Below are 281,635 nucleotides of genomic sequence, written 5' to 3'. Positions count from 1 at the left end.
CAATGATAGGAGGCACAACAATAGGGTATCTTTCCCCTGGGAAACAAGTTTCAAGTTTATTTTACAAAAGAGTATTATATTTACACAATTTATCACCCTCCCGCAAATAGCACTAGACTAATCTAGGCGGGAGGCGATATATTACATTAAACAAATATTTGAAGATTTACAAATAAATAAGAAGATGAATAAATGAAAAACTAACAGTTTAATTACAATAAAGAAACGAAAAGGGAAAAAAAGAGAAAAAGGAAAAATGATACTAACCAATGATTGAAGATCAAGAAATAATAGTTTATAAATAGCCGACTCAGTATGAGACGTTCAAAGTATGATCTAGTCTGTCTACAATAGTGGAAGTGTCAACATAGCTATCTTCTCTTAGGAGAAAATCAGATAGTGTTTTACGTAATGTAAGCTTAAACTTCTTTTTTTATTTACGCAAATCGCTAGGTATCTTATTCCAGCTCCAGATCTTGAAAATGAATTATTTCACGTGTAAATCAGATTAGACCAGATTTAATTGTTCCTGCCTCTTGTCATGGCTGCCATCACGTGATGGTGCAAAGCCTCTATAGTTCTCCGGTTGCACATATTTCAGAATATCTAAATTGGATTCCCTTTGATTTTGTACGTATTGTGATAACTGATGTTATTTTTCCATGGTCTATTCAGAATATATTACCAGATTCTATCGCCAATGGAGTCAAAGAACTTTTCGTAGCACCTAATAAAGTAGAACAAGCGAAACAAGAGGCCTCTTCACTACCAAAGTTGTCTATTACCAAGGTAACTTTTCCCGTGACATGAATTTGTTTGATGTGTTGTTCTCTCCCTCGAACCGCGAGGGTTTTTATCGGGGTTCTCCGGTAATCCTCTCTCCGTAAAAATCACCACGAGAGCTGAAAGCTAAATAAGGGGGTTCTACTATTAAGCGAACACCTTTGAGACCTTGTCTGGCGTCCCTTTAACAGATGGTGTCCCGCGTTGAATAGAGGTCTGTTTTAACAATAAATAGGGGAAAGAAAGCTTGCGACCGTGCGACTACAGCTATCACTGTATTGAATGTAGTATGTAGTTGAAAACGCGGCATAACAGGCTCTCAGCTTAAACTCTGGAATATTGTTCTGAATAAGCTATAAATGTAAACTCTGGGTAATTTTTACCATTCCAGCTCGATCTACAGTGGGTGCAAGTGTTAGCAGAAGGCTGGGCCACACCCTTGTCTGGGTTCATGAGAGAAGAAGATTTCCTTCAATGTCAGCACTTTGATGCCTTGCTTAAAGGTAATCATCAAATATCAGTAGTTTGCCTTTAGGCTCCGTGATTGGATTGGTCGAGAGTACCATGAATGGCTTCCTTGTGGTTTGATGGCGTGTCTTTGTGCTTCCTGATTGGTTGAGAGTGGAAGCCATTTAAGAGTTAAGGCACCATAAATAACTTCTGTTTGATTGGATGGTGTGTGTTTCTGTATTCCTGATTGGTCGAGAATTAAACCCATACCACAGGCATCCCATTACCGTCTCATTCGTCTTTTTCATATTTTTCAGCTTCTGTATCAAATCAGTCTATTCCTATAGTACTACCTCTTTCCACTGAAGATAAGCAAAGACTAGAAGGTTGTTCTGCTTATACCCTTACATACGAGGGTAAAGACATAGCCATAGTAAGAAAACCTGACTTCTACGAGCATCGAAAAGAAGAAAGGTCTGCTAGACAATGGGGTACATCCAGCAGTAAACACCCTTACATCAAGGTAAATTACTGAAGAAATAGTGAACACGTGCTGGTCGTGACCCTGCAAGGCATACGCTAGACCAATCACATTGTGCGTGTATTTACTGTCCATCCAATCAAATACCCAGAACACGGCATAAACACAGCGCGGTCACGCCAAGGTCACGGCACTTTTAGACCAATCATATTGTGCGTGACTGAAAAATCAGCCAATTAAAATTCTAGAAAGTATCACGGTCACGTTACGTCACGCTTACGGCACTTAGCTTTTCACAGTCATACGAAAACTGCACTATACGAAAACTGCTCAAATAAGCACGCTGGGGTCAGCAGGGCACCGAGAAAATTGTTAGGAGAAGCACGACGCCTACTCAATAATAAAATAAGTACGCAAGTGCTCTGCCAGTCTTAAAGTGTTTTAGTTTATTACTGCACTGAGCACAGGAAGGAAGTTTTGATCTTTTTCAATAAATACAAATTTACATTACACACTCTTTTGGATATGAATGACGAAATAGAAAGTGCGCCGGCGCGCGTGCTGCGTACTCTCAGCACGTCCCACAACTAATCAAAAAGCGGATATTTATAATAGATATTTTAAGACGACTCCCTTGTGTTAGGTATATCAGACGGTTAATTAATGTATGGATTTTGTTAATGATATAGATGGTCATGGAGTCAGGTGATTGGTTGTCTGGTGGTGACCTAGAGGTCTTTGAGAGAATACGCTGGAATGATGGACTAGATGAGTACCGCTTGACACCCAAGGAGTTGAGAGCTGAGTTCAAACGAAGAGGTTCTGATGCTGTGTTTGCGTTTCAACTTAGAAACCCTATACATAATGGACATGCTCTACTCATGCAGGTAGATACAAATCCTTCTTTTTATTTTTATCGTCATCATCATAATCGTCACTATCATCACCATCACCATTATTAACACCATCTCATTTATCAACACCATCATCATCTATCATCACCATCAATAACACCATCTTCACCAACACCACCAACATCACCGCCATCTTCAACATCATTTATCATCACCATCATCATCTATCATCACCATCAATAACACCATCTTCACCAACACCACCAACATCACCATCTTCAACATCATTTATCATCACCATCAATAACACCATCTTCACCAACACCACCAACATCACCATCTTCAACATCATTTATCATCACCATCATCATCTATCATCACCATCAATAACACCATCTTCACCAATACCACCAACATCACCGCCGTCTTCAACATCATTTATCATCACCACCATCATCTATCATCACCATCAATAACACCATCTTCACCAACACCACCAACATCACCGCCGTCTTCAACATCATTTATCATCACCATCATCATCTATCATCACCATCAATAACACCATCTTCACCAACACCACCAACATCACCGCCATCTTCAACATCATTATTCGTTGATTCCTCATCATTTCTAATCTCTCTTCAAGGACACTCACATGAAGCTGTTAAATCGAGGCTTCAAGAAGCCAGTCCTGTTGCTTCATCCCCTTGGTGGGTGGACGAAGGATGACGATGTACCTCTAGCGATACGAATAAGACAACATCACGCTGTTTTACAAGAGAAAGTTTTAGATCCTGAAAACACCGTACTAGCTATTTTTCCTTCACCGATGATGTATGCTGGCCCTACTGAGGTTAGTCATTTAGTCATACATTCATAATTAGCATTAAAATGGCTTTCCCAGCAATAGTACGATCGAAAGTCGCTTTCCTGGCCACAGTTTTTCATTTCACCATAACTTTCCCAGCTCCATTTCGCATTTAGATGGTTCTTTTTTCGGTCATTGCCCTGGAATAACCTGGGTAAAAATAGAACAATGAATAAGAAAATAACTTGAGTCAAAATCGAATAGAATAAATGATGGAATATCTTGGGTCAAAATCGAATAGAATAAATGATCGAATAACTTGGGTGAAAATCGAATAGAATAAATGATCGAATAACTTGGGTGAAAATCGAATAGAATAAATGATCGAATAACTTGGGTCAAAATCGAATAGAATACATGATCGAATAACTTGGGTCAAAATCGAATAGAATAAATGATCGAATAACTTGGGTCAAAATCGAACAGAATAAATGATCGAATAACTTGGGTCAAAATCGAATAGAATAAATGATCGAATAACTTGGGTCAAAATCGAACAGAATAAATGATCGAATAACTTGGGTCAAAATCGAATAGAATAAATGATCGAATAACTTGGGTCAAAATCGAATAGAATAAATGATCGAATAACTTGGGTCAAAATCGAATAGAATAAATGACCGAATAACTTGGGTCAAAATCGAATAGAATAAATGATCGAATAACCTTGGGTCAAAATCGAACAGAATAAATGATCGAATAACTTGGGTCAAAATCGAATAGAATAAATGATCGAATAACTTGGGTCAAAATCGAATAGAATAAATGATCGAATAACCTGGGTCAAAATCGAACAGAATAAATGATCGAATAACTTGGTTCAAAATCGAATAGAATAAATGATCGAATAACTTGGGTCAAAATCGAATAGAATAAATGATCGAATAACTTGGGTCAAAATCGAATAGAATAAATGATCGAATAACCTGGGTCAAAATCGAATAGAATAAATGATCGAATAACTTGGGTCAAAATCGAATAGAATAAATGATCGAATAACTTGGGTCAAAATCGAATAGAATAAATGATCGAATAACTTGGGTCAAAATCGAATAGAATAAATGATCGAACTAATGTAGTTATTTCGAACATATGGATATCCATAAAAGTAATATAACAAGACCCTATGGCGAGGGTACACTGGGATACCTGGAAGAAGGGGGGGGGGGGGGGGGGCTGTGAGGGCTGTGCACTGTTTTCAACGTGCATGGAGTATTTATTGGGTTAATGTTTTCAAAAATACTTATCAAGTAGAACTGATAAAAAACTCATTCTGGAACTCCAATTCCAGTTCTGGTACTTATTTTGGCATACGTGATTAGATTATTGTACGATCATGTTTCATAAACATACACATTCGCACGGGAATTGTATAGCTCGCTTTCAAATCAAAATGCTTAATTTAAAGCGTAAATACATATAACATAAAATCATACGATAAAACCTGGAAATTCAGTGTAAAAAAACGCTTACGTTCCGTACAATCCAGCCAAGCGAAGTCCAGTCTATTCCATCTCTGCACGGTTCCGGATTTTCCAAAATTAAAAAACACTCAAAATTCGGACATTCAGAAGAGGAAAACAAGTTTTATCAGTTGGACATGTTTTTGCTATACATTAAAATTATCCATGGCCTTTCAAAACGTGAAAATTCAAAAAAAATTTTTTTGGGAGATTTAAGTTTCAATGACTGACCTAGGTCCAGTCACTTTCAATCCATTTCGGTCACAACCAATCTATTCCTGTCACATCGAAGTAATATACAATTTATCTCAATAATGGAGTAAAAATAGACGTAAAAATCTGTAACGATTCACATAGTCACTTATAGACACATGATGTATACAGTCCTTTGAAAAACGTTTGTCGCTGACAGTACTTCATCCAGAACCACGATCCAAAACATTAAAAGATATTTTGCATTTATTCTTATTATTATTATTACTATTATTATTATTATTTTGCGAAATTTCAGAATAGAATCAATAGTAATTTTTAATAAAATAAAAATCGTGAGATAAAAGCTGCAAATTTGGCGTTAAAAAGCGTCTACGTTCCGTACAATCCAGCCAACCGAAGTCCAGTTCATTCCATCCATGTTCGGTTCCGGATTTTCCAAAAATAAAAAACACTCAAAATTCAAGCATTTAGAAGAGGAAAACAAGTTTTAGAAGTTGTGCATGTTTATGCTATACATTAAGATTATGCATGGCCTTTCAAAACGTGAAAATTCAAGAAAAACGTTTTTTGGTGATTTAAGTTCCAGTCAAAGACCGAGGTCTAGTCACTTGCAATCCTTTTCAGTCACAACCAATCCAATCCAGTCACATCCAAGTAATATCCAATTTATCTCAATAATGAAGTAAAAATAGACGTAAAAATCTGTTACAATCCACAGAGTCACCAATAGACACATGATGTATACAGTGCTTTGAAAAACCTTTGCCGCTGACCGGCTTCACAGGACGGCAACCAGTGCCACGATCTAAAACATTAAAAAAACATTTTGCATTTTCTTTTTTCTTTTTTTTTTTTTTTTTGCGAAATTTCAGTATAGAATCAATAGTTATTTATGATTAAATAAGAATCATAAGATAAAGGCTGCAAATTCGGCGTTAAAAAATGTCTACGTTCCGTACAATCCAGCCAAGCGAAGTCCAGTCCATTCCATCCATGTCCGGTTCCTGATTTTCCAAAGTTAAAAAAACACTCAAAATTCTAGCTTTTAGAAGAGTTGAACAAGTTTTAGAAGTTGGGCATGTTTTTCCTATACATTAAAGTTATCCATGGCCTTTCAAAAAGTAAAAAAAATATCTTTTTTGTCACATCCAAATAACATCCAATTTATTTAGAAAATTAGTATCCAAAATGGAATAGAATAAATGAACAAACGACTTGGGTCAAAATCGAACGGTTGATAATAAACTTAAGTGAATGTTCTTTTTCCTCTGATATATTATAACATAGGAGAGGTTTCTTTTTATGCTCGTGACAATCATTCATTCAAACATTAACTCTCATAAAGTTCAATCTATTTTTCTTATGCATTTTTTTCCGACTAAATATTTTTGTTTTTGTACGTGTAGGTACAGTGGCACGCCAAGGCCCGGGTGGCAGCAGGGGTTAATTTTTATATCGTAGGGCGGGACCCTGCAGGAATGCCCCACCCAGAGCATCCTGATCAAAACCTTTATCATCCAAGTCACGGCAGAAAGGTAAAGAAACAAGATATCATGTATATATATAACGATAGATTATATCAAGAAGAACTTATTAAACCAATCAGAACTGGCGATCACATCAATAGGTCATCGTCACCTCACCCTCTCCTCAGCAATAGAATGAATGGCACAGAGTGAATAACCTTCCCTCACACCCCATCTTATATACCCATGAGCCCTTGATTATACCCAGGCCCTTGACTCGTGCCGGCAGAATATCAATTTCTGACTTCTCGATTCAGTTGTTGAGCCGTCAGAAATTACATTTCTTGTGGACCAATCAGAGCTCTCGTTATATGATAACCCATGCTTTTTTTTAGGTACTCACAATGGCCCCAGGCCTCACTCAACTCGAGATAGTACCATTCCGTGTAGCAGCGTACAATACGCGCAAACACAAGATGGATTTCTTTGATCCCGACCACAAGGAAGACTTTGATTTTATATCTGGTACGCGCATGCGTGGTTTAGCTCGTGCAGGAGAAGACCCTCCTGATGGCTTTATGGCTCCCATGGCTTGGAAGATTTTGTCAGAATATTATCAATCCATACGCAATTAACGTTAATCTAATGTTAATGAAATGCACTACAGTCAATTCAAAAAACGTTGTCGTCGACCAACCTAAGCCTACGCGACTGGGACCGAAAGGAACTCTGGGTAGCAATCATTGAAGCCGAGTTGACTCCATAATTTTATCTGACTAGTTATGCCTGGTTTACAGCACGAACCTTCGTAGGCGAGCGGGAGGTGTTGAAGGAGACGTCTTTTTAATGCCTTCATATTTTCGAAATTGTGAACTGAATCATACCTACTTTGTTTTTCTTTCCCTAAACCCAAAGACATGCATTTAATGGATTGTTTCTCGCCATTATTATCTTATTACTAGCGGGAACAATTAATTCAGAACGAATATTTAACCGCTTCAGTGATTTTTACCCATATTCCTTTCGGTCCAGTCGCGTAGGCTTGAGCCGGTCGACGACAACGTTTTTTGAATTGACTGTATAATGATGGCGTCAATTTACCACCACTACCAAAATGCTTCATGAATTTTCTTCATATTCAAATTTGTATTTCCTCATGAGAATAGTAAGACAATTGGTGCTAATTAACTGAACGGAAAAAGTGTGCAAGGTATTCTGGTAGTAGGTAGTAAATAACACTATAGGGACATATTGCTAATAGTAATGATTAGTAGGTCGAATCTGCGATACAGGTATACAGCAGTTTCCCCATGAGAATACTTGACATTATTTTCTTTTTAACAATTTTGGGAAGTTATCAATTACTATTTCAATATCGTATTATCGTTGAAAGGTTTCTTTACATAACGATGAAAAGCGATACAACTATGAGTTGGACAATCTTAAGGATAAGGTTTCTCAAAAAGAGAAAAAGTATACCTCGGCAATGAATTCGCCTGAGAAACGATAACTTATATTCTCTCTAATACGGGTTATATTTTATCTTATTTTATGAAATGCATGGGGTATTACAATTATGTAATTTATCATTATTGTTTTGATTCATTTTAATGATTTTATAAGGGTATTTGGAATCATTTTATTTTGGTGCAGAATTGATATTTTTATTGTTTTCACATGTTTTAATGTGAAAATTAGGAATATATCTCAGTGGTTAAATAAAAACTGTTACAGAAAGCTTGTAAATTACAAATGGGTGGGACGGTTATTGGGCTTCAAACGAAAGATCAGTTCTATTTAAAAAAACATACTTTTTGTCTTTCTGGCAAGATTTTTTGTCCAAAATTCTAATTGTTTCAAATGGAAGTCAAATCATTAAAGAACATTTTTCGCTTTATTTTTATTTTAGCGTTTTTTGTGAACAGTTAGACACGGAAATACGTCACAACTTAAAAGCTCTATGACGTAGTTACAGGTGTGGGACTTCCGGTCAAACAAACGCATTTTTGATGCAAAGTGGTTTATTGTACACATGACTTACAGCAAGAAGCATTTAAATGGCTTTCTAACATCTTTGATTGACAGTCAGTAGCAGTTGAGAGGAGTGATTCTCTTCTAACTGGTTGAATGTATTGAAGACCAGAGAGAAGTTACACTCAAAACATCAGACACTGTTCTACCGACATGTGCGGTTTACGAACAGCTCGTCATGGACTCAACTGAATCAACTGACAACGCAATTAAAGAAATCAAAAACCATTATTACTACTTCTGGTATTACAAACTTCATTTGACTCTGCCGACAAAAAAATTTTCGTAGACATCCATTTTTCATTAAAAAATTGTTGGAATTTTACTTTCACGTGACGTCATATGGTCGCCATATTGCAAAAACGCGATTACGTCAACCGAAATTAATACCAATATAACTGATCATTAAGAAGGTCTTCAACATTTAAAGACCTTTTACACTTTGATATCAAGAGTTTAATGTCTTGTGTTAATTCTTTTGGTTGCACGGGTGATGAGTAGCGTCGGTAAGGCTGTCCCGTGTGGTCAATAAGAAACTTCTCAAAGTTCCAGCTGATGTCGTTGTTACGGACTGGTGACCAGGAAATGGATTTCAGATCATCGATGTAGCCATCTGGAGATGGACAGCGGCTCTGAAAAACAAAATTTTTCGATTATAAAAAGGTATTTTCAATGGATGCGAAGAAGTAGTTTACATACAGTTATATGAAAGCTCTTAAACCATATTCTCTTAAACCATATTTCCATGGATGGATGGATGGATGGATGGATGGATGGATGGACGGATGGATGGATGGATGGATGGATGGTTGGATGGATGGATGGATGGGTGGTTGGGTGGATGGATGGATGGGTGGATGGATGGATGGATGGATGGATGGATGGATGGGTGGGTGGGTGGGTGGATGGATGTGTGGAGGGAGGGAGGGAGGGAGGGAGGGAGGGATGGATGGATGGATGGATGGATAAGCTTTAATTTATGCGGGTGATAGCTTAACATTCCGTCGATCATAACAGATTCGCCAATTTATAAGAACCATGGTGCTACATACACTTACTTTAAGATAAGTAAATATCTCATCCTGTTCTTCGCCATTGACATCTCTCTTCTCCACCAGAGGAAAGTTGGGCGTGTATCCATTTCCTGGTCTCACGTACTTCAAACCGTTCATAATCTCGTATTCATTCTTTCCTGGTTCTTGAAGTCCAAACTGATTACACGGAAAACCAATAATCTCTAACGGACAATGTCCAGTAGAATTATACTTATCTTTCAATACATTCAGTTGTAGGTATTGCATAGTGTACATTCAAAATGTAGCGGAATTGAACGCCAGTACAACCTTGTTTCTATATTGAGCCAAATCAACTGTGCTGCCATTTAAGAACTTTGTTTTGAAGCCATGAAACGAGCCAGTGTTTGGATTATTGATGCAAGTAATGTTTGATTTGTTGGGATTTCCTGAAGAAACCAAACACCAACAACACAAGAATGAAAGGAGAGAGATTCCCCTAGAAATAGGCGAAAGGACCATTTTCCTCCTGTCCTTAGTACGATGGACAAAAGAAGAAGAAAACGATCCTTTTCTAGTAGCAATCAATTCACTTACAGAACCTTAGTCCATTATAACAGGTCCCAGTCATGGTGCACGTACGGTACCAGACGAACTAACCAATCAGATTCAAGTATTTGCTCAATATTTACCTTGCTTGTACGCCATAAGATCATCATAAAGGAAAAAAATGAAAATAATTTAAGAAAGAAATAATGATAAAAAGATGTCTCCTCGAAGTATTAAGCTAAGTAATCAGTAGGCATTGCTGGCTAGAATGAAAGTTCTCAAAGAAGCCAAATAAAATAATTCGTGACTATAAATAATTCAGTAAGCAATGAATTCCTTCCCTGTCGGTTAAAAAAACAATAGCTGATTGTTTATTAGCAGTGTCACCAGCACTGTTCGCCAGTTTTCCACTCAGGCTTACTGGTGCTATTATATATATATTTAATCTTAAGAATAACCGTAGATTTGCAATGACGAAATTTGAACCCCAAATCAGTGTGTCAACCAATGCACTTTGGATGGATTTTAATCAATTGATATCGTATGTATATCGACTTTAAAGCAGCAGCACCTGTTAGTTAATTAATAACAACGAAGTAATAAGAACAAAAACAATACACTGTTGAGTCTGCAAAACATTATGGGTAATTTTCCGGCCGCCATTTTTTTTTTTTTTTTCTTTTTTTGCTTTCTCTCTCCACTGCCCCTCCCCCTAAGAATAAAAATGTTACCCATGGGATTTTATAGCAGGGTCATTATTGTTGGAAGTTGGACGGACAGAAAGAGTGAATTGAGAAACAGAAGAAAATGGCGGGCGGAAGTTATCCCACACACTTCCCATGTCGCGATCTTCTTCCGAACAACTGCAATTTTTGCTTAATTTCCTTTTTTGCGGCTTAGAAAAGAAACTCGTCTAAGTCGGGGATTATCCCTGAGTTAATTACTAGATGATTTTATTTTTGTTATTTTTGTATGTGTTAACTCAAAGTATATATAGTAATCATAAGCCGAAAAAAATGTGTATTGCTAGTTAGTCCGCCCAATTTCCAGACAGCTATCCTCCGTCGGGTTCTCAAAAGTAGGTAGCTCTTTGTCCAGTGTTACGAATTAACCAGTTAAAATTTAATCCTCTGGTAAAATATTACATATGAAAATTTTTCAGCTGGCTTCAGAGGGGGCAAACTATTGGGAAATCGGATAAATCGGATGGGATGTTCTGTTCGTGTAATCGGTTTATGGCTCGGTAAGTATTCGGTAAGTGTTCGGTAGTAGATCCCAGTCCTCATGTGTGGTGTTCGAAGGGTTTGGAAGGCAGGCAAGGCATGGACATCTGCTCAAAACTCTGTTTATTTGATTTCTGGGACATACAGAAAAATATCCAATCTTTCCGGTATCAACCATTTATGTATTATGAACGGGTTTGAGGCCATTAATATTGTCAACGTAGCTTAGCAAGTTCACTTTGTGCAGATCTACGAGGTTAGACTTGCAGCTTAAAGCAAAAGGTTTACTGGTCGAAGTTTGCTTGTCGTTCATTGACATTTGTGATTTCAACTGCTTAGAGCGCCAGTTGACAGGGAAAAGACACTCTCTATTCGCCTTTTATTTAGCTTATCCAACATACTTTTAGCATGAGAAGGACTAAAGGAAGAACAGACTCTCCAGACGTTAGTTCACCTATTGTTGATGTGGGCGAAGCAACAGGACTAGCTGTAGAAGACAGCCCTTCCACTTCAACTCCAAAAGACAGAAAACACGATCCTGAGATGAAGAAACAAGTTACTATTACAGTTCAACCAGGGGTCAAAGCAAAGCCAGTCAAAAAGAAAAGACCGGCACCCTCCGCCGATCTTGTAAGAATATATTCGTAGCGCTTTATAAGTTTAATAAGAGAAATACTAGCACTTACGATTGATGTGATCTCTCGTTTATGTGTTGTATATAGTGTATGCACAATGTTCCTCTAATACAACAGTCATTTACTTATTCTCCAGGACATCCATAAAGAGATCCAGAAATGTCGGGAAGAAGGGTCGAGTCGGTTGGATCTTAGCAAGGCTGCGGTAAGCTCACTAACTAGCTTGACAGAAATGATATCAATGTTTTGTTCATGAGATTACGATTTATTTACAATCAGTCCCCTGTTTCACACAGTCAAGATTAAAAACACGTTTCTGCCTGATAATTCTCCTTTTTACTTTAATCCTTATGCCATAATATTCAGATCTTACGTTTATATATTGGTGTGACAGACCACGAATTATTTCTGTCAAATGCTTGGCAGCTAAATGTTTTCCAAGGGTTAATCAATTTAAAGCCTAAAATAATATTTTGAGGTTTAAATAATTCATGAATTGTTACTAGTAAAGATATCACTCGAATTGAAGGCTGAACTGATATATTTTAGACATCTAGAATTAAGATTGTCTTAAATTGAGTTCTTTTGCGGTGTAGGAGCAGAGCTATGTTTGTGTATTGCATGTTCGAGTCGTTCCATTTAATACTTTGTCGCGTGATGCTGTTCAATGGTGATTACATGGGCCTTTTTTCGGTTTAGAGAGCAATCTGGCTCTAGTATATGCGGATTATTCGTATTTATAGGATATAAGGATTGTAAGATCCAATATAACTCGTAATATCAAGGAATATTCATGACATCAAAGGGTCTAAATGCGGTTAAACTTCATTCTACCAACAGGACTCATTATTGTGGTTTTAATAAAAAGACTTTTGTATTTTCTTGGACCATTCGTTTTTCAATTTACAAGAAAAATTAATGAAAAAAGGAGCATTTTTCATTGGCTTGTGTGATTAATTTGTTATTGTGTGTGAACGAATTTGCTCAATTGTTACATTAAAAGAGAGAAAAAAAGTCGTAACTTTCAAACTTTAAGGATAAATACTCTATTGTTTATAACATGACAAATCTATGAACAATTCTGTCATAACCAAAACTGAGCAGTATTGATCACCAAGATAGACACAGAGTAATGTAGCATGGATTATTGACTGCACACTCCTAATGATGAAAATTTGACAACTTCATGCAGTGAATTTGAGAAGGGAAGATTTAGGTTCAATGCTAATAATATTTATTCAGATTTTGGGAGTTGATTGCTTTTTTTATTTTTTGCTAAATTACTCTGCAGTTTGCCTTGCCCTTACTTAGATTACTGCAGATAATATTTCAAGGTTCAATAAAACTTTGGTTTTCTTTGATTGACTTGTAAAACAACTAGTTGTCTTCGTGCTTTCACTTTTCCCCAAAAAACAGTAAAACTTAAAAATCTAATATGAATATATTCCTGAAGGTGATGTTTTAGTTCTGTCATAGAGTCTTTGTTTCCTTGGAAGATTTCTGACAGGCAGTTGAATGCTAAAACAATCAATCAAGAATCAGTAACAGAAACAGCTAGTGGATTTAATTTAACGATACATTATCAAAAGGTATTGTTTTTTTTTCTTTTTTATTACAGGTAACTGTTCTCCCCAAGGAACTAAAAGAAGTATGAAATTTTATAGTGTTTTTTTAATTCATGTAATAAATATTCTTTCATTCTTCATTCTTTCTTTGATTTTTTAATTGATTTATATATTCAGGGTGCTTATAATATTTTGTGCAATGTATATCTATTGGAACTATGAGACTGTCGATTGTTCAAATCATTAATGTAACACAAATATTTTTAATCAATAGTTGACTCAGTTGAAGGAGCTTTATCTCTACGGCAACCGTATTGCAACTCTCCCGCAAGAAGTTGGTCTGCTTACCAATCTAGAGACACTTGCACTCAGCGAAAATAATTTAACCACACTGCCAGGTTTGTAGGAATTTATGGTGTAAATTTAATTTAAAACACCTAATATTACCTATAACTCTTTCTAATATAATGGTTCAATATAATACTCCTATTGCGAGGTTACCCAACATATAGTTCTGAAAGATCTAGGCTAGGAATTCAAAGCTTTGGTGAAATAATCTGGTCTGTTCATATAGTTTAATGTGTTAGTTAAGAAGAATGTATTAGGTTGCAAGTGGGAAGGTCTATCCTCTTATATTGTTCTTGACTGCTGGGGAAATTGACTTTGACTTGTGTCGACAACATGGTTGAAGGGAGTAGCCATATGTCTGTGGATTGCTTTAGAGCTGAGCTGTACATCAGTTATGTGTAAAAGCATGACAGGAATGACGGAAGCAAACTGACATATAACTGGCTGGACTCACACGCAATGACTAGTATGAGGAGTCTTTGAATGGATGCATGGTTCTGGGGTTATCATGTTTTACAGCTGCATGTTAATGCCGTTGTATTAAGACCCTCCATATCCTCATACTGCTCTTTGAATTACTTGATTGTCACGATGAATGAAGTAATGACCAGTTGTATAATTCCTGATGTAGTTCAAGAGATTCTTTAACATGGTGTATTATACCATGATATTGGTGTTTTATTGTTTCATATATAGGAATTTTTATATCCAGCGTTTATTTTAGAAGGTCCTGTCATAATATAGCTCAGTAAAGGTTGAATAGGTATTGTTACCCTTTGGCTCTTGCCCTAATCCTCCTAGTGACGCATTTAGTTTTCCAAGTAGTTTCATTCTTGCTTGATTAATATCTATCATATAGCTACAGTATTGATGGTGATATTTTTTCCTTACAGCACTAAGCTTAAGTGTATGTCAGATTTTTAACGTATCCCATCAGTTGTTGTAGCAAGCAGCTTAAAGTCAGCTGATGGGACCTATTTTAATCCATGTGCGCTGCTTGCTGCACGTCTCAATTATATTGTCTACTCACAGAACTCAACTAACATGCTCAGTCTAATGAAGGGTGGATATAAATTAGGGATGATCACCATGGCAAGGCGACCCATATTATCCAATAAACACCACATGGTATACTGGAAAAATATAAATTTGGGACCCCCCCCCCCTCCCCCACCCTCCCAAAAAAACTATCATGGCAATGGATGATATTGTTTGGTATTGGTTAATATCTACTGCCGACAGGAATTAAATGAGCAACTTATATCATCCAATTAAGATCTACATGGTTTGACTACCACACTACTCTCGTCACCAGTATGAACAATCAATGAAGTCCCCCAACACCTTTTGAGGGTCATTTGCAGTCCTCGTACCTTACATCCTTAACATGCAACGATACAAAACTGTCGTACTGTCAGTATGTGCAAACTGCGCATTATGGATAGTATGCACAGCCTATTACCACTGTAGTTCAAGCATACGATGGCTTGTTCATTGCTTGACTGAACCACAAATGTGAATAAAGTTTATAAGATGTGTTATTCTCTCCCTTGCCATGAGAGGTTTTCTCCAGGTTCTCCAGTTTTCCTTTAAAATAATTACCATATGATGTTGGTAATGCATGTGGAGCAAACCTCACAGACAAGCCCATCACAGGGAGTGATGGTTGTAAGAGATACAATTATTCGGAATGAAAATAATTATCTGTTTCTTTATCATATTTTCTTTTGTTTATTCCTCAGATAACCTGGTAAATTTAACAAAGTTAAAAGTTCTTGACTTGAGACACAACAAAATAAAAGAGGTATTTCATGTTAGTTTTATTCTTTATTATATATTTTTAGCAGCTTTGTTGGCCTTCAAATTTCACAATAACAAGATAATTGACAAACATACCAAAGAAAAGAAAAAAAATACAGGGAGAGGGACTGAGAGGGTGGGAGTGAACGGTACCTAGAGTCCAATGCAAGGTACCTCCCCATGTGCTGATATGAAAATTAGCAAAATAATACAGCGTTTCTTAGCAAGAATATTTCTATCCTATCAGTCAAGTAATTATAACTCCTCTGACTCCCTTCTGCTTGTAATATGTAAACGTAATAAATACATAAATGGGGATCATTTTTTATTCAGTGTCGCTACAACTGCAAGTTTAGGCAGAGTAAAATCTAGAAGTCATGGTTGATTGATGATCAATTGTTGTCTCATTTTAGATTCCTAGTGTAACATACAAGCTGACGTCACTCACAACTCTTTATCTCAGATTCAATAGAATTAGCGTCGTAGAACCTGGTATTGGTAACTTACGGGTATGCTATTCTCATTATCAATATCTTATTATAGGGATGTAGCGAGGTCTCAATCATAGGGGGCAATGTACTGTTTTCCCACCAATTCCACAGGAATCCAGCATGAAGTAATTAAATTTTGGTGCCGAAAGCAAAGTTCTAGGAGGGGCATGTCCCCCCCATGACCCCCCTCCCTACGCTAGTGTCTTATTATCATTTATTACAATCTATTAGGTAACTGAGTGCTAAACATGGTTTTCTTCTATCATATCACTGACATCTACATATTTCTTTATAAAAACAGTTACTAGAAAGACTGAGCCTAAGAGAAAACAAAATCAAAGTTCTCCCGTCAGTCATAGGTAAGAACACTGTACTCTATAGACCTTTTTACCTTGGATGTAATGCTTTCTCATTTCAAACCACATGCCATTTCCTTTTTAATATGATTTGGTGTTTTAATTTTATATTTTCATATGAGTTTAATATGCATGTATTTTTACAGGTCAACTTGTTCATCTTGTAACTCTGGATGTCTCTCATAACCACATAGAGCACTTGCCTGCAGGTGAGTTGATAACAATCTGTCTGTTGATGCATCCTGCCATCCTATGTATCCATCTATGCAGCCATTTTACCCATCCTATTCATTTAGTGGAATCAAAGGTGGCATAGTGGTGAGCCTGTGCATTCACTACTCACCTATCCTATATATTTAAATCTATCCATCCCATCCATCCATCTATTTCTCCATGCTATCTACCCTCTCCATATATCTTATCCACCCTTTAATTCTTCCCATCCATCCATCCTGTTCATACATTCTTCTCTCCATTCTTTGGTCCAACCTATGAATCATTTTTCCATCCATACTTCCAGTTGTTTATCCTATACTTCATTTCATTATTTGTGAACTCATACTATTTTCTTTCCACTTCCAGAGATTGGTAACTGTATTCACATGACGTCACTGGACCTACAGCATAATGACATTGCCGAGCTCCCAGATACCATAGGCAACCTCAAGTCCATGTCAAGACTAGGGCTAAGGTATCTATTAATTGTAAACATAAAAGAACTATTGCTTGATATGACATTACTTAATAACTAAGAAAAAGGGTTGACAAATAGAATACTGTCAGATTGTGTTTTCCTCCCTCCGCAAAATCTACACTAAAAATCCACTTAATTCTTATCAAAATACAAAACAACCTCTGGGCTGATCAAAGTCAGGGAACGGCTAGCTCACAGATAGAACCCTCAAACAGCCTCTGGGCTGATCTAAGCCAGGGCACGGCTAACTCACAGATCAAACCCTGAAACAACCTTCCTACTGTATTTCCCGCTCCCCTTTTTTCTTCATTTCATTTTAAAACCATAAGTTTCATTTCTTTTCCAGGTACAACCAGCTGAAGTGCTTACCAGAGTCTCTGGTCAACTGTTCTGGAATTGATGAATTCAACATTGAGGGAAACAATATCTCTACTCTTCCTGTAAGTAAAACGTGGAAGAAGAGAGGGAGGGGCAACAGAATTGCGTTCACCACCTTCCATACATTGGTTCACTGGTCACTCACAAAGCATGCAATTCAGGCTGCAAGGTAGTGTCCAAGGATTATTCAAATTTAGACCTTGCAGGATGGATATATGTGTATGGAAAGTTAGGTTACATTTATGAGTTTTCCAGTTTTTGATCCAGTATTTTTTGTTCTCAAATCAGCACAATGTATGCAGGAATGCTATATCTTTGACTACACACTACAGTAAAGTTCAAACTATTGCTAACTCTAAGCCCAGAGGAAAAATTCTAAATAAGTTTTCAGTTTCAGATTTAGAAGACAGTTTTTAAAGTAATGGTAGCAATATTACTATAATCATGTTTCTGTTGTTTTGTCTGTGTTCAGGAGAAGCTTCTTCCTGCACTCAAGAACCTTACGTCACTGGGGCTATCCAGAAACCACTTTGAAATATTCCCTGGAGGACCACCCAAGCAGTTCTCACAAGTGACAGTAAGACAGATAATGTTTTTAATGTTTGATTAAAAAATTTGGAATGTTCTATACATCAAATTGAACAAATTTTGGCAGGTTAAGTAGGTTAAATCATCAAAGCTAAGACCGAGGGGTATTCTGGGTAGTCGATATCCTGGGTATTTGGAGCGTAATTGCATACAGACACATGCATGAAGGGTGACAAAATGCTTGGTTCAGTAACTTGAATCCACTGTTTGAGAGCTGCAAAACTGCAATATGCATAATTATTAGCCACATTAAATGTTTACCTGAGAACACCCTTCAGTCTTTGCTTGAAAGATTGAACCTTTTCCTCCTGAATTGTTTAATATTCAATTTGGTGTAATCATAAATTAAATGCACATTTAATATGAATTTTCCTATTATTAACAGAGTTTTATCATGGAGCATAACCGTGTACAGAAGATTCCCTTTGGGGTATTCAGTAAAGCAAAATATTTGGTAAGTTGCTATAGCAGCAGTATGATGTACTCTCTTGTACGTGAGAAAAAATAGATACCTTTATTTGAATAGGGTAGGTTATTCAGTATCACATTTAAGGAATATAAAAACTGTTATCCATAGATAACATATTTCCCATGTACCATTGTGGTCTCAGCATCTTTTTTTATGTTTCAAACCCAACATTTTTTTTTGCAATCAAGTATATATGTCTTAAGGTTATAAATACATGCATTAAGTATGATGTTTATATCATATACTTATGTTAAGATTTTATTGTTTTAGGGAAAGTTAAATATGAAAGATAACCAGCTGAGTTCTCTGCCTCTTGGTATGTAATGCACAGAAAACATATTGTTGTATAATCATGTGTTTGGTTATGTTTGTGGATGCTGGATATTAGCAACAACAGCAGCACCAGCAGCATCAACTCTACTAGTACTTAAAAAACAGCAACACAAGCAATCACCAAGATTTGACCACAACTTCCATTTCTGGCTTGACATTATATGATGACTAGCCAAGTCAGAAGGGTGCGACAGGACACCTCTACTAAATCTACTCTAATAAGTGACTTTTCAATAGAAGGGACCAAAGTCTTTGAATCTCATTACCTGTTCTGGCCAAAATGGTTTTCAAGGCACTGACATAACTTTGCTGTTTTAATTTCTATAGATTTTGGAAGCTGGACCAGTCTTGTAGAGCTAAATTTTGCAACCAATCAACTCTCCAAGCTACCAGGTAAGATATACCCATATTGATTAATTCTTTCAGTGTTTATGATATCTACCAACGCCTAGTACTGCTGTTACAAACAGGACTGATGATGATCTCCTCGGAAACGTTTTTGCCACGAGTCTTTCTAGTTGAAGGGGATCATCAGTGGCAGCTTTTACGGAGGGCTGAAGTGAGGGATACATTGCCTTTGCTGTACCCTAAGCTGCTGTGTTTATAATGCTATTTTGCCAATACTACCTCTCCCTAGATCCCCCATTCTTGATAATGGTATATACAGGGTTAATAGCTTGCAAGTACAATTCCCCTATTTTATGATTTTTTTGTGTTTTCAACAGAGGATATCCAGTGGCTTGTCAACCTAGAAGTCTTAATCTTGAGTAATAATTTGTTAAAGGTAAGCCACCCTTCATCTTTAGTGCAAGTGGGAGTGGGTGATAAAATCCTTGGGATGGGGAGGGGGTTGGTTTGAGAGTTGGGTAAATCTAAACTAAGGGGGAGGGGTGGGTGATTAACAGTTTGCTTGTTTGGTAGGATACATAATAATCACTAGTGTCTTGTTTTTCTTGTAGAAACTTCCAAGAGGAATTGGAATGTTAAGGAAACTAAGAGTCTTTGATGCAGAAGAAAACAGATTAGAGTCTCTACCAAATGAAATAGGTACGTTTGGAATTTTTTATTCTCTAAGTTTTCATGTACTAGGTAGATTTTTACCTATACTACAGCTAGCTAATTTGCCATTATATGGTTGAGTTAACGTTGAAAAAAGGAAGAGAGGGGTTTATTCATTAGTCTTTTGCATGTTTCTTACAGAATATCTCAGAAGCCTGGAAAGACTGGTTCTGCAGTCCAATAACCTCACATCTCTACCAAGATCAATAGGGTGAGGAAAACGCTTTCAGACCAGTTTCTCATTCCATTGTTTTATTCATTTGGGGGTTACAATAATAGTATATTTATTCTTTCACAGATATTTAACCAATGTTTCTTATATGAGTGCTGGTGAGAACGAACTAACGACAGTACCTCAAGAAATAGGTGAGAAAATAAAAAAATGTTAACTGGAACCAAGGTTGGCGTTATGGTAGTACACTTGCCTGACTCACCTTTGGGGTCTAGGGTTCAAATCCTGGACTCGGCATCATTTTCTATACTTTCACTGGTTTTCATCTAGAGTTTTCAGGATTTGTTCCTGCAGTTTAAATTTAATCACTTGTTATGTTTTATTTGATATTTATTTCTGTTGATTTTAAGGTAACATGGAGTCTCTTGAACAGCTTTATCTGAATGATAATGAAAACCTACAGTCTCTTCCCTATGAACTAGTCCTGTGTGGATCTCTACAGATCATGAGCATTGAGAATTGTCCACTAAGTACGTTACCAACACAGATAGTTGCTGGTGGTCCTTCGCTAGTAATACAGGTACAGGAAATAACAATATGCTTGCTATGAGCTTGCAATGATAGAGACCTTTTTTAATACCTTGGACAATTATTCAGGTCTCTATCATTGCAAGCTCACCATTCATATTGCTTTAATTGAAAGGCAATTCTGTACTGATTTACAAATGTTTGACATTTCTTTGGTATTTTTGTCATTTCAGTACTTGAGATTACAAGGTCCATACAGTGGTATGGTTGACTCTGAAGTCCCTTCATCAGATGTCTGAACAACTCACCTGCTGTCAAGCCTTCAATACCTCAAATATTTTGCTCATTTTTCTTTTCAGTTGAATATAAAATACACATGATTTTTATAGAAAAAAGAATCTTTATGTCTTAAAAATAGTTTGTGAGATGTTGGTACAATGAACAGAAGTGTTTTTGTATGATAGTGAAGCACAACAGCTGACAGTACAGAGAAGGATTGTTCAGGTCTATTGATTGTGCTTTCCACTTAATTACTTGCCTACTATTTCCACTCAATGTGCAAGTTTTAAATGAATTTTATGCTCAGTTACATACACTGCTTCATATCAAAAACTGAACGCTCATTGATTCCTGACATTCTGTTAGCTTCACCTAAAAACTTCACAAAGATGAAGTCATGATGGTAAGCATGTCTAACATGTTTTGTCTATCATACGACACCACCTCTGTCATAGGTACACAAAGGTAGTTGTGCACTTTATGACCAGGTGTTGGTCAACAATCACCTGACTGTCAGCCATGCATTGATCATGCGTTGGACAAGTGTACACAAGTACACAGTCATTCATTCCAACCATATGCATGAAGGTCGAAGAGCCTGTCAAGCTTTACTCTTAGTTTATTTGTCATTTGTAATAGGAGTGTGTAACACACTTCAATAATTAATATTATTCTATTTCCTAGTGCTATATATTTCAATTTCAAACAAGCAACTCACAATGAGCGCTGGCAAAGTTTAGCGTGCATTTATATTATGTAATATTAAAAAACATTACAAATATATATGTATATAGTGTAGACTGCTTAAATTGAAACATTGAAATGCAATTTAAAGTATGAGATTAGAAATGTTATAAAATTTGATCATTGTAATAGAACTGTGATAATCCTGTTAGAATTAATTTAATATTTTTGAATCTTTGAGCATAGCTGCAGTAATAGACTCCATTTATTTTGGTATGTTTTCTTTTTTTCACACTACCTCTCTTGAGTATTATTTCTTTCTTTACTAGTAAGGCTAAAGCAGATGTGGATGATGTTCAAACCAAAGGTGATGAATAGAAATGGGAAAACTATTAACACCCAAGTGAATTGGGTTTGTTATTTTTAAAAAGCTGTATGGTTTAAACTAACAGAAACATTTCTTAACACTTCTGGGACAATTTACTTGTCCTTCACGTTTCCAGAATTTCATGTTCTTATAATAAGAAAATAATAGTTGTATTTTTGTCCTTCTTGTGGTTGGTAGTCACTGTTTGTTCAATTTACAGCAGTGTATTGATGTGACTCAATATAGATTCTTTCATCTGTAGTGCTGGAAAAGATGTGGCCTGCCATCAACATTTAAAAGAGTTACATAATCAAACAACTATAAAAATAGAAAAAGCTTTTGAGAGAATTACACAACACTATAGAACTTCCATCTAGATTCAGATGTGTGCTTTTAAAAACACATTACTGAAAGTCTGTTATTGTCTTAGACTCTACTTAATATCAAGAAGATCTCCTAACCTTTAGATAAATATAATCATAATTTCTGAGTAACTTCCATCTAGATGTAAATAATGTATTGAGAAAATATATGAACACCCGTACTCGGGAAATCTAGGGTAGCAGTGAAACACAAAATATTAATGTTTGATTGTGTATATAGATACAAAACTACTTCAAGCATGTAAGATCTCTACAGACAGCTGAAGTAATTTGTTTTACATATTTATATTTTCAATCAGCACACTTCAACTTTTAGGTGGATTAATTGTTGAGATATCTTAAAGTTTGTAAATAGACTGTAAACGATGTGTAGTAAATCATAGGTTGATATTTAGATGTTAAATATCATGAAATTTGATTACCTAAGCCCGACAAGTAAATATTTTTTATTTTCTGAAAGTCTTTTGATCCTAGCAAACTTTTCTAATCATTCTTTATTTTGAATAATAATCATGTAAACAAATCAATAAAAACCAATTACTGGATTATCTGTTTGATTATATATGGTTTCCTTGTTTTCCACACGGCTGTACCTCTAGGCGTGGTTAAGGGGGTTGAGAATCTTAACCCATTTTTAAAACTAATGATAAAAAGGTAAATCATACACCGTGAAAAGATGAAAAAACTTATTGATGTTTCAGACGCTAGTCCTTTTTTCAGAATAGAAAAATAATAAAAGAAAAAGCTAATGATAAATGCAGTGTCAGTGAAATGACTCCAACATATTTTTCCCTAGAATGTTGATTACTTGGTTTGACTTTTGTTCCTTGGTTGACAAGGAAAGCCATTTGAATGTCAATATAAATTAACTGTCTGTCAATCAAAATCTTTGTCACAAAATTTGATTGGTTTGTACATATAAAAGTCGATTTTTTGCTGAAGTTCTGTCTGCCAGGTGTCTGTTAGCCTGCAAAGGCGTTCTTGTGGGTTTAGGAAAAAACGGTTTTTGGGGGAACTTTGGAAATTTGGAATCCAAAAAGCCGATTCTTCCTCACACCTGATCATATAGGGACGCCTGCTCTACAGGCTAGGTGTCTGTCTGTCTGTCTTTCTACTTACTTTATGACGTCATTTCCTGTTGTTTGAGAGTGGCCTGGGTCTTCAAAACAAGATGGCGACCAGTTCAGTAGCAGAGTTGGACCCTGTGTTCCTTAAAGCGATAAAACTGCTTCATTCAAGGCATCCAGACTCACTTGAACAGCTTAGAATGCTAAGAGATGATGCTTTCAAACAACATATTCAACCTGTGTCTTCTACAACACAGGTATTGTTTTTTTTTAAGTTCAAAACGCTGGTCGAATAAGCGTCAACAGATAACATTTAGAAAGAGAGCGAGAGTAGAAGTATTCGTTCATAAATTACGAATTTCTCAAGGTTAAAGATAGTAGATATTCTTTATAATTCGATGATAAGAATAAGAAGACAGTAATATTAACTACTATTTTAATATGGTAATGTTTTTTACAAGCATAAGTCACGGCAAATCTCAGGCCTACCCCTACCCCCTCGGGAATAATCTAGCATTTACTTTAGAATCCAGTGCATATGTCTCGATCGATTGGGAAAGTAACGGATCCAGGAAGGGGCAAAGGGGGGCTGTAAATCCCCCCCCCCCCCCCCCCCCCCCCCAGCCATATGATTTGATCAAAGTAATGGATTTACAGTAAAATGAGTCATTAGTTACATGTACAAATCAAGCAATTTTTGGCCAAGATCCCCCCTTATATTTTTGACTGGATCCCCCCTGCCTCCACACTGCCTTAAGGATAGGGGAAACCAACTTGGGGTGTCAAGTAATTAAGATTCTCAAACTAAAAAACTATTTCAAATGTGTAGTATACACTCAATTTCCAAATAATTGTCTGGTTTAAAAAGCTTTCAAATGCAGGTCATCTGAGTGAATATATGGACTGCATAGTGCAAACGAATGAATCTTAATTTTGTCATTTCCCATAATACCTTTCAGTATCAGATTCTATGTTCTATGTTTTAACCCGACAATGATTTTTTATTAAGTGTATTACATTTCTTGTGCCTTTAGTGTGCGGTACAGGTCATCATGTCAGTTTCCGTACATTTTTCATTCCATGAAACTGTTGCTATAATTTCAATTAGCTACTATCATAATTTCTTGACATCTTCCTACTTTAGGACAAGGGCAAAGACAGCAAAACAACCAAAGTACTAGAGAGAAGACCGAGTGCCATAATCTCACCTCATGAAACGAAGACCTCAAGCAAAACTAAAGAAACTAAAAACATTGTCCCAACTATTAAAACAAAAGAGGTTGATCCATCTAAGATTGAAACTGTGGAAGACTTGAGTGTTGAAGATGCTATAAAGACAGTTGAGGATCTAGGATCATGCGTAGTTGAGACAATTGAAGAATTTAGTTCTAGTTCAGGATTGATTGAGCAACCTTCAAAGAAGCCAAGACTGAAACTCAATGTGGAGAATGTGTTTGATGAGGAGGTTCTGAAATCAAGTGAAACTTTACCAGCTGAAGAATTGACTATTGATTTAGGAATCAAATGCACTGTTTGTAACAGGTAAAAATGATCAAATTGTAGGTGTTGTAGTAAAGCATTTGCCTTTGTAACTTACAGGTGTTCTATATTTTCCCCTCCAGAGCTGAGAGTAAACAGGTTGGAAATAAACTAGTCGAGTGTCATGAATGTCACTCGCATTTTCACCAGGTAAGACAGCTTAAAAAATCAGGGTTTTTTGCTTCTATCAATCATACTACTGGAAATTGATGGAGGACAAAAACAAAGACAACTCAAATGTAGCTGACAAATCGTAGCTGGTTGTCTGGGCCATACAACCACAGCTACAATAATAACAAAAACAAATGATGAAGTACATGTTGATGGATTGCAGGGATTTGATTGGTATATTTTAGATATTTTCATTCTATCAGTTCCACGTTTTTTTCTTTTTCTCTTTTTGTGGGAATATATTCAATATAACGTTGGCCCCTAACTGCAAAATTGCCCTGAAATGATGATACAATCACTAGTCAGTTTATGATCAGTAATCTGTTTTTCTACAGAAATGTCATGAGCCAAGGATCTCAGATCAAGATGCAAATGACCTTCGCTTAGTGTGGTACTGCCATCAGTGTACCAGGAAAATGAGAGAAATGTCAACAAGTTCTGTACCAAAGGCAAAAAACACAGAGAGCTCTTCTAATAACAGAACATCTTTTACTGGTGCAGCTCTTAAGCCTCCTAAACTACAGTCCTTCCAGAGGCTATCTTCTTCTGACTCCAAGGTCTGTTACAGCTGTATTATTTAAATATGTCTTATTCCACAGATTAGGGGAAAAAAACATTGTAGCTTTTAATAATGTTTCCTTAAAATTATTTGCAAAGTGGCTGCATGTGCAGATGTCAGCAACCATGCTGTTCTAAGAAAGCACAGTTCTCAACCAATCAAGGCACATGTACTATCTAAGCCATATATTAAAATAACAAAGTTAATCACAGAGGTTTACCAGCAATCAAACTTTTAGGAGCATGTTAGGCAGGGTTTTGTGGTTCAAGGTTCTTGTCTCTGCCTGCTAACCAAGAGATCTGTTACTTGATCTCTTATTGACACTTAACTTCAGCTTTAAAAACTGTTAAGAGAAAGCACCCATGGTTAGAGGTCAGTGACATGAAGTGCAAATTGACATGAGGGGAGGGTAAGGGAGTAGTACGCTACTGATGACACCACAGGTGTTCCATTTGTGTTGACTGTTCCTTAGATATCCCATCCTTTTCAAAGCTTATAATTGCCAATGCACTTCAACTTTTATCTTATTTCAGCCATTCTCACCAACCACCGCACCCCAGTCATTTGCAATCCCAGGCCTGACTGCTGCCAGTGGTCCAGCAGTGTCCAGCAAGCAACCATTGCCAGGAACAAGCAGCAGTAGCAGCACACAAAAATCCTCCATGCAGTCGGCAATGAAGAGATTGCAGATGGTGAAGAAGAAAGCAGCACAGAAAAACTTCAACCAACAACAGATGAGGGTGATACGAAGATAATAATTATAGATTTATTGTAATGTAATATTTTCCCCCACTAGAATAAATAAATAAAAAAAATTAGCTAACGTACAGATTTTGATTAAAACCATTCATGCACACAATATGGAACATTAAAGCAAAATTTAGGCAATTTTTTAAACTTTACAAAATATGGTTTACGCTTTTGCAGTGAGTTTAAAAAAATCGTCGTTGAACAAACAAAAAGACTGCTTGTTGTCGCGTACGTGGTAAGGTAAAAGACGAACTCGAAAAAAAAACTCGAGATAATGTTTTTCCCAACAATTTGCAGAACCTTTCAAATAAGTTGTCACACAAGTTACACAAGTCATTAATATTACGAGCTATACACTTAATTTGTTTATAGAGAATCAATCTTTTGTAAGGCAATTACTATCAAATAATCGTTTCCATAGCGACTAATGCGTCTTGTCAATTCCATTAGTTTTTCCGCGCGCTGTTTAGTTTGTACACCTTATGATATCGATAAAATTCACTTAGCAGTTTGACATTTTTGCGAAGATGGAAAAAGTAATGATATCATCACATCCTCTGTACGGCTACCAGTTTGACATACAACAGAGAGCCAAGCTAGTACCTATCATACCAGAGTTGGGCGCCGGGAGAAAAAGCGTGTTCAGTGAAGTCAGAACTCCAGCGTACAAGTAAGTATTCAAATACTTCATTTGAACCTGAAAAATAAAAAACTTTTAGAACTAAATTTAAAGAGATATAACTAGCTAAAAACTAGTGTGAGCTGCGTAGTGTGAACTAAATTTAACTTTATATGGTTTTTATTGGTAAGGGTTTTGTTTTTAGTGTAAACAAGTGATAACGTTTGCGTTGGATTATGTTTTGAAGTCTTATAGTTATTGTTTAGTTAGTGTTTGAAACTTGTTAGAGTGAAAATGTACATTTTAGGCTTTTTTGTTGTTAAAAAACGCTTTTCTTCGATGCCCTGCAGTATTGGCCAAAACTTATTTGGCGATTCTTGTTTATATGATTTGTAAACGAAGCGTTCTGTGTTCATTGTTTATGACCAGCGTCTGTGTTTACTTTTTTGAAACGTTTTAGTTATTGCTCGAATAAAGGTCTTGTGCTATTCATGTTTATACATCTCAAAAATACACAGCCAATTATGAAGCCATATATGATGGATACATTAACGTGCCACTTAGTAAAGAGAATAGAATATAAATTAATATCCCTTTTAATATTAAAGTGCATTTGACAAGACGTCAATTAACCGAGGGGTAGGGGAGGGTACGTTGTATTACAATACAAGAGACCACGAAGGCCCTTCATGCACAAGGGTATCGTATACTTCGCGAAAAGTTTTTCAAATACCCGGTGTAGCCTTAACACATGCAAGGATAAAACGTCAAGTTCCATTACTAATTATGATTTTTTTCTTTTTTTTTTTTTTGCAGAAAACAGCACAACGTTTTTAAAGACTTCACCATAGGACGATCCTCGCCAATCTGGGGAATAAAAAAAGGAAAAATGAAACCAAACAATCGACTAGTTCAGCTGTCCAAACCCAAACAGCTCCACCCTGACTATCAGCCATGTAAGAATACTGAGACTTTAGTGGCACCTAGTGCTAAGACTGCTGCCTGTTCTAGTCGACTGGACACGCTCTCTGAACCAAAGAAACGGACCGAGCCTCCTCCTCGAGAATGGAAAATAGAGAAATCTTCTTTAACTGCTCATCCTTCTGAACGAATAGTACGCTTGTCTAATCCCAGGGGCTACGCTCAAGGGTTTCTGCCTGATAACTTTGAATCTTGGCGAGTAAGTAAAGCTGCTATTGAGGCAAAGCCCTCAGGAAGAGTAGAAGAGCTTTCTAAACCTATGGTTCGAGAGATTGCCAGCAACTTACCCAGGGCTGATGCATTCGTTGTTAGTATGGCTGCTCAAAAGGCGACGTGCTCTGAAAGAATAGCTGAACTCTCGCAACCTGTTAAAAGATAGATTATGTCACATCTACTATGAACCTTCTAAATGTTATTGCTTTTCTTCTTCTTTCTTTCTTTCCTTCTTTTTTGTTTTTCGTTTTTCTTTTTTCTTCTTCTTCATCATTTTCTTATTATTATTTTATATACATATATAATACTTTCTTGAGACCAAAATTTTTTTTGCGAGTGTTGGTTTGCTTGTTTCATTCATAGGGTTTAAAAATAATAAATCAAAGATTTTTATTCTGGTTGCTATGGAGTTCATATTTGGGTTCGGCGCCCCCTTAATAGCTGCGAAATTCACAAAAGTCGGCGATTTTGTACATTTCATAAAAATGTTGACCCAAAGTCAAACACCAAATATTCAAAACCAACTTATTCTTGAAAACCCAAACACCACCGAATCATATTATTCCCTTTGCAACTTTAAAGAAAGACAAGAATCTTTGGCTGTTGAAAAACTACGAGGTTTTGATGAAATTTCCAAATCCAAAGCCCTTTACCAAAAGTTTTTCGGGTTTTCTTCATGGACGAGACAAAAACCTGTGGGCTTAGAAAGCCAGCATGAAGATCTACAAGAAGGAGAAGATGGTATTTCTCTTCTTTATAAGAAGTTAAGCTTAGAAGACGATAGTGTTGGTCAAAAAAGAAGAGGTAATAGCTACCTGTCAGGATGGGAAGTCTGTGGTGATGAACCCCATCACAAAGTTGAATATTTGAAAAGAAAATTGATGTGGAAAGATAGTTCTTTTACAAGAAAAACAGAAAGCAAAAACGAATCTTTCGTCAACTCAGGTGCATATAATCCAAGCAAGAAGGAAGCTTTTGTTCAATACAAGTCTCGGAAATGCGAATTTGTGGAGCCGAAAGCAACAAAAAAAGATGATGTCCAGCCAAGCCCAAGGGAAGAAATCCCTCGCCAACACTATACACACCGTGCTACCTCTCCACACAAAACCATCAAGTTTCATCAATTCTCTAATACCAATGACTACATCAAATATTATAGAGACAATGTCACTCATACTAGCATCAGGCAACACTTTTTCAATTATGTGGAAGGAAAAACCAGTAAAATAAGGCCTCAAACATTTCCTTTGGGAAGGAAAATAAAATCACAGGCCAAGAAGGAATCGCCTGCAAAGATCTACAGGTTGCATATTTCGGATAAAGCAAGTTTTGGTATATTAAAAGTAGGGCCATGCCCCAGCTTTAATCTGAAGACATCTCCGAAGAAATCCGCCGGAGAAAACGAAGCAAGCAACTCAATAACAGATGCCGAAAAAAGGAAAGGACTGACCAAAGATATTGATTATCTGATGGCCAATGCAAGCCGACTGTTGAGCGATCAGTCATTTTATTCTTCATATAACAGGAAAGGAACCAAAACAAGAGAGAGTTATCCCATTCCTACTGCTAATACTACAGACTTCGATGAAGTCCAACAGATTGGATGCGAAGATGCGATAGCTACCGCTAACGATGATGATGTGAAAGTGAAGAAAGTAGGGCTACGAGTGAACAAGACCTTAGCACCAAGGTTACGTGCTAAAAGAAAGGCTACTAAATTGAATAAACCTAAGCAGGTAGGATATACATAAAAATAGTTTAATATACTAACATTAGTTCCGGCAAAAGGTGATAATTATTTAATGGATTTATATTTATTCTGTCCTAATACTTCCTCCCATAATCATATTCCCATTAATCATTTCTATTTCAAACATAACTTTGAAATGGCTTTTCTCTTATGCCAATCAAACTGCGCAATCACGTAAATCAACTAATCATGAGTAGGGAAAATCTGCGCAATCACGTAAGTCAACCAATCACGAGTACGGCTTGACTCGGAAGCCATTCATATTCTGAGATGTGGCAGAGTTGGAGTCTGGAGATGTGGTAACTTATCACCTGCATACCTTTTATTACCAAAAGATTTTCGAAGATGTGACATGAATCCCCAAAAAATCCATGGTTGATCTTTGGCAACGTAAAACTTGTCGGGTTTTTTAGGCGTTAGTCAAGCCCAGTATTGTATGTTTAATATCTGGTATCTTCAATGATGTTATCCTTATCTCTCTAGAATCACCAGACAGCAGGGGCAAACAAGGCGAAACAAGCAAAGAGTAGTCAACGTGCCTGCAATTTCTCTACATCTTCTGTAAGTACTACAAAACTCTGTAATTAAAAGTCACAATTCTAGAATATCATTTACATTTCTTCTAATTCCTCAAAGGGCAACACATTGGGTGACAAAGAGTTTCTCCGCATCACCAAGCCAAAGGTAATAGGTATTAACCCAGCAAGTCAGAAAGGAAGTCATGCTATATTCAACAGCCCACCCAGTCATGACTCATTAGAGGCATCAGTAGCACTGTATCCATGGGTTGATGATGAGGGAAGAATACCTAGAGGAAGACTCATTGAAACTAACCACATCATCAATCGAAACCTTCTGAAAAGTCGACTTCCTGAAAAAGGTTTTCAAGTGTGTATTACTCCAAGTAGTTATCCCAAGAGTACGGTTGGGCTGACGATGAAGATGAAAGCTGAAGAACAAGTAGATGATATTTCTACACAACTGTAAGAAAAGGTTACTTAACAGTGGGTGCTTACAGACAGCCAGTAAAACAACAGGGTACACGTATTAATATTGCATCTTCAAATTCAATAGTCCCCTTGAAAGTTCCCTGCACCATCTTGAAAAGTAACCTTTCCTTTGTATCCAAGCAAGGATGACAGTTACCTTGCAATGATAGATTGGAGATACTCTTTTAAAGCTTTGCACAGTTATTCATGTCTACCATTGTAAGATAAGATGGCACAGGGAACTGTGAAGGGGACGCTAAAATCAGCAACAGCTTTTGATCTGCAAATACATTTTCCGGAAAAGTTTTAATTGAATCTGAGAAATTGTTATTGTACAATTTGAAATTTTTATAATGATGTTGGATAAGTATAATTGTATTTTACAGCTTGTTTAGATTCCAGTTGTATTCTCTAGCTTTGATGACAACTTTTTCACCAATTTCCATTTGTTTCAATAATTCTTTTATTTCTAATTCCTTGTCTGGAGGTAGGTACTGAGATATCCGTCTGCAAATGTGGAAATAAAATATTTGATTAAGACAACAGGAGTTCGTTATCTCATACTCTTATTATACTAATGAATATAAATACCTCAAAAGTGCAGCATCAGTAGATCCAAAGTCTTGTTTGTACCATATAAAGATCTTGGACAAGGTGACCTGATAAAAAGAGTGTACATTAGTCATAATTTCAACATAATATAGTAGTTTATCATTAATATCCTTTTGAAGAAGGGGACTAAAACAGTGTTACAGTATCTGTGTCATGATTTCAAATTTTGGAGCAGCAAGTCCATGATCCCCACCCATTTTTGGGTCCCTAAAAATACAACAGTAAATTTTCATCAACAGACACCCACCTCTGTGCCATCAATTTCAACCTCTTGTCCACAAAAGCTTCTAGCAGCAGCAGCAAGACCTTGTTCCAGATTATCCTCACTGTATATATTTATTGCAGGACATGACTGAATAAATTTAGAAATGTATCAATGTGATCATCTCTGAATGGTAATTTTTGATAGACTGCACATATTACCTTTGCTCCACATACTAAAGCAAAATGTATTCTTGGATCAATTTCTGATAATGCAAGCTCACATCGGGGGTCGCCCTCTAAGAAGAGTGGTGTTGGAGTAGATGGGTGTGGTCGATTCCCTGAAATAATACATAATAGGAATGAAACATGGAAAATGGCAAATTGGCCAAGTTTTAAATGCAGCAACAGAGAGGGGGATCAGATCGTCAGAATCCCACTGATTCCTCCCACCCCCCATTCACATCCCTCTTTCTTACCCCTTAGTATTCCATGTTCTATATCATCCAAGCTTAGTATGTAACCACCAACAGAATATGCTGTATGTCTCCAGAAGTTACTGATCTCCAGGACAGAGCTTGGTAATGTATTGCACATAGCCAGGCCATGAATAGTTAAAGCATTGTAAATGTCTGATAATACTGGAGTTAAGGCATAATTGAAGTGCAATTCCACAAAGCTGAAATACAGCAAGGTTAAACCCTGTGTTTCTAAGGTTGAGCTTGATAGTTGTGAGGACTTCAAGCAGGCCTGACAATGGGATTTGAAAGGGGAGGTTGGTTTTTCTACCAATCTTAGTTATGCCATTTCTTGAAAAAACTAAAATAGCTCTAAACATTATTTTGTACTCCTACAAAGGTGGAGAGGGGGGTCATTCAAACCATCAAACCACCCCTATCAAGTCTGTTCTCACCCTGTGTTAAGCCATTGAATATAAAAAGGTGCCTGACCTCATTTGTCCCATTAACAATGTATCCTTTACCTGTATCTCAGTCAGTGCTCTATTTGAAAGCTAGTTCAAGCTAAGGCTATTTAGAATAGATAGTAGAAAGAAGTCAAAACAAGTGTATGTGATCCTTGGTAATAAATCCACATACCCTAGTTACTCTGATTAGCAAATGCAGTAAAGACTAGGGAGGGACAGGGGAGGTAAAGGCATCCTCACTTGCTACTCCACCACCCATCCCCCTTCTTGCATAACCTTCCTTATGTGATCAATAATCAAAAGATGCTGTAAAAACTACACTCTATCATATACATTATAGTTAATCATTGGTTGGATACTTAAGAAAAATGTGGTCTTTTGTTTTGGACTCAGATCGGATAGTGGTGTTTGCTGTAGATCACGTGCACTCATCTGATATTCTTCAAACAACTTGCTGTTTTTCAGCGCAGCATAATCCACTCCATGACCATCTGCGCTCATAAAGCTACCTTTCATCTTTAACATTATCTTCTGTAATTCTTTAGATAATGTAACTGCAGATCGAGCTGGCCTATTCTTGGGAATATCACCCCCATTCAAAACCTGTACTTTGTTTATAGTAGCCATATTAATGTCACTGCTGGGCTTCCTGTATTTCCTATGGACGCGTTAGGATTGGTACCTAGCGGAATTAGTCAGCATCCAAAAAATTTCAAGATGGCGACCACGTTGGAAGACAAAGCGATTTGGGAAGATGGCGAGGTAAAAACGGCTGATTATTACGAGTATTTAATCATTTAACCTGTAAATAGCTTCTTCAAGTAGCCACGCGTCTCATGGGATTGTTTTTTTAGGAATTGGGAGAAGAAGTGCTTCGTATGTCAACAGATGAAATCGTTAGTCGAACAAGACTACTTGACAATGAAATAAAGGTAAAATATGTAGCTAAAATCACGAAAAAACTAAAAGAAAACCATATTTGAATATTCAGTAACAAGGACCTCCGATGAAAGGAGGCGAGATTTCATACAATTTATTGATGTGTTTGGCAAAAAGTTTTTCAATTCTTTATTTTCAAGTTTTACCAAAAATTACAAAATAATTTTAACTTTGTTACTTTAGTTTTTACAGAAATAACTTACTTGTATGCTTTTATGTCATAGTTTTAATGTATCTTTTTGTAGATTATGAAAAGTGAAATTATGAGAATTAGCCATGAACAACAAGCCATGAAAGAAAAAATAAAGGTGAGACAGTTATTGTTAGATGTCAAAATTATCCTTTTACAGTTATGATCCTTTTCACCCTTATATCAAAAAGTCACTTTGTGATTATTAGAGTAGATTTATTAGATGTGCCATGTCGCACCCTTCTGATTGGCTAACTGGTCATCATAATGTCCAGCCAGATTTGAAACTTCAATCAATCAATCAATCAATATTTATTACAAACCATCAGAATGTTGTGAAATATTTACAATCAAGTTCCCATATTACATTCTAATTATACAATTTTTAGAAATATATGCATAGTACTATATTACTTGTCCAGTCAAATCTTGTCAATCATTTTGACCAGTAACGTTGAACAAGTTATCATGACCGTCGATGGACTACCTGTTATTTTTACCCCTGCTGAATGAAAATGCATGGTGTAGTCTATTATTTTAAGACCTGGCCGGGAAAGCCTTGTCGTAGGATGAGAGGGAAAGGGTGGGGAGGTTAGGATGTCACATGACTTAAACCTTATCCTGAATGTCATAATAAATGATGTTTACATAGGTAATCACATACTTTATGACCAGCTGACATGGTGAGTTGACAATCGCATGACTGTGGAGCCACAATCAACACTTGGCCAACATATCACCAACACCGGTCTAAGATCATTTCTCCTACTCATCATTTGGCCTTTTTGCCTACTGAAGTGTCAGCTGGTCTTAAAGTACATGATTACCATGTTTAACTCAAATAGTTTACTTGATATCTAAGATATTATAACTTTGTTATTTCACAGGAAAATTCAGAAAAGATAAAAGTAAACAAAACTCTGCCATACCTTGTGTCTAATGTGATAGAAGTAAGTGATATATAATATGGTGTTTACTTCATCACATGCAAAAGCATTTCTAACAAAACTTACAATGTTTTTCTATTTTTAAGCTGCTAGATGTGGATCCACAAGACTATGTAAGTAGAAGATTCAGGGTAGATTTAATTAGTTTAGGGATTAAGATGAAAAGAAATCATTCTGAAATACATGTGCAGTGTGTCCAGTCTGTCACTTGTGTCCAGCTAGTAGCCCTTGACTGATTGATTTATGGGCTGGCTGATTTTGTTGTTGTTGAGTGATTGATTGATTAATTGATTGATTGATTGATTATTTACAGGCAGAGGAAGATGGTGCCAATGTTGATCTTGATTCACAAAGAAAGGGAAAGTGTGCAGTCATAAAAACCTCTACTAGACAGGTATTACAATCATTCTATCTCTAGAATCAAAGGTGGTGTAGCAGCTGCAGTAGAAAAAATATGGTGTCTTATGAAATTAATCATGTTTCAATTCAGACATATTTCTTACCTGTCATTGGATTGGTGGAGCCAGAGAACTTGACGCCAGGTGATCTTGTGGTGAGTACCATACATATGAGTATTATTATTCTTATGAAAAAAACTTAATTCTAAAGTCTATTTTGTATCATTTTAGAAGTTTTCATTTTGCACAACAATATATTTATGTTTTTCTAGGGTGTAAACAAGGATTCATACCTAATATTAGAGAAGCTCCCAGCTGAGTGAGTAATGGTTTTTCATTTACATTACATAAACATGGACCATACACCATGATGCAAAATGAAATTCAAGAATTTCTTCTTAGCACCAACATGTTTGCAAGCATTTTGTGCACAGCAGAATTTTAAATAGATTGAATTATGGTTTAATGGTTTACAGGTATGATTCAAGAGTCAAAGCTATGGAGGTTGACGAAAGGCCAACAGAACAATATAGTGACATTGGTGGATTGGATCAGCAGATTCAGGAGGTAGGTGTTGCAATTCACCTTGGGATTTAAGTATTATTGTATATGTCTTGTTTGTGACAGCTATAATATTGTTTTATTCCAGTTAGTAGAGGCCATTGTCTTGCCCATGACACACAAACAGAGATTTGAAAATCTTGGAATTGCACCTCCAAAAGGTAATGATTTGAGGGTTTTTCTTCAGTTTCTCTGGTTTTCCTCCCTCTACAAAATGAACAAGCTAAATTGCGATTTAGGGAGTTATTTAACCAAGCAAATCAATACTAATTTGTTCAGACCAGAGGTTGTTTCAGGATAATGTGAACATTTTGAGACAGTCATAGATATTATGTTCAAATAAACATTCTGTTCAACCAACATGATAGCATGGTACATGCCCCTGTATTATAGAGAGCTATAATTATATTTACTGTATGATGTTATGTGTTATTTTCAGGTGTCTTATTATATGGACCTCCAGGGACAGGAAAGACTTTATTAGCGAGAGCCTGTGCTGCTCAGACAAAGGTTTGTAATAAATCATAACAATTTTGAAAATATCCTTTTGAAGATTTATTATACTGAGAAGGTTCAAAATGTGCTGCTTTTTTGACACTGTTTATTTATTTCTTTGTTTAGTCTACATTTTTGAAGTTGGCAGGGCCACAGCTTGTACAGGTAAGAAAAAAAACCTATTACTTTCCCCACTAGTAGCTCACATTCAGTGGATAGAGCCAGTTTTATACAACTATGGAGAATTTACTTTACTGACTTGATCTGTCATGATGGTGTCATGTGCTATCATTTTCAATGTATAAGAGCAAGGTCAAAAATATCAGACTGAATGACATGTGACCAGGCAATGTGACCAGGCAAGAAGACTAGTCTAATTGGTGTTTGGCTGGACAAGTGTCAATGTTGGTCAGACATTGTAGCTTGACTAACCATTATTCTTACAAGAAAAATTGGAGACTAAAGTATTGGACATTTTGACAACCTCATGTCGTGATTCTCAACAAAATTTATTACCTATTGCTCAGCATTAACATAGAGAAGAGATTAATTATTTTATCCCTGGAGAAGTGATTTTGCACACTGTAGTTAGCATGTAATGGAAGTTGTCAAATCCCATATGATGACAGTCCCATGAGCTCTGCAATTCCCTCCCAGTCATATGGAATCCACTCTAACCTTATTCCCTTTACCAGATGTTCATTGGTGATGGCGCTAAACTTGTGCGAGATGCTTTTGCTCTTGCAAAAGAAAAAGCACCAGCAATCATCTTTATTGATGAATTGGATGCCATTGGAACCAAGGTTGGTAACAGGTGTCCTTGGTTCTTCAACTATGTATATTATATCTGTTACCTCTGCTCAGGTTGTTTGATTACTGAATTCATTTTTTTTTCTTTTCCTGATAACAGAGATTTGATAGTGAGAAAGCAGGAGACAGAGAGGTAAGGATATTGCTGATATTGCTTAACAACTTAAAGATAACCTACTAATACCCTAGTGACCTTCACCCAATGTGAGGTTTCAAACCATTCATTGATTCTCAAATCTTATCCCATCATTTCTTATAAATGCTGTCCAATATTCATTTGCAGTAGTTGTTGGCTGTTGGCTGTATATATGTCAATAAATCTGATGCATGTTTATATTTAACCTTTACAGGTCCAGAGAACTATGTTGGAGCTGTTGAATCAGCTTGATGGTTTTAGTTCTCATCATGATATCAAGGTATCTTTACTTAACGTCATGCTTAACAAATAATTCAAGTTACCAGATAAGGCCATTTCATGAATCCCTGGCAATGAGCCATCTTAACATGAAACCATGCTGATCCTTTGGAGGTTTCTTTTTCTTTGCTTTCAGTTAATGGTTTGAAAACTGACAGTTCTATTTATATAATGTCTTTCTTGGCACATGTGAAAAAAATAATTTCCTTCCCTTTTTCATTGTTTTTCCAACAGGTCATAGCTGCTACCAACAGAGTTGATATCCTTGATCCTGCCTTACTGAGATCAGGTAACTATTATAATCTAATAATTACTGATCTTATCAAAATCCATTGTTTTCAGTCTGCATTATCCCAACGAATGCATAGAGGCAAATCAGACATATTTAGTTCATTCATTATTGGCTTTGTTTCTATGATAAACAAGCTAGAAAGAAAACAATTGGATTTTGATAAGAACAATAATTATACTAGATAATCACTTCGGCACACAGCATTTGTAGGTATAATGCAGGCAGCTTCGGGCAATGCCCTCAGCTGCCTGCATTATACCTACGAATGCTGCGTGCCTCAGTAATTATCTATTAATTAGTATTTTGATTTGCTATGCATTCATATTTTCTGATGTTTCAATGTATGCTTTATTAGGTCGCTTGGATAGAAAAATCGAGTTTCCAAACCCAGATCAAGAAGCAAGAGCAAGAATCCTGCAGATTCACTCCAGGAAAATGAATGTCAGGTAATATTATATCTTCGCGTAAGGAGAAATTACTGCATAGATTATGTTACTTTGCTCATTTCTAAATCAACATACCTGTTTTATTTGTAGTTCTGATGTTAACTTTGATGAGCTGTCTCGCTGTACTGATGATTTCAATGGTGCCATGTTAAAGGCAGTTTGTGTTGAAGCTGTAAGTACATGTATAGAACAGTATCTTTATCCTTAAGTACCTAGTCTTCAAATAAAACACTAATGAAGAGAGGAATATCTAACAATAAGACCCACAGCCTGAATAGTCAATAAGGCATAAAGGCAAATGGGCTATTGGGACAGGGCTATTGGCTCATAGACCATGAGGGCAAGAGGTCTAATTGTTTTAGTATAAGCCTACTTATTGGAAATATAATTGGAAACAAAATATTATGAAACTAGGTTGAAAAAAATTTTTTTGGTGCTGTCTTGGTTTTCAAAACTGGTACTTTTCGCTGAGTACTAGCCAATTGCCACTAATAGACATCTAGTAGCTCAGCCAATCAGAGAGCAAGATTTGTGATGGTCAGATAGTAGGTTTAGACTAAAAATATATAGCCATTGATGCTCTGGAGGAGCTTAATTTCATGGTAATGAGGATATCAATGTCAAATTACTTTTTCTTTAAATTTACCTGTGGGTTCATAAAAGCTTCTTTATTCTATTGTAGGGCATGATTGCACTGAGACGTGAAGCCACTACAGTGTGCCATGAAGACTACATGGATGGTATCATGGAAGTCAATGCCAAGAAGAAAGCAAATCTTGTCTACTATGCTTAATTTGTACAGTAAAATAAAACATCTGCTTGGATTAACCAGACTGGAGAACTAGAGTGATATGATTGCAAATTCAAACTGAACAATACCCTGAGATGCAATTATCACGAAAATAGCCTTCATTTTTCTGTTCTTTACCACATTAAAATGAGAAAGGAGTGTACGCAATGTAAATCAATTTCACTTGAAACTTTATTCCATTAAAACTGTTGTTAATTTAATTATTCTTGTCCTGTTAGGGGAGGGGGAGTGCTAACTTCCATATGGTCAAGGCCAGGGATGATTGTTGTATCTTAGGGGTTAAAACTGTGATTCACTCCCACTTTTAAACGTGAAAAAGGAAAAGCTGTCTGCTTTTAGCATGTTTCATTTTTTTGTTTTAAATAATTCATTTTGTTTCAAAGTGGCATCTTTAAGGGTTAAGAATAAACCAAGACTTTCCACACCCAAACTAACTCTTTAAGGGGTTAAACTTATTTATTTTTTCATTCAATTATTCCCACCTTTTTTACATCAAGGTAACCCCCGCCACACACCACAGGGTTCGTGCTACTCCTTAAAATGCTTGAAAACTCCTTGAATTTAATTCACGTTTTCAAGGGCACTTGAAAAGCTCTTGAAATTTACGATTTTAGCCAAATTCCTTGAAAACTCCTTGAATTTTTGCTTTGATCGTTACTTCCATTGTTCTGAAATAGATCTAGTCAGAAAGATTGGAAAATCTGAAAGTCGGCCATGTGCAACCACCGTGTAAAACCTTGGCATACTTAGCTGAACATACTCCTTGCAAATTCACTTTTGGGTATTTGTATACTCCTTGAATTTTAAGTCATTACCTCAGCACGAACCCTGGGAGCAGCTTGTGGTTGCTTCATTTCAATCTAGTCTCAATACACCATCCGGACAGCAATGAAATTAAATCAAATGGGTGGAACGCTTTGGGAAGGAAAAGAATTGGGAAATAGAAAATAGTTCTTTTTCTTGGTTACGATAAATGTTCATAGTGAAGCTTGGCAAATCATGTCATTCTGGATGAAAATTAAACAACGAATCTTATTTCCAAGAAGTATGAAATAGGAAAACATTGCGCCAAAAAAAAAAGAAAACGACGCGTCTCCCACTTTTTGTTGATCATATTTGGGCTTCCTTTACATTCTTAGTTCCACAAAGGCCTGAAAACGAAACTGGGCTGGGAATGGGCATGTGATAATATCTGTGGATCTGATTGGTTGATAATGAGGAGTAAAGTAGAAAGAGCCAAAACAGAAGAAGCAGACTTCACCTGAACGATTGAACCAAACAATATTCGTTAACCTTTAATGTGGTTTTTCTTTCGTCAAACTTTAATGTTTTGAACAGATCACTGCTGCCTACTATCCCTGAGACTCTAAGGATTGAAAAACAATTAATAATGTGAGCAGTTTCTTGGCATTTTCAAGCCACAGGGGTAAGACTATTTGGTGTTTAAAATTGCAGGGTATTTTGTGAAGCCTCTGAGTTGTCGATGAGATGAAAATATATTAACCTTAAAAAGATTTATCCCTCGAATATTGGACTCTAAATCATACATAGTTAAATACTGGTGTATTTTCCCCCCATTTCATTGTTGTTTTATATGGATTGAATAGGTTGTTTATAAGATAAAAGCTCGGTATCTTTTTCCACAGGTGTTGTGGTGGTGATGGTGACAAGCTCGTCGTTCTGAAGCAACCAAAATTGAACGTTTAAAACCAGCGAAAAGGTGTTTACTTAAGGATCGTCGTTTGAAGAATCTATTATATGAATACACAAGTTTATTATCCGATTACTATTGTCTTCACAAGATACAGATTGACGGTATTTCACGAGCTTTGAACTGGAAATTCCTTGATATTTGCTCGAGGTTTCAACCATCTGGACAACATTAGCCCTATATTGTTGTGACATTCTTCATCTATCTGTCGTCATTATTGCTTTAGACAAAAGCGATTGCCATTTATAATAATGATGTTGAATTGCTGTGGAGAAACCAGCAATAGTCGGATCGTACAAGCAGTTTTATAATCAAGACTTAAGAACATTTGAAGAACAGAAAATCTCTTCATTCCATACTTGAAAAAAGCAAGATACCAAACTACAATACAGACTTCAACCAGTAGCCGGTCTTTTACGATAAATACAATAAAAAAACGGCTTATCATTTTTGGATTATATGAGTAGCAAAGAGATTGTGGGTGCCAATTCAAGGCAATGTAGCATCGAGTCAGGCCTGACTCAAATTATTGGACCAGTGTTAGTATGCATCCCAGAGAAAAAGCTCAAGGAGGTAAAGGTTAGTCTATATCAAGCATTATTTTGTGGGTTTTTTATTCATATATTTTGTTAAAATAGTTGCACACAATGTGTTTTGTCTGGTAGAATTGTCTATGGTGTTTGAGCTATGTTTGTTATTGTACTATTGTCCTAAGGAATGTAAATAAACTACTAAATAGCTCATCCACAGCTACAGTACTAGACAGGAAAAATAGATGATGAGGTCTCTTTTCTTAATTGAATAAATAAAAAATAGTAGGCCCAAAAACGAACAAAGTTATTATCCTTTAAATGACATAAGAGTAATTAAAATATTCATGTCTAGTCACAAATATTTGCTTGATGTAAGGGATATTTAATATTGATATAATCAAACCTTAACATAAGGCAAAACTGCACCAGACGTGTTAGCAATAGCTCAGTGATTAAAAATATTTACATCCATGTGTAGTTATTAAAACTACATAGGTATATTTTCTATATATTTATCCTGGTTGAACTATCATATAAGAACATCCTACATATAGATATCTTAGGATGAATTAGTGCTTCATGATCATTGATCCAAACCCTGAAGCAACCCTTAGGCTAATGTAAATCAAGTCATGGCTCATGTGCAGATTGAGTTAGAATTTAGCATGTTTTCTGATGTTTTTCGTAGTCTTTTTCACTTTCATTGTGTGTAATGTATTTTTGCACTATGAATATATTAATGAAGGTAGCTGTACTTCTTACTTTAAAACTTTATCTCCCAAATAGAAAAATTATCTGTGTATTTATTTGTGATCCTCGGAGATTCTTCCATATCTGTCATGATTTGTCATCTGTATTTTGAATGTAAATGCAATCAAATATTACATAAAGTGTTCCTTAGGGTATATTGTGAAATAAGGGATATTGTCAACAGTGCTATCATGTTGGAATATGATAATGAATGGCATCAAACTTTATCACATGTTGACAGAACAAGCTCCAGCAAGAATATTATTATCATTTCATATTCTAAATTACTTGTTCGTCATTGCCTTCAGGCATTTGGACACTTGTCTTATTTTTATCTTGGATGACGTATGCTTGTAATGAATAATCCTAGGCTTGAAGTACTGTCTAAAGATATAATATAATATTATCCATCTTTTATATTCTACCAAGGATTAACTCAGAAGGCCATAATTTTGTCTGTAAATGAAATAGAGTAATCATTTGTGTGTTTGGGGACTTATGTTTGATTCCTTGAGTCACATATGAGCAAAATTTATTAGCTGTCTCCAATCGCTTCAATTAAGGGTTTGTTTCCTAAGGTTTCTCCAGTTATCCTCTTTCCTGTAAGCTTGATCAGATAAATTATAATTCAGTTTGTGAGTAAGGTGTGCTCTGACGTTTATCAGCCCATATGTTGTTTCAGGGTTTGATAAGATTTGAAGGTGTGTGTGTGTGTGTATAGTTTTACCCTTGCCTGCCCAATGTATTTATCAAGGTTTTGAAAAGCTATAATAATTCTTATACATTCTAAGGTATATCAGTAAGATATGTTTTTTATAATTGGATCTAAGAATATTACTTCCTCCTCAAATCATTGTTATCTGATTATATCCTGATGTTGACAGTCAATATCCCTCAGGACTTGAATGATTATAACCCATACGGTAGCTATTGATGAGGGTATTGTCATTATATTGGTATGGTTTCTTTGTTCACTCCTCCAGGGGTCAAACCAATTGCCTGTTCCGTCAACAGCAGCATCAAAAATGGCCAAGATGAAGAAGAAGATGCATTCTCCTCTATCAAAAAGGAAAAGTGGAAGCAACCAAGGTAACCTAAATTTTTTTTTTATTCATTTTTTTTAATCCTTGACTGATTATTTCATAATGACTTTTCTTGTATTATTTTTTATAAGCTCTGACCCTTATAATTGATAAAACAATTAATCAAAGTATTTTGTTTGTTCAATATTATAATTCTTCTCTGTTGTCACCAGTCACTTTGCCACCAGTGAAATATGTAGACATAATACTAAGACGTCTGTCACATCCAACATTGATTATTCACAGGTTTCTTGGTGTTTTTGCATATGTCAACTATTATTTTTGTATTATGCTTTCATGTAACAGCTATAAATAGACACTACCCAGTGTGGGTTTCCTGTGGTGGAAAGCACAGGAATCCCTCACTCTCATTTCTGTCTTTTGAGATTTAGATTATCATAAATGCATGTCTGAATAGACAAACTGTTATGACAAAAACTGATATTGATAAATAGGTAGAGTGGGATGAAGTGGGATGAAATGGGATGATAATGAATTAATGGATGGATGTAATGGATGTAATGGATGACATGGATGGATGGATAGAGTGGGATGATGATGAATAGATGGATGAATGTAATGGAATGACATGGATGGATGGATAGAGTGGGATGAAATGAGATGATAATGAAATTGGATGAACTGATGGGATGACATGGATAGATAGATATAGTGGGTTGAAATGGGATGATAATGAATGAATTGGATGATATGAATGGATGGATAGAATAATGGTAATGATACATCTGTTGTATTTTAGCATTGGAAGAATCTTCATCAACAAATAAAGTGTTTGGTGTATCTCTGGAGGAATCTTGTAAAAGTCTTGAAGGATCCCCAGTACCATGGGCTGTCACAAGAATAGTAGACTACTTGACCAAGTGTGGTATGTTACAAGGGTATAACAGATAACTGAAGCACAGAGGCTTGTTTCCAATCTGGACCTCAGTTCCTGATCAAATTTGAATTTGGAAATTGATTTCTGCACAGGAATGATAACTGGAAAACCTGGAAAAAAAACTTTGAAGCACAAGAGAGAACCAAGTGAACAAAATAGCTGTACTCACATATGATACTGAGACAAGCAGGAATTGAACCCAGGTCGCATTGGTCAGAGATGATGAATTAGCACCGCTCACCAAACATGATTCCCAAACTACAAAAATATGGGCACAACATCATTATTATATTTTAATTGCATATTTTACCATGCGTTATCTTATCTATCCTTCTATGCAGTGTCCTTATCTTATCTTTCCCTGATTTTATTCTTTATCTTCTTATGACGTAGGTCTTAGAAATGAAGGGATATTTCGTGTTAGTGGAAATAAGAAAAGTGTTGATATGATGAAAGCAGCTTTTGATAGAGGTAAGCTTTAGTCTCGACTATCTCAACAAGAAATGAGAAGAAAAAAGCAGTGTACAGGCTGTACAGTATGTCATAGTCAACCCAGTAAATGATTGCACATCGTGAGTCTTTCCTGTAGCTCAGTGTTAGAGCATCTGATTTGTATCTGGAAGGTCATGGATTTGATTCTTATCAGGTACTCAGATTTTCTTCAGAGTTCACCGTTCAGCTAGTGACAAATTAATGATGAATTATTCTATATTTATTTATATAGTTTGCCAGTATGAATCAGTAGAATATTTTGTGAATGCATATATTAACAATAAGCCCTTGAATCATGTTTTAATGTGTATTTTATATTTTAATAGGAAAACAGTAAACTTTCCAATTGATTTTAATTCTATTTTAAATAATATTAGTAAAAATATGCAGGTGATTATAGAAAATCTCATGCGCTGATTGGTCAAGAAACTCACACTATCACATGATAATCACCTTGAGCAAAAATCCAAAATGGCGGCCAGCCGCTTTGTTGCTGTTACCGGGAAAAAATGCCTTTTATCTTCTTTTTTTCTTTTTTTGAAAGAATCACCTGTGTAATTATACTAAAACAATTATTTGCCTCAGGATCAGTGATTATTGGGGAATATTTACCTCGCCGCTCAAAGACTCACGTCTCGGTAAATATTCCCCGATAATCACTTCACCTTTGGCGAATAATTGTTAAATACTTGTAAAGGCCATTTAGAAAACTGTGAGTTCCAAATTGAATGTCATGTCAGAATCCATGATAAGCAAGGCCTGTGCTTGATAACTTAATAATTGTTGTGTAGACACTTCTTATTTAATTATTCCTTTTTTTTAAGATAATGATGCAGACTTGGAAGAAATAGGAGATGTGATGGGTGTTGCCGGCTTGTTGAAACAATACCTCGTAAGTTGTTTATTAAAAAAATACTTTTTTATTGTAATTAGTATTAATGTATTCAGACTGTATTACTGAAACTACTGTATAAAATAACAAAATAACGTCCTTTTTTCATGAGGGTAGCACTTAATAGCCAGTGGCTAACAAAACTGTGGCCCTCATTCCATGATCGAATTGGAATTTAGGAGTTGGTTTTTGCGGAGGGAGGAAAACAGGAGAACCTGGAAAACCCTCGAAGCACAGGAGAGAACCAACAAACAACTCTACTCATATACAACACTGAACCTGGCGGGGCTCAAACTCAGGTCGCATTGATGAGAGGCGAGCGCTCACACTGCTACGCCACCCATGCTTCCGTGTATGAGTTTGTATAAAAGTAGTAAGAATGATATTGGCCAAAACAGGTACAAAGTTATAATGATGGCAAAGGGCCAAATGGAAAATAAAACTTCAACAGGTGAAAAATTAACTTCCAATATTCTCTTGCCCTGAATCAGTGTAATTTAAAAATCTAAAACTAATTAATTTAATAATTAATGACAAAATGCCTTGGGATGAATACTTTCTGGTAGGACACGTTGGAAAATACCACTTGCATTAGTAAATACACTTGCCTTAGAGAAACTAGAAAATGAAAGTGACTCTTGGGTGATCCATGTTATATTATTGGTATCAATTAGGCCTAGGGCAAATGTCAAAATTTCCATGCACCGAACTCATTAAAAACAATGGATATCAGGTGATAATGAGGCAGCATTCTTTGATGTAATTAAGTTCAGTGCATGGAAAGTTCAACATTTGCCCTAGGCCTTATTTACTTATGTGTTTTGGCTTTTGTTTAACAGAGAGAACTTCCTGAGCCACCCATCCCACAGAACCTAACACAAGAGTTTATCAGAATACATGAAGGTAGGTGTCAGGAGTAAGAAGAGTATAGAATATCCAATCCTTGCTATTCTTTGTTTACACATTATGTCAAAGATTTCTTTGTATATAAAACCAACATTGCAGCCATGTCTTTAATTGTCATTTCATTCACTTGGGCATCATTGCAAACAATCAATAGATAGATAATGTCCTTGTTCTAAGTACAGTATTATTCTTGTTTAGTTTATGGAGATGACAATGCTGAGTGCTTGGATGAGCTTCAAGCACTGTTGGATAGACTGCCATACTTGAATTACCAATTGGTCAAATATTTGTGTCATTTTCTTGTAAGAGTCTCCAAGGAAGAAGGTAAGAATCTTAGTATTAAATATACATCAGCATCTCCATCTTTATCTGTTATCTTTGATATACTACAACTCTTTTTACCATGCAGGGGATTTTTTCCTGTCAGTATACATTCCTCACACAGCGTTATTGAACAATCATACTTTGGCACCTTTGACAGCAGTCAAACATACAGTAAAATGTCATTCCCTTTCAATGAAGTTTGAATTAAAAAAATGACCAAGATGAAAGGTCGCTTGAGAGTTTTGCCAATACACTAGTCAATATTTGAACATAGAAAAATAATAATTAAAAGTATTTGCATTGTTTATCATCATTATCGTCATCATCATTATCACCATCATCAGCAACATCACTATTATATTGATCATTATCAACAGCAGCTATATATTTGCTTTGATATTATTTACAGAATACAATAAGATGAATACAATGGCTCTTGCTATAGTCTTTGGTCCCAACCTTTTCAGGTACGAGATATTATCCCCTGTAGAGCTTCTTATGTTTTTCCGTATTTTTTTTCATTTTTTTAAATTCAGGCAATGATTAGAAAATGTTTTATTGAATGATTAAATGACTGATGACTGATTAAGTTACTATTTAAAAGATAATACATAAATGTTGTCGTTAGTCAAATTAAAAATGGGATAAAAATGGGATGAAAATGGGATAAATGATTAAGTGGAAAATAACAAATATATTCACTTTCAATGATATCTTCTTAAGTTCATATTATCCAGAGAATGAATCACATCATTGTTGTTGTTTTTGTTAAAGGTGTAATGATGGCTTGGAGGGTTTAAAGGAACAAGGCCACACTAATGCTATTCTCTGTAAATTCTTAGAAGATTATGATAATCTTTTTAAGGTGAGTCTAATGTATGGTGCAAATATAAAGGTTTTCGTTTTATACAGGAATCTGGGTACCTTTATAGCTTATTATCTTTTGCTTACAGGATGATGATGAAGTTTCCCCATATGCAACCACAGATTTGTTTATCACTGACCGTGGGTAAGTTGCAAACTACTGACAGTATGATTTAGAAAATAATTTAGATATAATGTGTGCTGTGCATTTACCATGTTAATGAGAGTATTAAACGCTCACATCATTCTAAGATGCCGCACGCATGCTATGAATTCAAAGGTTCTTAGGAAAAATTCAACAGTATTTTTTGTTAATTTGTGCATTATTTTGGTATTTTATGAAAGGAATATAAATGGTTTTTTATGCTTCTGTCATGTTTTCTCAGCATTCTGTGTGTTTTAATCAAAGTATCAAACACAGAAAACTATTTAATATTTCTTCAATCATTTTTTCATTCAATTATTTATTATACTAAGGGGAAATTGTCTTTATATTCAGCTCATCTGATTCTCTTAATACTGGCCCATCCATTTCAGACAAGGTATGTCTAGTCGATGTATGACAATAGCACATTTTAGTTGTATGACCACAGCCTCCTCACATCTACAGCACATGGAAAAGTTAAATAGACACACTGAATGCAATACCAACCTTGTAGATGATGGGACATGCCTAACCTGCAAACAGAACATTTCAAGTTCAAATCCCACCTGAGGCTCAGAATTTTTTAAAAGAAAAATTGGCTTGATGAAACCTAACTTATATCTCTGATGGGACACTTGATGGAATATAGACTTGCTCATACTATCTTCTTGAAGTCATGTCACATTTGATGAATAATAGTAACTTGGATGAACCTTGCGTTACTGACTTGGTGTTTGTATTTGCCCTTGTTTTTCAGGCCATTCAAGAAGGATCTACAAGCGAAGAGGAGGTTCCAGTGCCTAGTACATCCACCTCTGATACAACAAGTCAACATGAACCTATCTATGCCTCTATTGATAAAACCAAAAAACATCTCCTTCCTACAAGGTACTGTATGTGTACTATGGGTGGTTCAGTAAGTTAGTGGTGGGCGGGTGTGTACAACAAGACAGGGGGTCAGCAGGAACCTATCTATGCATCTATTCCTGCAAGGTATGTGTACTATGGGTGTCTCAGTGAGTTAGTGGTGGGTGGAGTAGAGTGGGTAGGACGAGGTAGGACATCTGTCTCTGTTAAAATAATTGTTAGATTTCAGTGGTAATTAAGTTGTAAACATTTATTCTTCTTGACATCAGTGTATCATCATCATCAGAAGAACTAGATTTGTATGTCAGATCAGTGTCTCCTTCAATGTGGCATTCAAACACCAGCACTAATGGCAACAACAGGTATTTCATTTTTATCCTCTTAATGGAATTATATGAATATCATGTACCCCAGATTCGTAGTTTTGATGCATGCAGGCCAAGCCGCTGGTCAGGGAATAACACTTTGTACCTTCAGTTACCATGGAGATGCAGACATGTGACATGTAAGGTTGCAATGGTTATCAAAAAAGTAAAATTGGGAAATGAGTTTAACCTGGGGGAACAAGGTTCTTGCAAGAAGTGTTGCATTCAGCATTGCTTTAATGTTTACGGGGCACATAAGTTAAGTTAAAGTGTGAAGTGTCAATAATATAATCTTTGTATTCTAGTCATAATGGTAGCCACACTCATCATCAGCATCAGGAACAGCCTGGAAGAGAGTATGAACTTGATTTATTCTTGATTCATTTGATAACAAATTATAAAATTTGGGATACTACGCGCACTATGATTGGTCAAAAACCATGTTTAACGAGAGTATCAAAACACGCTATCATCATTTTAGCGCGCGCGAGTATTGCAACTGTCAGATATTAATCTATCGCAAGCGCTCATTGGCCAGTTTGAATAAGACAGCACGTAGGGAGAATTTAGTTATACTTGTTTTTTTTGTTGTTTTTTTTGATCTTTTTGTGCGTTTGTTATTTTATGAAACAGATCAAAAACAGTTTTCCGTGTTTGATACTCTGATCAAAACACTTGGGATGTTGGGAGAACACTCGAGAAGCTGGAAACCACTCCGCTACACGTCGTGGTTTCCTGCGCTCCTCTCGTGTCCTCTCAACATCCCGCGTGTATTGATCAGAGTATCAAACACAGAAAACAGTTTTTGATCTGTTAAACAAAAGTATTTTATATTTTGTATGCAACAACAAAAAGAGTTCAGGGATTAAAATAACAGGGAATTAGTCACTGGTCATGATCATGGGCTAAATTAATTTTTGCTCAGTTATTCCTAATTTCTGGCTAAACATACTGATGAAAATGGCCGGCAAGGCAAACATTTGACCAGACAAGCCCTACTTCTGGCTGGACATTGTCATATGTCCAGCATTTATTTTAAGCCCTGGAGTTCAATTAAAAGTCTTGTTGTTTTATTGTGGGCACAGCGTGGTTCAAATGGTCATAAAGGACAGCATCAAGGAGCACTTGTTTGGTCCAGACACGGTATCCACAGATGAGAATGAATGTAGTGCAACAGATTCTGAAATCTCCAGGGGACAGTCTGCAGAATCATTAGATGACGGTAAGATCTTAGAACTTTTCTAAACTAAATGTTTCTTCAACAAAAAATAATTTATTTTTGAGCTTTCAGGTATTAGAGCCCATCTTCAGGGATTATGATAGTATTATTCATCATTAACAGATTTTATTTATTTTTATTTTATTTTATTTATCTTAGTAATTCCTCGTGTTTGTTTACATTTTTACGGTTGTTTGTTGTTTATTTTGTTTCATTCATGTGAACTTTTAATTCAAAGAATTTATTTGAATTTCTTTTCATAATCAAAGATATACCTTTACTTTTCTTTATGATTTATTAATTACTTATTGGTAATAACTATCTCATAGTTACTGCTCCACCACTACCAGCAAGGCATTACGGGGAAGAAGAGACCAGTAAACCTCAGCCAAAAAGAAGAAAAAATGTCAAAAAGCAGAAAAATCTGCAAGGTAATTGAAATCAATACAGCACTGATCATAGACACTGCCTAACAAACCTGTGGTTCAGTGATTATTGAAGTTTATGAGTTAATTTTTATGAAGGGAGGAGAATAGAGAACCCAAGAAAAAATCTATTGATTATTGTTATTTTTTACAGCGCATCTACTTTAGTTAATCCTGTTTTTATCTGACATAATTTTCTTCTATAATATTAGACACTGTTTGTGATATTCCTGACAATCCTGGCCGTCCCTTACCAGTCCTAACTGATAGTGATCAATCATCTTCAACATCTAACAAGAAGAGAAGTCAACTAACTGTGAACCTAGAAGCAATGGATCAAAAAGAATTAGTTATTTCCTTGGTGAGATAGAGACTGAGAATGGAAACTTTTTACTTTATTCAGATCAGATGTGTTTACTGTCAAATTATAAATACAGTAAAACCCCTCAATACCGGACAGTGCTGGGACCCATAAAAATTTCCGGTTCAGCGGGGGTTCCGGTATACTGAGGTTTTTGCAATAACCATGAAAAAACAGTTTTTTAATTAATTAGTCTTTATATGTCTATTTGTGAACAAGATTTACTATTTAAAAAATTTTCGATGATTTTGTGAGTTTAGAAGTTGTCCCTGTAGGCTCAATTAATACAACCGCAAATAAGCTAGTGACGGTAGTTCCGAAACAAAGGTACGTTCGGGCCTTCTTCCGGACAAGCGGGTTGAATTCTATTGTCAAATAGCTTTTGGTACCGAAATTATCGTCCGGTTTCTGGAATAGAGAGGTTCCGGTTTACTGAGGTTTATTTTACAAAAGATATATGGGAAAGATTTCTGGACCAAAACTTTTGTCCGGTTTAGAGAGAATTCTGGTATACTGAGGGTCCGGTATAGAGGGGTTTCACTGTACTGTTTAATAAATGAGCAGGAGTGTTTTATCAGGGATAAAACATGAGGCGCAGTCGAGTGGTTTTAGACCAGATGAAACACGATCTGCGAGTGTATTAAACGGCTTAAAAAACTCATGATGTATATTCTCATACTGTACCGAATTCGTTACGAAATGAACCAAGTTTGATCGAGAAAATCCTAATTAAAGTTTATGCAAATGAAGACGAAATTATCTATGTCACATATAAAACCTCCTTCACGGTCATGATTTCTAGTGTGTTTCCTTCATGAATTATTCATTAGTTTTTTAAGGTTTTTTATTTAAATATTTTAAATTTATATTTATTTTTCTGTCATTTTTTAATTGCTTAATAGAATAACCATATGTCATAATATAACAATTTTCAGGATCAAAACAGTAACAGTATTCTACAAGTCAGACCAAAGGTAGTGATTTGTGAATTCTACATGTATTCTAGTTGTTTTGTTGTTTATTTTTTAATGTACGTAACAGTTGACCATGCATTGCATCATTGCAGAGCAATACAGCAATATCTGGCAATGCCACAGGCCAAGATCATATCGTTCCCAAGGTGAATATATGGTCATTATTTGAAAGTTATAAAGACTAAATACTGGACCTCTTTATCTTGGTTGTAATGTTTTTCCATTTCAGACCATGTGTCATTCTCTTGAGAATAAGACTCTTTGTTTAAGTTGTATTCATATTCATATATCTTCCCATGCATGACTGTTAAACAAAGAAATGATACTCTAGGAAATGACATGTGGTCTGAGTTTTTTAGTTTTTTTTTTTTAGTTTTTTTTAATCCTGATAAAACATTATCTTGTTTCTGAAGCAGGATGAGTTGAGTGATCTGCCCAAGAACTTTATCCATCCCCTGGTTGAGGAAGCTAAAAACAGAGGCAAGATAGCAACACCACCACCCAGATCACCTCGATCACCTAAAGTCTCCAAATCACCTCCCTCTCCTTCATCACCCAACAAGGTAATGCCGTGATTGTGTTGCCCTGTAGTAAAGAAAGTGATGCACTTGTTTATGTTGATCATGTTCTGTATTGTATTGTATTTATAGCATGGAACAATAGATGAAGTAGATGGTGGGTACAACCCTGTCAAGGAACTTACTAAACAATATAAAAAGGTAAGAACCATTATATTATTGATGAAAACACAAAGACAGACAGTCAGTCAGACAGACAGACAGACAGATAGACAGAGATGCTGCTGATACTGACTGAAAGATGGACAGACAGACAGATAGATAGAGATGCTGATACTGACTGAAAGATGGACAGATGGACAGACAGTCAGATAGATAGATATGCTGATACTGACAGACAGACAGTCAGATAGATAGAGATGCTGATACTGACTGAAAGATGGACAGAAAGGCAGAGGAACACAGACAACCGACTGAAAAGGACAACTTAGTCTGGTGGTAGGCAGAGGATAAGGAGGATTGATAGGCTTAGAGGGCAGATGGAGGCAGATGTACAGACCCAACCACCCTAACTGACGTATAGGGAGGCACATGTACCATTACTGACTAGCTGGCGGCTGACTTACCGAATGACCAAGGCAGCAACTGACAAATATCCACCCTCCCATACATACTGACTGATCCAGGCAGAGACAGAAGGATAGACAGAAATACAGACATACAGAAATATGAATCTACATCATGACATTGTCAAGCAGAATTTTGACTTTTGGATTGCTTTTCTTGTCAGAGAAGTAGAGGTGCTCCAGTTGTTCCTCCTCTAGAGTTATACAAATTACAACAAGGTGACGTAGGTGGGGGCTCTGATAATCTCATTAAATGTAAGTTGCATGTTGCTAATACTAATAAATAAATAAATAATGTCATAACCAATCTTATGCTGACAAAAATATTTCATTAGATGGCAAAGTAATTCAATCCTCTTATCAATAATTAATTAATAACTAATAATGCATAATATTAGTTAAAGTAATTATTATTGCTGGCTTGTGATTAAATAATTAATTATACAGCTTCTCATTAATCCCATATATAGGTAACTGTCCAATTATTTTCTTAATTGGACAGGTCTTGTTGATATGGGAATAATTAGGCAGCTATATAATTAACAGGTAATGTTATTTCATGCTCCCCAATCAAGAAATAATTAGACTCGAAAAATTCCTCTGACTGCCAAATTGGACTCGGCCTACAGCCTCATCCAATTTTTCAGTCCTCGGAATTTTTCTCGTCCAATTATTTCTTAATTGGACAGCATGGAGTCCTATTACATATACTAATATTATAACATATACAGATATTATTATTTTCACATTCTATTAAGTACATTTAATAATTTGACAATAAAATCTGACTAGATGATGTGCAGCTTTCACCAAGAGAGAGATATGATAGGTAAGCAAGATTTGTTGTTTGAGCTGATTTTATATGACTGTGAATAACTGCTGGGTGTGCTGTATCCATGTACTATATTCTGACGGGCAGGCAGTAGCATCAGCAGCTGGTCAATTGCCAGATCCTCGGCAACATCAGACAGCTGTAACTTGTAACTCCCAGTCTTGTAAAATCTACTCAGTTAATGCAGTCATAATGTTCATACATAACTTTCTTCCTAAACGTCTTTCTTTCATTCTCTCTTTCTTTCATTCTCTCTTTCTTTCTTCTTGCTCGTATTTGGTTGCCTAAAAGTTATAGTTATATTTGAACTCTAGAGCATGATGCACCATGTTTGCACTCTCAGAAAAGGTCTGTGCCGGAGTATACCATGCCCTTGAGAATAATAAGACTCTTTGTCTGAGTGAGATATATTTCAAATAGTTTTAATGTAAATAAAGAAAACATACTCAAGGGAGTGACAGATGGACCTTTGAAGCTGAAAGGTCTATTAGTTACACAGCCAATTGAGATGTACTGTAAGATGCATTAACTAGTAAAGACAGACTGTTTAGTTTGTTTGCATGAATGTGTTGTGATCAATGTCTGGTATTTGTAGCGTTGGTTCAGATGAAGCACTGTTATCACCTCGATCAAGACCACTTACTATTGATACTAAGAGGTCAGTTCCTAATGCACTCACACACAAAAAATAATTTAAGATTTTTATGTGATTAATTAATTAATTTATTTATTTAAATTTAAATTTATGTTTATATTTATATTTATATTCATTTATTTATTCGTTTTTGGTTTTTTGTTTGTTTACTTTGGCATTTTCAACTTAGGTAGAAATCCCTCTAGTTTTTCTTTTATACAGTTACTCTAACCCAAGGGTTTGTTTTTCAATATACTGGTAACTACTATCGATTAAAACTCTGCTTCACGTCCTGCTAATGTCCAGGTGTTAGTGATAACAGCTGCATGTTGCCGACTGTCATGCTGTAATGCTTGTATCTTATTGCTTATCTTGCATTCTTTCAATCTCAGTCATCCTCACTCACTTTGTCTCATTCACTTGTTTTAATCACTTCATTTTTTTTTATTTGATTTGATATCCAATTCTTAGTCTTCTTATGGAACCTCCTCACACCTATGCAATAAACCCTCCTCAGACCCTCCCCACCCCTTGGAAATTCCTTCTATGGGGGGAGGTATGGATATTTTCTGGAACTACATAATATACCCTCTCCAGACCCTCCCCACCCCTTGGAAATTCCTTCTGTGGGGGGAGGTATGAATATTTTCTGGAACTATGCGATATACCCTCTCCAGACCCTCCCCTACCCTTGGAAACTTCTTCTTTGGGTGAGGTATGGACATTTTCTGGTACTACACAATATACCTTCCTCAAACCCTCCCCACCCCTTGGAAACTCCTTCTATAAGGGAGGTATGGATATTTTCTGGAACTATACAATATACCCTCTCCAGACCCTCCCCACCCCTTGGAAACTTCTTCTTTGGGGGAGGTATAGATATTTTCTGGAACTTCTAGACCCTTGCAACCCCTTGAAATTCCAACCCTGCTCCATGAAAGATGTTCTTTTTGCATGCAAAGTTGACTATGAATTGGTGTAATGCTAATCATTTGGTTATTTTATCATTGTCATTGATTTTGTGTTGTGTTTATCATATTGTGTGTATTTGTCTGACTAGTGGCCACAAACACATTTATTTCAGCAGTTATCCCACTGAATGTCCCCCCTCCCCTCCTCATGACCATGTTGAACCTTTCTGGTCCGAAAGAAGGTAAGTTTTGCTTCCCCCTGGCCCCGGAAAAGTTAATCAGGTAGATGGAATTTAATAATATTTCAGGTATAATAATGTTTCAAATAGGACCTTGCATGATGGCGTCATTTGACTCCCACTACCATAATACTTTGCAAATTTTCTTTTTTATTTAAATTTGTATTCCCTCGTGAGAATATTAAGACAATTGATGCTAATTAACTGAACAAAAGAAAGTGTGCAAGGGAGTCTGGTAGTAGAGGTCAATGACGCTATCATGCAAACGTCCTATTACATATTAAGGTACATGAAGAGAGTGCCAATTCATGAGGTTCAGTAGATGCTGCATGTTACGGCTGGGGCAATCTTTCGAGTTTCCCCGGGTCGGCCGTGTTAGAACAGCAAATCACTTACTGAGATTCCATCATTCAATCACTGCATTTATTAGAATCACGTAAAGACTGGGTAAAATACAATAAGGTATATCTGTATTAGTTAAAACCGCTTACAAATAGAAAAATGTGCTTGATTAGGGAATGATTATGCAACACGTGGTCTAGCGATACTTAGAAATGAATGCTCAGTCGACTATAGGCAGTTTATGCTGAAGAATAATATTGATAATTTCTTGTAGGAGAACTAAATATAATGAATTACATACCTCTGTGCTACTTGGCCGGATAGCAAATTAGTTAATATTCTAAGGAGCTTCTTTCTTAGTTTAACTTTCCTTCGACACGCTACATCAACTTATCACCCAAATCAAACTATCCGATTACGGTTATGTGATACGAGCATAATCACTGGTAAATCATTAACATGGCTCCCCTAAATTGTGATTACAATTTACCCCAAACAAAACAAACTATATATATATATGTATTACTAAAAAATGTTCAATATTCAGTGTTCAACTTGGATATTCACGTTATATGGCTCCTTGGCTGGGACTCCCTGGTCTCTCATTTATTAGTTGTCATCGCTTCTCAGGAGCAGAACAAGCTTGTGGATCGGCCTTTCTAAGTATGTCATCTTGGAGCCGGTTCTTCTTCCTGAGGAATCGAGGTGAGGAGAGGAGACAGCAATCTTGACTTTGCGGACGTAGCCGTCTTCGTCTTTATATGGCTGTACAATGCGTGCGAGCTGCCACTTAGATCTCGGGTTGTCCGCATCCTTCAGTATTACGATGTCATCCACTGACAGATTCTTTCGGGGGCGCAACCACTTTTGTCGTTCTTGCAGAGACTGTAAGTAACATCTTCTCCAACGTTGCCAGAACTCATTGGTTAGGTGTTGGACTCTGCGCCATCTTTTTCTTGAGTATAGGTCCGCCCTCTGGAAATCTCCCGGTGGAGGCATTACTATCGTAGTCTTCATGGTCAGCAAGTGACTCGGCGTTAATGCATCTAAGGAATCTGGTTCTGTGAGACCGTTGGTAGTGAGGGGGCGGCTGTTTACTATCGCTTCTGCTTCGATCATCAGTGTCCTCAAGGATTCATCATCGAGTTGCTTTCCATGAGTCTGTAGCAGAGCTGTTAGCACGCTTCTCACGCTGCGAATCTGCCTTTCCCACACGCCGCCCATGTGGCTTGCGTGCGGGACATTCATCTTAAACTGTATCCAATCGCAGTTGGTCTTTATCAGCTCTCTCTTTATGGCATCTTGGTCCATTTCCTTCATGGCTGCGTCAAGCTCATTTCTAGCACCCACAAAGTTCGTTCCTTGATCCGATCTTAATTGGCGCACTGGTCCACGCCGTCCGGTAAACCTTCGGTAGGCGTTGATGAAGGAATCTGTTGTCAGCGATGCTGCTGTTTCTATGTGAACCGCACGTGAGGCCATGCAGGTGAATAGGACTCCGTACCTTTTCAGCTCACGTCTTCCTTCCTTTATGTACCAGGGGCCAAAGTAGTCCACCGCACTGTATGTGAAAGGTGGAGCTTCTTCCAGTCTGTCTTTAGGAAGATCACTCATTTTCTGTTTCTGAGTGGCGCCTCTCAGCCTTTGACATGCGACGCATTTGGAGATGTAGTGTCCCACTGCTGAGCTTCCATCAATAATCCACAAGCCAGCAGCGCGTATGTCTGCTAGTGTTCTTGCCTTGCCTTGGTGGGCTCTCTGATGATAGTGGCGGATTACTAGACCTGTCACGTGACATTTCTTTGGGAGGATAACGGGATGTTTCACTTGGAAGGGAAGGTCGGCCAATCCGATTCTGCCACCAACGCGGAGAACCTGGTTTTCGTCAAGAAACGGACTCAGACGGAGAAGAGAGCTAGATTTCACAATCTTTTCTGCTGGACGTCCCAGGGCTTTTAGAGCTCTCATTTCTTCAGGAAAGGATTGGCTCTGGACAGCCTTCAGGATCAGAGTTTCCGCTTGTTGTAGGTCTTGCACATCGAACTGAACTCTTTCCCTTGTTGACGTTCCGTCTCTTCGACTTTTATAGGGATCCACCCTTTCCTTGCGTGCGTTTATCGTCCAGGCTAGCTTCTGCACAAATTTCTTGCATATCACAATAGCTCTCTTGGCGCGATACCCATCTGAAAAGTACTTGACACGCTCTAATATTGTTGGGTATTCTTTTGAGTGCGTTGCTAAGGCTGTGACTTTCTTCACTTCTGGATCGCTGTGGTTGATAACTGTGAAGGTTTCTGATAAAGTCTGGGACTCTTTGATTGGGTGCCAAAGGAAGCTTGGGCCATTCCACCATCGTTTGCTCTCGATCAGCTCTTGAGCACTAAGACCTCTGGAAGCGTCGTCAGCCGGATTCATGCTTGTTTCCACGTACTTCCATTGGTGAGGCGAGGCGCGTTCACGAATTTGCTGAACGCGGTTTGCCACGAACGTGTGAAAACGCCTTGCATCGTTGGATATATAACCAAGAACGACTTTACTGTCCGTCCAGAACACTTCTGCTATTTCTTCGTATTTCAACTCTTTCTTCAGAAAGCCGCTAACCTTGGCGGATACCAATGCTGCCGTGAGTTCTAGGCGAGGCACTGTTATAGGTCTGAGTGGTGTCACTCTAGCCTTTGCCATTACCAGGGCGCAATGTATCTCGTCACGATCGTTCACCATTCTAAGGTAGGAGCACTGGCCATAGCCGTTGGTGCTTGCATCGGAGAAGTTGTGCATCTCGACGGTCTTGCACTCTCCAAAGCCTTCAGGTTTGTAGCATCTAGGAATCTTTAATTCGGCCAGGCGATGCAGCTCGCTCCTCCACTTCTCCCAACGAGGTCTGATTGACTCTGGTACTTTATCGTCCCATCCAACATTGTCTCTGGTAAGGTCTTGGAGTATCCTTTTGCCCACAAGAACAAAGGGAGCTACCATGCCCAGGGGGTCGTAAATAGAGCTTACCGTTGCTAATATTCCTCTTCTCGTCAATGGCCTGTCCTTCAGTTCGATCTTGAACTGCAGCTGATCCGACTCTATACACCATTGCACTCCCAGGGCTCTCTCGATGGGCAACAGGTCCTTGGTTATGTCAAGATTCTTTAAACCTTTCGCGCGTGACTCAATTGGGATTGATTCTATAACTGCTTTACTGTTCGATAGGAACTTGTGCAGGTTGAAGCCACCCCTCTGGCAGAGTGCCTTCGTGTTCTCAATAAGAGCGATGGCTTGCGCAATGGTTGGAACGGACTTTAACCCATCGTCTACATAGAAATCATTCCTAATGAACTCTGCTGCTTCCTTGCCAAACTCGATCTCGTAGTCGTCGGCTGTTGATTTCAAGGCAAAATTCGAACAGCCAGGTGAGGAGACCGCTCCGAAAAGGTGAACTGTCATCCTGTACTCTGTCAAAGGATTGTTCGTATCACCGTCCTCCCACCAGAGGAACCTAAGAAAGTTTCTATGTTCGACGTTTACCTTCACTTGGTGGAACATTCCTTCGATGTCACACATTAGTGCTACCGGTTCTTTCCTGAATCGGCACAGAACTCCTGAGAGGTTGTTCGTGAGGTCCGGTCCCTGAAGCAGATGTCTGTTGAGTGACTCGCCCTTGTATTCCGCACTGCCATCAAAGACAACTCTGATTTTATCCTTCTTCTGGGGGTGATAGACGCCGTGATGCGGGATGTACCACACTTGACCATCATCGCCGCTCTCCTTTGACTGGGGAACTTTTTCTGCATAACCTTTACTGAGCATCTCCTTCATGAATTCTTGGTAATGCTTGCGGTAGGTTTCGTCCTTTTCAAGCCTCCCTTTCAACCTCATCAGTCTGATTACGGCTAACTCTCTGTTCGGCAGATTAATTCTATCATCTTTGAAGGGTAGAGGAATTTCATAATGGCCATCCTCTCTTTGGTTAATTCCATCTTTCATCCTTTGCATGAACTTGCGGTCATTGTAAGAGAGTGTCCGCTCTTCGTCTTGTGATTCATCAAAGTCAAGTTCGAACATCTTCGAAACTTGAAATGGTGTCATTATTTCCTTTGTTTGAGTACGCATGGAGAAGTGAAGTGGTTTCTTGGTCTCTCCTACAACCTCCCTGGCGAGTATGCGATGGCAGCCGCACTTCTCGTGGACATCCTTGCAGTCAGGATCTACTATGCCTATCACTCCCCATCCTAGCGCAGTCTTCTTCGCATAAGGTTCATCGTCCTTGCCCGGAATGACTTCTCTTGGCTTGATTGCGCGTGCGCAGTTTAGACCGATCAGCAACCCGATTTCCACGTCGCTTCTGTGTGGCATCAGTTGATCAGCTATACGCTCCAGGTGTGGCCACTTTCGAGCTGTTTCTGGTCGAGGAATCTGTCCTCTTCTCGCTGGAATGATTTCTCTTGAATACGTTCCGGGTAGTGGGATGATCTCACTTTCGTTTAGGCCTCGTACCACCAGACCGTTCACCTTCTGACAATCAATGAGACGTTCCGCAAGTACCGTTGACAATTTGAGCTTCACTTGGACTCCCTTCACTGCCATTCTTTCAACGACGTCATTCTTGATGAAACAGCCGTCTGACTGGTCGTCTAAGAGAGCGTATACAAGTACTTCCTGGGACGGATTGTCGCTGTGATGTATCCATACAGGAACGATCAGGGAATGGGCGGCACAGTCGTCTTGTTTCTGGTCACTGATCTTCGTACATTTCGATGAAACCTCCTTAACCTCTATTTCTTGATCAGAGTTCTCTTTCAATTCCTTCTTTGGAACGAACGTACCGTCGTGCAAGGACGTCGGATGGAAGCCGTGGCAACTCTTGCATACTGCTCTCCTTCTGCAATCCTTTCGCATGTGACCCCATCTTAGGCACCCGAGACAGAGTCCCTTCGCGCGTACGAAGCTTACTCTCTCTTTAGCTGATAGCTTTAGGAACGCCTTGCAGTCGTCTAGGTTATGTGGTCCCTTGCACGACGCACACTGCACTGACCTTTCTTGCTTCGAGTCGTCCTTTTTGGATCCTGAATTTTCTCGCTTTACTTCAGCGGAATCTGTGAAGAGGGATCTCTGATTGTAGATCCTTCCTACTCTGACAGGTTTGGCTATTTCCTCTTTCTTACTTTCTTCTTCTTTGAAGATTTTATTGGAGATTACCGGATTGCATGCGATCCTTGCCTCGCGCGATATAAAATTGCAGAACTCGGCGAATGGTGGGTATCCCATCTCATTCTCTCTTTCAAAGGGAAGCAAAACGCCGCTTCGTTCGCCGCTAATCCATCTATCTACCTCTCGACTCCAGCGATCTACTAAGTATCTTGGAAGTTTCTTGGCCATTTTTTGGTTTTCTTCCGGATCGTTTAGCACCTTTAGATACTTAACGTTCTGCATTGCGGCCAAGCAATGGAATAAAAAATCGGAAAATTTCCGCAAACTAACTCCATCGTTTGGAGGGATTTTCGGCCAATCACTTAGTTTCTTTCTGTATGCGTCAGCCACAAGGAAGGGGTTCCCGTACCGATATGCTAGTATACCCTTTGCCTGAAGGTACGCGTCCTTGCTATCCAAACATAGGAGACCGCTAATCGCTTCTTTGGCTTCCCCCGCGGTGTATTTTCCAAGATAATACAGCCGTTGAGCTGGACTTTCTATTCGGCTTTCTATTATAGTCTCAAAGGATTTAAGCCAATTAGGATAATGGAACATACTGCCTCTGAAGATTTCCGGTTCCGGAAGGGGAAGACTATCTATGTTGCGTCTTTCGGACAACAAATCTGCCAATCTGCAGAGGGCGTTATCATTATTCGAGCTTGGTGTACTACTATGCACGTTTGTTTCTCGGTAAGACACGAACTGCGATGCGTCGACATCGTCAAATAAATCCGTTGGTGGATCAAATGGGTTCCGTGTGTTCAAATGTGTTGACGGATAGTTGTCAAATGGTGTGCCTATGACGCGAGTTGAGGTGAAAGGATTTACAGACGAGTTCGAAGGTTTCGAATAACTTTTTAGCTCTGGATCTGTCTTATACTTGGACTCGAAATCAAGATTTTCTGACTTAGATTTGGATTCGAAACCAAGGTTTTCCGACTTAGTCGACTTAGATTCTTTTGCATGGATATGGGGTTCTGATATGTTGGCTGCATGATGCGTAGATTGCATGACAGGATCGTGTTGCGGGGCTTCTTTGATGGAGTCAAGTTGCATACTCAAATATTTGTTTAAATCTTTCTCTATGTCATCTTCTTTAGGCAAATCAAATGCGCCGTCGACTAATCCTAGCTCTGCTTCTTGTACCTTGGCAATCGCGTTCATTTCGGCCTTCGCAAGCGCTAGATTCTTAGCAATTCGAAACTTCGTCATCTCAGCCTCTTGTTTTCTTAGCGCGTCGGCTCTTTGTGCTTCTAAGTCTTGAAATTTTAACTCTGCGCCGAGTCTCGCGATCATGCCAGCCATCTCGGCCTTTCTTGCAAACGCGGAATTGCTGGATTTACTAGAACGAGTTGATCTCGAGCTGCGAGATGAGCCCGAGATCGAAGATCTTTCGTCTTCATTTAGCCTTTTTAAATCGCTTAACCTTTTGTTTACTTCTTTTAGGAGATCAGAGTGCTGTTGGTCGATCGTCTCAAATTTCTCGCTCGCTACGCGTCTTTCTGTTACGTCTAAAGCCTCTTCTAGCCTTTCATTCGCGCCGGCGAGAATCTCCATTTTTGCTTCCAACAGACCCCTTTCACTAAGAAGCCGGTTGACATCCTCTGAGTCTGCTAGCAATCCATTCACTATATTAAACTGTTTGCGCCAATTTCTTTGGGCCGTAATTCGATCACGATCTAGCAAGTCCAATCTAAAGGCTGTGCCCTTCTCTGTCATTTTCTTTTCTCTTTGCGTGTTTTCATCGATTTCCTCGGTGTTTAAATCAAAATTTGACATACCTTCAGATGCACTGTAGCCATAGAGTCTTTACTGTTACGGCTGGGGCAATCTTTCGAGTTTCCCCGGGTCGGCCGTGTTAGAACAGCAAATCACTTACTGAGATTCCATCATTCAATCACTGCATTTATTAGAATCACGTAAAGACTGGGTAAAATACAATAAGGTATATCTGTATTAGTTAAAACCGCTTACAAATAGAAAAATGTGCTTGATTAGGGAATGATTATGCAACACGTGGTCTAGCGATACTTAGAAATGAATGCTCAGTCGACTATAGGCAGTTTATGCTGAAGAATAATATTGATAATTTCTTGTAGGAGAACTAAATATAATGAGTTACATACCTCTGTGCTACTTGGCCGGATAGCAAATTAGTTAATATTCTAAGGAGCTTCTTTCTTAGTTTAACTTTCCTTCGACACGCTACATCAACTTATCACCCAAATCAAACTATCCGATTACGGTTATGTGATACGAGCATAATCACTGGTAAATCATTAACACTGCAGTTGTATATAAACTCATAGTTTGTTTTTTAATTTTTGATGAAAAGTATAAATACACAGGCGATTATTGAAAATCTCGCTTGCTGATTGGTCGAGAAACTCAGATTATCACACAATAATCACCTCCAGCGATAATCCAAAATGGCGGCCAGCCACTTTGCTGCTGTTCCTAATCTTAAAACTGTCTTTTATCTTCTTTTTTTAAAAGAATCACCTGTTTATTATGCTATAACAAATATTCACCTCAGGCTCAGTGAATATCAGGAATGATAACCTCAACTTCACTTCAGTTATTATTCCCCGATATTCACTCCGCCTTCGGCGAATAATTGTTAAATAAAAAAACATGCAATATATCATCAATCTACAGGACTTCATCTAAGACTCATAGTTAGAACAAGTCAGGTGTGCTAGGGCCTCTTTCTCTTAGTACTTGTCATTTCTTTAGTAGGTTGGACATATCTCCCAAGGGTGATCTCTCAGTGAAGCAGATTTCAAGAAATATTCACCGTAAGTAATCAATACGACTAGTATCAATATTCATCCTCTTGTGGATAGCCTTGCAAGTGTAATAGACTCCTTTGAAGAAAATGTTGGATGTGAAATACGAAAGAAACGGCACAAATTCCTTTTTTTTAATTGTAATTTATGTATCCAATATAATTTAGAAAAGAGTCTATTCCAGTGTTTAGGAAACAATATACACCACATACTGCTATACAGTGCTTCATACATTTATTGTCAAAATGAAAATAATAAATTCATTTTCAGAACTCAAGAAAAAGATCAGAGAATTTGAAGAAGGTTTTGAAGCAGAATATGGACGAAGGGTACAGTAAAATATGTAATATATACTATTAACTTTGTTTTCTTTATCTGACAAAATATTGATAATATTATGGTTTATTGTTATAGCCTAGTCAGACTGAAAAAGCTCCCATTAAAAAACATCTTGGTGATCTTACTTGCTACAGAAAACAACTTAAAGGTGAGCAGTCCTCCAGCACCATGCTTATCAACCTATTTTATCCCATCCCACGTTCTCTACATTATTTCTTTCGTCTTTCCATATTTCTATCAATGTATGTTCTTGTTCTATTTCATTATTGAACCATTCATTCCATTCCTTTCATACATTCAGCTATTCCAGCCATTCCATCCTTTCCCATCTAAACTCATATATAATTCCCATTCTGTCCCATACATTCATTTAACTGTCCCATCCAATCCATCGTTAATTCACTAAATCAATCTATCAATCCCATCAATATATCCATACATCTGTGCATCCATCCACCCATCCATTCCATCCAATCCCATCTATCCACCCATCCACTCCATCCCAAACATCCCATCCACCCATCCCATCCATCTACCCATCCATTCACCCATCCATCCCATCCCATCTAACCATTCACCCACCCATCCCATCCATCCATCCATTCACCCATCCCATCCAATCCACCCAACCCACTATCATTTCATTCATACCATACTTTGCCTAATGATTTTCTCTCTCTGTATTTTAGAACTGAAAGAAAAAGCCAAAGGTAAAAAAAGATTTAACAATACTTTAAATGGTGAAAACAAGTAATGTAAAATGCAGATGTTTCAAGAAATATACTTTATTATATATTATCATACATACCAGAGGCTGCCTTATCATATCTATTATATGCTAAAGTAATGCATAGCTCAATCATTCACTCACTGAATCCACCATTGTTATTGTGTGGGCATCCTCCAAGTTCCTTCACAGGGTTACAAATGGTCAATACAAAACTTAAACTTTGGAAATCCAAGGAAGTTTTTCTTTTCCTATTGAAGTTTTGTGAATGATCAGCTGCCCTGTTTTTAGTTTTTCCTCCATCTGCAAAAGTCTCCTCATTTTGAAGCCATCGTGTGCTCAATCTATTGATCTATTGATGTGATTGCAAACATGAGCATTCGATTTAAAGATAAACTAAATAGTTAATTAACTTTAGTCTTGCCCTAGTATAATGATATTGCATGAATGAGTTTTTTATTTTATTTTTAATCTTATTTAAATGTTAATAATTCCTTAGAAGAATCAGAAAGGCTTAATGATACCGCACCACCCTTCAAGCAGGAACCCATCACTAGCACCGGTACTACCTTGATTTGATTCTCTCTTCTACTCAATACTCCCTCTCTTCCTCACTCTCCTCCTTTCTCCTCTTCTCTATGTCATATATATTTTTATTTTTTACATATTAAACTTTTGATCTCAATTCTTCCCTAGAATGTGCTATGTATAAAATAATTTGTGCTTTATGTAAATAAACAGCCTACCTGAATATATGGCTGTGATGAAATTAATCATAGTGGTGGTAATAAAGGTGATAATGATTATTTTATATGGTGATGATAATGATGATCATAATGATGATCATGATGGTGGTGATGGTGATGATAATTATTCATAATTGTAATGATGGTGACTGTGATGATCCATTGAACCCTTTATCTATTTATCAATTATGTTATTTCATTTAAACTTAAAGAATAATTCAAACATTGATTGCAATACTTTTTTGTTCTTTTTTTTAGTAGAACCACTCCTGACCACAACGCCAGCATCTGTACAGCAGTCTTTAGATAATATTCTAAGAAAACTACAAGACAAGAGAAAATCTGCTGGCAGGAATGAGGATTTACAGGTATCTAAACTCCTGGGGGGGGGGGGGGGGGGGTCTAAGTGTTAGGGGTGATCGGTACCCCTCTTAAGGTTGAGAATATTTGCTGTGTAACCCTTTTAGGGGTTCCGGCTCAAAAGTCAGTTATGTAACATGGCTTCTTACCTCTTAGGGTCATTTATTATTTATTTTCTTTATTGAACAAACAAGATTGAAATAAAAAAATTCTAATATAAAGTCGTTCCTTTTAGGGGTACCCCCTGGGTCTAAACTAAACATGCCCAACTCACCTCCCCAAGGGATGTTTAAGATACCATTCTTGATCCAATGCATTCCCATTCTTTCGTAATTTTCCATATTTAACATTCATTTACTGAATATTTTTTATAGTCATTAACAATGGAGCAGCTTCAAGATGAAAAGCTTTCTGTGCAAAAAGCCTTGTTACAGCATGAGAGTGTCTTCGGCAGACCTGTGAGTAGAAAACATTATCCTTGTGTTGTGAGCGTAGCACTTTAATAGCTGTTGGCTAACAACACCATGACTTGCATTCTGTGGTGAAATCGAAATTTAGAAAATAATTTTGCTGAGGAAGGACCCTTGAAGCACACGAGAGAACCAACAACAACTCTACTCACATATGATAGCAAGTCCAGGGATATAACTATTACCACAGCGGAGGGAAGGCTGCACATAACAGCGCACTCCTTCTGTACTTCCCAACAATTATCATTTCACTAAACATTAAAGTTATTTTTTATATTCTATTGTTTTTCAAGACCTCTAAAAAGGATAAGGATATCATGAGGCCACTGTATGATAGATATCGTATGATTAAAAGAAAACTTAACATCTCAAGGACTGTAAGTAGTAATTAGGATCAGTTCAATTAGAAATTGGGATGAAAGATGAACAAGAAAATGGGAGAAAAGGTGAAAATAAAAAGAAAATATGGGAAACAATAGGATTTTGACTTTGAATTCTGTCACAGTCTCATCTCATCAGTAATGGCGGTAGTTCCTTCAGTTAAAACTGCTATCTGATGTCAATGGAAGCCAGCAGATTGCAGTTACAGCAGCAAAAGTTTTTGTGATGATGAAGATGATTGAAAAGATAAGGCCCAAACCAACCTACAAGAACCCATTTAAGTATCATAAAGAAAATATGGGACAGCTAAATCGTACCCATTTGTTCACTTGTTCGTTCATTCGTTCATTTGCTAATTTGGTCATCCCCTTCATCTATTCATTTATTTTTGTTTTATTGGTTCTTTTTGGGACAGCTAAATCGTACCCATTTGTTCACTTGTTTGTTCATTCGTTCATTTGCTCATTTGATCATCCCATCTATCCATCCATTCATTTTTGTTTTGTTGGTTCTTTTTTCAGCAAAATACAAAAGAAGATCAGTCAAAGTAAGCTCTTATTGATAACTTGTTTGTAATCATGATGATAGTGAATCAGTCAGGTTGTGGTGTATGGTAGACATTGCTGTGATAATCTGTTGTGTTTGTGTGTGTGTTGTTAGATCTGGTGATGAAAGAAGTGATCAAGATACAGTAACAGAACAAGAAGGTAAGAAGTAAAAAAACCCAAAACAAATCTTTAATTTAGATTGCCGAGGGAGGAAAACTGGAGAACACAGAGAAGAACCCACCAATCAAGGGAGAGACCTGACAAACTCTACTCACATGCGCCTCCCACCCCCTTCCGTCCCAAAAACGTTTTTGCTTTCGGCACCAAAATTTTTTATGCGGAATTCCTGTGGATTTAGTGGGAAAATGGTGCATTGCCCCCCACTGTAATGGAGACATCGCTATTCCCCTGCAATGAATACCAATCCATCATACAAACCTAAACCTGTATTATAAACGTACTCTCTTTGTAATGCTAGATCTAATGCTAATTCATCGTACAAACCTAAACCTATATTTTTATTTTCACAGATTTTGGCAGTGAAGAACAGTTATTTGCTACACCAACGTTACTCCGAAAATCCCTGCTATCCTCCCCAGTATCAAAGGTACATATAACAAGTACTTCGTGTATCCAACATTGAACAGACTGGCTGCAAATGACATGTGTTCTGGTCTCCTTACCTTTTTGAAAGTACGACTGTAGAAGGAAATAGATATCGTCTTTCGTTCAAATTCTCACTGGACTCTGAAGATGACTTCCGCACAGATTCTCAAGACTTCGCTCACCAAGGATGATCACACTTCCTAACAAAAGACATTTCATGTTCACACTTCTTATTATATGGTCTTTGCGTATACTACAAAACTCCTCTTACACCGACAAAGGATTAACATCCGAAATGTCTGACGTTGTTACATATTTATTACACGGTGTTCGCAACTAGTAACCACTAGTCATTATCAATATTCCCATAGCAATTTTGTTTATTGAAATTTCTTGGCATTTTTCAGGCGTCTCCCAAGAAATGGTCTGACAATAAAATAGGAGTAGGTGATGATCTTGATGATGGTGATGACTTTGGGGGCTCACAAGATAACCTTGATGATAACAAGGAAAGAGACACAAAACTACACCAAATGTCACAGTAAGTTGGCTGTAAACTGTTTCTCTTCTGTTGGTTCTACTGATCACGTGTTGATAAGGCACACACAGAGGAGCTAGAAGGGCTGTAAACCGTCTTTTCTTCTCTTACACTGTTTTGCTTTCCATTTTCGTGCCCTTTCTCTTCCTTTTCTCTAACTCCATTTCTCCAGGATTTCATTCCCTTCCCTTTTCTCTCATTTTGTATCCTTCCTCTTTGGAACTTTCATTTCACTTCATCTGTGGAAGCAAAATTAAGCTTTAGACTAGCTTGTAAATATTTCGCATTTTAGAAATGTTAACAAGCCTTCGCTGCGCTCGTGGTTCCACTTGAGTTTGGATGATTTTTGACGTCATTTCATGTTCGATTACAGTTACGTACAGACCCATAGAAAACTGACTTCGATTCGTTAATCATACCATGCATGTTACGCCTGTGTGCCAAGAAATACTGAGTCAATGTATTTACTATTCTCTGCAGTGAGGAACTCCAAAGGCAAGTCGAACTGGCTAAACGAGAGAAAAAGATGTTGCGGAAAAAACTCAAGAAATTTGAGGACGACTTTCTTGAAAGAACGGGAAGGTTTGTAACAACCATCATGTTCTGTCGGTTAAACTGCAACACGCTTGCAGATCGTATGCACGTTCAGTCGTAATATATTTACCAATGTAAATCTTTGTTTCAGGAGAGTACAAAAGGATGAAAGAGGAGAAATGGAAGATTATTATCGTGAATACAAAGTAAGGACAAAATATTTTATCCATATTTTACAAAACAGCAGAGCAGTTTTGTTATGGAATTCAGTAGGAATTGCTATATCACTCTTAGCCTATTTCGCAGATGACGTCCTGTATTGCTTAAGGTCGTGCAGTTGCTTGCAACTCTAGAACATCTGCTTACGACGTCACACCAAGCTGTACAGTACTCGTGCATAATACCTTTTCCTTTGTCATGGGAGTTAATGCAAAACAGTTGCGCACGTTTCTGGACTATGCCACTTATCTCCCCCCCTTTCTCCTCTGCATGTGCGTCAAGCAGATTTTCTAGGACTTCAGAATTAATTTCCAACGTTCTTTTTGACCCACAGCAAATCAAAGCTCGCCTCCGACTCATCGATGTCCTCCTTAATAAACGTCAATCTAGTCTAACCATATAAGCAATTACCCTAGTAAACACCAAGGCAGGCTCGCTACATTCTAAAACACACGAGATTGTAAGAGTATAATATGTGGAATCGAGGATCATAGATGTCAAATATTATTTGATTGAAAATTGGACTTTTTAATCAGAATCTTACTTGATCCACCCAGAAGAGCTGTCAATCAAAATTTGTTGCTATGACGACGTGGTATTTTTGTAAAGACCCGTGATCAAATTATTTGGTTTTTCAAGAGAATATTATTGAACGCCTAAGTGTATGTATTATATGTATGAATTAAGTCTGATTCGAGGACAAATTACAGATAAAGAAAAGAATTAAACCTGTTTTGCGTGTTGTATCATAAAATGCAGTGGCGATAACAACACGGTGCAAGCTGTCACGTCGAGGCTTGTCACGCGTACCAACTATTCCTGCAACAAAAATGTTTGAAAGAAAGCTCGATCCTCAGCCTTAAAGTTGTAATTAATTGGCTGAAAACGACAGGTCGCAAGCAGGAGTAGATCTAGATTTTACTTCTGTGACGTTGCGTAAAGCAGTTGCAGAGTTTGACTCGCGCTTTTGTTGTGCGCAACAGTAGCACAATTAAATGGCTTTCCTTAATTCTAAACCAATCAAAAGCTAAAGAATTACAATCCATCCAATCACATCGTTTGAATGAAAAATCCACTTGAGAGTCGCAAGACCACTGCGCATCCTTCAGAAAGCCAGTTTTCGTATGACTGTGAAAGGGTCACAGACACGGTCACGCCAAGGTCACGGCACGGTCAGACAAATCAAATTGGGGGAGATGAAAATCGGCCAGTTAAAATTCTAGAAAACATCACAGTACGGCACGCTTACGGCACTGAGCTATTCACAGTCATGCGAGAACTGCTCTAACGTCAGGCTCTTTGTACCGTGAGACACATGTTTTTTCCCCCCACATCTATAACTGTGCCGCGCATCAGTCTGCCTTATGATCAAGATTTTCAGCAATGTTGCGCATAATATATTTAATTGTATAAACTACGAGTCTTAGTGACATCTTTGTCTAAAGAAATGGGGGGTTTAACGCATTTGAGTGAAAGGGCTGAATTTACGTTGAAAATATTTGCAAATGGTTAGAATACTGTCGCCCTGATCTGATGGGCTCCCTATGAATGAAAAAAAATATTGCAATAAAAGACATCAAATTTTATAAGGGTAATCGTTGAATCCTTATTTTCATTATTTTCAATATACCCGGAAACGCAAATTGCTCTTTCATCTTCTTGCCTGTAGGTGGGGGACTTCTTGAAGTTAGGAGCCAGGGAAAATTTAGGGAATTTTTTTCTCCTTAGTTGACTAGGAAATCTACTTTCTTTTTATTAAAATCGTATTAAAATTTCAAAGCTAAAGAAATTTAAGAACAAAAAGAGGTGGTCGATAGTAAAAGGAGGTTGATGTTACAGGTTTTTAATATAGGAATTTGGTTTATTTACTTCAGCACGTGTTAGCACAAGAATGGCTATATGCTTTAGCTGCCCAGTGTCGCGCGGTCATCATGGCGGACAAAACAAGAATATGATACTCTGACACACAAGCTATTAATAGATCGTTTTCACGCACGTGACCAAATCACTTGACAACCGTTGCTAGCCGCCATATTGGTGTACCAAAAGTGTAAACAAACCAAGAGCGTCTTGAGTGTGAAGATGGTTTTATGTATGATTGTTGGCTGCGCATCGAAAAGTGGAAGAGATAAAGGAGTTTATTTTGCAAGAGTACCTTCTATCGTTACTAGTCAAGGGGAAGAAGCTAAATATTTGTCAGAAGAAAGGCGATCGAGGTGGATCACAGCTATAAGCCGAGATGATCTGACGGAGGCGATTATCGAGAATGATCGAGTATGTGGCAAACACTTCGTAAGTGGAAGGGCTGCGAAACCTTGGGATAAATACAACATAGACTGGGTTCCAACTCTTCAATTAGGACACAAGAAAAAGCAGCGTTCAAATCTGGAAACAGCGGCAAAGAGAAGCGAGAGAGCGAGAAATCGCGAGCAAAAGAGGTCTTTGCCGTTTGACACTGAACACACTAGTGACGAAGAGCTGTTGGCAAAGCGAAAGAAACTGAATGAACCAGGTACTGAAGTTTTGAATATTGACTTCTGTACACCAGAAGAAGATGATTCAGAACAAAAGGATGCTGCCACTCAGACAGAGGAAGCAAAAATCTCCCAAGCAGGTACACAAACCGATGAGTTTGAATATCTTTTCGAGTCTCTTAAGCTGGACGATAATAAGCCATTTGACTGTTATGACTTTGAAAATAATGATGACAAAGTCTCCTTCTACACTGGATTACCCTCTTTTGATATATTAAACACAGTTTTTAAACACGTTTCACCACACGTAAACCGAAGGACTCAAAGCCTGACACAGTTTCAAGAATTTGCCATGACACTGATGAAACTCAAACTTAACATGCCATTTCAAGATCTAAGCTATCGATTTTCGGTGTCTTTATCTACAGTCTCAAGAATTTTTTCTTCCTGGATGGTAGCTTTGGATATAAGATTACAACCATTAATCCACTGGCCAGAAAGGGAAGATTTGCACCGTACCATGCCCCAAAGTTTTCACTTTTCCTTTGGTAACAAAACCACTGTTATCATTGACTGTTTTGAGGTCTTTATTAACAGACCTTCAAACCTTTATGCCCGTGCACAAACTTTTTCTTCTTATAAGCACCACAATACAGTGAAAATACTCATTGGCATTTCACCACAAGGAAGTATCTCCTTTGTTTCAAAAGCCTGGGGAGGAAGAACTTCTGACAAGTTCCTGACAGAGAACTGTGGTTTAATGAAGATGCTAGTACCTGGAGATCTAGTCCTTGCAGACAGAGGCTTCACTATTCAAGAAAGCCTAATGTTTCACCGTGCACAGCTTGCCATCCCTGCGTTCACCAGGGGAAAAGACCAACTTGATCCTGTTGATGTGGAGCAAACACGTGGCATTGCTAATGTACGTATTCATGTGGAGAGAGTCATTGGACTTCTTCGGCGAAAGTACACAATATTTTCTGGCATTCTACCCATAGATTTCCTTCAGTGCAACCCTAATGATTCCAACGAAGATTCAAAACCAATGATTGACCGTATAATTAATGTATGTGCTGCTCTTGTAAACTTGTGCCCTGGAATAGTTGCATTTGATTGATTAAAACCAGAGAAATATATTGTGAGCCATTGTTCGTAGACAATGTAACATGTTTTGAATGAGAATTGGGGCTCACAATCATTTCTCTGTAAATTAATGCAGCAAATGTTACTATTACCCCTGATGCATTACTACACAATACTTTTTAAAATGTTAACATACAGCGTGTTTCAGTTGAGTATGGAGGGCTGAGTTTTATTGAAAATTTTATCAATATGTTTTCGTGGGATAAAACTAATGTGGTCAAGCTAAGGCGGATCACTGAAGTTGTGATGGAAATGTGAAATACATGTAGGCATGTGAAAGTTTGAATTAGGCATGCACACTTTCATCGCAACTCCAACACAATCTATCTTTAGAAATCTTTGTATATGATTAAGTATCATAACATGTACATATGCTTTTTTGAAATTTTCTAATAGCATGAACACTAACTTTTTTAGGTCATTGTATTTCATAATTAACTCTTATAGTTAAACCTTTAGAGATAAATGTCTCATGAAATTAAAGAAATAGGCAATAATTTTTATTCCAAAATAAATGCCTCAAGAAGTTCAAGTGGTAGGGAAAAGTGTCAAATGACCAGCTTTAAGACAACTCAGCAAATGTGGCCGCATCCTTGGAATGATGAACTTCACAACTGGAGTTTTACCATAGGCTAGGCATGTGGCATATGCAATGGCAAACACACCACAATCACTCCCATTTTGCTGTTGCTGTACAGGTATATGAGTGATATTCTTGAAATTTGGACCAAGCAAATTCTTCGTGAGCTCAATTATCTCTTGCGAAATTGGTGATGTCATGCTGTCTAACAGGTTAACATACCCAGGAAGACAGCCAATAGATGTTAAGCATGCCCAGTGATTGTTATTCAAATGCACTATCTGAATGAAATCACCAGTAACAACATTGAACTGTCTGACAGGACCAAGGGTTGGTCTTTGGAAACCACTTACATTGCTGTTGACTTTCATAAGCAGTACATGTGCTTCTTGGATCACAGAACAGTCTAACCATCCTGTTGGAGATGCAATAAGGTCAAACTCTGACTGTGTAAGCTTTCCAAGTGGCTTTTGTTTGTCACTCACACTGCTGTTGGTTCCTTGGATTTGTTTGACAAAGTTGACACTTCCACTTCCTTTTTTCTTATTAGATTGTGCTTGATTCTTTTTACAATCTGGGCATGACCATGTGGAATTAGCATTGTTTGGCATACGTTTAAGGCTTAAACAGGCCAAGTGAAAAAATGTTCCATTTTTGCACACAGGGTTATGGCACTCAATAAGCTTATCTGTATTCTTTGCCTTGCTCTTGCATATACAGATATCATCCAGGGCCAAGGCTTTAGAAGATGCTATTTTTTTCTTGCTTGATTGGGACTTGCCTTTAGAGTTTTTGAATTCAGGTAACAATCTGCAATTTGGGCAGTACCATGTTTTGGATGTGGTTGTCAGTCCCAAGCATGAAAGATGAAATGTACTGATTGGGCACATGGGGTTGGCACAACAGACACATGATCTATCTTGGGCAGTTCTACAAAAGCAAATAGCCCCACTTGCTGTTGGCTCACTTCTTTTTGAAGTATGCCTTCTAGTGGACCATTTTCCAAGCACTTCAGGTAAGACACAGGTTCTCCAAAAAGTGGTGAGCTTTGGCAATGCAATTTCCCAGTGTTCTTTGTCTGGGAATATTCTCGGCTGGACAAGTGTCGTACTCCCATCATCTCCAAATGCACATACAACAAAGTCACAGTAATCTTTGTGTAAAGTAAACAGCTGCTGCTGAACTTGATAGTAATACTGGTGATCATGCTTAAGGGTAAACATTTCATTGTTATCTTTTAGTAGACAACATGATGACTTTGATAGATAGCTATTAAAGTCACAGTCCTCAATGCAAAAAGGGCATTTCACCTCCCCACATCCTTCTCCACAACAGTCACAAGAACATAAGAAGTCAGGTGTCGCATGTATATATGGATAAGCTTCATTGATAAACAGACCACACTTCTGAACCTTGAAATTGGTGTGCTTCCCTTTCATTATTTGTTCATAGGCCTTGATAGCATCTTCCTCATGTTTACAACCATGAACAGTGGCTTTAGTAGTAAACTTGGCTAGCTCTGGGTAACAAATTGATTGTATTAGAGACAGGGAGGGCAAAGCAGGATCTGAGTGGCATGCAGCCTTACTTTGAGAAGCTCCAATTCTTCCAGCTCTGTGTTTGAAAAAGTTATGTCCTTTTGACTGTTTTAAGGTATCTCTCTCAATTTGTTCTATGTGATTTTTTGAAATTTCAATCTTTATGCCTTGACAGACCTTTATAAGCTCTGGATATGATAGATCTAAGTATTCCTTTTTACAAAGATCATTTACTGTTGGAACAGATCTGCTTTTCAGCACAAAGCTACTTGAGTATGGAGAAATCAAGCTTAGAACCACGGCCTTGTTTTGACTCTTGTTGATTTCCGCGTAGAAAGCATCCATTTCCGGTTCTGTAGGAGCTTTGCATTCTTTTGAAGAAGACTTAAATGTTCCTAAAACTTGTGTTGACTTGCTTTGACTGGGAATATCGTTATGATAATCGATTTTTTTCTCTAAGTCCGTCTTCATTTTTCGTGCAGAAGTAAAATTGATATCTCGTACTCTAGCATAATCAACTTGTTTCACGTAGGTTGGCAAAATCCACGTGCACTTTACTTGGGTACAGGATAACTTGCCGTTTATTTTCGTCCAGGCTTCTAGGTAAAATAGTACGCTAGCTACGTGAGAACACGACTCACCAAGACCCGCTTTACAACCTAAACAGTGACAAGAAATTATGTTCCCCTGTTTTTCTGTGATTATCCATACTGGGATCAGAGCATCGTTCATTCGCTGAGAATGTCTCACCTTCGCGACAACAACAAACTTGTCAGAAATGATGTGGCCTTCTACGCTTGCAATAAATCCGGAGACCATCTGATTATAAGCTTCCAGACTACGAAAAGCTTTAAACTGTTGGTTTGTGTAGAAACTTGTTTCTAGGACGAGATAAAATAGCAGATCTGTAGATTCTACTGGAGGTAAACAGTCCGGCTCAAAAAGGTTGCTGTCAACTAACACGGGGTCGATTCCAATCGACGAAATTTTATCAAGATAACGCCGTTTCACTCGAGTTTCCAGCTTCTTGGCATACTCAGATAGAGGTATTGAAGATAAATTTTCGCTAAACTCTTTTTTTTCCTTTTCGCCGGCAACATATTCCATATTATTCAGAGCACTTCGCTAGTCATGGCATGATTGTTACACACATGTTTTTGCATAGTCACGCTATCGAGGTACACCAATATGGCGACCGGAAATTGATGACGACACGTGAAAACGATCTATACTACAAGGTCATGCGGGATTTTTCCCAGAACGATATACAAGTGTAGGCACGTTGAGTCACATGAAATCTGTAGGACTATTATTGCATAAATATCCGATGTTTTTTCAAGGGAACAAAGTTACACGAAGCTGAAATCATAGAATAATTATTTACAAGAAATGATGAAGCCATTTGTTTTTTTTTTTATGTGAGCAGTTGAGAAGTGCTTTTGACTGCGTTTTCTATTAATTCCTCTTCACCAAACAATGAATTTAGGGTTTTATTTAAATATATGACAATGGTGAATGGATGGCGAATCTTTTCAAACAAGGATCTGGTATTATTTTGCTTGGATTTTTGTGTTTCGCTCTGGGCTCCAGCGCTATTGAAGTTGTAACCGCGAAGGAATTCAATACAACAAAAGGCAAGTTAATTTTTTCTGAAAGCTTATTTTCCCTTCTTTTCTATAAAATAACTTAAAATAACTACGTAATATTATGTAGACCTTTGTACCGGTCAAATATTTTCTAACAGACGTGCAACATTTTGCATTTCTTTTACGTTTTCAAGCATGTAATAATGTGTAGGAATCTAGATTACTATACAGATGTAAATTATTGATGTTCATAAAACGACTGGCTTGTATGAGCCCATTCAAATTTTTTTCTCTTTTATAAACAAAGCAACAACCAAGGCTATCATAATTGAAGTTAAAATATTGAATTAGTAATCAAAACAGTTGATGTACATTAACAGTTCATTATATTCAGCTCGGGGAATTTTTGTTTATGTATTCTAAATGGTTTTTACGGATGAATTCACAATCTACTTGGTTAAGCCTAGGATTTTGAAAGAATCTTAATATTATTTGGAGCCATATTATTCAACATGTGTTGGTGGATTAGGTAAAGGCTTAAAAACATATGTTGATACTAAGTTGGTTGGACAGAGTAAAAAAAATGACTGCAAAATAATGTCAATGTACACGTACATCACCCTAAAATATTTATAGATTTTTTTCTCAAACAGCCAGCCTTGGATTCATACTTAGAATAACAAAAACTTGAGTTTCACAAGCTGTAATAATTCTGTATTCCATTTTAAATGTTTTCCCTTTTTCCATTTTCCCGATTCTAATTTTTCATTTCTTGAAAAGAGTAACCTGTTTTGCCTGGTAATATATTTCTTAATAATATTATTTTTATATAATGTACATAAGGTTAGCTCTCTCGTGGTTTGATACCTATGCCTGTGGTGACAGACCTTATCTAGACACAACAGAATAATATAAAAAGCTTTCGTTAAAAAACGAGTACAACATGGCTTGGTTGTACAAAGGGTGAAAAGCACTTTCTGATAGATAAATGTTATCTAGTGGATAAATTTATTGAATAACAGCATTTGACTTGATGTGGATTTATTTATCGGAGAGCATTATCTACCTTTCACACAACCGGGCCCAGAGGATTGAAAGAGAAGGCCAGAAGAGAAAGTCTACTTCTTCCCCCATGTTGTCTGCAATCAGCTGGTACTTTGGTACAAGAGATTGTGCTAAATTTAAAATAAATATTCTGTTACATTCAAGAACAACTGTCATACAAGAAAGCATGTGAATTAAAAATAATCTAGATCTAAACTAAGATACTTTTGTTTTAAAATCCCACAAGAAATAGCAGAATGTAACAAAAATAGAGTTGATTGTCTTCCTTTACCAAGCTGTCACTTCACATCAAAAATTCATCCTATGTACAGGTTGTAGTTCAAATTTCACATTGATTAATTACTTACTTTTGATTTCAGCCATTCATGTACGAATATCAAGCAACCACATGCCCATCAACTCCAATGGGTTGATGTTTGTAAGAGTCGGCACCAGACAATTACAAATAAACTGTTCAATTCCCAGTGGCTCTGAGAAGCTCGTCAATATAAGCTGGAGAAAGAGTCAAAATTGGCTTGATGGCAGGTCCATTGAGTTACTCAGGAGTAATAATACTATCACATTACGTCTTACAATTGACCAGATAACTTGGGACTTGAATGGTTCCATCTACTGGTGTGGTCCAAGGGATGAACATATTTTTGATACAAGCATAAAAAGATCTTCAGTAACCATCATCATAGGAGGTATGTGTTGGTTTGTCAATACTATTTTTACCATATTGCTAGATTCGCTAATGACTGTGAAGTGATAGGATGGGGTATAGCCTTTTTTCATACAAAACTATACAATGAAGTATGTTCTAATGGAGGTGGCCAGCAGCTTAAAACCCTTCATCAAAATTAATGGACACAGATAGTTTTAATTTTCTTCACATATTAAAACGAACTTCTTCTTCAATTGTATGTTACATCATCATGGCCTCTCGGGGGAGCGTTGGTGCCATTCAAAAAAAGATTTCTTATTAGCATCCATTGTTAATGGCACTACAATGGCTACCATGCTTTGAATGCTTGCATTTAACCCATCAATTTAGTGGACATCTGGACTGTGGAGGGGTGAGATGGGGGAGGTTTGGCTATAGCCTTACAACTTTCTTCTTGCAAAACTATACAATGATGTTCAAATGGAGTTGCCTGGTGGATACCTTAAAAGTAGAGTCACCCAAGTGCTTCATCAAAAATAATAAACAGATAGTTGCACAGTCCAGTAATTTTCTTCACATAAAACAAACCCTATTTAGTGGATACCTTTATTAAAATGCACCAGTCTGTCTAATGTAGAAGAATGTAATGTTTAGTCAACCATAACACAATGTCTTTATTTCTTCATTTCAGATCTCCCTAGACCACCCATGAACATAAAACACAATATTGTGGATTTAAGAATGTATGATATAAACATTTACTGGACAGCAGCTACCAATGTTGGCAGATTACCAGCTTACTATAATGTTACCTATATACCATGTATTAACAGAACATACTGTCAGGAGACCCCTAGATATCAATTTTGTACTATCCCTCACATCTCTGGAAAAATGGACTACAAGTGTAACAAGTTGAGGGAAGAAATGAAAACTCTAGAATCCTTGCGTGACCTGTATAAGTTTACCATAGCAACTGTTAACCCATTAGGGGAAAGTAAAGGTCCAGAATTTGAAATAAATGCAAATTTTGGAGGTCCAAACAATGCAGTGTATCGTAAGTACCCGCTGCTTGTTACAATATTTAATATTAATCACTTGTTAAGAACATTGTGGTGCTATAATCACTACTTATTTGGGTAACATGGAAGTAATAGAATAATAATGTTGTCAGGTTATTAGTGTCCACAAACCCATCCTTACCATCAGATTCATTTCTCATTTTCTACAATATATAACAATAAATGTTACCCAAAATTTTGGGTCATCAACCTTTTGTCAGGGGATCTGAAAAGTATAAAATATAATTGTAAAGAAACACATATTCATTTTTTTCTCTTCCCTACAGCTACTCCAAGACCTCCATTAAGCTTGAATATCTTCGTGAATGATAATGGCGATATATCAATGAATTGGAAATCAAGGGAATTATGGGACATTGTTGAAACCAGATATACAATACTGTACTATAAAGAAAATGACCACAAAAACAAGGTAACTCTCCTCAGAACCTCCCAACCCCCTTGGACACACTCCAATCCCATGGGAAGGTATGGATATTTTATGGAACTACACAATATAACCTCCTCAAATCCTCTCCATCCCTTGGACTCTCCAATCCTGGTCCCCATCCATGGGGGAGGTATGGATATTTTATGGAACTACACAGTATACCCTCCTCAGACCCTCCCCATCCCTTGGACTCTCCAAACCTGGTCCCCCTCCTCAATGGGGGAGGTATGGATACTTTATGGAACTACACAGTATACCCTCCTCAGACCATTGTTAAGAGATAGTGATTTCAATCCATGTTTCTGATGTGGGAGGGATGGATATTTTCTGAAAGTACCATAGACAGTGGGGGAGGGGTGGGCTGTTTACCACCAAATCGATTTAGTCTTCCATACAAATCAAACTCTATTCTCTGGTCCTGTAAAGGTGCTGACACACGGTGCAACATTGCATGCAACATTTCACGCAACAGGACTGTTGCAGCGAGTGTACACCAAACTTGTTGCATTCAACAAATCTGAAGTTGAATAGCACTCTACTATTGCGATATTGCGTGCAACAAATTTCATCATGCGAACATGTCTGCAACATTACCTGCAGCATTTTGAAATTTCCAGCCAATCAGCTTACACCAAATTTATAACTGCTGACCAAATATCTTAACATAGCAGGCTGACACAAACGAAGTTGCGTGATTTTGTTGCAATGTGTGTAACCCTGATTCAAATTTGTTGCTTGCAGTGTTGTGTGCAATGTTGCACCGTGTGTCAGCACCTTATTAGTTTTTCACAGAAGTTAACTTTTTCAACAGACTATAGTAGTGCAAGGTGAAAAAGGTCAGACAATGTTAACACTAAGAGAAGATGACGGCATTGAGCCATTCACAAGATACTACTTCTATATCACAGTGGAATTCCTTGACTCAAAAAATTTAAGCACCGGGGTTAGTGAACCTCTTGGTCCAAGAACAGTATTTACTCCAGAAGGAGGTAGGCAGAATTATAAGTTTTATAATATTAAATTCTACTCCTAAATTCAAAGTGGAATTTCATTTAAAAAATTAACTACTCTGTAAAAATGCTACTGGTAAATCCCTTTTTCCATCTATTCAAAATATTTCATTTAATATGTTTTTTCTATTATTTTTTAAGTTTCCAGAACTTAGTGACTCAATGTGGCGTGGATATCATGTGACAAATTCGCACATCTCGATTAGCATTGGCATTTCATCTTATTTTTTTAATACCAAAATAAAACCCTCTTAAGAGTTACTCCTTGAAAAATGTCATTTTGGTCCTTGAATACTCCTTGAAAACTCCTTGAATAATTTCTTGGGAACCCAGCACGAACCCTGTAGAATTGTTAATACTTATTAATATTATCCAAATCGTGAGGCATTGTTGAAGACAAGCTGTGTTTTCATCCATACAGAACCTGAACCAGGCCCAGACATCTTGAACACCTCATCCAGTAGGATATCCAACACTGCCATGAGGAATGTAACGATTACATGGAAGGTAAAATATAAACTATTATTAATTCAAACTATTTGTTGGGTTTGATTATGTGGAAATAGACACCAAATAATGGTAATGATGGAGATGATGAATATAGAGGTGATGATGATGATAGTAATAATGGAAATGATGATAGAGGTGGTGATGAAGACAATGATGGTGATGATGATGATGCTGATCATGATGATGATGCTGATCATAGTGGTGTAGATGTTGATGATGGTGATAATAATGATGGTGATGATGATGATGGTGATGATAATGATGATGATGATGGTGATGATCATGATCATGATGCTGATCATGGTGGTGATGGTGTTGATGACGGTGATGATGATGATAATGATGGTGATAATGATGGTGATGATGATGGTGATGATGATGACGGTGATAATGATGATAATGATGGTGATAATGATGATGGTGATGATGGTGGTGATGATGATGATAATGATGGTGATGATGGTGATGATGCTGGTGATAATGATGGTGATAATGCTGGTGATGATGGTGATGATAATGATGATGGTGATGATAATGATGGTGATGATGATGATGGTGATGATGGTGGTGATGATAATGGTGATAATGATGGTGATAATGATGGTGATGATAATGATGGTGATAATGCTGGTGATAATGATGATGGTGCTAGTGGGTGGCTTTAGATGATGATAATCAGCTGTTTCTGGTGATTATTATAAGGATTACGACAGTCATAATTACCCTGATTATGGTTAATCATTATTAATGATGATGAAAGAGATGAAGCTGATTATTCTTTTTTCAATTCAAGGTTCCACCCTCATCTGCATGGCATGGAAAACCATCTCACATAAAAATTATGTATTACAGAAATGAAAATTACCAGGATTCCAAGGAAAGAAATATCTTGGCTTTTCCTAACCCTCCAAGTCAAGCGGTTCTTACTGGACTTGATTCAACAGGTCATTACATTTCCCGTATTGCTTTGTGTAACTCCAGGATGTGTGGGCGAAATGGAGAGAAAGCAAGGATAAAACCCATTAAAGGTATATAGAAAATCATTCAAGTGTTTGAAAAAACCAGTCGAGTGTTCAAGAAAACCATTCAAACGTTTGAAAAAACCAGTTGAGTGTTTAAGAAAACCATTGCTCTGTACATCATTCATCACAGTCTTGAAAATGTATACAATTCAAACCATTTGAATTAGTTCAGGAAAGACATTTGTCTGCACCATAAAGATTTCATTAGTCATAATCGATTTGCTTGTGAAAAAAATGTGAAACAACAAAAGTAAATGAAATCTTTTTTTCCTTGAAAATGATTCTAGGTCTAAAAAAAGTAGGAAAAACAGACTTTACAAGCAATTTAACAACATATGCATTGATTGGAGTATTCATCTTTATCGTCATGTTTATACTGTTGGCCTACTGCTGCTTCTACAAGAGGTGAGAATCAAGATGTTATAATTGTACTGAATCACATTTTTCAAAGGTTTTGGTTTTTTCTTGAGGTCTTTGATAACAGATTCTTTTATTTGTCAAATTACCTAATCAAGTCCAGCCCCAAACACTCTTTTTTAGCAGGTTTTTTGGAGTTAATGTATAATGTCTTTCATTTTTAGGAAGTTCAGGAATAAAAACCCCCAAATACCATTACATGACCGAATTGGTGATCTGGTAAGTGTTATGACCCCACCATCACCCTACCACACCATGACCATCACATCATTACATCACCATCATTCTACTACACCATGACCATCACATCACCCTACCACACCATGACCATCACACCACCATCACCCTACCACACCCTGAACATCAATCTCACAACACCATCACCCCTACCACCACCATGACCATCACATCATCACACCACCATCACCCTACCACACCCTGAACATCATATCATCACACCACCATCACCCTACCACACCATGACCATCACATCATAACACACCATCACCCTACCACCCATTACCATTACCCACCAGTCACCCACCACACAATGACCATCACATCAATCACACCACATCACCTACCACCCCATGACCATACATCATCACACTCACCATCACCCTACCACACCATTCCATCCCACCACCATCACCCTACCACACCCATTACCATACACCACCATCAACCTACACACCATGACATCACATCCACAACACCATCACCCTACCACACCTGAACATCAACATCATCACACACCATCACCTACCACACCAGACCATCACATCATCACACCACCATCACCCTAGCCACACCATACAATTCACCACCATCACCCTACCACACCATGACCATCACATCATCACACCACCATCACCCTACCACACCATGACCATCACATCATCACACCACCATCACCCTACCACACCAATGACCATCACATCATCACACCACCATCACCCTACCACACCATGATCATCACCCCACCCATCACCCTACCACACCATTACCATTACACCACCATCACCCTACCACACCATGACCATCACATCATCACACCACCATCACCCTACCACACCATGACCATCACATCATCACAAAACCATCACCCTACCACACCATGACCATCACATCATCACAACACCATCACCCTACCACACCATGATCATCACACCACCATCACCCTACCACACCATGACCATCACATCATCACACCACCATCACCCTACCACACCATGACCATCACATCATCACAATACCATCACCCTACCACACCATGACCATCACATCATCACAATACCATCACCCTACCACACCATGACCATCACATCATCACAACACCATCACCCTACCACACCATGACCATCACATCATCACACCACCATCAAACTTGGCAAGAATGTTTAACTATTTTCTTATATAATCATAATTTTAGGAGCCATATGCTTACTATGAAGAAGTTCACAACAGATTATCTGGTGAAGACTATGATGTGCCCAATAAAATAATGACTGATAATGATCTACATTTAAGAATAGATTCCTGATTTGAGTTTCATTATTGAGTCTCTCTAGATTTACCGTCGTTTTCATTACTACGCGGCCACCCCAGACACAAATCGAGTCGTGTAGTTTGCAGTAGACTACTGTCAATCATTCATGTTGACGCCATCTATACACGTTTGGATCAGTGAGTTGGCTTTTCTATCAAACTGTCAATCATTCATGTTGACGCCATTTATACACGTTTGGATCAGTGAGTTGGCTTTTCTATCAAACTGTCAATCATTCATGCTGACGCCATCTATACACGTTTGGATCAGTGAGTTGGCTTTTCTATCAAACTGTCAATCATTCATGTTGACGCCATTTATACACGTTTGGATCAGTGAGTTGGCTTTTCTATCAAACTTTCTCAGTCAGATATCACGAAGGAAAGTTCTGAAAGTGATTGCAAAGAGTTTGAGTACATCCAAGTAAAATGAGGTGTTTGATTGACGGCAGTCTGTTGCAAACTACACGACGCGATTTGTGTCTGGGGTTGCCGCGTAGTAATGCAAACAGCAGTAAGGCATAACTATAATACTTCAATAGGCTTCAATAATAACATATTACTGCCTGTCATTTAAGGTTCTAAATTGATTGGCTGTACCAAGTGCACTAGACTAGATTCATCTGAACCAAACTTTATCATCACTAGCACAGTTTTGAACGCTCAATAATCTGCACCAATAAACGGAATTTTTTATACTTTTTTAAACATTGACATGCTACAAATAGTCATACACACCAACACCATACCATGAGTACATACAACCCCGGGGGGGGGGGGGGGGGGGGGCCTCGGGGAAAAAAAGTACCAGGGATGCTCGTCGGAAATTTTCAATAATACCCCTAAAAGATATCGGAAGTCTTTGAAAAAGGGCGTGGCTGAATGACTTTTAACCCCTAAGAGATACCACAACAAATAATATTAAATTTTGGATAAGAAGCGCCTAGGATAAGCCATATTGATGCACGCTTCTCTCCTTCTCTCCTTCTCTCCTAACCCTAACCCTAACCCTAATTCACGTTTAACACCCTAAAAGATACTAAATCGCGAATTTTTACCCCTAAGAGATACAAGGAGCATCCCCGGTACTTTTTCCCCGGAGTCCCCTCCCCGGGTATACAACCTCCTACAAAAATGGTACTTTTTCCTATTGCCTTATATCATAGTTAACATCAATAAAACAACTATTTTGTAACTATACAAACCATGAAATAAAGCAAAAATTGTTCAAAATCATTTCTCTTCACACAATCTTATACTTCAAAAACATGATTTTAGTATGTAACATTACAAACTTAAATTAATTACTGCCTATTGCTACGCACATACGGGACAAAATGTACTTAGTTATATGCAGAAATTAAGTTAATCTATGGGCTATAGTCCATGCTTTTAGCCCGAAAATGGGCCAAAATGACCTATTTTGCATCGTTTATAAATTATGAATATCTTTTCAAAAGGTGTGAAAATAGGCCAAAATCGATCAAAACCATGGGCTATAGTCCATGCTTTTTGCCCAAAAATGGGCAAAAATGACTTATTTTGCATCCTTCATGAATTATGCATATCTTTTCAAAAGGTGTGAAAATAGGCCAAAATCGATCAAAACCATGGGCTATAGTCCATGCTTTTTGCCCAAAAATGGGCCAAAATGACCTATTTTGCATCCCTCATGAATTATGCATATCTTTTCACAAGGGCTATATTCCATGCTTTTTGCCCAAAAATGGGCAAAAATGACCTATTTTCCATCCTTCATGAATTATGCATATCTTTTCAAAAGGTGTGAAAATGGGCCAAAATCAATCAAAACCATGGGCTATAGTCCATGCTTTTTTCCCGAAAATGACCCAAAATAACCCATTTTGCATCATTCATACCATATGCATATCTTTTCAAAAGGTGTGAAAATGGACCAAAATCGATCAAAACCATGGGCTATAGTCCATGCTTTTTGCCCAAAATTGGGCCAAAATGACCTATTTGGCATCCTTTATAAATTATGCATATCTTTTGAAAAGGTGTGAAAATGGGCCAAAATGACCTATTTTGCATCCTTTATAAATTATACATATCTTTTCAAAAGGTGTGAAAATGGGCCAAAATCGATCAAAACCATGGGCTATAGTCCATGCTTTTAGACCGAAAATGACCCACAATGACCTATTTTGCATCATTCATAACTTATGCATATCTTTTCAAAAGGTGTGAAAATGGACCAAAATCGATCAAAACCATGAGCTATAGTCCATGCTTTTTGCCCGAAAATAGGCCAAAATGACCTATTTAGCACTCTTCATAAATTATGCATATCTTTTCAAAAGGTGTGAGAATGGGCCAATATCGATCAAAACCATAGGCTATAGTCCATGCTTTTTGCCCGAAAATGTCCCAAACTGACCTATTTTGCATCGTTTATAAATTATAAATATCTTTTGAAAAGGTGTGAAAATGGGCCAAAATCGATCAAAACCATGGGCTATAGTCCATGCTTTTAGCCCGAAAATTACCCAAAATGACCTATTTTGCATCTTTCATAAATTATGCCTATCTTTTCAAAAGGTGTGAAAATGGGCCAAAATCGATCAAAACCATGGGCTATAGTCCATGCTTTTTGCCCAAAAGGGGCCAAAATAACCTAATTTGCATCGTTTATAAATTATGAATATCTTTTCAAAAGGTGTGAAAATAGGCCAAAATCGATCAAAGCCATAAGCTATAGTCCATGCTTTTTGCCCAAAAATAACCCAAAATGACCTATTTTGCATCCTTTATAAATTATGCATATCTTTTCAAAATGTGTGAAAATAGGCCAAAATCCATCAAAACCATGAGCTATAGTCCATGCTTTTTGCCCAAAAATGGGCCAAAATGACCTATTTTGCATCCCTCATGAATTATGCATATCTTTTCACAAGGGCTATATTCCATGCTTTTTGCCCAAAAATGGGCAAAAATGACCTAGTTTGCATCCTTTATGAATTATGCATAACTTTTCAAAAGGTGTGAAAATGGGCCAAAATCTATCAAAACCATGGACTATAGTCGATGCTTTTTGCCCGAAAATTACCCAAAATAACCTATTTTGCATCTTTCATAAATTATGCATATCTTTTCAAAAGGTGTGAAAATGGGCCAAAATCAATCAAAACCATGGGCTATAGTCCATGCTTTTTGCCCGAAAATGACCCAAAATGACCTATTTTGAAACATTCATAACTTATGCATATCTTTTCAAAAGGTGTGAAAATGGACCGAAATCGATCAAAACCATGAGCTATAGTCCATGCTTTTTGCCCGAAAATAGGCCAAAATGACCTATTTTGCACTCTTCATAAATTATGCATATCTTTTCAAAAGGTGTGAGAATGGGCCAATATCGATCAAAACCATGGGCTATAGTCCATTCTTTTTGCCCAAAAATGAACCAAAATGAACTATTTGGCATCCTTTATAAATTATGAATATCTTTTCAAAAGGTGTGAAAATAGACCAAAAATCGATCAAAACCATGGGCTATAGTCCATGCTTTTTGCCCGAAAATTACCCAAAATGACCGATTTTGCATCTTTCATAAATTATGCATATCTTTTCAAAAGGAGTGAAAATGGGCCAAAATCGATCAAAACCATGGGCTATAGTCCATGCTTTTAGCCCGAAAGTGACCGAAAATGACCTATTTTGCATCCTTTATAAATTATGCATATCTTTTTAAAAGGTGTGAAAATGGACGAAAATCGATCATAACCATGGACTATGGTCCATGCTTTTTGCCCAAAAATGGGCAAAAATGACCTATTTGGCATCCTTTATAAATTATGCATATCTTTTCAAAAGGTGTGAAAATGGACAAAAATCGATCAAAACCATGGGCTATAGTCAATGCTTTTTTCCCAAAAATGGGCCAAAGTGAGCTATTTTGCATCCTTTACAAATTATGCATATCTTTTGAAAAGGTGTGAAAATGGGCAAAAATCGATCAAAACCATGGGCTATAGTCCATGCTTTTTGCCCGAAATTGGGCAAAAATGACCTATTTTGCATCCTTTATAAATTATGAATATCTTTTCAAAAGGTGTGAAAATAGGCCAAAATCGATCAAAACCATGGGCTATAGTCCATGCTTTTTGCCCAAAAATGGGCAAAAATGACTTATTTTGCATCCTACATGAATTATGCATATCTTTTCAAAAGGTGTGAAAATAGGCCAAAATCGATCAAAACCATGGGCTATAGTCCATGCTTTTTGCCCAAAACGGGCCAAAATGACCTATTTTGCATCCTTTATAAATTATGACTATCTTTTCAAAAGGTGTGAAAATGGGCCAAAATCGATCAAAACTATGGGCTATAGTCCATGGTTTTTGCCCGAAAATGTCCCAAAATGACCTATTTTGCATCCCTTATAAATTATGAATATCTTTTGAAAAGGTGTGAAAATGGGCCAAAATCGATCAAAACCATGGGCTATAGTCCATGCTTTTAGCCCGAAAATTACCCAAAATGACCTATTTTGCATCTTTCATAAATTATGCCTATCTTTTCAAAAGGTGTGAAAATGGGCCAAAATCGATCAAAACCATGGGCTATAGTCCATGCTTTTTGCCCAAAAGGGGCCAAAATAACCTAATTTGCATCGTTTATAAATTATGAATATCTTTTCAAAAGGTGTGAAAATAGGCCAAAATCGATCAAAACCATAAGCTATAGTCCATGCTTTTTGCCCAAAAATAACCCAAAATGACCTATTTTGCATCCTTTATAAATTATGCATATCTTTTCAAAAGGTGTGAAAATAGGCCAAAATCCATCAAAACCATGAGCTATAGTCCATGCTTTTTGCCCAAAAATGGGCCAAAATGACCTATTTTGCATCCCTCATGAATTATGCATATCTTTTAACAAGGGCTATATTCCATGCTTTTTGCCCAAAAATGGGCAAAAATGACCTAGTTTGCATCCTTTATGAATTATGCATAACTTTTCAAAAGGTGTGAAAATGGGCCAAAATCTATCAAAACCATGGGCTATAGTCGATGCTTTTTGCCCGAAAATTACCCAAAATAACCTATTTTGCATCTTTCATAAATTATGCATATCTTTTCAAAAGGTGTGAAAATGGGCCAAAATCAATCAAAACCATGGGCTATAGTCCATGCTTTTTGCCCGAAAATGACCCAAAATGACCTATTTTGAAACATTCATAACTTATGCATATCTTTTCAAAAGGTGTGAAAATGGTCCGAAATCTATCAAAACCATGCGCTATAGTCCATGCTTTTTGCCCGAAAATAGGCCAAAATGACCTATTTAGCACTCTTCATAAATTATGCATATCTTTTCAAAAGGTGTGAGAATGGGCCAATATCGATCAAAACCATGGGCTATAGTCCATTCTTTTTGCCCAAAAATGAACCAAAATGAACTATTTGGCATCCTTTATAAATTATGAATATCTTTTCAAAAGGTGTGAAAATGACCAAAAATCGATCAAAACCATGGGCTATAGTCCATGCTTTTTGCCCGAAAATTACCCAAAATGACCTATTTTGCATCTTTCATAAATTATGCATATCTTTTCAAAAGGAGTGAAAATGGGCCAAAATCGATCAAAACCATGGGCTATAGTCCATGCTTTTAGCCCGAAAGTGACCGAAAATGACCTATTTTGCATCCTTTATAAATTATGCATATCTTTTTAAAAGGTGTGAAAATGGACGAAAATCGATCATAACCATGGACTATGGTCCATGCTTTTTGCCAAAAAATGGGCAAAAATGACCTATTTTGCATCCTTTATAAATTATGCATATCTTTTCAAAAGGTGTGAAAATGGACTAAAATCGATCAAAACCATGGGCTATAGTCTATGCTTTTTTCCCAAAAATGGGCCAAAGTGAGCTATTTTGCATCCTTTACAAATTATGCATATCTTTTGAAAAGGTGTGAAAATGGGCAAAAATCGATCAAAACCATGGGCTATAGTCCATGCTTTTTGCCCGAAATTGGGCCAAAATGACCTATTTTGCATCCTTTATAAATTATGAATATCTTTTCAAAAGGTGTGAAAATAGGCCAAAATCGATCAAAACCATGGGCTATAGTCCATGCTTTTTGCCCAAAAATGGGCAAAAATGACTTATTTTGCATCCTACATGAATTATGCATATCTTTTCAAAAGGTGTGAAAATAGGCCAAAATCCATCAAAACCATGGGCTATAGTCCATGCTTTTTGCCCAAAAATGGGCCAAAATGACCTATTTTGCATCCCTCATGAATTATGCATATCTTTTCACAAGGGCTATATTCCATGCTTTTTGCCCAAAAATGGGCAAAAATGACCTATTTTGCATCCTTCATGAATTATGCATATCTTTTCAAAAGGTGTCAAAATGGGCCAAAATCAATCAAAACCATGGGCTATAGTCCATGCTTTTTTCCCGAAAATGACCCAAAATAACCCATTTTGCATCATTCATACCATATGCATATCTTTTCAAAAGGTGTGAAAATGGACCAAAATCGATCAAAACCATGGGCTATAGTCCATGCTTTTTGCCCAAAAGGATCAAAATGACCTATTTTACATCCTTTATAAATTATGCATATCTTTTGAAAAGGTGTGAAAATGGTCCAAAATGACTTGTTTTTCATCCTTTATGAATTATGCATATCTTTTGAAAAGGTGTGAAAATCGACCAAAATCGATCAAAACCATGGGCTACAGTCCATGCTTTTTGCCCAAAAATGACCCAAAATGACCTATTTTGCATGCTTTATAAATTATGAATATCTTTTCAAAAGGTGTGAAAATAGACCAAAAATCGATCAAAACCATGGGCTATAGTCCATGCTTTTTTCCCAAAAATGACCCAAAATGACCTATTTTGCATCCATTATAAATTATGCATATCTTTTGAAAAGGTGTGAAATTGGTCCAAAATGACTTGTTTTTCATCCTTTATGAATTATGCATATCTTTTGAAAAGGTGTGAAAATCGACCAAAATCGATCAAAACCATGGGCTACAGTCCATGCTTTTTGCCCAAAAATGACCCAAAATGACCTATTTTGCATGCTTTATAAATTATGAATATCTTTTCAAAAGGTGTGAAAATAGACCAAAAATCGATCAAAACCATGGGCTATAGTCCATGCTTTTAGCCCGAAAATTACCCAAAATGACCTATTTTGCATCTTTCATAAATTATGCATATCTTTTCAAAAGGTGTGAAAATGGGCCAAAATCAATCAAAACCATGGGCTATAGTCCATGTTTTTAGACCGAAAATGACCCAAAATAACCCATTTTGCATCATTCATAACATATGCATATCTTTTCAAAAGGTGTGAAAATGAGCCAAAATCGAACAAAACCATGGGCTATAGTCATTGCTTTTTGCCCAAAATTGGGCCAAAATGACCTATTTGGCATCCTTTATAAATTATGCATATATTTTGAAAAGGTGTGAAAATAGGCCAAAATGACCTGTTTTGCATCCTTTATAAATTATACATATCGTTTCAAAAGGTGTGAAAATGGGCCACAATCGATCAAAACCATGGGCTATAGTCTATGCTTTTAGCCCAAAAATAACCCAAAATGACGTATTTTGCATCCTTTATAAATTATGCATATCTTTTCAAAAGGTGTGAAAATGGGCCAAAATCGATCAAAACCATGGGCTATAGTCCATGCTTTTTGCCCAAAAATGAACCAAAATGAACTATTTTGCATCCTTTATAAATTATGAATATCTTTTCAAAAGGTGTGAAAATAGACCAAAAATCGATCAAAACCATGGGCTATAATCCATGCTTTTTGCCCGAAAATTACCCAAAATGACCTATTTTGCATCTTTCATAAATTATGCATATCTTTTCAAAAGGTGTCAAAATGGGCCAAAATCGATCAAAACCATGGGCTATAAACCATGCTTTTAGCCCGAAAGGGACCCAAAATGACCTATTTTGCATCCTTTATAAATTATGCATATCTTTTCACAAGGGCTATATTCCATGCTTTTTGCCCAAAAATGGGCAAAAATGACTTATTTTGCATCCTTCATGAATTATGCATATCTTTTCAAAAGGTGTGAAAATGGGCCAAAATCGATCAAAACCATGGGCTATAGTCCATGCTTTTTGCCCAAAAGGTTCAAAATGACCTATTTTGCATCCTTTATAAATTATGCATATCTTTTGAAAAGGTGTGAAAATGGGCCAAAATGACTTTTTTTTCATCCTTTATGAATTATGCATATCTTTTGAAAAGGAGTGAAAATGGGCAAAAATCGATCAAAACCATGGGCTATAGTCCATGCTTTTAGACCGAAAATGACCCAAAATAACCCATTTTGCATCATTCATAACATATGCATATCTTTTCAAAAGGTGTGAAAATGAGCCAAAGTCGATCAAAACCATGGGCTATAGTCCATGCTTTTTGCCCAAAATTGGGCCAAAATGACCTATTTTGCATCCTTTATAAATTATGCATATATTTTGAAAAGGTGTGAAAATGGGCTTAAATGACCTATTTTGCATCCTTTTTAAATTATACATATCGTTTCAAAAGGTGTGAAAATGGGCCACAATCGATCAAAACCATGGGCTATAGTCTATGCTTTTAGCCCAAAAATAACCCAAAATTACCTATTTTGCATCCTTTATAAATTATGCATATCTTTTAAAAAGGTGTGAAAATGGGCCAAATCGATCAAAACCATGGGCTATAGTCCATGCTTTTTGCCCAAAAATGGGCCAAAATGAGCTATTTTGCATCGTTTATAAATTATGAATATCTTTTCAAAAGGTGTGAAAATAGGCCAAAATCGATCAAAACCATAAGCTATAGTCCATGCTTTTTGCCCAAAAATTACCCAAAATGACCTATTTTGCATCCTTTATAAATTATTCATATCTTTTCAAAAGGTGTGAAAATTGGCCAAAATCCATCAAAACCATGAGCTATAGTCCATGCTTTTTGCCCAAAAATGGGCCAAAATGACCTATTTTGCATCCCTCATGAATTATGCATATCTTTTAACAAGGGCTATATTCCATGCTTTTTGCCCAAAAATGGGCAAAAATGACCTAGTTTGCATCCTTTATGAATTATGCATAACTTTTCAAAAGGTGTGAAAATGGGCCAAAATCTATCAAAACCATGGGCTATAGTCGATGCTTTTTGCCCGAAAATTACCCAAAATAACCTATTTTGCATCTTTCATAAATTATGCATATCTTTTCAAAAGGTGTGAAAATGGGCCAAAATCAATCAAAACCATGGGCTATAGTCCATGCTTTTTGCCCGAAAATGACCCAAAATGACCTATTTTGAAACATTCATAACTTATGCATATCTTTTCAAAAGGTGTGAAAATGGACCGAAATCGATCAAAACCATGAGCTATAGTCCATGCTTTTTGCCCGAAAATAGGCCAAAATGACCTATTTAGCACTCTTCATAAATTATGCATATATTTTGAAAAGGTGTGAAAATGGGCCAAAATGACCTATTTTGCATCCTTTATAAATTATACATATCGTTTCAAAAGGTGTGAAAATGGGCCACAATCGATCAAAACCATGGGCTATAGTCTATGCTTTTTGCCCAAAAATTACCCAAAATGACGTATTTTGCATCCTTTATAAATTATGCATATCTTTTCAAAAGGTGTGAAAATGGGCCAAAATCGATCAAAACCATGGGCTATAGTCCATGCTTTTTGCCCAAAAATGAACCAAAATGAACTATTTTGCATCCTTTATAAATTATGAATATCTTTTCAAAAGGTGTGAAAATAGACCAAAAATCGATCAAAACCATGGGCTATAATCCATGCTTTTTGCCCGAAAATTACCCAAAATGACCTATTTTGCATCTTTAATAAATTATGCATATCTTTTCAAAAGGTGTCAAAATGGGCCAAAATCGATCAAAACCATGGGCTATAAACCATGCTTTTAGCCCGAAAGTGACCCAAAATGACCTATTTAGCACCCTTTACAAATTATGCATATCTTTTCACAAGGGCTATAGTCTATGCTTTTTTCCCAAAAATGGGCCAAAATGAACTATTTTGCATCCTTTACAAATTATGCATATCTTTTGAAAAGGTGTGAAAATGGGCCAAAATCGATCAAAACTATGGGCTATAGTCCATGGTTTTTGCCCGAAAATGTCCCAAAATGACCTATTTTGCATCCTTTATAAATTATGAATATCTTTTCAAAAGGTGTGAAAATGGGCCAAAATCGATCAAAACCATGGGCTATAGTCCATGCTTTTTGCCCAAAAGGTTCAAAATGACCTATTTTGCATCCTTTATAAATTATGCATATCTTTTGAAAAGGTGTGAAAATGGGCCAAAATGACTTGTTTTTCATCCTTTATGAATTATGCATATCTTTTGAAAAGGTGTGAAAATGGGCAAAAATCGATCAAAACCATGGGCTATAGTCCATGCTTTTAGACCGAAAATGACCCAAAATAACCCATTTTGCATCATTCATAACATATGCATATCTTTTCAAAAGGTGTGAAAATGAGCCAAAGTCGATCAAAACCATGGGCTATAGTCCATGCTTTTTGCCCAAAATTGGGCCAAAATGACCTATTTTGCATCCTTTATAAATTATGCATATATTTTGAAAAGGTGTGAAAATGGGCTTAAATGACCTATTTTGCATCCTTTTTAAATTATACATATCGTTTCAAAAGGTGTGAAAATGGGCCACAATCGATCAAAACCATGGGCTATAGTCTATGCTTTTAGCCCAAAAATAACCCAAAATTACGTATTTTGCATCCTTTATAAATTATGCATATCTTTTCAAAAGGTGTGAAAATGGGCCAAAATCGATCAAAACCATGGGCTATAGTCCATGCTTTTAGCCCGAAAGTGACCGAAAATGACCTATTTTGCATCCTTATAAATTATGCATATCTTTTTAAAAGGTGTGAAAATGGTCGAAAATCGATCATAACCATGGTCTATGGTCCATGCTTTTTGCCCAAAAATGGGCAAAAATGACCTATTTTGCATCCTTTATAAATTATGCATATCTTTTCAAAAGGTGTGAAAATGGACTAAAATCGATCAAAACCATGGGCTATAGTCTATGCTTTTTTCCCAAAAATGGGCCAAAGTGAGCTATTTTGCATCCTTTACAAATTATGCATATCTTTTGAAAAGGTGTGAAAATGGGCAAAAATCGATCAAAACCATGGGCTATAGTCCATGCTTTTTGCCCGAAATTGGGCCAAAATGACCTATTTTGCATCCTTTATAAATTATGAATATCTTTTCAAAAGGTGTGAAAATAGGCCAAAATCGATCAAAACCATGGGCTATAGTCCATGCTTTTTGCCCAAAAATGGGCAAAAATGACTTATTTTGCATCCTACATGAATTATGCATATCTTTTCAAAAGGTGTGAAAATAGGCCAAAATCCATCAAAACCATGGGCTATAGTCCATGCTTTTTGCCCAAAAATGGGCCAAAATGACCTATTTTGCATCCCTCATGAATTATGCATATCTTTTCACAAGGGCTATATTCCATGCTTTTTGCCCAAAAATGGGCAAAAATGACCTATTTTGCATCCTTCATGAATTATGCATATCTTTTCAAAAGGTGTCAAAATGGGCCAAAATCAATCAAAACCATGGGCTATAGTCCATGCTTTTTTCCCGAAAATGACCCAAAATAACCCATTTTGCATCATTCATACCATATGCATATCTTTTGAAAAGGTGTGAAAATGGACCAAAATCGATCAAAACCATGGGCTATAGTCCATGCTTTTTGCCCAAAAGGATCAAAATGACCTATTTTACATCCTTTATAAATTATGCATATCTTTTGAAAAGGTGTGAAAATGGTCCAAAATGACTTGTTTTTCATCCTTTATGAATTATGCATATCTTTTGAAAAGGTGTGAAAATCGACCAAAATCGATCAAAACCATGGGCTACAGTCCATGCTTTTTGCCCAAAAATGACCCAAAATGACCTATTTTGCATGCTTTATAAATTATGAATATCTTTTCAAAAGGTGTGAAAATAGACCAAAAATCGATCAAAACCATGGGCTATAGTCCATGCTTTTTTCCCAAAAATGACCCAAAATGACCTATTTTGCATCCATTATAAATTATGCATATCTTTTGAAAAGGTGTGAAAATGGTCCAAAATGACTTGTTTTTCATCCTTTATGAATTATGCATATCTTTTGAAAAGGTGTGAAAATCGACCAAAATCGATCAAAACCATGGGCTAAAGTCCATGCTTTTTGCCCAAAAATGACCCAAAATGACCTATTTTGCATCCTTTATAAATTATGAATATCTTTTCAAAAGGTGTGAAAATCGACCAAAATCGATCAAAACCATGGGCTATAGTCCATGCTTTTTGCCCGAAAATTACCCAAAATGACCTATTTTGCATCTTTCATAAATTATGCATATCTTTTCAAAAGGTGTGAAAATGGGCCAAAATCAATCAAAACCATGGGCTATAGTCCATGTTTTTAGACCGAAAATGACCCAAAATAACCCATTTTGCATCATTCATAACATATGCATATCTTTTCAAAAGGTGTGAAAATGAGCCAAAATCGATCAAAACCATGGGCTATAGTCATTGCTTTTTGCCCAAAATTGGGCCAAAATGACCTATTTGGCATCCTTTATAAATTATGCATATATTTTGAAAAGGTGTGAAAATAGGCCAAAATGACCTGTTTTGCATCCTTTATAAATTATCCATATCTTTTCAAAAGGTGTGAAAATGGGCCACAATCGATCAAAACCATGGGCTATAGTCTATGCTTTTAGCCCAAAAATAACCCAAAATGACGTATTTTGCATCCTTTATAAATTATGCATATCTTTTCAAAAGGTGTGAAAATGGGCCAAAATCGATCAAAACCATGGGCTATAGTCCATGCTTTTTGCCCAAAAATGAACCAAAATTAACTATTTTGCATCCTTTATAAATTATGAATATCTTTTCAAAAGGTGTGAAAATAGACCAAAAATCGATCAAAACCATGGGCTATAATCCATGCTTTTTGCCCGAAAATTACCCAAAATGACCTATTTTGCATCTTTTATAAATTATGCATATCTTTTCAAAAGGTGTCAAAATGGGCCAAAATCGATCAAAACCATGGGCTATAAACCATGCTTTTAGCCCGAAAGGGACCCAAAATGACCTATTTTGCATCCTTTATAAATTATGCATATCTTTTCACAAGGGCTATATTCCATGCTTTTTGCCCAAAAATGGGCAAAAATGACTTATTTTGCATCCTTCATAAATTATGCATATCTTTTCAAAAGGTGTGAAAATGGGCCAAAATCGATCAAAACCATGGGCTATAGTCCATGCTTTTTGCCCAAAAGGTTCAAAATGACCTATTTTGCATCCTTTATAAATTATGCATATCTTTTGAAAAGGTGTGAAAATGGGCCAAAATGACTTGTTTTTCATCCTTTATGAATTATGCATATCTTTTGAAAAGGAGTGAAAATGGGCAAAAATCGATCAAAACCATGGGCTATAGTCCATGCTTTTAGACCAAAAATGACCCAAAATAACCCATTTTGCATCATTCATAACATATGCATATCTTTTCAAAAGGTGTGAAAATGAGCCAAAGTCGATCAAAACCATGGGCTATAGTCCATGCTTTTTGCCCAAAAATGGGCCAAAATGACCTATTTTGCATCCTTTATAAATTATGCATATATTTTGAAAAGGTGTGAAAATGGGCTTAAATGACCTATTTTGCATCCTTTTTAAATTATACATATCGTTTCAAAAGGTGTGAAAATGGGCCACAATCGATCAAAACCATGGGCTATAGTCTATGCTTTTAGCCCAAAAATAACCCAAAATTACGTATTTTGCATCCTTTATAAATTATGCATATCTTTTCAAAAGGTGTGAAAATGGGCCAAAATCGATCAAAACCATGGGCTATAGTCCATGCTTTTTGCCCAAAAATGGGCCAAAATGAGCTATTTTGCATCGTTTATAAATTATGAATATCTTTTCAAAAGGTGTGAAAATAGGCCAAAATCGATCAAAACCATAAGCTATAGTCCATGCTTTTTGCCCAAAAATAACCCAAAATGACCTATTTTGCATCCTTTATAAATTATGCATATCTTTTCAAAAGGTGTGAAAATAGGCCAAAATCCATCAAAACCATGAGCTATAGTCCATGCTTTTGCCCAAAAATGGGCCAAAATGACCTATTTTGCATCCCTCATGAATTATGCATATCTTTTAACAAGGGCTATATTCCATGCTTTTTGCCCAAAAATGGGCAAAAATGACCTAGTTTGCATCCTTTATGAATTATGCATAACTTTTCAAAAGGTGTGAAAATGGGCCAAAATCTATCAAAACCATGGGCTATAGTCGATGCTTTTAGCCCGAAAATAACCCAAAATTACCTATTTTGCATCCTTTATAAATTATGCATATCTTTTCAAAAGGTGTGAAAATGGGCCAAAATCTATCAAAACCATGGGCTATAGTCCATGCTTTTTGCCCGAAAATGACCCAAAATGACCTATTTTGAAACATTCATAACTTATGCATATCTTTTCAAAAGGTGTGAAAATGGACCCAAATCGATCAAAACCATGAGCTATAGTCCATGCTTTTTGCCCGAAAATAGGCCAAAATGACCTATTTAGCACTCTTCATAAATTATGCATATATTTTGAAAAGGTGTGAAAATGGGCCAAAATGACCTATTTTGCATCCTTTATAAATTATACATATCGTTTCAAAAGGTGTGAAAATGGGCCAAAATCGATCAAAACCATGGGCTATAGTCTATGCTTTTAGCCCAAAAATAACCCAAAATGACGTATTTTGCATCCTTTATAAATTATGCATATCTTTTCAAAAGGTGTGAAAATGGGCCAAAATCGATCAAAACCATGGGCTATAGTCCATGCTTTTTGCCCAAAAATGACCCAAAATGAACTATTTTGCATCCTTTATAAATTATGAATATCTTTTCAAAAGGTGTGAAAATAGACCAAAAATCGATCAAAACCATGGGCTATAATCCATGCTTTTTGCCCGAAAATTACCCAAAATGACCTATTTTGCATCTTTCATAAATTATGCATATCTTTTCAAAAGGTGTCAAAATGGGCCAAAATCGATCAAAACCATGGGCTATAAACCATGCTTTTAGCCCGAAAGTGACCCAAAATGACCTATTTAGCACCCTTTACAAATTATGCATATCTTTTCACAAGGGCTATAGTCTATGCTTTTTTCCCAAAAATGGGCCAAAATGAACTATTTTGCATCCTTTACAAATTATGCATATCTTTTGAAAAGGTGTGAAAATGGGCCAAAATCGATCAAAACTATGGGCTATAGTCCATGCTTTTTGCCCGAAAATGTCCCAAAATGACCTATTTTGCATCCTTTATAAATTATGAATATCTTTTCAAAAGGTGTGAAAATGGGCCAAAATCGATCAAAACCATGGGCTATAGTCCATGCTTTTTGCCCAAAAGGGCCAAAATGACCTATTTTGCATCCTTTATAAATTATGAATATCTTTTGAAAAGGTGTGAAAATGGGCCAAAATGACTTTTTTTTCATCCTTTATGAATTATGCATATCTTTTGAAAAGGAGTGAAAATGGGCAAAAATCGATCAAAACCATGGGCTATAGTCCATGCTTTTAGACCGAAAATGACCCAAAATAACCTATTTTGCATCATTCATAACATATGCATATCTTTTCAAAAGGTGTGAAAATGTGCCAAAGTCGATCAAAACCATGGGCTATAGTCCATGCTTTTTGCCCAAAATTGGGCCAAAATGACCTATTTTGCATCCTTTATAAATTATGCATATATTTTGAAAAGGTGTGAAAATGGGCTTAAATGACCTATTTTGCATCCTTTTTAAATTATACATATCGTTTCAAAAGGTGTGAAAATGGGCCACAATCGATCAAAACCATGGGCTATAGTCTATGCTTTTAGCCCAAAAATAACCCAAAATTACGTATTTTGCATCCTTTATAAATTATGCATATCTTTTCAAAAGGTGTGAAAATGGGCCAAAATCGATCAAAACCATGGGCTATAGTCCATGCTTTTTGCCCAAAAATGAACCAAAATGAACTATTTTGCATCCTTTATAAATTATGCATATCTTTTCAAAATGTGTGAAAATAGTCAAAAATCGATCAAAATCATTGGCTATAGTCCATGCTTTTTGCCCGAAAATTACCCAAAATGACCTATTTTGCATCTTTCATAAATTATGCATATCTTTTCAAACGGTGTGAAAATGGGCCAAAATAGATCAAAACCATGGGCTATAGTCCATGCTTTTAGCCCGAAAATGACCCAAAATGACCTATTTTGCATCCTTTATAAATTATGCATATCTTTTTAAAAGGTGTGAAAATGGACGAAAATCGATCATAACCATGGACTATGGTCCATGCTTTTTGCCCAAAAATGACCCAAAATGACCTATTTTCCATTCTTTATAATTATTGATATCTTTTCAAAAGGTGTGAAAATGGACTAAAATCGATTAAAACCATGGGCTATAGTCTATGCTTTTTTCCAAAAATGGGCCAAAATGAGCTATTTTGCATCCTTTACAAATTATGCATATCTTTTGAAAAGGTGTGAAAATGGGCCAAAATCGATCAAAACCATGGCCTATAGTCCATGCTTTTTTCCCGAAATTGGGCCAAAATGACCTATTTTGCGTCCTTTATAAATTATGCATATCTTTTGAAAAGGTGTGAAAATGGGCCAAAATCGATCAAAACCATGGGCTATAGTCAATGCTTTTTTCCCAAAAATGGGCCAAAACGACCTATTCTGCATCCTTCATGTATTATGCATATCTTTTGAAAAGGTGTGAAAATGGGCCAAAATCGATCAAAACCATGGGCTATAGTCAATGCTTTTTGCCCGAAATTGGGCCAAAATGACCTATTTTGCATCCTTTATAAATTATGCATATATTTTGAAAAGGTGTGAAAATAGGCCAAAATGACCTATTTTGCATCCTTTATAAATTATACATATCGTTTCAAAAGGTGTGAAAATGGTCCACAATCGATCAAAACCATGGGCTATAGTCTATGCTTTTTGCCCGAAAATAGGCCAAAATCACCTATTTAGCACTCTTCATAAATTATGCATATCTTTTCAAAAGGTGTGAGAATGGGACAATATCGATCAAAACCATGGGCTATAGTCCATTCTTTTTGCCCAAAAATGAACCAAAATGAACTATTTTGCATCCTTTATAAATTATGAATATCTTTTCAAAAGGTGTGAAAATAGACCAAAAATCGATCAAAACCATGGGCTATAGTCCATGCTTTTAACCCGAAAGTGACCCAAAATGACCTATTTTGCATCTTTCATAAATTATGCATATCTTTTCAAAAGGTGTGAAAATGGGCCAAAATCGATCAAAACCATGGGCTATAGTCCATGCTTTTAACCCGAAAGTGACCGAAAATGACCTATTGTGCATCCTTTATAAATTATGCATATCTTTTTAAAAGGTGTGAAATTGGACGAAAATCGATCATAACCACGGACTATGGTCCATGCTTTTTGCCCAAAAATGGGCCAAAATGACCTATTTTGCATCCTTTATAAATTATGCATATCTTTTCAAAAGGTGTGAAAATGGACTAAAATCGATCAAAACCATGGGCTGTAGTGTATGCTTTTTTCCCAAAAATGGGCCAAAATGAGCTATTTTGCATCCTTTACAAATTATGCATATCTTTTGAAAATGTGTGAAAATGGGCCAAAATTGATCATAAACATGGACTATGGTCATTGCTTTTTGCCCGAAATTGGGCCAAAATGACCTATTTTGCATCCTTTATAAATTATGCATATATTTTGAAAAGGTGTGAAAATGAGCCAAAATGACTTATTTTGCATCCTTTATAAATTATACATATCGTTTCAAAAGGTGTGAAAATGGGCCACTATCGATCAAAACCATGGGCTATAGTCTATGCTTTTAGCCCAAAAATAACCCAAAATGACGTATTTAGCATCCTTTATAAATTATGCATATCTTTTCAAAAGGTGTGAAAATGGGCCAAAATCGATCAAAACCATGGGCTATAGTCCATGCTTTTTGCCCAAAAATGGGCCAAAATGAACTATTTTGCATCCTTTATAAATTATGAATATCTTTTCAAAAGGTGTGAAAATAGACCAAAAATCGATCAAAACCATGGGCTATAGTCCATGCTTTTTGCCTGAAAATTACCCAAAATAACCTATTTTGCATCTTTCATAAATTATGCATATCTTTTCAAAAGGTGTGAAAATGGGCCAAAATCAATCAAAACCATGGGCTATAGTCCATGCTTTTTGCCCGAAAATGACCCAAAATGACCTATTTTGAAACATTCATAACTTATGCATATCTTTTCAAAAGGTGTGAAAATGGACCGAAATCGATCAAAACCATGAGCTATAGTCCATGCTTTTTGCCCGAAAATAGGCCAAAATGACCTATTTAGCACTCTTCATAAATTATGCATATATTTTGAAAAGGTGTGAAAATGGGCCAAAATGACCTATTTTGCATCCTTTATAAATTATACATATCGTTTCAAAAGGTGTGAAAATGGGCCACAATCGATCAAAACCATGGGCTATAGTCTATGCTTTTAGCCCAAAAATAACCCAAAATTACGTATTTTGCATCCTTTATAAATTATGCATATCTTTTCAAAAGGTGTGAAAATGGGCCAAAATCGATCAAAACCATGGGCTATAGTCCATGCTTTTTGCCCAAAAATGAACCAAAATGAACTATTTTGCATCCTTTATAAATTATGAATATCTTTTCAAAAGGTGTGAAAATAGACCAAAAATCGATCAAAACCATGGGCTATAATCCATGCTTTTTGCCCGAAAATTACCCAAAATGACCTATTTTGCATCTTTCATAAATTATGCATATCTTTTCAAAAGGTGTGAAAATGGGCCAAAATCGATCAAAACCATGGGCTATAAACCATGCTTTTAGCCCGAAAGTGACCCAAAATGACCTATTTAGCACCCTTTACAAATTATGCATATCTTTTCACAAGGGCTATATTCCATGCTTTTTGCACAAAAATGGGCAAAAATGACTTATTTTGCATCCTTCATGAATTATGCATATCTTTTCAAAAGGTGTGAAAATGGGCCAAAATCGATCAAAACCATGGGCTATAGTCCATGCTTTTTGCCCAAAAGGTTCAAAATGACCTATTTTGCATCCTTTATAAATTATGCATATCTTTTGAAAAGGTGTGAAAATGGGCCAAAATGACTTGTTTTTCATCCTTTATGAATTATGCATATCTTTTGAAAAGGAGTGAAAATGGGCAAAAATCGATCAAAACCATGGGCTATAGTCCATGCTTTTAGACCGAAAATGACCCAAAATAACCCATTTTGCATCATTCATAACATATGCATATCTTTTCAAAAGGTGTGAAAATGAGCCAAAGTCGATCAAAACCATGGGCTATAGTCCATGCTTTTTGCCCAAAATTGGGCCAAAATGACCTATTTTGCATCCTTTATAAATTATGCATATATTTTGAAAAGGTGTGAAAATGGGCTTAAATGACCTATTTTGCATGCTTTTTAAATTATACATATCGTTTCAAAAGGTGTGAAAATGGGCCACAATCGATCAAAACCATGGGCTATAGTCTATGCTTTTAGCCCAAAAATAACCCAAAATTACGTATTTTGCATCCTTTATAAATTATGCATATCTTTTCAAAAGGTGTGAAAATGGGCCAAAATCGATCAAAACCATGGGCTATAGTCCATGCTTTTTGCCCAAAAATGAACCAAAATGAACTATTTTGCATCCTTTATAAATTATGAATATCTTTTCAAAAGGTGTGAAAATAGACAAAAATCGATCAAAACCATGGGCTATAGTCCATGCTTTTTGCCCGAAAATTACCCAAAATGACCTATTTTGCATCTTTCATAAATTATGCATATCTTTTCAAACGGTGTGAAAATGGGCCAAAATAGATCAAAACCATGGGCTATAGTCCATGCTTTTAGCCCGAAAATGACCCAAAATGACCTATTTTGCATCCTTTATAAATTATGCATATCTTTTAAAAGGTGTGAAAATGGACGAAAATCGATCATAACCATGGACTATGGTCCATGCTTTTTGCCCAAAAATGACCCAAAATGACCTATTTTCCATTCTTTATAAATTATTGATATCTTTTCAAAAGGTGTGAAAATGGACTAAAATCGATTAAAACCATGGGCTATAGTCTATGCTTTTTTCCCAAAAATGGGCCAAAATGAGCTATTTTGCATCCTTTACAAATTATGCATATCTTTTGAAAAGGTGTGAAAATGGGCCAAAATCGATCAAAACCATGGCCTATAGTCCATGCTTTTTTCCCGAAATTGGGCCAAAATGACCTATTTTGCATCCTTTATAAATTATGCATATCTTTTGAAAAGGTGTGAAAATGGGCCAAAATCGATCAAAACCATGGGCTATAGTCAATGCTTTTTTCCCAAAAATGGGCCAAAACGACCTATTCTGCATCCTTCATGTATTATGCATATCTTTTGAAAAGGTGTGAAAATGGGCCAAAATCGATCAAAACCATGGGCTATAGTCAATGCTTTTGCCCGAAATTGGGCCAAAATGACCTATTTTGCATCCTTTATAAATTATGCATATGTTTTGAAAAGGTGTGAAAATAGGCCAAAATGACCTATTTTGCATCCTTTATAAATTATACATATCGTTTCAAAAGGTGTGAAAATGGTCAACAATCGATCAAAACCATGGGCTATAGTCTATGCTTTTTGCCCGAAAATAGGCCAAAATCACCTATTTAGCACTCTTCATAAATTATGCATATCTTTTCAAAAGGTGTGATAATGGGACAATATCGATCAAAACCATGGGCTATAGTCCATTCTTTTTGCCCAAAAATGAACCAAAATGAACTATTTTGCATCCTTTATAAATTATGAATATCTTTTCAAAAGGTGTGAAAATAGTCCAAAAATCGATCAAAACCATGGGCTATAGTCCATGCTTTTAACCCGAAAGTGACCCAAAATGACCTATTTTGCATCCTTAATAAATTATGCATATCTTTTCAAAAGGTGTGAAAATGGGCCAAAATCGATCAAAACCATGGGCTATAGTCCATGCTTTTAACCCGAAAGTGACCGAAAATGACCTATTGTGCATCCTTTATAAATTATGCATATCTTTTTAAAAGGTGTGAAATTGGACGAAAATCGATCATAACCACGGACTATGGTCCATGCTTTTTGCCCAAAAATGGGCCAAAATGACCTATTTTGCATCCTTTATAAATTATGCATATCTTTTCCAAAGGTGTGAAAATGGACTAAAATCGATCAAAACCATGGGCTGTAGTGTATGCTTTTTTCCCAAAAATGGGCCAAAATGAGCTATTTTGCATCCTTTACAAATTATGCATATCTTTTGAAAATGTGTGAAAATGGGCCAAAATTGATCATAAACATGGACTATGGTCATTGCTTTTTGCCCGAAATTGGGCCAAAATGACCTATTTTGCATCCTTTATAAATTATGCATATATTTTGAAAAGGTGTGAAAATGAGCCAAAATGACTTATTTTGCATCCTTTATAAATTATACATATCGTTTCAAAAGGTGTGAAAATGGGCCACTATCGATCAAAACTATGGGCTATAGTCTATGCTTTTAGCCCAAAAATAACCCAAAATGACGTATTTAGCATCCTTTATAAATTATGCATATCTTTTCAAAAGGTGTGAAAATGGGCCAAAATCGATCAAAACCATGGGCTATAGTCCATGCTTTTTGCCCAAAAATGGGCCAAAATGAACTATTTTGCATCCTTCATGAACTATGCATATCTTTTCAAAAGGTGTGAAAATAGACCAAAAATCGATCAAAACCATGGGCTATAGTCCATGCTTTTTGCACGAAAATTACCCAAAATGACCTATTTGGCATCTTTCATAAATTATGCATATCTTTTCAAAAGGTGTGAAAATGGGCCAAAATCGATCAAAACCATGGGCTATAGTCCATGCTTTTAGCCCGAAAGTGACCCAAAATGACCTATTTTGCATCCTTTATAAATTATGCATATCTTTTCACAAGGGCTATATTCCATGCTTTTTGCCCAAAAATGGGCAAAAATGACTTATTTTGCATCCTTCATGAATTATGCATATCTTTTCAAAAGGTGTGAAAATGGTCCAAAATCGATCAAAACCATGGGCTATAGTCCATGCTTTTTGCCTAAAAGGTTCAAAATGACCTATTTTGCCTCCTTTATAAATTATGCATATCTTTTGAAAAGGTGTGAAAATGGGCCAAAATGACTTGTTTTTCATCCTTTATGAATTATGCATATCTTTTGAAAAGGAGTGAAAATGGGCCAAAATCGATCAAAACCATGGGCTATAGTCCATGCTTTTTGCACGAAAATTACCCAAAATGACATATTTTGCATCTTTCATAAATTATGCATATCTTTTCAAAAGGTGTGAAAATGGGCCAAAATCGATCAAAACCATGGGCTATAGTCCATGCTTTTAGCCCGAAAGTGACCCAAAATGACCTATTTTGCACCCTTTATAAATTATGCATATCTTTTCACAAGGGCTATATTCCATGCTTTTTGCCCAAAAATGGGCAAAAATGACTTATTTTGCATCCTTCATGAATTATGCATATCTTTTCAAAAGGTGTGAAAATGGGCCAAAATCGATCAAAACCATGGGCTATAGTCCATGCTTTTTGCCCAAAAGGTTCAAAATGACCTATTTAGCATCTTTTATAAATTATGCATATCTTTTGAAAAGGTGTGAAAATGGGCCAAAATGACTTGTTTTTCATCCTTTATGAATTATGCATATCTTTTCAAAAGGTGTGAAAATGGGCCAAAATCGATCAAAACTATGGGCTATAGTCCATGGTTTTTGCCCAAAAATGGGCAAAAATGACCTATTTTCCATCCCTCATGAATTATGCATATCTTTTCACAAGGGCTATAGTCAATGCTTTTTTCCCAAAAAAGGGGCCAAAATGACCTATTTTGCATCCTCCATGAATTATGCATATCTTTTGAAAAGGTGTGAAAATGGGCCAAAATCGATCACAACCATGGGCTATAGTCCATGCTTTTGGCCGAAAATAGGCCAAAATGACCTATTTTGCATCTTTCGTGAGTTATGCATATTTTTTCAAAAGGTGTGAAAATCGGCGAAAATCGATCAAAACCATGGGCTATAGTCCATGCTTTTTGCCCAAAAATGACCCAAAATGACCTATTTAGCACTCTTCATAAATTATGCATATCTTTTGAAAAGGTGTGAAAATGGGCCAAAATCGATCACAACCATGGGCTATAGTCCATGCTTTTAGACCGAAAATGACCCAAAATAACCCATTTTGCATCATTCATAACATATGCATATCTTTTGAAAAGGTGTGAAAATGGGCAAAAATCGATCAAAAACATGGGCTATAGTCCATGCTTTTTGTCCGAAAATAGGCCAAAATGACCTATTTTGCATCATTCATAACTTGTGGTTATCTTTTCAAGAGGTGTGAAAATGGACCAAAATCGATCAAAACCATGGGCTATAGTCCATGCTTTTTGCCCGAAAATGGGCCAAAATGAGCTATTTTGCATCCTTCATGAACTATGCATATCTTTTCAAAAGGTGTGAAAATGGGCCAAAATCGATCAAAACCATGAGCTATAGTCCATGCTTTTTGCCCAAAAATGGGTAGAAATGGCTTATTTTGAATCCTTTATGAATTATGCATATCGTTTCAAAAGGTGTGAAAAAGGGCCAAAGGCCATCAAAACCATGGGCTATAGTCCATGCTTTTTGCCCAAAAATGACCCAAAATGACCTATTTTGCATCCTTAATAAATTATGCATATCTTTTGAAAAGGTGTGAAAATGGGCCAAAATCCAAAAAAACCATGGGCTATAGTCCATGCTTTTTGCCTGAAAATGACCCAAAATGACATATTTTGCACCCTTTATAAATTATGCCTATCTTTTCAAAAGGTGTGAAAATGGGTCAAAATCCATCAAAACCATGGGCTATAGTCCATGCTTTTAGACCAAAAATGGTCCAAAATGACCTATTTTGCATCCTTTATAAATTATGCATATCTTTTCAAAAGGTGTGAAAATGGGCCAAAATCGATCAAAACCATGGGCTATAGCCCATGCTTTTTGTCCGAAAATAGGCCAAAATGACCTATTTTGCATCCTTCATGAATTATGCATATCGTTTCAAAAGGTGTGAAAATGGGCCAAAATCGATCAAAACCATGGGCTATAGTCCATGCTTTTAGCCAAAAAATGACCCAAAATAACCTATTTTGCATCCTTTATGAATTATGCATATCCTTTCAAAAGGTGTGAAAAGGGGCCAAAATCGATCAAAACTATGGGCTATAGTCCATGCTTTTTGCCCGAAAATGGGCCAAAATAACCTATTTTCCATCCCTCATGAATTATGCATATCTTTTCACAAGGGCTATAGTCAATGCTTTTTTCCCAAAAATGGGCCAAAATGACCTATTTTGCATCCTCCATGAATGATGCATATCTTTTGAAAAGGTGTGAAAATGGGCTAAAATCGATCACAACCATGGGCTATAGTCCATGCTTTTAGACCGAAAATGACCCAAAATAACCCATTTTGCATCATTCATAACATATGCATATCTTTTCAAAAGGTATGAAAATGAGCCAAAATCGATCAAAACCATGGGCTATAGTCCATGCCTTTTCCCCAAAATTTGGCCAAAATGACCTATTTTGCATCCTTTATAAATTATGCATATATTTTGAAAAAGTGTGAAAATGGGCCAAAATGAACTATTTTGCATCCTTTATAAATTATACATATCTTTTCAAAAGGTGTGAAAATGGGCCACAATCGATCAAAACCATGGGCTATAGTCCATGCTTTTGGCCAAAAATTACCCAAAATGACCTATTTTGCATCTTTCGTGAGTTATGCATATTTTTTCAAAAGGTGTGAAAATCGGCGAAAATCGATCAAAACCATGGGCTATAGTCCATGCTTTTTGCCCAAAAATGACCCAAAATGACCTATTTAGCACTCTTCATAAATTATGCATATCTTTTCAAAAGGTGTGAAAATGGGCCAAAATCGATCAAAACCATGGGCTATAGTCCATGCTTTTTGCCCAAAAATGACCCAAAATGAGCTATTTTGCATCGTTTATTAATTATAAATATCTTTTCAAAAGATGTGAAAATGGGCCAAAATCCATCAAAACCATGGGCTATAGTCCATGCTTTTTGCCCAAAAATGTGTAAAAATGACTTATTTTGCGTCCTTCATAAATTATGCATATCGTTTCAAAAGGTGTGAAAATGGGCCAAAATCGATCAAAACCATGGGCTATAGTCCATGCTTTTAGACCAAAAATGAACCAAAACGACCTATTTTGCATCCTTTATAAATTATGCATATCTTTTGAAAAGGTGTGAAAATGGGCAAAAATCGATCAAAAACATGGGCTATAGTCCATGCTTTTTGTCCGAAAATAGGCCAAAATGACCTATTTTGCATCATTCATAACTTGTGGTTATCTTTTCAAGAGGTGTGAAAATGGACCAAAATCGATCAAAACCATGGGCTATAGTCCATGCTTTTTGCCCGAAAATGGGCCAAAATGAGCTATTTTGCATCCTTCATGAACTATGCATATCTTTTCAAAAGGTATGAAAATGGGCCAAAATCTATCAAAACCATGAGCTATAGTCCATGCTTTTTGCCCAAAAATGGGTAGAAATGGCTTATTTTGAATCCTTCATGAATTATGCATATCGTTTCAAAAGGTGTGAAAAAGGGCCAAAGGCCATCAAAACCATGGGCTATAGTCCATGCTTTTTGCCCAAAAATGACCCAAAATGACCTATTTTGCATCCTTAATAAATTATGCATATCTTTTGAAAAGGTGTGAAAATGGGCCAAAATCCAAAAAAACCATGGGCTATAGTCCATGCTTTTTGCCTGAAAATGACCCAAAATGACCTATTTTGCACCCTTTATAAATTATGCCTATCTTTTCAAAAGGTGTGAAAATGGGCCAAAATCCATCAAAACCATGGGCTATAGTCCATGCTTTTAGACCGAAAATGACCCAAAATAACCCATTTTGCATCATTCATAACATATGCATATCTTTTGAAAAGGTGTGAAAATGGGCAAAAATCGATCAAAAACATGGGCTATAGTCCATGCTTTTTGTCCGAAAATAGGCCAAAATGACCTATTTTGCATCATTCATAACTTGTGGTTATCTTTTCAAGAGGTGTGAAAATGGGCCAAAATCGATCAAAACTATGAGCTATAGTCCATGCTTTTTGCCCAAAAATGGGCAAAAATGACCTATTTTCCATCCCTCATGAATTATGCATATCTTTTCACAAGGGCTATAGTCAATGCTTTTTTCCCAAAAATGGTCCAAAATGACCTATTTAGCATCCTTTATAAATTATGCATATCTTTTCAAAAGTTGTGAAAATGGGCCAAAATCGATCAAAACCATGGGCTATAGTCCATGGTTTTAGACCGAAAATGACCCACAATGACCTATTTTGCATCATTCATACAATGTGCATATCGTTTCAAAAGGTGTGAAAATGTGCTAAAATCGATCAAAACCATGGGCTTTAGTCTATGCTTTTTGCCCAAAAATGGGCCAAAATGACCTATTTTTCGTCCTTTATAAATTATGCATATCTTTTGAAAAGGTGTGAAAATGGGCCAAATGACATATTTTGCATCCTTCATGAATGATGCATCTCGTTTCAAAAGGTGTGAAAATGGGTCAAAATCGATCAAAACCATGGGCTATAGTCAATGCTTTTTTCCCAAAAATGGTCCAAAATGACCTATTTTGCATCCTTCATGAATTATGCATATCTTTTCAAAAGGTGTGAAAATGGGCAAAAATCGATCAAAACCATGGTCTATAGCCCATGCTTTTTAGTCAAAAATGGGCCAAAATGACTTATTTTGCATCCTTCATGAATTATGCATATCGTTTCAAAAGGTGTGAAAATGGGCCAAAATCGATCAAAACCATGGGCTATAGTCTATGCTTTTAGCCAGAAAATGACCCAAAATAACCTATTTTGCATCCTTTATGAATTATGCATATCCTTTCAAAAGGTGTGAAAAGGGGCCAAAATCGATCAAAACTATGGGCTATAGTCCATGCTTTTTGCCCGAAAATGGGCCAAAATAACCTATTTTCCATCCCTCATGAATTATGCATATCTTTTCACAAGGGCTATAGTCAATGCTTTTTTCCCAAAAATGGGCCAAAATGACCTATTTTGCATCCTCCATGAATGATGCATATCTTTTGAAAAGGTGTGAAAATGGGCCAAAATCGATCACAACCATGGGCTATAGTCCATGCTTTTAGACCGAAAATGACCCAAAATAACCCATTTTGCATCATTCATAACATATGCATATCTTTTCAAAAAGTATGAAAATGGGCCAAAATCGATCAAAACCATGGGCTATAGTCCATGCCTTTTCCCCAAAATTTGGCCAAAATGACCTATTTTGCATCCTTTATAAATTATGCATATATTTTGAAAAGGTGTGAAAATGGGCCAAAATGACTTGTTTTTCATCCTTTATGAATTATGCATATCTTTTCAAAAGGTGTGAAAATGGGCCAAAATCGATCAAAACTATGGGCTATAGTCCATGGTTTTTGCCCAAAAATGGGCAAAAATGACCTATTTTCCATCCCTCATGAATTATGCATATCTTTTCACAAGGGCTATAGTCAATGCTTTTTTCCCAAAAATGGGCCAAAATGACCTATTTTGCATCCTCCATGAATGATGCATATCTTTTGAAAAGGTGTGAAAATGGGCCAAAATCGATCAAAACCATGGGCTATAGTCCATGCTTTTAGACCGAAAATGACCCAAAATAACCCATTTTGCATCATTCATAACATATGCATATCTTTTGAAAAGGTGTGAAAATGGGCAAAAATCGATCAAAACATGGGCTATAGTCCATGCTTTTTGTCCGAAAATAGGCCAAAATGACCTATTTTGCATCATTTATAACTTTTGGTTATCTTTTCAATAGGTGTGAAAATGGGCCAAAATCGATCAAAACTATGAGCTATAGTCCATGCTTTTTGCCCAAAAATGGGCAAAAATGACCTATTTTCCATCCCTCATGAATTATGCATATCTTTTCACAAGGGCTATAGTCAATGCTTTTTTCCCAAAAATGGTCCAAAATGACCTATTTAGCATCCTTTATAAATTATGCATATCTTTTCAAAAGATGTGAAAATGGGCCAAAATCGATCAAAACCATGGGCTATAGTCCATGGTTTTAGACCGAAAATGACCCACAATGACCTATTTTGCATCATTCATACAATGTGCATATCGTTTCAAAAGGTGTGAAAATGTGCTAAAATCGATCAAAACCATGGGCTTTAGTCTATGCTTTTTTCCCAAAAATGGGCCAAAATGACCTATTTTTCGTCCTTTATAAATTATGCATATCTTTTGAAAAGGTGTGAAAATGGGCCAAATGACATATTTTGCATCCTTCATGAATGATGCATCTCGTTTCAAAAGGTGTGAAAATGGGTCAAAATCGATCAAAACCATGGGCTATAGTCAATGCTTTTTTCCCAAAAATGGTCCAAAATGACCTATTTTGCATCCTTCATGAATTATGCATATCTTTTCAAAAGGTGTGAAAATGGGCCAAAATCGATCAAAACCATGGTCTATAGCCCATGCTTTTTAGTCAAAAATGGGCCAAAATGACTTATTTTGCATCCTTCATGAATTATGCATATCGTTTCAAAAGGTGTGAAAATGGGCCAAAATCGATCAAAACCATGGGCTATAGTCTATGCTTTTAGCCAGAAAATGACCCAAAATCACCTATTTTGCATCCTTTATGAATTATGCATATCCTTTCAAAAGGTGTGAAAAGGGGCCAAAATCGATCAAAACTATGGGCTATAGTCCATGCTTTTTGCCCGAAAATGGGCCAAAATAACCTATTTTCCATCCCTCATGAATTATGCATATCTTTTCACAAGGGCTATAGTCAATGCTTTTTTCCCAAAAATGGGCCAAAATGACCTATTTTGCATCCTCCATGAATGATGCATATCTTTTGAAAAGGTGTGAAAATGGGCCAAAATCGATCACAACCATGGGCTATAGTCCATGCTTTTAGACCGAAAATGACCCAAAATAACCCATTTTGCATCATTCATAACATATGCATATCTTTTCAAAAAGTATGAAAATGGGCCAAAATCGATCAAAACCATGGGCTATAGTCCATGCCTTTTCCCCAAAATTTGGCCAAAATGACCTATTTTGCATCCTTTATAAATTATGCATATATTTTGAAAAGGTGTGAAAATGGGCCAAAATGAACTATTTTGCATACTTTATAAATTATTAATATCTTTTCAAAAGGTGTGAAAATGGGCCACAATCGATCAAAACCATGGGCTATAGTCCATGCTTTTGGCCGAAAATAGGCCAAAATGACCTATTTTGCATCTTTCGTGAGTTATGCATATTTTTTCAAAAGGTGTGAAAATCGGCGAAAATCGATCAAAACCATGGGCTATAGTCCATGCTTTTTGCCCAAAAATGACCCAAAATGACCTATTTAGCACTCTTCATAAATTATGCATATCTTTTGAAAAGGTGTGAAAATGGGCCAAAATCGATCACAACCATGGGCTATAGTCCATGCTTTTAGACCGAAAATGACCCAAAATAACCCATTTTGCATCATTCATAACATATGCATATCTTTTGAAAAGGTGTGAAAATGGGCAAAAATCGATCAAAAACATGGGCTATAGTCCATGCTTTTTGTCCGAAAATAGGCCAAAATGACCTATTTTGCATCATTCATAACTTGTGGTTATCTTTTCAAGAGGTGTGAAAATGGACAAAAATCGATCAAAACCATGGGCTATAGTCCATGCTTTTTGCCCGAAAATGGGCCAAAATGAGCTATTTTGCATCCTTCATGAACTATGCATATCTTTTCAAAAGGTGTGAAAATGGGCCAAAATCGATCAAAACCATGAGCTATAGTCCATGCTTTTTGCCCAAAAATGGGTAGAAATGGCTTATTTTGAATCCTTCATGAATTATGCATATCGTTTCAAAAGGTGTGAAAATGGGCCAAAATCCATCAAAACCATGGGCTATAGTCCATGCTTTTTGCCCAAAAATGACCCAAAATGACCTATTTTGCATCCTTAATAAATTATGCATATCTTTTGAAAAGGTGTGAAAATGGGCCAAAATCCAAAAAAACCATGGGCTATAGTCCATGCTTTTTGCCCGAAAATGACCCAAAATGACCTATTTTGCACCCTTTATAAATTATGCCTATCTTTTCAAAAGGTGTGAAAATGGGCCAAAATCGATCAAAACCATGGGCTATAGTCCATGCTTTTAGACCAAAAATGATCCAAAATGACCTATTTTGCATCCTTTATAAATTATGCATATCTTTTGAAAAGGTGTGAAAATGGGCAAAAATCGATCAAAAACATGGGCTATAGTCCATGCTTTTTGTCCGAAAATAGGCCAAAATGACCTATTTTGCATCATTCATAACTTGTGGTTATCTTTTCAAGAGGTGTGAAAATGGACAAAAATCGATCAAAACCATGGGCTATAGTCCATGCTTTTTGCCCGAAAATGGGCCAAAATGAGCTATTTTGCATCCTTCATGAACTATGCATATCTTTTCAAAAGGTGTGAAAATAGGCCAAAATCGATCAAAACCATGAGCTATAGTCCATGCTTTTTGCCCAAAAATGGTTAAAAATGGCATATTTTGCATCCTTCATAAATTATGCATATCTTTTCACAAGGGCTATAGTCCATGCGTTTTCCCCGAAAATGGGCCAAAATGACCTATTTTGCATCCCTCATGAATTATGTATATCTTTTCACAAGGGCTATAGTCGATGCGTTTTCCCGAAAATGGGCCAAAATGACCTATTTTGCATCCCTCATGAATTATGCATATCTTTTCACAAGGGCTATAGTCCATGCGTTTTCCCGAAAATGGGCCAAAATGACCTATTTTGCATCCCTCATGAATTATGCACATCTTTTCACAAGGACTATAGTCCATGCGTTTTCCCGAAAATGGGCCAAAATGACCTATTTTGCATCCTTCATGAATTATGTATATCTTTTCAAAAGGTGTGAAAATAGGCCAAAATCGATCAAAACTATGGGCGATAGTCTATGCTTTTAGCCCAAAAATGACAAAAAATGACCTATTTTGCAACCTTAATAAATTATGCATATTTTTTCAAAAGGTGTGAAAAATGGGCCAAAATCGATCAAAACCATGGGCTATAGTCCATGCTTTTTGCCCAAAAATGACCCAAAATGACCTATTTTGCATCCTCCATGCATGATGCATATCTTTTGAAAAGGTGTGAAAATGGGCCAAAATCGATCAAAACCATGGGCTATAGTCCATGCTTTTTGCCCAAAAATGACCCAAAATGACCTATTTTGCATCCTTTATAAATTATGCATATCTTTTCAAAAGGTGTGAAAATGGGACAAAATCCATCAAAACCATGGGCTATAGTTCATGCTTTTTGCCCAAAAATGTGTAAAAATGACATATTTTGCGTCCTTCATAAATTATGCATATCGTTTCAAAAGGTGTGAAAATGGGCCAAAATCGATCAAAACCATGGGCTATAGTCCATGCTTTTAGACCAAAAAAGACCCAAAAAGACTTATTTTGCATCCTTTATAAATTATGCATATCTTTTTAAAAGGTGTGAAAATAAGCAAAAATCGATCAAAAACATGGGCTATAGTCCATGCTTTTTGTCCGAAAATAGGCCAAAATGACCTATTTTGCATCTTTCATAACTTGTGGTTATCTTTTCAAGAGGTGTGAAAATGGACCAAAATCGATCAAAACCATGGGCTATAGTCCATGCTTTTTGCCCGAAAATGGGCCAAAATGAGCTATTTTGCATCCTTCATGAACTATGCATATCTTTTCAAAAGGTGTGAAAATGTGCCAAAATCGATCAAAACCATGAGCTATACTCCATGCTTTTTGCCCAAAAATGGGTAGAAATGGCTTATTTTGAATCCTTCATGAATTATGCATATCGTTTCAAAAGGTGTGAAAAAGGGCCAAAGGCCATCAAAACCATGGGCTATAGTCCATGCTTTTTGCCCAAAAGTGACCCAAAATGACCTATTTTGCATCCTTCATGAATTATGCATATCTTTTCAAAAGGTGTGAAAATGGGCCAAAATCGATCAAAACCATGGTCTATAGCCCATGCTTTTTTGCCAAAAATGGGCCAAAATGACTTATTTTGCATCCTTCATGAATTATGCATATCGTTTCAAAAGGTGTGAAAATGGGCCAAAATCGATCAAAACCATGGGCTATAGTCTATGCTTTTAGCCAGAAAATGACCCAAAATAACCTATTTTGCATCCTTTATGAATTATGCATATCCTTTCAAAAGGTGTGAAAAGGGGCCAAAATCGATCAAAACTATGGGCTATAGTCCATGCTTTTTGCCCTAAAATGTGCCAAAATAACCTATTTTCCATCCCTCATGAATTATGCATATCTTTTCACAAGGGCTATAGTCAATGCTTTTTTCCCAAAAATGGGCCAAAATGACCTATTTTGCATCCTCCATGAATGATGCATATCTTTTGAAAAGGTGTGAAAATGGGCCAAAATCGATCACAACCATGGGCTATAGTCCATGCTTTTAGACCGAAAATGACCCAAAATAACCCATTTTGCATCATTCATAACATATGCATATCTTTTCAAAAAGTATGAAAATGGGCCAAAATCGATCAAAACCATGGGCTATAGTCCATGCCTTTTCCCCAAAATTTGGCCAAAATGACCTATTTTGCATCCTTTATAAATTATGCATATATTTTGAAAAGGTGTGAAAATGGGCCAAAATGAACTATTTTGCATACTTTATAAATTATACATATCTTTTCAAAAGGTGTGAAAATGGGCCACAATCGATCAAAACCATGGGCTATAGTCCATGCTTTTGGCCGAAAATAGGCCAAAATGACCTATTTTGCATCTTTCGTGAGTTATGCATATTTTTTCAAAAGGTGTGAAAATCGGCGAAAATCGATCAAAACCATGGGCTATAGTCCATGCTTTTTGCCCAAAAATGACCCAAAATGACCTATTTAGCACTCTTCATAAATTATGCATATCTTTTGAAAAGGTGTGAAAATGGGCCAAAATCGATCACAACCATGGGCTATAGTCCATGCTTTTAGACCGAAAATGACCCAAAATAACCCATTTTGCATCATTCATAACATATGCATATCTTTTGAAAAGGTGTGAAAATGGGCAAAAATCGATCAAAAACATGGGCTATAGTCCATGCTTTTTGTCCGAAAATAGGCCAAAATGACCTATTTTGCATCATTCATAACTTGTGGTTATCTTTTCAAGAGGTGTGAAAATGGACCAAAATCGATCAAAACCATGGGCTATAGTCCATGCTTTTTGCCCGAAAATGGGCCAAAATGAGCTATTTTGCATCCTTCATGAACTATGCATATCTTTTCAAAAGGTATGAAAATGGGCCAAAATCGATCAAAACCATGAGCTATAGTCCATGCTTTTTGCCCAAAAATGGGTAGAAATGGCTTATTTTGAATCCTTCATGAATTATGCATATCGTTTCAAAAGGTGTGAAAAAGGGCCAAAGGCCATCAAAACCATGGGCTATAGTCCATGCTTTTTGCCCAAAAATGACCCAAAATGACCTATTTTGCATCCTTAATAAATTATGCATATCTTTTGAAAAGGTGTGAAAATGGGCCAAAATCCAAAAAAACCATGGGCTATAGTCCATGCTTTTTGCCCGAAAATGACCCAAAATGACCTATTTTGCACCCTTTATAAATTATGCCTATCTTTTCAAAAGTTGTGAAAATGGGCCAAAATCCATCAAAACCATGGGCTATAGTCCATGCTTTTAGACCAAAAATGGTCCAAAATGACCTATTTTGCATCCTTTATAAATTATGCATATCTTTTGAAAAGGTGTGAAAATGGGCAAAAATCGATCAAAACCATGGGCTATAGTCCATGCTTTTTGTCCGAAAATAGGCCAAAATGACCTATTTTGCATCATTCATAACTTGTGGTTATCTTTTCAAGAGGTGTGAAAATGGACAAAAATCGATCAAAACCATGGGCTATAGTCCATGCTTTTTGCCCAAAAATGGGCCAAAATGACCTATTTTTCATCCTTCATGAACTATGCATATCTTTTCAAAAGGTGTGAAAATAGGCCAAAATCGATCAAAACCATGAGCTATAGTCCATGCTTTTTGCCCAAAAATGGTTAAAAATGGCTTATTTTGCATCCCTCATGAATTATGCATATCTTTTCACAAGGGCTATAGTCCATGCGTTTTCCCGAAAATGGGCCAAAATGACCTATTTTGCATCCCTCATGAATTATGTATATCTTTTCACAAGGGCTATAGTCGATGCGTTTTCCCGAAAATGGGCCAAAATGACCTATTTTGCATCCCTCATGAATTATGCATATCTTTTCACAAGGGCTATAGTCCATGCGTTTTCCCGAAAATGGGCCAAAATGACCTATTTTGCATCCCTCATGAATTATGCACATCTTTTCACAAGGACTATAGTCCATGCGTTTTCCCGAAAATGGGCCAAAATGACCTATTTTGCATCCTTCATGAATTATGTATATCTTTTCAAAAGGTGTGAAAATAGGCCAAAATCGATCAAAACTATGGGCGATAGTCTATGCTTTTAGCCCGAAAATGACCGAAAATGACCTATTTTGCACCCTTTATAAATTATGCATATTTTTTCAAAAGGTGTGAAAATGGGCCAAAATCGATCAAAACCATGGGCTATAGTCCATGCTTTTTGCCCAAAAATGACCCAAAATGACCTATTTTGCATCCTCCATGCATTATGCATATCTTTTGAAAAGGTGTGAAAATGGGCCAAAATCGATCAAAACCATGGGCTATAGTCCATGCTTTTTGCCCAAAAATGACCCAAAATGACCTATTTTGCATCCTTTATAAATTATGCATATCTTTTCAAAAGGTGTGAAAATGGGACAAAATCCATCAAAACCATGGGCTATAGTCCATGCTTTTTGCCCAAAAATGTGTAAAAATGACATATTTTGCGTCCTTCATAAATTATGCATATCGTTTCAAAAGGTGTGAAAATGGGCCAAAATCGATCAAAACCATGGGCTATAGTCCATGCTTTTAGACCAAAAAAGACCCAAAAAGACTTATTTTGCATCCTTTATAAATTATGCATATCTTTTTAAAAGGTGTGAAAATAAGCAAAAATCGATCAAAAACATGGGCTATAGTCCATGCTTTTTGTCCGAAAATAGGCCAAAATGACCTATTTTGCATCTTTCATAACTTGTGGTTATCTTTTCAAGAGGTGTGAAAATGGACCAAAATCGATCAAAACCATGGGCTATAGTCCATGCTTTTTGCCCGAAAATGGGCCAAAATGAGCTATTTTGCATCCTTCATGAACTATGCATATCTTTTCAAAAGGTGTGAAAATGTGCCAAAATCGATCAAAACCATGAGCTATACTCCATGCTTTTTGCCCAAAAATGGGTAGAAATGGCTTATTTTGAATCCTTCATGAATTATGCATATCGTTTCAAAAGGTGTGAAAATGGGCCAAAATCGATCAAAACCATGGGCTATAGTCCATGCTTTTTGCCCAAAAATGACCCAAAATGACCTATTTTGCATCCTTTATAAATTATGCATATCTTTTCAAAAGGTGTGAAAATGGGTCAAAATCCATCAAAACCATGGGCTATAGTTCATGCTTTTTGCCCAAAAATGTGTAAAAATGACATATTTTGCGTCCTTCATAAATTATGCATATCGTTTCAAAAGGTGTGAAAATGGGCCAAAATCGATCAAAACCATGGGCTATAGTCCATGCTTTTAGACCAAAAAAGACCCAAAAAGACTTATTTTGCATCCTTTATAAATTATGCATATCTTTTTAAAAGGTGTGAAAATAAGCAAAAATCGATCAAAAACATGGGCTATAGTCCATGCTTTTTGTCCGAAAATAGGCCAAAATGACCTATTTTGCATCTTTCATAACTTGTGGTTATCTTTTCAAGAGGTGTGAAAATGGACCAAAATCGATCAAAACCATGGGCTATAGTCCATGCTTTTTGCCCGAAAATGGGCCAAAATGAGCTATTTTGCATCCTTCATGAACTATGCATATCTTTTCAAAAGGTGTGAAAATGTGCCAAAATCGATCAAAACCATGAGCTATACTCCATGCTTTTTGCCCAAAAATGGGTAGAAATGGCTTATTTTGAATCCTTCATGAATTATGCATATCGTTTCAAAAGGTGTGAAAAAGGGCCAAAGGCCATCAAAACCATGGGCTATAGTCCATGCTTTTTGCCCAAAAGTGACCCAAAATGACCTATTTTGCATCCTTAATATATTATGCATATCTTTTGAAAAGGTGTGAAAATGGGCCAAAATCCGACAAAACCATGGGCTATAGTCCATACTTTTTGCCCGAAAATGACCCAAAATGACCTATTATGCACCCTTTATAAACTATGCCTATCTTTTCAAAAGGTGTGAAAATGGGCCAAAATCCATCAAAACCATGGGCTATAGTCCATGCTTTTTTCCCAAAAATGACCCAAAATGACCTAATTTGCATCCTTTATAAATTATGAATATCTTTTGAAAAGGTGTGAAAATGGGCCAAAATCGATCAAAACCATGGGCTATAGTCCATGCTTTTTGCCCGAAAATGGGCCAAAATGAGCTATTTTGCATCCTTCATGAACTATGCATATCTTTTTAAAAGGTGTGAAAATGGGCCAAAATCGATCAAAACCATGAGCTATACTCCATGCTTTTTGCCCAAAAATGGGTAGAAATGGCTTATTTTGAATCCTTCATGAATTATGCATATCGTTTCAAAAGGTGTGAAAAAGGGCCAAAGGCCATCAAAACCATGAGCTATAGTCCATGCTTTTTGCCCAAAAATGACCCAAAATGACCTTTTTTGCATCCTAATAAATTATGCATATCTTTTGAAAAGGTGTGAAAATGGGCCAAAATCCAACAAAACCATGGGCTATAGTCCATACTTTTTGCCCGAAAATGACCCAAAATGACCTATTTTGCTCCCTTTATAAATTATGCCTATCTTTTCAAAAGGTGTGAAAATGGGCCAAAATCCATCAAAACCATGGGCTATAGTCCATGCTTTTTGCCCAAAAATGACCCAAAATGACCTAATTTGCATCCTTTATAAATTATGAATATCTTTTGAAAAGGTGTGAAAATGGGCCAAAATCGATCAAAACCATGGGCTATAGTCCATGCTTTTTGCTCAAAAATGACCCAAAATGACCTATTTTGCATCCTTTATAAATTATGAATATGTTTTCAAAAGGTGTGAAAATCGGCGAAAATCGATCAAAACCATGGGCTATAGTCCATGCTTTTTACCCGAAAATGACCCAAAATGACCTATTTTGCATCCTTTATGAATTATGAATATCTTTTCAAAAGGTGTGAAAATCGACCAAAATCCATCAAAACCATGGGCTATAGTCCATGCTTTTAGCCCAAAAATGACCCAAAATGACCTATTTTGCATCTTTTATAAATTACTCCTATCTTTTGAAAAGGTGTGAAAATGGGCCAAAATCGATCAAAACCATGGTCTATAGTTCATGCTTTTTACCCGAAAATGACCCAAAATGACCTATTTTGCATCCTTTATAAATTATGAATATCTTTTGAAAAGGTGTGAAAATTGGCCAAAATCGATCAAAACCATGGGCTATAGTCCATGCTTTTTGCCCAAAAATGACCCAAAATGACCTATTTTGCATCCTTTATAAATTATGAATATCTTTTCAAAAGGTGTGAAAATGGGCCAAAATAGATCAAAACCATGGGCTATAGTCCATGCTTTTTGCCCAAAAATGACCCAAAATGACCTATTTTGCATCCTTTATAAATTATGAATATCTTTTGAAAAGGTGTGAAAATGGGCCAAAATAGATGAAAACCATGGGCTATAGTCCATGCTTTTTACCCGAAAATGACCCAAAATGACCTATTTTGCATCCTTTATAAATTATGAATATCTTTTGAAAAGGTGTGAAAATAGGCCAAAATCGATCAAAACCATGGGCTATAGTCCATGCTTTTTGCCCAAAAATAACCCAAAATGACCTATTTTGCATCCTTTATAAATTATGAATATCTTTTCAAAAGGTGTGAAAATGGGCCAAAATAGATCAAAACCATGGGCTATAGTCCATGCTTTTTGCCCGAAAATGAACCAAAATGAACTATTTTTCAACATTTATAAATTATGAATATCTTTTCAAAAGGTGTGAAAATGGGCCAAAATAGATCAAAACCATGGGCTATAGTCCATGCTTTTTGCCCAAAAATGAACCAAAATGAACTATTTTGCAACCTTTATAAATTATGAATATCTTTTCAAAAGGTGTGAAAATGGGCCAAAATAGATCAAAACCATGGGCTATAGTCGAAGCTTTTTGCCCGAAAATGACCCAAAATGACCTATTTTGCACCCTTTATAAATTATGCCTATCTTTTCAAAAGGTGTGAAAATGGGCCAAAATCGATCAAAACCATGGGCTATAGTCCATGCTTTTTGCCCAAAAATGACCCAAAATGACCTATTTTGCATCCTTTATAAATTATGAATATCTTTTGAAAAGGTGTGAAAATGGGCCAAAATCGATCAAAACCATGGGCTATAGTCCATGCTTTTTGCCCAAAAATGTGTAAAAATGACCTATTTTGCATCCTTTATAAATTATGAATATCTTTTCAAAAGGTGTGAAAATGGGCCAAAATCCATCAAAACCATGGGCTATAGTCCATGCTTTTTGCCCGAAAATGACCCAAAATGACCTATTTTGCCCCCTTTATAAATTATGAATATCTTTTCAAAAGGTGTGAAAATGGGCCGAAATCCGTAAAAACTATGGGCTATAGTCCATACTTTTTGCCCAAAAATGACCCAAAATGACCTATTTTGCATCCTTTATAAATTATGAATATCTTTTCAAAAGGTGTGAAAATTGGCCAAAATCGATCAAAACTATGGGCTATAGTCCATGCGTTTTGCCCGAAAATGGGCCAAAATTACCTATTTTGCATCCTTTATAAATTATGGATATCTTTTCAAAAGGTGTGAAAATGGGCCAAAATGAACTATTTTGCATCCTTTATAAATTATACATATCTTTTCAAAAGGTGTGAAAATTGGCCAAAATCGATCAAAACCATGGGCTATAGTCCATGCTTTTTCCCGAAAATGGGCCAAAATGACCTATTTTGCATCCCTCATGAATTATGCATATCTTTTCACAAGGGCTATAGTGCATGCGTTTTTCCCGAAAATGGGCCAAAATGACCTATTTTGCATCCTTCATGAATTATGTATATCTTTTCAAAAGGTGTGAAAATAGGCCAAAATCTATCAAAACCATGGGCTATAGTCCATGCTTTTAGCCCGAAAATTACCCAAAATGACCTATTTTGCATCATTCATAACTTATGGATATCTTTTCAAAAGGTGTGAAAATGGACCAAAATCGATCAAAACCATGGGCTATAGTCCATGCTTTTAGCCCGAAAATGACCCAAAATGACCTATTTTGCATCCTTTATGAATTATGCATATCTTTTCAAAAGGTGTGAAAATGGGCCAAAATCGATCAAAACCATGGGCTATAGTCCATGCTTTTTGCCCGAAAATGGCCCAAAATGACGTGTTTTGCATCCTTTACAAATTATACATATGTTTTCGAAAGGTGTGAAAATGGGCCAAAATCCATCAAAACCATGGGCTATAGTCCATGTTTTATGCCCGAAAATGGCCCAAAATGAGGTATTTTGCATCCTTCATAAATTATGCATAACTTTTCAAAAGGTGTGAAAATCGGCCAAAATCGATCAAAACCATGGGCTATAGTCCATGCTTTTTGCCCGAAAATGACCCAAAATGACGTATTTTGCATCCTTTATAAATTATACATATGTTTTCGAAAGGTGTGAAAATGGGCCAAAATCCATCAAAACCATGGGCTATAGTCCATGTTTTATGCCCGAAAATGGCCCAAAATGAGGTATTTTGCATCCTTCATAAATTATGCATAACTTTTCAAAAGGTGTGAAAATCGGCCAAAATCGACCAAAACCATGGGCTATATAGTCCATGATTTATGCTCAAAAATGGCCCAAAATGACCTTTTTTGCATCGTTCATAAATTATGCATATCTTTTCAAAAGGTGTGAAAATTGACCAAAATCGATCAAAACCATGAAAAACGGCACGAGATGACTTAATTTGTATTACTTTTGAATAATTTATTTTCTCCAAAAGGTGTCAAAATATTGTATTTTGACTTCATTTAATAATCACTGTTTTATGGAAAAGTTTTGAAAGGGGGTCAAGCAGCGGTAGTATTGGTGTGAGAAGTGTTTTCTATTATTTTCGTAAAGCATCAAGATTTTTTTAATGAATGAAGCTTTTACATGTCTTCTAATATATTAACATATTTGACATCATTTATAAGTTGTTAACATAAGGTTATTGCGTTACATGTAAATTTGATGAAATGTAACGCAATAAACCATGAAGATATCTTTATTTAAAAGACAAAAGATGGATTGAAAGTAGAGTATTTAACTTATCGTGGATGAACAAACACAGTACACTGTCGTGAGAACTTGCATATGATTATTGGAGTGCATCCGGGATCTGTCATGTGGAACAGTATAAATACGATGCTATAAATTATTGGTATGTTCCCACGACCCTTTGCTTGTCTTCACATCAATCAACCGAGACCATACCATTTAGTATTACGTATTTATCTTACTGCTACATCACACACAATCACGTTTGAAGCCTACAAGAAGCCTTGTTCTGAGCTCTACCTGCATAAACTGTTCATTTAAAGACTTCCATAACTTTGGTGGCCAACTAAAAACGCTAAGGAGAGGGGAAAGAAACATCAAGAAATCAGTTTTCAGGTATGGAAAAAGTTATATTTCATACTCAATTTGGAATCCATGAAGTTCTGTTCACATTCAATGAAGTTGGCCTTAAAAAATAACGAAACATCAGGCCACACAAAAAATATCATTAAACAGTTAATGTCAATAATTGGTTATGTTTTATAGACAGCGTTCATGAATGCGAAGCAACATTTTCTCTTCATTACCCACATCAAGACGATATTTCCATGAAATGTTCTACACTGTCAATTGAGCAACTAATCGAGACGTTAAAATCACATCTTTTCCATAATAAGATATATATCCATTAAGTTTTTAAAAGTTAATCAAGTGCTCAAGTTCAGTTTGGCAATGTTGTCATTATGCCAAGGTCACGGGCGGGCATCATCATAGCTGGATAATGAACTTCATCATCAAGGTCCAACACCAAAAATTGAACACCATTTTATAGAATTCACTTGTTCGGATTAAGAAAGAGCTGCTTTTACTAAGAACTGAGCGCAGCTTTCACTTTGACGTAGTTACATCAGTGCGGAAGGTCAAAGTCTTAAATAATCTTGACGTGTTTTTTTGGTAAAGATTTAGAACTTTGGATTTACATTGGAAATAATGTTAAGAATTTGTTTTAGGCTTATTGGCTTATTGAAGTTACCAAGAAATGATCTCCTACTGGTGTTCTCGCTTGACGTCATATGATTGATGTACTGTACTGTGACGCACTGATTACATCTGTCACAGTCAATTACTCTATATATGACGTCGTTACTGTACACGTTGATTATCTGAAACACGACCAACAAATATGACATCAAATATTCACCACCATCATGTAAAACAACATCAAACACTGAACTATCATCAAATAATCACCATCATCATGAAAAACAACATCAAACACTATCCCCTAAACAAACACCCAACAACACCCAACGACAAACACTCAACAACAACCACAAATAACATGATCCGACATTCAAAAGCACCACAAAATCAAATAACCATCATCCCTTCAACAAACATTCAGCTGGATAGCCACCACTGGCAAAGCGACATGTAATAGCTCACGAGCAAACACAGCTGTCACCGAGACTGGAAAAAAAAACCACAATATAGTTAAATAAAAGTAAATAAGGTGCAAGATTCAGTCATGCAAGTCTTGCCATATTTAGCCGAGATACACTGTGCAATATTCTCTGTGATGCTGCTGCGTCAACATAAAGAGATAGTTGCGCTTGCTCTCTAGATGAAGATAGCCTAATGTGTCGGTGACCTGAAAACAGGCAAATCATTACCTAAAGTACAAATTACTTGTAATTCTTCTGGAGATTACCGCAACTGACATTAGTTGACACTACACCGACGCGTTCACTTCTAAAAACCCTGCGTCTCAAAAGATAGCCGCAGGAATAATTGCATGGCGTATATGCGCACATAACTGATTTAATCTGCACATTACTAGTATGATTGATATACGAATATTGCGTCCTTTCATTGAAGGAAATGATAACAGGTGGTCATCACCCTTGAATTGGCCCGGCGTTCATGCTGACAATGGATCAACACAGCACACGAACCAATGCCTAAAGCTAAACGACGAGCCAAGTCATCAAAGAGTGAGTACAACCAACAAACACTACAGTTATCTTTACTTTTAATGATTGCTTAACCGCCCTCGTCTGAAAATTCTAGCAAAGGTTTCCCATGGGCTTCGATTCCTGGACTTGGCAAATAACGTTTGTTTGGTCTCTCCCATGATTTGATGGTTTACCTCCACGCACTAAAAAGACTAAAAACGTTAAATTCCAATTCGGTCTGTGAGTTAGCCATGCCCTGCCTTAGATCAGCCCAGAGGGTGTTTCAGGGTTCCATACGATTTTTAAAATGTGCTTCGGGTAATTGAGAAAGGTTTGCAAGAAACAGCGTGGAGTGGAACCCATTTCGAGAAGAACACGCACAGACACATGAAAACAAAAATCGCTCATTAGCGGGTCATTTTTGTTAATCAGCAAACGTTGATGCTTGACGAATACGTGATCCTTGATTGTGTGCCTACGTTCCCTTTGGTCAGCATCATGGTTACACTAGTACAGCAACTAACTAAATCTTCAACTGTTTGATATCCCTGCATCCAACAAAACATTCGCATTTTTATGATGAAGACCAAAATGAATGCATGATCAGCGAACAAGATACACTAAATGTCAAAACCAGAGAATTATCATTATTACTGCGCATGCTTGACCAAATGTATGTCGTTGAGCATGCGCAATAAGTATGGGGGCTGGGCTCGAGTTTAGTACTCTACCAGCAAAGTGCATGCTCTGCCAAACCGACCACTGACCAACAGGGGTGAAACCATATCATTTTATTATTTTTTTCTTCGCGCGCCGCCATCTTGTGCTGCAGTGTAGTTACTTTGAAGGGCTTCTTCACACTACTCTAAACTTTATTCCTTTATTTTACCAAGATAAAATATGCCGGCGCCAGACAAGTTAAAAGGTGTCACTAAAGCCGCCATACTATTAACTATAAAAGTACCTGACAATTACCTGGACAGAGCGCATGTCTAACCCTCTCGCTATACCGGCTTACAGGCCTCTAAATACTCTAGACATCTGTGTATGTAATGCTGAACACGTACATTACCACTGAGGGCGGGTGGGCAGAAAGGAATAAGAAAATGAAACCAGAAAATATAATAAATCATCCTTTTAACTAGTTAGTTAAGAATAAAAATATTATAACGTATATTTGGTTTGTTTCTAATAAATGAAATTTAGCTCATTTTTAGGATATCATTAGAATATTATATCTTTATTTTAAAATTGTTTTTCTTCGGGATTCATTCTCTTTAGGATTTACGTTAAACTGCATTTTACTCCAACGAAACGTCAGTATTGCCTCAAACATTTTTACACGTCTAATTGTCCTTCTTATTCCGTCGGTGTTTGTCAATGAAACCGGCGAATGATTCAAATCAGCCCGTCTTTAACCACACAGAAAGATAAATATTGACTCGATAACCGGCACTGCCTGCCTAAGGTCTGTCTAAACTAGTAGAATTATACTGGATGATAAAACTACTGATTCGCTTCGCTTGTGGAGTCTAGCCAGCTAGAGTACCTACGTGAAATCACCAGTTGGAACCGGTTGGTGTGCTTGGCCTGTCTTTTTAACTAAGAGATAACGAGATTGATATGCAACTAGTTATATTCAACGGGTAGAAATGATGGTGACAAGATAAGTGCTGATGATGATGTCCAACAGATAACGACAAGTACAATATTGTTATAGCATTGCAGTTCCTTAATCGATATTCGCTTTCCATTCTCTTCAGTTCGATAAACAAAGGGCTGAAATGCGAGTAAACTTTGACCAACGTTTAATCACAACTAAATCAAACGACTCATCGAAAATATAATACCTCTCAACCAAACTGGCTGAAATATGAGGAAAAAAAAGTGTTTCGTGGGCGTTTGTTTTTAACGAAATTGTTTCTACAATTGAATTCATTAGCTTTTCAAAAACATATTTTTGATGTGTTTATTAAAATAATATTTTGGCTAGACGTTCTTTTTCAACACAAGCTTGGCTTATTTTTCTCAATGGTATATATCCTATCTGGGTTATACTTATATCTTTTTACCATAGTATAACAAACAGTTGGGTATTTATAATGATTAGCGGGTCATTTTATTCAATCGTTTTGTTAGTTCGTCGTTAACACACAGATCCACACGTCTTTCTTATCAGGAAAAATGAATACCAATTCAGTTTCGTTATCAGACTCAGCCGACTTTATACACATCTATTATTGGAATCAACCAAAACACAAGTTAGCGCATTAAAAATTACATTAACAAAAGCAAGTTAGAGAGAATCGCTTTTAATCTGTTTTTGGCTTAGAAATAAGTGAAGATTAAGCAACATGTCATGGCTTTAACTATTCTATAGTAGTATTTGAACTAAAGCTAGCTACTACGCGGTCTTTATTGGATCATAACGCATGACTTTCTTATGATACACCCTCGACATTTGGGTACAAAGCAGGTTTACTGGTTTCTTTTTTCGATATGTTCGTTGAAAACTCTTAGAGCTTAAGTATTGAAAATATGCACAAATGACCGGAAATGTAATGTATTCCGGACTTGAACATAATATGTGTATAATAGTCAGCTAGTTAGATCTCTTAGCTTCTGTTAGCCAGTGTGTTTCTTTGTTTGAAAGATTTATTCCCGTGAGATAAAAGTCCTCAACAACAGCTGACCGATTTCCACCGATTAGATTCTACTATTGTAGCTCAGCCAATCAAATCATTCGCTTTCCCCCTGCTATTGACCAGTGCACATGTTAGACGATCTCATAAATATTCATAAGTCGCCAACGAGTCGCGTGTAGCTATTGTTATCACAGGGTTATTTGTAAATAACTTCCATATATGGAAGAGGTTAATGTTCTCACGAGCCTCAGATTGCAGGAAATGTTCCCACGATCATAAAGGCAAAGTATCGTGGACATCGCATCGACATTGTACTTAGGATTGTCCCCGCTTCTAGTAGGACGGGATTCCTCTTGGCACTACTTATCTGCAAGTATTTCTTCTGCAAACTTACCTTGTAGCCTGTTGAAACTCACCGTAAATTCAAACTTCGGGGGAAAACTTTAGTGATAAATTAATTGAAGTCTTGAGCTCGGACTGAACACGTTTTCTGAGTCAATGGGGTCTTGTTTCTTCACAACACATCGCATCGTTTAGAGGGTAATTATATTCTTTGGTAAAGAAGGTATTTAAGATAAACTTCTACTATTTGGCTATGTTTTTGGTTCAAGATTTGGTTGTTTACGAGCGTAAATCGTAGGGAACAGCTACGACTTCTCTTTATCTTTACCAGTCGTTCGTTTGTTCACCTTTCTAGGTCAGCTAATGTGTACATGATCAAAGGACATTAGTTGGTATTCAATCGGAATCCAACTTTTTCACCTCAAGAGGATAAAATCTAGCAAAGGAATCAAACTTCGAAGTTGGGTCCAATGCGTAGAACAGCACCAAGTTTGACTTCTCCTCTCCCTCGGCATGCCATCAAACGTTTTCATCTCGATCCTTCCTACAATACAAACGATCTCACTTCAGGCTCTAACAACGACTCCATCGATACAACAGTATATCAACCACATATATCAGCCAATCTTACTGGGAATTTTTCTAGTAATAACGACAATCACTGCGATCGTAAGTATTAACCGTGAAACGTTGCTCATTTCCTGATCTGAAGTCTTGTCCATTGCGTTGGTTGAAACCGAACACCGTTCAACCACAGACCAAGCAACTCTACTATTATTTACCAAATAACGCGCTAAAATCCAATGTTTGATCTCTCGTAAAAGGTTTCCGATCGTCGAATCCTTACTTGTCTTGTATGTGTTTATATAGCTTTGACATCTATTGAAATAAGAATAATCTATGTATGGTTTGTATCCTCGTGTATCATGTATCTTCAAGCAAACTACTCGCTATAAACATTCTAATTATAAAGTGTGGGAAAGTAAGATGGTTTTTTCTCACGCGGCCCATGTACTTTAAACGATTTCAAATACCTACTTAAATACAAATTTAAATACTTAACGATCGTAAAACGACTGTTTATTTCCAAAAGAAATAAAGAATCTTTGACAATCAAAGCATGTGCTGGTATAAATTTGATTGCGTAGAAGTAAAAAAAAACTAGATTCGCTTTAATAGTAATCGTTCACGGACCGCTTGCAGCATAGTATCGGATACTAATTAAATCATTTCGTTATTTCTACCGTAAAAATTGGACTTCTAAATCGCAGGACTCAGACACTTATATCTATATAAATGTTAGGTTAACGAAAGGTTTTTCAGACTTTTATATTTTTAAGTTATTTTCAATGCTATTTTTCTTATTCTTGAATTGTTTTACGAATGCGGCAATCTATTAGTCAGAAACGTTCTGCTTGCTAGTGTAGCATGACTAACATTTATTTTTAGCTTTTACTTTATGTTAAGATTAATAATCATCAATAATTTTCATTAAATACTAATAAAAAATATTTTGTTGATCTAGAAATATTTATTTTGAAAGCGGTGGACTTATTAATCATTCATGCTATCATTTATTATTGATATTAAAACATTATTAATTGTAACATTTTATAAATGTATCCTCTCATATAATAATTGAAAAATATTATTTAGCTTATATATTTATCTATTAATTCTCTTATGTTTTTAGACACATTTTAGTACAAGTTTTACGAGTTTATTTAGGGCAGGAAAAGCCAGTTTACCTTGTTAACTTAGAGTCGTTTGTTTGTTATATAAACTGTCAGGTGTCAATAATACTGAGTCAACAATCCCCAGTCATTGAAAATACACAAAATAAGTTTAGTTAATCTAAATCTACTCTATTTGTGGTTTTCAACCATTCCCAAGAGGACCAAAAGACAAAGACATGGCGGCCATGCTGGTGGACAGATACAAAAGGACCTATGACAAGTCTTTTGTTAGAAGTCCACCAGATGACGTAATCAGAAAACAAAGGATATAAGAGAAAAATAGAATATTAACTACTGTTTATATGTACTGTATATATCTGCTGTATATATCAGGGATATTATATTTTTAACCAAGGGCCTTTGGTTCATGCATTGATGAAGAGTGGCAAACTTTCATCTCTGGCTTGATGTATCCTAAGAATACCCAGACCTGTGATATAGTGAACACTTTATATAACTACTATTTATGTTGTTTATGTAGGTAGGGGTCCTTACCATAGAGTTGGTGGAGGATATACACCAAAACATGGACGAGAAGCTCTAACCAGCCCAGAGGGTAGGGCACTGACACAGATAAACATGACGGCAGGTCAACCAAGCCCTCCTACAACACCATCTCCAACACCTGATGATGATGATAGATTACATAAAGACAGTTCTGCAAGGTAATAGAAATAAAACTATACAAATATTTTAGTGACTGAAACTAACAATAGGTTTTCCAAGGGGTGCATTGTGTAGTACCAGAAAATGTCCATACCTCTCCCATGGAGTGGGATAGAGATTTCTAAGGGGTGGGGAGGGTCTGAGGAGGGTATATTGTGTAGTACCAGAAAATATCCATACCTCCCCCATGGAGGGGATTGGAATTTGCAAGGGGTGGGGAGGGTCTTAGGAGGGCATATTGTGTAATTCACCAAAACTCCTCTAAAACTAGTTCATCATCTTTATACCTCCACCAATTCAAATTGTGAATGTAGGGTTAGGTGTGAGGAGCATACAGTTATCTGTGATGATATGAATGTTGGATATTATTGTGTTCAAGGTTTCCAATGTGTTCATATGTACCAACAAAACTAACCAAAGTAGCCATGGATATGTACTTAAACGAGGTTGTCAAGAGGAATGGACATCAGACTGTCGTTATTTTTCATGCAAAAGTTGCGCAAAAATCTTACGGAAATGAAAAAAGGTAGGCAGCACCTTCTCTTCCTGTAGTTAGTTGAGCAATCCTGGTAATATAACTACATACTTTAGGCTGACTATGATATAAGTGCATAATGATTAGCAAATATATTACATAGATTGGTTTGACTTCCATGCAAATTAACCTTTTAGCAACTACATGGAGTATTATGTATACAAACATTACTGTTTTTTCCCTTGTTTACTCAGTTAAAAGACTTCCTGTTATTAACAACTATACTCTATTTACTTGAAAAATCATGCAAATTCATGGCCTGGTCAAATTGGAATTATATACATGTAGAGTATAATTATTACATTTTGCAAAAAGTGAAAAAGCGGGGAACCCAGAGAAAATTAAGGGAGGGACCTAATAAACTCTTATCACATGTAACAGAGTGTGGAAATTGAACCTGAAAGCCCTGAGGGTATTCAGACAAGTGTACTACCATAACACCAGTCTTGATTCCCTTAAAGAGTTTTGTTTTTATTTCAATATTCAGGTTTTTCTGTCCACCTCCTTGTGTATATCTGTTTGGAGAAGGTTGGAGAAACAGGCAACAACTATTACAACAAGCTGGAGAAGACGATGGGAAAAGTCAGCCTGTAGCTTTCATAGGAATCGGCAACAATAATGAACAAGATATGCAACAATTATTAATAGAAGAAAAGGTGATATATTATATATATTCCGGTGTAGATAATGACAGAGATTAATGTACAGTTTAAAATATAAATATTACTTTTATCTTTCAGGGTTATGGTGCTGCTAAAACGTTATTTATTTCTGACTCAGATAAAAGAAAACACTTTGAATTATCAGTTAAGGTAAATAAAACATATTCTAGTTAGAAGAAAATGACTTCCTGAATTCATTATCATTGGGGAACCAAACCTTAAACCTTTAACAAGTGAATAAAACTATATAGTGTTTTGTACTAATATAAACTATAAACTAGGATGCACGGAAAAAGAGAAAGAAAATCAACTGATTATAAAACTGATTGACTCCAACGAAGGACTAACGTCCGAAATGTCAGTCTACTAACTTTCATACCTACGGTGATAAAATTATCTACTACGACACATTTGATTATAAAACCAACTACCCAAATTGGAAAAAAAAAATTTTTTAATTTGTACTTGAATTTAATAATTCTTGCACCTTGGATCTTTCAGTTACTTTATCCTAATGGAGATCATGTTGGTATATTCAACTCTAAAAGAATAAAGGTTTGTCATTTATTAAAAAATATAAAAAAATAACTTCAATTCAATCCTTTGTGAGTCAAAAGGGAGTGAGCCTTACTCTCTTGTTATTGTCTAATATTATCTGTCTTGCTATACTATAGGTTATATCAAAACCATCGAAGAAGAAACAGTCCTTAAAGAATGCAGATTGTAAGTTGTAAAATAGGTGTCTGATGAAATGGCAATGGTTTGCCTTTAGTTGTTACCATAGTAACAAAATGTTTCATACATAACCCATGCATACTTATTTATAGCATATCCTGACTTTTACTACTTGCTTATACCATATAATAATAATGTTATCCACAGTGTGTATCCAGTCTGGATCAACAGTAGCACTATTCAATAGGTTACGGTCACAGACAGTCAGTACAAGATACTTACATGTAGAGAATGGGAACTTCCATGCAAGCAGTCAACAATGGGGAGCATTTACTATTCATTTATGTGAGTAATGATTCATGATCATGGAAGAGAACGACATAATAGTAAAGAAACTCAGCTAAGATCATAAATGTCATCAACAGCAGCATTTATATAACCAGGTATTATTATGACCATTCATCATCAACATCACCAACATCCCCACCATCATCATCATCACTATCATGTATCATCAACATCATCATCATCGCTATCCTGTATCATCATCTGCATCTGACTATCATGTGTTACCATCATTATCATTACCAAGTGTCAACCATCATTACCATAGTGTCATTATCATTGACCATCATCATCATCATTACCAAACCATCGTTATCACCATCATCATTACCAAACCATCGTTATCACCATCATCATTACCAAACCATCGTTATCACCATCATCATTACCAAACCATCGTTATCACCATCATTACCAAACCATCGTTATCACCATCATCATTACCATTATCATCAGATCATTGCCATCAATCATCATTACCAGTGTCATTATCGCATCATCACCATTTTTATCATAACCAAGTGTCATTACTACCACCATCACCATCGTCATCACCATTATTATAACCATCATCACCATCATCATCACCATCATCATCACCATCATTCTCAACGTTGTTGTTTCATCTTGAAGTAAGTATTTTCTTAGTTTGATGAAGCGTTTGTTATTTTGTCTTTACTTAGTGGATGACGAAGAGAGTGAGAGTGAAGAGTTTACAGTAAGAGAAGGATACATTCACTATGGATCGACTGTTAAACTGGTGTGTTCAGTCACTGGAATGGCCCTGCCGAGACTGGTAAGTTCATCATCATCATCAACGCCAGGAGGCCAGGAAAATGTCTGTCATATGTTTGAACAGACAATTGATGAACACAATGGTTCATGGTCCAGATAAATAATGCAAGTTGTCGTTTTTGTTTGTAGATTGTAAGAAAAGTTGATAAGCAGACGGCATTATTAGATGCTGATGATCCTGTTTCACAGTTGCATAAGGTATGGATTTCATGACACCTGAAACTACACCTGTCTATATACACTAGTTGTGTGATAATTTGGACTATCCCATGAGGCACCATGTTCCATTAATCAGATCAATATTGTGGGAGATACTCAATACTGGGGTTAAAAATGCGTGTACCAATACATGAAAACCCTGGACAGGTCTGACTTTTGAGAATACACTAAGCCTGCAGTGCTGGAAGGGACAGTGGAACATTGAATATTCAAACAGATATAAGTGACTTATTTTACATTTTCCATGAATTACACTGCCTTATATAAAATGTATTTTCCATGGATTGTTTAGGTTGCCTTTTATATGAAAGACACGGAAAGAATGTATTTATGTTTATCACAAGAAAGAATAATCCAGTTCCAGGTAAAAGTTGCTGTTATTCTATTAGAAACTATATAAATATAAACTAATATTAATGAGATATATCTTGTTTCTCAGGCAACACCCTGTCCAAAAGAAGCCAACAAGGATATGATAAATGATGGTGCATCATGGACCATAATAAGCACAGGTAACCATGGTTTGAGTGCTGTAAGATTTTTGTGCTCACATCTATTCTGGTCTGAAAGGAAGCATGAGATTGTATCCCACTTCTGACACCATTTGATTACTAGACAACATCTTCAACATGTGTTTATAGGGATGCACATATTGACTAACTTTAGTGACACAGGGTCTCCAATGTGACACCATTGACCTTGTTTCTTTATGCTCTCATATATTACATCGACACTCCTCTCCAAACAGCTCTATGTATGCACAGGTCATCCTGTTTTGCTGGCTAACCAATATCTTGTTTCTTGTGATTACAGATAAAGCAGAATGCAGTTTTTATGAGGGGATGGGACCTGTAAGATCACCTGTTACTCCTGTACCAATAGTAAATCATCTGCAGGTATTAAACTATTAGTAATAATCTATAAATTACTTTTAAGTCAGATATCAAGTTACTATGACAGAAATTTACAAAGTATTGAATGTGAATCTCTAAATTTCTTTATAGCTTAATGGCGGCGGAGATGTGGCCATGTTGGAACTGACGGGAGAGAATTTCACAGCTAATCTTAAAGTATGGTTTGGCGATGTAGAAGCTGAGACAATGTACAGGTAAAGTACCCCAATTCCTACCACAATGCTACTGTCAGTGTCTGGCTTCCAAAGTATGTAGATACAAGGAAAAGATCACTGTAAAGTTTTCAACTAATTAATATCGTATCAATTCTCTATATTTCAGGTGTGGGGAGAGTCTACTTTGTGTGGTACCAGATATATCGGCCATTCGTGGAGGCTGGAGATTTGTACGGCAGCCCACAGAGGTAGCAGTTACCCTGGTTCGGTGTGATGGTGTTATATACCCCACCGGTCTAACCTTTACCTATACACCTGAACCAGTGGAACGACCACCCTTGCCAGTAGCAGAATCAGTTATCAGAGGAGAACTATAGTTTTATACTCAAGCTATATTGGTTATCCATTATCACGTGCACATTAATATTCACCCCAAAGAAGTATGTTAGGGTTGATTTGGTTTTGATAACCTGCTCTCTTGTGATTATCATGGATGATCAGTAACCTTGGCAACATACAGTAAATTTGGCAACATACAGTAACCTTGGCAACATACAGTAACCTTGGCAACATACAGTAACCTTGGCAACATGCAGTAACTTTGGCAACATACAGTAACCTTGGCAACATGCAGTAACCTTGGCAACATACAGTAACCTTGGCAACATACAGTAACCTTGGCAACATACAGTAACCTTGGCAATGTACAGTAACTTTGGCAACATACAGTATCCTTGGCAACATACAGTAACCTTGGCAATGTACAGTAACCTTGGCAATGTACAGTAACCTTGGCAATGTACAGTAATCTTGATTGACGATGTAAGGTCAACATTTTTATGAATCCCAAGAAGTAGAGATCATATCATATTTCTAAGCAAAATATAAAGACTGTTCTTAAGCAATGGACAAGAGATTAAAGCTTCAAACTAGCTTCTGTTTAGAAATATAGTGTACATACTTGAGATATACAATATGGAAATACAGTCTGTGGAATGTGGATGGTTCATGTGACATAGAATACTTCCATTATAATGTAGCTCCTATAATTATTTGCCATGAAATAGTCTTTACTGTATAGTAGAAATGGCAGAGTTTTAAGGAAGGGATTTTGAAACATAGTTTAGGCACCAAATTTATGAGAGGTAACTATTATTATCATGTACAGTACATTTGATAAATTTAGCACCACTTGACTTGGATAGGATAAGGAAATTGTGTAAGAAATGTTTTCATTCAATATGAAAAGAATATTTTTTCATCTTGTTTACTTAAGTATACAGATATGGCAAACACTAAAATTGTTTTTTTTCTAAGACAACCGTTTCCTCGTTTACTCAGGCATTACACTAACCATGGACTTATTCAGCATATGTAAGCACTCATTCTTTAAGATATACTGTATATAGGCTCTTATATTCTTTCTTTATGTTCAGTTTTGCTTTAAGGTATTTACTCTTTAAGATAAGTTAAAATAATGTTAACTTATGGGTTAATACGGTGCTTACCATTTAAGTCCATCCAGTTGGAAATCCATTTGCTAATGGTAAAAGAAAGATCTGGAAATTTAGACTTACGACAGAAACGGAGAAAGAGTGGGGGAAAATGGATTACCTCAATTGGAAGACTGAGTTTTCTGTAACTTTCCCTCGATTGGAATGACACATTAATAAATTATTGTTTTCCAACTGGAACTGTTTTATTTTCTGGGGTAAATGGTAAGCACAGCCAAGCTGTTCATTAATCTTTCCTATTATAATATCCTCTATCACTCACAGACACCTGGGAATAAATTTTGTTGTTTAGGTTTCATAATATCTAATACCCCATTCACACCTAAACGTGTTTAGTTAAACTATGTTTTCATTAGGAAAAAAATTGAGAAACTGGAAACCTACAATATAATGAAACTTTGTAAAATATTATTAGAGCAAGACAAAGGATAGCTTACATGCATTATTTCACCAAATATTGTGCTCGTAGATAGTTTTTCAAACCTGTTTAGTTAAACCACTTTAAAACATGTTAAGCCTTGGTGTGAATGGGGTATTAGACATGTTTAGTAAACTGCAATAGTGTAGCGAAGACAAGCATTAGTGTTAGTGTATTATAACTACATAAAGTAATGTATCCAAGCTAGTCTTGTAAGATTAAGCAAGCACAGAACCAATGGCCAGTATCTGGCTTTAAGTATATTCAGCTAAGCGAATTAATACATTTATTATTTTTTGGTTGATATTCAAATCAGTTGATGTCCATTCTCAGAACCCCCAAGGTATCCCATGATTCCTCTTGATCTGTCTTGAAATCAAGGGACCTCTTTGATGTATCAATCTAAGCATTGAGAACGAAGGTATTTTTCTTTAATATTACAATAAGTAATGTCACTTCTTTAGTTTATGTAAATAAAACGAAAGAAAATAGTTGTATTTTATTCACACGAGCCTATATGAACACAAAAATCATGCAGAGATCTAAACTAAACTATCAAACAGATTAATCATTCGTTGTTTTAACTAACGTGTCTTGTCTGTCATGTCTTATTAAACACAAATGAAACGCTTTTCTCCTCGTTTCTTTCCTCTAAAATTCATTAAAATAGCTAGAAAACAACTGATAATATGCTTACCGATCATTTGGTGTCCCTAGGTAGTAGATAAGAGGTATTTTCATGTTTTTTTACAGACAAGACAAGATGGCGCACTTCAGCTTTTAAAATCCAATACCAATAGCGGGAAAATGGGTATTACCGCTGACCTCTCCTCACCCCTCCCCTCTGCGAAGGTAGAGGCTTTCACAGGAGGAGGGGAGGGGGAGGGTGCGTAACGAATAAGACAAGATTTTGTCATCCAAGTCTCTTCGCTTTTCCATATTGGTGGTTTAGAGTTCTGGGTTCAAAATCTGCACCGACGCGCATATAACGCAAGGACAGTAGCTTCAAAAGCAACAAAAACTATTGACCAACAAAACATTTTTTTTTCAATTTGCAATTTATTTACAACGTAAAGCGAGTCTTTACTCCTAACTAGTCCTATACTAGTCCTTTTGTTACAATCAGTTTTTACTATTTGAAACTAATTAAACGATATACATATAAATCAGAATATATAAATGATTTGCTTCATCGACCCAAAAACTGTTTGACTAACACTTATTGGATATAAATTATGTTTAAATAACTAACTCAATAAATATTCACTTACTGCATGAATCTAGATTCATGATACATTATAAATGCAATTATATTTATAGTTATTATCATGATGATCACCATCACTATCACTATCAACATCATCGTCATTATCTGACACTATCATCATCGTCATCACTATCACTATCATCATCATCACTATCACTATTCCTATCACTATCATGTACATCACCCTCATCATCACCATCACCATCATCATTATCATCATCCTCTTCTGTCAGTGTTGTTGTGTATACCGGTTAGAAAATAAATAAATAAATAATATATATATGTTAAATCAAAGAATTTTTCTACGAAACATTTTTTGATTTTTTTCTTGAAATCACGGTTGGGACTATTAAATGGCTTCCACGGCTATTGTTGCTGATTCGTTTAAAAAGGAAGTGATCTGATGGTCACGTTTCTATCGTGTTTAAATCAAGCTTGGTATAATCTAACAAGAAACTAAATAAAGAGTAGTCAATCAATCCCAGCAATTCTTCTTCGTTAAGTAATAATTTCTCCGTCCATTCTATCATAACTTGTTTTCTTCAGTGGGTAACATTTAGCTGGAGCTCCCTCATCATCCGTTTGCTTTATTCTGATGATTACAAAAAAACATGACTTTAGTTTGGCTATGTACTACTTCATCTCACCCTACCACTGAAAGAAAAATATTGTCCCAACCCGGGAAGGGGAGGGGGGAAATGAAATCAAATAAAGCGCACACCTTTTCATCCTGAAGCATACCACCAGAACAGTAACAGCAAAGAACAACACGATTGCAGTTAACATTATTAGAACAAGTATTATTAGATGATCGTCAAAAATCTTTTGTTTTTCTTCTGTGGAGCAAAAATTAAGAGACACTATTAGCTACATCTCATTCATAAAGAAATAGAAAACATTTGCTCGTGCTGTATGTAGTTATAAAGCACGCACTGGATTGGTAGAGCCATATGGCTGTTAAAAGGACCGTGTCATTTAATTGTCCATGGTGGAAAAACAAAAGAAATGTAAGGAGAACCACGACGCGTAGCGGATAGACAATACAGTAGTCGTCATCATTTTGGACATTTTTATTATTTCGCGCGCGTGGAGTGTGCTCTCACAATACTCGCGCTCACAACAAATCAGAACGCGAGATATAATAATTATTCATAAGTTTTTTTAAGCTGTTCAATAAAGTTGCAGATCGTGTTTTATCAGGAATAAAACCACTCGGTACGCCTGGTGTTTTAAAACTTGATAAAAAGCACTACTGCTCGTACTTCATCAGCTTACTATCTTACCTTGGTGAGACATTTTAAGTCCACTGATTACAACCCGGGTACCAATCCCTCCACACCCAGCTCCATTACACATTTGCATCTCTACTTCATACGCAGACTTAGTACGAAGATTGCTGATCATTCCTTTGTTTGTCGAGGAACTATTGATCTTAACGCTCTTCCCCCATGGGACATTCGACATGATATCGATCCGTTTTCTTGATATTTCTCTATACTGTATGATAAAGGTTTGGATCTTTCCGTTCCATTTGGCCTTCGGTGGCAACTAGATATAAGAACACAAAGATACAAAACTTAATATTATGTTAACCACAAGCAGCTAGCGCGAAACGTTTATTCGTAATTATATTATAAAAAGGGAAAACTACTTTCAAATAGTCCTGTCAACTTAATATATATATCACGGACCTCGAAGAAGGAAGCTGGGCTGCGGAGACTCAGTTTGGTCACTACCTCTATTTCCACACTACCTAATATGACGCGATAAGAAATATCGTGACATCACTTTATCCCCATCTCTCCTTCCCCTTTCCAAAACATGCGCAATGCGTAGTCATTTCTTTTGACGACCTACGACTTTCTTTTCACCGTTTCTCTGTCCTTCGTCTCTCCCGCGTGCTCTCATCACGAGTCTATTTTCTTACCTTCCAAGTGACCGTAACATTGCGTTTATTGAAGTTTTCTGGATAAACTATTGAATCCCAGTCCGTTATTTCTGGAGCATCTGAGGGATCTACAAAGCAAACACCATGTCAGAGGTCTCGTAGTGTGCGTGGCATTGTACCGGATGGCGTGAAGTGGGCAAGGGGTATGGGATGGATGAGGAGATGGGGTGGATGGGGTGATTGGAAGATGGGATGAAGGGGGGATGGGGTGAAGTGGGCGGGAGGGACAGCATTTTTTTAGTACAACCTCATCTAGTGGTAGAAGTGGTAGAAGTGTTACTGCATTTTGATTGGTTTTGGACCAATCACAATCCGGTAGTATTTCCAACAACCAATCAAAACGCACGATTTTTGACGTCATATAAGAAAAAAGGACGTGACTATTTCATGATAATTGTATTCTATTCGAGATTTTAATTACACACACAGTAACGCACGTTTCCCCTAGTAACAAGTGAGCATAATTTATATAAGCTTGACTACTTACTTTCTTCATTCGTTAGAACAACCACAGGTCCCACAGGAATCCCAACTCTGCCGTCTATTGGATATATACCAGCTACGTAAATCGTATAGCTGGTATACGGCTGTAGATTCGTTAGTCGATAGTGATTTTGTCTATTGCTATCTAATATGATGGTCTGTTTATGAGAAATTAATAACGATTAGTATCTGAAACAAAGTTCGAAAAGATTTCGCAAACATGGCACACAGCACGGAATATAGATCACTGGTCATCCAATCAGACCGTTTGGCACAGCACGGTCACGGTACGAAAACGTGACGTTCGCAGATCCAATTACGGCGCGCGATTGAGATCATTGTTCATCCAATCAGGATGCGGAATCATAAAAAATCTGTCTCTCGTTTCTCGGTCAGGGAATGTATCGCAAGTAATTTAGCAATAACTATTAAGTACCTTGTTAGTGGAGTCTCCCTGTGCATGGTAGAGGATAGCGTACTTCATCTGCCAAAAAAACGAGTTTGGTGGAGGGGTCCAATCTATTGTTATTGATCCATACCCTATTGCTTGTGCTCGAAGGGACTGAGGTGGGCCAATTATAGCTAAACATTAAATAATATGTATTAAAATCAATAAACCTTACCCTATCAATCACACCCCACCTCACCCCTCACCCTCCCAACTCACCCCTTACCCTAACAATCATACCCCACCTCACCCCTCACCCTCCCAACTCACCCCTCCGAACAATTTACTATTTGCGCATGTGCAAAAGCATTTTGACGATCTTCATTGGGAAACCGATTATCAGTATTAAGAGATGATGTAACTAACCAATCAGTGAGCTGTCTTGGATGTTGAATAACAAACTTGCTATCATGTATCTTATTTAAATCAGAAATATTTTTGAATCCATCGTTCTCAGAAAACACGGAAAATTTCTTGGTAGAAGAAGATTGCAAGTAAAAGGCGTTACGTAATTTTAGGAAAAGTAGTGTTAGTTTTAGTCAACTTACTCTCTATCCCGCGTGAAAAATTGACAGGCGAGCTTGTAACAGACCCAAGGGCATTCTCTGCCACTACTACTGCCTCGTACTTAATAAACAAAGTCACGTGTTCTAGACAACATTTCATTTCCCGTCCAGGGGTAGGTGAGGTATTTTTGCAAGCCTCGTGCCATCCATTACTGAGCAGATTGACATCATCGTCCAAGTCACACTGAGAGAGACATCGATATTGTATTTTATACGTCACAGGTAAACCTCCTTCGATGGAGACTGGCTTCCAGTTGAAGCAAATTTGCCAATTGATGCTGCGCCAATTTGGGGTTGAAGGTTTGGTCGGTAAATCTAGAATTCAAATAATGGAACTAATCAGTGTCGTTACCATCTCAACGAACTGTAAAAACAGAACTCTTACTCATGTGGGTCCATCAACATACTGCTATAGTTATCAAGATTCTTTAGTGTTTATTCAAACACACTGGACAAATATTATTTTCCCATGTACAGGGAAAGTTGTGAAATTCTCCCACTTTACCGCTGACCGCTCGATTCGTGCTGTACGTTTTCTTCCAAGAATTGTCACTCAGATAAGTGCAGCTATCGAGTTTCCGTTTACCTTTCCGGTAATCCTGTTTCATTCTGCCTGCTCCGTCCACATGCATTATCATTAGAAAACACCTGCTTTTAACTGATGCGTATTCGCGTCTTACCCTCAAGGTCACAGCAAACAGCACTGAACTTAATGAATAACACAGTATTGAAAAGAAAACAGACGAATCAACTCACGCATGCGCACTAATCATCCACTTATCTGCTTACATCGTACTTTGTTTGTTCTGAATCCTGTTATACTTATGTAAGGTCTACGTAATGCTTACAAGAAAAACAGATTTACACGGTCAGTATCTAGGCATAAGGAGTATTGTATAAAGAAAAGCATAACACTCACCACTGACCAGGACGCGAACGAACGTGCTGTTTTGAAGCTGATCCTGTCTTGTGACCTCACATTGGTACTTCCCTTCATCTGATTTTCTTGCACTTTGTATCTGTAGCTGCAATGTGTTGTTGGCGACTTTTCGAGACTTGATATCTCTTAGACTGCCAACTTTTTTCCATTTTAGTTCAAAATTTGACCCAGAATCTTCGCCAAATACCGTACAATTTATTTGTAGATTTTGTCCCTTTCCTATAATCCTTTGTTTGGCGAATGTCACAAGATGAACTTCGCCTTAAAAAAATGTCAAAAATTAGAACATATTGATATTTTTTTACAAAACACGAACAAGAATTGCTAGTTGGTCCTGATAAAGTCACTCTGTCTGCGGAATCCCTTTCTGATCGACCACATTTCACACTTTGTGAATACCTCACTCTCTTCCAAACACGTTGTGAAATATTATCCACGAAAACCAAACCACAAAGTCGCTTTTGTGCGCAACCGACAATTATAACCATATTTCTTGGAAATGTACTTTTGCGGATTGTTGTTCTTCATCCCTGGTTAAAATAATGTGAACGCCCAAATTTATAGTCTGCTGCTTATTTCTTTTTCCCGAAAAAAACCCTTTGTTCTTTGTTCCTCAATAAATCTATTGAAAAATAATACTGACTAGAAACATTGCATAATGACATCAATGTGAGCGGACGAAAAATTTCCTTGGCCGTAGCACTAATCTTTCGTATTTCTCATAACATAAGATTTACATATTATGTACTCTGTTCAGACTTCCCATTTTAGCAAGTTGAATATCGTTCTAGATCAAAACGCAAAAAAAAAAAAAAAAACCCACCAACTTTGGACCTAAATTTAATGGCGCATGGAGATGATAACTTTCGCTTGAACCATTTAAGAAAAATTGATTTCTTTTGTCATAAAAATAAAAATAAATTTTACGCGACTTACCTTTTACTTCAAACAGCAAGAAAACTAGCACCAGCACTAATACTTCAAGAACAGAAAACCTTTTCATACTAACTTCTCTTGTGGTAGACGTACTCTTTCAGGATTTATTCCTGCTTCTTCTAAAGCGAAATCGGTTGACTAATGCTGTGTTCAGATCTGTTAAGAGCTAAGCAGTTCTGTGCAGGTAGTTTTATGATCAATAAGAGATTTCCTAGAAATTCTTTCCGAGTCTCAGGTACCAAATGAATATCATGTGATGTGGATTTTGTTTTTAAAACAAATGCCTTTACGAGTTTCCTCGTACCTTCAAACCAACAAATCACTTCCGGTTTTCTTGGAAATATCGACACTCGGACAACAGTTTCGGCTGTATAGTAATATCTTCTGATAAGACATCACATCACAGACTCAACTTGAAATCAAATCCCCCACCAGTATAAAAAGGCAATACAATCTGGTCATTTTTGATTATGATGTCAAATTCTAAAAATACCGAGAACACAAGGAAAAGTTAAGTGGAGTTCGAGTTCCTTTGGAAGCACTTCCGGTACGAAACTCGAATGTTTCACAAGTTCAGTTGAAGTTTCTAAAAATAAAGAACCTAGAAAACCCCCAAAACTTTTCCGAAGAAGGTCATTCAAGCAATAAGGTTTTACTTTTCTTGATAGCTAAGGTACTTTTTACATCTTCTATTCTGCCTTCAAGCATAAAAATCAGTCATAACCCATGGTGTTTGATACCTATTCACACAAACCAGGAAGTTGAAGATGTCAAGCAGAAAATAGCACAATAAATGAATGACACTATCAGGAATAAATACACTTAAAATCTATCAACAGAAATAGACAAACAGACAGTCAGATAGATAGACAGAAGGACAGACAGAGACAAACATATATTTAGACAGAGAGACAGATGGATGGAGAGACAGACAGACAGTTCCATAGTCTAAAACTTGGCAAGCATCAAACAACAAAACACAAAATTTCCATATTTTAAAATTTCGAGATGTTCTTGCAAATATTACATGTTTAACATTAGGGAATTTTTGAGGGGGTCCACATTGGGGGTCCAGCGATTGGAGATTCAGGAGAAAATACTAATGTAGTGGCTGTAAATATGTTGATGATATATGCACACACTGAGTATCTTTTTTAATAAATAGAGGATATTACATGGGCGCGCGGAGATACGAAATTTATCTTCGAGTGTTGAAAAGATCTCTTACGAGGGAGCGAAGCAAATGAATGAGAGATTTTTAACACGAGAAGATAAATTTCGTATCTCCAAGCGCCCATGTAATATTCTGTTTATTATATAATTATTCATAAAATCAACTTAATAAGCTTTTTATTATTATAAAACGTTTTTATTCATAAACTAATAGATTAAATACACATGGTAACGATATTTTCACATGTGAAAATAACGTTATTTTCACATGTGAAAATATCAGTTTTTCGAAAAGGAGAAATATAGGTATTTTATAGATTTATTATATGATAAAATCTATTACTAAAAAGTAATAATATTATGTGAAAAGTTCCAACCCTTCTCCTGCTCTGAGCAAACATAGCATCACCAATGCAGTAGTTATTAAAGGAGGTTTAGAGGTCATAAATGATGATTAGACTGGCATATTATAAAACAAGAGTATTTTCCATAAACAAAACAGTGTATGAACATCAATCATTATGTCCTGACTTTTGTTGTTCTTCTTGTCTTCTTCTCCTCTTGTAGACCATAGTTCTTATTCCATACCAGATTTTCCAGATTATGTAGGACCTCAGCCATCCAGGCAGAATGTTGTAGAACACCCATGCCTGCAAGTTGTTACAAACAGGACAATTACGAGGGGTACCAATGTCTTTTATCTGTCACAACTGAATATGTTGCAAATTCAAAACCTTCTTGTGTCGTTTTTCAGAATTTGACCCTCAGTAACAGGTCCTAGCTGTCGGTAATTCATATGAGTGGTATGTGCTTCATTGCTATAGTTCATGGCTCTCCTATTGCCATTTCAAGGTGATGTCCCTTGCCAGAATTTACCCCCGGTGGGGGGGTACTCCCCTATATTCGCTATACGGGTACATGCCGTCAGACAGGGTATGGTTTTCAGCGTTTCTACTCTGGAACAGGGTATATATAATCGCACTCGCTCTGGAACAGGGTTTTCAGCAATCTTGCTCTGGAACAGGGTATGAATTTCAGCAATTTTTTTACTCTGAACAGGATCAGGGTTCACAGGGCTCAGCGGCACATTCCTAACCTAAACGGGCAAGAGTACCCCCCTGGGAATTTACCCCTAAAAGGGCCTCATCAATGATTCAAAAATTCACAGCTTCAACAATACATTACGAACACTTTTCAATTCCAAGAACATTCAATGGAACATATGAACATTCTAACCTTCAGCAACAGAGTTCAAAACTGTAGTTTTCTACCTACTTGCAGTGAATGACTCCAGTATCCACAAGTCCTTGGTTCCACTCCAACAGTTCCAAGGGCTTGATTGACAAAGTTATCACCAGTGGGGACCAAAGCACTGGTTGGCATGTTTTTTGTCATGTTTGTTGATACAAACATTGGCATTACACACTACAAAATATCAAAAAGATCAAAAAGTTCAAAAGTGTCAAAAGGATAAATGGATTACTGATGACAAAAAATTCAATAATCACTAAGTCTTAGTCTAGTTCTTAATAAATTAATGTGTTATTAGAGTAAAATGGTGTGATATGTTAGTGTGGTTTAATGGACATGTTCCAATTACTGGGGTGCCTGATCCATTCTTGTACTTGTTGGTAGGTTGTTGGTAGGTTGTTGGTAGGTTGTTGGTAGGTTGTTGGTAGGTTGTTGATAGGTTGTCGATAGCAACATACCTTCTTATTTATCATACTTATATAATTTTATACTAACTTGAACAGTGATTCCTTTTGAAGAGTATTCTGTGTTTAAGCTTCTACTGAAAAAATCCACAAATGCCTAAATAGAAGAAAGAAAATATTCTTGCATGTCAGAGTGCATGTGATGTCATATCCACCATGTTGGATGACTTGAATAAAAGATTTAGTCTTGGTCTCTTTTGTCATATCAACCAACATGGCGACCATATCTTTTGTCCTTGTACATGTGACATCATAGCCACCATGTTGGATGACTTGAACAAAAGATTTGATTTTGGTCTCTTTTGTTATGTCAACCAACATGGTGGCCATGTCTTTGGTCCTTGTACATGTGACATCATAGCCACCATGTTGGTTGACTTGAACAAAAGATTTGATCTTGGTGCCTTTTGTCATATCAACCAAAATGGTGGCCATGTCTTTTGTCCTTGATTAACAATAAATGTTACAGCTATAGTACTGATTATTCAATAGTAACCTTGGTGGCAGAGTAAGTTGCTATCAGCGGCATTGGCATACTGCCAGCAACAGATGATACATTGATGACAAGACCCTTTTTCCTTTAAACAAAAATAAATATGTATCAGTCAGTAATGGTGGGGAGGGGGGAGGGGTGGGGGATGTTTTACCTATCTACATCCAACCTCCCTGCACTTTACATTCATTTCCATACAATCTCTTGTTTCAGAGAAATCTGATGCTTTTCTATTATTTATACATGTAAATCAAGTATTTTCAAAAAGCAATGAAAAAGATATATTTTTTACCTGGAGACCATGCCTGGAAGAATGATATGCATCATCTGATAAAGAACAATAATCAAACAAATTACAGTTTAACAGTTTGAAAAATTACATAATTATACAAGTGAAAAATAATAAAATGAATGAATGAATGAACACTTTTATTTAAACAGGGTAATCCCTTCAGTTACATGGAATGTATAACTGCTATCAATAGGAGCCCTAATAAATATAAGATAATAAATAATTTAGGTTAAAAGCTAAAATATGAAGCTATAGTAATAAAATCCAAAGTAGGTTAATAAGATCTAAAATATGATACTAAAATATAATACTAAGGCCGAGGTTAGACGTCGACCCCACATGCCCCGAATCCAACGCAAACGAGCAAATGCTAACAAAAATCATATTACCATGACAACTGACAGCACATTAACGTTAAGCATCTTCAGATCATCCTGAAAAAAGGTTAAAATTTAGGTTAGTTTAAAAGAGTGAAGGCCTACCAACTAGATTTTTATTTAAAAAAATAGGTAACCTGATAATGGGAGGTGTCTATTAAGACATGCACGACAGTATGTTTCAGTAGAAGTTTATTATAGTAAAATGGGATAATATTTCCATATAAATATAATATCAATAATAAATATATATTATTATTATATAATTACCAATGAAATATCTATTTTTCTCTATTTCGAAAAATTGATATCTTCACACGTGAAAATAACATGTTATTTTCACGTGTGAAAATAACACCATTGCGATGGCTATTCAAAAATACACGGAAAGAATTGCCCGAAAAAGCCAAAACATATTTCATTGATAATTATATAATAAACAGAATATTACATGGCCGCTTGGAGATACGAAATTTATCTTCTCGTGTTGAAAATCTCTTTTCAACACTCGAAGATAAAATTCGTATCTCCGCGCGCCCATGTAATATCCTCTATATCTCTAACCTGCACTGATGACATAAGGAAGAAGTCAGGACATGAATCTCCAACTCCAACATTGTTGACTTGAAGAAAATAAGGAAGGAATAAAATTTATTTATTTATTTAATATTAATATAACTTTATCCATAACAATTATCTAAGAAGAATTAATTTCTTTAAATCAAGAATGTTATATTGTTGATGTTAGGTAATGATATAACTAACTGCCATGTGTTGATCAACATTTGCCCGTAAAGTATATGATTTCCTTCTCGATAATTACACTAGTCTTACAGTAATTCACTGAAAAATGAAATGAATTTCGCTGTTTTATCATCACCCTTTGATTGTTGTTTTCTTTTTTACCCTTACCGACCATGCTCCCCAGGATTTACTCCCTTAGTGTCGTTAGTTCTCTATTGTGTGTCAAGGGTCCAGTTTTCCCTTGCCAATAAGATCAACATTTCTAAATTAAAGTTGGATTCTTTGAATTAAGAGCTCCACTCTATGAAACCCTCTTTTGACCTTGTATTAACTAATTACTTACCAAGGATTCCTATTTCAAGATCCTTTAGTTTCTCCTCCAGACCTTCATAAATTTCTGGTCCGCCACTGAAGTCCATCACAATAATTTTAGTATTGACATTGTAAAGAGACCCTGAAAAACAACCACAATAATATACTGAAGATATTTCTCTGAAAAATGTGTAACTTAATTAGTTAGTGTATAATTTATGTACTCACTTATTTCTTGGTCCACATTTTTTAGTTTTTCCATGTTTCTGCTTATAAGGACGATATTGATCCCTTGTTTTGCTAACTAGAACAACAGTTACACAACATTTAGTGCTCACAAACGGATGGATGGGTGGGTGGATGGGTAGAGAAAGTTATGGATGGATAGTTGGATGGGAGGGTGGATGGATGGAAGGTTGGATGGATGGGAAGAGAGAAAGGGATGAGTGGATGGATGGTTGAGTGGATGAATGGGTGGGTGGATGGGTGGTTGAATGGGTGGGTGGATGAATGGATGGGTGGATGGGTGGTTGAGTAGATGAATGGGTGGGTGGATGGGTGGATGGGTGGTTGAATGGGTGGGTGGATGAATGGATGGGTGGATGGGTGGTTGAGTAGATGAATGGGTGGGTGGATGGGTGGATGGGTGGATGAATGGATGGGTGGTTGAGTAGATGAATGGGTGGGTGGATGGGTGGTTGAGTAGATGAATGGGTGGTGGATGGGTGGTGGATGAATGGGTGGGTGGATGAATGGGTGGGTGGATGGGTGGATGAGTAGATGAATGGGTGGGCGGATGGGTGGATGAGTAGATGAATGGGTGGGTGGATGGGTGGATGAGTGGTTGAGTGGATGGGTGGTTGAGTGGATGAATAGGTGGGTGGATGGGTGATGGAGGGTGGGAGGAAAGGACTAATCAGTTGCACATCCTTAATACCATCATCCCAAGTTTCCTTACCTGTTTAACATATGATTTACCAATCCCATCAGTACAACCTGTCACGACTAATGAGAAAAAGGTACATGAACAGTCTGCAGCGAGCCGGGGCTAATAGCGTGTTTAATTTTCCATGGTCACAAGTTCTCGCTAGTATTTCCACATACATAATCTATTCCTTGCATTAAAGAAAGCTATAAGCCTAAAACCCCCCTTTCCATTGCACTAGCATTAGTACTTTAGTAATTTTTTCCCCTCAAATTTAAGTATACTAAAAACATGATTTTTATACAGAGACCACAGTTGCGTAAGAAACATATATACCTACCGGCCCAGCTGCCAAAACTACGCTTGAAATTCTTTTTAAAACCCAAAGATGGTAGAATAAATGTCCTTATGCCTTGTAGGACCTGAAGTCCAAAGTTAAGACCGTGATAAGCGAGGAAAGCCGCTCCAACAACAGAAAGAACAGAATCTGCCATGTTTCTTGTCAACCGGTCGAATCGCATACGTACAGGAAGCCCAAAACTACTAGCACGTGACACCACAGGTACCCCAAATATCTGGGTTTGCTCTATAAAGCGTTTGCACGGTCTGCTGCACAGCTGAGGTGCAAAAATTATACGTTTTTGCGGATTCCATTCATTTCCGATCTTATGATGAGGAAATTTTACCAGAAGCTGTGAAGTGCTCTCTGGTTGATAGCACATGAAAGGCAGTGTTTGCCTGTCATTGTAGGCTGGTAATGACAGCTGATTGATACCAAGCAATAGAGCACTCTCTGGTTAATTTCATCTTACAATCAGTGTTTGTCTCGCATGGTGTGCAGTGTTTGTCTTTCATCGCAATGTTCCACTGTCCAAATCAAAGATGTTGAATTTAAAAACAATCCATTTCAACGGTATTATCGCCTACAGTCACGCATCAAAAACAATTTCCGGCAGACCAATAATTCAACACCTCATTCATTACTTAATATGACTAATCTTTATTTCCTTTTCTTTTACTTTAATAACTTATAGACAAAAAGAATGTAAAGGAATTGTAATATGAATTAGTCATCATTAACAATGCCAAGAAATATGTTTTCATAATATTTTCATTATTGACACAAATTGTGGTTGGTGAATTGATTGTTATTAACGTCTAGAAATATGTATTAATAATATGATCCACATTAGGAGCTGGACATTTAATAAAGCAAGAAGGAATGGTGGGAAATGAGCAAGCTATGTCTGAATTTTCCTAAATCTCTCACAATCATGCCTCCCTGTCTACTTGTAACCAATGTTATTCTCATCTTGCTTGCATACATTTGCCATTTCCCCGCTCCTTCCACTTTCTGCACCAGCTTCTCAGGTCCCTCTAACTGGTTTTGCAGGGGCTAATCCAGGGATGGTAAGAGGGGTGACTAGTCACCCCCCCTTGCTCAAATTTCTCAGTATATCAATAGTAACAGTCACCCCCTTTTCCTTGAATATCTGGTAAAACCTTTGTAATTGTCACCACCCTTCTAAAATTCCTGGATCCACCCCCTGTTCTGTATTAAATACTATTAACATTAATATTATCTTAATGATATCATTAGACTAATGGCAGTCTAAATAACGTATTAATAATTATATATTCTAAATTATTACCAAATATTACAAAAATATATTTTTTTGCAGTTTTCAATATGTTTTCTTGGTTGGTAGAAAGTGTAGGAGATATGAAAGAAAGTAAGAAATGTGTCAGATATCAAAGATGAATCACAAATATATCTCAAAGAGAGTATGGAAAGTATCTTTTATCTACAAAAATATCTGTTTATTTAATAGAAAAGTTAGAAATCTTATGGGCATTTATCTGACTAGTGATTTTCATGAGAGATACCAGATATAGCCCATCCTACTCAACACTCAACTATCACCCCATGTATCCAAGCAGCTCTTTTTCATGGGTAATTATTGAAAATACTTTTATATGATATGCCAGTATATAATGTAATAAAGGTATTGAAGGTTATAATGTATAATACTTCTTAATAATTTACATAATATTTGTCATGTTTTACGAATATTTTTTGTGGAATGCCTTTTCTGGTAACAATTCCAGAAGGTGGATGGATATATATATATACTATATGTACTCTTCTTGTAAAGAATGTGTTGTAAGGTTTTTGTTGTTAAACTTGTACTGATTGTTTAAGGTCTTCAAGCTGTTCCTCTAGTGTTCCTGTCACTCTCCATAATCGTACCAGACGATCGCTTCAAAACAGAAAAAGCAGCTGTTAGTGAAGTTTGAAGCATTTTCCATGGTTACTTAAAATAGATATATCAAATTCTTGAGGGAAACCTCTTGGAGGATCTATTTTTGGACAAACTTGGTAAGCAAAGGTTTCAGGTTTGAGGAAAAGAAGATTAATATCTGTTGTAAATCCATGGTTTTCCCACAAATTGAAAACAAGCAAACAAAACATATATTTTGCAACATATTATCATGCGCTTGGCACATGAAAGCGTGTTGTGAGTGTTACCTTGAGGCAGTGAAGACACATGATGAATTGGTAGTGATAGCATTGATGGGATGTCTGTGTGCCTTGACTTCACCTATAACAATCAAAAAAATAAAATTGAAAGAGTACTTTAAATATCACTCTTTATTAAGTATTAACATACTAAACAAAAAGCTCAGTATAAGTAGACTGGATGGCGTACCCTCAGTAATGGGAGACAAACCATAATGAAATTACATTAACAATAATGCTACGGTAGTGCTATTGACAGATAAATGTTAATGGATGACAAGTAAAAAGACTTACAGATCTGCTGACAAGTGTCAGACTGCCATAGTTTAAGCACTCCTCTGCGACATCCACTTAGTAACACGCTACTTTGAGGTAAGAAATCAAGGGCACATATCCAGTCACTGTGAGCTCCTATCAAATGCTAGATAAGTATAGCAAAATCACAGTTAATCGGGGAATCATGACTTTGATCAACCCAGAGGCTGTTTTATGGTATCGATTAAATTTGAAGGTATTTTTTATGCAGTCTCCTCTATCCCTACTATTCCCTCAAAAGTAAGAGCACTAATTTGCTGCTATATTATTAATATAATCTTTACTTGTTGCAAATCTTGTGTCGTGTAGTCCCATTTCTTGATGCTGTTATCTCTTGATCCACTAAAAAGAGCTGTTCCTCTTATACTCAGACACTGTACACCATCATAATGAGGGGGTTCAAGCTTGTACTTTGAAGTCTGTGCAAAAATAAAAAGTAAAATAATAAATGAATGGATGGATGGATGGATGGATGGATGGATGGGTGGGTGGATCAATGAAAGGATAAATGGATGGATGGAGTAAATGGAATATGGGTAGGTGGGTGGAAAAATGGTACAGGGTATATAGTAAAAGTTGGGGGTTGAGATGAAAGTGAAAAATAATTTCCACAAACCTGTACTCCAGCACTGCCTTCTCCAAGTTCAAATATCTGAAGAAAGAAAAACAACAAATCCTTCAAATATTAATAAACATTTTAAAAATGGAAAATATGATTTTGGTACATACCTTGATAAAGTGGTCTCGTGAGCCAGTGAATACTAGGGTATCATTATCTCTTCTTCTCTCCAGTACAGCCATGACAGGGCCTGCATGACCCCCTAATTTACCTGTCATAGAATACCTGTACAACAATAACATGCACAATCATTGAGTATGAGGACTTATCTCATTGTAACTATGTTTCTAACATTTCCGAATGTGATCAAATTGACATTTGACAATGACAACCACACCACTTAACCATCCATTATATCATCCATTGAATATTTCCATTTATTGGTTCCCTGGCCAAACACAAGACATTAAATTTAGGCTGCAAGGTATTTCTAAAATATTCTCAAATTTGAATGTCTTATTTTAACTTTACTGGGGTTGGCTAAGGTGTCCTTTTCCTTTCTCACTTGCTTAGGCAAATTTCAAAATAAATGAATGAATGAATGAACAAATATACAAAGGAATGATTGAAAGAAACAACCAAGAAGCAAACAAATGAATGAATGATTGAATGAATGAATGAACAAATGTACAAAGGAATGATTGAAAGAACAACCAACAAGCAAACAGATGAATGAATGAACAAATGAAAGAACCAAACTTTGCAGTATCAATTGAATGCTTAGTGTACAGAATCAAATGAGCCAGAGCACGGAAAAAGCTCAACATCCACAAGTGCAGAGATTTAGACCAGACACATGGTATTGTTCTACTCACATTTTAAGGTCCCATATCCTAACAGTATTGCCCATGGCAGCATATAAAGATGTTGCTGTTGAGCTGATCTGAAGATCATTTATTTGTGTGTCTGAGGTGATGCCAGAGATGAAACCACTGATAGATGATCCTGTCTGTGGGCTCAGGGTCTTGATACATTTACCTGACTCTTGCCGCAAGTCCCATAACTGAATGAATAAATACAATTATGAACATCAATAAATAAATAATACTGTTCTGTGACACCTTGATGCTCTTTTTTGCAACATGGGATGACATCCTCACCTTGATAATGTTCTGTGATACACTGTAAAGGATCTTGGTTAGTTTACAGTAGCGTACAGCTACTACATCACGCTTGTGTCCTGATAGTGACATTACTTCCTCCCCTGTGTTGAGGTCCCATACTTTGACTGTTTTGTCTGACCAAAGGATTGGAACAAAGAGAAGAAATAGTGTAAGTATAATGCTCATCTCTCTAAGGATCGGAATACACCAATTTCAAAACTGGAGCTAAAGAAGTGATAACAAGCGATAAGAGATAGGTAATTCCAAAATCCAAGAATAGGTGTGTATAGACCTAATTGGCTAACGTGTTGCTATAAACGTTTCCACCCAATTCAAACCACATGGGAGTAAGTTTCATTGTTCATTATATTTTGGTTTCAGAGTTGAATTCGTAGAGACAAACGCTTCTATTCCCAGAAGGTTTGAATTGGGTGGTAACGTACATAGCAACACGTTAGCCAATTAGGTGTATTGCAAGGAATATAAGAAACCCTCAAAAGTTCAGTAGTTTATGATTGTTTGGTTAACGTACCTTTAGATCCAGTAAACATGTAATCATCAGTCACATCAACACTAAGGACTGCACTGTTATGACCAGTAGCTGCATAGGTACATACCAAGGCTGATGGTTTGCCTGTTGGGGGGCGAAGAGGTAACATTCTACCCCTATAAATCACACAGTAAGTCAGTATAGTAGTATTTCTATTTTTAAAAACAATGTACCCAAAAAATGCTTTTTAATTTTAAAACTCTAAAAAGTTAGAACATGGGTATTTCACAAATTGAGTTTGAATTTAGCTTGTTAGGTGTTACAGAGAGAGAGGAAAACTGGTGAACCCCCCAAAAAAGAATCCTCAAACCAAGGAAGAAACCTAACAAACTTCACACATGTGATGCAGAGTCAAACCTGAGACCCCAGAGGTGAGAAGGGAGTGTAGTACTGCTATACAGTATTATTGTCAGACTTACACATCAGGATCAGTCTGGAGTCAAACATGAGGCCCCAGAGGTGAGAAGGGAGTGTAGTACTGCTATACAGTATTATTGTCAGACTTACACATCAGGATCAGAGTCTGGAGTCAAACCTGAGACCCCAGTAGAGGTGAGAAGGGAGTACACTACTGTTACACAGTATTATTGTCAGACTTACACATCAGGATCAGAGTCTGGAGTCAAACCTGAGACCCCAGAGGTGAGAAGGGAACGACTACTGCTACACAGTATTATTGTCAGACTTACACATCAGGATCAGAGTCATTCCCCAGATTACTTGTCAATCTAGAAAATACATTCTCATTCTTCTGCGAGCCACCATCATCATTACCAATATCCTGGTTCCTGTCAAAGTTTTTTCTTGACATGGTTGGCGAAGAAGGCTGTGATTTAGGTTGTTGTGAGGTAGCTGGTGATGGACCATATTTAGATGACTGATAGTTCCTGGCTGATTTAGACCTTAAGTTACCCCGTACAAGTGATGCAGGTAGTGTCTGATATCCAGCTGGTATAATATCCTTACCATCCCCCTCTTGTGACTGACTTGTATCACTTATTGATTGTATTATTGATGACTTCACATTACCATTCATCGCCCTATTGTCATTAGCATCTTTCCTTGCTTTGTCAAGTTCTAATAGTTTTTGCATAAGTTCAGGTGAGATTTGTTTTGATGGTTTGAATTCTGTAGCTCCTGTTGGAACTAGAGGTCCATTGGTGTCATCATTGTCTTTCAGGGAGTTGAGGGATGGGGATTTCTTTGCTTTTACTCTCTCTGGATACAGGAAGTCTTCACGACAGCCAGTACGGCGACGAGCCTGAATATAAAAACAACATGCAGTTGAATTTTCACATCTTAACACATGATATAATTCAGTGCAAACCCCCCCCCCCCCCCTTAGTGTCTCACATTACACATATATATTGTCATACAATGCACAAAGCTATCAATGTCACACAAAACATCAAAGAAGTGGACTGTCACACAATGCACCAGGGTGGACTGTCACTCAATACATCACCAAAATGAACTGCCACACAATACATCACAAAAGTGGACTGTCACACAATACGTCACAAAAGTGGACTGTCACTCTACATCACAAAAGTGGACTGTCACTCAATACATCACAAAAGTGGACTGTCACTCAATACATCACAAAAGTGGACTGTCACACAATACATCACAAAAGTGGACTGTCACACAATACATCACAAAAGTGGACTGTCACACAATACGTCACAAAAGTGGTAAATAATCTAGGATACCTTATCACGAGACTTAGATGAGCCACTTCCACTAGACAAGTTCCCATCATCTGTTCCTCCTCCTAAGGAATGCAGGCTTCCTGTTGATAGTCTCAGCAGCTCATTGACATTATTCAAGGTCACTGGATCTGCACCACTTGCCAGGTTTTCTGCACTAAGTGACCTACCTTGTGCAAGGACATGACTGAGCAATGTTTGCTGGATGGTGTTATGCTCTTTGGTTATTTCAAGTAATCCTTCTAGTTCTTTGATGGTTGCTTCTTTAGCAGATATTATTTGTCCCTATTTGTATTATTGATAACATGGTTATTTATAGAATAACATCATCATCATCATCATCATCACAATTACCATCATCATTAACATTATTAACATCAACTTCACCACTACCATTTCATCACCACCATGATTATCATCACAACCCAGATTATCATCACTTTCATCATCATTACCATCATCATCATCATTACCATCATTATCAAAGTCAAGGACATCATCATCATCAGGCATCACTGCCATCATCCTCATCATCATCATGTTCTCATGACCATCACCCATATCACCTTCATGATCGATATATATACTTACCAGGGATATAATGTTTGAAAGAAAGTGAGTACTCAGAGCTCTTGCTTCATGTAACATGCATGACGAGATGAGTTCATTCAGTTCTGTTGTGGTATTACCAGGATCCTATAACAATAACACACCATTTATTTAAATAAATACTTTAAATAAATAAATAAAATAAGAAAATAATAATAAATGGAATGAGCTCTTTTTCCACTGAAATTCTGGAATTTTGGAAGATGAAAAAATTGGAGGAAAATAATTAAAAATGGAAATCTGCCAAAATTCTGTCACACAAAAATTGTTGCAGGTTGCATAATCTAACTTTCCTTCAACACAAAATCATAAAAAACATGAGGCCGCAGTTGCACAAGGGCATGTAACAGGCACAAAACCCTTGCATGTGCAATATGTCACAGGAGAAATGCCTGCAGTACCTTGCAGCAGTACTTACTTCCATCTCAATAATACAAGTTTGACAGCTATCAATATTTTCTTGGATATAATCCATATGTAGTGTGTGTGCTTCCAGCTGATCTTTCAGTTCTTGTATAATACTTTCATCCTCCTCATCTTCCTTGGCCTTGTTGTATTTATTTGTACATTCTTCCAGTTGTTTACTTAATTCATTCCTATTTTTGATCCATCGATCCATGTCTTTCTCTAAGTTTGATATTGTTTGTCTTTGAATCACTAATGCTCCAACCTTCATTCCAAAAAAAAAACAAATTAGAAATAGTTTGTTTCATTGGGTATTTCATTTACCTAGTAGTAAGAATGATTCAGGTGACAGTGTCTATGCCTTCATTTATTTGGGAAGCATGGGTGATGTGCACTGTGGTCATGAGTTCGATCCCTGGACTAGCTCCAATCACCTGAAAGTAGAGTTGCTTGTTTGATTTAAGGGTTTTTTCTCCTTGTTCTCTGATTTTCCTTCCTTCGCCAACTTCTATTTGATCAGTCTAAATTTATGACCTGACATAAATAGATCCTTTTGCCATGGCATAATGTTCTCACATCACAGACTGGCAGGTTTCATTCCCTAGAGTATTATTTCTTTGTTTACCAGTTTCACATCAGGAGAGACATGAATTTGTATACAACCTAAACAGAGAATCTTATTTTTGAGGTGATGATATGTGGTCTGAAATTGGAAATATCTCACCCAAACGATTTCAAGGCTTGTTCTAGTCAGTAATACTATGTTGTTTTTATTTACCTTTCTTTCAATGTGATCCCATTTCTTCTTGGCCATTTTAATGGCCTGTTCAATAGTAACCCTCTTTCTCTTCTCCCTGGCAGCCAGACCAATCCTGGGTGGTCCACCATAGGGTTTATTATAAACAGATGACCCTCGGTAACCATATGTCCCATATCCTGATGGTTCATTTTCTGCTTGGGGTTCATTGCCATTGACAGGTTGGCTTGTAACTTGGTTCTTCTTAGCTCCAAGGGCACCAGATACAGGTTTCTGTTGTCTTCTTAATGCTTTGACCTACGAAACAAAGACAGGATACCAGATTATGAATGTATTATGCATTAATAAGTGGCATCCACTGCTATGACATTGTCTCTCACAGACAGTTCAAGCCTTGACTAAGTTGCATATGTGAGTTTAGTTTGTTTGATGTATTGTTCTCTTCCTTGCCACAAGGGTTTTCCCCCTGGTAATTCAGTCTTCCTCCTTCAGTATAAACAGTTTCATATAAACCAACATGTGAGTTGCATGTTGTATCTTGTAAATATAAAAAGTAGTGGTAGTGTGTGTGGAGCAAACCTCATGGAGTGATGGTCGTAAAATATAAATCAATAATATATGCCGCACATTGAAAGTATGAGCAAATTCAATGTTGCTGTTGCACCACTTACCTCGTCCTGTTTTCTCTTCAGAATCAACTCTTTCTGTCTCTTCTCAGTCTCTAGGTTCCTGATGGCTATCTCACGCATGCGTGATACTTTCTTCAGTTGTGCTATCTCTTTATTCTTTGCCATTTCATGTTGTTTACTCTTGGCCACTTCATCCTTCATTTGTTTCATTAATCTTGCTTTCACTTTCTTCATTTCATTCAATTCATTTGTGTAGATTTTTAACTGCTGTTCATTACGAGCCTAAATGATATGACATCAATTAGAATATATACCAACAACTAGCTATCAACACCCTACTGACAACCAACCAACACCCTACTGACAATCTACCAACACCCTACTGACAATCTACCAACACCCTACTGACAATCTACCAACACCCTACTGACAATCTACCAACACCCTACTGACAACCTACCAACACCCTACTGACAATCTACCAACACCCTACTGACAACCTTCCAACACCCTACTGACAATCTACCAACACCCTACTGACAACCTTTCAACACCCTACTGACCACCTACCAACACCCTACTGACAATCTACCAACACCCTACTGACAATCTACCAACACCCTACTGACAACCTTCCAACACCCTACTGACAATCTACCAACACCCTACTGACAACCTTCCAACACCCTACTGACAACCTACCAACACCCTACTGACAATCTACTAATTGCAACAACCTAGTGACCACCTATTGACCTTTAGTTATCCACTACCCAGAATATCCCTCAGTCTTAGCTTGGATAATTTAACCTTTCCAACATTACCCCCCCCCCCCACCCCCCACAATTTGCAGAATTTCTTAAACCCTTGCTCCTATGTATTGTACCTTGTCTCTTAATAGCTGTGCATGGTTTTTCTTCGCAACTTGTAGTTTCTTCAGTTCTGTTTTCAAGTTACTCAGTTTTTTCTCATATTCCTCTTTGATGTGTTTGGCTTGTTTAGCTGCTTCAGAGTCTTGGTCTTTTATATTCCTTAAAACCTGATCTCTTTCTACTTCAGTTTCTTTGATTTTGTGGGTCAAGAGTGACAGTTTTTCTTCATATTGTGTCTTCATGATGAGCATGCGCTGATGGCTGGCTTCTAGTTCTTCTACTAATTTCTCTTTTATTTCAATTTCAGTCGTTAATTCAGCCAATTCCTCTACAACTTGTGCACCTATAACATAAAACAAAAACAAATGAAAAATTGAACAAATATATGAATGGATGTATGGGTGATGAGATAAGATGGGATGGATGGATTGACAGATGACTGATACAAAGATCGATGGATAAATGAATGGATGGATGCATGAGGTTGGATGGCATGGGATGGAATGAAGGAATGGCTGATATATGGATGGATGGGATGAATGAGATTGGATAGATAAAAGAGATTTGTTTTTCAATCCAAACTAAAGACTTCTTACCAGCTTCAGAGTCTTCATTCTCTTCAGATGAAGAGGACTCATCACCACTACCATCCTTTCCTTTTTCTTCACTATCATCATTATCATCATTATCATCAACATCTTCCTCCTCTTCTTCATCGTCATCCTGAATAAAATAAAAGTTGTCTATCAAAACCTGATCCACTTGCTGTGCTTTACTGTTGTAAAGTATGAAAATTAATCTACCTCCTTCACCCCTCACCTACTATTGGGCCCTATTTACATGCTCTTGGGATGACCCTAACACTGTCTTTGATGTCACCCAGGGAAGGAGATCGAAAGACTTATTCAAAAAACTCAGGTCACCCTATTTCATGTAAATGAGATTTAACTGACCATCTTTCAATTAAAATAAATAGGATCTAGCGGTAGGATGCATGTCTTACCTCCTCATCACCTGATGATAACTCATCATCACTGCTATTCTCTTTAGTCTCTTCATTTTCTTCCTTAGTACTATTGGAGGATTTTCTTAGTTTCTAATGTTCAAAAATAAGGCATTCAGTACATTGCTATATTATAATCAACTGATTATACCACTCCCTTGAGCATTATTTCTTCATTAGAGGGGAGGGGAGGGGATCTCAAAATTTATAGAACTGAGTAAAACAGAACAAGAGAGGAAAGAAATGAAAAAAATATTGAGCCTACTAGAGTAATTAAAATTAATAACATTATTAATAGATAGGAATTAAAGTCAGTGCAATCACAGATGTGCCAAGCTTATTATCATTAATAATTCAAGTCTGTTATTATAAGGTAAAATAAGGATTGTTTGGGTTGGACTTGATCTTCAGAAAAATGACTAATAGAAATAATATACTTTCCTACAAATGTATAAAAATAACTAGAATTCTCAAAAAAAATCCATTTTAATTTATGCTATTAGTCCTGCTCTTGATGATCCTCTATAGACAAGAAAGAAAAATAAATTTAAAATATATCTTAGCAAGTGAGAAAACAAGATGTCAAGCAAACTCTATTCACATGTAGCATCCTCAAGAATTGAATCTGCAACCAAACTGTAGGTCTTACAGTGGTGAAAGGTGAAAGTATTACCACTATGACACCCTTGCAACCATTTGTCATGATTGTTGTTGCTTTACTACCTGACACACAGCACAATTAACAATGCTTGTATTAATCATATAAAAATATACAGTCAGTGATTGTAAATCTAAAAGAAATGGTCAGATTTTAAAATTTTAATTAAAATTAGCAGACTATTAACGGAAAACAAAAAAAATCTAGAGCATGATGATTAAATCAAGATAAATTAAAGCACGCCTGAAGCAAAAATAATCAAGAAAAAAACATGATTCTATCTCACTAGGAGTCCATGGGAGTGCACGTTCAATATTCCTATTTAAAACTTTTCCTCCTCATTCATTTTTTAAAGGCTTGTCTAGATCTGCAGGCAGTATTATCATTAAGCCTATTCAAATATATCCGATGTACACCTGTCTGTCTGCTAGATATGAACAGAGAGAGCTAAGAATGGATATGAGATATATATCAGGCTGACAATATTCAAGGAACTAAAAAAATAAATCATGCACATACTAGATACAAATGATAAAATACACTGGTTGAGAGAATGCAGAAGATAAAGCTTTTAGGCAGCACCAATCATTTCATAAGCTGAAAAATCAATACATTTTGTCTGATTGGTAATGAATTCATGAAAGTACCTCTCTCACCTGAAGATTTAGGAATAAGATTTAAAACCTTTTAAGAATGTTTTGAAGGAAAGCAATTAAATACTCACTTAGTTTTGTGGTAAATATGTAATGATAAGGTTTGTTTTTGATTACATAAAATGTAAACAGTTTTTTAAATCCACCAAAAATCCATGAACATTATAATTTGTAAGTTACTAAAAAATTACTTCAACATAAAATATTTTTCTGGAAATAATAAACTATATTATGATCATAAAATAAAATAAATATTATTTTTTAGACAGATTGAAGTCATATGTATTTATACTGCCAGGGTGAAATCTGCCGATTTACCTTGAACTTCAGTCTTAAATAACATTATATACCATGAAAACATTCTATTTGTTGAGTGCTGCCTACAGGAAATATCTATATGTAAATCCTGTGAACTACAGCAGATGGCCTGAATTAAACTGCACCTCCAATCAGAAGCCAGGAAAAGATTCTTACATAGCTTTAGAGGTTACCAATTAAAATCCAATAGATTTCCTTATAAAACAATTAAACCAATAGGAGATCACCAAGGCACATTAATTAGAAAGAATCAACCAATAGTAGGAAAAAGAAATCTAGAACAATAAGGAAGGGCCAATCAGGATCAAGGAACAATTGACCAATAGTGGCAAATCATATAATAAAATTAATGTCTCCCATGGATTTCATCTCCACTAAGCTACATCACCATGGCAACAATGCTCCAATTTATTACCAGAAATAAGAAATTAGACCAAGCCATCGACAGGAATAAAATAAAGAGGAAACAAGCTAGACATTACGTGTGGGAGAAGTCAAATGATATACAAATAATGTGGGATTTAGTGAGAGAAATCTCAAATCACTAGAGACATCTGTCAAAAATATTATAAGCTACATGGACACTAAGAAGATAATACTTAAAGCAAGAGTATTTGCAGGAGTCAATAGGATAAAATAATCATCATTATTGTTAATTGGTTTGATATAAAATCTCGAAATAATAGAATGACAAGGAATAAAAAGAAAAGAAGAGTTAGATTTGAAGGGAAAAAATGCAAGCACAACTAAGAAAAGATGTTATCTAAACAAACATGCATGGTGATGGACAGAAAAAGGAAAAATTCCACACAATTAAGTAAAACACAAGAACAATAATTATTGAAGGAAGAATGACATCATGAGTACATAAGACAGAGTGAGTCCAGCCAATAGGGAAGAACATGGTATTGGGCAGCAAACAGCCTACACACATTAGTCATGATATCAGTACACATTAGACCCTGAAATCATGAATATATATCAAGAGAGTGTGCATCCAGCCAATAGTAGTAGACATCAGTTGTGATATATGAATGTTATTGGATAGGAGAATACATTAGTAAGACCAACACTGGTAAATATATTGAGCAGCTGCTTATTGTAATTATTACCAGACACAACGAGACACAACTGGCAGCTGTGATGTGAATAGGAAATGTATTGTCCAACATTATCAGGATCAAAATAGATTGAATGAATCAATATGAATATAAATCCAATCATTTGACACTATAGACAAGAAATGTGGTTAACCAGACAGAAAACTAGTGCTTCTCATAAGAAATGGTGTTTTAGTGAGAAAATCAAGTAGACAGAGAAACAGAATATGCAAATACCTTGCAGGACATTAAAAATAGATGGCAGAGAAAGGAATAATAATGAACAATGAAAGAAGGGGATTTATTTCAGGAAATTATGCTCAGTTATTGGCTTTAACTAGTCATAATAATGTCTCATGAACCAATTAGAGAGCATTCCAGGTTTGAATATGAAGGGCTAAATTAAAAATACCAAATCACCTAGTGGATTATTTTTAGAAACCTTATTCATAAGTAAATAGAAACATTACAGTTGAAATCCTTATTTGCTTAGGACTTTGATCTTCATGTTTGGAATGAACCATTCAAGGCTTTTATTAAGGATTAAATAGAATGAAGAATATAAATAAAATAAGAATGAATTAAGGACAATTGTTTTGATTAAAAAGTGGATGAAACAAGAAGAGAATGAGAATAAAAAGTAAAAGAAAAATGGAGTAAAATTGAAAGAGAGAAATGATTAAAGTGAAAAACGAAATGAAACTAGAAAAATGAATGAATGAATAAAAGAGAAAGAATAATTAATTGAAAGAGAGGAATTTAGAGTAAATGGTGAATAAAGAAAAATGAATGAATAAATGGAAGTGAAAGAATGAATGGAATGAATGAATTTGGTAGTATTTTGCAGGCAAGTTTGTAGCAAGTCAGAGAAGAGAACAAGAAGTGAGGTTTTACATTTTTTATTATGAAAAGTCAAGATTTTCCTTTCTGATGAGTTGACTTCACTATTCTCTTGGATTTATAAATTAAGTTAATTCAGAGTTTAATAGGAGAAAATGACTTTATTATTTTAGGAGTCAGCAAATTAAAGGAAGAAAGGCTTGGTATTTATTAACTGCGTGATGTTTTTAAACATTATTTGTTTATCTTTCTTCAAGTCATTTTTCAGTCTGTTTCATTAACTTTTATCTCATTCAGAATTTCTTCTTCAAAGGCAAATTTAAAAACCTAATTTATTTAGCAAATCTTTTAATTGAACTTGATTTTTACTGTTGTTTGCATCTAGGCACAAACACTAGACATTACAAGCTGTTCTAGCTGGCTCCTGAAACTTGTACATTAGTCTACAGCTAAAATGTCGACGTAAAATAAGACTGGTGGTCTCCTTTGAAATCAATAAACATTTAAGTTTTTAGCCAACCAACATACAAGTTTCAGTAGCCAGCAGTTAGAACATGTTTTAATTTGTGGTGTTTGCACCTACATGCAAGCAATGATAGCTTTTTTTGCAGAGGGCTCAGTCTTATGCTATGCCATCTGCAAAGGAGATTACTAATGAGCTAATACTAATTTAATGATTTATTTATGTTTATTATTGTTATCAATTGATTAATCTACTATAAATTCTGACTGAAATTATTCAACATTGCCCTAATTAAGTTTAATTTTCCTGTGGATTCTATAGACAAAATACCAAAAATAACCTACAAATAATTGATAATTATTGCAAGAGCAGCACCAGTGCTGTGACGTGTTTCTAGTCACCAGGACTAAGAATGCAGAATTATTATAATCATAATAACTAAAAAACTACTTTTTTTCTTAAAATAAATAAACCAAATTAGCAATGAATGTATATACACTTTTAGTTCAAAACAACCAGTGTCTTATTAACTAAATTTTCATTGGGATAAATAAAACATGTTAAATTTAAATAACATTTATCCATGGATTGGAATATTGTAAAGATTTGGCCAGCATTAATAATAATTACTGTGGCGTATCCATCTTATCTGGTCTAGTGTAATTTGACAGCACTGTACTATATACAGTCTTCATCCCAGTTTTTTAAAATAACTTTTTTACTTTTTCATTTAAAATGATTGGAAATGTCATTACACCAGTCAAACGATCAAACTTAGTTTTACATCTTTTAAATGCATCAATATATATTTATAGTAATTATATTTTATGTAGCAGTTGTAGTTTAGTTCTACCAGTAGTTTTGAATGGTTAAGATGACAATCTTTTGTTTGGTTATAAGATCAGTAGATGTAAGAAAAATGAATAGAGAAGAAACATAACCCAGAAAAAAAGTCCTCAATTAAGACAAAGAAAGAAAAGGAAAATAGACATCCACAAGGGTAGGCATCAACAGATATAAGAACCCAATAAAGGTAATACTCATCAGTTAATACCAGCCACGCTATCACCTATCAACCTACTTCTGTCATCTAACAGCCCTTTACACTAATATGGTACTATGGTATAAATATGGTAATTGCGATGGTCAGCCATTTAATAACCAGCTGAGTTGATCTGGAAAACTAAGATGTGTAATACTTAATGATAGAAGTAAAATCACTTCAGCAACTATTGATCAGATCAGTGTGAGTAAGTGAAATATCCTTGTTTTGAGAGTACATATCTCTTGCAAGTACACTTCATTTGTTGATGGAAGAAGGATTATAACAAGATTTAGAGACAGCAACAGAGGATCGCAGTCAACTCAGCTGGAAGAATATACTCTATTTTGTGCTTGCTATACTGTGCTATAATGCAGTTAATAATAGATGCTATACTCATAGGACATTTCTACATACCTCTTAGCAAATCAAAAATACTTGTTCTTGCTATGTTTGGATATCTATGGTATGCATTATAGATAATAAATATAGGAAGATATGTAGAACCATAGGAACAAGACACTATACAAATGCTAACCAGTTAAATCTTGACTTCAAATATAGGCCTAAAAAGTCCTGGTGCTTTGTACATGGGATCGTCAGGTTCTAATGAGTGTCTTGACTGTTCCATTTCTTGTGCGCTACTCAGGACAAACGCCATTGAGTCTAGTAGTGAATCCAAGTCTTCTTGAAGCTGGGCTTTTCTCAGCTCGATACTCTTGGCAGTAACTTCGTCATTCTGTTGCATCAACGCAGGCATTGGTGAGTCCAAGTAAAGGTTTCTTCTGACTTGTGCCCTCTTGTTTTGTTTATAGAATTCTGTATCAGATGATATGCCTGCAGCATATTCCCCATCTGTCAAGGGCGTGTCACTCTCATCATTCCTGTGTGAGTACCATTCAGTGTCGGACATGATATCCAGAGCAGGATTCCTCAAGTGCCTCAATGATGACTGATTTCTGAGTTTTTGCTTACTTTTAGTTAAATCTACATTGTTATTTTCATCTCTGTCTGCTATATCCTGCTGCGAGCAGTTAATATCACTCATTGAACTATAATCAGAGATCTTACTAGACAGACTACAAGATGAATGAATCTTACTCAAGTCTTTCTGGCATTTAAAGCATTGAGTAGGACTCACATCAAAGTCTTCACTAGCACTAGTATCTAAGAATGAATCTACACTTCTAGACCTCCTCTTAAACCCACTAGAACGGCGGTCTTCTGTTGCATATACACTATTGGTCTTGACTTTTCTCCTTAACACTACAGTAGTACCCTGTATTACAGTAGTGTTTAGTTGTGTATCAGGGTTATCAGTGTTAGTTGCTACACTCCTTTCCTTTGGAGTGTGATCTTTGACCGGGTGAGAGACTATTGCAGCCTTGGGTTTCTGTCGTTTTATGACCACACTAGATTTGGGTAATCCTGGAGGTACTTTGGGTAGATGAGTTGGAGGTGTGTTGCGCATACCATGATGGGGCCTGTAGTTAATACTCTCGGCATCACAGCTAGACCTAGAACGAGGAGTGTTTCTACGACCTGTGTCTATCTTAGATGGTATATCTACCATATTCCAAGGTAGTTTTGGTGATACTAGCTTCATTCTACCATTGTTACCTTGGATTAGAGCTGACCTGGCCTTAGCTCTCATACCCCTATCACAATTACCCATATCGTTACTATTGCGAGGCTTAATAGGCTTGACACACCTCATGCGAGATACATTATTTGATCGCAATACCACCTGTGCTTTTTGTTTCTGCTTTGCAAGATCAGACTTGGCCAACTCTAAGATGGTAGTGCTAGAATCTGTTGACACTGCATGTCCTGTCCTTGACTTCAAGTAATTATTTCTTGTTATTGCTGTAGCCATCACCTCACTCTGGGTTAGTTTATTCCTATAAGATAGCCATGGTATGAACAAACATTACATTATACACTAAACAGTGACATAATGGGCAACATATTGTATTACCAATCCTGCATTTTGATTGGCTGTGCTACCATAGATATATTGGTCAATCAGTGATTGCTTGATAAAAGAAATAACACAAACCCAAACAAAGGAATAAATAATCTGCTTTGTGTTTACATTGACCTGTGAGAATGTGAGCTCTATTTTCTTGTGCTAATGACTCATTTGTATTGCATATCTAATATCAATTAAGTCACAACAGGAACTTTCAGACATAAGTAAGTATAATGTGAGTATTTAGTCTAGGTTATCCAACATACCTTAGTTCCTCTATTTCCCTTAAGTAATTCTGAATAAGATTTTCTACACCACCATCAACATGAACTGTAAAACATGACAACAAAAGGTAAGGCTGTTATTATCTTGATTAAAATATTGTTTCTTATAATCATCATCACCACCACCATCATCACCACCACTACCATCATCACCATCATCACCACCACTACCATCATCATCATCATCACCACCATCATCATTATCACCACCACCACCATCATCACCATCATCATCATCACCATCATAGTTACTATCACCATTATATTCACCACCATCATTACCACATCATTACTATCATTATCATCACTATCAGTTCTTTTTCCTCTTTACCTCCTTCCAGATCTGCCATAGCTTTAGCCGACATCAGGTCTGTTATTCTATAGGATTGTGAGTCAACAGTAGATGACAATGCTTTGATACGCATCCTCAATCTAGTAAAAGTAAAGATGAATCACAATTATTATAGAATATAATGTTATCATTAGACTGAAGACAGAACAAAATGTATGCACTTGGAAAGGTACCCTGGATCAGACTGTGAGAAACTATGACAAAATGCAGGGCTAAATATAATCACCAGTAATAATTGGGCAATGTCTGGTGAGAATTGGAATTGATTTGCTGGTCATTTTGACCATTAACGTATGACCAAGCTAAAACTAATTTGGTCCATGGTCATGAATATGACAACTGAATGTTCTTTATTTTAAGTCCTAAATGCACACACACACACCATGATAATATTGATGACGATGATGATGATTGTCTCAGTGAGGGTGATGGTGAAAGTTATGGTCAGCCAGGTCATGATGATGATGACTGATGGTGATGACGATGACTGATGGTGATGAGTGTGGTAGTAATGGTGATGAGTGATTATGATAATGATGATGATTATGATAATGATGGTGACAGTGGGACTGATGTTGGTAATGACAATAATGGTGATGCATTATATTTTCATTCGTACTTTTCATTTTCACTTTTTAACAAATCATTTTCCAGCGTCACGTCTGATTCTCCTTCCATATTTGACACTCTCTTTCCCTGCCTGAACTCTACCAGTTCCATGGTTAGCTTCTGTATCTCTGCCCTCAACATGGATATTTGTTTACTGGCCTTGTCTTGATTAACAACAACCTGAGAAAAGAAAGAATCACATTACAAATCATTCATGCACAAAAAATATTACTTAATTTATCAAACGCTGAAACAACCTCTGAGCTGATCTAATTCAGTATCAAAATAACTTGAGTTAATGATGTTGCCTTATGCCTATGATGAATGTAAAGGCATGCTCTGCGTTGTACATTCCAGCAATATTTATCCTCATTTCTTGTAGCCCATATCCTGTACCATTCTGTTGTCTCTGATTGGAAGCCTATCAAACAAAATAGTACTTGTAGTCGCTTACCTTATTTTTGATATTCCTTGCTCTGTTGGCATACTTCAAAGTATTTAAAGTCTCCATAAAGTCCCTATCAGATGGTGATATACATGCTATCATAAGGGTACAGCTGTTACCCCCTAGTGAGTCTTGCAGTAGTCTTGTTAGTTTAGAGTCCCGATATGGTACGTGTATTCCTCTTTTTGTAACATCACCAAGTGCGCTTATCACATTTCCCAATGCAAGCTAGAATACAAGCAATAATATAAACATACAAAAATATTTCAACACAGTATCTACAGTATCATATAATAATAAAACTGCATCAAAGGAAATGTTCATCGTTCCTTTGCCAAAGTGCCGTTCAATAGAAATGCTCCATTTACTTACCAGTCCACAATTAATTGATATACCCTCTTTAGCTCTGTCACCTGTTGCACCCGTTCTCTTTAATCTCTCAGATCCAGCCAAATCAACAAAGTTAAACTTTGCACTCAGCATTTCATATTCATAGTTACTATTTGAACCTTTGTCACCTTCTGAAGTCTAAAACAAAAAGAAAAAAGAAAAACTTCATCAACTTTATGTTGAATAAGTCAGCACTTCATACTTCTCCATCACTCTATGACTTCACCCATCCTCGAACCAGAGTATAGATGGATGTAATGAATGTATGATCAGTTAATTTGTTTTGGTTGGTCATTATATAACACTAACCAGAAATCTATGATTGGAAAGGCCAATAAAGCAATGTGAAATACAAGTTACACTACAATGGCAGTAAATAAACATGTGTCCACCTACGCTTGTATAAGCAAATAATTTATTTTTCATTCGCAAGTCAATTGGAGGGGATCTTTGTGACTTATGGTACAAGCTGTGATTACAGTTAGTACTGTACAATGTCATAGCCCATCACAAGAACCATTAGCAGGGCTAAAACTAATGGCCGGTCATCAGATAAGTTCCAAAATTGAAAATTGTCTAATCAAATCTTTGCCTTTCCATTTTGACCAGTTTAACATTGATTCAGAAATAAGGTATGACTGTGCTAAAAATAATTTGGTCGATCATTACTTTTAGCCCTGCAATAATAAGGAAAACCTGAACCAGCCAATTGCCAATTAGAATCAACTATTTCTCTAGGGTTCTGCAATATAGGAAGATGAATAATGCAAATAAATTCTTAAAAATCAATGTAATTACCCTGACAACTCGTTGCTGCTTGATTTGTATAGTAAAGATGGCATGTGATCTGGACGAGTGTGTATTCATGTTGGTACTTGCTGTTGTTCTTAGTAATGCACCTTGTTGTAGACAGTTTAAGGTCTGCAAAACACAATCCAATGTAAATAACCTTTCAAAACACATGATGAATATGGGATTCCTGTGGTGAGATAATTCCACAGGTGGCCCATCTGTAAATACTTACATCTAAAGCAGATTTGACATTCTTCATTGTCACTCCCATACAGTAAATCAGTCCATTAGGGTCTTCATGAATCTTGACATGATTTGCTTTTCTGCCCTAAAACATGGTCAAAAAAAACAAAAAAAAATAATTGAGCTTCGCATATTTATTGCAAGTTAATACCACTTCTAGACCTTCTTAGCTTGAGTATACTATAACACATTTTCCTATTTTAAAGCAATGTCATTTCCTTGAGAATTATTCCTTTGTTAATCGGCATTAACTGAGAAGATATATTTATATCATGGATAAAGCTCAAACAAAGAATCAGCAATATTGCCCAAGTAATAACATATGGACTGAAAATGGCATAAAACGTTACACCTAAGCTGAATGGGTCTTGTTGATTTGAAAACAATGATAATAAACAAGGAAAGAGATCACTTACTCTTCCATCAGCATCAAACAAGTCTATCAAGTCTTCATTATAAAGCTGTGAAAAAAAGTTCTCAAAATTAGTCTTTTAAGCATATATAAATAATTCTTTTAAGCATACAGTTCTTACCGTTAGCCATGATACTAACCTCCATGAACTGTACTGTGACTTTAAAGTCAGGTTGAGGTTCATTCCTTTGCTTTGCTTCTAGTTTTCTCTTTTCTATTCCATTAAATAGATGACCAACAGCTCTAGGGACAATGCCTTCTTCTTCTGGGTCAATATTGACGTCAAATCCTGTACCCATGGTGTATGTCTTACCAGAACCAGTCTAGTAAATAACAATTATTATAATGGCAAATAAATAACCTTATCAAGTACAATACATGAACACAACAAATCCTGCACCTATTGTATATGTCTTGCCAGAACCAGTCAGTATTAAATAATCTTATGATATAGTATAATGGGAGGTGTGGGTGTGATAACAGTAAAGAGCTGATCACCTTACAACAATAGTAAAGTAAAGCTTTTGAAACACATACATGTAAAATATAAGAATCCTAATATATATTCTGTGCATTACTGTATATGGTTTTCTATTAGTGTGACTCTTTTACTGTGTAAAATATAAGACTTAATACCAGAAATGCATGGAGTATATGCATTTCTAATATTAAATTACATTGTTTTTATGATATATATTTAGAGTAGAAAGAAATGAAGGAAAAAAGGAAAAAATTCAATGAAAAAAAAAAAATGATATGAAATAAAATGAAAGATGTGAGATGTATGTGAAAGAAAGATTCAGAATCTCCTATCTTGTGTACCCCCCTTTAGCTTTGCTATTCTACTGGGAATGGATGCTGATATCAAATTGTAAAACAATAACATTAGAAGAAAGGAAGCAAAGGAATGAACCTTAGATTGGTATAAAACAGTCAAGATAAAACACTTTAAATATAACTTCCTGTATTTTGGTATTATCACTAAAAATCTCTAATTATTGTTATGAAGTAAGTTGTTTTTCTTTTAGCTGGCTTCAGAGTCAGCACCTACTGGCATATAATGAATTTACCCTATTTCCATAGTATATAAACATTAATATTACAAGAATAATTACAAACTGCATAAACACACTGACATTACTGTCATTAACTACACACCTTGTCTAACCTTATTTGGCAACATTTATTAAAGTTTTCTAGTGATTAACAGGTACTACTATATACTCTCACCCCCTGCTTATCATATTAATTGCAAAATTGATCATAAATTATTTTAGACAAGAACAAAAAATAGAATAGAATAAGAATGCATTATCCAATGGGATTAGTTGCAGAATAGTATTGATAAAACTGATAAAACTTGCATCACCCCATGTTATTGGGATTTCAGTCTAACGGTGAATATCTTATTCACTCTGATCATCAATCAAGTAAAATAACTCTGACAAACTGAAACGTTGTCTCTCTGTGTTTGGAATTATTCATTAGACTGAAATATTCTCTCTCTTTCTCTGTGGAATTATTCATTAAACGTACAAATACTAAATCTCAATTCTTGGTCATTATCACAATGTACACAAACACTTTTATGTATGCTTGTATATCAATATTCCATGGCCTACATCTGTTGTATTCATAGAATGAAGCAGAATATTATTCAGTTATCAATCGCAATGTCTGGTAAGGATTGATAAGCTTTAAAAATGAATAAAACTGAAACAACATCAACATAAAAAACAACATGCATTTGAATAGAGATCAGTGCCAATATACTGGATATGTGCAGTGTGATATTGCATGCATATACTTGACTAAACTACATAGTTTTGTACAGCATCTGTATCAAATACATTATTAAATTACTGAATCCTAATATATATTCTGTGCATTACTGTATATGGTTTTCTATTAGTGTGACTCTTTTACTGTGTCAGTGGATATTACAGCAAATAACTAAAAATGCCTGTGGCAGTAAAGACATTCTCACTCACTTCTTAAACTAAAAGCATTATCATAGTAAGAAAAACTACTATGTGTTTGTGGTAGCTCACGTTTTAGCAGTAACTTGCTCCATGTAGCTCTAGGATAATGTAGCTAATTTAAGAATTGTACGTGTACATTTTTATGAATAATAATGATTGCCAAAATAAAAAGTATACATTAGATTACAGCCAAGTTTTTATCAGCATATATAATGTACACAGAGTAAAGCACTTATGTCAAACCCCTCTAAAAACTTATTGCTGAAAGGGTCAAGATAAGCTTTATTTCTAGCACAAATAAACAATATTTCCATAACAAGAATTATAAATAAAGCCAATCATTTGAACACAGTAGTATAAGCATACTATACTGTATACTTAACGCAAACACTATTAACATGATAATGACGCTGGAGCTTAAGAATGAACTATGTCAATCGAATGAGATTAGATTTATTTTAAATTTCCAATCTACAGGGACGCATCTTTTAAGAGAAGTAAGAGACGCTTCTGCACATGTAACCTCTAAAAGTAAATGCTACGCTTGGCTTCATAATTTTAAAATCATAAATTATCCGGCCTCATTGATGAAGCTCTTCCTAAAACAAATAAAGTGGTTTTGTAATTAACGATACTAATAATATTAATCTTATACTTTCTGAGTCTGAATGTTGTTAGGGTTACTGAAGTACCTGAATATATTTCCATTTACAAATTTATCATAATTACATTTTGTACAACAATGAAAGATTTAGCTTTTGGAAATATTATTTATAGCATAGTATAGTAAAACATAGGATTATGTGCTGTGTTTGTTGGCAACAATTCAACCATAAAATCTACAGGTCTCTCATGTAGCTTGTAGACAATCTTTTGTGTCTACAATCTTAATATTTCCACTCCAATCAGTAAATAAAATCGTAAATACAATTTGAACACTAGAATACTGCCATAATGTTTTATTTTTCAAAGATTTTAGGAATGAGGTCACTAAATTTACGATTAAAATTAAAAAACATGAATTTTTACAACTTGGTTTTGCAATGGAAAAAGCAAATGACATTTTGCTGTAAATCATTAATCAATTCTATAATTCCCTCGTGTTTGAAACAAGAGACTCTCTTTCTTACCTGTCCATAAGCCAGAACAGTAGCATTATAGCCATCTAAACACCTAAAGAATGAACATATAAAATAATATTCTATAAGCTTGATTTGTGTAAGACATTAAAGAAAACTAGTGTATTTCTATGCGTCACGTATATTGACTTTAGTGAATGTTCTTTGCAATATATATGGAAAAGAAAGCAGATTTTTTTTATAGTGGAAAGAGAGCAGGTAAAATGGTTTTGTGGTATTAGTGAATGAGCAAATGACTAAAAAGGCTTTTACACCGGAGGAGAATTAAACTCCCTCGCAAAAGATGGCGTCCGGACACGAAAGATCATTTGAAAAGCGAAACTAGAAATGACTTACCCATTAACGAGATCCTTTACACATGTATTGTACACTTGGTCTTGTATCGTTTCGACATTAAAAACATGGTCAAAGGTAAAAGCCTTGTCTTTCCCAAGGATTACTTGAGGATGTCCTGGAGTTACTGTTGTACAAACGCGACACATATTGATCTGTTCAGCTGCACTTTGAGGACGAATCCTGTACAAAATAAGAGAAAAAAAATACATGTTCAAAACCGCGAAGAGAATGGAAAAAGCGTCAGTAAGAACTACGGGATATATTTCCACCAGAAGTCAATATTTTGACGTCCAAACAAGAAGAAATAGTAGAGGAACTACAGGTAAAAACGGTTGAATGATTGAAACGACAACAACTTACCTCAAAGCGACTCGAACCGAGGTATCGTCTCCTTTATTCGTCATGTTTAAACACGGCTTTATCCTTGTGCTTTATCTGCTCTATTAAAGTTAGTCAACTAGGTAGTTTGTATTTTGTGCGAGAAGCGGCTTTATATTCCCCTTTCTTCATCGCGGCAAAAACCACATTTCTTTCCAATAAGCTCAGTACTTATCATGAACCTTGCTGTGAAAGAACTTCAACTGTCAGAGGAAGGAAAATATATACATGACAAAGAGTATCGTTGGGATGTCAAAAGGTAGAAGGCCGCTTGTGCTACTAGACTAGGTGCTTGATTTCATCTCTACGATCAATTTTTGTGCGAAGTGTGAATCATTTGAATAACAATCATCAAAATCCAAGATGGCGACGAGTAAAGACGTCATTAACGACATATATGGACTGGCTTAGACTATTAGCCAATCACAGGTGACTATTCCTAGGACTGACCTTGTAAAGGTGATTTTCTGCGAAAAAATGGGAAATTTCGAGTCAAAACAACACCAAACAGTAGCATAGTAACAAACCACAAATTATTCAATTTTATTCACGTCCTCTCCTGTGACATAATGTAATGTAGTAATATTCAAGATTTGTCTTGATATATTACATGACAAACCACTTCTTGTGCGAGAGAGATGTACGCAAAGATACAAAATCACTTCCCTTTGAGAAAAAAATAATATTCAAATTGTCGCTTTTTTTACTTGAATAAATTAGGGATTTCGTTAATTCTAAAGTAAGACTTCGGACTACCCTCATACATCTCACAACGTTTCTATATAATGAACTCTTTGACCATCTTCACCACAAAAAACGCGGGCAAGCTTATTTTAGCATAAATATTCTTCAAAAGCCAAAATAATCGAAGAAAGACGAATTACATAAATATTTAAATACGTCTTGGCTTGGTTTCGTTCAACCATTCAATTACATCGAAGGCAGAGATTCTCACTCCCATAATCGTGAAAGAGATTTCAATTGATACAGATTACAGGATTGACATAACCCATGTAAAACGTAAAGCTCTTTTGACGAATTTTTCGGATTTAAACTGAGATTTTTGCCACTTGCTGAACTGTGTGAGGAAATCTTCCCTTGAATTTTTAATATTTTCTTCGCATTACGTAGGAAATGTATGGTTCAATACTTGGTGTAAACCGTATATAAAGAAAGCAGGCTTATAAAGTATAAATTTTGGCAGACATAGATAACTAGCTAGAGTGAACGAGGATAAGAAAAAAATGCAAAACAACTTGAAAACGAAGATTTAAAATAACACATTTTTAAGGATCCCTTTAGTTATCACTCTGTTAGCGGCGGCAAAGCCGATTTTCTTAACCTTGGCTTTAAGGTTTCAGCTCTAGACTCTCCCATTACCTCCCCCCCAAGAAAGGCTATTGAAACAAAGCGCGGCTTTTTTCTGACATATGCCCAGAGAACAGCTGAGCAAGTGACATGCAATTCACATTATTCCACACTCAGAAATCCTAAAAGAGTAATATTCCGCAAAGGGGTTGAAGTACTTCAGTTGAACCGTCTATATACCGGACGCTGCCAGCAGCAAGTCAATCAATCAATCACAGAGCTCGGCTTATTGCATTTAACATTAGAGTGTTTTGTGAGGGTTCTTCAAAAAAACACGTACACTGATGCGTGTGGCAAAATGTCAAAATCTGGATAAAGCAGAGGACTGTTTTTTATTGCGAGCTTGGCAATATTTAATATCATCTATGTACGTTTTTTAAAAATTGTTCAGAAGAAACAACAGAATGAATTAGAGTCGAAACTAAAGCCGTGAATTGAACACGTGAAGGAAGGGGAAAAGAAAGTGTAAAAATGGCCACTTGAGCGATTTATATGATAAATATAGAGTCACTAAAGAGCAGATTACAAACAGAAAGTCTTGTCGAAGAGGATAAGCAAAATTGGCCATGTGCTTTGAGATAAAGATTAGCGATATTCATTATGTTGCACACGCCATCCAATACACATTGGAATAAGGATATTCGTGTATCGTTTGTTATTAGTGTGATAACGATTCAATCGCGCGATCCGCCAAGAGATAGAGACGCACGCATATTTTGACGGATCGCCTAATATGATATAACATTGAGAGCATGCGCAGAGTGTCCGGTACGATGTGTACTAAGATATGAGCATGCGCGCCACAGATATATAGCATACAAAGTGTGCACGGTCTCTATTCTCTCTATTTCTCTAAGAGCATGCGTTTCATTCCCGTACAAGGTAAGGTGTAACACGAGCATGCGCACAGCTTGTACCCACCTCCCGTGCTGTCATATGAGTCTGCGCAGTAGCATTCTCTATTCATTTCCGTACAAGGTAAGGTGTAACACGAGCATGCGCACAGCTTTTATCTATAGTAAACTATGGTGGAAATTTAGACGAGTTTCTGCAAATAAGACTCTTCCCAGGAGGCATTATTTAAATCGATTTTTTTCGATTGAGATTGCTTACTTACGTTTATGAGCAAAAATGAATCGTGTACTTACTCATTCTAAATATATATATAAAGGCATTAAAAAATTAAAAATTAAAAAAAATAAAAAATAAAAAACGCAGAAAATCTTATTTGGATACGATGAGCTCCGAACACACCGACAGAAATAAAAATGAAAAAATCGATTCTAATGTGCCATACCCCCGAGACATCCGCAGAGCTGGGGCGTCGTATGGACTTCGGACCTGACGGCGATTAAATCCTTCTGTCCTTGGGTGTACGAATTACGCAAGAAAATGTTCTAGCCGAAGCATCAGGGGAGAGACCAGCCGGCCCCCAGACCATATCGGCTAATCCCTTGCATCTCTGCCACGCACGGAATCGGTTGAAAAAATAATGTTAAAAAGTCTAGTCTATTCGGTGAATTGTTTTCGCTGCTATTGTTATGCTGATTCCCCTGGAAAGGTGGTACAGTTGGAAAAACTTGGGCTTCAATATAAAACCGAGTCAAGTACGGTTGAGCGAAGTTAGCATCTGGATGGGTGACCTGAAAATTATGTCTTCTAAAACATTTTCTTTTTTTTTTCCTTTTTTTTTTTTTACGTTTTGTTTTGTTGTTGTTGTTGTTGTTGTTTTTTTCCCTCGCCGGAAGTGTCTTTAAATTAAAAATAAACAATAAAGATAAAAATCAAAAGCCAGGTGAAGTAACTACAGTGATTTAACGTCGGTACATCCTTCAGCTACCTGTCTGTTATCCCAGGAGGCCGACGGTGCGCACATTACCCAACAGAAGAAAACCGCGCAATAATAAAATACCAGCCATTATTGGCGCAGCCAGTGGTCTGAAAACTGATTTATAAGTTGAAATTCAAGATAAAACGGGATCAAAACATGATTATAAATAGCATATATTGGTAAAAGATACTATATAGGTTAAAGGTATCATAGCAACGAGGACTTCCATTGAAGCATTCATCGAAAAAAAATCTAATCAAATGTCGTGTAGGATTATAAATTACCAAGCTATTACTGGTAATTATCATCAAGTTTATGATTGTATATTATTACTAATAAATAATGATATTTCACTATTCTTCTCTGTTGGAATCTCAAACATTGTGTTCGAAGACCGCAGTTTTGTACAGAGTGTGATAATAATAATAATAATAATAATAATAATAATAATAATAATAATAATAATGGAACTTATATAGAGCACATATCAAAATACATGGCGCTTCACAATAAGAAATAAAATAAATACCAGACGTATATTACAATATTAATGAAATGTCATAGTTCATTGATGTTCACTTTGAACCAGAGGAGACAAAGTTCTTGAACAAATGAGTTTTCAGTTCATTTTTAAATAATTGGATTGAAGAACTTTCCCTAATTTGAAGTGGGAGGTCATTCCACATAATATCTATTATATATAATATATTTATGATATCCTCCGGCAGTGATTAAAAATTGCATGGCGTACGTGACGTCTTCTCTGTTCGTTGTTGAATTACTACAACCAAAGCTCCTGAAGTCTATTTTTCAATGAGAATATGACTAAAAAAGGGTAGATAATGGCTTCTTAGACATAATAACATTATATCAGCTTTCTGAGTACTCCCGCTATCTACTCCACCATCAACATGCACTATCTTCATCATCATCAGTCACCTTCCCGACCACCACCCCCACCACCATCCCCACCACCCCCACTACCATCATCGACCTCATCATCATCTTTAAAAGACCAAGTAGTAAGGATGAAAAGAGCTACAGGCCAATCTTTGGGCTGCACACTGATTCTTTCAAAAGCATTTGAGAAGCGTATTTGAGAGGCATAGATGTGATTCTCTGATAAACAATAAACACTTCAAGAACAATGATTTATTACATAATCCAGTTTGCATGGCTCTAGAAAATCGCATTTAACTGAGAACATCATTATCTTCAGTCATCTTTATTTGGTCATCATTATCAACACCATCATCATCACCGTCATCAGCATCAAGTCATCATCCTTAACACCACCTATCTGATTATCAACATGACTATCATCAACTGGTTCATTATTGATCATTCAGAATCAGAATCATCATCTTCATCATCATCAGCACCATAGATACAGTGTGGATGGGTGACCACACAGCTCAAAATAGCATCATGATCTCCATGTTTTGAGATGTACTTGTTATATATTTCACGCTTCACCAGTAGTCGATCAAGGTCATCATTATTTTATTCTAAGACGTGTGTGTTTGTATTACTATTTGTTAATTCATTCTGATCAGTACTTGATAGGTCTCTTTCTTAAGCCACCGAAGATTCCAGTTCATCGTACTCACAAACAAGTCCAGCGCCATGTACATCAGACAGCAAAAACCATTTGAAATATAATTGCGGAAATCATTCATCCAATAAATGATTTAAGCTTTTTTTGATCATCATGAGGTAGATTCTAGAACTACGTCGAGAACAAATCTAGACAGGTTGAACAAATAAAAAAATATCCACCCCCAAAGTTAAACTTTTGCTTCGCTTTCCCAAAATATTTTTTTAAATTATAAAACTCGTAATCAGCTCTTTGACAATTGTACAATCTATATTTTGTGTCCTTATGTGATTATTTGGGCTAAATAGCCGCTTTTTTTTATCGTGATTAAAGGTAAAATAAATCTGTAAAAGTCATAAATTAGAAACGTAGTAGTACCCCCACGGGGTGTAAATGTCATGTAACCATGAGGACGCGAGTAGAGTGCATGCATGCAGGCCTTGGATTGGAAAACACAGGGGAATAATGACTATATCTGGCTGGATTCATTCAAACGCTACCGAACCTTACGGATAGGAAACTTACTTGACGCGAGTAAACTCTTCACGAATTATTGAACTGTGAAAAGAGCCGTCACACGTAATCTATGTACTGATATCCGCTTGTGCAGTTCATGGGCTTCTTGGAGAAAGAGTTTTAATTCCTTGATGGAGAATATTTTATCTTGTGCATTTGTTTTGTATCGGGATGGGTGATCACAAACACGAAGCCATAGACACGCTACAAAAACGAGCACAAGAGCTGTTTAGTCTCTGTGATCAAGAAAAGAAAGGTTTCATAACACAAAACGACCTCGTACAGGTCATCTCAGAGCTTGAATTACCACTAGACTCTAAACAAGTTGAACAAGCCTTCGGCAAGCTTGATAACGACCAAAATGGTTACCTAACTCTTGAAGAATTCACTGAAGGTTTTGGGCTGTTTTTAGGGTTGGATCTGGATGACAATGCCAACCCAGAGTTAGAAGAGATCGCAACAAGTGACCCGGGCCGGGAATTATTTTACCTCTGCGATACTGACCGGAAAGGATACATAACCAAGACTGATTTACAAAGAGTTGCAATAGACTTGAATTTAAATTTTGATCAGTTAGATTTGATTTTTGATAAACTTGATCAAGACAGCAATGGTAGGCTCACTTTGGAAGAGTTTGCAGACGGTTTTGGAAATTTTCTTCGAGGTGTTGAAACAGGAGAAAGCAATGGATTGATTGAACAACATGACATTGAAGTTGAGTTGATCGAACCCGAACCGGCTAAAGATGTTTTTGAAAGTAGCCATACATTTGACTCTTCTTCTAACACAAAAGAAGACGCTGTATTCAGAGAGGTTGTCGAGAGCATTGGAGAAGAAGTGTTTTCAGGGTAATTTCATTATTTAGTTTTATTAGTTGCTCTTTTTACTTCATGAATGAAATATATAATCAAAACTTGTCTAGTCTTCCACCTCTATGAAGGAGTACATTTAATGTAAATGCCGGGTTTTTTCCTCTCTAGCGTTCAAACAAATACACAGATCACAGTAATACTCAAATCTATCTTATATTTTTAGTATCCGTCTTTAAAATGAGCGCCGTTTCTTTGTGGTAAATTCATTAGTGGAATATCTTTTCCTTTTAGCCACCGGAAGCCACTTCTATTTTGGTTAGAATACTAAACGCACGCTAAGCGATCCAAACCACTTTTATAAGTGTTAATTATATTTCTATCTTAGTGTTTAACCTCAGCACCTGTGTCTTACATTTTCCAGAGATAAACGTACATTTTCTCCACGATATATAATTTATTTATTCAGTAAAATAATACCAAAATTGGACTGTAATTATGCATTATAAAAATGTTAACCTTGATTCAAACTCCACAGCGATTGGCTTCGATTTACAGCTGTCAAGGTTATTTTATTATTATTGCAATTAATACGTAAAAACAATTTTTAGGTTTCCTGACGGTGTTCTCTTTCTGGTCAAATTGTATTCCTACGTTAGGTATTAATTTATGATATCAAAACAGTGAATATTTAATGCATGCTGATCTTTCACCATCCTGCTGCCATATTACAAGCTGTGTCGAAGAAAACAATTCAACTTTGATCGAGTGATAACTATTTAAGCGATTGCTGTCCTTAACGATTATTTAAAATAATTTTTTTAGGGAATTACCTATTTTTATCAATTTATTTCATTTTCGAAATTTTGATCGCAATATTTTGATGTGGAAAGCATTTCAGAAATGTAGTAGTTTCACTTCGTTGCCTGGCTCGTTGTTCAATTAAAGGTAAACTATATTATCATATGTAAAAAAAAGATTTGTGAAGTTCGAGTGAAAACTTTTTCACTTTTCGAAATCAACTGATAGTATTTTTTCATTATTCGAAAAACAAACTTGTAACCTCGTAACCTTGGTGTTTTTATAATATCAGTAGTTAAATGGTTTTTATGAAATTTCAAGTGGCTTCCCTCGGCTTACTCTGTCAACAAAGTCTACGCTTCTATAATTAATATGTAAATCATCTTTTTTAGAGCTTTGTCAAAAGATCAACTAAGAGAATTGTGGGAATCCCTTCAAAACAATGACTCTAGAGCGATACACAAATTTGAAGATTTCCTGAGTAAAGTTTCAACTGAGATCAAAAGAGCTCGAAATGATTCTGAGCAGCTGGAGAATGCCTTGAAAAGGTAAGATTATTGATGTTTCATTAGCATTTTAAGTCACTCTTTCCACACGTCATAATAAAATTCCTTAATTACGTTGGTAATTTTTGTTTTTTTATTGACATAATTGCCATATTACATTTGTGTGGTGAAAGTTAGAGCAGTAATATTACCAGTTTTAGATTATATGTTTTATTTACGAGTGACGATGTTTACAGTTAGTCTCAGACAGTGACTGTTTTTTCTTCTCTAGGACTTTGTTTCGTTTTATTTGTTATTCCTACTTTCAATTGTTTCTACTGTTTTATTTTTGCATCCAGGCAGTTTAATCATTCATTTCATAAAAGGATACTTAGGCATTTTATTAGTTTGTTAGTTTGTTTTCCACCTACCCTATCCACCTACTGGTTTTAGCCATTTTACTATCTATTTAGCTGTACGACCAGTAATTCATTCTTTCATTCATTCACTCATTCATTCATTCATAAATTCATTCGTCCATTCATTCATCTTATTTCTCATTTTCTTTTTTCCAAACAGTAAAATGAATTCTCATGATAGAGAAGTTCAAAAATTGTATGAAGAAATGGAACAGCAGATAAAATCTGTCAAAGACCGCTATGAACAAGAGGTATATATTGTATATCATTAGCCCCATAATGTTGATGTGGTCAGTTTTATGATTATGTAATACTTTTTATTTTTTTCTTTGTAGCAAGACAAGAGAGAAAAGGCTTTAAAGGGAGAATTGATGAGTGAGCTGGAAAGAAAAGAGATGGAGATACAGTGGATGCTAAACAAACAGAAAAAGGTACAAGAATGGCTGTGATTACGCTCTCCTCTCCTCTGCTCTCCTCTCCTCTCCTCTCCTCTCCTCTGACAGTCCTCTCTCCTCTTCTCAGTTTAGGCACCCACCCCTTTGGGTTCCCATGATGCTTTGTAAGCCCTTATTAATGGGTCAATCTTATTATATCTTTTATTTTATATTCAGCTCGAAGAATTGATATCAGAAAAAGAGCAATACCAAACGCAAATTAAGAGTCAAAATGAAATGCTTGTACAGGTAAGAAGACAAGTCATGGGATTCCTGTGTGTCCTGCGCAGGGACAAAGATCAGCAAAGTTGATTGCAAAATTTATTTTGGATAATGATCATTAATAAGTGGAGGCTAAAACTTCAATTGAAGTATATATATATAAGGTGGATGCATAGACAAGAGTAGATATTAAATAGACAAGAGGATACAAAGATAGCATGGAGTAACCTCAAGCTTTAGATTTCAATTTATCTTTCTTTCAAAGAAAAACATGAGTCTGGAAGGCCAGTTAACGGATTCTGTGATGTCACTAGAAGACACAAGAAGCTATGTGCACCAGCTGCAGGCAATGACAGCAGAAGAAAAGGAAGAAAGAGCAAGGTATACTTCAGCCTGACAAGAGCGCTTGTTATTTCAGCCGATGACGGAAAAACATTTAGTGAAAATAAACTTTTTTACACGACGCATTCGTAATTGTGTCTCGTGTTTTTCAGACAAGCAATGAAGATGACAGAAGGAATGAAAATTGAACAAGAAAGTCTTATTAAACAGCTTGATCTACTAAGGTAAATAGTCCTCGAACATCTTCGGGTCATACTCGGTGCTTGCCAACTTGTTAACGAATGATTCGTTATATCATTGATATTAAATAGAGATGTGAATCAAAAATTACGGGACGACAGGGATTCGATAGAAGCTGCTCACAAAGCGGTAAGTAAGAAATGTAAATCTGTAATATTTTTGGAATAGAGGACAGGGGATGGGAACGATGGGTTCTTAGACGAGGTCGGGGCCACACGTGGGGGGGGGGGGGGGGGGGAGGGGTGGAGGGAGAAGGAGCTATATATATGAATTTAAATTGCAAGGGGGTGGAGGAAGAAGGAGCTATATTTATGAATTTAAGTTGCAAATTCTTTAAGGAACTTTAGTCAGTTCGTCAGTTCTAAACCTCTAATTGACGGATATTATAATGTTTACTTTCGACTAACGACAATAGTAAAGGAATAACGGCAAGATGCGGTCCGACGATGCATAACGCAATCTTAATCATATATGTCACGTACCGTCACGTCATCTATGCGACAACTAATGTTTTTGCATGTTTACTAATGTGTCCGTTTTTGATGGTGCTGTTGCTATGAAAACGTGTCGTCGGGAACACACACGCAGATGCTAATGACAGTACGTATACAACAAATAATACTTTGATTATAATTTTTCATAATGATTATTTATATTGAATTTATATTGTTATTGTTCTTTTTCACATTTTCTACCATTAACTAAGTATTAACTAAGCCCCACCCCTCCCCCCACGCAAATAAGGTTTTCTTTGGGGGGGTAAGTGGTAAGCACGACACATTACCTTATTTCTTACCTTTCCTTATTATCCTGCAATATTCGTTAACTTATTAGCTCAAAAACTAATTATTTGAAATGGGATTCTTGAAATTTTATTTTATTTTGTATTTAATTTATATATTTTTAAATATCTTGAAATTGCTATGTTTTATCAATACTATTTCTTGTTCATTAACTTACAACCTTAATGGTAAGCACTAATAATAGAACAACCATTTTAAACATGCTCTAATAGATATTAATTTGAAATATTGTTTTAACAATTTTTATAAATTTTTGCTCTTAACTTTTTTGACGTCTTTAAAAAGCCTTAACTAGTCTCCAGACTCCATATGTCAGCTGTAAGCGAAAAAGTAAGCGAAAAAGCATAATGCACCGGCATGGCGCACCGGCATGGTGCACCGGCATGGCGCACTGGCATTGCGCACCATTCCCGTATAACCTCATTCCCGTATAATCGTATAATTGTATAATCTCATGACCATGGAAAACATCATAGATCAACCTATTTTGGGTACGTCACTTACAAACAAACAATAGATGAATAAGATGGAAATATGTACCATATCACGTGACCCCATCCAATAAAAAAATAAAGGATCAAATAAAATGCATGTACTTTCTTCCTAACTTAAATATAATTAGTGTTAATAAGTGGCTGTATTTTTGTAACGTTTTCATGGAACAGAAACGAGATCGGGGACACAGTCTAAGCGATGAAATAGAAGAAGCTGAGGTAAAAGACACGCTCAATATAACAATAAAATAAATAATTAAACCAATAAAATCGATTTTCATTCTTCTATCCTTGGCTTGTAAAATAATTAAAGTAAACGACAAACCTTTGTTGCCTTGATAAATTTACTTTAAAGTAAAAAAACACGATACCTTGAATAAAAAAAATCGTGATATCTAAAAATTCCTTGTAAACTGCTTCTTTAAACCTTGACTTAAAAGCACTCGTACGTAAAAGCTCAAATACTCAGAATGAAAGGTGTAAGCATAATGGTACTGTTTTCTTTCTCCCTAAGCCTCACTCCTTTTAGCCAGCATCAGCGCTTCATAAATATTTGTGTTGGCGTTGATCAAAAGGAACGGTGGGCTTTTGCAACATTGTAACATGCTGTTACTCTTACTCTCGACCCCAGATCACTCTTACTTTTACTGCGAATTCTCGACGAAATGTCAGAGATTAGATATATTTAGCTATTCGCCGAGCATTCGCAGTGAGAATAAAAGAAATCTGGGATCGAGGGTCTGTCGTTCGTAGAGCCTGCATTCCTCACGGTCAGCGTTGAGAAACCCAGGCTCTCGGGACGAGGTTGCTCAAGTATGAAACGTTTTCTTGTTTTTGTTAATAACGTTTGTTTTTATTTCAAGAACAAGCACAAAAAGGTGAATAGACAAGGGTCCAAGATGTCGAGTTATTTTGACGGTCCGTCTAAAGAGACACCTGAATGGGGTCATCAAGGTGCATTCGAGTCCATCGAAGAGGGTAGACAACACGATGGATCCAGGTCCAGGTGAGCGACCCTGAACAAACTTCTTCGACTTCTCTCTCATCTGCGTAGCTTCAGCTTTGAATACACTTAAAACAGAGCACAAATGGAGAAAAGGGGTAAAGTGCGCACATTCGGCGTCCGATGATTGCAGTTGAATTTCAACTGACGGAAATACCGACGTTAAATATAAATATAACACTTTAGTTTACGAAGCTCAAAAGAAAAACAAAAAAACCATCTTGCATGGAACCTGTATTTTTTAACCAACAATCCCATGCCTAACGAATTAGTTACCAGACTTCCTCTGTGCGGAAAATACAGAAAATCTCATCGTGTTCAAAGGAATGCTTAGTAAAGAAACAATATAATATACTCTGGAATTTCACCGCTGACAGCAAATTGATCACAAGTTGTATTGGCTTTTATAAATATTCCTATAATATTAATGACAGAAACTAATGATTAACTAAACTAAAATTCCTATTAAAAATTGATAGGCTCGGTCGATTGGTTTGGTTGATTGGCGAAGCCAACGCTATCATACATAATGGCGACTGATAAAATATGAGTGAATATACTTGATGTAAAATTCTTACAAGCACTTACAGAACTTACATTTTACCACTGATAATTACCATAACCACGGAAATAATATAAACTCTGTAAATTTAAAACTAAATCGTAAATATTATAAAACTTTTGCTTTGTAAAAGTGGCGAGTTAAAGCGACGAAGATCCTCTAAACGAAGCAAGAAAGTAAAGAAACAAGGTGCTGTGGCCGGACCAAACTTTTTCAGCGCCACTGGCTTAAGGTAGGGTGTGGCCAAACACTTGCGTTTAAACTAAATGGTTGCTAAGCAACGTTTTAAAACTGATTTCTAAATCACACAATCTATTAGTTACTATAAATAATAGTACTTAATCTCAATACGGCAATCGTTACAGTTACAATATTAAACGTAAATGTTACATAATTCACGTAAAATTTCCCGTCTTTACGCTTACCCGTAAAATCTCTCCGCTTTTCGATATAAAGAAGCAAAAAACTGGAAACCTTCTCCTCCCTTCCTCCCTCATGCCCCCCTCTCTCTCCAGATGATATTGTTAATCCGCATTAATGAGCTTTATTAATCATTTCTTAAACAGTTCTTCAGACCTGACTATGGCACCCTCGATGAACCATGAAGTAGAGTTTGATGGTGACGTGGAACTGGGGAAAATAGCCGAAGATAAACCGTCCACGCCCATCTGGGCATCCAAGATAATGGCGGCTTACGAAAAAGCAGGTAAGAATAGATGTGGAGACCATATGATCATGATAAGATAAATTTTCAACTGATTTTCATTTTTATAACCAGAAGAAAAAAAGAAGGAAGAAGGAGCTAAAGGAGCAGCCACGGAAACTGAAGAGTTCAGACAAAGAAAAGCAGAATTATTGGCAGCAGGTGACGTTCTTTGATATATTATGATTGGCATTTGTCAATCACAATACGACGCGTCTATGCCTATGTTGGTCACCCATTTAACTATTTTACACGCTAACCAATCAAAAAGCAGAAACATTTTTTTGGCAGACTGCCATTTCCTGCTTACAAGTCGGAGAAAAAATGAAAACAGTCGCGATGTTGTTCAAAGAAAAGATCTCAGATTGACTAACGAGTGAAAAGGTTGATGGGGGTTGCCACGGTATCACGCATCAAACCATTCAGTGTCACTTTGCTGGACACGGATGCCGACACCTAGGGATAGACCTAATCCACTGTTTTCCCATTTCAGACCACCTGTCATGTCGTATTCTCAAGGGGATGACATGTGGTATGAAATTATGGGCAAAACATTACACCCAAGTGGATTTGGTCCATTTTCCCCATAAATAACAAGCCAATCAGGAAGCAATGGCAGTTGAATGGATTTCTTTTTTTCCATGCAGTATATTTTTCATAAATAAAATTTTTTTTCTGATGATAGAAGAAAGAAGCTCTGAAGGAGAAGGAAGTCATCCATCAGCGTATTCTTCTGAAGAGTACAGTGGAAGTGATCGAGAAGAAAGACCAAGGTTCCCACGTACCGCTCCTGTAGGAAAGGACGACGAAAGTACACACACTGTGAGTCATTCAAACAAAACTGCACGTAGTTTGTTACTTAAGGAGGGTATTTAAGGAGTTGATTGATGGGAGTTAAGTTTTGATGATGTTTTCTCAGGAGTCTGCTAGTGGAAGTTCCGCTGCCCTAGAAGTATGGAAGGCGCCTACACCAGTCAGAGTATTCAAGATAGTGTTTGTTGGAGACTCGGGTGTCGGGAAATCCAGTTTCATTCACAGATTTTGTCATGACCAATGGAAACCTTCCTTCACTGCGACTATTGGTAAGTCGTATAAACATAAAATGTTGCGTCACTTGGAACAGGAATTGACTGATTGCTCGTGTGGAGTGTCAGCTAGTCTATACCCAATAATCCGGCTTCAGATTTTTATTTGTACATATTCTTGATCTTTCGTTGATTTATATTCAGGTGTCGATTTTCAAATCAAAAATATGACGGTCGGAGGTCGAAGTATCGTGATTCAATTGTGGGACACCGCTGGTCAAGAAAGGTGAGGCTCACATGACAGTAATATATTAGGTTCGATTCCCTCACTCACCGACTCGGTGTACGCATATGATAATTAGAGTTGCTTCGAGGATGTTTCTTTAGGTTCTTCGGTTTTCCTCCTTCTGCAATCAACTTTTAAAGTCCAATTCCATCATGAACCTACATGATTGCCACAGGTTTGTTAGCCACTGGCTTTTAAGTGTAACCCTCGAAAAAAAGGACGATCGAACGATTAATATGGAATATTGTATGTTAATCGTCGTAAAATGACCTAAGACTCATTTTTTCATGTAAATGTTGTTTGAAAGGTTCCGCAGCATCACGAAACAATACTTTCGCAAGGCCGATGGGATACTAGTATTCTATGACGTCACAGCTGAATCATCGTTTATCAATCTGAAGAGTTGGATGGCTAGTGTCGAAGTAAGTTAACATGATCTACCTTGATTACATCTACAGCCTATCAAGTTAAACTAAACTGGTTAAACTTGTAGGATTTCTGAACATTAGCACGCATTGACGCACGGCCCCGTGGACTGTCCTTGCGCTAATCTAGTAACCACTGATACATTGTTTATCAACAGGAAGGTGCAGAAGAAAAGGCGACGCTAATGATTGTAGGAAACAAGGTTGACTTATCTGAAGATAGTAATATGAGAGCAGTCAAGACTGAGAACGGAGAATATCTTGCAAAGGTAAATTATCACCATGGGATCCCTGTGGTGTAAACCTAATACCATACCAGACTGTCTGTGATTCAAATACTTCAGGTATTATAACAAGGAAATTATTCTGTGGTCATTCTAGTCATACAGGAGCATGCGCAAAAAGAAACTAAGATAGCTTTGTCAACTGAGTCTGCGTTCCTTTTGGTCAGTGCCTAGAAGTGTAGAAATCCATTTGACACAACTGTCATTGTTTCCTGATTGGTTATTACGACAACCCGTATCCATTGACGAAGACCAAAAATACTGCAGGCTCGGGTAATGGAAACGTAATAACACGAACTCGGGCTCCCTATGCTTTCTTTGTCTAATTTTTTTCCTCTCTCACAGAACTATAACGCCCTTTACATGGAAACAAGTGCTAAAACAGGATACAATATAAATGAAGCTATGAACAAGATGGCCGAGTAAGTATGTCGTTCAGAGGCCTGGGCATTAATGTCCTTGGTTTATCATTGATATTATTATAAAATCCTAATATTATTTCTTTGTAGGGTTTTACAAGAACGAGAAGACGAAATGATGCAAAGTGTTTTAAACCTCGTTAATGTGCATCAAACAAAAAAGAAAAAATGCTGTAAATCCTGATATTTGGTCACCCTGTGTCTCTTAGATAGAGATTTATTAGTTAATATCAATTTTTAAAGCCGTCTTTTGATAAACAACCAATCAAGAAACGACAGTTTTTTAACCGATAGGCTTTGCGAATGACGTTGTTTACAAACAACTGTTCTTGATCCTTTGCGAAAATTCTAACAAAGTCTACAAAATCTTTTTTATCTTCAGTTCATGAATTTCGCATTGAATAAGCATAATTATAAAGAAGTAAAACGACAAACTGTTGCTATGGGTACGTAATAACGCTACAAAACATAAGACAAAGCAATACTGAGTGTGATACCAAATAAGGCTAAAAAAGGATGTGTATGCATACGTGATCTTTATTGTATTTATTGATTATTTTAGTGTAATTTGGACTAAGTGTAACAGGCAAACACCAGTCAATGCATCAATTCGTTTCTTCATTTTACACCGATCATAAGGCGTTTTTATTAATTCATACTTCGTAGTTATTAATTTATTATTAATATATTATGGTCATTAGCACTGCAGCTTACTCAAGTCGTAAAACGGAAACAAGCTCGACAAATTACATTTTCGGAAACTGACAGTATCGTTCCTTTAAAACTGTAATCCTACTTTAATCTCTGTCTGTCGGCCATGGAAAAGTTTTCCAAAAGTGACACAAGACATTAATTTATATAAATAACGAACTATCATGACAACGAGTTGTTATGGCCTTGGTTACACATGTTGAATTACCAATATATATATATATATAATCATTATATTATATATATATATATAGGCATTTATAGTATTCAGTTATTTAATCACAAATTATCTAATAGCAATCAAATGTGAAATTAAACAAAAATTAATAAATAAATAAATATTTGATGAAATTTAGATAAGGTGTGTTTGAGGCACTTACCCTTCCATCTGATCTAGGGGAAATTTTAACCAATAGCGCAGCGCACTGATTCTAAAAATAGCTTAAAGATTCGGACAAACATTCACATTCTGTTTAACCGCTACGAGGATTATACAAACCGATTTTATCATTTTTACTTAAAGTTACAATAATAACCCATGTAAACTAAGATCAACTGCGATCGGCTGTGAAAATTATCTGCTGAAAGTAAACTTGTAAGTTTGTTTGTCCGAACTTCGCCTTTGTCTTCGTTTTTTATGACGTCACGGTTGCGCTGCGCTATTAGAATCGAGAATTATGAATTTCCTAACCAAACTATAAGGAAATAACGTTACTTATACAAAGCACTTGACAGCAGTGACACAATAATGAGTTATGTATTTTTATTGTAATGGCGGGCCATGTTTTTATTTTTGGCTGGTCAATCTTCGTAGGGTTCACGACACCTCAGTTTTACAGTGACGTCATTTGTACGTCACTATTTCAGATCAGCTTGTTACTGAGATTATGTGTCACTAAATATTCCTATTCCTATCTTAATGTTTAGCTGGATCGATCAGATTCTCTTAACCACCCCTTCTATGACCCTTTAGAGGCAAAGGTATAACAAGCTTTACGACCCCCCACCCTGCCTGTACTTCGGCCTCTAAGTCACTATGACGACTCTCGGTGTTGCCCCTGGCTACACCGGCTTTCAATGTTTTCCATATTTAAACCAACAGCAATGACGAGAGAAATAATATACAAATGCATGATGACAGCTGAAAACACTTCATTATACAGGATGAAGATACATGAAGTTTTAACAGTCAAACGGCAAAACAATGATAAATTATATCAGTATATCAAATATGTGACAAACGAATAGATAATAATTTATTGAAATTGATAAGATTAACACTTTAAAGGCTTTTCATCCGGAACAACGTACTACAGAAGAGTAGCCCTAAGAAAGTTGGTCCAAATAAACATTATCTACCAAGATTTCCCCCCGTGCTTTGAATGTAGCGTTCTCAAGAGTGGTCTAGTTAAATTCTATTTGAACCTGAACATCACCATAAAAAATTTAAACATATCCGGTCCTTAATATCACTTTTCATTCTCGTCTAAAACGTTCTCAAAGATTCAGTTCATAATAGCTAAATGAATCATATTCAATAAAATTATTTTTATATTGTATGAAGTTTTATTAAGCGAAGATTGATGGTGGTTATCAAGCAGTATTCGTGATAACATCTTCTAGGTTCATGCCAGTATTATCTTGAGGCGGTGTGATTTTCTCCATTATTTTGGCTGTTACCGTCGGTTCTCTTGTCATCCAAATCGATAGCTCTTTTTCTTATTTTTTTCAAAGTTTTCATCACTTCTATCTTTACATCACTTATTTTCCAGCAGTAAAAGAATGGGTTGACAAGAGACACACAGAAAACTATGGTCCTAGTAATATCATAAGCGACATCTATTTGCATAGTTGGTCCATGGACAAGGAATGCAATAAGAGTGCTTACAAATGGTAAATAAGCAACGACAAAAAGACCAACAACATAAGCCAGATTTATGGCTGATCTCCAAAGTTTTTTCACCTTCACCTTCTTTGCCGTTGTTGTCTCACTGTCACTTGTGTTAATTCCTGTAACTGATGGACATTGTAAACCTATCTTTTTCCTGTGATGTTTCATGTATCTAAATATTTGGCCATAAGCAAAGAAAACATTAGCCATCCCAGACAAGATGCCAATAGTGCCAATCACTACGAAAGGGCGAATGTCCTTCATAAAGAAACGTCCACAACTCAAGATCGTTAGGCCTATCCAGATGGATAATGTACTATTGATTGCGCGCCGTTGGGTAACGTATAACTGGTACCTCATATGGAGTTGTAGAGCAAGCATACGATCGAGACTTATAATACTCACTGTCGAGCAAGATACCGCAGCAGAAATCCATGCCACTATCTCCATTATAATTCTGGCAGTACAGCTAAGACTGCTTTTGCTATAAAGCCAAGCCATCTTATGTACGACGTAAGATGGTTGTACTACAAATCCAGTGATGAAATCAGCTGTAGCAAGACTAAAGAGATATATGTGGTTGGGTGAGTCTAGATTTGGGTTGCGCCACATCGTTACCAAGATAAGACTATTGCCAGCAACTGTTGGTAGAAAAACCACAGCATTCAACACACATGTAAGCACTACATAAGGTATTGGTTCTGTGTTTACAAGAAGTGGATGAAGAAAAAGGCAGGAATTCGTATCCGAAGATGATGAATTGTTCATAGTAATTAGCATTCAAAGTCTCGATCCTTGTATCACCGATACCGTTCGCAACAACGGCATTCAAATCTGAAAGACCAAATGTTTACAAGACTAAATATACATTATTCAGTTTAAGTGTTTGTGGGTAAGTCATTTACCATACACCTGTATGCAGATGACTAGCCAGTTCTTCAATTAAATGTCCAATTTATGTAGTTTCTCACTTCTTTCTCGTTATGACCACTATTTTCTTCATTTCCTTTTCATCGTGAAGATTTTTAATGATGGTAACTCAGTTGCTCTAAGTGCATTTAACTCTACATTTGGTCTCAAATCTGACCAAACAAAACAAAAACTAAATAAAAAGTAAAAAATGCAAATATAGGAAGGATGAACAGCTTGGAAAGTTGAACAAATGGTGACAAAATGTATACAATTCAATGTTTTCCTTTCATGACAAACATGTTCATACTTAAGTGTTCTTGGTTGACTCACCTGAAGGCGCACTTGTTAAAGACAGTCTTAATTTAAGTGTTTTTTTCGATCATGAAAATAAAACTATAACCATGAATTCTAAGATAATTGCGTCTTGCTGTAACTCATAGATGATATTGGTCTCCAGTTTTAGGCTAGTGCTTTTGAATCACAAGACTTTTTCAAAGTAGACAAGATATCACAGTAGCAACGCTAGCAAGAGGACATCAAAGGCACTAACACGTTCTACAGGAGAGATGTATCAACTGATGCTCCCTTTTTAGGCAGATAAAACTCTATAAAATTCTTATCCTTTGCCATCTTATTTATCGCTTCAATTTTGATTTAAATAGAACTTTAAATCATTATCCCTGAGGCTTAGGCAAAATTACGAGGCGTTGCTAGGAGAAGGCGAATAATTTGTTTTGTTGACTGAATAACTATCTGTACGCTCTTTTGTTACGTTGCCAATAGCCTTATTACCATTAACATCATATCTGTGGAGAGACATTTCCATCTTACTTTAATTTGTTTAACGACCCAAGCGTTTCCCGCCTAACATTTACAGTATAATAGAATTATCGCAGCATGTTCTGCTTTTGGTTCGCTCCACATGAGGGGGATTTTCTTTCTATTATCTCAAATCATCAGTCATACTCAGAACTAAAACAGGTGTATATATTAAGTCAGTCTTCATGAAGTTAGAACTCGCTGCTCAACTTAAACGATTTGTTTCCTCTGTATTAAGACAACCTTTAGTTCAGGATGTTTGAGACTAAATATTTGACACTGAAGTAATTAAATATAAAACTCGTACTCGGTCTGATTCGGGGAAAGGCACACGGCCGGAAATTAGTTAAACTAGAAATGTACACACATAAGGTCTTGTATAAAAACTAGAAAACTGAACTTATAAGTAAGTGTATGTGATGCTACCTTAGTATTTATCTCTGCCGTCAATCTCTATCAGATTAAAAAAATAATAAGTACCTTGCACCTAGGTGAGACATACTATTGTGATTGACATAGATTATTGTTTGAATTGAGACTCGAAAAGTGATCATGAAAACATGTGAACGATGAAAAACTTGCGTTTTGGATGCCAAATTAATTCATTTCCTTTGGTTAATTTCTATTTTTGTGTTTTAGAATCGAGAAAGGATTTATTGCTTCATTTTGTTGGAGAAAGCGTTAATCGGTGATGGATTTCCGAGAATTCATTATGTGGTGTTAATGAGAAAACTTTATTTCTATAGTTTCTCATTGGTTGGCACCCTGTATTGATGTCCAAGGCATTTATAGAATGGGTTTATATAGAATGAGGTCGAGATGAAATTAATAATCAGGGATACAAAGGGACAGCAAGATATTCCTCAGGTTACTTTCACCATATTTTCCTACTTTCCCCATTTATTTAACTTTCAGTGCTTTTCTCGTCGGTTGTAGTTTTTTTGTTGGTGTGTTTGTTTGCTGAGGCTTCTTCCCATGGTTTTTATCACTGGTTGGAACCCTGTGGTGATGTTCATTGAAAAGGAATAAGGGGATGAAAATAACATTAGCAATCAAGGTTCCTTCACCATGCGTTTTCTTAACAATATTATTAGTGTGGTTTTATCAATTATGACAACGATCACAGATCCTCAGCAAAATCATATTTACCATTTTTCACGTATATTTAACTTGGACTGATTTGTATTTTTTCTTGGCTTTCTTTGTTTTTTACTACCTATTTTTTCTAGTTTGTGACTGTGCTTGCTGTTGTTTTTTCCAAGGTTTAATTCCATTTATTTATTATTTAACTAAAAGAAAGGATTATTTAAAGAACATTAATAAGAATGGTGTCTTGGTTAACAAGGTACGTTTTGAGGCCAGTCACACACGAGATACCGAGGATTGAACCTCAAACCAGCAGGGCAACTTCGTATGTACATGCCATTAGGAGCGCATGAGATGAATCTTGTGCAATCGAAAGGATGTTGGTAATCTCTCCATGCTTTTCCTTGACAGAATATAGCTGAGAATATTGAATAAATATGGTTATCATTAAGTGTTCTTGTCAAGCATTCTTTATATATCACATATCAATAAAATCTACATCAAGATAAGATGTTTTACCTGGAACTGTTGGTCCAATCGTGGTTCCTGGACTTGATGGCTGAGTAGTTGTGGTGTCGGGCAGTGGTGATGGAGTAGTTGTGGTGTCAGGTGGTAGTGGTGGTGTGGTCGTGTTAACGGGTGGTGGTGTGGTCGTAGGTACTTTGGTCATGGCTGGAGTCGTGCTAGGGGATGGTGGTGTGGTTGTTGACTGCGTAGTAGTGGATGGTTGTGTGGGAGTAGGTGGTTGAGTAGGAATAGCATCAAGGATTTCTCGAACATGTTCGCTATACATTCTTCCATTTACCAGATTATTTTGGTCCCAAGAGCAATCCCACAGCATTATACCGCTGACACCAGCTCTGTTCCTAATTTGCTGCAATTACAACAAACGATTGTTGAGTTTAGAGATCAATTATTCTAATGGGACAGAATTGTATAGAAGTAAAGAAAACGATATGTTGTGTCATATTCAAGGAGCACTGTGATTGGACGGGACAAGAATGGCAACATTCTGATTGGCGGACGTGTATGGTCTATCAGTTAACACTCACTTCATAAAGGGTTCTCAAATCATCAACAGTACGATGATATCGTGTTTGTGACGAAGCGCTTGGATGTGCTGGTAGGCCAATCATGATACCAATATTTTTCCTACTGGAAAACGATAGCCATTGATTTAGAGACGTCTGAAAATCTTGTCCAGCTCCTGTCCAACACGGGTTATTATAGAACTGTATGAAAGTATAGTTTGTCAATTCTCCAGCATCTGTCGAGAGACGTATGTAGAAAATTATGAATTATCTTTCAGCAGTTCAGTAAGTTTGATAGTCTAGTTAAGTTAATCTACCCAAATCTAATTTTTCCTTCTCAATTCCATTTACAACATCATCCATCCATTCATAAATTAATTTACTTGCAATTATTTATTTATTCATTCAATTAAGTTAAGCACTCACTTACTCATTCATTCGTTCATCCATCCGTTCATTCGCTTCCTTGTTTATTTAAGTCAAATAATTACCAATTGAACTAACCTTCCAGAGCTGTTCCTGGTTTCTGAGGTCCCAGCCAGCGATCAGGATGAGGACATTGTGGAGCTGAAGTCATCAGGTACGACTTCAACGAGTCGCTTGCCATTAGTCGGCGCAGCTCTCTAATGAGATCTGGAAAGTATTGATGACTTCCACCCTCTATGTTGAGGTCGATTCCGTCAAGTATTGTACTACAAAAAAGGTTGAAAAGCTTACTCATCATACATTTAAAAAATTGGCACCATTTTTCTTCTAGACTGCAGGGAGTAGTTGCCTAATTTTTAGGAGCCAGGGCCTCTTGCTTAAGCGTTCCAAGGTGCGCCCTTTACCCCCTCAAACTATCAGTGCTACTTATAACGGTATTTATAGCTACAGAAAAAAATAGTGGCAATCACACTGGATCACATTAAATGCAGTGGTACTGCATGTGAGTGAAAGTACCCCAATAAGTGTGAAAGCGCCACTTAAATAGCTCAAGGGCGGATCCAGGGGGAGGGTCGGGGGGGGGGGGGGGGGTCGCGACTCCCTTGTCATTCCTGAGGTCAAATGGGCTCCCTGTGGTAAAAATGCGACTGGGATTCCTTTGCCCACAAAATTTACCCCTGAGACCCCCCCTTTAAAAAAACCCTGGATTCGCCCTTGTAGCTATATTTATCACGTGACCTATACCCTAGACATGCGCAGTAAGAAGTTATGACATAGATGGTACATACGTTCCAAAGGGCCTAAGATCTCTTATGTTAGCATCATTTCCACCGAGGAACAATTGCCATAAAGTGTTGGCAAATTGAACAGCCTGATCTCTGCTGTTTAATATTGTATTGCCAGCTGAACCACCAAGAGAAATAAGAACTTTTTTTCTGTTTTGTTGACAGTTTCTGATGCCTTCTTCAATTCCAGGACAACGAAGCAAGAATGGATGTTGAGGAGAAACTCCGCCACCACAATGATAAGCAAAGTTAAGTCCTGGGAGCGAGTCTACATGACAAGAAATTAATTTCTCCAAATAAGAATATTATTAAGAAAATTATATTTTATGAAGTCAAATTAAGTCCTTAAGTGGAAAACAATATGACTAGTCCTATCAATGGTATATTGCCTCCATTCTCGGTATTTAACTTATTTTTACGTACCTCTATTTCTTGTATCAAAAAATGTGACGAGGAATGCCAGGTTAATAATGTCATACTGTGAGTTTTGACAAAACCATGTTAAAGGTCTTTCATAGTTTGCTGGACCAAATCGAGGTCCTGCACCGTTCTGTCCCCAGTAGCCTATCAGTAAAGGCCTGGAAGGTATTGTCCTGCGCACACGGTTAGACCCTTCAAATACGAAAAATAAATTACAATTTCAGTGGAGTAATGCAATTATACGCCGAAGTGTGCTAAAGATGTCTTTGGATTGTTATTTATCATATATTATTTATTATATATTAATATAACGCTCTGTGGAAAAGCATTTTTTATGAAGAGATCCCGTATTGAAATAAAGGATATAACAATAATAATAATAATAATAATAATAATAAATAAATAAATAAATAAAATTAAAAAAAATAAAAAAATAAAAAATAATAATAATAATAATAAGATACATAATAAGATATTGCTCGAAGATTTGTGTGTTAGGAGGGGAGGGGTGGGTTGGAGTTCTATTGCGTAATTAATGCATTCAGAACTGAGAAACGTGATGTTTGCGCCAAGATATGAATGCGTTGCACTTGAGTGAAGGTATGTAATATCAAGGGTCAGTCGTTGATTGATTTCACTTGAACCCAAGACAAAGAAACCAGAAAATTTGGTACAAAATCAGAAGTGATGTATAAAAAGTTTGCTATTTCAATAAAATTTGGTAATAAAATTAAAATGGAAAGTTTTTCACGCTACCCAAGAAGGAATACAGACACTGGATACTGATTGGTCAAAATAAGATACAAGTCACATCACCCTTGAGCTCTACAAGAGAACTGATTATTCCAAAGGTTTGGTTTTATTTTTTCCGTGTTTTCAAAATGGGCGTTATGCAGGATTGAAAGCAGCCGGGACTTACTCGATAGCTCGGATTAGATACATCAAACTAGGACTCCAATTCTTTTAGAAAGAAACTAGAAACCCAAATTATAAGGATTAGTCAGCAAAACGATATGAAAAGTCATTTAAACATTTGATTCAGACAAAGACCGGCAGTGACGTCATTACCTCAATTTACGTAGTTTGAATATGGATGTTTCAGCAATTGTCATTTGGTCTTTCCTTTGGTAATGAAACTGATACGATCAACCTTACCGGTGTTCACATTACCGGTATTAAGATGCTGTATAAGGTACTAGGAAGACGACACAGCAGCAGGATTGCGTGGTTTTAGAGTCCAAACCGACGCCCCGGACGAGTTCACGCCTGACTAACTTTTTCTCCTTGTATGGTGGTTTCCTGTTTACCGATATCTCGTAAAGGTTTTTTACAGATAATTTTTATAAAACAAACCGGGTTTTTTGCTACTTTTTTTATTAAACTTGCTACAACGCTATCTGAACAACTATTTTTCGCTAAGAAAAAAGAGAGAATGGTACTCTCGTTCTATGCAACTGAGCACCTAATTTCTTAGCTACAACGCATTTAACAATTATTTTTCGCTAAGAAAAAAAAGACACAATGATAATCTCATTCTTTGTTACTTTGAATCTAAATTAGCTACAACGTCATCTTAACAACTAGTTTTCGTTAAGGAAAACGAACAATTTAAAAATGATACTCTCGTTCTTTTACTGAGCATCCAACTTTATTTTAACAACTACTTTTCGCTAAGAAGAAAAAAAGAAAGACAGAATGATACTCACGAAATGATGCTGATTTGACTCCAACAAGCAGCACTAAGCCAAGCAACAGTACCAGTATTCCTGCACGATGGACTGTATGTCCTTGCATCTTGATTGATATCTTGGTAGTACTTCGATGTAGAGAGCTGTTTATGGTTTGCAGCAAGTTGTGGACGGAATGATATCTACTCTCATGCATTTATCTTTTTATATCCAATACCCATGCATTACTAACCACAACTAAGGGGGCTGACACCGCAACATCAAGGGCTCATTTCCTTTTTTGGCATCAAGTAAATATCCCTAGCAGCCGGTTCGGGATGCTTTGATGTTTGCGCCAAAAAAACTAAGAGGCACGATTTCATTTTTGCTATGACGCATTTGCTAATGCTAAAAAGCTGTTTTGACATGATTCAATAAGTCGTTATTTATACGTGTAGTAAAGTATAATAGTATTATTAGTGATAACTAAGAATGACGTAGAACATAATTAATAACTGCAGCACAAACAACAGCTTGTCCATTAGATGTTTACTTGCAAAACTTTGAATGTATTAACAGAAGACCTGTGGTGCACATTGCAGCTCAGTAGTTTTCATTAGATTACAACACATACTGCGAAATGACATATAGACGGTGCTGGCTCGGTTCCTTCAAAGATTTTTAAAAAATGAATGAAGCACGTATATAAAAATTGTCTCGGTTGTTTTGATTGAAATCGCTTCAAACAATGCACAAAAAGAGTGCTTTGATGACTTCATTAAAGTGTGAGCAGGCAAGCAATATTAAAGTTGAACGTGCCGGAGCTGTGTTAAGGAACGCGTCGCCGACATGTGAAGACATGAACGGCATACCTTCAGCCAGCTCCATAAAATAAGCGAACTACCTGATCGAAATAACATTTCTTGCCTTTAATATTGCTCATTTATTGGCAACATACATTATACACATGTACATTGCTTTAAAAAAGATGACATTATGTCATAAAAAGAAAACATTAAATTGCAACAAAGATATTGTAACATATGTTATGTCTGGCATAGTTCACTTCTTTCTTCTTCTTTTCTTGGAATTTAAAATCATAAATCCCTTTTTTAAAAAGCTTTTGTAGTCTCCATCAAGGAAAAAACGTTTTTTACGTCCTTCGTTCATTCTTTGGCATGACTATCGAGTTTAAAGATCGGCTCTTGACTCGAAGTGGCAGGCCAATATCTTCGTTATTTAAAAAAATATATTTATAGTAACCATAACATCAATGTTTATAAAGGAAATGTAGAAGTAAGAGAGTTACGGTAGGTAAATACTGTTAGAGATGGAATATTGTGTTGAAATATATCCCTTTTTTTAATATTTTCTTGATTATGATATCTCATTTATGATCTAGCGATAAACAATACTAAAGATGATAATTTGCACATTTAACATAAATTAATTTATAATTTAATGCCCAATACAGTGTTAATATACTGCATATAACACTAGATTGAATCAAAAGGACAGGATTTTAAAAGATAATCATGCATCTTTAGTTTTGATGGACGTGACGCCTTTTTTTTAATGTCTTGGCTTCAGTCACGAACTTTCGACTCGAGTCAAAATGTATTGATGGTTCATGGAACAAATTTACACAATAAAGTTGTAAGCTTTCGATTTTCATTTTTAAATCTCGATAACAACATCTGGAAAAAATATGCCATTCTTAAAAATTGACTCGTTTATTTCAACACCGTAGATTCAGTAGGAGCCATGTTTTATAAGATAATATTAACATTGATTAATTATTATAGTGAGCATGACGCATTGTAAAAGAATTTGCTGTGACGTGTTTTCCCGACCCACTTGATGTTCTCAAGAAATACTTACTGACCTTGTTTAAGACAAGTACACAATGAAAGGGCATTAAAACTTGGGATATCATCTTTTTACCGGCCATGGCCTCTATGACTCAACGGACGACTAAGGAAGCTGTTAATTTCCCTTCGGTTTCCACATAAACGTTCCTATGGATACTCGTCATTTATTGAACCACATACTAGTGCATTAGTGTCTGGTTTCAGTAGGATAGCTGTATAGGAATCCTTATAAATACTTATTAATATCACAGGATAAAAACAAAGTATAATCTATGTTGATGTAGTTTAATATCTCAAATAGAAATAAAAATATCGAACCATTTGCTCATTAATGATAATTATAAGTATATGTAATAGGACTCCATGCTGTCCAATTAAGAAATAATTGGACGAGGAAAATTCAGAGGACTGACAAAATTGGATGAGGCCGTAGGCAGAGTCCAATTTGGCAGTCAGAGGAATTTTTCGAGTCTAATTATTTCTTGATTGGGGAGCATGAAATCCCATTACCTATTAATTATATAGCTGCGTAATTAATCCCATATCGACAAGACCTGTCAAGAAAATAATTGGACAGTTACCTATATGGGATTAATGAGAAGCTGTATAATTATAATACTAATAATTACAATCTTTAAACATATGGATACACTAGACTATGTATACTAAGAGATATAAATATCTATAAATATCAAAAAAGATGATCATCGATTTTGTTGGTTTAATGTATTAAATATCATTAGACTTTGTATACCAAGAGTTATTAACATTTATTGATATCAAAGTGCTCAAAGAAAGGGTAATCTGTTTTATTTGTTTAATGTGTAGTCTGATAGTCTGGTAAGACAATGAGATATCAAGCAAACACGTGAATCAATCTATTTGACCTCTTTTACAAACAGATATAAATATATATAGCTAATTACGATCACGCATGTAAGTAAAGAATTATTATTTTTTTAAATAAAAATTAAAATGTTTAGTCTGATAAGTTGATAATAAGATATCAAATCTAATAATTATTATACTTGTAAGGCAATGTTTTTTAGCTTAATGGGATTTTCAACATGGACCTTATATCTTGGTATCATTATTGTTTAAGAGGTAATGTCATCACCCTTGAAATAAGGAACTTGAAAACTGCAATCGATGCGTGTAAACGAAGGGTTTTGTTTTTGAGAAGATAACATACATACAAATGAATGTAGTTACCATTATAACATATCCTTAACAAAGATCTGAATGTTAATCCGCGGAATAGGGGCATGCAACGTAGATTTTTTTACTACTCTCCTTTAGCCTGATCCCTATGATCTTAACTGTACAACACTACAGAAAAATATTGTAGATGCTTGAGAATTTACGTGCGTGGTGATTGGCTGGTTACCATAATATATATTCTATATGAAAAGGACAGCTCTGAAACAGCGCGAACAAAATATTTCATGAAATGGGTAAGGAAGGGCTGCTTGTGCCTCTCGTGATGTATGCGCTCCGTGAATTGTAGGGCAGACAAAAACAAAAAAACTGGGCTACGCTCAATTCCTTTGCTCCTATTCCTGCTCAAGTGTTTTGCAGTTTCCAGCGTGTTTATATATTGCTAAAAAAGCCTTGATAATTAAGAAAATATATAATTTTACAATGAAAATAATAACATGTGTAATCACTGTTTAGGTTAAGACTTTTTCTTTATCTCTTATCAGTCTTTGCATTAATTTATTTTATGTGAAATGAAGCGTTTACACATCACGTTTCCACAGCAAAAAGCGTATTCTATTCAGTTCAATGGTATCAACTAATTTGTTTATCTGAACAGTATAATGGAAAAAGCTACGTCAATCAGTTTAAAAAACCATCACATATTCGAACACTTTTGCGCATGCGTCATTTTCATGTTAGCATGTTTTGTTCAGATCCCTGTCATTCTTTAAACGAATGCTCTACCAAATGTCCATGAAGGCTCTGAGGTCTAAAGTGATAAGGTATTCGAAGGGACTTTAGTCATAAAGAGTCGTCTGGGAGTTACAGAACATGCGCAGTGCAGGTGGTAAAGGAGTAGTGGAGCATGCGCAGTGCATGTTAATCAGCAAGTCTAATAAGATTCAATAATGGACAGCAGCATACACCAAGAATGCCGACAGCCCAAAATAACACACCAACTATAAACACCTTGTCAACAATAGAACCAATAAGTCCTGGCTGTACACCAGGAAGAACGAAGAACTCGTATTTCAGAATAGCAAACATTGGTGTCAAGATAATACAAGTGTATAAAAATCCCGCAAATAGTGACGTCCCAGCTCTAATTATAAACACGTTACACTCGTCTACTCTACTCCAGCGAAAAAACGATGAAATCGCTTTCCATAGTGTAGATATAATAATAGCTAGAAGGAGAAGAGACAGTAATGACGTACTTGGACCCATCAGTTCCTCTACATGGGCTGAGTTCACACATTCAATATCCATGGCGCATTGCCAGCAAATCAAACCCTTTGAACCTCTTCTTAACAGATACAGCTCCAGGGCCAACATAGAGCAAGGAATGTCTTGCGCAAAATTAGCTGCTAGTGTAAAACCAAGCTTGCCTTTGACCAAGATGTCCCAATTTTCTTGAAGAAAATCCGGTTGTAAGAATGAAAACGTTATCGTTGTCACCCATAAGAGGAAATGGAGACTAAAAATGATAGTGGAAATGACTACAAATATAAAATAAACCTCGAGAATCAGGTTGAATTTTTCTCGGGTTTCTGTAATAGCTTTTTTATCAAACTCCTCGCGTGAACAATAAGACGTTGGTTTTGTCGTGTAATTCTTTTGCTGTATAATCAATGGGTCTATCTTTGCAACGTCAGCATACGTTTTCCCGTCTTCTTGAGAGCTGAGAAACACTGCGTAGTTACAATAAAGATCAAATCCTTGAAGAAAAAGAAAAATGAGGAATTCCATAAAAACTCCCTTGTTAAATCCAACTGGAACGACATTTTGTTTCGCCTTGGCTTTACTTCGCGCCATCGTTTTTCAAAAGGTGATTCCAAATCAGTTCTTTACTACTGCTGGAATGTATTCAATACTTATCTTACAAAGACTTCAAAACAACCTGATTGATATTACCGACTAAAATAAATGTAAATCCGCAATGCTTATTATTATTAATGCTGTGGGATTATAAGGATTGGCAAGTTAGACAGGTTTGTTGGAAACTGTCCAAATATCTTCCATCTCCCTTTGGCTGCCAGTAAAACGTCCAATAATATAACTCCCAAGTAAGAGAGAATGAATTTGTACTATTTGTACTACAAGCATATAATTTCTCAAAAAATACCAAACTATCAAGTCTGCCAAATGAACTATAGAATGATAAGATAATAACCTGCTGCAAGCCTGTGTATTTTCTCTCAGGAAACTTGTTCAAAATATTATTCAAATTGTTTATATTTGAACGACAGGTACTTTAAAACCAGAGACAGTCCTTAGTTTGAATTTTTAATCATTTTCCACAGTCTATCAATGAAGTGGCCTTGAACAAGCACTTCTCTTGTTTGTCAAATCTGGGGATTTCTTACTTTTATACAAGCCAGAAATAGAAAAGTTCTTTTCAAACAGAAAGGCAAAAAGTGTCTCGAAGGTGAGATTAATTACTTTAATTGACTTGACATTTTTAGTGCTATCATTAAGGAATTGGAATCTGCGCATCTTTATCATGTTTCTTCGTAACAAGCAACAATTTTTTGATGTTGCCGCATAGTGAGAAGTGCAAATAAATGACACCAAAAAAGGGTTTGAATCTCCAAACTCACTCACTGCCAGTTATGTAGCTTGTCGTTATCACTGATAGCCGCACTGAGTCCCAGATGAACTTCCATCCGGCGAATGTAAACAGGCTATCTTAACAAGTGCAAAAAAATTGAGTCAGACTTTACGTCACATACCTCCAGCAAACATCAACGAAAATGACCATTTTTGCTTTAAAGATTCGTGATGTTATTCTCAATCAATTTTATTTTTAATTTTGTCAAAATAACATGGGTAAAATGTGTAGAAATATAGCTTATCGTAATGCTTTTTAATCCTAGATGCTTATTATTAATTCATCGATTGGTTAAGGAAATGGGTCGAGGACTTAAAGCAGAACAACTTCTCTATCTTTGAGAGTCCCGTTCATTTGAGTCAGATATGGCAAACGAAGAGGACAGCAGTGTCAGCGAAGAGTTTGACGAAAGTCTTGATCTGCAGGAGCTTCATAACCATGTCAAAGACATCATAACTAGGATACAGAGAAAGAAAGAAAATCTAGAGGAGTTTGTTTCGTCTATGAAAAAAGAGAACAAAATAAACAAAACTGTCCTGAAGCGATTTCAAAATATTGAATATGAGTTCAAAGAAGGTAGAAAGAGTAAAGCTGAATTCAAGGAGCTGCAGCAACGTGTTGATGATCGGATCAAAGACGTCGAGGGTAAGCTTGAAAGTATAGAGAACGCTTTGCAGTATATATCGTTAAAAGAGATGCAAATTAGCGCAGTCAAAGAAGAGATCTCCAAATCCCCTGATGATGAAAGCCACCGTGAAGAATTATCGAAGTTCAATAATGAAGTTCAGTCTTTATTCAGTGAAACAAAAATTAAATTCCGAGAATGTAAGAAAGTCAAGCTTTCATTGCTTACGAAGTTTAACCCTGAAGATCTCATTCAATCAGTCAAATCGTGGGAAAAAGCTGCAGAAGTTGCAAGAGAAATCTCACGAAAAGTGAATGATCTACAAAAAGAGCTTCAAAACAAAGCTGCTGCTGTAGACAAGATTGAGGAAGAATTAAAGCAAGAAAAAGAGAACGCCAAAGAACAAGAACAAGAGCTGCTGAGACTTGCAGAAGACATGAAGATAGAAGATGAAAGTAAAAAAGAACAAGCTGTCCTCATTAATACTTTTCGTTCGCTTTTAGACGAAAGTGAGAAACTTGTTCGTAACCTTGAGGCTCAAAACAGCAATCTAAACCAGATCATCCTGGATGAAAGGAACAGGGTTTCAGACCTGAGGGGGAAGCTGTGCGATTTGCAGGAACAAATCCAATACGAAAGAAAGAGTAACAGAGAAATGGATCTAAAATTTGAACACATGAAAGTTGAATTCCACACAGCTAAAAATGAGAACGAAGGGTACAAGAGAGACTTGGAAATGATTCGAAAAGAACTGGACGCCATTAAAGAAATCAAAGACCAAGTTTCAAAGAAAGCGACGAAACCAGACGATGAGACCTTGTCAGGGGATAGCCTTGAAGACTTGGAGGAAAATCTTGAAATTAAAGATAAACTATTGAATGAAAAGTATTTTGAAGTCGAACAGCTCAGGTCAGAGTTAGAGAAGAGTTCAAAAAGAGTGAGAGAGTTAGAAAATGATATTTCATCAATAACCGAAGATAAAAAAGCTGCAAATGATAAACTACAGGTAAAGGAAAGAGAAGTCGAGGAGCTGACGGATATATTGAGCGATACCCAGACTGCCTTGGAATCAGAGAAACTCGCAAAAGACCAATTTGTGATCAAGTGCGAGATGCTTGAGAGAAAAAATGCACTGATTGAGCTTCAGTTGCAAGAGTATGATGAAAAAGATGGAAAAGATAATGAAGAAGACATAGAGGAAGAGATGCGAAATCTAAGAGAAATGCTACAAGAGGAAAAACTAAAAGTAGCTGAGAGCACTTCTATGATTGAGGAATTAGAAGAGCAGTTGAAAGCTTCAGAAGAATTGAGAGAATACGAGGAAGATATCAAAACACGATCTATAGAAAACATCGTTCATGCTGAGCTTGAAAACAGAAAGTTGATGGAAATAGTAGAAGAACTTAGAGAGAAGCTATCAGAGAAAGACAGTGGTATCGAGGAATTGATCGCCCACTGCGCTGTGGAGGAGCTTAAACTACGAGAAGAGGTTATTGCATTAACCAATCAACTACAAATATACAAACGTGATTGTGTTTATAAAGCGAACATCATTGAGAGGCTAAGACGACAGGTATCTCGTGGAAGCGGGCTTGATGTTGTGGATGAAGAAGATGAGGAAACAGAGACTACTGCACTGGTGAAAGCGGCTAAGCTGGAAAGGCAGCTACAGGAAGAAAGGCTCAAGACAATGAAATACGAAGAGATTTTATTGACTTTGAACAAGCAGTATGAAGAAGCCGATGGAGTCATTCGCGAGAAGGATCATGAGCTGTCCAAAAAATCTGCAGAAGATGGAAAACGTATAGCTGAACTGCTACAGGAGCTGGAATCAGACAAAAAGGCAATTACGGAGCTGGAAGAGCAAATTGAGAATCTTGAAGAGATACTTTCATTAAAGGAAGTAATCGATAAAATGGAGACTGCTGGTGATGATACGGAAAATCTTCACGAAGAACTCAAAGATATGAAGGATGATTACGCAGCCAAGAAGCTCAGGCGTAAGGATGATTTGATATCTGAATTGAAACAACAAGTTGAAACTTTGAAGAATCAGGTCGATATTGAGCAGAAACGCTTGCAGAAACAAGAAGACTTGATTGAAGAACTCAATGATGCAAGAGACAAAGTGAATGTTTTAGAGGATGAAACCTTTTGTCAGAAAGAATACATTGAAGAACTGAGCGACAGAGTTGCTGAAGGTCAAAAACTGATATCAGAACTAGAAGGCGTGGCTGATAGAGAGAGAATGCGAGTTGCCACAATTGAACAGCTACTTCTGCAAGAGAAACAAACTTACTCCAAGCACTTGGATGGCGTAAAAGACTTGAAGAAGAAAGTCCACAAGTATCAAAATCATGTTGGAAAGTTAAGATCCAAGGTTGATCGTATAAACAGAAATCTTCCAGAGATGTTTTCACCGAGAGATGACTCCAAGACAGAGCCTACAAAAGAGAATATTTCACCCGTGCAAGAGAAAGATTCAGTTAAAGAATCTATCATCAAAGAGGTTGCCACTAACGTAAGCGCTGTGGAAGAAAAGAACGAAAAACTCAACGATAAAGAGGAAGAAAGAGGCAATGGCAAAGAAGAAGATGAGAAAATTGACCAGTTACTCACAAAGTCGAAAGAATGTGAAGATTTGGTTGAATACATGAAAGATGAGCTGGAACTCGTGAGAAAAAGATACCAAGGACTTAGTGGCGAGTCTTCTGAGAACGACAGCCTCCCAACACGCGATCCAAAGGTGATTTCCGAGGAGATACAGGAAACTACAGACGATGAGCTACATGCAAATCCAATGCTCTTGTTTCCGCTGATTGATGATGAGAAGGAAAATGAGGGAGATGACGAGCAAGAGGAAGGAGAATCTGGGGAAACTATTTACTTTGACGATGAAAGTGAAAAACGAGATGTGCAGGCTCAAGAACAAGAACGAGAAAATAGCCAAACGAAGCAACGTGAACTCCTTCATCACCTTTTGATATTCGAAAAGGTCTTTGAACAAATCTTTGCCGAGGAAGGAAAAAGAATAGATGTCGTTCTTGAGAAATTTAGAAGCGTTATCCAGAAGAACACAGAACTTGTTGCCATTTTACAGAATCTCCGACAGACTCTTTCCGAAGCAAGGATTGAAAACGAAATGAAAGAAAATGAAATAGAACAGATGAAAAAGGAAATCGAACACCTTGAAGAAAAAGGCAAAGAAAAGGAGAACGACCATCAATATATAATCGAAGAGATGAACAAAGAAAATGAAGACCACATGACAAGAGTCAATCAGTTACAAGAAAATCTGTCGGTTGAGCAACTGCTCAAGTCGGAATACGAACGAGAAATAGAAAATTTGAAAAATAAGATAATTGAAGAAAGGGAGGCAGCAGAGCAACTCCGAGAAGACGTTGAACGAGAAACCAACGCAAGGTATGACTTTGAAGTGAAGTTGAGGGAGATTGAAGATGAAGCATACAATAGTGCAAGCATTATAAATGAGCTTCAGAAAGATCTGGAAACGGAGAGAAAATGCTTTGGTGTTGTAACCGAACGCCTTCAAGAAGAGCAACAAAGACTAAAAGAATTAGAGAGCTATGTAAAAGAGACTGAAAAACTGGCGAACGATGATAAAGAGTTAGTTGAAGAGCTACGCAAAAGTCTTTCTTCTGAAGAAAAGCAGAGAATGGAGTTTCTAAACAAGCTTGAAAAGCTGGAGAATGATAGCATTGAAAAAGACGAAGCAATAAATGAGCTGCTGAATCAGCTTGGAAACGAAAGGAATAAAATGGAAGAGCTCTTTGCCGAAATTGACCTTGAAAAGATGACAAAAGCCAAAGCCGAAGCAAAGCTGCGAGAATTGGAGGAAAACTTTAATAGGGACGAATTGATTTTTGAGGAGCTTAGAAGAAACGTTGACTTAGAAAGCGCAAAGAACCGGGAGATTTCTGAAATATTGGATAAGGAACGAGAAAGAAACTTCGATCTCGAGGAGAAAACAAAGGAACTTGAGAAACAAGTGTTGATGGATCTGGAGCTGTTTGATGAATTGAAAACTACCATCGAGCAAGAGAGAGAACACAATAGGGAGCTTGATGCTTTACTAAATGAGAAAAGTAGTGCTTATAATAACAGGGACAAGTTACTTGCGGAGCTAGATGACCAGTTAGCTGAAATAAGAGCTGCTTTAAAGAAAGAGGAACTCCGAAACGAGGAACTGGAACAGAAACTCAAAAAATCAGCTGAAAATGAGACTGTTGTGAAAGATCTTCAAGACATGCTCAAATCTCAAATCATCCATGCTGGAGAATTAAACCAAAAGGCTCAAGAGCTGACAGAAACAAATAAAGAGCAATCCCAGAAAATCCAGACACTAGAAACTGCTTTGGCAAAACTGAAAGAAATATCTGCTCAGGTGTCTAAGGAGCTGGAAGAAGACCTGGAAGCCTGGGGAGAATTTGTTGATGACACTGATGATAAGATGGATGCAGATGAAGTCATGGCTGACTTGAATGGCAATGTTGATTACAGCACAGAAAGTAATGCTTTCAGAATGAAAGCGCTTTTAAACAATGAGTTGAAGATTAAAAAGAAGCTCATCATCAAAACAGATGAATATAAAAAACAGCTCAATGAAAACTGCCAAACAATTTCACAGTTAAATGACGCCATGGAGTCTCATAGACACGACATAAGAGCAATTGAAGAAACTCTTCATGCAGAGAGAAAACAAAGAGAAGACAAGGAAACAAAACTGAACAAGGCCGAAAGTGACTTACTGGAAGAAAGAAAACAAAGAGAAGACAATGAAACAAAACTGAACAAGGCTGAAAGTGACTTACTGGAAGAGAGAAAACAAAGAGAAGACAATGAAACAAAACTGAACAAGGCTGAAAGTGACTTACTGGAAGAGAGAAAACAAAGGGAAGACAATGAAACGAAACTGAACAAGGCAGAAAGTGACTTACTGGAAGAGAGAAAACAAAGAGAAGACAATGAAACGAAACTGAACAAGGCAGAAAGTGACTTTTTGGAAGAGAGAAAACAAAGAGAAGACAATGAAACGAAACTGAACAAGGCAGAAAGTGACTTACTGGAAGAGAGAAAACAAAGAGAAGACAATGAAACGAAACTGAACAAGGCCGAAAGTGACTTACTGGAAGAGAGAAAACAAAGAGAAGACAATGAAACGAAACTGAACAAGGCAGAAAGTGACTTACTGAAAGAGAGAAAACAAAGAGAAGACAATGAAACAAAACTGAACAAGGCAGAAAGTGACTTACTGGAAGAGAGAAAACAAAGAGAAGACAATGAAACGAAACTGAACAAGGCAGAAAGTGACTTACTGAAAGAGAGAAAACGAAGAGAAGACAATGAAACAAAACTGAACAAGGCAGAAAGTGACTTACTGGAAGAGAGAAAAAATGCTGATAACTCGAAGATGGAATTGGAAAAATTAAGTCAAAGGTACAAAGAGACCGGTGTTGAGATCGAAAAATTAACTAAATCAATAGAAGAAAAAGCAAAAGAAGACGACAATAAAATGATAACAATACAGAAGCTGCAAAATGAAAAGGAGAACGCACTTAAAGAAAAGAAAGAGAAAGAGGATGAATGTGAATTGATGAAAACATATTACGAAGAAGAGAACAAGTTCGCCAAAGAACGTCTGGAGCAGATTCAGTCACTCAAGAAGCAGATTGAGGAATTAGAACAAGTTCTAAACAAAAAAGAAATCATCCTGACTGAGTTAAGAGAAGAAAATGATCATTTATCTTCGAAGGTTCAAGAGACCAGCAATAATTTTAAAACACAAGCTACTGTTTTAAAGGAACACAAAGAAAAGTTGAAGAATATGGATGCGAAGGAAAAATACATTAAAGACCTTCAAAAGGAAATAGAAGAGCTCTCCCACTTGCATCGACCCAATAAAGAGGCAACAGAGAAAACAGAGACTGAAACACCAAACAACGGCATCATGACACATCTCAAAGAAATCGAAGACGAATTCGATGGTTTGGAAACCGAGCTTTCACAAAAAGATGAACAGATCAAGAAACTCAATGAGGAATGCCTCAAAGCTAGAAGTGAGAATGAAGAAACTGAGAAACATGCATCAAAATTGCAAGATCAAATAGATAGTTACAAAAAATTGTTGAAACGACATGAAGCGCATGCGCAAAAGTCTGCTAATGCCATGGAAAAAGCACGGCTTCTGTGTGAATTACTCCAGACTGATATTGAAATTAAAGACCTGACTATCAGTCAACTAAACAGTGACGTGTATTCTCTGAAATTTCAAATGAAAGACAAGGATATGGTAGGTAAAAATGTTGACATGCCACCTCCATACCGAGCGAGAAAGTACGAGGAAGAGCAAGCTGTCAAGGAACTTAGAAGTGATGCTCAAGTAGCTTTGCCTAACACGAGCCAGAAATACGATATATTGAAAGGAAAAGATGAACAGACGAAAAAGTTACGCGAGCAAATCATTCACATGGCTAAGGTGATGGAAAAGTCTAAAGAGCATTACCAAAGAGTCATTGCAGAAAAAGACATGGAGATAGACAAGCAAAAAAAGACGATAGCAATGATAAAGAACTTGTACCACAGCCTCAAGACTGAATCTAAGAGAGAAGAGATTTTTAGTGACGTTCAGCTTTTGATACCAGAAAAAGAAACAAACGACGCAGTTGTCATAATGAATGACTTAGAAAAACAACTAAAATCAATGAAAGACGAGTTACAGAACAAAGTTGAAGTAGTCAAAAGTCTTAAAGAGAACATAACAGAAATTAAGCGTGACAATGAAGAAATAGATAGGAATTTGCTAAGTCGCAAGGAAAACGTACACAAGCTACTGTCCATCCAGTTGGAGGAAAAAGAGAAGAAGCTTAAACGCATGGAAAACCTCCTTGAAGGCCTGAAGGAAATCTACCATGGTAAGGGTGAAAAAGAATCTCGGGAGGCAAGCGAAGTCAAAGATTCCTCTGTGCTGCCTGTGGACCCTGCACTAGATAGAGGTGATGCTGAAGCAAAGCCTCAAAATGACAATGAACGTCAACTGCCTAGAGAAACAAGTAGCTGTGAGGAGACTGGGGAAACCATCCATGGAGATAAATCTGAGAAAGAATTACAAACAGAAAAAGAGATGGTTGCTAAAGATAATGATATTTTCGAAGGTCACCAAGATCTATCTAAAATTGATGACAAAACGGATGGAAATGGAAACCCTGATAAGGATTTTAACCCTGTAAGCACCTCTCAAGATATTGAAGACCAAAATAAAGATAATGACAATGAAGAGGCAGATCAGAACCGGTTGGACCCCCTTGGCGAGCAAGCGTTAATGGAAACCTGCATGCCACTTGATATCCAACCAAGCAAAGCGAAGCGTTTGGCTTCAGAAAACGTCAATGATAAAGATTTTCCAACATCAGGCTGGAAGGCTAAACTTTTGGCGTATGTTGTTATTGGAATTGGTTTAAGTTTTCTTCCTCAATATCTTAAGGACAACACACTCAGATTAGTATTGGCGGGGGTCGCGACTCCTCTTTTCTACCTTTTGTCGGCAATTGAAGTAAAAGTTTATCGTAAAAAGGCCGAAAACTATTTACGAACACTTCAAGTAAACGGAGAAAGCATTCCTGAAACAACTTTAGAGGATGATTATTTACTTGGCGAAGAAAGAAAACTAAAAGTAGAAAGTGACAAGAAAGTAATCGAAGGATTAAAAGAGCAGCTGGAACTAGAAATAAAAGCAAAAACCGCAAAGGAAGAAGATATGGAGGTTAATGATGAGAGTGACGTCTTACAAGAACAAAAAAGAAAGGTCTGTTATCTTGAAAAAACGTTACATGATCTAGAAATGGCAAAAATTGAAGAACAGGAACAAAATAAGTCGAACTTCGATGAGTACATCAAGCTTAGGAATGCAGTTGAAGAATTGCAACGAAAGCGTGACGCAGAATCCAAGTCTAGATTAGAGCTGAAAGATATCCAGAAGCACAATCCTGCAAAACTTGAAAGGGATGTCAAGTTATTTTCTCTCCGTCTACGATCATTGCCATTATGGATTGCACTAGCAGTGGGTATCTACCAGTTAACAGCACTCCATCCAGCAGCACCGTGTAGCATAATAATTCTCCTTACTCTGTATGCAGCAAATTCGTGGTTTAACATTAGGAACTTTAAGAAGAAGTTACTGGAAGAAAGAGAAGCGGCAGAGTATAAAAGCGCGGAACTGGAAGACTTGACAGAGCTTCTTGAAAACGAACACGAGGTCGTAGAAACGCAGAAAGCTGCCATTGATATTATGGTGCGGGAAATAGATAACGAATATGTCAGTAGAAAGGGAAAGACAGTAACATTAGCCAAGATGATATTGCAAATGAAAGAGTTGGAAGAAATGAGATGCGCGCTTAAAGACGAGAATGTGGGGCAAGCTAAAGATAATGAAATGGATGCAGCAATGAAAAACGTTTCCAGACAAAACGCTAGTGAAAGAGTACGACTGTATTTTGAAGTGAGCCGAAAATTTCCAGAGCTCGAAGAAGACTCTTTAGACGACTTTGGAGAGCTTGGCAAAACAGTAAAGGAACTGGCCACTTTTGCAGAGGCGCAAAATGAAAATCAATCAAAGACAATGCCAATAGCAAACCCAGGTAACGCACGGAAAAACAGTTATGGGCAAAAGTTAATAACAGCCGTTGGAGTAACACTAACCACTATTGCCATGGTAACCTCAATTATATTCAAGTCGTATATACCAGCTGTTCTAATGGCCGTTCAACTTTTCATTTTTTTGCTGTCTCGAAGACAACGAAAATATTATGAACGAAATGAAGCTAGTCCTGAAGAACTTCAAGCTAAACTTGAACAGGAAGTAAAAAGAAACAAAGCAAACAGACTTCAGATTGGAAAACTAAAAAGACTTTTGGCTACAGAAAAAAGCTTAAAAAAGTCTGATGAAGTTGCTAAAGAAATCCGACTCAGAGTCAAAGAACGAGCTCAGAAGAAAAAAATGGCGATCTAAATGATGTAAAGTTTGAGATACAAATGCTATTTTTAGGATTTCATTCTATTTTGGCCATTGACAGTATGACCAAGGAAAATGAGTCAGAAAAGATGAAACTTGAGTAAATAGAAAACAATTAATAAGCCAAGACAACGCAAGAAACGCTTGGGACGCAAGCACAATGCCAAAAAAGCCACGCAACTCAGTATCATTATAATTTGTATTATAATAAGGCATTTATACCAGGCCAGCGTTTTGTTGTAAATTATAGACGCCGTGTTTGCGTATTTAATATTTTTTAGGTATGTTACTGTTTTATTCAGTATTGATTTATTAGATCGATAACATTTGATAAAAAAGTCTTAGCACTTATCATAGCACTTGATGTAAAGCATGTGAATAATATCGTTTAATAAAGTTAGATTATCCTTTATAAAAAGTCTTTATTGTTAAATGTCTTTTAGTGTAAATTTACACGTAATAAAAAATTGAGTAAATGTTCGTGACAAACTGCACACACTAGAGAAAGCAATTACGTGCATCTCTTATTGCATATATTGGATGCATTTGATAATTTGGCAATCGCGCCACTTATTCTAATAACATGCACGCAATCAAGTAGAATATATTCCCTTCATATCACCTTGTAACGGATAAACTAAGCGAAATACACTAAGATTTGTTGGCGAATAAAATATTTCACTAAACAATGGCCACCTGTTGGTGTAGTTTCTAGACATTCAAGGTATAACATAACATCTCATATGCTATTGGTTGTCACAGTGACAAAATGACGTCACAAAATTTAACGTAAATCAGTTTTTACTGCAGCTCAGGGGACTGGGATTCTATTAATACTACACTCTATACAAGCGTCACAAGCATTTCATCCAGGCCGTCCTTCATGTCCCTGTCCATAGAGAAATCAATCTTTTGGGGAATTCTCTTTATCTTAACGATGCATTTAAGAAATGTTCAAAATGCTGTTAGATCCCATCAAAATGGGGATAGATATAACAGTATTCATTCTGCAGGGATAAATGAAGTCCATGACATGCCAATCAACATTATCATTCGTCCTTTTCCCCCAACTCTGGATGAGAGGAAAGTAATTTCTTTGATGGAAACACTAAAGGTAATGGTTTTTTTTAAGATATGACAAAATGAATTTCTCCAGTTAAAATTTTACTTTTTTCTTATCTTTATTAACTTTTATTATTATTATTACAGCCATATAAGAATTTAAGAAAAGCTGTATTATTTTCAGTTTGTAGCCAGTTTATTAATTTCTTTCAGTTTTCTGGTTGAAATGCATTTTGGGTAATCTAAGGAAAGTTTCGTATTTCGTTTCAGTATTTGTTTAACATTCGTGTATATGGTATAAATCGAATGTTCTTAATGAGAAAAAAATTTAACAAAATATTTCTACATATGGAAATCAGGTAGCGAACCGATCAATTAATGTGACGTTATCTATAAATAAATATATTCCAGTACGCTTACACCTACTTGCAAGAACGTTGTCATATGATATTAGAACATTAGTAATTTAGTGAAAAAAGGAATACATTAAAAGACAAAAGAAAAAGTTCAGCTTCAGTGATCTTCTTTTGTTTTTTTAATATAATTCCTATCCCACTAAATCACTAATGTTCTATTTTCGTATGACAACGTTCTTGCAAGTAGATGTATGTATTTTTTGTAAATTCACTACAAACATTAAGCTTGAATAATTTTACTGATTTTTGAAAGTTCAAGTTTGCACTCAATACTCTCATATTACAATTTCGACACTTAAAATCAATAATAGTTTCTGGGGAGGGGAGGGGGAATTCGGACATACAGAACTTTTAAATGAAATACTAAGGCTTGTGCTTTGAATATATATATATTTTTTGTTTCGCTTCAGTTATGAGTCGCAAACAAAATATCAGTTACAGCGTCGGTCTTGAAAACTGGCATGTGGCCTATTGAAGCAGCCATATATAACGATTATAAGATCAACATAATTACTGCTATAGCGCTCAGTACGTAAATACTGCACGTTATGTGAGCTCTTTTAGAAATCATCTAATTTTAAAGTATAATTTAACTTTATATTTCTTAATGTTGCATTAGCTTTTTATCTTTTTCTTGTTACTTATTTATTATTGTATCTTAAGATTTGTCCTTTATCTTTTGATGAATAAACGGAATATTATCATATTATTATCTTGATATTTGGTAAGCTAAAGCAAGCGGAATTCTAAAGTTTGTAGACACGTTATCATGGCTAGAGAGCAAAATTTCATTACACGTTTTAATACTGTGGGCCGATAAAGTTTTAAAACCAAAAATCTCTTGGTATGTAAAATTTTAAAAACAATCATATCATACGACTGATTACGCTTTTTTCGTATATTAACTAACCAGTCGAAACCAATTTCAGCCTCATTTGATCATTGTTAACACTTGCAAGTAATAGAGTGACGTCAGTAAGGCGAAGTTACTTTTACGTCATAACTGCTTGATGTGGTTTTAATATTTTATTTTACTTTTGGATTACGTAGAGTCCAGATACAGAGGACCTTGTCCCTCCTATTGATGTTCTATGGGTAAAAGGCAGATTAGGAGGTAACTACTACTACGCCTTTGGTGGTTGCCATAGATACGAAGCATTCAAAAGACTCGCACGAACCAAAATTCCTGTCAAGCTCATTCGTTCTTCTTTGGGTAACCTTCGTGTGTATCTTGGTTCATCCTTGCCTGATTTGCAGTAACTACTGGTGATAATGACGTCAAGAGCCTGGTTATTAATGAACAGCACAGATGCAAATCCATTTCTTAGTGAATCATGGGATAGGCATGAACTTTATTTTAATCTCTCTTACATTTATTGGCTCATCTAGTCATAAGCTCTGGACTTATACCAGCATTGTTCGTAAGGGTATTTTGATGGACTGAGCCCATTAATAAACCACCAAAAAACTTCTAAAAGTTTTAACCAGGAGGGCCTATAGCCGGGGGACGGGGATTATAACGGGGATTTTACGGCATCTGATTATATGATAACATTGTTTTTACTCATAGAATCTCGTGCCGCATATTTTTAAATTAGAGATTGTTTACAAGAAAACAACTACGATAATTTTGCATGCTCAAAACTAAGTAATTGCTATCAATATTAGAGATGTATAATGCTTATATTTATAATTATGATTTTCATATTAGTATAAAAATCAATTCAATATTGAATAAACAGCACGATAGCCAGATTTGTCATGCTCATATGGTAAATATAAAGCCACTACAATTATGGAATCGTTATTTGCATTTCACCAACAAATAACCAAATATTCAGTTATCCTCAGTGATACATCTTACCTCCGGCCAATAAACTATACTCCCGACTTCAAACCGCTACAAAGCAATCATTGTTACTGATCAGCGAATACAAAAGAAACACTCTAATATAAAGAGCCTCGACAGGTCTAGCGTCTAAAGACGCCATTTGAGCGATAAGGCGTATACCTGTATCCTATGTTAATATCAATATTTGTGGGAAAGTTTCTATTTTCAGAAATGGGAGGCGTTGCCATAACAACTCCAGTTTCTAATTATATTGAACACTGTAAGGGGTTGTATGTTCTTTAAGTCAAAAAAGCCCGCCGGCAGCTTTTTCTTCTCTACAACTTTCATAACTGCATGCCTATATTAGAATTATTGACTTTACTGCCCAGCTTGACTTTAATAAAAAAGAAAGATCTTATTTCTTCTGTCGGCTTTGTTGTAGTGAAAGGATCTCTCAAAACATCACACATATTGACTATTCATTCAGTTCTCCTAGAAACATCTTATTTGTTTGTTATCTGATTTCGTTGTCAGCCAATGTTTATCTTTCCATATCACGACGGAAAGAAGTGCTAAGGTTTTTGTGAACACTTCTAAACATACCTTTTCACACATTTAAGTGAAAAATTGCCATGATTAAAACACTAACTTGTTTTGCGGGACTGATTATGTTTTAACCGGCAGGAACGTCATGTGGAGGTTTTAAAGTGTTTTTTAAATTAGATGTCACAACAGAAGGAAAAACCGCAATCTTTTCTTTTTACATTACAGTAAAACTTGGGAAGGTCAAAGTAGTTTTGGAATTTTATATAAATTAATAACGCCTATATAGTCTAAGCTTGAGGCTCCAAGCAGCACCCCACAAACTGACTACGAGCCATTCTCAATTGTTGGTTATGTCGTTGTGAGCAGCGTTTTGGCTAAGAGATAGACTGTTCGCTTGTTCCCTGTTTTTAAGAAATGGGATGAGTTTGCGACAAGCGCAACGAAGATGTTGAATACGCAAACAATAAACAACAGGGTTGAAGGAAGCGTTCATAAAAGCCACAGTGCCCGAGAACTGAATCGCCACCTTTATAGAACTCGTATAGCCAACCATCTTGGAAGCAATTTGTACACAGAGGAAAGGAATATAACAAAGAAGAAACAGTCCCAATACTAAGAACATTGTTGTAGTTGACTTTTGGTATTTGGCAAAGTCTAGAGAATTCATTTCCGTTTGGTTCCCAGAAAGATGGGATGCTCTTTGAAGACTTTGGATCTGACGGCGATGTCGTCTAACGATGCTGTAAATCTTGGCGTAGGCCCAAAACGTTAGCAGAAGACTCAAAACTAAAATGGACATGTTGACCATAGTAAAAACAGAGGAATTCGTGTTGAAGAACCGAGACACTGAGAGAAGGGTAAAAATTACCCATGAGATTGAAATCGGGAGAATTAGTTTGGGGATTGATATAATATCATGATACCTCAAATGAAAATGTAAGGCCAGATATCTTTCGATGGAGATCATACAGAGTGTCACACAGCTTACAGCCGAAACAATCCATCCAATAACTTCCATTGCTACACGTCCCTTACAAAAAGTATCAAAATCTCCACTTAACTCGGCTACTTTGTACACGACGTGCAATGGCTGGCATAACACCCCTGTCAGAAAGTCAGTTGCAGCAAGACTGCAGATAAGAAAGTTGGATGGGCTGTGTAATGAAGGTGTTCTATAGATTGCTGCAATAACCATCACATTCCCAAAAAATGCTGGAACAACGAATAACGCGTTTAAAGTACTTGTCACGATTCCCATGACATAAACGTAGGTAGGATTTTCCCAGTTTACCGGTATAAAGTAGCAGGTAAGAAAATAAGAAATAGCTCTAATACTAGAGCTATTAGTGAGTTCCAACAAGTTAGTCATCATGAACAGTAAGAGAAACCGAAGATTATAAGATCACGTTTGCTTTTCTATTTGCGTCGGTACCAGAACGTCGGATTCCCATTCTCAACTGAGTCACCACGCAAATGCCATGCAGGTGAAGAATCTTTCACTTTCCATATGCATGGGTTTTAATTAGACCCAGGCCAGCTAGTCATGCTGCTTCAGTTGTGTCCATTAAATCTTGAATCGTAACAGAATATATAATCCGAGCATCGTAACCTTCATCAAGGTTATCAATTGTTGCTATAGTATCGACAAAAAATCATGAAAACAATAAACTAATATCTGTTTTGTTGAATGTTTTCCAGGGGTTCTAGAAATATTACTCGACAAAGGGTTTCATCCAAATAAAATCAACAAATTTATGTTATTTTTCGGAAAGGATCACAGCGAGACACCCACTGACACCCGCTCGAAATGCGGTTTTGTGAGTTTTCTAGACTTTTCATAAGTTCAAAATTCTCTGTTTGTTTCTCGTATAAATCTTCGGAAGCAATTTCCAGACTTTCCGACTGCAACATAAAGTGAATTGATCTTACTGGGCGATGTCTCAGGGATTTTTATATTATTCATGTTCACTCAGTCATATATTAATAAGCAGATGTTCATCTGGTTATGTTCTCTAAATAACAAAAAATTAACAAACGAAAAAATATTTATTTTTAGCCAACATAAAAATTCCTGGCTATATATGATATCATGCGTCAATTTTAATGTACTGACATGAAACGAATCCGAACGTGTCAGAAACAACTGTCAGAACAAGAACAAACAGGCTATCTTTTGACCTGCATCATGACAGAATTTATCTGCAGCGAAAAACCATGCAGCAAAACTGACAGCGAAGTGTCAGTTATTTGAACTATAAAAAGCTCACAAAATTGTAATTGTTAACTTAAAGGAGAAATTTAATAAGACAGTCCGTATAATTTAAGGATAATTCTTGGATTTCAATTCAAAACTACTCTCTGTAATCGCAAAAACATGAATATATCTTGGGTTGGAGCACATTAAAGCGGAGCTCTTCTCTTCTCGACGGTTGGACCTCGACTGAAAAAATTTAGGTTGTTATCCATGATCCACTGCGAACGAGTGACCAACCTCTTTTGGCGAAAGACAATATAAGCGTGTTGTCTCAGATTCACGACAGTCTCGTTTATAAAACACTTGGACTCTTACTGGTGTTCTTTTTCAAACTTCTTCTTTTTTGCACACAAATAAATAATTCTGCAATATCAGGCTGATAGCACAAGAAATTGCGAGTATCGGCAGCTGTTAACTGTACAACAAACTATTGAAAAATATGACAACATAATATACATCGAAACATACGTATGAAACTCTTTCTTTAATTAGAGGGAGGGATTTCCTTAATCATATGCGTATAGGATGAATATAACACACAACCACCTGTAAACTGAATTTCTGTTCATTATGTTGTTTACTCTTTGGCAGTTGCCATGGAAGCTAAAGCAATATTATTACGCAAACATATTTGTAGCTTCTACTGAACTTCGACTAATGTTTAGCAAAACCTCGCATTTTACATTTTAAAACGCTACAAAAAAGTATCTTTTTGGTTCACACAATGCACACAGGTGAGTATTGGTAAACCAATATCGTTGAAACTGGAAGGAAAATTCCTAATGAATTTCATGCATATTAAAAGTATATCGTTTAACAGATCAAAAACAGTTTTCCGTGTTTGATACTCTGATCAAAACACTTGGGATGTTGAGAGAACACGAGAGGAGCGTAGGAAACCACGACGCGTAGCGGAGTGGTTTCCAGCTTCTCGAGTGTTCTCCCAACATCCCAAGTGTTTTGATCAGAGTATCAAACACAGAAAACTGTTTTTGATCTGTTTTATAAAATAACAAACGCGCGAAAAGATCGAAAAAAAGCAAAGTCTAAGTAAATTCTCCCTACGTGCCGTCTTATTCAAACTGACCAATGAGCGCGCGCGATAGATTAAAAATGACGGTAGCGTGTTTTGATACTCTCATCAAACATGGTTTTCGACCAATCATAGCGCGCGTAGTATCCCAAATATTTTATAAATAAATAATTAATATCTGTTAATTTTTTTGATGACTAAGGTAAGCTAAAGTAAGCCAAGCTTTTGTGAACGCATCCATCAAATGCAAAAACATTCCGAGTGTCTCGTCATACAACTATTACTGAACAAAAGAGCTGCTTATATTTGAAAGTTGTTTTCTGCCAAGAACGGCAGGGAAGCCTCTTTAGAGTGTTTTAACTTATGTTAGCAATTTGGAAGATTGACAAAAAGTAAAGGAAAAGAACGAAAAAGCAAGCAGTAGCTAACTCTCGCCGCGGAAAAGAAGAATACTCCAAAGGAACATTGAACTAGACCTTTATTTGAAATACATCAGTACATTTGAAAAACCTTTCAGTAGAAGATTTCTATTTATTTTATTAACCTGGTAATATCAACTAGAAAAGCAAACACAATTGGAACTGATTAGGATCTACCATGGCGCTTTCCATGACAAAAGGTCCAGTGCGCTTTGCTGAAGATATTGTGAGTGAAGCATTAGCCGAAAAGTATCGCAACTCTCTGAAAGAATCAGCCAAGGGAAAGAAAAGAGGGAGAAGGATCCGAAAACAAGCAACACAAATGGTAAAAAAGAGACCCCTTTGGTGGATCAACCTCAACAAGGGCTTGTTAGCCGAATTTATAATATTCTTAATATCTCAAGGATTCGATTTTTTTACCAACTGCTGGGTTCTAGTTCAAGTTTTTCAAGTTCTTGACAAAGCGAGGTTTTATCAAAGTTATCACAACGTAACAGCACTGAACTTCACAACTCCTGGAATTTGTAGTAGCAATGAGGGATGGGAACGAGAAGAGATAGATGTGAAAGTAAAGCACTTTTATGATGTGGTAATAGTGTATTGTGTCTTTGTTTCTCTAACATCTCTTTTTATAACTCTACAACTGATGAGCTGGCTCTACACTCTTTACCTATCCACGGAGAAGCGAGAAATCGGGAAAAAAGGTAGAGAAATTCTTGTTAAGATGAAACTGGTATTTCTAGCCGCTGCCAGCTTCTTGGAGGATATTCCCCTTTCTTCTCTCACAGCTGAACTGTTTGCTGTACAACAGGGCGCGCGTGGGGTGACATGCTGGTTGTGCAGTGTTACAAACTCTTGTCCAGATAATAAGACTCTGTTAGACTTACTTGATTCCAGTCAACAAGTTCTCATTCTCAACGCGTGCGCAATCTCTGTGACGTCATTATGGAAAGGTATATCAAGTTTTTATAGATGGAGTCGTATCCCTAATTGCGAGGCCTTCTTCATTCGCGCATGTACGTCCCTTTTTGTAGGGGGCTTGTTCGTCATCGTTATTCTTACTCCTGCGATGACCGTCTTGACCTACCGGTATTACTCACTGCCTGGTGTTAGTGGAGGTCTCGTAAAGGACCTTATTGATAGGGTTTATGTCATTGGGGTGATATTTTGGATCGCGGTATTGGCAGTTATGTGCTGCTGTCCATTATTGTTTATGATTAGGGTTGTTGATAAATAAAAGAGTTCTTAATATTCTGAGAGGCAAAACTAAAGCTCATTGTACTCAAGGCCTTCTCAGTAAGGGTCTGGGTACAAGAATGAGCTCATCGTGAGAAGCACAGTAAAGTTTATCGACAAAGTTTAAGAAGAATTTCAAGAACTGCAGTCATCTTTTCGAAAACCGTTCTCAAAAGTTAGGCTTTAGTACAAAAGGGCAAGGGTCAGTTGAACTCGAATACATGTAGATAAGTGTTTCTCACTCACAATACACGAACTAATGTTTCATGATGTCTTGGGATTCAACTTCGTGAATTATGTTTAAGCTTATCGTTTGGACAACTTATAATTAATTTACTGAAAAGCTATAAAATAAATAAGCTAACTGATCTACGTAGTAGCTAAACTGGCAATGACAATGTATTAAAAAGCGCAGAAGGCTAGGATTTACATGGGTTGTTAAGCTTACATCAGTTCAGCATGTACTGGATCTAACCAGGCCAACCATAACATCCTTTTAAGATTAAAAAAACCCTTCTTTAAGATTATTATATAATAAAGTTAATCTTACCTGATATTTCGTATATTATATTGTCTTGTTTGTCCATTATATTGCTTTAAAATAACGTCTTCTTCGTCCCTTTTAACGAAGTTGATGCGTTCGACGCAGTACTAGACTCGGTACTGACAGGAACGGCAAGTCAGCGCACGCGCGCGTGAAAATGGCGGGAATGTTTTTATATTCTGTCACTTCCTTGTTTTCCTTGATCCTTCAGCCTCTCTATTGTATTTAAAATTTCTTTCATTTTTATTAAACCATTTAAGAAATTTAAAGCTGAATTAATTAGTTTAAAATGTTTTCAAACATAAGAAAGAAATATGAATAATATTTTTCAAGCCCTCCCCTGTTAGTTAAAATATTGTCAACATGATAACGAGGTAGTTCTTGACGGCCATCTTGTTTTCTTTGAAGTGTTGTTGTCGTTTTGAAGGCTTTTTCAACTTAAAAATCATACCCCCAGTAATTCATTTTAGCCGCTAAGATTGAAAAACCGGCGGACATCAAGCAAAGGATGGCTATGCTAGCTCCTTCTGCTTCACAACAAGGATCTTCCAAGAGAAAAGAAATTTATAAGTACGATGCTCCTTGGACAATCTACGGCATGAATTGGAGCGTCAGAACTGACAAACGGTTTCGCCTGGCTTTAGGAAGTTTTGTTGAGGAATACAACAACAAGGTATGTAAATAATTACGTATTATTATGTAGGATTGGTTTATTGGGGGTGTTCTTTGACCTAACTACCGCATTTAGACTTTTCCTCGTTTTAAGAAGGTGATGTTTATTTTATACCGGACATAAGGCGAAAAAGCTAATTTCTAATCAGATCTCATTCAGATTTTTACTTCAAAATGCTAATTAAAATACAATCTTATATTAAGAGACTCAAATTATATAGCTAGGAAATATCTGAGAAGTGTAAGGCTTTCCAAAGGTCACTTGGTACTGTTTCTAGTAAGTTTGTTTACGTATAATCTAAACAGTGGTTTATTTATAACCATGAACATCATAGGTTCAAATCGTATCATTAGAAGAAGAAGCTGGAGAATTCTCAGTTAGAGCCACGTTTGACCATCCTTATCCAACTACAAAAATAATATGGATTCCAGATAATGTAAGTTTATAAAAAGGTTTGTTATTCCTCCTTTACATTGAATCCCTTTGTTTTGAACAGTACTAATATTTAGACACTTCAGCAATAATAGCATGTTTGAAATCCTTTGTAAATAAAACTATTCATAACAAAGAATCCTTTCATTTTCCAAAGTTGCATTAAGTAATAGTATTAACCTACCAATGGTGTACTCTGATTGGCTGAGCTACAGTAGTCTATTAGTGATAGATCACTAGTAGCAAAAAGTAGTGGTTTTGAAAATTTCAAACTAATTTCAACATTGTCAGTATTGATTTATTTGACCCACTGGTAGGCTTATACTAAAACAACTAGATGTCTTGCCCTTCAGCCTCATGGGCTATTGATTTATAGACCATTTGAGCTGCGGTTCCAATTGTTAATCATAAGTATTTATTGAAAGAGGGGAGATGATTTACCAATTTGTTTTCTGTCTGATTTAGAATTCTTACCCAGACCTTCTTGCGACATCTGGTGATTACCTAAGAGTATGGAGAGTTGGTGACTCTGATGTGAGGCTAGAATGTCTTCTAAACAATGTATGTACTGTACCAAATGTTACCTTTAAGTATGACTGAAAATATTCTTCAAATTTATTGATACCTTGAAACAACCTTTTGATTGATCAAACCTCAATAGATCTTGATAGAAGATGGGAAGACCTGCTTAAAGATCAAATGTTTGTTTTCACTGTTTTTATTAGTATGTGATGATGGAGACAAGCTAGGTCGCAACTTTGAAAGCAGTCAATACACTACTGTCAATCAAGTTAATTGGTAGAGTAGTCTCCCATGTACCTTCTCACAATCCCATGTACCTCTATGTACTCTAATAATATATTTAATTTATATTGATTAACAGTAGTGTATTGCCTGGTTTCCATGTGTGCGACTGTTATCTTGATCGCTGCATAACAATGAAAACAGTGGTAATGAACTTACAAATTATTGTTTCTGATCACCTTATTTATTTATTTATTTTCAGAACAAGAATTCTGACTTTTGTGCTCCTTTAACATCATTTGACTGGAATGAAGTTGATCCTAATTTATTAGGCACCTCTAGTATTGATACAACTTGTACAATATGGGGACTAGAGGTACTGTATGTTGACATATAAAAATAAATGCATGAATGCCCTGTAATTATTATTCAAAATACCACAGATCACTGGATAGACTTGTTAAGGCCAATTTACATGGTACAATTTTTTCCCCAATTGTTGTGCATAACATGCTTGTACCAAATTTTAACTGTATACTAAAGTCATGCTAGGGTTTTCAGACCAGAAAAAAACATGCCATGATCATGCCTCCAAACATCAACAACTCCTCCAACAAACATCAATGTTTTGAATAACATCACTGTTATTTTTTCAGACTGGTCAAGTTCTTGGTAGAGTGAATTTGGTATCTGGTCATGTAAAGACACAGCTCATAGCTCATGACAAAGAGGTAAGACACCATGCCACTTATCAACCTTTTACAAAATAATCACATGAATACATAGGGGAAGAATAAAGGGAAGAGGGAGGGAGGGAAGGAAAAAGACAGAAAGACAGACAATCCTGCAAGCAGGCAGACACCAACACCAGTGGACCATGCTAGACTCTAATAGTCAAACTAACCACTTATTTCATTTGAAATATTTTTGTTTTAGGTATATGATATTGCATTTAGTCGTGCTGGTGGAGGCAGAGACATGTTTGCCTCTGTTGGAGCAGATGGCTCTGTTAGGATGTTTGATTTAAGGTAAAAATCTCATCCTTAAGCATTTAACTATCATCTAGCCCAAATAATTGTTAACACAGTTTTGTTAATTATGAAAAGAGTTAAAGGAAATATATTTTACTGGTCTCTGAATCTTAATACATACTTATAGCTGATATGAAGTCTCACTGTTTTCCAATTACAGACACTTAGAACACTCTACAATTATCTATGAAGATCCCCAACATAGTCCTCTCTTAAGATTATCATGGAATAAACAAGATCCAAATTATTTGGCAACATTCTCACTTGATGCCGTAGAGGTAGGAGCATTTAATGCCTATTGTACAAGCTCTATGTAACTCATATTAGATATATTCATGTAATATTATAGAAGAATGTTATATTTTGACATGGCTTGTTATTGTATATTGACAGGTGATAATTCTAGATGTTCGTGTTCCATGTACTCCAGTAGCAAGACTTAATAATCACAGAGCATGTGTTAATGGTATTGCTTGGGCACCACACTCTTCTTGTCATATTTGTACTGCAGGTATTCATTAATCCAACTAGTACACCTGTTGTTAATAATATGTGGCATTGTATATTTTGGAACAATGTAAGCCTTGGTGGATGTCAACTAAGGCATTTGCATTACATTCCATCTATATAGTACATGCCTTAGAAAACTTACCAAATAATGTCACAGAAACACTTGACTGATGTCTATGAGAACCTACTCTATAGTAACAATGATTACAAAGATAATTTAGATATGCCAGTAATACTTGTAATGTTTGTTGTTCATAAGAACCTACTCTATAGTAACAATGATTACAAAGATAATTTAGATATGCCAGTAATACTTGTAATGTTTGTTGTTCATAAGAACCTACTCTATAGTAACAATGATTACAAAGATAATTTAGATATGCCAGTAATACTTGTAATGTTTGTTGTTCATAAGAACCTACTCTATAGTAACAATGATTACAAAGATAATTTAGATATGCCAGTAATACTTGTAATGTTTGTTGTTCATAAGCTGATGACCACCAGGCTCTGATCTGGGACATTCAACAGATGCCACGTGCAATAGAGGACCCAATACTAGCTTACACTGCAGATGGAGAAATTAATCAAATCCAATGGGCATCGACACAGCCAGATTGGATTGCTATCTGTTATAATAATTCACTAGAGATACTTAGAGTATAAGGTATGTTGTATTTTATGTTTATACCTCAAAGTGCAGTTTACTTCATGGTTATGTTTACAATCTGTTGGTCATATTGAACCCTCCCATATTAGGTATCAATGAGGGATCAACCTGTAGTACAGAATTCATGGTAGTGGGATACCTGTGGGGCAGGTCTATGTTGCCCACTCGTAAAGTCTGCTCTATAGAGAAATTGTCAGTACAACTAACTGTTCTCTATCAAAACCTGTATGTTTATTAGAATGAGTTTACATCATGTCAATATGATGGAAATGCAGTAGTGGATGCAATGGGATGTTACTTACAAAAGTTGTCTATCAGTAAAAATTTGCTTTAATCCCTTTTTTTAAATATCTTTATAGGGTAATGTACCAAAGTACATTTATCAAGAAAGATAAAGTTTTTATATCATGACTGAAAGACTTCGGACTGTTGTTCTACCATTATTGACCAAATACAGTTACAAAGTCTGAATCAGGTCAGCAGGTCATGCAACCAGTCATCCGTCAATCATGCAACTAGTCTTGTTGTTTGTTAGTCACGCAACTAGTCATGTTAGTTGTTAGATATGCAATTTGATAGTCATGTAACTAGCAAATTCTAGTCACAACACTGGTTGATCATTACATTTTCTTTAGAGAAAGGAAATATAATGTATGCTGATAGGATAGATGAGTAAATGATAGGTGGTTCAGTTTCTTTGTATATATCCAATGAGTGAGTGAGTGTGTATATAGTATACAAAGACTAGGTACCTCATTAATTCTTTCTCTCGGCTGTTGTACAAACTGAACTACTTTCAAATCTTTTATGTAAAACATATCTAAAGACTGAAATTATTTATTTTGAAGAATTCTTCCATCTGAGGTTAACCAAACATTCTTACTTCAGCTATCAAATACTGCACATCACAGATGTATTTTGCCTCTCAAACATGTCTAGCCTGTATAAAGCAAATACTTGACACCAGGGGATTTTTTGAGTTTCTCATTTAATTAACTAGAAAATCTCAGATTTTTCTCTAAATGCCTTGGGTGTCCTCGTGAAATAAGCGTCAAAAACCACAAGAGCATAATGTTGAATTCTATTGCAGAAATAATCAAAAATATGATCGAGGAAAGGTTAAAAAAACTTGTTCTTTTGTAGTTTTTTGTTTTCCTTTCAACAGAAAAGTCTGTATGCTAGGGTTCAAATAAAATGGAAAAGATGTTGTAGATAATGTATTTAATGGTTTGCTATCCAGGCCCACTGCCAGAACCGACTCCACATCAGGTGTGGTGGGTAAGGTTTTCGAGGCTCGTAAAGAATTGCTGTCAAACCTTCATATTTTACTTCATGATGTATTTTATTTCTGTTGTAACATTGTCTGGTTATACCAATATTTATATCTTCATCTCTCTCTCTATATATATATATAGATAGATAGTCGAAGATCTGTTTTTATTAAAATGGAATTGGATGTAGTGTCATCTACGTAGTTTGTTCGATTACCTTTTTTTAACGTTACAGAGATATGTGTCATTTTAGAGAGACTAAGATTCTCGTTTACGGCAAACGTGAATCGTCAGTTGACCGTTAAAAAATTCTTTAAAATTAGTGAAAAGGAATCACAAATATAAACAAAAGACTACTTGTCCTTTGTCGAGAAGGTTTGCAAAAGGTAAAGTGAAATGTAGGGAAACGATGAAAACGTGGTCACGTTTGCCGTTTGAGGTAAAGGAAAAATGGGAATCTTAATCTGCCTAATATCTATTGTATAAACCTTACCTTAAGGGCAAAATGTTTGTTTGCTTGCCTCTGAAAGTATCGCGTTATACCCATAAACTATAATAGAACAACTGAGAAACTAGCCGTGACTCGGCATTTTACAAGTAAACTTGGAGTAACAGTACAAAGGGTGGTCCGATAAAGACTATTATATAGGAGCCACCTACCATTGTTGCGATCAATTAATATTTTTCCCTAACCTCAATCTTCCTGTTTTCTAGTTTTCAATGTTTCTAACATACATTGGGATAGTTTTCACTTTTTGTCAGCTTTGTTTAGCGGTTTTGCTGCCTTAATCTTCGGATGGTCTCATCACGTTCTTCTATTACTCTTCTCAATTCTTGCTGGTGTTTTTCCAGAGTTTCCATCATGCTGTCAATTCCTTCCATATCCATCTTTGCCTTTACTTGGTTTTCTCTTATTTGAGATTGCAGCTCATCTTTCTGTTCCTCTAACCTTTTGCTCATTTCCTTGAAGATAGCATGCTGCTCTTCCTGGTTCTGTAGCACAAGATCCTCCATCTAATCAGTAAAGTGCATTAGTCACAGCGTTAGTGCAATTCCCTAAAAACTCCTGCAACTGCCTAAAATAAATTTCTAATTCTATTACGTTTAATTGCAAAGCCCTTGAACAAAGAATGAAAGGTCATTAAATTCTGCTTGCAAAATAATGAAAGACAGAGGGGGGACCCAAGGTTGGGACAAGGTCACCAATCATAACCTTTGTCATCATGCCTCTTCAAACCTTCAACACTCCTTAAAAAATAGCTTAATTAGAAGGAACTTGCGCGAACATTTTCTGTATAGGATGGTCCCTTGTAGTCTCTTCCTCACCCAGTTAGTACAGTCAGAAGTAAGGATTTTGATGGCATACCTTTTGATCTATATCTCGTATCCTGCTTTTGATGCGCTCATTTTCTTCCTAAAAGAATAACGAAAAACTGTTGGTCAAGAATGGTTGAATAGGAGACACGAAAGAAGACTGATATACTCACTTCATTTTGTTGTTTTATATACTGCTGTTCTTCAATCATGATTTGATATGCAGTGATCTCGTCACGTTTTGTTCCCATCTGCCTCACGAGTTTGATCTCTTCTCTCATTTCTTTGTCAAGTTCCTTTAAAACAATGATAAAGGCACTAATAGTCAGTCTAATTGTGTATTATTGCCAGTAAAACTTCTCGTGTCAACCAACTGGGTGCCAACCAACACCTTTCCTGATGAGAATGATTCATTGCTAAGAAAATACGGAGAAAAGAATCTCCAAAAGTGTCCCACGCAACTCAAAAGCTAGATCTCCCTGAAACAGAAACGTGTCAGAAACAAACAGGACCAACCATGCCTATTACCTCTTCGTACAGCATTGTGTAGTTCTTAATAAGCTCTCCACAGCCTCGACACACTCTTTTAAACTTCCTCATAACTTCTTCGTAGGCGCTCGTGATCCTCTTCTCAGCTATACCTTGGTCACACTCCTCCCACATGGATTTCATTGGTGTCAGAAAGGTTTCTTTCAGTTCTTTAAAGAGTGTGTCACAGTTTTGTTCTGTCAAGTGGGTATTTTCTCGAAGCCAAGAGCTTTCTGTGTCTTCAGCCTCGGCCTTAAGAAATGAAAATGAAGCTGATCAGGTTTTAGCACACCTCATGTAGGGCGAATAACATTTCTTTTGGCACAACGGGTCAGTAAAGAACTGGTGATGTTCCCTTGCATAAATGTACTGGTGATGGACCCTGGACAAATATACTGGTGATGACCCCTGGACAAATATACTGGTGATGGACCCTGGACAAATATACTGGTGATGGACCCTGGACAAATATACTGGTGGTGACCCCTGGACAAATATACTGGTGGTGACCCCTGCACAAATATACTGGTGATGGACCCTGCACAAATGTACTGGTGATGGACCCTGGACAAATATACTGGTGGTGAACCCTGGACAAATATACTGGTGATGACCCCTGGACAAATATACTGGTGATGGACCCTGGACAAATATACTGGTGATGGACCCTGGACAAATATACTGGTGATGACCCCTGGACAAATATACTGGTGATGACCCCTGCACAAATATACTGGTGATGGACCCTGGACAAATATACTGGTGATGACCCCTGGACAAATATACTGGTGATGGACCCTGGACAAATATACTGGCTGATGGACCCTGGACAAATATACTGGTGATGACCCCTGGACAAATATACTGGTGATGGACCCTGGACAAATATACTGGTGATGGACCCTGGACAAATATACTGGTGATGACCCCTGCACAAATATACTGGTGGTGAACCCTGGACAAATATACTGGTGATGGACCCTGGACAAATATACTGGTGATGACCCCTGGACAAATATACTGGTGATGACCCCTGGACAAATATACTGGTGATGGACCCTGGACAAATATACTGGTGATGACCCCTGCACAAATATACTGGTGGCGACCCCTGCACAAATATACTGGTGATGGACCCTGGACAAATATACTTGTGATGGACCCTGGACAAATATACTGGTGATGGATCCTTGCATAAAATGTACTAAACATACAACAGAAACACCTCAAGCCTCGCAATGATGCAATAAAACAAAGTCATACACATCGTCAGTTTGTTTTCAGGTATACAAAGGGAAGCTTAGGATGTAAGTGCATATGATTAGATGAAATGGTTTATTACCGTCAGTTCACTAATGTATTGCTGTAGCTTCTCATCTGGGATCTCCTTGGCTTCAGTCCCGAAAACACTTCTTATTACATGGTCCAATACCTTAGCGTGTATCTCGCGTATTTTCGATGAATCACAAGGGAGCCTCCAGCTGATGTCGTCTTCTATTTCGTGGTAATAAAAGGTCTTTGCTATATTGAGTAGCTCTTCTCCTTTCTGTGCAATGAACATTTCCCATGCACCAGCAATGGACGGTACAGCACCAGGTGTATTGAGAGTCTTGACGTATGTCTCAACCATGCTTGCTAGAGCTGAAAAATCATAACGTATCATTACGCATAGATGGCCTTACTTGGCTTGGATATATGAACGAACTCTGAACGTACCTGAAGAGCTATCTAACATTTTGTACTTGCAAATAATACCTTTTCATATCATATACATTATCGAGGAAGGTACATTTGTAGATACAAAAGCCATATGGCTTACTAGTGTTTTGTTTCATTTTGGTTTAATATAACTTCATTCTCAGGGTGCTGATTGCTCATTTTCGAACAGTTAAACATGTTCAGTTTTTACAGTTTTGTTAACGTGACTCATTTTACTAAAATATTTAATTCAGTCTCACCTTCGCCAGTCAAGAAGCCTTTTCCATCAGGGGTTTTCTTTGGTTCCAATTTACGCTTCAATATCCCTTTAAATCCCTCTACTCCGTCGAGGAATTTTTGATTGACAGAACCTCTGTTACTCTCTGCTGACAGATTCTGGACAACACCCGGGTCATAAGAAGGAAAAGGGAGAGCGAACGCTTCGAAACTTGGAAAACATTTCAAAATAGTGTCGGCTACTTTTTGAGCCTTATCTCCAGCTTCCGGTGAGCCCACACTGAATACCTGAGAAGCAAAAACATCCAAACACTCTGATAATAGGTCTAGCTCGTACATCAACACTGATCAATTTAATGAAACCTGTCATCATTATCAACCACGCAAGATCATAACATTTTTGGCATAACTCTTCTTGCTACGTTACTGCGGGATCCTTATTTTCACAACATCAGGCCATCGTCACGATAATCGTTATTCATCATCGTCAATGAATGACCATTAGGCTGTGTTCATAATGTATGGCAGAGGGGAGGGGGGGAGGTGAAAATTTGAAATGTCCAGAATAATTCTTAACACCCCCCTTAAAGTCATGCAAAAAAATACGATCCCCCCTAAGCAAGGCTTATAGCTTCTTCCAAAAATTGTGCATCCCCCCCATTTTCTGATAAAAATTTGCCCATCCCCACTTTTTCCTACCAAAATTTTCCCGATCCCCCCTCAATTTCACCTGCCCCCCTCTGCCATACATTATGAACGCAGCCTTAGCAATCTTCATGAAAATCAATCATTTTTAATCATCATCATCATCATCATCATCATCATCATCCTCATGCCATCCTCGTTCTCATTACTGTCGACCGAATAGCGTGGAACCTCTTCTACGATGCTATATTACGGACAGATATTTAGGTCCCGGCAATGCATTCTTTGTTCCACAGACACAATCTCTATATTATGGACGCCTCTATATTACTGACACTTCTTCCTGGCCCTTCGGTGTCCGTATTATAGAGGTTGCACTGTAGTAGCAATCGAACCCCATTTTCAATTCACCATCCAATCACTGGCATTACAATTGTCGTCGTCATTATCACCATTATCATCATCATCAGTCATCACTTTTGCATCACCATCACCATACCTTCTTACGAAAGTAATCATTCACATCATTACAGTCTTTGGGAATTTGTAATATGACGTCCCTTAAAAGCCAAAGAAATGACGGGAAGACCATTTGGGCTTGCTTGGGGGTAGTCATCTTTCCCGAGAACACTTGGATCCGCTGACACAATTTAAGCACGTGACTGACTTCAGTTAAGACTTATTTTCTGAGACTTTCGTTTTTTCAGTAGAAAAGGATAGTTTGGCAGTGGGTATCTAAACTGAAACATGTGGGCTCAAATTTATAGTATCAAAATAGCATATCTATCTTGCACTACCATCCCCCCTTTCATTAACAAATATATTTTCCCCAACAACAAGTTATGTCATAAACATTATCATTCCCTATAACCTTGACATACCTGCTCATTTTGTTCATTGATGTATTGCTTGTATTTATTCATTTATGAGAAAGGATACTCCAATGCTTCCAAGTCACTTCTCTTGGGCACTGAAGATGAGTTGTAAATCAGTATATTACTGAGAAGGACTGTCAAGGTAAAGATGACGTCATCATCTCTTTTCATGGACAGCACTGAGTCAGTGCCTTCAGAATCTATCAACACCACAGTAAACTCTTCTCCATTCGCGTCTTTGAATTTCTCCTGCACAACATACATCCAGAGTCCCATAGTCTCTGGGTCCATTAGGTGTCCCAAGGGAAAGATTGGCTTATCAGTAAACGCTTTAGACAAGATGTAGGACTTGCCTTTCCTACATGGCCCTGCAATAGCCACAACACACACGTGACCTTGGATGCTTCTTAGTTTCCTTAACGCTGCATTTATGACCTTGAGTGTACTGCGACTCTTTCCTCGTTTCTCGTACTCGCTGGTGTATTCGTTCCATGAGCAGTTGTCAGGCAGACACAGAGGTATCGAATGTGACGCCATATTTAACTATTCTTCTAAGAAACAATTGAATTAGTCACAATCATTAGAAACGTCTCTAGGGTCGTACTAGGGAAAGGGCGGCGTGATCAATCGAATTTAATCGGATTTAATGTTTGGATTCAATTGCATTCCGCAAATGATTAACAAAATCGAATGCTTAAAAATTTAAAATGTTATTTGGATTTCACTCGATTGCCGAATTCAATCGAATGGAAACGTTCGCCGAACGGATTTCTTTCTATTAATCACGTCGTCCACACCAGTTTTTAGTGTCGGCTCGTTCCTTTCCCTCCCCACAAACGTCTGCTCAAACTAGCCACACATTCCTTTCCCTTCGTTTAATCGGACCAGTCAGCAACGTCAAAAAATGATGTCAACTACTTCCCGTGAAAACGTATCGTCCAAAGTTCGTAAATCTTCGTATAAAATATTAATATTTTCCAAATCTATATGGATAGGACCCATAAGAAAGTTGTAGGAGCTGAATCTAACCGCTTTTTATGTTCGTGTGAGGGAGTCGTAAATGAAAGGATAAGAATATATGACAAATCTACCGTCGACATCAAAGAACTTATCGAAAAAGTACTGGAGATCGATCTCAGTCTTCATGATTCAAACAGTAAACCATCGATTTTCCAGCTCCTATTGGAAGATTTACGAAAACTTCTCGTTTTTCAGAGACGAAGCACCTTAAGGCTTCTTTCTGCTACGAATTAAGATCGCTTATCTAAATTTCGCAGACATTTAATTTCTAAAGGCTTCATCGATATCGAAAGTAAGCCAAGGTGAAGGTCAACTTCCAGCATTTCGAGAGGCGCGCTCTGATTGGTCAATCTAAGGGAAAGGAATGTGTGGCTAGTTTGAGCAGAAGTTTGGGGAGGGAAAGGAACGAGCCGACACTAAAAACGTCTGCACAGCAGGCTAACACAAGCCGGGTATTTATAAAAATTAACTCTTACTTAAAATCGATTTTATGGTTATGGTTATAGAACCTTTACCTAAACAGGATAGCCCATTCAACTAAAAGATCATAAAAGCTGTAGGCCGGGTATCCAGAGGAACCCTCGAGCTCTGTGTTACATAAATCCATACAAATAATATTAATAAAATATATACCATATACGTACAAAGAAATATAAGAAAAACTATAAACTATCATGATATACATACAAAGAGAAAATGTATAAGGAAAATTATAAATATAAGAAGGAAAAAAGTATATATATATGATTAATGACATGTCGTAATCTAGATATAGACCAACAACATATGCCATGTCAAGCTATGCAGGAATGGTATGCTGTCTTATAAAGCTCGTAAATGTTAATAACAAGATCATGCCTGTCGCTAGGGGTGGTTCGATGGTTCGAACGAAACCCCCACCTCTCTCCCCCTATGCAAAAATAATAATGTTATTATAGCGCTATTTTAGTTTTCAAGAAATGGCATAACTAAGCAATTGAACACCAATGTTTTAGAATATCTAAAGGTTTTTTTACCCAAACTTGGTTTTGGCTTAGGGAGATGGATATTTTCACTAACAAATGATCGTAAATGCGAATACATTCGGCAAACTGATCACACATTTAGATTGGTGCTGTAATAGCGACCGACATTTGACATTATTCTATATTTACCTGCAGGACTGGATAGTAGTAATAATAAGGTCAGTAACTGATAAAAGTCACTACACCGTGTAATAAGTACTGAACAAATGGTTATTCTCGCTTCTGCAGGTCATCCTTTAAATGCGAATTTACATCCAAAAGCAAAAGTTTAGATAGCCTTCTGTTGTGCGCGTGCTCAGTAATAAAACCTTTTTCTTGGAAATAACGGAAACTTTACGGGGGTTCCCCGAAATGATCCTTTTGTGTTTACTGTAGACGTTGTCTTGGTAAGAAGTTGGGCCGAAAGGAAGAAAGCGAATTAGACGCACGCTTTATTCGTTCGTACAGGTAAAAGTCTCATTATGTGATACTATGTTTGTCAGCTACTGAATTGTAGCTCAGAAATAGTTTTCAAACTATAGTGAATTTAAAGTAGTAATAGAGTTTCTTGTGCTGGCTGTATCAAGTATGAAAAGGGCGTATTCCAGAAACGTCTTCAATAAGCTTTGTTGTCTAAGCGGTTTTCGTAGCCCTGATGTTAGACTCGATCGGAGGCACCTCAAAACAACGGGAAGGGACCGATGAGCACTGTTTCTAGTAAAAAAATGCGAAAAAGAATATATACCGTGTGATAAACCTTGATTACACGCTAACAGGATGCAAATTGGCACGGCTAACGAAAATTTTGCGAAATATATCTTGTGCTGCCCGTACTGTGATTTCGCTCATAAATTAGCTAGTTGAGACGAAAGTAACGAGGGTATACTTATAAAAAAGGTGTAATTTCTTCAATACTTGAAACAGTTAGCAAAAAGCTTTATTTATAACATTTCTAATTATCAAATCTTGCTTTCCTTACTTAAGAATGTGTAGTCAAAAAATTGAGGTCAAGTTTCTGTGAACTAAATCTGAGATGTTAACTCTATATATGGGGCTCTCGGATGTCGTGGCAAGCAAGACTGATGAAAGCCTTGACAGTTTCTAAGACACACTGATCAAATTATAATTGGCGCGTCTGTGCATAACCTGAATGCTTGCATGACTTCCAAAACTTCCTTACAAACTGTTTTGATTCAAATAAGCATAAATTTTTAAAACCGTATTTAGTACGAATGCAATTCAACTGAAAAGATTATCTACTTAATGACTCTAGTCATAAGTTTTTTTTTCATTACAACAAATAAAGCGAACTTAGCAATGAGCAAGGTAGCCATTCCTCTGGTGTTACCCAACAACTGTACCTGGGATGCACAGACTGGAACATATGACAAGAAGAAAGGTGTTGGTCGAGAAACGTTGAATGCCATTCCCAAAGCACTAGACCAATTTGAGGGAGATCAAGGGACCTGTATGTGTTGTGTCCATAGCTGGTCCTTGCAGGATGGGAAAATCCTACATATTGAGCAAGGCGTTTGACCAAGGGGAGGTAGGGTTTTTAAATTAGATATGGATAATATCTAAATTCGTCCATTCATCTATCTAAACTAGATACCAATGTTAAATCATTTCTAAAATATTAATTATTATTATTATGGTTTATGAGTTCACATACGCATAAGTGAAAAGGAGATAATAAGGTCAGTTAATCCTGTCTGGCTATCTATCTAGATATTGGATTTAATTGACATTTATACCCTTGGGGCCTAGGTGATAAAGTGAGTGCATAAACAAGTAGTACTGATCCCCTCCCACTCCCAATTAACCCTCGTAAATATTTACATCAGCGGACATCGGCGGTGGTTTCGTGGATTCGTGAGTCTAATATTATGTCCCCATTTAGTGGTTTGTGTCCCCAATTAGTGGTTTGTAACGGCTATCAGATTTGAAACTTAAATAAGGTTTATAATATCTAACTACCGTAATTTTCATCATTTTAGCTCGTTATTGTTCTTCTTCTCGAGGTTTTCCCATTGGGTCACTACATGGATCCAGAGACCATGGGAATATGGCTGTGGATTGTACCCCAGAAATTCCAAGACAGCACTGGTCGTGACTTCACCGTGATCCTGCTTGACTCTGAAGGAGTTGACTCTGTTTATGCCAAGCAAGCAGATGATCACAGGATCTTTACATTATCTGTTCTCTTGTCATCCATATTGATCTACAATTCTGCTGGTGTGCCCAACCGCTCAGACCTCGAGGGTCTAGAGTATCCTTGTTATAATTAATGATGAAAATAGTCTTTTTTAAACCAAGCATATTTAACCATAGTTAATGAAAATGATTAGTAAAGCGAGAAATGCTAGTTTAATGATTTAACCTCAATCTGAAACAATTAGAAATTTAGACAACAAATCCTGTCATGAAGAGAAAGTAGGGAATCAGCCAGTAAAAATCTTCATTGATTGAACTGTTCAGTTTTCGTTTTGGACCCTGAAGTTGCATCTAAATAGTACGACTGACGTCAAGCTTAAAAGTCCTACCTATACACGACTTATGACTTTGACACAAAATATCGTACTGAGTAGACTTTGTTTACTAATGAGGCCTTACTTACCTCGCTTCCATTCAATTGTCCTTAGTCCCAAACCGAGTTTTTTTGAAGGTCGTGTATACTTGTACAAATGGTCATTAAACCACCTAATCAATTATCAAAATTAGTTCAATTTAGGCTTATTTACTTCAGTTTACTACAAAATAGTTTGTTCAATAACCATCTACATTCGTTTGCACGCCCTCGTTGATACCTTTGACACTCTGTAACTTCAGCTTCATCGTGAAACTTTCCCAGCGAATCCAATTGTACAACAAGAAGAAGAATGCAACAGATAAAGACGAGAGCCATTTCTACGAGGCATTTCCCAACTTCATCTGGCTTTTGAGAGACGCGGTTCTCCGTCTCCCAAAAAAGTTTCAAAGCGTAAAGGAGTATTTTTTGAAAAAAGTAAATTACAGTTTACCTTTCCTCAGCAGTAATTTCGCATCACTTTTGGTTGTTTGTTTCTTGTTTCTTGTTTCGTACTTATTATTGGAAAAATTTCGATAATCTATTCCTCACCATGAAGTTTTTTTGTTCAGGTGTTAAATGCAGACAACGAAGAATTAAACAAGGATGCCAGGAAAACAGCAGATAGTATCCTCAATTTCTTCTCAGGATTTGATGCGTTTTCTCTCCCGCCACCTTCGCCGGATCCCGAGGTAATCTAACTAACTAACCCGATTATGTGAATAGAATGTAAATGTGCCAGTTCGTATTTTCTCTCAGTGTTCCTCTTTTGCTTCAATTCATTTTCACTAAATATTTTTAAGGTTGTCACCAATCTTAACGATAAGAGTCTGGAATCGCAAGTTAACCCTCAGTTTTTGAAGGAGGTCCAGGCCTTCAAGAAGATGTTACATTCCAAACTGTCCCCCAAGAAATCCATCAATGAAGGAGAATTTGTGACTGGGGAAGGTATTCAGTGTTTTTGCTTGTTTCTTACACCATCTAAATGTTAAATGCAGTTACACAAAGCTTTCTTGCTGTCTTCCAGCCCTGGCTGCTCTTATTCAGCTGTTTGTCGAGGCTCTCAACACTCCAGGCACCGTACCCAACGTAGAGAACGCGTGGGACACATTTGTGCATAACAAATGTGCTGAGGTGTTGGCTGCAGCCCTTGCTGCCTATAAACAGGAAATGACGTCACAAATGAAAGAAAAGATCCCCTGCGAAGCTGACGTGATTAGGGCTGCACATCTGAAAGCAATGGACGCTGGATTTGAAACGTTTCGCAAGGAAACGTTCAACTTGTCAATCAAAAGTGTTGATAAGTATTTGAATGAACTCAGGGTAAGCTTGAAGTAATGCGATTGAGCAATTTTTGTCGATAACTTTTTTTAAATTGGCGCAGAAGTAGTTTTGGAGTCATCAGAAAAAATCTGTTAACATTTGGTCAGCTACGATTTCAAGCTCACGCCCCCTCATGTGAGCCCATACAAATTATGTCTTAAAAACACAGTTTTTGGATCTTTTCTCAAAATGATGACTATCTAGGCAATAAACAGAAGTGGATTCAGTTAATTCAACTATTCACGGACTGTATTATATGGTTTAGATTGAATTCTATTCGTGGAAAAACCACCGTACGTTTTGAGTTGAATGTACGCTATTGGACGTATTCAAGAGAAAATGCATGACATAACCGGGAAAAAGCTAGAAAATCGTCTCTTCTTGATATAAGACAGAACCTTTCAATAAAACAGAAGTGGATTTGAAAACTCCGGGCTTTCCTGAACATTTTGGTATATAATTCATAGGAATTTGTTAAAATTTAGAACCGTATTTTTGCTGTATTTTTATAAGCTCATACTATCTGTTGGCCTATACATTCGCCTCTTATGGTTTCTTAGGTTTCGTAGCCTCCAAAATACGCTAAAGTTAGCGAAAGAACAGAAGATTTACGGGTCATTTAGGATGTTTTGTCACGCAGTTTACTTGTGCTATATAACTTTACTTTTAAGAACAACCTTTTGCTTTGGAAAGAGCGGAAAAAGACCGAAAAGGGAAAATATTCCAAATGTATGGGCAATTTTTTCCAATGATTTCTCCAACACGGTTATTTTTCTTGGATAGGAAAAAGCTGACGTCATCCTGTCCGAGTGGATAGAACAAAATACACGTGAAACTGAGGCCTGTTGCAATCAACTTCTCAAAGAGCTCAAACAAAGCATGCTGGATCCAGTGCTTAAACGTCTTCGTGGTCCTGAAGCATCAAAGATGCAGTTTAGTGACATCGTCAGTGCATACAATCAAATCCAGGAAAGCTACGCAGCCAAAGCACGTGGAGCAAAGGATGTTCAGGCCACTGTGTTCATGAACTTCCATCCGGTGAGTATAACAATTAGAAACCACCTAAAATGTATCTTTTTTGTTGGTTTGTTTTGTCCTGCTATGCACAAACTATTTTGTGCATGATTTTCTTTCAAGGAATTAAAAAGCGAGATGGAAAAGAACATTGATATTCTGCAAAGAATGAAAGACTTTGACGCGTCTTTGGCAAGAGAGAAGGCAGAGAAGTCTGCGCTTGAAGAACAAAGGCTAAAGCAAAAGGTGAGCGCGTAATGAGAGAGAGAGAGGAATCGAGTATTTCTTTTTTCGTGTTTCATTGAAAAACGTTATATCTTTTAAAGATATATTTTTAAAGGTATATCTTTAAGGATGGAAAAGGTCGATAAAGACGAAACTAGTTCCGTAAAGAATCTTGATTTTTAATGCGTAAAAGATTATTTTAAAGGTTAAGAACCTTATATCATGAAATGAACTAAATCTTTTGGAATCCAAGCAAAGAAAATATCAGTGAATCATGAGTTCGCACCAGCAATTAAAATTACTACTTGGAACTCGAAACGAACTTTGCAAACGCCTTTTTAGCCAGTAAACATAAAACAACGTATCAGTAACAGCCCCTCGTAATCATTTTCAGGAGGATGTAGCTCGCCTAGAAAAAGAAAAGCAAGTTAAAGAAAAAGAGGTATGCTCAATCAAACTTGAACTACACTTTGATCAAACTCAATTATGCATCCTCAGTAAAATAGTTAAGCCATTTTCCAAAATTCGTGTTTAAAAGAATAATGTTAATTTTTCTTAAGTTGGTTCTTCTACAAAAGAAACAGGAAGAAGAAAGGATAAGACTTGAACAGATGTTTGAGAAAAAGTTAAAAGAACACAAAGAACAGATGGACAACATGCTGCAGGCCAACTTTGAAGTACGAGAGCAAGAAAGAAAGGATGCGTTGGCTCGCCAAAAGCCTATGGAAGATATGCTTGAAGTCTTGAAAGAAAAAGTGGAAACAAGAGATGGAATGATTAATATGCTAAGAGAAGAGATAAAACAGCAAAGAGAGGCTGGTTTGGCGGTTCAAGAGAAAATGCTTCAATTAACTATTCAGGCAATGCAAGAAGGGAAGGATGATGATGATAGTGATAGTGATAGTGATAGTGACAGTAGTGGTAATAGTTGTGCAATTATTTAAGTTTTTCAGTTATAGTTTTTAGTGAGTAATAGTAAGTTGCTTTTATTTCACGTTTTCGTACTATTTAATCACTTGAATTTATGAAATTTAAAATGCTCACTTTTCTAATTTTGTATTTAACTGCAATCAGGCCAACCGATTGATCTCGATTTCTCATCATCACTGGTTACTACATTGATAAGCGAAAATATCGTAAAAATAGTTTGTCAGAGACCGAAATTAAAGCATTTTGTGGATATCACGGGACTCCGTTGATATTTCATAGATTCACGATCCAAAAAATATTAAAACTCGAATAATTTTAAAACTGAACAATGAAAATCTCTGAAACTTTCTGACCTTGAAGACTACCATAGCATGTTTCAGATAGTGAACTCCGTTTCTCCGGGTCTGGTCAGATTACGCCAAAAAATAGATTTTAAAAATAATCACATGACGTCACTGTGCCTTCAGGGCGTTTCCGATGGTCACGAAACACACACGATTTAAAACTTCCATCTATCCCTACACTTAGTATAAACTCATATTTGCCCAAGGTATATCTGGTGCCGCGCAGTTTGCAATACAAGTAGAGGAGTCGTGCTTCAAAATTATTGTATCGAGCCACTTTAAATGTCTTCACTCTACTCTAATTTGCTCTAATCTACCGTAAATCCTCTATTTAGCCCCCGGGGGGGGCTTATTTATTTTAGGCACGTTTGAGGGAGGGCTTATTGGAGAGGGGGGGCTTAATTGAGAGGGGGGGCTTATTGATTGAGTCGAAACGCAGTAAGTTATACGCTGTCAGGATGTAATATGATTGTAACTCAGGATTAAACGGAAGCATTACTATTGACCGTCTCGCATAATCTGTAGTGATGTACATGGCATTTTTGTTATTTGATTCACCTGTGTTAGTCTCTCAAGTATAATTTACGATTATTGTGAATAGCAAAACTAAAACACGGTAACATTAACAAAGCAAGCTAAAAAGAAATGTTCTGAACAACCAAGACTTTAATAAATCACCTTTAATCAGTACACGTGATTCTTTAGTTGTGAAAGGGGGAGGGGAGGGGGGGGGGATAAAAAGAGGGGGGGCTTAACAAATTTCTTCCTTTAAAAAGGGGGGGCTTATTAGAGAGGGGGGGCTTATTTGAGAGGGGGGCTTATTTGAGAGGGGGGCCAAATAGAGGATTTACGGTATATTCTAACCGTTTATTAAATTAACAAGGATTATGTGCTTTTTATACCAGTTATAGGTTTATATCATATAAAACCAATTGTGCTTTTGTGTCACAATCATTTTATAATAATAATTATAAAATAACTGTTATAAATCTCGCGTTCTGAATGGTTGGGAGCGCGTGCTTTATGAGAGCACATTGCACGCGCGCGCACTACTAGTTTCGTCATTTCTATCCAGAAAAAAAACGGAGTGAAATTTGTATTTTATAAAAGAAATAAAAAACTTGCTTGCTGTGCTGTGTGCAGTCATAAAGCACTCGGGGATTGGCAGAACACTCAAGAAGTGTCAAGAAGCACTCCGCTACGCGTCGTGCTTCTCCTAACACTTCTCTCGTGTTCTGCCAAATCCCCGCGTGCTTTATGACAGCACACAGCACGCGCGCGCGTTTTCTATTTCTTCATTATAACAACAATAATAATAATAATAATAATAATAATAATAATAATAATAACAATAATAATAATAATAATAACAATAATAATAATAATAAATAATAATAACAATAATAATAATAATAATAACAATAATAATAATAATAATAATAATAATAATAATAAATAATAATAATAATAATAATAACGATAATAATAACAATGATAATAACATAAATTTTAATAACAATAATGTAATAATGATAATAAGTTTGTAAATCATTAAAAATAATAATAATAATAATAAAAGAATATTTACATTATGTACTTTGTGAAAATTTAAAGAGAAAAAGTTACTATTTACAAAAAACTAGAAAAAAACAAAATGAAAAACAAGCATTATAAAAAAGTCTAAAATTATCTAATATCGGCAAGGTTAGTATTAATGCTAAAGTCCAATAGAAAGTCACTTTCGTTGTTCTTATAAAAAGGAGTGCGGGAGCCTCTAATGCATGTAATTACAGCTTTCAAAATCTCAAACGACAACTTTGTTCTAATATATGTTATTGTGTCAGAATAGCTTTGTCCAGTTTTGTTCGCCAGTTTATCCGCTAGAGTTTTTAGGAAAATTTGGCTTTCCTTGCCCATACCACCATTGGTCCCAAAGATAAGTGGTGTAAATGAACCCATTTCCACTTCCAGAACTCTCTGTTGATATTTTCTTTTCTTTTCTTGCTCTTGTTCGTTGAATATTGATGAGGTGGTTTTCTTCTGGTTGCACTTGGAGTTGACATGCGACACTCGTACGTCAAAAAATGCTGTCACTCCTCGTTGCCAGAATGCCCCCGCTTTGATATCCAGGCGTGCATCTTCGCTTGTAGTCGTGGATTTTAGGTTAAACCGTTCTCCATTCAGTGGAATCAGCCGAGGCTCGGCTTGGACGTTATGGCAGACTTTGCTCAAGAGAGTGGTTAAAAAGTCGCGAACATTGTCATGTCTTTGGGCAATGAAGCCTCCTTTCTTGCAGGATAACGCGTGATTGACGTCGAAAGACGAGCCACATGGACAAGTCAAAGGTAGATCACTTAGGGGCATGTTATATCGTAAGCGCAAGGCATCTCTAAATTCTTGCTTGTTGAGGGTTAGGCCTTGGTTGTCATAAGGAATAGTGTTTAACCAGGAACTTGCACCTTTATCTCTTGCTTGATCGATGTAAGTTGCCATTTCTGGATTCATCATACCGTCGATACGCTCGATTTTCGACTTTGTCATAATTGCTTTCAAACTGCGATATTGACTCTTGAGATCCTCTGAGTCCTCCAAAGGTGTTAAATTTTGATCTTTTATAGACTCGGTGTGTCTAGATGTTATTAACTTCGATGATATTATCATAACAATGATAATAATAATAATAACAATAATAATAATAATAATGATAACAAAAGACTTGAAAAAAACTTGAGACTTGAGAGATACACTTAAGAATTGAGAGATACACTTGAGACTTGAGAGATACACAGGCAAAAAAAACTTGAAAAAAAACTTGAGACTCGAGAGATACACTTGAGAATTGAGAGATACACAGGCAAGCCTTTACACGTAAACTACATCAAGACGTGCGAGGACAAGATGGATAAGGAGAGCACTTGGCCAAAGAAAGGAGACATTAAAATGGAGACGGAAGGACTACTCACTGCTGCACAGGACCAAGCACTACCTACCAACTACTTAGGAAGTAAGTACAACAGTTCCCTGCGCCATCTTGAAAGGAAGCAGTGCCTTTGTATCGAAGCGAGACGAACGGTGAGCTTGCAATGATAGAGACCTTTTTTAACACCTTAGACAATTATTCGCATGATTCGATGCAAAGGCACGGCTACCTTTCAAGATGGCGCAGGGAACTGCGAAGGGGACTATTGGAAACCTTCTAATTACTTTTGCATTGCTTTTATATTGCGTTTCCAACAATTAAGGTTGGTGCCTACTATTGTCAGCGCGCACACTTACTGCGCATCTGCATCGAGGGATTCCCGCGGGTTTCAAAATCAAAACACTCAAAGGTACAGAAAACGTCGGCCTTGGAAAAATTAAGACCAAGAACAACAGCAATAACTATTATTTATGTAGTCAAAGGTGTATCACAGAGTAATTTTCAAGAATTCAGGTGTTTTTGGCGAAAAATCATGTTTTTACTATCTAGAAAAGGCAGTTTCGATGGCCTTGGATCGGTGAATAATAAAATAACTTTTTCAATATTTCCATACAGATAAGCTCAGTTTGTTTTGAAAAGGAATTACACATTACACCAAATACCTCGTATTTATATAAACTGTCTTTCACTCACTCAAAAAGTATACACTTATACATAACTAAGCATCATGGGAAACTTTTCATATCAAAAAAGCATATATATACAAAGCTTTTTTAATACAAACTGCAGCTTGATGATGCTCAGAAGAAGTGAGACTGTAACCGTTAAAAAATTCGCAAGTCCATGAACAGTTATCAAGCGGTGAAATGTGAAAAACGAATCTACCCATAATCCTTGTCGGCCTCTGCTTTATAGCTTTTCAGGAGTAGTATAGGGAATGGGGGTTCCAGCGCAATCTCAACACGGGCAAGATTCGTATCAAAAATCCACCTACGGACGACCCCCACTCCAAGTGTGGTTGAGGGCAACAGCGCACTTAAATATGTTAGTCTATATATGGAGTGCGAAGAATGTAAGAGAACTTTTAAGAAAGAAGCGGATTTGAAAAAGCATTTGAAAATGAAGACGAAGTGTATGAGCAGTTATGATTGTGGATGTGGTAAGAAGTTTGAGACTAAGGTTAAATTGTTTTGGCATTGTCAAGACTGTGAGTACGACTACGACGACCTAAAAAGTGCTTGGTATTAGGTATAAAATATTTCCTATTATATAGATGGAATCCCAAAGCAACTTCAGCACGGTGTCAATACCCGGTAACGGTGAGATTGACGTTAGACAGTTTTGGCGTCAGTCAGAAAGGAAGGTTAAAAGGACTCTCCGAAAAGGTATAGAAGAATTAGGAGCCCTGAAAGCGAGCATAATGGTAGAAGTAAGTTTGTCAAAAGACGAGGTAATGACGACAGCAATGTTGCGATCAAAGTCGTTAGTGATATTAGAATCCACGAATCTGGATAGGTCACTCAGTGAAGCCTTAGAAGCAATAATGGAGTCGCTGTCTAACTACACGAAAGAAGGATCGGGTTGGACAGTAGAGGAGGTTGAAGGAATAGAGATAAGTATGGCCAGGTACGTACCCATACGAGGGGGGAGTTACGTACCGCTACCAACGTGGGTAGAAAGGAAGAAGGCTATTGTAAACGTGAAGAATGAAGACAATCGATGCTTTATGTGGGCAATCAGGTCTGCACTGTATCCAGCAGAGAAGGATCCCTGTAGGACAAGTAAGTATCCCACAGATGATTTAGAGTGGGATGGTGTGGAATTTCCCATGCAGTTGATAGACATCCCCATATTCGAGCAGGAAAATGACCTAGCAATTAACGTTTACGGAGTCAGAGAGCAGACGATAGTACCGTTAGTTCTGTCAAAAAGTAAAGGAGAGCGCGTACATTTATTCTACCACGGCGGACACTACTCATGGGTTAAACACATTAGCAGACTATTCCACAGACATACTAAGCACAAAGGCAAAAAGTACTTCTGCGACTGCTGCTTGCTGTCATTTACATCCTTAAATACCCTAAAGAAACACGATGAGATCTGCCGCGGAGTCGAAGAAGTGGCGCAACGGATCCAGATACCCACCAACAAAGAGCTTTCATACGCAGACCATCAAAAGCAGATGCAAGTGCCTTACGTGATATATGCAGACTTCGAAGCGTTGATAACTAAGGAAGAGCAGAAACGTGGTGCCACGAATAATTTAGGATTACACGAGATCTGCTCCTTTGGTTACATAGTAGTCAAATCAGACGGTAAAGCAAACCCTCCTGTGATTTACCGAGGTAAGAACGCAGCTAATGAGTTTCTAGAAGCATTGCGAGAAGAGGAGGGGGAGATTAGAGAACAATTAAGACGTCCAAAGAAGATGGAATTTACCAAAGAGAACCAGGAGGCTTTTAACAAGGCAAAAAAATGTCACATTTGCCAACATACGCTTCTTCAGTTTGGAAGACGAGCCAAGAAAGCGTGGGATGAAGATGGAAAGTATCTAGGAGAAGCTCATTTTAAATGCGGGAAGTATGCTAAGAAAGGTGAGAAGCCGGGAAAGCCCTCCACGCACTGCATTCACTGCCACAAAGCATTTGTTGAGGATTTCTATGTGGATAAGGTTAGGGATCACTGCCACATCACGGGTAAATACAGAGGAGCGGCTCATTGGAAATGCAATATAAACTTCAAAGTAAATCCAGACATGGAGATTCCGGTGTTCTTTCACAACCTCCGCGGTTACGACTCCCATTTGCTACTACAAGGAACAGACGGCTCCGACGTCAAATGCATACCCAACAACAAAGAGCGCTACATGTCCGTAACTGTGGGTAAGCTAAAGTTCTTAGATTCGCAGCAGTTTATGGCGGACTCCTTAGCAAACCTCGTAAAGTATAACACCAACTTTCCCATTTCCAGTCAATATGGCGCGGAAAGGAAAGGAGTCTACCCATACGAATACATGGATTCCTGGGATCGATTCAAAGAGTCCCTACCACCCAAAGATCGCTTCTACAGCACCCTAAACGAGTCCGGCATAAAGGATGAGGAGTACCAGCATGCGTTAGACGTGTGGGAAAAGTACTCCTGTGAGAACATGGGGGACTACCACGACATCTACCTAAGGTCTGACGTAGTGCTGCTTGCAGATGTTTTCCAAAGCTTCAGAAAGATGGCTATGGAATATTACGGATTGGATCCCGCTAATTTCTACACGGCTCCTGGGCTCAGCTGGAGTGCTTTGTTAAAGAAGACAAATGCGCAGTTGGATCTCCTAACGGAGTACGACATGTATCGGTTTATGGAAGACGGTATTCGTGGCGGCGTATGCGGACCCAGCCGACGTTACGCCCGCGCAAACAACCCCTTAGTAGAGCACGACCCAGAGAAACCAACCACATACATTTACTACCTGGATGCGAATAACCTTTATGGTTGGGCAATGTCACAGTACCTACCTGTGAGAGACTTCGAATGGGATCCAGTGAAGCCGATAGACTTCTACATGCAGGTAGGAAAGGAGGAAGACAAGGGTTACGTCTTAGAAGTGGATCTGGAGTACCCAGAGCGCCTGCACGACGAACACAATGAGTTCCCCTTAGCACCAGAAGCGATAGAGATACCATTTAAGCAGCTAAGTCCGCTGCAAAAGCAAATGTGCCCTGGTTACAAACCGTACAGGAAACTAACTATGAACCTGATGGATAAGAAGAAGTATGTGGTACATTACCGCAACCTGCAGTTCTACGTGCGACACGGAATGCGCGTAGAGAAGATCCACAGAGTCCTAAAATTCACGCAGGAACCCTGGATGCGCCCCTACATTGACTTTAACACGCAAAAGCGTACCGCAGCGAAAAATGACTTCGAGAAAAACCTCTTCAAACTGATGAACAACAGCGTGTTCGGAAAGACAATGGAGAACATCCGCAAGCGCGTAAGCGTAAAAATAGTCAGCACCAAAGAGGAAGCAGAAGCATACGTGTCACAGCCAGGCTTCGTTAGATACGTAGAAATGCTGAACTTCTACGTGATTCACATGAAAAGGGCAAACCTCTTACTAAACAAGCCCGTTTACACAGGCTTTACGGTGCTGGATCTATCGAAGCTGCTTATGTACGAGTTCTACTACGATAAGCTTAAGCCAAAGTACGGAGACCGCTGTCGCCTCCTGTACACAGACACCGACTCCCTAATTCTAGAAGTGCAAACGGAAGACGTTTACAAAGACTGCCTCCCCGACATAGACGAGTACGACACCAGCGGTTACCCGAAGGAGCACTTCCTTTACTCTGCGAAGAATAAGAAGGTAATTGGGAAGATGAAAGACGAAATGTTAGGAAAACCCATAGTAGAGTACGTGGGTCTGAAACCAAAGATGTACAGCGTGCTAAAGTTAGACGGCGTAGAAAAGAAAGCTAAAGGCGTAAAAAAGTACGTGGTTAAGAAGGACATTACGCACGAGTCCTACCTCAACGTATTACGAACACGCAAGGAACAGCGGCATAAGATGAACAGCCTGCGCAGCTATGGTCATCAGATACATAACGTCACGCAGGAGAAGGTGTCACTGTCTGCATTTGACGGTAAGCGATGGATGTGTGATGACGGAGTGCATACGATAGCATTCGGACATCACACGATAAGCAGTTCTTCCATGACGAACCCACGTGTGGGGCCATCGTGAAGATAATACAAGATGGGCTGACCCTTCTTAGCTATTACGCTTCGGATCTGGTAAGTTTCCAAAGATCAATTAGGATCCGTAGCTCTTTTGGATCCTCCTTCTAATTCACCCGGTCCGTAGAGATATCGGACTGTGACATTACCTAATTTTTTTTCATGGGGGAAGACCGCCCTTGAGCTTCTGACGTAGGACTTGTGTTCCACGTGTTTCTTCTTCATAGCATCCTTGGGTTTTATTCCCGTAGCCCTGGCCGCCTCGTTGTTCAAAGCCGCGATGACCTGGGGGAGCCTCTGAGTCCATTCCTTGTTGCGTTTGGAGGGATCTTCCAGCTCTTTCCAATACTGGTACCCAAAGAGGCGCTCGGCCAGGGTCTTATTGAATCTTTCGACAATGCTCTGGCCCCTGTGGTACTCTGCTTCGGCTCTCCTAATCTTAGTGTCGTGGTCTTTCAGGGTCTTAGTAACCACGCCCATGAACTCCGTCCCCGCATCCACTTGCAGCAGCTTAGGCCATTTCAAGACGCGCTTATAAATCCTACCTAGGGCTTCTGCGACTTCCCCAGAATCCTTGCTGGTTATGGGTTCGGCGTCCTTATATCTGCTTGCGATATCGACTACGGTCAAAGCGTATTTATAGGTCTTTTTTCTCACCTTATCGTGCGGTAAGAAAAGCAAATCTGCCTGATGAACTTCATTGGGGGTATTTACGGTGAAGCTGGGCCTGGGAATGTACTTGGGCACGGGAAGATAAACCTGCCAGAGGGTTTGTTTTCTTAGCCAGTTCTTAGCCGTTTCGTCTGATACCCTGGCCGCGGTCGCGAGTTTCTTGATGGCCGACGCTCCTTTCCAATAGCCTTCAGGCCCATAGTAAATCCTTTTAAGTTTGTCCTCTACGCGGCCCATTATATGAATTCCAAAACGAGATTGATCTTACGTCCGTTAAAATCCACCGTCTTTCCGTCCACTTTAATGGTGATGTTTATGCTTTCTACCAAATTAGACAAGTCATAGCTCAAAGAAATGGGCGCGTATTCTACCAGGTCAAATGGATTACCCTGAGGTAGAAACTTGGACATAAGAGAAGACTTTCCTCCATTGTTGTAACTATGAACCAAGTCGCAATAGACTTCGTAAGAGGATGCGACTTTCCATTTCACGGGTATGGCTGTGTCGGTAATTGTTTTGCCCGAGGCACATAATAAAGATCCCAATGGGTCAGACTTTCCAAAAGTTACTGAATAGTTTGGCATATTATGTTTGAAGGTCATTTCGTGCGGCAATCCCGTGGTGAGAGTATAACCGTGTTTTGCTAATTCCTTAGCAAGGGTGATTGGTGTGTAATGTCCATCGGGCAGCAATACGCCTTGATAATTGCCGCCGCCTTTATGCTCAGTGACCAAGGCATTGACTAAATTATACCAAGAATTGTACAAAGAGCAACTAACCAGCCTAACCTTATGGGCTTTGATGGGGGGATTCAAATAAGTGGTAAAGTTATTCTTGTCGCTTTCCAAAAAGACGATCATATATTACAGGGGACAAGTCCCCTTTTAGTGATCTGAGCTGCGCTCAGAGCAGATACGCCAAAGCTACGCCTCCTGCCAGCCCTGCGACTCCTACGAAGACCAGCTCATTGTCTTTTTGTTTCTTAGAAGGCTGGTAGTAATTCTTAAACTGAGGCCTTTTTAACCCCGTTAATGCCGCGGGGTGTGCTTGCGCATAGAGCTTAAAGGCGTAGTCTGTATTTTCGAAGTTCTTATCCGCCTGCATTTTGTCTTGGTAGTTCTTATCCAACCAATCCCTGTAAGCTTGTCTTTTTTCATTCCAAGCTGCAACGTCTCGCTGATATTTCTCCAGCGCTAAATCATGCCTTTTCCTTTCGGCGGCTAAATCTCCGCTTTTATCGCCTCTAACTAATCTATCCAAATACTGACCACCATAATTAGCTCCAGTGAATGCTAAAGCTGCAATAACTCCACCTGCGACCACGCTAGCCATTATATATTAGAAAATCACACCGTAGGTAGGTACTTTTCCTTCCGTAGGTAATCCTTTACCATGATAGCCCCGCCTACGGCAGCGGTCATCTTAGCAAAATTAGCGAAGCTCTTGCTTGGGTCTTCAGTAAAGTCTTCTTTGAGCACTTTCTTACCTACCCAACCAATACCCGCAACGATGGAAGTAATAATAGCTGCTTCTTCAACAGTTTTCAACAACGCGGTCGACATTATATTACAAAGCGAGAAGGAAAATCTAGGTCGCCGCGGGTGATAAATCTACTCCATTTCAGGGATCTTACTTTTTCTAACAGCCGGTTCCACAGGTGCGTGATATGTTGCGGCCTCCCACTTTACTTTTGGCTTCGTAGCCCGCCATTGTAAGTAGAGGCTGCCTGCTGCTATAGCGACTCCTAACGCGCCAATGACGTACCCAGGATTAATAAAGGATTCCTCTTCTCTTTCCTCCACCTTTTCCTCTTTCTTTGCTTTGTTCTTCTTATTCATCTCCGCGAGCTTCTTTCCTGCAGCGACTCTGCCTGGAGATTTAGCCTTGGTAATCTTTTGCTCCTCTTGGGGCTGCTCTACCTTCGACTCTGGTTCACTCATTTATATCTAAGGACTTGAAGGACTTGATAAGTAACTTAAGGTAACCTGGGTAAGTACTTGAGAAGGACTTAATAAGTACTTGAGAATGACTTAAGGACGACTTGACTAAGTACTTGAGGCGACCTGGGTAATTCCTGAGGACGACTTGACTAAGTACTTGAGGCGACTTGATCAGGTACCTCAGCAAGTGCTGCCTGGAAGACCTTTTCGACTTCTCTGTCCTTCTTGAAGTCCTTCCAAGAGGCCGTAAGTTCCTCCAAGTCGACATGCTGAGCTACGTGAAGTGCCGCAGAGGCGACTGCCATTAACTTACCGCACTTCAAAGACAACCACCCGCAGGTTATCTTAAGTTCTTGAGCAATAACGTAGTCCTCGCTTATGTCCTTCCGCAGTTGCTCCACGTCGTCTATGGGCAGCGCAAGTCCAAGCAATTTAGTCGCAAGTCGGATAGCGGAGTCTGCTACGGCGTCCGTGGTCTTACTTGCAAGGGCAGCCTCATACCTCTTATGGAACTTTTTGACTTCCTCTTCCGACAACTTATTAACCTGCTCATGGGTAAGTTCCTTGCCTATCATTTCTTTGCACTTCCCCGAAGACACAAGGATGTTGAGTTGTTCCTTAAGGTTACTTTCGTCTAACTGCGTGGGGACTTCATCTAAGAGCTGCTCAATGTCCATATACATTAGGAATCATAGATTCCAACCGTGTAGGGAAACCTCAAAGAGAAGATCATCTTGGAATGTTGGTGCGTCTTTAAATGCCGCATGTATTCGTGTAACTGTTCCTTGCTTATCTCGCCTCCATAGTCGCTTAAGATGGTTTCCAGGTCACTCCGGCTCGGAGTATAAAATACTACGAGAGAGCCTATGTTTTCCCTGAAGGGTTTAGAGACACTGGTAAGCTGCTGGGAAAGCAACCAAACGCTAATATTGTCATGCCTACCGCTGAAGGCGAGTTTAACGAGCTCGGAAGTGCGTCTTTTTACGTCGTCCCCACAGGCAATGTCATCCAATATGAGGAGTGTCTGTGTATCTTTAGGGAATTGTTTGTGCCAGAACTTAAGATGTCCAGATAACTCGTTAGGATCCAGTATGTCCACAAAGAAGTCGTCATCTTTCACTCCTATGCCCGTCCAGGTGCGGTTATTCACGTAGGTGGGGCAAAGCAGTACGATGTAGTCGAAGCGGTATCTAAAGGGTCCTAATAGCTGCTCTACCACGAACTGCGTCTTTCCGCAGCCGGTGGGTCCTACGATCAGAGCGTTACAAGGAATATGGTTCGGATCCATTATATATACGATGGACCCAGTGGACGCAGTAAGAAGGATTGCCACCGACGCAAAAGATAAAAGAGACACCATAGAAATGCAAAGGGAGGAGATAGACCGGTTAAAAGAGCGCGTGCAGGAGTTGTACGATGAAATGTGCGGCCTGAAGCGCGCGGAAAGGTTTGGTGCGCTTTTGACGATGGCCGGTTGGGCTAAGGAGTCCGTTAAGGACTTCATGCGATATCCCCTGTAGAATGTTGACAATAAGGTTAAATCTTTGTTAAGGATGCCTGGAAACTATTTAAAAAGTGTCTTAGCTTTACTATTTCGAATCCTGCAAGCGCCCTTTAAAAGGGGTCCTTATTTTTATTTATTATTATTAAATATCCTTAATTATTCTTAATAATAATAAATAAAAATAAGAATGGGATTCGAGACTTTTTGCACAAACCCTACCTTACTATTTTAAGCCGCCTACTAACCATTACGGGCTTTCCAGGCATCCTTAACAAAGATTTAACTTTATTGTTAACATTCTGAGACACTCTTTGGAATAGTTTCCAGGTATCCTTAACAAAGATTTAACCTAAACGTCAACATTCTGAGACACTCTTTGAAATAGTTTCTGGCCGTTAAGGACTTCATGCGGTATCCCTTATAGTGGTTATTAAATCCTTATTATATATGGAGTGTGAGCGGTGTAACAAGGAGTTCAGCAGCAAGCAAATGTTAAAATACCACCTGGAAAAGAAGGTACGCGCTAAGAAGGCACGCGAAAGGCGTTGTAAGGAGTGTAATCGCCTCTTTAGCAGCGCGCAGATGTTGGATTACCACGTGGATAACCGCGTTTGCCTAAAGAACGTATGTGAGCGCTGTGAGGACGACAAGAACGACGAATGGCATCGACATCGGTGCCGCGGCAATTACGACCTGCTAAGCGTGGCTTGCGAGGAGCACGGCGACGTTGCTGCACGATGTTGCCCAAAGGAAACCCAAAGGAAGTTAACGCGCCGGAAGAAGGAAATTGACCAGCGCTTTGCGGAGTTTGACTGCGTCGAAGGCGTAAGGTGGGAAGATAGGGAATATTGGGAGGCAACTTGTGAGCGCTGCTGGCTGTCAAAGAAGTGACCAGCATATTTGGCAGTGCCTCTACGACGGCCAAGGCGGTTTCAAGGAGTACTTAGATCGCTTTGAGGCCTGGCATGCCGGTAATGAGGCTGCAAGGAAAGCCCGTAGAAGTTAGAAAGGACCTAAGATAGTAAGATAGGGTTTGCGCAAAGAGTCTCAAATCCCATCCTTATTTTTATTTATTATTATTAAGAATAATGAATAATAATAAATAAAAATAAAGACCCCTTTAAAGGGCGCTTGCATAATGAAAATAAGGACCCCTTTTAAAGGTATATGCTAGCCTACGCAGCCGCATTCTTAGGAGGATTCCTAATCGCCCTTTCAATATATGGACTGTATTACTTGCGAACTACCTGCCGACTGCATTGCGACACCCAAACCGCGTAAAAAATACACCTGCCTTCATTGCGACAGGGTATTCTCCGAAGGATCCCATTGGTGCTCCGCGGATCCTAAAGCGCAGCGGACTTTAGCAGACGCGCTTAACTACAAAGAGGAGATGGAGTGACTCTTCTTTCAATGTCAAACTTCCATCGGCCATTTACCTTACCATAGCTGCGTAAGTGGGTGAATTCCTCGCCCTGAATTACGTACCGCACGCAATCCGGCGCCCAAAGGGAATATTCCTTGCCTTCTAAGTCTTTGAGGACTAACCGTAAACGGTCGATGTCTTCGAAGACGACGTAATTTTTTATTTCGTATGCTTTACCGCAAATCAGGTCACGCCAGTGTATTTGGTTGACGATCATTATATCTATGAAATATTCTTAAATGCGTTGCCCTTGTCTCCGTAGTCTTGAAGCGTTTGCAGCACCACCGACAGGGAATACGAATGCCTTCCGCGTAGTTGCTAAGGGCACGACAGATGACGTCATAATCGTTGCTAACCATGGTCAGGTAACCATTCGCGTCATACTGCGAAATTATCTTGCGTTGGTCTGCGGAGAGTATGCCATTTCCTTTCGGCGTCTTTAATTCGATGCAAAGCCCTTCATACCTTAAATGCGCGTTCAGTATTAAGAGGTCGGGTTGACCCCTTTGATAACCCTTCTGCCAGCATTTTATGCGTTTGCTGTCAGAATCCTGCAATTCCCCTAAGCCGGGCGCTATGAGCATCTGTGGGTAGAAGCGGCGTATGTAGTCCACGACTTTCTTATGCAGGTCAAACTCATTTTCCATTTTGAAGACTAACTTGTTAGGACTATCGAACCGCCTTTCTATTTCATACTTACCCGTCCTTCTCAATGCGGGAAGAACGTCCTCGAGGACCCAATCCTGGAATGTCTCTGCCGTTGGCATCTTAGAGCTAAATATTAGTTGATACAACCCAGATTCGGTTACGTACAGGGAATTAGGCTGTGAATACGAGGGGAGGCGATTCACCTCCACTCTAAGTTCGCTAAGCTTTACCTTATACTTTTCACGAACATGCACCTTAATTGCATCTTTTGGGCGTTCGTAACCCAACGCAGCCGCCACTTCCTTTGCTTTGAAGTACAAAGTTTCGCCTTGCACTATGCATTGCAGTTTGGTTTCGTTGTTTTGAAATACGCGAAGCATTGTATATATAGCATATTTTTTTTATCAAAAGGATGAGCGAGTGGATCAATAGGCAACGCTCTTTAGCTGATTCATTTCTACGCTCAGTTGCGCGTCAGACACGACGAAAACGTAGCAGTTTATCCTATCACCGTCGCCCGCGGAGGCATTCTTGGTGCGTTTGATCTCCAATGTTATACCATCCTGCGTATTTACTAGACGTAAACCCTGGCCATGTAGGTCTTCGTCGTTAATGGTGCGCATGTCAATCCATAACGCATATTTATCCTTAAAGAATTCCTCGGGACTTATCTGGTCGCCAAACTTACGCTTTGCTTCCCTGTAGATGTCTTCGGGCTTTATTCCCTGCGAGTAGACCTTGTTTGGAACGCCGTTTATGTTGACCCCTACGTTAGTAATGTTGGGGTTGTGAAAGGCCTCGGAGTCGCGCTTACCGGCTTCGTAGGGTTTGGCAAACACCAGCATTAGCCCCGTGAGACTTCTTCGGGGGAGGTTAATGCTTTGGTTGATAACCTCATCCGTCTTATCCAGGAAGCTAAACGTCTTATACATCACTACGTGGTCGTAAAGGAATGCTTTTCCGGAACTGTACTCCATGCCAGCGCTACGGGCCAGCTCTTCGCTGTATACCGTTTCGTACTGTAGCTCTAAGTTGGTAATAGAGTATGGGGTTGTTGTGGTAAGTGCAGTGCTTAGCCCACCAATAATGTTATTAGCATCTGCTAAAGTTACTTCAAACTGTAGCTCGGATAACTGTCTTGGGTAATACGCGCCGTGATTCGTGATTACTTCAAAGTCCAGTGGTATGACATACTTGCTACCATAGGCTGTCTTTATTCGCTTTGCGTCTGCCACTGCGGTTTCTCCACTGCCGTCAGTAGGTTGCGTTTTCGTAGGTGTGCGGACCTTACGTAGAATGACACTACCAATTCCTTGTTCTATCCTTTGCGCGCGGTCAAATGCTGTCAACCATAAGTCTTTGTACGTGGTATACAGATCGTACCTATTTAAGTCCAGCAAGGATTCCCCTGCGAACTTTACGCGCATCTTAGAAACAATGTTGCGGCCCACGTTGTTAACGATAATCCTTTCGTCTGTGGGGCTTGACTGCACCGCTAGGTCAAACCTTAAAGCCAAGGTACCAGGAACTAAGACTAGGTTATCCGTTAGGCGGGGCACGCCTACGTACAGGGTTTCCCCTGGCTTTGCGCTGGATGGCGTGAATGTGACCCGGTGAAAGGTGCGTTCTGCTTTCAGTCCGCCAACCTGCTTAGGTAATACGTTGGGATTTAACTTTGAGCTTATCATATATAATGGAAGTAGAAGGAACAGACCCCGACTTCGATCCCACCACTGAGGAAGGTCAGGCTGACATTAACGACGGTGATGAAAAACCGCTGCTTCCCACCCAACAAGTCGACGATTCCCTAAGGAATAGAATTGCAAAGGCCCTAAGACATCCCAAAGCACGCGAGTACACGTTTCCGCGTGAGCACATAGAGCTTCAAAACATGGGCGAGCCGGAAGCAGCCGCGCGGGAAACCGTAGAGTGGGCAAAGCAGGAGCTAGAGCTGCGCTACGACAACTTTGATGCTGACGACGTAAAGCTCACGGAAAAGGGAAACAAAGTCCTCATAAGCGTCCAAGACTTAAGATTTCCCGACAAAGACCGCTGGACAAAACCGCAAAACCTCTTTGATGAGGAGGGCAACGTTAGGGGTGACGTCTTGAGATTAAGAGGCTTTCAGCGTGCTACTAGAAGCCTGTTAGAAAGGCTGCACAACTTAACCGAAAGGACTAACGCGGAAAAACGTGCCGCGGATCTGCAAAGGGAGTTAAGAGAAAAAGATGTAGAATATGCAAAGCAAGGTCAGCTACTTGCCGATGCTGAAAAGAAGTCCGCCCATCAAGATGAAAGAATAAAAGAAATAGGAAATCAGGTGGATCAGGCCCTGCGCGAATTAGACAAAGCACGGGAGGACTTAGGAGAAGCCCAAAGCTCTGGCGCCTCAGTGGAAGCGCTGCGAGAAACGTTGGAAGAAAGGGAGGAGGAATACATGAAGCAAAACCAACGGCTTGCCGACGCACACAAAAGGGAAGTCGAATTTAAAAATCAAGAAATAAGTGAGCTGGTAGACCAAAGAACCCGAATTCGGCGTGAAAGGAATCAAGCACAAAAGGCTCTTAACCTCGCCCTGCAAGAGTTGGACTTAAGAAGCGAAGATGCTAATGACTTACAAACTACCATAGCCGGCTCTTTAGTGGAACGGCGGCGGTTGGTTGCCGAAATTAACACCAAGGAAGAACAAATCCGGCAAAGAGATCAGGCTATTGAAGACCTGGAGGGGCAAATAGAGCGGCAGCAAGAAGTAATCGAGGACCAAACTCGTACCGAAGAGGAAAGGGAAGCAGCTCAAAAGGAAACGGAAAATCTAGAGGTACGCCTTGCGGAATTACAGGCGCAAAAGGAAAACCTGGAAAAGGAGCTGGGGCTTACCACCAAGGAAAAGGTAAAAAGAGCCCTTTTGAAGTATGGTATTCCGCTGGCATTTGCGGTCGCTATTTCAAGCGTAGTAGGAGTTATCCTATCCACGCTTAAGGCTACAGGCGCGGGCGTAAAGAAATTAGGCAATGGGCTGACGGACTTGGGAAAAAAGATGGCAGCCGGTCTTCCTGGGCTGCTGGGTTCGGTTGTTTCCTTGGCACTTAGGGCCGGCGGAGAACTGCTAAAGTTTGTGGGCAACAACATTTGGATCTTGGTCGTCGCTATTGGGGTGGTACTCCTGAAGAAGATTCAGGGTTGATCTTATCCTTGTGTATTACTGGTGGCTTATCGTCGTCGGGCGTCCGAGGTGTTCTCGACTGGGGATAAGTAAAGATAGTATTCGCAGCGCCTTGATAATGCGGAACTAGCGGTATGGCAGTCATAGTAGAAATGGTCTTATGATTAAAAGTAGAATCGCTTGGCGCAGCTGATTGTGAAATAACAGCGTTTATCTTAACTTCGACATTAACGTTAGATGTTGCGTCAGTATTGATCTGAAGCTTTGCGTATTGACAATTAGCTACCATGTGAAAGGTTATTGGTACTATATCGTCTAGACTATTTGGCGGTTCATATGAAAAATGAGCTGACCGTCTAGTATTTTTCAGTGTTCTGTATGGTAACAATGGATCGTTATTCTCATCTACTACTCTAAATCCAATACCATATTCCTCCCTTACGCTAATACAAATTGTGCACATAATCAATCCCAACCCACCAACCTTCACCCACAATTCCGTGTCAACCCAATTAGCATTACGCAAGTATCTATCTTCCTCCAGAAAATAAAGGAATGAATCCTCCTTAGTATGTGGGTTCATATATACCAGCAAATAAATTTGCTTCTAGAGACTCATTACCGTAAGAGTGCAAATGGTTGCGTGGTTATATTTTTCATCTCTCTGATTTTCTATGCTATTTATGCAAACGCTCCCGGTGTCATCTACGCGCATTTGCAGCTTTACCTTCCCATGGCAATCGGCGACCATATGAAAAGTCCAAACCGATAAATTCTCAGCGCTGTCGGTGTTCGGCTCTACGGAGAAATGCACAGGCTCCCTGTTGTTTGTCTTCACACGCATAGGCTGCAGTACGCCGTTGTCATCACAAAATCTAAAACCAATGTTGGCGTGACTTACTGATCCAAGGCAAATACTACAAAGGATTAACTTCTTCCCTGAGTAGTTCAAATTCACTGACATGCCCTCAACGTCCACCCAAGACGCCTGGGTGTATTTTTTCTCGCCTGTGTAAGTCGTATAAACGCAATCTACTCCAGCTACGTAGGGGTTGTTCATCGCCATATATAATAGCTCAGACCAATGCTTGCAGCTGCTAAGCCGGCCTTTAGTAAGTTATGGTCATATTCCTCAGGTATCGCAGGCAGGGCCTTCTTTGATGGTTTCTTAACTACGGGTAGCTTCGTTTCATGCGACTTTTTTGACTTCTCCACGAAATGGGGAATGTTCCTAAGAGTGTCAGAGTTCACGTCGTTCACCCCAAACTTCATATCCTTAGTAGCTCGTTGAAGTTTGTTGTTGTATCCTACTACAGAACCAGTATTTATAGATAAATTACTAGGCATTAACCAACAACCCGGGGCTACTGCATAGTCCAACCTTGCCTTAGAATTTTGTATAGCTAGTTGGTAACGCTGTACGCCCTTGCTAATGTCGCCCTCCAAGATCGAACTTTCGAATAAGATCAAGGCTTCGGCTCGCGTCTCTTCTGCGGCGCCGGTATTCCCCACTATACTCGATCGGGTGTTTACCTGAGCTCCAAGGATGGAATACACGTAAGCTTCTATGCTGCGGTTCAAACGGGCAAGGCCGGCTTTGGTTAGTCCTTTACCTTCTGGGGGTATGAAATTAAAGTATTGCTTCGTTTGCTCGTCGTCGGTAATCTTGATAATCAGCGGGTTAGCCCCTGCATACTTACCGCCCTCGTCTTTGAACAGAGGTCCGTCTCTGACTTCCTTAGTGGTTTTGGCATTTGGTTCAAAGAAGGTGCTACTGTCGTGAGTTTCCTTATGATACCCAGAGTTCCATCGTAGATTCAATGCATGAACTTCCCTGTTGCTTAGCTCGTGCCCACCAATCCCCCAATAAGCCCAAATATGCCCCAAGCCATTGTTAGCACCGACAGTGCATCTAAAATCCTTCCCTACAACACCAAACTCCTTACAAAGTCGGTCGTAAGCAGGAACGTTGTATTTATTGTCTCTTGGATAAAACGCGGCATCTCCCGGCAGCGCAATAACACCCATCTCATGCAGTATTCTTCGGACGGTAAAGTGGAAGTGAAACATAAATATCGAATTCTTCATCAACTTCGCACTTACACCGCAGCCGCTGGTGGCACACCAAACCGCAAAGTTTAGTTGCTGCGGCCAATAACGCATGTTAGGACCACTTAACCATTCATGAGATTCCTTAGCGGTGGTATGATTAATGGGTACGTCTTTGAAGATATCTCGCACCTTTAACGAAAAGGAATGGTTGTTAGAGATCCGCATGTTCAATGTCAAATCCAAACTTGGATGTTTATCAAATGAAACCGCGGGTATCGGATAAGTACCGGTACCAAGCAATAATTCCTTTGACCAACCTTGCACGGGCTTATGTTCGATATAACCAGAATTCTTCAGTTGATTGTCTATCTGATCGACCAGCGTAGGTTTCAAATCCTCGTTGCTGTACATCCTAGAGCCGTTATAGTAAATCCCATCGGGTCTCCTTTCGAACTTACTAGGGTCTGCATGTGGAAACATCTTCCTAAATGCTCTCCAATTCCAGTAATCCCGGTTGTCGTGATGTGGCCGCTCCTCAATATCATTCCCAAAAGCGTCGTACATTAGTATATATAATGGATGTTATACCATCAGCACCTCCACTTTATCCTGAACTTCCTAAGGAACCTAACGAATTAAATGCCGAGAACTTTCGTTTAAACAAAGCGAACTTAATCCTGGCTTACTTGGAAGGGCAAGCGAAACACTACGAAGAGGTTAGAAAAAAGTACGCCAGAGCCCGAAGCACGCTACATAAAATCGCGATAACTTCCGGCTCCATGTCCGTGGCGTTAACAGGCACCGGCGTTGCTACCTCACTCACCGGACCTGGAATAGTCGTCGGCGTTCCCTTGGCTAGCGTCGGCGCCGTCTGCGGCATCGTTTCCGCTGTTACGACAAGCATTATAAAGCAATTGTCCTGTAAGATATCCAAGCACGATACACATATAGCCCTAGCAAGAGCAAAGGCTAACACCATCGCCGATCTTGTCTCTCAGGCTCTGCGGGACCGCCGCATAGACGACACGGAGTTCTCTTTGATCCTCGCGGAGGAAAAGAAATACGGCGAATTAAAGTCGGGTAATAAAAAAACCATCGTGAAAGATCTTTCCGAGGAATCTCGCAAAAAGATCTACAAGGAGGCAAAGGAGGAGCTCCAAAGAAAACTCGCTCAGTAGACATCTGCTTTGAAAAGAACGTAGGGGGATTTCGACTGCACATTTCATCTTCTCGGAATCCATCCTAATAGGGGGTGGTTGGAGTCAATTTTGTAAAATATTTCGTAAATTACGTCAGGGTAATAAGGAATATCCTTATCCAGCTGACAAAACATCCACTCGGCTCTGCTCATATCAGAAACCTCGGGAATAGACTTACCGGTAATTTCAGACAAAATGTAAGAGATGTCTTTGTAATATTTTCCTAGTTTTAATTTTTTCAACGCTTTCCGTAGACTTTGTGGGGTTGGCTCTTCTAAGTGGTCTATGATTTTCTTCTTTACTTCGTTGTCTAAATATACCGGCCGAAGACCTTGGATATGACTCATCCAGTCCCTAAAGTATTTTATTCTCTTATAAGGTGTTTTCGTACGACCTCCATTGGCGTAATATTGCTCTTTGGTAGCATTTGGTACGGCATTACGAATATTCTTACCACACTCGTAACACTGTGCTGACGTGTCGTCTTCTATTTGCATTTTTTTACCACAACACCAAAAGGGTTCTGGCTTAGGTACGATAACTTTAGGTCTTAGACAAATTATGCAAAAGTCGTTAACGAACTTCTTACATTCTTCGCACTCCATATATAGACTAACATATTTAAGTGCGCTGTTGCCCTCAACCACACTTGGAGTGGGGGTCGTCCGTAGGTGGATTTTTGACACGGGTCTTGCCCGTGTTGAGATTGCGCTGGAACCCCCATTCCCTATACTACTTCAGGTGACTAACTTTATTGAAATAAGTGTATTCAAAAACGTTCACGCAAAGAGCATACTGACAAAGAAAATTATTATTTTGATTTATTAAATCTGTCTCTTGCACTTGTGAAGTTAAACTAAATGTAGGTTTGTATTTTACGAAAGTTTTTGCCTGGTTCTTGCTTTGCATGCACGACTGCCGTGAAACATTCGTGAAAAGCCGTTCTTTTTCCGACTTAAAAAAAATTTTTTTACATACCATTTGCTTAAGGAAATCTTTTCTTTTACACAGGAAATAATTATTTATTATTGTTCTTCGAATTGAATAAGTTTTCTGGTACTTTGAAGGCTTGAAATATCGCTTTTTTTCAGTTTTCCTCCTGCTTGTAAAACCAAGAAGAGATTAAGGAGCTGCTGCAAACACGCCAAAAACAGAGCGAGTCACGCTGTTTCGTAACGCCGCGTCACGCTTGTCACGCTTTTAGCACCCGATTTATCCTCAAAAAAATATTTTAAAAAATCATAACTTTTTAAAACGCGTGGGTACCCCCATTTTTTTTTTTCGTTCAAAATGTAACAGAAATAGTTAAATTATTTTTAATAATAGAATTTTTAGAATAAAAATGGTTTTGGATGCAAATGTAAGCAAAAATGTAGCATCCCTTTAGAACCATATTTTACACTTTTGAAGGCAAAATTTGGTTTAAAAAATGGTTTCTTATATGATACATAAAAGTTTATATATTTGATATAAAGAGCACAAATAGTCGTTTATTTGAAACAAGTTTCAGATAAAATCGATCAAAACAACTTCGTAATATGATTTTTTCCCTTGCGTAAAAAAGTGCTTACGTCATCGGTGTTTAACATCAATTATCTCGTTTAGATGCGTGGGCACCCCCAATTTTTTTTCGGATTCCAGTGGCCTCTTGGGTGATTTAAATGACTGGCACGATTTGAAAAAATTAAAAATGGTTCGCAATTAGTAGGCACCAATCTTAAACCAAACTTTTAAGATTCCGATTATATTTCTTTGTCGCATAAACCAATCAGAAACGAGTATTTACTACCCTCTCAATAGACCCTAACCCTGTTTAATACCTAAACTACCACAATCCTTTTTAAGATCTCTTTTCATATTCGATTGAACACGTCGTCCACAGGTATTATTTTTCAAAAACTCTTACACAAAATCAATGAGGACTTTAATTAAAACGATGGACGGCGAATCCAATTTGGCGACTGACCCATACACACAAATACCTTCGTTAATCGAAAGATGAACGCCTGAAACTAGCAAGCCATGGTGAAGAGTGAGTCACGAGCAAAAGCTTTTTGCTGATTGGTTAATTATCTCAGGACTATAGAAGCGAAATCATTTGCTATTGTAATGCGGCTTTTCTTGGAAGTCGGGGATTCCCCAGAAGAAATATGACACTGAGCGTTTTACATAATACGCGTCTTGGATATCAAGATATTTCTAGGAAAAGATCACAGCAGGCGAAAAGAACTCTCGTACAAACGAATAAAATATCTTTCTATTTCTGGTTGAGGTAAGTCAGTTGATATCACAAGATAATGGCGAGGTATTGAGCAAGAAACCTCTGTAGCCGATTCTACCGAAAGAATTTTTTATATATTGAGAAAACGAAGAGAATTTTGCAGACGAATTTCGTTTCGTGTGTTTGGTTTCAAGACGGAGCTTGTATTTCCAGGAAATCTTAGAACCCATTCAAGAATTAAGATATCTTACCGAACATCGTTTTGCATTTTATTCGTAGTGGAGGTTATAAAAGGAAAGGAAAGAAAAGGAAATTTTAGGGCAGAAACTAAGAGCGCTTCAGGGGTTTCGAATGGTGTCCTAAGCGTTTAGTTGTTCTTGGCGTGAACATTCATGTAAGAGATTTTTAAGGCTGCCAGGAAAATAAATGGAGCTTGGAATGTTGTAGATTATGGAAATATCAGTCATTTAGGACGAGTTACAGAACTCACAACCAATTAGAGGCAGAAAATTTTATCTGAATTTGAGAGGAATCCTTAAAAACATTTTCTATGTATACATCAAAAAGCCGGTAATGCGCATGGAAATGCATAGAAAATGTTTTTTCAAAATATGTAAAATTTAATGATAACGGATTATTATATTAAGCCAAGTTACTCGTCACTAATACTTGTGCATTCAGTATGACAAGAAACTGAAAGTCTTATTTTTAGTTTCATTAAGAATTGAAAATAACACTATTACCACTCTGATGTAATTTCCAAAATTGGATAGAAATCATACAATAAGAGAACCTGATTAAAATGGAGTTTGGAAGATGATTTTCGTGAAGAGAGGAAAATCGGAGAAAAGCCCTCGAAGCACAGGAGAGAACAAACAAAAAAGCAAACAACTCTGTACTTACATACAACAGCACCAAGCCCGGCAGCACTCGAACCCATCTGCCAGGTCGCATTGGTAAGAGGCGATGCATTAACAGCGCACGCCTAGTCACTAGTCTCCTACGCAGCCGCTATTAGTGTTGTCACGCAACGCTCACGTGACTCACTAATAGTGGCTTCGTAGGAGACTAATGCCACTCGTGCTTCCTAAGATAACACAGTACTTTTACTATCAGTAGTGTCACAGGAATAACATCTGGTATTGACAGCAATCATGGCCACAAACCAACAGCAAAGTGCTATTCCTCTGGTGTTACCCAACAACTGTACCTGGGATGCACAGACTGGAACATATGACAAGAAGAAAGGTGTTGGTCGAGAAACGTTGAATGCCATACCCAAAGCACTAGACCAATTGAGGGAGATCAAGGGACCTGTATGTGTTGTGTCCATAGCTGGTCCTTGTAGGAAAGGAAAGTCTTACATATTGGGCAAGGTGTTTGAACAAGAAGAGGTATTCAAGTTCTTGTGATAACTGAGCAAAACTATTTTCTACATTTCATCGTTTTCGTCTTTTTTAATAGATTTTCCCGTTAGGTCATTTGCTGGATCCAGAGACCATGGGAATATGGCTGTGGGTCGTACCCCAGAAATTCCAAGACAGCACTGGTCGTGACTTCACCGTGATCCTGCTTGACTCTGAAGGAATTGACTCTGTTTATGCCAAGCAAGCAGATGATCACAGGATCTTTACATTATCTGTTCTCTTGTCATCCATATTGATTTACAATTCTGCTGGTGTGCCCAACCGCTCAGACCTCGAGGGTCTAGAGTATCCTTGACTTTTGCTTTTGTTATTTCAGTTGTTATTGCAATGAATATCTCACTTACATGTTCGGTTTATTATGATCCTTTACTATCCGTGACATCAGCTTCATCGCACAACTTTCCCAGCGAATCCAGTTGTACACCAAGAAGAAGAATGCAACATATAAAGACGAGAGCCATTTCTACGAGGCATTTCCCAACTTTATCTGGCTTTTGAGAGACGTGGTTCTTGAAATCCCTGCAGGATGTAGCAACATCAAGGAGTACTTCCTGAAGAAAGTAAGGAGTTACTTTGTTTTTGATCCACAGACTAAAATGAACAGTGTTAAAGTTATCTTACAAGTTGTCTTCCATCAGACTGTTTTTAAAGAATGCGTATGTAAGCTATGCTAGAAAATGTACGTAACAAGTGGCATTGTCCTGATCATGATCAGTCATCCTCTAGTCAAGAATGAGTTTTTATCGAGAAGGAAATGAGAACGGTTTCTCTTGAACTTAACCTTCAATACTTTTTTTAATCTCAGTCTTTCGTCTTCTTTCATAATCAGGTTTTGAACGCAGAAGGTGAAGCAGGATCATCAAGAAGAGCTCTCAAGGCAGCAGACAGCATCCTTAATTTCTTCTCAGATTTTGATGCCTTTTCTCTGCCACCTCCTTCCTACCGTCCACAGGTTGGTTACCATAAACCTGACAAACTGAAGGATTGTGTGAATGCCATGACCAAAATGTTTAGAATAGTTTCCATGGTGTTTCTTCTCTTGATTAACGAAAAATCGGCCTCACTCACAAGTAAACAAGTTCGGCAATAGTTGAAACTACTAGAGGGTTGGTTGATTTCTCATGATTTCTTTCTAATTTATTTCAATTTTGACATATGTTAATCATTAGGTTGTGCAAAACCTCAACGACAAGTCACTAGAGTCCCAAGTTAATTCCAAATTCTTAGAAGGTATCAAAGGATTTAAAGCCATGCTCCATCCCAAACTAGCACCAATGAAATCTATAAACGAAGGCGAATTTGTGACTGGAGAAGGTAGTATATCTAAAGCATATCCTCATGCTTAGTATATTATTAAAGCTTAATATATTATATAACTTTATTAGTATATTATTGAATGACATACTAGATGCCCATTCATGATTGGCTTATGGGATATAACGGCTTTCCAATAAGAGGTACGATGTCACATTTTCAACTGTCTTCTCGAATCTGTTTATTCAAGCAATATTGAAGCTTGCACTGCTTGCGATTCATTCTTCTGGTTTCACTTACTAATGTCTTTTGTAGCTCTAGCTGCCCTGGCTCAGCTGTTTGTCGAGGCTCTCAACACTCCAGGCACCGTACCCAACGTAGAGAACGCGTGGGACACATTTGTGCATAACAAATGTACCGAGGTGTTGGCTGCAGCCCTTGCTGCCTATAAACAGGAAATGACGTCACAAATGAAAGACAAGATCCCCTGCGAAGCCGAAGCGATCAGGGAATCACACGAGAATGCAGTAGATGTTGGTTTAGTAACGTTTCGTCGTGAAACGTTTGATTTGTCGACAAAACACGTTGACGAGTATCTGACAGAGTTTAGGGTAATGTTGAAAACTGATAAATAGACGCCTTGCACTGAGTCCCGAAAGGAATTGTTCTGGTGACAAAACAATGAACAATGACGGCCTGTTGTTTTGTCCCCCAAAACGGTTCCCCTAGGAAGTCAATACGAGGGGCCTATATATAAAATAATAAAATTTAAAAAAAGTACGATCACAATATGGCACTACTTTTCTGACGGGTTCTCTCTCGTCAGGTGCATTAATACACTGAATATTTACAGTTTCTTTATAACCTTCACAGTTCCATATCACTAGCTGTGACGTAAGAATGATATACATAAACTGTGGAAATTTGTTTCTCCTAAAAGAAGCAATACCAAAACATGAAATTACTTCTTTCTTGTCGATATTAGAATAAAACAAAGACCATCCTGGAAGATTGGATACAAGAAAACAGACGTCATACTCAAGTCTACTGCAGCAACCTGCTCAAGAAACTAAAAGAACAAATCCTGAACCCAGTCCTCGCTCAGCTATGTGGTTCAGGAGCCGCTAAGATGGAGTTTAAGGACCTTGTTGAAGCTTACGATAAAATAGAAGAAAGATACAAGATGGATGGTCGTGGAGCTAAAGACGTGCAAGCAAATATCCTCATGAAATTCATACCGGTTTGTACAATTTAAAAATGAGAATCGCCGAAGAAACTGCACCTCAAAAACAAAACAAACTCTCAACTCTTCCTTCACGATTTAACTTTTTCTTTTTCAGGAACTTCGAGATGAAATGCAACAGCACGCCGAGGTCTTGAAACGCATGAAAGACTACGATGAAGAAATTGAACGTGAAAAGACGAACAAAATTGTCGCAGAGGAACAACAACGTCGCTTTGAGGTAAAGATTAACATCAGATACATGAATCAGTAGATATTTTATCAAGTGAAAATATGTTTGAATTAGTAACTCAACTACTCATTCAGTCAGACAGTGCATGCTTGTTTTCTTGTTGTCTGTCATTTTATAGTAAAAGTCCATATACTTTTTTTCCTCATTTTCCTCCCCTTGTACAGGAACTAATGGCCGAACTCGAAGAAGAAAGGCAAAACATGGAGAAACAAGTGAGTCCCACTTTTGTGCAAAGTATTTTTTTAGCCATTTACATTTAATTTTTTCTATTGTAAGGCTGCGTTCATAATGCATACCGGAGGGGTGGCAGAGGAAATTTTAAAAATACTCCAAAATTTCAAGATCCCCCCACTTAATGTCAAAAAAAAATTACCCCCCCCCCCCTCCTTTAGCAGGAAAAAAATTGTACCCCCCCCCCCCTATATACCTAAATACAAACACTTTTTTGTCCTGATGCCTATACAAAATCTTATGCAAGCCATTGCAATGACTGGTAACGAGAGCTTGCTATAGACTGTCTTCCTGATTGCGATACATACTGAACTGGAAGAGGAATATCGGTTTCCATTTCCTCCTAACTGATGACTTTTTTTTTTAATTTTTTAAATTTTTTTTGAAAGGAACCAGTGAGCAGCACTTAGGATGCTAGGTTGTAAAACTTTTTATTTCATGTCTCCTACGCGTTTCATCTAACTCTGTAGACTTCTTCACGAGAGTTTAACAATAAAAGTTTAAAGCCCTGTATTTAAATACTAACTATCCTTATCTACGTATAGGAAGTAGGGCATGTAAAGGTAACACGTATACAGGACTCTAACAAGGGAGGAACATAGTTTACGGATGTTGAATGACTTCGGGGGCGAAGTTATAGCTATGACGTGTTTCCTTTACATGATAATGATGATGACAATAGTGATAAAATTGAAGAAGAAGATGATGATCAAGATTACAATGTTATTTAAATAGTGGTGTACAATTATCCTGTTCATTAAATTTCTTGTTGAGTTTTATATGCTAGTTAATAGTCATTTGTTATTGACAGAAAAATTAGCACCCCCCCTATCATTGCAAAAATAATTTAACATCCCCCCTTTAACACCTGAAAAATTTTATGACCCCCCCAAAAATTTCCTCTGCCCCCCCCTGCGGTATACATAATGAACACAGCCTAAATGAATAAATCGAAAGTGTTCAGTGTCCAGTGCACAAATATATGCCCAATCCCCACTCGTTTCTCAGTGTCAAGGACTATTCGCAGTTTTGGTAGTGTTTTGATAGGGAATTGCACTTTATATTTGAAGTATTGATTTTAGTTTTGGTTTTAATGTTCTTAGCGGTCATACCCGGCCTGTGTCGCTTTATTTCGAGCATGCCATTACTCTTAGCATAATCTTTTTCTTTTTTTTTTATAAAGGTGGAACTTCTACGAGAAAAGCAAAAAGAGGAAATAGTAAGAATACAGCAGATTGCTATGAAAAATGCGAAAGAACGCCAAGAACAGATGGACAACATGCTGCAGGCCAACTTTCAACAACGAATAAAAGACAGACAGGAAGCCATTAGACAGCAGAAGAAGCTGGAGGAAACTCTGGAGGAATTGAAAGAATCTTTGAAAAACAGACGAGTAGAAATAATAGAGATAGATAGGAGGATAGAAGAACACTCTAAGCCTGGTATGATGGATATTCTAGCCCCCATTGCTACCTTTGCGATAAGCAGGTTGCTCACCAGGTTTGTACCCGCCTCCTGTAGTATTATGTAGACCATACATTGCATAATCCAAGCTAGACCACGATGTATCATGATAACTATCTTAGAAAAAAACTAAGGTAGGTACTTCATGTATGGGACGAACAGCAGTAGCACGTCGCTCTGTGAACTAAGAAGGCTGAACACGAAAGGACAACAATCGACACAATCCCGATATAATCCTTACTACACTCCTTCGCTGTGATATCACAAAATTAAAACATAATTTAATTAAAATCTCTCACATAAACTGATGAATAGCAAGGTGTTTTTTGGTGCTCAGTGATTAATTACAGATGTAAATCATTTCGTCCAGCTGATTTTACTAGGAAAAAAATCCGTGCTCGATCCGGGTGGGATTCTGGGGACTCGGTTCTTAAAAGGTAATGCTTTGTTAGATAGGATATGGTGAGTTGATCGGTTTTTATATTTCAGCACCAACAATACATACATACATAAACTTTATTTTTACACGATAAGTAATTAAAGCATACGTTTATGGGGTCGTGCATGTAAATCAAATACAATAAAAATATAAAGGAAACCAAATAAATATTAACCTAAATCAATTATCTAAAAAAGAATCTTATAATGGAAGAAAAATTTGCAACCTAAGAATATATTCAAATCTAAAATATCTAAAAATGCTTAAAGTAATTTTTTACAATGACAGATATTGTGTTTATAAAAGGTCATGAGAAACCGCGTACAATCATAATAGTATGCATGTTTTTTTCGTTTGTGTTTATGTGTGTTTGGTGGGGATTTAGTATTTAAAAAAGTCGATACCCCCACCCCACCCGTCTCTTAATCGACAGCTAAAGACCTGAAACTCTAACAAATAATGAGTCACTAGCAAAGGCTGCTTGCTGATTGGTTAATTATCTCAGGTCTATAGAAGCGAAATAATTTGCTATTGTAATGCGGCTTTTCTTGGAAGTCGGGGATTCCCCAGAAGAAATATGACACTGAGCGTTTTACATAATACGCGTCTTGGATATCAAGATATTTCTAGGAAAAGATCACAGCAGGCGAAAAGAACTCTCGTACAAACGAATGAAATATCTTCCTATTTCTGGTTGAGGTAAGTCAGTTAATATCACAAGATAATGGCGAGGTATTGAGCAAGAAACCTCCGTAGCCAATTCTACCGAAAACATTTCTTAAATATTGAGAAAACGAAGAGAATTTTGCAGTCGAATTTCGTTTCGTGTGTTTGGTTTCAAGACGGAGCTTGTATTTCCAGGAAATCTTAGAACCCATTCAAGAATTAAGATATCTTACCGAACATCGTTTTGCATTTTATTCGTAGTGTAGGTTATAAAAGGAAAGGAAAGGAAAGGAAATTTTAGGGCAGAAACTAAGAGCGCTTCAGGGGTTTCGAATGGTGTCCTAAGCGTTTAGTTGTTTTTGGCGTGAACATTCATGTAAGAGATTTTTAACGCTGCTAGGAAAATAAATGGAGCTTGGAATGTTGTAGATTATGGAAATATCAGTCATTTAGGACGAGTTACAGAACTCACAACCAATTACTGAGGCAGAAAAATTTATCTGAATTTGAGAGGAATCCTTAAAAACATTTTCTATGTATACATTAAAAAGCCGGTAATGCGCATGGAAATGCATAGAAATTTTTTTTCCAAAATTAATTGATTTAAATCACAGTATGTAAAATGTATTGATAATAGCTTATTATTTAAAGCCACGTTACTCGTCACTAATACTTGTGCATTCAGTCTGACAAGAAACTGAAAGTCTTATTTTTAGTTTCATTAAGAATCGAAAATAAAACTATTACCACTCTGATGTAATTTTCAAAATTGGAAGATGATTTTCATGAAAAGAGGACTGAAAAACGGAGAAAAACCCTCGAAGCACAGGAAAGAACAAACAAACAAACAAATAACTCACATACAGCACCAAGCCCGGCAGCACTAGAACCCATCCGCCAGGTCGCATTGGTAAGAGGCGAAGCATTAACAGCGCACGCCTAGTCACTAGCTCCTACGCAGCCGCTATTAGTGTCGTACTGCAACGCTCACGTGACTCACTAATAGTGGCTTCGTAGGAGACTAATGCCACTCGTGCTTCCTAAGATAACACAGTACTTTTACTATCAGTAGTGTCACAGGAATAATATCTGGTATTGACAGCAATCATGGCCACAAACCAACAGCAAAGTGCTATTCCTCTGGTGTTACCCAACAACTGTACCTGGGATGCACAGACTGGAACATATGACAAGAAGAAAGGTGTTGGTCGAGAAACGTTGAATGCCATACCCAAAGCACTAGACCAATTGAGGGAGATCAAGGGACCTGTATGTGTTGTGTCCATAGCTGGTCCTTGTAGGAAAGGAAAGTCTTACATATTGGGCAAGGTGTTTGACCAAGAAGAGGTATTCAAGTTCTTGTGATAACTGAGCAAAACTATTTTCTACATTTCATCGTTTTCGTCTTTTCTTAACAGATTTTTCCATTGGGTCATTTGCTGGATCCAGAGACCATGGGAATATGGCTGTGGGTCGTACCCCAGAAATTCCAAGACAGCACTGGTCGTGACTTCACCGTGATCCTGCTTGACTCTGAAGGAGTTGACTCTGTTTATGCCAAGCAAGCAGATGATCACAGGATCTTTACATTATCTGTTCTCTTGTCATCCATATTGATTTACAATTCTGCTGGTGTGCCCAACCGCTCAGACCTCGAGGGTCTAGAGTATCCTTGACTTTTGCTTTTGTTATTTCAGTTGTTATTGCATGAATATCTCACTTACATGTTCGGTTTATTATGATCCTTTACTATCCGTGACATCAGCTTCATCGTGAAACTTTCCCAGCGAATCCAGTTGCACACCAAGAAGAAGAATGCAACAGATGAAGACGGGAGCCATTTCTACGAGGCATTTCCCAACTTTATCTGGCTTTTGAGAGACGTGGTTCTTGAAATCCCTGCAGGATGCAGCAACATCAAAGAATACTTCCTGAAGAAAGTAATGAGTCATATTCTTTCTGATGTACGAAATCAAGTGTGTTTTGTAAAAAACAAAAATAATTGGAATTTTTTTTCCGTACAGGTACTTAATGCTAGCAGCGAAGACTTGAATGACAAAGCCAGGAAAACAGCAGAAAGCATCCTCAATTTCTTCTCAGCATTTGATGCGTTTTCACTTCCACCACCTGCCTACGATCCCAAGGTAATTCGTTATCTTACTTTTTTTTCTCCGCTCATCCAATCGTATTCCTAGTGTCTTGTTGTTTGTAACATGTCTTCCTATGTCGATATGCCTGCATGCTTGGCTGTCTTTCTATTATTTATGTATGAGATCGTTTCCACTAACTTAAAGCCATTATTTTTAAGGTCGTGAAAAATCTTAACGATAAAAATCTGGAATCGCAAGTTAACCCTCAGTTTTTGAAGGAGGTCCAGGCCTTCAAGAAGATGTTGCACTCCAGACTGTCCCCCAAGAAATCCATCAATGAAGGAGAATTTGTGACTGGGGAAGGTATTCAATGTTTTTGCTTGTTTCTTACACCATCTAAATGTTAAATGCAGTTACATAAAGCTTTCTTGCTGTCTTCCAGCCCTGGCTGCTCTTATTCAGCTGTTTGTCGAGGCTCTCAACACTCCGGGCACCGTACCCAACGTAGAGAACGCGTGGGACACATTTGTGCATAACAAATGTACCGAGGTTTTGGCTGCAGCCCTTGCTGCCTATAAACAGGAAATGACGTCACAAATGAAGGAAAAGATCCCCTGCGAGGCTGACGTGATTAGGGCTGCACATCTGAAAGCAATGGACGCTGGATTTGAAACGTTTCGCAAGGAAACATTTACGTTGTCAATAAAAAGTGTCGATAAGTACTTGAAGGAACTAAAGGTGAGGGTTCATGCCTATCAAGAGATCGATCATGTAGATCTACATAATTATTACTAATATCATTAAATATACACTCTAATTTAATACTATTTATCTAAATTAATGAGCAAAAGAAACCGGTTTAAACTTTTATTTCGACTAGGAAAAAGCTGACGTCATTCTGTCCAAGTGGATAGAACAAAATACAAGCGAAACCGAGGCCTGTTGCATTCAACTTCTCAAAGAGCTCAAACAAAGCATGCTGGATCCAGTGCTTAAACGTCTTCGTGGTCCAGAAGCATCAAAGATGCAGTTTAGTGACATCGTCAGTGCATACAATCAAATCCAGGAAAGCTACGCAGCCAAAGCACGTGGAGCAAAGGATGTTCAGGCCACTGTGTTCATGAACTTCCATCCGGTGAGTCTAACAATTAGTAACCACCTAGTAACCAGCACGAGTTTGAGCACTTCCATATAGTGAGTCCAAAAGTGTACCGGTGTGGGAGGGGAGAGTGACAGGCAACTGTGTTTATGAGCACTTCCATATGGTGATTCCAAAAGTGTACCGGTGTGGGAGGAGAGGGTGACAAGCAACTAAGTTTATGAGTAGCTTCAAATTGAATGAAGATAATTTCTTATGAAGGAATTGCAGCGAGATATGGAGCAGAACATTGATATTCTGCAAAAGATGAAAGACTACAACGAGTCATTGGCTAAAGAGAAGGCAGAGAAAGCTGAGCTTGAAGAACAAAGACTTAAATCAGAGGTTTGGCTGCATCATGATAACTTGCAACTAAATGATATTGGCTTGTTAGGGGTAGTACTGTAAACATTTACCTGTTTCGTAACACCCGACCGACCTCCGATGACCTACAAATCATTTGTTTTACTACTAATGTAACGTGGTTTGCGTCTTAAATGTCAAACAAATGGTTCTAAGAGAATATCGTAACCTATTGATACAAATATCAACAAATAAATGGAAATTGTTCGGTCTCTTTCTTTTCTTTTCTTTTTCAGGAGGACAAAGCTCGTATGGAAGAAGAAAAGGAAATCAAGCAAAGAGAGGTAGGCAATATATCATACATAACACAGGTCTCCCTGAACAACATTCTGTGATGCACCATGGGATACATACGATGCATTGCGCGCCGCTTCTCATTTGTCATTTAGTTTTTATGCAATGCTTCTTACAAACCTAATGATCGTGACTCTATTTTTTAAAGATGGTTCTCCTGCAAGAGAAGCAGGACGAAGAAAAAATAAGACTGCAACAGATGTTTGAGAAAAACATGCAAGATCAGCGTGAACAACTGACTAACATGATGGAAGCCAACTTTAAAGAACAACAACAAGTAAGAGAAGCAGCTCTGGCTCGCCAGAAGACCATGGAAGACATGGTTGATGTCCTGAAACAATCACTTGATAGACGAGATCAAGAGATCAGTACACTGGGTAAACAGATTGAAGCGATAGCTAATCGACCCAAGCCTCAACCAAAAGGTGGATGTGTGATGCTGTAAGAAGGCTACTACCAATAATACTACTGGATTACTCTTATAAACGAAAAAAGGAACTCAATAGATAGATAATAGTTGTTAATGTAGGTAAATAAACGTCAATATCAACACATGAATTTTGTTCCTTGTCTTCTTTAAATAGAGTTTTCTTTGTAGAATGAATTTTCATACCTCTTGGGAAAATATGAATTATTTATTGAGGAATCAAATTCAGTCATTTTGGGCAGTTTTCGGCCGAAAGCATTGATTTCCTTGTTTTGTATAGTTTGCTATTGTTAAAATTAAATTTAAAAAATTAATTTAAAATTAAAGTCTTTTTATTATAGAGAATTATAGAGAGCTTGCAAAAACCTATTAATCTGGAATTTGGATCCCCGAATCTCTTACTCATTAATTGATTTACGAGGCAACCAGCCAATCAAATTGCATTGATTTAGTCATATGACGATACAGGATCCACTCAAATCTTTGCCATCCGTTATCCAAAATCTCTTATTAAGTTATTCAGCGTGCAGAATAGTTTCTCCCTCCAACAAGCTAAACATTTAATCTTTACGAAATATACTCATACACACTTACTTCATGTTAGTCATATCCAGCATGTTGACATCTGTTCAATGTTTTGACTCCAGGTGTCGCTTTAAACCATTCACAATCTGGAACAAGGTTTTGGCTGGATATCTTTGGCCTCTGGAAAAGTATAACAACAGCCAGATGTTATCACATGCTAGAACTTATTTGAAGGGCTCTAATAAATTCGTTTCGCTGAACCAACACATTTATGCAGCAAGAATAACTAGTTTCGAGCCACAGCTTTCATATACCATTTTAAACAGGGAAAAAAGATAAATAAAACAAACAAACAATTAAAAAAACAAAACAAAACAAAAAAAAAGCAAACGTTACCTTGCTTATCAGAAACTTCTTGTACGAACTTTCCAATCCAGAAGTCGAGTGAAAGGGTAGACATTTCAACCCAGTCAACATCAAGGTCTAACTCTTCTAGTATGTTTTCTAGCGCGTTATTCAAAGTGGTTGACCCGTGATTCACGCCAGCTTTCAAAAAAATATACCGCCCATTGATTTTTGTACCGAGTAGATTTGGGTAAAGCTTGGGCAAATGCTTCTTCTTCCTCCTCCCCGGGTTTTCGCTTTTCGAAATCGTTTCAGCGGTCGAACAAATTTCGTCTTCGCTCGAAGCCCTACACGCGGAACGAGGTACATCGACTGAACAAACATTATTTTGCTTCCCAAACTTATTTTAAAAGGCAAATCAAAGACTGCATAAGAACGTGCCATGAACAACTCCCTAAGGGCAAAAAAACAAAAAGATTGGTAGACTCCTGGAAGGTATGTTGTTTCACACACGAATCAGAACAAACTATTTGCACCGAAGTGTGCCAATGAAAAAAATTTCTGTTTTCACAGATAAAAAAAACTACAAGAGGCACTGAAATGATTTTTCACAATTATTAAATATATTTAGCTTGCCAAAATACGGTATGTCAGTTTATGCAAAAGACATTGCCCACAGAGAAAAGGCGAAATAAAGAAAAAGTTTGACTATTACTGTACAAAACTAGAACTTGCTTTCATATTTTGCACCAGGGCGCTTATTAGTACCTAATTAGCGCCCTGTTTTGCACTGATGATTTTCGCTCCACCTCAATGTTCAGGTATTTTTTCATAACTTTTCAACTTCTAAAGTCCCCAACAGACAATAGAAATACAATCACAATATCGGCCAAGTACAAAAAGGGAATCAAACTTAGTATTTGAGGATTAAAACTGATAAAAAAGATATTATTTTTACCTGATTGAAGGGCATTTTACTTGCGATTTTTTCCGCCAGATGCTCTCACTTTCGGCGTATTTGTGCCTTTATGCCTATTAATTCTTCTATTCCGAGCAGCTTGACTGTTTTCAGCTATCTTAAAACCTCTTCTTTTTACTGGTAAACAACTGATTCCAACAGTAAATGCTAAATTTACTCTCAAGTTTAAAGTTTTTTTAAACTCTTGACTCAGTTGTTCATCGAAAATCCGGCTCTTTTACTATTTCGTAAACGAGTC

General features: G+C 37.1%; 29 protein-coding genes, 1 long non-coding RNA gene and 1 pseudogene across 78 annotated transcripts in view; 19 read left to right on the top strand and 12 right to left on the bottom strand.

The window, feature by feature from the left end:
* Positions 1–8,481, top strand: part of LOC116301877 (bifunctional 3'-phosphoadenosine 5'-phosphosulfate synthase) — a 19,981-nt gene extending 11,500 nt beyond the window's left edge. For 3 of the 4 annotated variants that reach the window (XM_089040286.1, XM_089040296.1, XM_089040291.1), the window contains exons 6-12: positions 676–789; positions 1,175–1,286; positions 1,551–1,756; positions 2,404–2,601; positions 3,218–3,424; positions 6,525–6,653; positions 6,980–8,481. In XM_089040286.1, the coding sequence (XP_088896412.1) occupies positions 676–789; positions 1,175–1,286; positions 1,551–1,756; positions 2,404–2,601; positions 3,218–3,424; positions 6,525–6,653; positions 6,980–7,219 (1,206 nt within the window). In that variant the 3' untranslated portion in view covers positions 7,220–8,481. Of the gene's footprint in view, positions 1–675; positions 790–1,174; positions 1,287–1,550; positions 1,757–2,403; positions 2,602–3,217; positions 3,425–5,836; positions 5,922–6,524; positions 6,654–6,979 lie in introns of those variants that run through there. The other variant, XM_089040302.1, reaches the window with a different exon arrangement.
* A 106-nt stretch (positions 8,482–8,587) lies between these two features.
* On the bottom strand, positions 8,588–10,256 carry LOC116301884 (glutathione peroxidase-like). Of its 2 annotated transcripts, none has more exons than XM_089040308.1 (2): positions 9,674–10,256; positions 8,588–9,247 (listed from the first exon to the last, which is right to left on the bottom strand). In XM_089040308.1, exons 1-2 carry the CDS (start codon positions 10,148–10,150, stop codon positions 8,999–9,001), a joined length of 726 nt encoding a protein of 241 aa, XP_088896434.1. In that variant the 5' UTR covers positions 10,151–10,256; the 3' UTR covers positions 8,588–8,998. The 2 variants fall into 2 exon arrangements, with proteins under 2 accessions (XP_088896434.1, XP_088896436.1); XM_089040310.1 differs by having other exon boundaries at positions 9,674–10,058.
* A 1,232-nt stretch (positions 10,257–11,488) lies between these two features.
* On the top strand, positions 11,489–23,074 carry LOC116301832 (leucine-rich repeat protein soc-2 homolog). Its single transcript, XM_031710969.2, has 21 exons — positions 11,489–11,656; positions 11,788–12,030; positions 12,172–12,240; positions 13,654–13,683; positions 13,875–13,998; positions 15,691–15,752; positions 16,162–16,257; positions 16,541–16,598; positions 16,742–16,804; positions 17,178–17,286; positions 17,636–17,729; positions 18,140–18,244; positions 18,641–18,709; positions 18,995–19,040; positions 19,385–19,450; positions 19,783–19,841; positions 20,017–20,104; positions 20,258–20,327; positions 20,415–20,482; positions 20,699–20,868; positions 21,050–23,074. The coding sequence occupies exons 2-21, from the start codon at positions 11,809–11,811 to the stop codon at positions 21,113–21,115; spliced, it is 1,734 nt and encodes a 577-aa protein (XP_031566829.1). The 5' UTR covers positions 11,489–11,656; positions 11,788–11,808; the 3' UTR covers positions 21,116–23,074.
* A 620-nt stretch (positions 23,075–23,694) lies between these two features.
* On the top strand, positions 23,695–26,692 carry LOC116301812 (integrator complex subunit 12). Its single transcript, XM_031710934.2, has 5 exons — positions 23,695–23,853; positions 24,741–25,138; positions 25,219–25,285; positions 25,642–25,863; positions 26,399–26,692. Exons 1-5 carry the CDS (start codon positions 23,701–23,703, stop codon positions 26,618–26,620), a joined length of 1,062 nt encoding a protein of 353 aa, XP_031566794.2. The 5' UTR covers positions 23,695–23,700; the 3' UTR covers positions 26,621–26,692.
* A 116-nt stretch (positions 26,693–26,808) lies between these two features.
* Positions 26,809–28,785, top strand: LOC116301826 (uncharacterized). Its single transcript, XM_031710956.2, has 2 exons — positions 26,809–27,285; positions 28,051–28,785. The coding sequence occupies exons 1-2, from the start codon at positions 27,143–27,145 to the stop codon at positions 28,592–28,594; spliced, it is 687 nt and encodes a 228-aa protein (XP_031566816.2). The 5' UTR covers positions 26,809–27,142; the 3' UTR covers positions 28,595–28,785.
* Positions 28,786–28,844: 59 nt separating this feature from the next.
* Positions 28,845–31,710, top strand: LOC116301792 (uncharacterized). The gene is made up of 3 exons (XM_031710912.2): positions 28,845–30,164; positions 30,662–30,739; positions 30,815–31,710. The coding sequence occupies exons 1-3, from the start codon at positions 28,914–28,916 to the stop codon at positions 31,163–31,165; spliced, it is 1,680 nt and encodes a 559-aa protein (XP_031566772.2). The 5' UTR covers positions 28,845–28,913; the 3' UTR covers positions 31,166–31,710.
* Positions 31,470–33,542, bottom strand: LOC116301819 (uncharacterized). Its single transcript, XM_031710946.2, has 6 exons — positions 33,265–33,542; positions 32,460–32,612; positions 32,203–32,321; positions 32,027–32,131; positions 31,759–31,826; positions 31,470–31,674 (listed from the first exon to the last, which is right to left on the bottom strand). Exons 1-6 carry the CDS (start codon positions 33,530–33,532, stop codon positions 31,548–31,550), a joined length of 840 nt encoding a protein of 279 aa, XP_031566806.2. The 5' UTR covers positions 33,533–33,542; the 3' UTR covers positions 31,470–31,547.
* Positions 33,543–33,572: 30 nt separating this feature from the next.
* LOC116301802 (26S proteasome regulatory subunit 6A-B) lies at positions 33,573–39,409 on the top strand. Its single transcript, XM_031710923.2, has 19 exons — positions 33,573–33,667; positions 33,760–33,837; positions 34,090–34,152; positions 34,922–34,984; positions 35,068–35,094; positions 35,295–35,375; positions 35,472–35,534; positions 35,652–35,698; positions 35,856–35,946; positions 36,029–36,101; positions 36,380–36,450; positions 36,562–36,600; positions 37,131–37,238; positions 37,346–37,378; positions 37,596–37,661; positions 37,895–37,949; positions 38,308–38,398; positions 38,489–38,570; positions 39,081–39,409. Exons 1-19 carry the CDS (start codon positions 33,623–33,625, stop codon positions 39,189–39,191), a joined length of 1,287 nt encoding a protein of 428 aa, XP_031566783.1. The 5' UTR covers positions 33,573–33,622; the 3' UTR covers positions 39,192–39,409.
* A 1,035-nt stretch (positions 39,410–40,444) lies between these two features.
* LOC116301839 (protein FAM13A) lies at positions 40,445–71,146 on the top strand. Of its 28 annotated transcripts, none has more exons than XM_089040248.1 (41): positions 40,445–40,635; positions 40,856–41,493; positions 43,218–43,292; positions 44,046–44,171; positions 44,577–44,654; positions 45,500–45,567; positions 46,407–46,470; positions 46,672–46,797; positions 47,207–47,264; positions 47,572–47,662; positions 47,751–47,806; positions 48,161–48,203; positions 48,564–48,694; positions 48,943–49,035; positions 49,344–49,394; positions 50,124–50,260; positions 50,587–50,688; positions 50,895–51,043; positions 51,979–52,017; positions 52,110–52,163; positions 52,431–52,580; positions 52,668–52,736; positions 53,326–53,416; positions 53,954–53,990; positions 54,589–54,651; positions 55,712–55,780; positions 64,037–64,098; positions 64,360–64,418; positions 64,504–64,576; positions 65,118–65,138; positions 65,655–65,717; positions 66,160–66,269; positions 66,636–66,719; positions 67,025–67,108; positions 67,634–67,659; positions 67,773–67,819; positions 68,191–68,267; positions 68,674–68,807; positions 69,285–69,386; positions 69,490–69,544; positions 69,892–71,146. In XM_089040248.1, the coding sequence occupies exons 2-41, from the start codon at positions 41,466–41,468 to the stop codon at positions 69,958–69,960; spliced, it is 3,114 nt and encodes a 1,037-aa protein (XP_088896374.1). In that variant the 5' UTR covers positions 40,445–40,635; positions 40,856–41,465; the 3' UTR covers positions 69,961–71,146. The 28 variants fall into 28 exon arrangements, with proteins under 28 accessions (XP_088896374.1, XP_088896271.1, XP_088896367.1 ...); XM_089040145.1 differs by having other exon boundaries at positions 43,187–43,292; XM_089040241.1 differs by having other exon boundaries at positions 40,856–41,499.
* LOC148914059 (uncharacterized) lies at positions 56,114–60,007 on the bottom strand. Its single transcript, XM_089040116.1, has 2 exons — positions 56,421–60,007; positions 56,114–56,220 (listed from the first exon to the last, which is right to left on the bottom strand). Exon 1 carries the CDS (start codon positions 59,984–59,986, stop codon positions 56,729–56,731), a length of 3,258 nt encoding a protein of 1,085 aa, XP_088896242.1. The 5' UTR covers positions 59,987–60,007; the 3' UTR covers positions 56,114–56,220; positions 56,421–56,728.
* A 310-nt stretch (positions 71,147–71,456) lies between the features above and the next one.
* Positions 71,457–73,677, top strand: LOC148914058 (uncharacterized). The gene has a single exon (XM_089040108.1). The coding sequence runs from the start codon at positions 71,640–71,642 to the stop codon at positions 73,146–73,148; it is 1,509 nt and encodes a 502-aa protein (XP_088896234.1). The 5' UTR covers positions 71,457–71,639; the 3' UTR covers positions 73,149–73,677.
* Positions 73,317–76,399, bottom strand: LOC148914057 (uncharacterized). Its single transcript, XM_089040088.1, has one exon. The coding sequence runs from the start codon at positions 76,397–76,399 to the stop codon at positions 73,703–73,705; it is 2,697 nt and encodes an 898-aa protein (XP_088896214.1). The 3' UTR covers positions 73,317–73,702.
* A 196-nt stretch (positions 76,400–76,595) lies between these two features.
* On the top strand, positions 76,596–85,841 carry LOC116290401 (uncharacterized). Its single transcript, XM_089040100.1, has 10 exons — positions 76,596–76,926; positions 78,303–78,629; positions 79,281–79,646; positions 79,938–80,083; positions 80,913–81,090; positions 81,533–81,618; positions 82,415–82,649; positions 82,931–83,048; positions 83,225–83,279; positions 84,493–85,841. The coding sequence occupies exons 1-10, from the start codon at positions 76,812–76,814 to the stop codon at positions 84,601–84,603; spliced, it is 1,737 nt and encodes a 578-aa protein (XP_088896226.1). The 5' UTR covers positions 76,596–76,811; the 3' UTR covers positions 84,604–85,841.
* A 39,914-nt stretch (positions 85,842–125,755) lies between these two features.
* LOC116302801 (recombining binding protein suppressor of hairless) lies at positions 125,756–139,630 on the top strand. 4 transcript variants are annotated; one of them, XM_031712176.2, is made up of 16 exons: positions 125,756–125,959; positions 127,442–127,557; positions 132,723–132,906; positions 133,287–133,433; positions 133,930–134,098; positions 134,183–134,254; positions 134,606–134,659; positions 134,779–134,827; positions 134,987–135,124; positions 135,808–135,920; positions 136,049–136,117; positions 136,431–136,502; positions 136,578–136,650; positions 136,952–137,034; positions 137,143–137,246; positions 137,374–139,630. In XM_031712176.2, exons 2-16 carry the CDS (start codon positions 127,521–127,523, stop codon positions 137,582–137,584), a joined length of 1,575 nt encoding a protein of 524 aa, XP_031568036.1. In that variant the 5' UTR covers positions 125,756–125,959; positions 127,442–127,520; the 3' UTR covers positions 137,585–139,630. The 4 variants fall into 4 exon arrangements, with proteins under 4 accessions (XP_031568036.1, XP_031568035.1, XP_031568034.1 ...); XM_031712175.2 differs by lacking the exons at positions 125,756–125,959; positions 127,442–127,557 and adding exons at positions 130,356–130,532; positions 130,861–131,174; XM_031712174.2 differs by lacking the exons at positions 125,756–125,959; positions 127,442–127,557 and adding exons at positions 130,356–130,703; positions 130,861–131,174.
* Positions 139,631–140,163: 533 nt separating this feature from the next.
* LOC116302802 (neogenin) lies at positions 140,164–146,170 on the bottom strand. 2 transcript variants are annotated; one of them, XM_031712177.2, is made up of 9 exons: positions 145,728–146,167; positions 144,771–145,052; positions 143,834–144,166; positions 143,274–143,419; positions 142,842–142,995; positions 142,334–142,422; positions 141,690–141,954; positions 141,128–141,242; positions 140,164–140,998 (listed from the first exon to the last, which is right to left on the bottom strand). In XM_031712177.2, exons 1-9 carry the CDS (start codon positions 145,792–145,794, stop codon positions 140,905–140,907), a joined length of 1,545 nt encoding a protein of 514 aa, XP_031568037.2. In that variant the 5' UTR covers positions 145,795–146,167; the 3' UTR covers positions 140,164–140,904. The 2 variants fall into 2 exon arrangements, with proteins under 2 accessions (XP_031568037.2, XP_031568038.2); XM_031712178.2 differs by lacking the exon at positions 141,128–141,242 and having other exon boundaries at positions 145,728–146,170.
* Positions 146,171–147,116: 946 nt separating this feature from the next.
* On the bottom strand, positions 147,117–152,280 carry LOC116302799 (very-long-chain 3-oxoacyl-CoA reductase-B). Its single transcript, XM_031712171.2, has 11 exons — positions 152,099–152,280; positions 151,792–151,838; positions 151,062–151,137; positions 150,865–150,975; positions 150,342–150,400; positions 149,790–149,834; positions 149,401–149,435; positions 149,112–149,193; positions 148,647–148,712; positions 148,176–148,325; positions 147,117–147,550 (listed from the first exon to the last, which is right to left on the bottom strand). Exons 1-11 carry the CDS (start codon positions 152,277–152,279, stop codon positions 147,413–147,415), a joined length of 990 nt encoding a protein of 329 aa, XP_031568031.1. The 5' UTR covers position 152,280; the 3' UTR covers positions 147,117–147,412.
* A 454-nt stretch (positions 152,281–152,734) lies between these two features.
* Positions 152,735–177,604, bottom strand: LOC116302798 (kinesin-like protein KIF21A). The gene is made up of 31 exons (XM_031712169.2): positions 177,241–177,604; positions 176,881–177,060; positions 176,536–176,578; positions 173,564–173,746; positions 173,428–173,472; positions 173,001–173,096; positions 172,775–172,897; positions 171,959–172,114; positions 171,596–171,814; positions 171,152–171,321; positions 170,512–170,612; positions 170,163–170,226; positions 169,672–169,825; positions 162,851–162,943; positions 162,444–162,570; positions 161,862–162,190; positions 161,018–161,257; positions 160,368–160,643; positions 159,603–159,854; positions 159,167–159,271; positions 158,579–158,860; positions 157,556–158,127; positions 156,849–156,982; positions 156,314–156,450; positions 156,029–156,216; positions 155,324–155,438; positions 155,211–155,246; positions 154,879–155,013; positions 154,574–154,700; positions 154,289–154,361; positions 152,735–154,019 (listed from the first exon to the last, which is right to left on the bottom strand). The coding sequence occupies exons 1-31, from the start codon at positions 177,282–177,284 to the stop codon at positions 153,938–153,940; spliced, it is 4,881 nt and encodes a 1,626-aa protein (XP_031568029.1). The 5' UTR covers positions 177,285–177,604; the 3' UTR covers positions 152,735–153,937.
* A 4,850-nt stretch (positions 177,605–182,454) lies between these two features.
* LOC116302806 (EF-hand calcium-binding domain-containing protein 4B) lies at positions 182,455–193,388 on the top strand. 4 transcript variants are annotated; one of them, XM_089040035.1, is made up of 20 exons: positions 182,455–183,418; positions 184,573–184,728; positions 185,245–185,335; positions 185,420–185,515; positions 185,696–185,767; positions 186,006–186,121; positions 186,235–186,306; positions 186,394–186,451; positions 187,791–187,838; positions 188,483–188,625; positions 189,318–189,416; positions 189,751–189,890; positions 189,963–190,049; positions 190,573–190,709; positions 190,810–190,969; positions 191,117–191,198; positions 191,506–191,620; positions 191,782–191,892; positions 192,253–192,329; positions 192,417–193,388. In XM_089040035.1, exons 1-20 carry the CDS (start codon positions 182,742–182,744, stop codon positions 192,508–192,510), a joined length of 2,631 nt encoding a protein of 876 aa, XP_088896161.1. In that variant the 5' UTR covers positions 182,455–182,741; the 3' UTR covers positions 192,511–193,388. The 4 variants fall into 4 exon arrangements, with proteins under 4 accessions (XP_088896161.1, XP_031568045.1, XP_031568047.1 ...); XM_031712185.2 differs by having other exon boundaries at positions 182,456–183,418; positions 190,807–190,969; XM_031712187.2 differs by lacking the exon at positions 187,791–187,838 and having other exon boundaries at positions 182,456–183,418; positions 190,807–190,969.
* A 931-nt stretch (positions 193,389–194,319) lies between these two features.
* LOC116302808 (beta-3 adrenergic receptor-like) lies at positions 194,320–197,388 on the bottom strand. Its single transcript, XM_031712190.2, has one exon. The coding sequence runs from the start codon at positions 195,706–195,708 to the stop codon at positions 194,674–194,676; it is 1,035 nt and encodes a 344-aa protein (XP_031568050.1). The 5' UTR covers positions 195,709–197,388; the 3' UTR covers positions 194,320–194,673.
* A 398-nt stretch (positions 197,389–197,786) lies between these two features.
* LOC116302807 (uncharacterized) lies at positions 197,787–202,291 on the bottom strand. Its single transcript, XM_031712189.2, has 7 exons — positions 202,114–202,291; positions 200,411–200,599; positions 199,991–200,255; positions 199,281–199,468; positions 198,798–199,012; positions 198,265–198,619; positions 197,787–198,163 (listed from the first exon to the last, which is right to left on the bottom strand). The coding sequence occupies exons 1-7, from the start codon at positions 202,289–202,291 to the stop codon at positions 197,997–197,999; spliced, it is 1,557 nt and encodes a 518-aa protein (XP_031568049.2). The 3' UTR covers positions 197,787–197,996.
* A 1,023-nt stretch (positions 202,292–203,314) lies between these two features.
* LOC116302805 (uncharacterized) lies at positions 203,315–204,268 on the top strand. The gene is made up of 2 exons (XR_004197891.1): positions 203,315–203,384; positions 203,880–204,268. It is a non-coding gene; the product is annotated as an uncharacterized LOC116302805 (long non-coding RNA).
* A 422-nt stretch (positions 204,269–204,690) lies between these two features.
* On the bottom strand, positions 204,691–207,049 carry LOC148914056 (uncharacterized). Its single transcript, XM_089040017.1, has one exon. It carries the CDS (start codon positions 206,958–206,960, stop codon positions 206,025–206,027), a length of 936 nt encoding a protein of 311 aa, XP_088896143.1. The 5' UTR covers positions 206,961–207,049; the 3' UTR covers positions 204,691–206,024.
* Positions 207,050–207,449: 400 nt separating this feature from the next.
* LOC116302804 (uncharacterized) lies at positions 207,450–217,827 on the top strand. The gene is made up of 2 exons (XM_089039650.1): positions 207,450–207,573; positions 208,022–217,827. Exon 2 carries the CDS (start codon positions 208,122–208,124, stop codon positions 217,404–217,406), a length of 9,285 nt encoding a protein of 3,094 aa, XP_088895776.1. The 5' UTR covers positions 207,450–207,573; positions 208,022–208,121; the 3' UTR covers positions 217,407–217,827.
* Positions 217,828–218,239: 412 nt separating this feature from the next.
* LOC116302800 (sulfiredoxin-1) lies at positions 218,240–220,583 on the top strand. Its single transcript, XM_031712172.1, has 2 exons — positions 218,240–218,523; positions 219,938–220,583. Exons 1-2 carry the CDS (start codon positions 218,293–218,295, stop codon positions 220,145–220,147), a joined length of 441 nt encoding a protein of 146 aa, XP_031568032.1. The 5' UTR covers positions 218,240–218,292; the 3' UTR covers positions 220,148–220,583.
* A 925-nt stretch (positions 220,584–221,508) lies between these two features.
* On the bottom strand, positions 221,509–222,701 carry LOC116302811 (trace amine-associated receptor 4-like). The gene has a single exon (XM_031712192.2). The coding sequence runs from the start codon at positions 222,634–222,636 to the stop codon at positions 221,602–221,604; it is 1,035 nt and encodes a 344-aa protein (XP_031568052.1). The 5' UTR covers positions 222,637–222,701; the 3' UTR covers positions 221,509–221,601.
* A 1,821-nt stretch (positions 222,702–224,522) lies between these two features.
* On the top strand, positions 224,523–226,760 carry LOC116302809 (uncharacterized). The gene has a single exon (XM_031712191.2). It carries the CDS (start codon positions 225,149–225,151, stop codon positions 226,205–226,207), a length of 1,059 nt encoding a protein of 352 aa, XP_031568051.1. The 5' UTR covers positions 224,523–225,148; the 3' UTR covers positions 226,208–226,760.
* Positions 226,761–227,141: 381 nt separating this feature from the next.
* On the top strand, positions 227,142–232,276 carry LOC116302814 (DDB1- and CUL4-associated factor 7). The gene is made up of 10 exons (XM_031712199.1): positions 227,142–227,423; positions 227,758–227,859; positions 228,321–228,416; positions 228,862–228,975; positions 229,256–229,330; positions 229,536–229,627; positions 229,791–229,908; positions 230,024–230,141; positions 230,634–230,807; positions 231,170–232,276. Exons 1-9 carry the CDS (start codon positions 227,259–227,261, stop codon positions 230,804–230,806), a joined length of 1,053 nt encoding a protein of 350 aa, XP_031568059.1. The 5' UTR covers positions 227,142–227,258; the 3' UTR covers position 230,807; positions 231,170–232,276.
* On the bottom strand, positions 232,132–269,251 carry LOC116302813 (guanylate-binding protein 6). 8 transcript variants are annotated; one of them, XM_089039788.1, is made up of 10 exons: positions 269,184–269,235; positions 238,914–238,986; positions 237,443–237,929; positions 237,003–237,165; positions 235,882–236,146; positions 235,266–235,564; positions 233,924–234,175; positions 233,569–233,691; positions 233,448–233,495; positions 232,132–233,095 (listed from the first exon to the last, which is right to left on the bottom strand). In XM_089039788.1, exons 3-10 carry the CDS (start codon positions 237,913–237,915, stop codon positions 232,850–232,852), a joined length of 1,869 nt encoding a protein of 622 aa, XP_088895914.1. In that variant the 5' UTR covers positions 237,916–237,929; positions 238,914–238,986; positions 269,184–269,235; the 3' UTR covers positions 232,132–232,849. The 8 variants fall into 8 exon arrangements, with proteins under 8 accessions (XP_088895914.1, XP_088895928.1, XP_031568054.2 ...); XM_089039802.1 differs by having other exon boundaries at positions 237,443–237,926; XM_031712194.2 differs by lacking the exon at positions 269,184–269,235 and adding an exon at positions 239,553–239,694.
* On the top strand, positions 239,724–246,494 carry LOC116302812 (guanylate-binding protein 2-like; annotated as a pseudogene). Its single transcript, XR_016121657.1, has 11 exons — positions 239,724–239,870; positions 240,709–240,948; positions 241,424–241,671; positions 242,232–242,406; positions 242,541–242,660; positions 242,772–242,916; positions 242,996–243,291; positions 244,075–244,329; positions 244,429–244,551; positions 244,925–244,972; positions 245,091–246,494. The product of XR_016121657.1 is annotated as a guanylate-binding protein 2-like (transcript).
* Positions 268,192–274,439, top strand: LOC116308678 (guanylate-binding protein 6). Of its 2 annotated transcripts, none has more exons than XM_031719153.2 (11): positions 268,192–268,331; positions 269,397–269,674; positions 269,745–269,992; positions 270,093–270,267; positions 270,537–270,659; positions 270,877–271,021; positions 271,277–271,572; positions 271,947–272,201; positions 272,302–272,424; positions 272,601–272,648; positions 273,851–274,439. In XM_031719153.2, exons 2-11 carry the CDS (start codon positions 269,435–269,437, stop codon positions 274,196–274,198), a joined length of 2,001 nt encoding a protein of 666 aa, XP_031575013.2. In that variant the 5' UTR covers positions 268,192–268,331; positions 269,397–269,434; the 3' UTR covers positions 274,199–274,439. The 2 variants fall into 2 exon arrangements, with proteins under 2 accessions (XP_031575013.2, XP_088895897.1); XM_089039771.1 differs by having other exon boundaries at positions 268,196–268,331; positions 269,400–269,674.
* A 688-nt stretch (positions 274,440–275,127) lies between these two features.
* LOC116308679 (guanylate-binding protein 2) lies at positions 275,128–279,679 on the top strand. Of its 2 annotated transcripts, none has more exons than XM_089039774.1 (11): positions 275,128–275,269; positions 276,306–276,583; positions 276,655–276,902; positions 277,002–277,176; positions 277,261–277,380; positions 277,545–277,689; positions 277,769–278,064; positions 278,207–278,461; positions 278,687–278,809; positions 279,064–279,111; positions 279,270–279,679. In XM_089039774.1, exons 2-11 carry the CDS (start codon positions 276,344–276,346, stop codon positions 279,564–279,566), a joined length of 1,947 nt encoding a protein of 648 aa, XP_088895900.1. In that variant the 5' UTR covers positions 275,128–275,269; positions 276,306–276,343; the 3' UTR covers positions 279,567–279,679. The 2 variants fall into 2 exon arrangements, with proteins under 2 accessions (XP_088895900.1, XP_088895903.1); XM_089039777.1 differs by having other exon boundaries at positions 275,132–275,269; positions 276,309–276,583.
* Positions 279,680–281,635: the final 1,956 nt, after the last annotated feature.

The sequence above is a fragment of the Actinia tenebrosa genome, unplaced genomic scaffold (genome assembly GCF_029948245.1).
Source record: "Actinia tenebrosa isolate PJP-AT-01 unplaced genomic scaffold, QUT_ActTen_1.0 PGA_scaffold0__85_contigs__length_37466705, whole genome shotgun sequence".
Taxonomy (NCBI): Eukaryota; Metazoa; Cnidaria; class Anthozoa; order Actiniaria; family Actiniidae; genus Actinia; species Actinia tenebrosa.
This window is presented reverse-complemented; position numbering and strand designations above follow the sequence as displayed.

Coding starts and splice junctions, on each gene's coding strand:
- LOC116308678 (XM_031719153.2), top strand. CDS start 269,435: ATGGCCACAAACCAACAGCAAAGTGCTATTCCTCTGGTGTTACCCAAC. Junction 269,675..269,744: donor AGGTGTTTGAACAAGAAGAG/GTATTCAAGTTC, acceptor CTTTTTTAATAG/ATTTTCCCGTTAGGTCATTT. Junction 271,573..271,946: donor AGTATCTGACAGAGTTTAGG/GTAATGTTGAAA, acceptor TGTCGATATTAG/AATAAAACAAAGACCATCCT.
- LOC116301884 (XM_089040310.1), bottom strand. CDS start 9,925: ATGTACACTATGCAATACCTACAACTGAATGTATTGAAAGATAAGTAT. Junction 9,248..9,673: donor AGATATTTACTTATCTTAAA/GTAAGTGTATGT, acceptor TTTGTTTTTCAG/AGCCGCTGTCCATCTCCAGA.
- LOC116302809 (XM_031712191.2), top strand. CDS start 225,149: ATGGCGCTTTCCATGACAAAAGGTCCAGTGCGCTTTGCTGAAGATATT.
- LOC116302813 (XM_089039797.1), bottom strand. CDS start 237,915: ATGGCGTCACATTCGATACCTCTGTGTCTGCCTGACAACTGCTCATGG. Junction 233,692..233,923: donor ACACAATGCTGTACGAAGAG/GTAATAGGCATG, acceptor ATTGTTTTAAAG/GAACTTGACAAAGAAATGAG. Junction 233,496..233,568: donor ATATAAAACAACAAAATGAA/GTGAGTATATCA, acceptor TTATTCTTTTAG/GAAGAAAATGAGCGCATCAA.
- LOC148914059 (XM_089040116.1), bottom strand. CDS start 59,986: ATGAGGTTGAAAGGGAGGCTTGAAAAGGACGAAACCTACCGCAAGCAT.
- LOC148914057 (XM_089040088.1), bottom strand. CDS start 76,399: ATGGAATATGTTGCCGGCGAAAAGGAAAAAAAAGAGTTTAGCGAAAAT.
- LOC116302800 (XM_031712172.1), top strand. CDS start 218,293: ATGTCCCTGTCCATAGAGAAATCAATCTTTTGGGGAATTCTCTTTATC. Junction 218,524..219,937: donor CTTTGATGGAAACACTAAAG/GTAATGGTTTTT, acceptor TGGATTACGTAG/AGTCCAGATACAGAGGACCT.
- LOC116301812 (XM_031710934.2), top strand. CDS start 23,701: ATGGCGACCAGTTCAGTAGCAGAGTTGGACCCTGTGTTCCTTAAAGCG. Junction 23,854..24,740: donor CTGTGTCTTCTACAACACAG/GTATTGTTTTTT, acceptor TTCCTACTTTAG/GACAAGGGCAAAGACAGCAA. Junction 25,286..25,641: donor GTCACTCGCATTTTCACCAG/GTAAGACAGCTT, acceptor GTTTTTCTACAG/AAATGTCATGAGCCAAGGAT.
- LOC116308679 (XM_089039774.1), top strand. CDS start 276,344: ATGGCCACAAACCAACAGCAAAGTGCTATTCCTCTGGTGTTACCCAAC. Junction 276,903..277,001: donor TCAGACCTCGAGGGTCTAGA/GTATCCTTGACT, acceptor CCGTGACATCAG/CTTCATCGTGAAACTTTCCC. Junction 278,462..278,686: donor TGTTCATGAACTTCCATCCG/GTGAGTCTAACA, acceptor TTTCTTATGAAG/GAATTGCAGCGAGATATGGA.
- LOC116301826 (XM_031710956.2), top strand. CDS start 27,143: ATGGAAAAAGTAATGATATCATCACATCCTCTGTACGGCTACCAGTTT. Junction 27,286..28,050: donor GTCAGAACTCCAGCGTACAA/GTAAGTATTCAA, acceptor TTTTTTTTGCAG/AAAACAGCACAACGTTTTTA.
- LOC116302799 (XM_031712171.2), bottom strand. CDS start 152,279: ATGCGATTCGACCGGTTGACAAGAAACATGGCAGATTCTGTTCTTTCT. Junction 150,401..150,864: donor TCTTGAAATAGGAATCCTTG/GTAAGTAATTAG, acceptor ATTTTCTTCAAG/TCAACAATGTTGGAGTTGGA. Junction 149,194..149,400: donor CTTCCAGGCATGGTCTCCAG/GTAAAAAATATA, acceptor TTTTGTTTAAAG/GAAAAAGGGTCTTGTCATCA.
- LOC116302802 (XM_031712177.2), bottom strand. CDS start 145,794: ATGAAAAGGTTTTCTGTTCTTGAAGTATTAGTGCTGGTGCTAGTTTTC. Junction 145,053..145,727: donor CTTGCTGTTTGAAGTAAAAG/GTAAGTCGCGTA, acceptor CATTTTTTTAAG/GCGAAGTTCATCTTGTGACA. Junction 144,167..144,770: donor CGTTCGCGTCCTGGTCAGTG/GTGAGTGTTATG, acceptor TTTGAATTCTAG/ATTTACCGACCAAACCTTCA.
- LOC116302807 (XM_031712189.2), bottom strand. CDS start 202,291: ATGCATGAGAGTAGATATCATTCCGTCCACAACTTGCTGCAAACCATA. Junction 200,600..202,113: donor AGTCAAATCAGCATCATTTC/GTGAGTATCATT, acceptor TCGTATTTGAAG/GGTCTAACCGTGTGCGCAGG. Junction 198,164..198,264: donor GATTGGACCAACAGTTCCAG/GTAAAACATCTT, acceptor CAATATTCTCAG/CTATATTCTGTCAAGGAAAA.
- LOC116302798 (XM_031712169.2), bottom strand. CDS start 177,284: ATGACGAATAAAGGAGACGATACCTCGGTTCGAGTCGCTTTGAG. Junction 156,451..156,848: donor CATGTTTACTGGATCTAAAG/GTACGTTAACCA, acceptor TCCTTTGGTCAG/ACAAAACAGTCAAAGTATGG. Junction 155,014..155,210: donor AAGGCAGTGCTGGAGTACAG/GTTTGTGGAAAT, acceptor ATTTTTGCACAG/ACTTCAAAGTACAAGCTTGA.
- LOC116302801 (XM_031712175.2), top strand. CDS start 130,976: ATGCGTAGAACAGCACCAAGTTTGACTTCTCCTCTCCCTCGGCATGCC. Junction 131,175..132,722: donor TAACGACAATCACTGCGATC/GTAAGTATTAAC, acceptor TTGTTTATGTAG/GTAGGGGTCCTTACCATAGA. Junction 137,247..137,373: donor GAAGCTGAGACAATGTACAG/GTAAAGTACCCC, acceptor TCTATATTTCAG/GTGTGGGGAGAGTCTACTTT.
- LOC148914058 (XM_089040108.1), top strand. CDS start 71,640: ATGGTTTTATGTATGATTGTTGGCTGCGCATCGAAAAGTGGAAGAGAT.
- LOC116301819 (XM_031710946.2), bottom strand. CDS start 33,532: ATGGCTACTATAAACAAAGTACAGGTTTTGAATGGGGGTGATATTCCC. Junction 32,132..32,202: donor CTTTAGTATGTGGAGCAAAG/GTAATATGTGCA, acceptor AAATTTATTCAG/TCATGTCCTGCAATAAATAT. Junction 31,827..32,026: donor TTGAAATTGATGGCACAGAG/GTGGGTGTCTGT, acceptor TCTTTTTATCAG/GTCACCTTGTCCAAGATCTT.
- LOC116301832 (XM_031710969.2), top strand. CDS start 11,809: ATGAGAAGGACTAAAGGAAGAACAGACTCTCCAGACGTTAGTTCACCT. Junction 13,684..13,874: donor TCCCCAAGGAACTAAAAGAA/GTATGAAATTTT, acceptor TTTAATCAATAG/TTGACTCAGTTGAAGGAGCT. Junction 16,258..16,540: donor CTGGTATTGGTAACTTACGG/GTATGCTATTCT, acceptor TTATAAAAACAG/TTACTAGAAAGACTGAGCCT.
- LOC148914056 (XM_089040017.1), bottom strand. CDS start 206,960: ATGGCGCGAAGTAAAGCCAAGGCGAAACAAAATGTCGTTCCAGTTGGA.
- LOC116302804 (XM_089039650.1), top strand. CDS start 208,122: ATGGCAAACGAAGAGGACAGCAGTGTCAGCGAAGAGTTTGACGAAAGT.
- LOC116301792 (XM_031710912.2), top strand. CDS start 28,914: ATGTTGACCCAAAGTCAAACACCAAATATTCAAAACCAACTTATTCTT. Junction 30,165..30,661: donor AATTGAATAAACCTAAGCAG/GTAGGATATACA, acceptor TTATCTCTCTAG/AATCACCAGACAGCAGGGGC. Junction 30,740..30,814: donor GCAATTTCTCTACATCTTCT/GTAAGTACTACA, acceptor AATTCCTCAAAG/GGCAACACATTGGGTGACAA.
- LOC116290401 (XM_089040100.1), top strand. CDS start 76,812: ATGGCGAATCTTTTCAAACAAGGATCTGGTATTATTTTGCTTGGATTT. Junction 76,927..78,302: donor GGAATTCAATACAACAAAAG/GCAAGTTAATTT, acceptor TTTTGATTTCAG/CCATTCATGTACGAATATCA. Junction 83,049..83,224: donor TACTGCTGCTTCTACAAGAG/GTGAGAATCAAG, acceptor TTTCATTTTTAG/GAAGTTCAGGAATAAAAACC.
- LOC116301802 (XM_031710923.2), top strand. CDS start 33,623: ATGGCGACCACGTTGGAAGACAAAGCGATTTGGGAAGATGGCGAG. Junction 34,153..34,921: donor CCATGAAAGAAAAAATAAAG/GTGAGACAGTTA, acceptor GTTATTTCACAG/GAAAATTCAGAAAAGATAAA. Junction 35,095..35,294: donor ATGTGGATCCACAAGACTAT/GTAAGTAGAAGA, acceptor GATTATTTACAG/GCAGAGGAAGATGGTGCCAA.
- LOC116302811 (XM_031712192.2), bottom strand. CDS start 222,636: ATGATGACTAACTTGTTGGAACTCACTAATAGCTCTAGTATTAGAGCT.
- LOC116302808 (XM_031712190.2), bottom strand. CDS start 195,708: ATGCTAATTACTATGAACAATTCATCATCTTCGGATACGAATTCCTGC.
- LOC116301839 (XM_089040119.1), top strand. CDS start 41,380: ATGAGTAGCAAAGAGATTGTGGGTGCCAATTCAAGGCAATGTAGCATC. Junction 48,204..48,563: donor GCCCATCCATTTCAGACAAG/GTATGTCTAGTC, acceptor CTTGTTTTTCAG/GCCATTCAAGAAGGATCTAC. Junction 64,577..65,117: donor CTACAGAAAACAACTTAAAG/GTGAGCAGTCCT, acceptor TCTGTATTTTAG/AACTGAAAGAAAAAGCCAAA.
- LOC116302806 (XM_031712185.2), top strand. CDS start 182,742: ATGGGTGATCACAAACACGAAGCCATAGACACGCTACAAAAACGAGCA. Junction 183,419..184,572: donor GGAGAAGAAGTGTTTTCAGG/GTAATTTCATTA, acceptor CATCTTTTTTAG/AGCTTTGTCAAAAGATCAAC. Junction 191,621..191,781: donor GTTGGATGGCTAGTGTCGAA/GTAAGTTAACAT, acceptor GTTTATCAACAG/GAAGGTGCAGAAGAAAAGGC.
- LOC116302814 (XM_031712199.1), top strand. CDS start 227,259: ATGGCTATGCTAGCTCCTTCTGCTTCACAACAAGGATCTTCCAAGAGA. Junction 227,424..227,757: donor TTGAGGAATACAACAACAAG/GTATGTAAATAA, acceptor TGAACATCATAG/GTTCAAATCGTATCATTAGA. Junction 229,628..229,790: donor GTTAGGATGTTTGATTTAAG/GTAAAAATCTCA, acceptor TTCCAATTACAG/ACACTTAGAACACTCTACAA.